The 264,342-nt window shown below is 37.7% G+C and overlaps 6 protein-coding genes and 1 long non-coding RNA gene across 8 annotated transcripts; all 7 read left to right on the forward strand.

Moving 5' to 3' along the window:
- Positions 1–10,549: 10,549 nt before the first annotated feature.
- Positions 10,550–32,374, forward strand: LOC145770956 (IgGFc-binding protein-like). The gene is made up of 17 exons (XM_082582697.1): positions 10,550–10,574; positions 10,986–11,149; positions 12,159–12,269; positions 12,445–12,616; positions 13,064–13,178; positions 13,647–13,791; positions 16,266–16,395; positions 16,762–16,958; positions 17,199–17,343; positions 21,537–21,799; positions 27,708–27,860; positions 28,756–28,925; positions 29,380–29,524; positions 29,900–30,063; positions 30,642–30,763; positions 30,980–31,084; positions 32,250–32,374. Exons 1-17 carry the CDS (start codon positions 10,550–10,552, stop codon positions 32,372–32,374), a joined length of 2,451 nt encoding a protein of 816 aa, XP_082438823.1.
- Positions 32,375–33,800: 1,426 nt separating this feature from the next.
- Positions 33,801–71,334, forward strand: LOC145770957 (sushi, von Willebrand factor type A, EGF and pentraxin domain-containing protein 1-like). Its single transcript, XM_082582698.1, has 21 exons — positions 33,801–33,984; positions 34,267–34,389; positions 34,755–34,934; positions 35,293–35,427; positions 35,823–36,008; positions 36,434–36,562; positions 38,134–38,322; positions 38,566–38,617; positions 54,747–54,814; positions 62,073–62,195; positions 62,665–62,853; positions 63,071–63,196; positions 65,002–65,193; positions 66,124–66,246; positions 66,570–66,692; positions 66,880–67,074; positions 67,484–67,603; positions 67,934–68,116; positions 69,370–69,495; positions 70,206–70,328; positions 71,156–71,334. The coding sequence occupies exons 1-21, from the start codon at positions 33,801–33,803 to the stop codon at positions 71,332–71,334; spliced, it is 3,048 nt and encodes a 1,015-aa protein (XP_082438824.1).
- A 162-nt stretch (positions 71,335–71,496) lies between these two features.
- On the forward strand, positions 71,497–122,632 carry LOC145770958 (sushi, von Willebrand factor type A, EGF and pentraxin domain-containing protein 1-like; the record flags this gene model as incomplete). Its single annotated transcript, XM_082582699.1, has 44 exons — positions 71,497–71,638; positions 73,005–73,127; positions 73,232–73,423; positions 74,841–74,960; positions 75,297–75,497; positions 76,091–76,213; positions 84,941–85,066; positions 85,610–85,789; positions 86,232–86,357; positions 86,502–86,690; positions 86,969–87,091; positions 87,544–87,717; positions 88,698–88,820; positions 89,552–89,746; positions 92,868–92,993; positions 96,494–96,691; positions 98,851–98,970; positions 99,660–99,848; positions 100,117–100,233; positions 100,728–100,910; positions 101,340–101,465; positions 101,696–101,881; positions 102,199–102,318; positions 102,763–102,951; positions 103,175–103,294; positions 104,100–104,294; positions 105,383–105,499; positions 105,642–105,818; positions 106,179–106,295; positions 106,568–106,762; positions 108,163–108,285; positions 109,002–109,190; positions 109,310–109,429; positions 110,160–110,366; positions 111,720–111,845; positions 114,047–114,226; positions 116,279–116,404; positions 116,917–117,099; positions 119,506–119,628; positions 120,174–120,356; positions 121,108–121,230; positions 121,974–122,150; positions 122,252–122,374; positions 122,562–122,632. Coding segments are annotated over exons 1-44 (6,666 nt in total), but the record flags the coding sequence as incomplete, so codon positions are not given.
- LOC145769964 (uncharacterized) lies at positions 122,633–123,791 on the forward strand. The gene is made up of 3 exons (XR_014289117.1): positions 122,633–122,750; positions 123,372–123,494; positions 123,661–123,791. It is a non-coding gene; the product is annotated as an uncharacterized LOC145769964 (long non-coding RNA).
- A 119-nt stretch (positions 123,792–123,910) lies between these two features.
- LOC145770960 (thyroid peroxidase-like) lies at positions 123,911–129,406 on the forward strand. Its single transcript, XM_082582700.1, has 4 exons — positions 123,911–123,986; positions 124,131–124,253; positions 128,915–129,091; positions 129,282–129,406. The coding sequence occupies exons 1-4, from the start codon at positions 123,911–123,913 to the stop codon at positions 129,404–129,406; spliced, it is 501 nt and encodes a 166-aa protein (XP_082438826.1).
- A 1,013-nt stretch (positions 129,407–130,419) lies between these two features.
- On the forward strand, positions 130,420–144,280 carry LOC145770961 (E-selectin-like; the record flags this gene model as incomplete). Its single annotated transcript, XM_082582701.1, has 12 exons — positions 130,420–130,462; positions 130,868–131,053; positions 132,299–132,415; positions 132,718–132,924; positions 133,057–133,179; positions 133,495–133,707; positions 134,367–134,489; positions 137,934–138,116; positions 138,345–138,470; positions 138,789–138,974; positions 142,993–143,118; positions 144,204–144,280. Coding segments are annotated over exons 1-12 (1,710 nt in total), but the record flags the coding sequence as incomplete, so codon positions are not given.
- Positions 144,280–235,304, forward strand: LOC145769963 (uncharacterized). Of its 2 annotated transcripts, XM_082581528.1 has the most exons (49): positions 144,280–144,377; positions 146,954–147,076; positions 148,195–148,374; positions 151,271–151,396; positions 151,569–151,763; positions 152,331–152,450; positions 152,703–152,888; positions 153,084–153,200; positions 156,269–156,454; positions 157,339–157,458; positions 157,924–158,100; positions 159,093–159,215; positions 159,541–159,729; positions 162,262–162,384; positions 162,569–162,757; positions 167,679–167,804; positions 170,306–170,503; positions 170,678–170,803; positions 172,596–172,772; positions 175,055–175,174; positions 175,411–175,599; positions 176,322–176,453; positions 178,307–178,483; positions 178,591–178,710; positions 180,183–180,356; positions 180,939–181,061; positions 181,363–181,542; positions 181,901–182,046; positions 182,477–182,584; positions 184,033–184,201; positions 184,499–184,616; positions 205,079–205,226; positions 207,549–207,678; positions 207,925–208,032; positions 208,641–208,732; positions 208,837–208,981; positions 210,020–210,208; positions 217,288–217,369; positions 218,106–218,286; positions 218,563–218,760; positions 221,777–221,935; positions 222,348–222,464; positions 230,385–230,493; positions 230,796–230,990; positions 231,161–231,263; positions 232,959–233,117; positions 233,398–233,524; positions 233,727–233,884; positions 234,809–235,304. In XM_082581528.1, exons 1-49 carry the CDS (start codon positions 144,308–144,310, stop codon positions 235,134–235,136), a joined length of 7,335 nt encoding a protein of 2,444 aa, XP_082437654.1. In that variant the 5' UTR covers positions 144,280–144,307; the 3' UTR covers positions 235,137–235,304. The 2 variants fall into 2 exon arrangements, with proteins under 2 accessions (XP_082437654.1, XP_082437655.1); XM_082581529.1 differs by lacking the exons at positions 144,280–144,377; positions 146,954–147,076; positions 148,195–148,374 and adding an exon at positions 149,543–149,658.
- Positions 235,305–264,342: the final 29,038 nt, after the last annotated feature.

Genomic DNA, 264,342 nt, shown 5'->3' on the forward strand with positions numbered 1-264,342 from the left:
CCGAAGAGGCGCGCTTCAATGCTGGTGGAGCTTACGTTAAGGCTTGTTACGATGCAGGAATACCAGCTTGCCTCGATTGGAGAAAGAACGCAAATGCACGTAGGTCTAGTTTCTAGAATCTAGAACAATCGAGAATTTGATAAATGGGTTATGGGTGGAGGTTTATGAAAATCACAAAAAGTTGATCTAATTTCGTGTTCATGACAAGTTATGGATCCCAGAATAACAGTCAACATTTAAAGAAGTAATCGCAAACCAGAGAATCTAAGACAAGAGTCTCAAACAAGAGGGTTGCATGCGGCCGCGAGGACGTCTTGTTGCGTCTAGAGATTAATTTTTAAACTTCAATAATTCACAATTAAAACTCCATTTCATTCACTGGCCACTCAACAAAAAAAATTCATTCCAAAATGGCTCAAAAAATCTGAAAATGCCCATCAAACTTCATATAAGTTTTAAGCGCTACTGTTGCCCCATTTTGTTGCTGCGAAAAACCCATATTGTTACATCACAATCAAGTTACATTGCAAGGTTTTGGCTCTCCAGGTCCAGGTCGTTGCGCATGCATGTTCGTTTCGTTTAGGTTTATAGTTATACGGAATTTTTTATCTCTTTGTTCTTACTACTATTTTTTTTACAATTTTATTTTTTTGTGTATTTTCACGAGCAGCGATCCTACGTGTTTGAGACCGTTGCTTTATGCAGTGTATACTTTTTTGTGGTAAATTTTGCATGTTTGATTTTCAATTAGGCGTTTTATTGAATAAACATTTGATGTAGAATAAACCAGCGATCGCCAGCCTTTTGAACTCCATGGACCCCTAAATGTATAACTTTATATTTGGTAGAATGCTATTATGAACTTAGAAAAAAAAACAGTAAACAGGCTACATTTATATAACTGAAAACGAGGTTGAAGTCATTATAGCCTATGTTCAGTTTCATCACCATCACCACTTTATATAATTGCAGTAATAATAAACTTTACCAACAGCAAAGACAAACCGACATTGCAAAGCAATATCAACAAACCAGAGATGGTCGGAGTCACATGTTTTTGACTTCGACTCTTATCCTGTTTACTAGGAATAGACTCCGAATCCGTCCGCCCCGATAGCTCAGTTGGTTAGCGCGTGACTTCTGGAACGAAGAAACTTCAAGATCAAGCGGCGCTGGTTTGACTCTAGGGGTGTGCGCTTGAGCAACGCACGTTAAGGACTGCTCGCCATTGAGCGGCATCTATTGGATGGAATAATTCCCCGGCAACAAGACTTCAACAATCGGAAACTTCACTCTGTCAATCTCGGTGACCGGCCTGCGTCAGTGATTTAAAGCCTCTACAAGTATGCGATACTGCCAAAATTAAGCTCTGCAAGAAGTTTTCCCAGTCCGAGGATAAAGATTCAATCAATCAATCCGATCCGACAGCTGCACTTAACAATTTCTTTTACAAAGCAATATCAACATGCTTGAGTTAATTAAGAATTGTATTAGCACTATTGAAGGTTTAATTTAGCTATAGAAGAAGGCGGGGCAAAACGGACATTTGTCTTTTCAAAAAAACTGCATAAAAATAAAATTGTTTTTCTCTATTTTGTAAAACTACTTGAAAGAATACTTCACGCAAAAAATTTGGAAACCTTCGTGACACCCTCGGCGGAAAAGAGGTTAAAATAGTTTTCTCGTTTCTTTGTTGTAAAAACTTGTCCACTTAAATGTGGATATTTATGTGTATTTTGAAAATTTCTGCTTTTCTTTTGGTTTTGAACATTAATGGACAATGGATCACTATCCTCTAAAAAATGGATAGTGATTCATTGTCCAGTTTCATACTCTGGGCTGTTGTTGAAGGGCCATGTTAATTGAAAAAACAAAATAGGTCCATGATGTTTGATTTGTTTGCTCAAATAGAGCACTTTGAAGTTAGTATGTCCGTTTTTTTCCGGCTTCCCCTGCCACACGATTTACCTGACCAAAAATCGTAGGAGATGTTGCTTTAAAATGACTTTTCCCTCCTATCTGGTGAACTTTTAGTTGCCTTTTTGCAATGTTTTTGAAACATACAGCCGAGTCTTTTTTACCCTCTGCATTGCACGAAAAACTTACGTTGTTTTATGTCACTTTTGATAAGGTAAGATTTTAACGTATTCAGACTATGAGTCAATGTAAAACAGAACTTTCACCCTGAAAACTGTCAAAACAGAGTTGCCAATCTAAAATTATTATTTTTCTCTAAATTTATTACATGCATGATTCCGCATAAGTGGAAAGTGTCAACAATTCTTTTTCTTTTTGAATGTAGTTTCACTTTTCAATCTGTTTGAAAGAAAACTCTGCATAATACGTTGCATATTGTTTTCAGCTCTACTTTGTCAAGCTAATGCTCATTACGAGGCAAGAGCCCCGCGTTGTCCCGAAACCTGCGTCAAATCGACCATTCCCTGCAAAGTTGGTGTTGTAGAGGGTTGTGTTTGTGACGATGGCTTTGTGCTCTCGAACGACAGATGCGTACCCAGAGAAGAATGTGGGTGCATGTATGATGGTAAATACTACATGGTAAGTGTGTTTTTCTTCAAGACATTTTGTGTGAAAAAGTTATAAAGAAACTTAAAAAATATTTCAAACCTTTTTTGCTGCAGCACTGTAATTGTAACGACACATTAGTTGCATAACTGAAGGGAAGTAAAAGGAAAATCAGGGCCTACTGTTTAAGCTAAATGCTACTGCTCCCACTTTACTTACATTGTTTTTGAGTCATAAATGCGACAGTCAAATGCAAAATAGAACCACTGGACCTCATTTAATGTTTTCATGTTCCTTCCGTGTGCAATCCTCCGCTGTGATTAGATCACTGCCAAAAGACGGTCGAAATTGTAGCTCGCTATGGTCTACTCAAAAGGTGGTAAGGAAACTTAAACATCTTTTTTTTTTTGCACAGTCAGGAGATACATTTTACACTCCTCACTGCCGCAAGAAGTGCAAATGCTTTAAACAAAAAATGCAATGTCAATCCACTCAATGCCAATCCAAAGTAGAAAAGTGTGGGAAAGACCGACTGGGGAGACCTTCTTGTGTTCCATCAGGTGAGATACATGATTGCTCACCTCTGAAGCTCACAAATAAAATTTGTCTTTTACTTGCAGAAGGCATTTCTGCTCATCAATTAGTAATTAATGAGATAACACCATAGTTCTCTTGGGTGTTGGCAGATTTCCAGTTTTAACACAACATTTGTTTGGCCTGCTTTATAACATTTTTACCTTTTACTTATATTGTTTGTTGTGTGTCTCATCATTGCTTCCTTCTTCATCATATTTTTTATTGTCACTATGATGGTCAAACGAAAAATGTAAATTTCGATTGATTTTCTGGAAGGCTTTTTTAATAAACACGAAGTTCTAGTTTTTCTGCATTCATATGATCTTCAGTCTTCTTCTTCAACATCTCATGCAAAACACAACACGACGACACAGTCTTTCGTACGTAGTTATTAGTTGCCGAATTACTTGTCTGGTTTTGTGTTGAAGTAAAAATCCAACTAATATTTCAATTTTCACTGAAAGCCTTGTCATGCTGTATGTTACTTTTTAGTCACTTCTTATACTGACGAGGTTTAGCTTACTATGTATAAACTTGTTTCAAAAGTATTGTTTTCAGTGTTAGTGTGCCGCTGTACGCCCTAACTGCTTTACCATTGCGTTAATAAAACTGACTCTCAACACTGCCAACTCCATTCAAGTTTCGCATAACTGAACATAGTCTTTTCAAAAGTGTAGTTAAATTTTACAGCTTATAGTAGTACCGTATTCAAAGTCACTGACATAACCAATTATTTTGCAGATTATGGCGAGTGCAAGGCTTGGGGTGATCCACATTACAAGACGTTTGATGGCAGTGGTTGGTACGATTTCATGGGAACATGCCCCTATTACTTAGCCCGGACTAAAAATGTACCAAAAAGTGACCCTACTTGGTTTTCTATTGAAGCTCAGAACGAACACAGAGGAAGAAACACTAGAGTTTCATACCTTCGTTTCATTGCCATAACAATAAACAACGGAAACACAGTTGTTAGACTCGGCAAAGATAGAACAATTACGGTAACAGGAAAATAGTTGCATAATCCATATGTAATTATAATTTGATCGATTGTACACATCGAATCTGCACTTGCACTTGATTTTTTGACAATTTTTGCTCAGGTAGTTAAAATGGTCAAAATATGCAAACAACGCTTAAAACTTCAGATCTTGTTTATACATCTTCTTGCCTTCTTTTTGTAACTACAAGCAAGGTACCATGGTACCATGAAACAACACTAATTTTTTCACGTAGCGTGTGATATTTTTATCCGCCGGAAAATTTTATCTTTATAAATTAACGTGGTATAACTTATAATTCTCTGTAACAAAGATAATCTGGAACAGAGGTTTTGAGATATAATTTTATTACTCAAACTTTGCATCTTGATAATTTCTTCTCTTATCAATGTGCGTGCGGCGTGTCATTTTACTGTTAACCATGTAGTTTTATTTGTTTTAGCCCTCGATAAACTTCATCGTCCTGACCGACGAACCGTCAGAAATGAAGCTGATTATCATTTTCACAATAGTTTACTAACCTGGCATATAGTCACAAGAAGAAAGCAAACAGTTTCATGATTATATGCCTGGTGAATAATATCATCAAGTGGTTTAGTTTCTCCAACATCTATTTAAATGCAGGTGAATGACGTTCCTGTAAAATCTTCCCAAACTTCCGAGTTTGAAGTCAGACGGGTGGGCAGAGCGTTGAAGTTTAACTCTGCAAACGGCTTGCAAGTATATTTCAACGGTAATTGTGTACGTGTCAAAATCGCCAAAGTTTATCTTCGGAAGGTAAGATTTATTAAGTGTATACTTGCATTTGTGTGTCTTACTAAAAATACAAAAACGATTGCTCGTCTTTGATAAGTTGGATTGCACTTCTAAGTTATTAACCGGCGAATGGGGAATGGCCTCTTCTTCCTCCTGTGAATGTGGTGCCGAGGAACAGACCGCAGACCACATTATCAATGACTGCTCCATCTTCAAGCCACCTAACGGAGTGGAAGGTCTGCGTGTCATAGATGATGAAACCAAAGACTGGCTGCTCTCTAGTAGCCTTCCAGTGTAGTCCGGGAACATCGTGAATTTGGAGTGGTAAAAGGATAGACCCTCGGCCCTAGAGGCTCATACGACGACGACGAACCAGCGACTGATCTAATATGGTTTATTCAAACTTTGTCTGATGGATTATTGGATTTCTAGCTCAAAATGCGATTGTTGAGGAGGCGAGAAGGTTTAATGTCTCAGTACAATCACAGACTTTTTTTTTACAACTGCAAGACTTTAAGGTGTTGTGCCATATTTTAAACTGATTGTCCTGCTTTGGTATCATGCATATTATAACGTCCGCGTTTTGTTGCTTCTACCTTTTTCTGAACCTCTGCTATGTTTGTCATGTATTGTTTTTTTCGTTGTGATGGTCAGAAAAAAAAAAAAAAACTGAACTGAACACAAACCGAAGTTCTGCTTATAAATAGAAAGTTTCTACTAATGACTTAAGTTTATTTTGGCATAGCTTCATGTTCATTTCAAAATATAATAACTTAACAAAAAATACAACGTATTACCTTATACTTCCATTCCCATTGAAGCTATACTATGGAGGCACAGTAAAAAACATGCGGTTATCTAAGTCAAGGCGCCCTTGTCAAGCATTGCAGCATTGCAGCATTGCAGCATTGCAGCACAAACAGCTCTATATGTTTTAGTATGATCTTACCTGAGTTTTACCGCTATATCAGCCTACCGCTATATCAGTCCGTTTTTACGTTGATTCAAAGTCTGCGAACGTTTATTCAATTTAAAAGTGGACTGATTTACTGATTGGGATTTAATAGGTCAATAAACTGATTGGTTGACATTTTGCAATGTAGCCTATTGAAAAAAGTTTAATTACTTCTTCACTTGCTCGTACAATATGCCATTACTTTATTTCGGTGACCATTGCCTGAAGCCAAAGTAAGTTTTGTTGAAGACTGGTGTTAAAAACGTTGATATTATGTCAACCTTTAATTTTTGTAGGTGCATGGACTGTGTGGAAACTTTAACGGAAACAAAATGGACGATCTAGAAACCAACAATGGAGATATTGTTGATAGTTACAAGGTATTTGCTCAAAGCTATGTAGTTGGCAGATGTGGCCAGCCTGCAGAAGATCCGCTACCTTGCTCTCCAGCAGATAGAGGAAAATGGTAAGAATGTCTCCAGGCCTATTAAACTCTGCAACGCTTTCAACCACCTAAGTTAAACAAATTTTTTTTGCGTTATTTTTAGCTATAATTTTCGGCAAAACGTATGAGATCGATCAAACCTTAGCATCGTTCTAAAATCTAAATGGAAGACTGCATCATCTGCACAGAAAGAGAGTAGGCTAAAACAAAAGCTTGGCATACTATTGCGGGAAAGGTTTCTGAAAGGGTAGTTACTGAATCTTGTCAAAACAATTTGGAATCAATCGTCCATTCAAAATGGATGTAAAAACAAAACATTTTGATGTGTGAATAGATTTTTAATCGAATTGTTTTCGGTTCTTTCTTGCAACTTTAACAACTGAAAGGAAAATTTAACCAAAAAAAGGCCTACTATTACACTGTAGTTAATAAATTTACTAATTTACAACTAACCACTTGTTACATTTTCTGCTGTCGTTTAACGGATCCGCTGCGCGTTGTTGATTCTTGCTTCTCAATGACAGGAGTGGTGCGAAGTTTTGTGGAGCTTTAACAAACAAAAATGGACCGTTTAAAGAATGCCACGACGAAGTGGACCCACAGGAGTTGTTTGGCAAATGTATATTCGATGTTTGCGCAACAGAAGGCGACAAAGACACTTTGACTCAAGTAGGTTTATTTGTTAACAAAAAGTTGTGCAGAGTGTTTTCTGATTATTTGAATGATATAAAACTGTAAGTTTAATACAGTCACTAATGGACCTACATTATAACATTATAATCGTGCTTTTATTTGCGCCCATTGCGATAACATACAGTACACTGCGATCACAGATGTGATACAACAGACGACAGGAAGCAGCGAAGTGACATAGGCTAGTCTTCGAGTCAGCTGCTCCCCTTAGTTTGCTGCTCCCAAGCTACAAACCACAAGTGATAGGTCTATTAGCTATACAGCAAGACTTTCTTAATGCATTTGTAAACAATAAACTAGTCCATTATTAAATCCAATATAGACAGCTGAAATCACGCAACCCCACGCATTTAACATAATACATTAAAGTGAACATAAACTATAAACTAGGAGCTTTTTCGGCCATAGACATGTTAGCCCTTTTCAAGTAACGAAAAACAACTGATTTTACATCTACATGGAAAGTAAATAACTGATCTACACAATGATTTGAAAAACGAAATACATAAGAATGAAGTGGCAAAGCAGGGGAGAAAGGCACATCACATGGCAGTAATTCCGCGAGGCAAAACGCATCATATGATGGATTAACCTTTAGAAGGTTGGGCTCCTGGAGTCTTGCTCAGTTTGGGGGGGCTGTCGATTCTTCTTATGCTTTAGGAGTGATATCTCTGTTATTTTTTAAGGCATGGTTTCAAAATTTGTGATTCACTTTGTAAATCTATTCACGCTGAGCATATCCGAAAATTAAAACTATGTAAATTTTAGAACTGCTCATATGTTGAAATGTTGAGGTGACTTATGACTTTTGGATTATTTTGCGATTGCGTGAGTTTACACATTATTTTTTGGTAGAGTAATGAAGAACATGCATTGCAATGTTGCGATTAAATTTTTTTTTACATAATCTCAATTTGAATCTATATTTTTCATGCAAAATAATATAATGATGCAAAATAACATATAATGATGCAAAATAATATATAAATAGAATATGAAATATTTCAGAGGATGTGATGAGAAATGCCTTATATCTCTCAATTTATAACCTTTATTCGCTCAAAATTTCAGCTCAATAGAGGTGAATAAAAGTTAGGAAAAGTCAAGAAATCTCGTAGTCGCAGCCTCAGTGGTTTTAGAGATAGACCTGTTGATGCAAAAAAGTTGAATTGACAGCCCCCCCCCCAAACCTTCAAAGGGGAAAAGACGTTAAGCAGATAGGAAGCGCTTGCGGCAAAAAAACAACTGCGTATTATTGAGGCGAGGATTGCAGGATTTTATGAGCAAAGCCTCGTGGATTTTAGTGTCAAATTCGGTGAAACATTTGCGTACAACTGTAAAAGATTCCAGGGATGGTTTGTTGTTTGAACATTATTGGCAATCGAAAGAACTTCAAAACTGCCGTGTGGTTGCTTGGTTTTATCTGTCTATGGTTGAAGAAATTCACCTCTTTACCAAAATTGTAAATCAAATATTTTTTGGATATAATTTTATATAGTAGCCTACAGTAATGTGGTAGTTACTTTTATTGTGATGATTATTAAATGTAAATTTTCACAAGGTTGAAAAATTCAACTGTATCATGTTTATTAAGAATGCAAAGCAGTTTTGAAGTTCTCTAGCTATTTTATTGACCGACTGCTATCAAGCTTGAAAAGAATTATCTAACCAATTGCATTGTTAATCGTCATTTGAAATCGTTTCTTTGCAACTCTCAATCAGGTTTGGGAAAATTATGTGGATGCCTGTCTCCGTAAGGAAGTGAAGCTCTGCAACTGGCGACGTGCATTAGACGTAGGAGACATTCAGTGTCCGGCAAATAGTCATTTTGAAGGATGCGCCTCACCTTGCCAAGATGCTTGCGAAAATCCTCATGCCTCTATACAGTAATATAACGTTTTTTAGTTGTTTATTAACTCTTTTATACTTTATATTAACTTTCTGTTAACGTGTGTCAACAAATATTTTTATGAAGTTGATTCAACTAAACGAGCGACAAGTCTACCATGAACCAGCAGCTGCCATCATTGTATAGAAACTGTGATGTTGTTCTTTTCACACTTATAAAAATGAAACTATTTTAAACGGAAATGCTTTCATTGACAACGTTTTGTATACAATCATTGCACACAGTTGCGATGAAGAAGGAACAACTGAAGACTGCGTTTGTGAGTATGGATACGTAAAAGACGGGAATGCGTGCATTAAACGCCAAGATTGCGGTTGCAGCGTGGATGGCACATACGTTAGCAAAGGTAGCTTTATCACTTTTTACTTCTAACAGCTTTACAACTTTTAGTTTTGAATTTTCTTCAAGTTTTAAAATTTTGTTGTTGATTTCAGCGCTGAACTAGTTTTTCTGGCAATGCAGTTTCTGAAGTCTTGCTTAATTTTCCTATTATTTATCTACAATATTTTCCTTTCGGGATCGCAGTTACTACTTTCGACTTCTCACCCTTCAGTTTTCGGCTAGTTCAATGGCTACCGCGAGAATCGCCATGCTGAACGCAGTCTTGACATCTGAATCGTTTGCGCCGCCTGCAGCTAAACATTTCCAGTATGCATATTCCTTTATCTTTATCTTTTCTCAAAACATGTGCAAAGCATCCCAAACTGTTTTTGGCTGGACTTTCTTTAGTTCTGTTACTCTAAAGCAGGTGTCCGCAAACACTTGTTGGCACGACCCAAAAAAATCGTTTTAAGTCTTTGCTACCTAAACACAAAGCATGTAATTTTGCGCAAAATACTTTACAATTTACTATCAATTTTAATACAGTCGTCCCCGCTTATTAAGCCCACATCGGAACAGGACAATTTTGGGCTGATTAAGCGGGTGGGGCTGTTAAGCGGGAACGATTTTCTGCCACTCTTATACATTAAGGAATTTCGGAACAGACCAAATTGGGTGTAATAAGCGGGTGGACTTAATAAGCAGGGACTAGCCTACTGTACTACCATTGAAAGTATAAATTTTCTTGTACACATATGATGACTGTATTTTTTTGCCAAACAAGCTAGGATATTTACAGTAAATTTATACAGTTTATGCAACCCAAAGTGGATGGTTTTGCGGCCCAAATTTGGATCGCCACGCAATATTTGCGGACCCTGATCTAAAGGATCCTTGAATGTGTTTGTTTTTTAATTGTATGGAAATTCTTAATTTCAGCCGTCTATGGCAACATCTTCATCACATTAACTTCCACTATATGTATTGCCTGCTTTTGTTGACCCTGTTTCTGCATCGTATAGTAAGTATGCGCGAATCACTATACCAATCCTTTCAGTATTGGTGGGTTACTCAAAGCATTAACACATATTGCAAGCATCAACCTTTCATATTACACCTATTTACTTTAGCAAACAACGTAGCTTACTGGTGTTCTTTGCCTTAAGCATGTGTTTTTTTTTCAGGTGAATCCTTCACAAGATTCAACAAGAACGAGGTGTGCGAATGTACTGGATACAATAATTTCATCTGTACATGCAAAGACGGATTTGCAGGAAAACCATGCCGGGGTCAGTTGTTTTTCAAGTTCTGTGTTTCTAACTTAATTTTGCATCGCAGAGATTTTGATTTTTGTCTTTAAGCATGCCAGTATGACAGGTGCTCTTGCCATTGTTGGTATGTATTGTAAAGATGAGTCGCATTCTTGATTCCAAGCATGGAGGGATGAGAAGAATAGATTCTCATTGTACGCAAAATACTTTACAAAGACTTCGGCACTAACGAGAGTAGGGTGGCCAGCTCCTTTCTCTCTTCCGCTTTTCCTTCAGCAACTACACCCTGGGTAGAGCTGAGCGGTATTTTTCAACAACCAGAAGCAGGGAATCGAACCAGGATTGCAAAGCGAGCGCCTATCTACTGCGCCATCTCACCGCCAAAATATTATGGTACTGAGAGAACGACTGTCTCCACAACATATAGGCTGCATTTACCTTTGCATAATAATCGTCCGTGAAGTAAACTTAACGTGACACACAGAGTAATCTTTATTCAGAGTGCAAATAAGAAAATTATTGTTTTTGTTTACAGAAATTGACCCCAAAACTAAGTTGCCTGATATGAGCTATTGCTACGGCAGAGGCGACCCTCATTACAAAACGTTTGATCAAAAGAAATTCGACTTCCAAGGGACTTGCTCTTACGTATTAGTAAAGAACACACCGCAATATTCAGATGAACCATTCCTTGTTGCGGTACGTAAAATTAAACAAGAAAGTCGATTATCTTTTAAACACAAGTATTACAAAACTTACGTCTGCAGACATTGAACCAATGTGAACAACGACTGATTTGCTGTCTGGACCCTGTCTTGAGTTGCCCGAGTCTTTTGTATTAAATTGCTGAAATCAAAATACTGAAACCAATTGTGTCTGCTGCTTGAGATAGTGACAGTCCAGCAGTGGTTCTCAAACTTTTTGTCTCGGTGGACCCCTTTTTTGGTGACTTTGAAGCGGTTGCGATACCCTAAAACAATTTTATCTAAAATTGTAATAATCGCGTCTTCTAACGGAAAGCAATGTTTCATAAGTTTCGAAGCGACACACTTAGAAGAATTTGCTAATCTCATGATGCACTTTTGACGATTGATAACACTGAAGAAGTTATTTTATGAGCTGCATGTTGGCACACAAGATCAAGAATCAGTAATCTGTATGCTGATTTGGTGTTTTTCTATTAATTTTATCAAAAACTGATATTACTTTTGTAATTTTTACAAAGAATTTCTTCCTTTTTTCATTTGTAATTAATATTGCGTTGTAGTCTTCGTCATGGCAAAATTGTCAGCGCTAATAAGCTGCTGCTAATGTTTGCATTCCTAAAGTAAGCATTGATCAGCAATCTGCTGTCTCAAAAGAATTACATTGAACTTACATGGCCTTATAAAAAAGATTTAACTTTTTTATGTGATTTTTTTAGTTAGGAAACTGAACCTTTGTATCGTGTAACGTGTGACGCCTTATAAATTTCTAACCACGCACAAGGGCGTCGCGACGCACAGTTTGAGAATCACTGTCGGCTAATACACAAACAAAAGCATACGCAACTTTTAAATGCTGTAAATTTTGAAACGTTTCACGTTCTTCATGAAAACGTTTCATGCACCCGGATTGAGAACTGCTGCAATAAGCTCATTAACATTAGTGATGAGTTATAAATATTATTTACGTTTTACGATTTCGTTTGTTTTTGGTTATTTGACAGGTCGACAACGAGCACAGAGGGAAAAAAACACGCGTCGCCTATTTGAGACAAATCACAGTGACACTAGACAACGGGATTGTTATTGAATTCTCTAAAGGAAGAAAGATTAGGGTAAAACAAAGTTGGATTTTATAATCGTGTGATACGTTCTTCAAAATCTATTAAAATGCTTTCTCTGTTCTAGCAAAGGACTGTAATAATTATTCAATTTAATAGCAAACACGGAACCTTTTTGTCGAAATGTTTAGTTATGTAACTTATTTTGAGTTTAATGTGCATTGTTTAGCTCAATGGAGAGAGTATTAAGCTTCCATTCAAAAGTGACAAACACGGAATAGAAGTCAGACGTGGGCGAAGAAGTGTTGTCCTAAAAACATCGTTTGGATTGCAAGTTGTTTACGACGGCAACACGAAAGTCAGCGTCTGCTTACCGAAACGTTTTGCAGAAAAAGTTGAAGGTAATTTACAAATAAAACACCTTTCAGAGCTCTTTCTGATTCTGTCACGCAGATGTCAAACTCTATTAACATTTGGCTGAGTCGATCTTGTCTAAACATGACATCATGACAACCTTTGGCTATGTGATTTCTGTTTACCATTTCTTTGAAAAGCTGAAATTGCATTTACCCTGCAGATTAACGTACACAAAAACAGTACTAATTTAATTCCATTAAAGTGTATTCCATAATAGTACTGGTTTTTGTTAAACCTATTTCGTGTTCATTACTTTTTGTAAAGAAAATTGTTAATGAAATAAATGTTTGATGGTATCGTTGAGAGTAGAAAACTATGACGTTCGTTTTTCAACTTAATTTGCGATTCTATGCGTATTCTTGCTGTTGTTTACGAGGATTGAGCATACTCTGCTCTATCGCCACTTATGATTGTCATTTTCTTATTGATAGGATTATGCGGAAACTATAATGGCAACCCTAATGATGACTTGGTTGACATAAAGACGGGTCGTCCCACACGAAACCCAACTGTGTTCGGCAACCAGTACCAGTTAGATTCTCAAGAGTAAGTTTTCCTATGTTGATAGAGTTTTTGAGAAAGTATGCAATTTGTTCTTTGCTATTGCTCTGCTTAAACCTGTTTCTTGTAATTCTAGCATCTGTGTGGTGAAAATGATCTTTTACCAGTAGTTTATTTTAATTTTTGTCCATGGGTGCACGTATGTAACCACCAGATGTTGAATGTAGTAATCAACTTACTTTCCGACGTTTCATCAGTCAGCACGAGTGACTATCAGATTAGTTGCTTAAAATCTTCAGTGGTGCTACGAAACAAAAAGCAAAAATATTGTTCAAAACATGACCTTTCGGTACCTTTTTTCCTTGTTTTTGGTAAATATAGAGCCCTGTGTTCAGTTATAGAAAACGAAGCATCGCAATTATATGGGCGACACATTGATGAGTGGAGAGTAGTACCACCTTACAATCCAGACAGGTCACTTCGATATACAACTAATTAATTGGTTAACATTAGATGCCGTCCTCCACCAGAACAAGTGCCGGATGTATGCACGCCAGCGAAGAAAGCGCAGTTTATCCGACGTTGTGACATAATCAAGAAAGAAGGCGGATGCTTTGACGACTGTCACGGCGATGAAAAACCTGACGAGTATTTTGATGTAAGTTATTAAATGTTTTCAACATCACTAAAATATTAAAAATTGTAAATATTATCATGATAATTCTTGATAAAATTTTGTGACTCAATATTGGATTAAATTTCTGATTAAGGATGTTGCCTACAACCAGTGCCGGTCTTTGGGATGTGCAAACCGTGCGATCGCACAGGGCCCGCAAATTAGGGGGCCGCAATTTACTCAGAAAATGCAGTAATTTTGTCATTTTCAAAGGAAAAATTCAACAAGTGAATTCAACAAAGGAATTCGCAACAGGAAAACATAGAGACTCAACGAATTCAACCTATTTCGTCGCCTGAATGTTTCGTACCCTGAAAAGATCGAGAAAAAAAAACGACATGGCCGAAATCGCTGATCGGAGTTGCCGCAAACATTTCAAAATTTCTTGATCTTTTCAGGGGACGAAATAAGTCGAAATTTAATTTTGTTACACGATTTCAGGGGACGAAATAGGTTGCATCCAGACTCAACATACTGTAGAGACATAGCTTTATTTCCGAAAAATGCCAAGGAAAGCATGATTTTATCCTTTTGCTATGCCACCGGACAGCACCATTTCACAGTAATATTCATACTTAAATTTTTGTTGAACATGCTCTCAGAATGTCCCAAATTCAAAATAATTTTTCAAAATTTTCTGGGGGAGGCCCCCCAGACCCCCCGCCGCTGGTTGTCGTCTTTGGCGATCACGCCGCCACCGCCGCCCCTCCCCTTTCAAAATACCTAGCTACGCCACTGAATTGGATTATTGTCATTGGGGCCCGCAAAAGCATATTCCGCACATCGCCCGAAAAACCCTAAGACCGGCACTGCCTACAACAATTGGTTAGGGTTAGGCACAATGACTTGAATACAAGTCGAAAATTGCTTTATTGATTTTGAGTAACAGAAAATTACATTTTGCACCAGTTTTTAAGTGTTTATCATGTTTTAAAACGTGTCTTATTTAAATTATGTAACTATTTATTTTTTTAGAGTTTGTTCGTATATCTTGGTGTATATTACCACATAGTGTTTTTCTGCTTATATTGTGGTGTTAGCGGTCAAAGAATTACCAAGTTTCCTAATAATTTGTTTATTCATTTCTGTGTGAGGGCATTTCTTTTTCAAGTTCACCAGGAGGTCAAATTTGCATTTGCAACTTTTCAACAATTCGTTTCTGTAATGATTGCTGAATCTTTAGGTTTATCACTTTAGTTTTTTTTGCGTCGTAGCAAGGAAATCTATTATAAAATTACATGGAAACCCTTGTAATATCTGGTCTGTCAGCAACAAATGTAGGAAACAAAAACTGGAGGAGCATCACCACAATTTAAAAAAAAATTCAAACAAAATGAACAATAGATTTAAAAATACAAAATGGCAGGTGGTCTAGGGGGCTAAACTCATTTAACCAATATTGAAATTTTATCAAAAAACGAGAAAACAACCCAACTCAAGCGTATGCCAAATAAAGACAATATGAATACAGTAGATGCCTAGTCTACCTTCCACCAAACATCAATTGCCCAGGTTTAACTGACCATCGAAAGCTTCAACTGAAAAAAAACGCATGCTGTTTGCTTAATCACCATGTGGCCTAAGACCCATTTTGGCATTATGCCTTTTCTCAAAAACCAGAGATAAGCAAATAAGCAACAAACTTCACCGTGATATAAGTGTTTAGCGACCTGAAATTAGTCAAGATTGACTCAATTCGTTTCATAAGCAAATGGGCTGTTGACCAGTGTTATTTTCCCAGTTCCTGATGGGCACAAACAGTTTCCACCCCTTATATCCCCTTCTAAAACACACATTTCCTATGCCCCTAATTAGGTTACTGTAATGTGATTGGGGAGTGGATTAGAGATAAAAGACTGCCCAATGGATCAGAAATCAAACGAAATTACGAGATATATTAAGCACAATCAAGAAACTAAAATGGTCCTGGGCAGGTCATATAGCAAGATATCAGGACAATAGATGGATTAAAAAATTAACAACATGGATACCAAAAGAAAGAAAGGAAAACCAAAAGTGAGATGGAAGGACGACATTGACAAACAATGCAATACAACCAATTGGTACCAACTAGCACATAATCATGTAAATTGGCATGAAAAGGGGAAAGCTTACGCTCTGCAGTGGGCTCTCACAGGCTGAAAATGATGATGATGATGAATGAATGTGATTGAGCGAAGCGGGCAAGAAAATTTAGCAAATGTAGTATAAAATTAAGCTACATGTTTTTATCTCGCTTGTGAGGGGCACGTAACAAAGCCCCCCCACCCCCCTGGATCCGCTACTGCTTTGAAGTAGCTTCGGTCCATTGCATTGACAGTTTAAAAAAGAATAGAAATCTGGATAAATTTTATATACTTGATTAAACTAAACTAAAGTGATGCAACATAAATTGATTCTTTACATCATCTGGCTGCTTTTGCACTTTCGTAATTACCTTTGTTGTTTCGCATCAGAATTGCTTGGTGGATGCGTGTGAGATGGATGACATCATAACTTCCATTGAAACCAACGTCGGGGAATACGCACGAATTTGTCAAGAGCGAAATGTGCAAATTTGTGATTGGAGGAAAGAGACTAACACACGTTGGTCCAATTTCATGATTGCTTTTGTCTTAAAACTTAGCAATTTTCACAAGGCCTGCTTGGATGAACGTTTTATTATTGTATGCAGCGGTCTCCACCACCTCAATCGCTGACTTGTTACAGTGCTCCCATCACTACGTCCGATCGAGTGGGGTTCGATTTCAGATCGAAAATATAAACGAATAGAAAAATATTAATGATTATGATTTTTGAACATAGAACACTGAAACAAAGTTAGAATAATAGAGCGTTATTATTATGATCTCATCAACATATGATCTCATCATCAATCCTAATCGCTTTTTTAGAGTAGTAATCATAAAATCATGATATCATCATTAAAAATCACTTGTATTATATTTTCAGCTTTGTGGTGTGACAACAACTCCCATTATGAACGGTGTGTTTCACCTTGTCCTGCCGTATGTGGTGATGAAAACCCCACGTGTGAAGAAAAGGGTTGTACCGAGGGCTGCGTTTGCGATGATGGGTTTGTGATGTCAGACGGAAAATGTGTTCTTCGGTCAGAATGTGGTTGCAAATTGGATGGAAAATATTACACAGTACAGTGCATGATTTTTAATTCTATTTGATTTATATTGCGCAAAGGCTATACATTTTTTTAATATAGACTAGCTCTTATTAGCATCCTTCTTGTATGAATCAATATTCTTTTGCTGGCAATTTATAGGTTAAATGTTGTAAGAAAGTGTTGATTAAACGTTTCATCAAGCAATCATTGTAATTTCTTTTGCACAACTTTCGGGTTTAAAGTTTTAATTTAATTTCTATGTTTTTCGTAGTTTGGACAAACATTTTTCACGTCAAGAGCATGCAGTAGAAGATGCACGTGTGCAAACGGAAAACTAAAATGCGGCGACGCCGCTTGCGAAGTTGGAGAAAAATGCGGTTTGAACAAACAAGCTGAGATAACTTGCCTTCCAGTTGGTAAGACAATTGCTCGATTAAGACGCTGTTGTATGTGATTCGTTTATCTTGTTTGTTCGAATCAAGACCTCATGCTGGGAGAGCCAATAATATGGTAGCTTGCTTGAGCCTCCTGTCCGCCCCGTTAGTTCAGTGGTTACGCGCCCGGCTCAAGATCACGCTGCGCAAGTTTGACTCTCGGGGTGTGCGCTTGAGCAACGCATTTTCAGGACTGCTCTCCATTCAGTGGCACCTAATGTATGAATTAATTCCCCGGCAACAACACTTCAACAATCGGAAAACTTCACTCAGCAAATCTCGGTAATTGGCCCTGCGTCAAGAGCATCTACAAGTATGCGAAACTATCAGGAATAACCTATCAAGGCTTTGTCAGTCCGAAGATAAAGATTCAAAACCAACTAACTGCATTCAATCCCTCTGATGCAGACTATTTTACATGTTTATTTCTGAAGAGGACATCATGTGATGTCGACAACATTCAATGTGAAATTTGTTTAAATGTAGTGTTTTTTCTGTAATTGTTAAAAACAAACGTAAATATGTTAAATCTATTTGCGTTACTAGGCTTTGTATGCTTATGGTCATAGCCGAAGGAGAGTAAAGCATTTTGGAGAGGCGAAAAAAAAATTGCCCAAATTTTGTCTTTGCAAATATATTTTTAAAAATGAAACATTAGTCACAATCTCTGAGGTAGTTCAATCTAACAACTCCACAGTCATCAACTTGGTCTTGTACTAATGCACAGGCAACAAAACGTACACCAGCAAAATAAGACTGAATTAACTTTAATCTACATTTATAGACATGCCTGCGTCCTAATTAAATCAATCATCAATTTGAAACTTTCTTGTGGTACTATTTTTTTTTATCTGCCTGGATGCAACCACAATTTAAGTGACATTTCAGCAATACCTGGACAACAGCGGCTGAATATCCATTTCGACACATTGTTTGAAAATCTCCATCTTAATTGCAATAAAGCTTTGGTAGAGAGTTTGCTTTGTTGAACCATAGAGAAATAAAACATAGTAACTTTAGCGGGTTTAGCATACTTTATTTCACACAAAATATAACATAATTAAATAAAATAAACTCAAACGTTTTCGACACGTACGTGTGTCCTCATCACGAATTAAATCTGCAATACATAAAATGAAAAATCGTAAGATAAATTTGACTATGCACTGTAACTGTAACGACACTCTGGACTGAAAGCACAAACTGAACAAATGATACGAGAATGATTGCGAGTAAATTATGCGGTGGGAAACAGATCACGTGAGGTGTAGACTACAGGCATTGGACAAAACAATTAGAACACACACAAAAGGAACGATGAGCCACAGGCGAATAACTGCCGGTTGAGAGATGGATTGTTACGTTTGATTCTTAAGGCTTCCATGGTCTTAGTCTGAAAATCAGATCTGCCTCGAGAGATGATTTTAAATTGGTCGATCGAGACATTGTCAGTGCACGTTTCACAAGAGGCGATGTGCTCTTTAATTGCACTTTTAGTTGTTAGGTTTGGGTTTAAGCACTCCCCGGCCCTTGTCAACAAATGTCTGGTTGACATACCAATGTATGTCTGGTTTGCGTCACGCAAACAACTAAATTTATACACAACATTTGAAGAAAGATTTACTTTATTATAAAGGATTACCCCCTTATTATAAAGGATTACCCATTATAAATAAAGGATTACCAATTATAAAGGATTACTTATTATAAAGGATTACCCCTTTTGCTCTTTCTTCAAATGTTGTGTATAAATTTAGTTGTTTGCGTGACGCAAACCAGACATACATTGGTATGTCAACCAGACATTTGTTGACAAGGGCCGGGGAGCACTTAAACCCAAACCTAACAACTAAAAGTGCAATTAAAGAGCACATCGCCTCTTGTGAAATCGAGACAAGACAATGTCTCGATCGACCAATTTAAAATCATCTCTCGAGGCAGATCTGATTTTCAGACTAAGACCATGGAAGCCTTAAGAATCAAACGTAACAATCCATCTCTCAACCGGCAGTTATTCGTCTGTGGCTCATCGTTCCTTTTGTGTGTGTTCTAATCGTTTTGTCCAATGCCTGTAGTCTACACCTCACGTGATCTGTTTCCCACCGCATAATATACTCGCAATCATTCTCGTATCATTTGTTCAGTTTGTGCTTTCAGTCCAGAGTGTCGTTACAGTTACAGTGCGTAGTCAAATTTATCTTACGATTTTTCATTTTATGTATTGCAGATTTAATTCGTGATGAGGACACACGTACGTGTCGAAAACGTTTGAGTTTATTTTATTTAATTATGTTATATTTTGTGTGAAATAAAGTATGCTAAACCCGCTAAAGTTACTATGTTTTATTTAATTGCAATAAAAGGCCAGACCAAAAGTAGCCTAAACTTTTCATTATGATGATAGTCCAAAAACTCAATATTTGTAAATTTGCATTGAAAAAATCTAAATGACAACCTATTTACTTATCAAACCAGTAACATTATTTTATCCATGCTACTTCAAACCCTACAGCTTTAAAAGAATTTGACAGTTTATCACCCTATGCGCATTAAACTTGCACCTTTGTACAAAACTACTGTTAATATCACAAATATTGATACCATATTATAATGAAGTCATAGTAAATTTTCTTTGAGAACATTACTACAAAGTTTTTCTCACCTCATAATGAAGCAGCTACATAAATAGCAAGCACTGAAAAAAAAATGACTTGTAGGTAATAATTTCAAACTCAAAAAATACAGAACGCATTCTTAACAGTACTGGCTACATTGCCTGATATATCAACTGCATGAATTGGATGACAAAACATAATACTTACCTTTTTATGTGATTGTTGTTTGTATAATACTGTATCATGGATGGTAAATAGCTGATCATATCAACCCTGGGACTGGCAAAAACAAACAACAGTTTATGCAAAAAATTCTTTATATAAAAGTAGCGCACAAACCGTAGCCCACAAAATCATTAAATTAAATGCTGAAGATTTCACAAATTGCTATCGTTTAATATGCTTTTTCACTTTGTGCAGGCTTATAGTTAGTTACTAGGATCCAATGCTTACAGAAGCGGTGTATATGCGGCCTTACAACCGTTAATTTTTAAAATTTATGACAAACGCTCAACTTGTTTGGCCACACTAAAAATGGTAAGCTAGCTTTGTAGAATTTGAGTTAACTTTTGTGAACATCGCACAACACATGATAAAATTGATTTGCTCAATAACAGGATATTTGTGCTCAAATCTTTTACAAATAACTACATTATAGTAAGATATTGAGAAAAAGTAAAAATCTTGATAAAATTACTGGTAGCCTACTTAGCAGGGTTTCAATATTCTACTGATGAAGAAGGTAGTAGGCTTGTGTGTTGTATATCCTAAAGAATACCTGAAATAAACTAACGTCAGCTCGTCCATTGCATTATTTTACATTTACTTTCTGCAGATACTGAATTAAAACGTAATATTCCGCTCAAATTGTCATACCAAATACAAAACATTCCTAAATTGTCGGTGCTACATTTTACATTCAAAGAAAAGTATTAATCTATTTCATACAAAGTGAAACAATGTAAACGAATATACAAAGTTACTAATCTAGTAGAATGTTGAAAACTCGTGGTAAGAATTGGTTTGTCAAAATAACTATACTTTTTGCCTAAATGATTTTTACAAACAACTTTACTACTAGGATATTGAGAAAAAAAGAAAAAGTCTCATAAAGTTACTAATACTCAGCAGGCTTTTAAATCTTACGTGTGAAGAAATACAGCCTACATGTTAGTGAATATAAGTAATAAGCTTATCTCTGTTCGTCAACTGTGCTCTTTTTCACTTACTTTTTGCAGTTGTGCAATCAAAACTAATCATTCTGTCCAAATTGCAATACCATATGCAATAGTTTCCAAAACCGATAATACATTTTACATTCATTGAAAAATATTAATATGTCTCATAAATCATAACAATTATGTAAAGTTCCTAAACTGGCAAGATGTTGAAACATCATGAAAAGACTGTTTTTCCCAAATAACTGGACATTTTTGCCCAAATCCGCTACGTATTTTTTTCAGCAGGGGAACGACCACCTCCCTGTCCCCCATCTCCTACTGCTATGCTTATGGTACAATAAAACCTTGATGTTCTATTGTGCAAATATTTCTATTTTAGGATATGGTGAATGTAAAGCGAGTGGCAACCTTCACTACAAGACTTTTGATGGAACCGGTTCTTCTGACTTTTTCGGAAGATGCAAGTATATCATGTCGCAGACCAAAGACTCCGTTCCTCCTACCAGTCACTTGTGGTACATCATCGAGGGGCAACATGAACAGAGACCCGAAAGCCCAAGTGCTACTTATCTTCGTGACATCACTATATATCTATTTAACGGAAAAGAAAAGATTGTATTGAAGAAGGATCGAGTTGTAGAAGTGAGTACCACATCACTGTAGCTGTTGAGCTATTGAGTTTTAATATAGGCCTATTGAGTTTTAAGGCTCAATTTTTATTTGCAGCAAGCCAGATAAATTTCAAAATGCACAACAAAAATATGTAACTTATTTTAAACTAACTACTTTTGTTTAGATATGCACATTTTTTGTTGTTGAATAACGCAGAAAGTGCTTCCATATATCCGCTCTACTCGTTTTCTTGAATTTTGCTTTGCAGTAGTTTCAACTTTGCATCTTTATATAAATTGCACTAGTCAAACATAAAAAACAATAAACTTAATAAGGTTTAAAGCTCATAAGATTTGATTTTACGAAACAGCATTTTGTTGTTTTGTCACGGTAACGGTACCACGCGCAATGTTTCTGATTGAAACAATTTCTATGGCACGTTTTTAATCGATTCGACAATTTGTGAATAGTTATTCAACAAACTACCTTTGCAATGCATCACCATTCGACGCCTAGAAAGCTGGAGTGCGGACGTGTTTTAGTAGCTGCGATAGCTTTCATCTAAAACTGTTCTAAACTATAATAGTCTATGCCCTACCTGAAATCAATCAGTTGTTTGTTTGTTTAACTTGTTATGAACTATCATTTTGTTTTGAATATTGTTGTTTTGGTTTACATTCCCAATGTAATGATTTTGTAAGTCCTGCAAGGCCTGGTGCGTTGTGAAATGTTTTCACCCTTGGTGGGATTTTTTATGTTGAATTTGCTTTGCGTGTCTTGCTCTTCTTCGTGATGAGGCAAACGCACCAAGATGTATTCCTCTTACGATCGTCAACAGTCGTGATAACTCACCACGGCCAATCTTCATAGCAATTGTCTATTCAACTCATTCTTGCAAATCCTAAAAATACCATTTTTATTTTCGATTTCGGTAATTTATTTTTTCTCTTTTTTTACCCAATCTGATATTTTTCTAAAAATGTCGCAACCGTGCCAAATTGCTTATCTTTTATTTTACTTCGAGCTTAAGCAAGTCTTAACGTTCGTGTTTTGTCGCTTCTACCTTTTTATAGACCTCAGCTGCTTTTAAGAAGGTAGGCTATCGTTTTTTCTATGGTGGTCAGAAACAAAAGCAAACTGAAGTTTATCTTACCACACCAGTGTCAGTACCATAAGTCAGAGTTAGATTTAAAGTTTAAAGGCATACTAAATGAAAATTTCAAACTGAAATTAAGCATTAAAATGAGTAAACTGAACATTCAAGAATACATTTAAAAAAAAATTACCGAAAAAAATTTGTTTTCAATAGCGCTGGCAAGGCCCAAAGTCCAATGTTTCATGTATTTTCATTTTTTTCAAAATGACCAAAAAGTGCAAACACTGCTCGAGAATACGTCACTAAAGACAGCAATAACAAAAGCCATGTTACCACATCTGATGTTTTGAGCAAACTGTCTGATGTTTTGATGTTGAAATGTGTTGTTTTGATGTACATACATACATAGCCTACAGTCAAATCGCCCGCAGTAACAATTATTGCGTGATTAGCTGATTACTATAGTCTTTAGTGACGTAACTGTACAGTCGCACGCTTCGCTGCTCAGGCCAATTTCGTTTTGAAAGCTTTGACAAAAGCACGCGCGCAATGGTGGTCAGACCGCAATGGGGCATAATTTTATTGAAAATTGTTCTATGGTAGCATGTTAAACACAAAGAACGTGGAAAATCGCCAAGCCAGGTTTTTTCTTTAGTATCCCTTTAACGGAGCACTCAACAGTTTGAACAATTCAACGCTAAAATTCGATGATGTGAATATCAAACTGGAAAAAAAAAAGATCAAACGAAATTAACAAAATGAGTGAAAAAAAACATATTTATCTAGTTTTATAGGATAACATCAGTTAAAAGGCTGACAGAAATCTGGGAGTGAAAGGCGATAAAGTTTTTCACAAACAAAAACAACACATTAAGAGCAATCTTACACGAAAGAACTAATCGTCTTTCCAGATACGTAACTTGTAATTACTGTAAAGGCAAAAATAGGAAGTTCTGAAAATGAAAAACTTGTATAATAAATGTACACGCCTCCTGCAAATGATTGTTTGTTTAAATTTGGTTTGTATCGTTTGATTAACAGCGCTTCCTGAATTTTCGTGTCAAATTGAGATTTGCTTTTGTGTAATATGTTAAATGAGTCTGTAAAGAAATTTCGATCTGTGCAAAAGAACACTCCATGAAATCATCTCACTTCTGCCATGTTATCCATGTAAGGGTAGGTATTTTTCAATTTATTAAGTTTCACTATCTCATTTATTTTTCTTTGAAACTGGAGACCGCCATTTTTTACCTCAAAAGGTATTCTGTTGAATACCCAAAAGTCTTCCGGAAGCCTCAAACCCGGTAAAAATTTTGTCCTTTTTAGCGATAAAGATTCGGTGATAGGCGCTTTTGAGATCGAATGTTAAGAAAAACTTATGAACCGACAGCCGATGAACTAGATCGTCTATGCTTGGCAGCGGGTATGTGTCCAAATTTGTGAACAAATTTATTGTTTGTGAATAACAATCGGCACATAGCTCTTTCTTATTTGATTCTTTGTTGTCAACGACCAAAACTTGGCCCCCTCAAGGCGAATTGCTGGGGCAGATAATATTTTTGAAAGAGAATGTTTCGATTTCTGGGTTTATAAACTTTCTGTCCGACTCGTTATAAAGCAGGGGTTCTTAACCAGGGGTACGTGTATTCCTTGGGGGTACGAAGCACCAAAGCAGGGGGTACGACATGCAGTGTAAAATTATACGCTATTTAAGTATTTTTGTGCAGAATACGTAACAAGTCACTTTTGTATATGTTTATATTAGCCTACTGGGGAGGTTTATATTTATCAAGGATTGAAGAAAAAAACATTTATTTTTAACCTACATTCTATGGAGGATAATGAGCAAATGAAAGACGATCTTATTGAGATGAAAGTTAGTAGTAAAACAAAAAATGGAGTTTGATTCAAGGCAGTTGGATGCCTTCTGGTGTGCACAGCAACACATTTCCCCAGTTAGCAAAAGAAGCTTTAGAAATCCTTGTGTCTTTTGCGACAACCTACTTATGTGAAGCTGGGTTCTCAACTCTTGTAAACATCAAAACTTAGTCAAGGAATCGTTTGGATCCATGAGATGATATGCGTGTGTTTATCTCAAAGAATGAACCTCGTTTCAACATGACCATTGACGAAAAGCAGCATTAAAAAAGCCATTAGTAAATTGACTGATTGTTGGTGTGCTGTAAATATTCTTGAACTCACAAGACTGTTTTTAATGCAGACATTCAACGCGTAAGTTAAAAATACACTGAGTTTAATTCCTATTATTACAATTTAATTTACTTCCGTCGGCCATTGTAGACAGGGCAGGGGGTACGACAAAATTTCATGAAAGCTCAAAGGGTACGAGCGCTAAAAAGGTTAAGAAACACTGTTATAAAGTCTTGGCTTAACAGCTATCGGCTTACAATCTTTCGACAAGCATGTAAAAAGAGGCGCCTCATCAGTTAGTACAGTGAACTTCGAGCAATGGTCGTTCTGTTAATTAACTACAAAATCGGGTTCACCTCCTTGGTATTCAAAAATTACTCGACGATGATTTCTTTGAAAGTTTGCTTCCAACAAGACGTCGCAGCACAAGTTTTGTAAAATACCAACTTTTACACTGCTGTAGAATTTACCACCGAAAGTGACATGGATAACATAATTACCTACAACTTTCTCTTTTGAGTTGGGGGTAGCCATAGAGACTTTAAAATCGCAGCGCTCGATTTTAAGTTTTAGCTTGCAAGCAGTGTTTCGATGAAACTAAAAGAACTACCTGAGTGGATGAGTGACGACAGCTCGACGCCATTAACGAAGGATTTCATAGAAGCCTGAGACAAACAGCGCGGTGCGGGGCAAATTGCGCACATATATAATTGGTGTCAATGCAAAAATAACTTTTCCGCGAGAAAACTTATTTTTGCAAACTTTAGCGAAATGCCTAATTGTATTGCAATGGCAGCAAGCTGCTTTTCGGGCAGGACATCTCCTCTCATTATAGGAATCCCCACAAAAGAAGCAATATCTTCTGACATTGCTTACAGCACTGGTAGTAGAATTGTTTTTGTTCTTACCTTCAACAACTTGGTCACTGTGGATTTTTGAGCTCCATGAAACGGCCGATACGTGTGGTTGGTTTGTTGAAGATAAAAGGAGCCGATTGTCTCTTGCCGCTCGATCAAGGGTGCTTGCTTGTGTGTATGCGTCAACCAGACTGAGCTTTTGGCTGTCTAACAAGCCTTGTCGACTTATCAGAAAAAACACCGTTGCTAAATGTGTCGCGTACCATTTCCTGCTGATATTGAGCCGAGTTGACGGCTTGAAAGCCACATTCTTTGCTTAGAAGCTTTAAATTTTGGAGAAATTTGTCTAAGGATTGTTCTGGGTGTTGCTTGGTAGTGGCTATTGGCGATGTCTCGCGAATAAAATATTTGTAGGCTTTACATATAAATTTTGAAAAACTTTCAATGCATCGTTGTAATCTTCACAGTCCTCGATGCATTCCTAGACTTCAAAATTCACACAATTCGTGAGTATTTGCAGGTCATTCCGCCGGTTGTCTCCTTCGTCTTGGACTGGGAGAGAAGCCAAGTAGTTTTCAACGTATTTCTCCAGTGTTTCCATTCTTTTGTCGCTGTCCTTTTGCAATCGCGGATTTAAAGCAAGGCGCTCAGGCTTCATTAACTTGCTTATTTTAGTTCTTTAAATTGAGACGACCATTTAGTAGACTTTAGTCAGGGATATCTATAACTACGGGATTGGAAACTCTGTGGAACTGAAAACCATTCTATACACCAGTAGGGTCACTTTTCTTTGTGCGCTGCTGTGATAAATAATCACGTAAATTGACCTCAAAGGGCAGCAAGTAGTAGGCTAAACGAACAACCAAAAGTGTAACAATCAATTCCCCTGCTGTAAATTGTAAGGTCTACGTTTGCCTGGTTTGTTGATTTGTTTGTATTCCATTAGTGCAGTCATGTTGTATTTTGTTTGCTGCTTAAAAAATTTCCAGAATGAGTATTGGTTTTAGTTCTGATGACATCGTAAACGGATTGGTTTCGTACTGGATTGGTCTGTGAACACGTTCATGATACAACAGCATATTTCACTGATTGCTGAACACTCCTCATTTACTTCTGATCCGATTTGTAGTACGCAAAATGCTAAAGAACAACAGTAGGCTGTTTTTGGACTCGTTGCATTCATTCATTTTTTGGATTCATCGTTTTTTTTTTCTAGCAGCGTAAATGTACTTTTATACATCAATTAAGTTTTAATGTGAGTGTAAATTTGTATTATTATTGTAAAATCGAACTTTGTATATCTTTTAGTGGGTATTTTATTTTGTTAATCTTTCTGTAATCGTAATACTGTGATGACCCTACTGATGTATAGCACTGGATAGAGTTTCCAATCCCGTAGTTATAGAGTTATAGATATCCCTGACTTCAGTGAACTAAAAAAAAAAAAAAACGAAGTACATCTGCAAAACACAAGTCATAAATATAAAAAAAATAAAATAAAAAGTCAGTCTCACACGATTAGAACTTAAAGCAACAGAAAGTCACTTTAACGAAACACTGCAAGAAAAACTCATGTAAACGTGTAACGCAAACAGCGCCGAGCAGAGAAACCATAATGTAGAAACATAAGCAGAATAAACGTCAATTTACAACAAGGAATTTGACTTGAAGACCTTTAGTGGGCACTTTTTAGCTTCTGGTAAGTGTTTAACCGACATGAGGCTTTTAGTTTTGCTTTTGCGGATGTATTGTGGTGCATTAATGATTTTTACCAAAAAATAAAAACATTAGATGCAAACCGATTAACTTTTCAACTTATTTGTCTTGTGTTTAGGTGAACGGTCAAGTTGTGAAAGGATTTTCATCACAAAGGTATGAAGTTCGTTATTCTGGAGATTCTGTCATCCTCAAAGCATCTAACGGTCTTACCGTCTCTTTTGATGGCAACGAAGCTCATGTCGTCATTCCAACACGATACCTTCAAAAGGTATTTTATAAATAAAATTTAATTTTAAAATATGCGTTATCATGGCGTTATTAATTTAGTTCGATAGCTTTGCCTGTATCTATTTGTTAAATATAGTTATCAGGCTAATTGCAACGTGTCGTTTCTCTGTTAACTACGTATAACTATATACAATGCTTTTCAAATTTTATGAGAGCCTATAGTGCCCCAGTTGATTATTGTAGTAATCTCTACTCTCTCCAAAAAATTAACTTAGCTCCGTTTTAAATGAACCAGCACAGTGGCTGCGAGGTAATCGTCTTCGGCTCTGGTGGTGGTAGGTCTGCCATCGATATCAGGGGTCAAACCAAAGACTTTAAAAACAATACCGATTGTGTTCTTTGCTGCATAACGCAGCGAAAATAAGTCCGGTGACAATGTGATGACATCTTAAACCTAATATGACATTAAAAATAAGTCATGCTGCTAAACGATTTTATTTAGCTGTTGTAGAGCGACAATAAATAAAGCCATAACATTATTATAATTAAGTTTTGAAGTTAATTAACATTTAACGTCTGCATTTTAACGTTGAAAGTTTGTTATTGACTCACTGTTACGAAAAGTAGTTTCGTTGAATAAAAGAGTGTATGTAATAGATTGAGTTTCGCTTTTATCAGCAAAATCGTTGTTTACTTTACAAATGTAGATACAAACGACCTTGTTTAAGCCTGATGCTGTGGGTTCGCTGTGATAATAGCGGTTTGCACTAGGAACCTTTCGGGACATTGTTCCCTGGTCATTCGCTTGTATCTACATTTGTGAAGAAAAGAGTGTATCATGAAAATCAAGGCATGCAGAGGCATTATCAAGTCAAAAATAGATGAAATAAAATACTTGCTTGAATGGTGAAGAGTCACATGCTTCGTTATTGCAGGTGCATGGTTTGTGCGGAAACTTTGATGGTAATCCTTCAAACGATTTGGAAGACATCGATGGTAACGTTGTAACAGACTATGAAGATTTTGCCTTGAGCTATCGCAGCAACGCTTGTGCTATCCCTCCTGCTGACCCGGTTGCTTGTTCAAAAGAGCAAAGAACAGTCTGGTTAGTGAAAAAAACTACTGTATAAGGGGAACAAGCATACGTCTTAAACCTTTGTTTTTTAATATCAATTTGTTTATTTCTTATTTGTGATATTATTACTGTTATCGAAATTTGAATTGAAAGCATTTGATGATATGCAACGGCAGTTATTGTTGTCTAACAAAGTTGTGCCATCCACTGTGATTTACCCAAATCTTAAATTTATTTCCTACGTTTTTATTATAATTTAGGTTCTATTTTGAAATCAATTTCAAATTTAGCATGCTAAAGCTCAGGCATGGAGGAACCATTTTAAAAGTAGGTGGGCACAGAAGCGCATCAATCAAAGTCAATCCAACTTTCAGACAACCACTGTAGCCAATCTGGTGCAGATCCTTACCAGAACGGACACGGATCTGACCAGTAAAGTGGCTGTCTGGGTTCTTTTATCAACTCAAGTTTATTTTTTGATCAGGGCCGGCGAAGAGTTTTGTGGAGCTCTAACAGTGCAAGGTTCACAGTTTGCGCCTTGTATTGATGAGGTTCCAGTGAACGAAGCTTTTGATCTATGTCTAAAAGATGCTTGTGCTACTCAAGGAAATCCACTTACTTTTCATGAGGTGAAGTTTTATGTTATACGTTTTTGAATCGGTTTCTATGTTGGCGTACAGTTTATTCTTTCAATATGGAGCAAGCATGTAACTCCAACCTGCGCTACCTGCTGTAACATCAAAGCGTGTCTCCGTTTTAGCTTGTGACCAAACAGGATCACAAGTTGTCTATTACTCTATTACAACTTTCAACGCGAAAACTGTTTCTTCTGATGATCCCAATCATAAGGGTGAAACAGACTGTAAAGGTTGTTAAGTGAATGGTAGGTATATTTGATATGGCCTTTCAGCTGAACAATATTTGATATGCAAAAACGTTTAAGTGAGCGCCTTCAACCAAAACACCTTTCTGCGTTTACCTCACACATGCATTTTTTTTGTTAGACGCTAGAAGCTTTTGTTGCCGCCTGTTTGCGAAAGAACGTGCCTATCTGTAGTTGGAGAGAAGACATGGGCATTCCACGCAGGATCTGCCCACAACGCAGTCAGTTTGATGGTTGCGCTTCACCTTGCCCCAACACTTGCATGAATCCTTTTGCTTCTGATAAGTATGTTGAAATTCTATTTTTAGAGGAAATCTTTGCAATTTTATGTCATAGGCTCAATACGTGTCATAGGCTCAAATTTTTTAGTTTCCACATTCAACAGTTTCAAAAAGTTAATAAAAGATTATTCCTGCTTTCTAAAAATGCAAAAAATCATCAAAAAATTAAAAGTTATGTTTGCAAATCTGAATCATAACCTGCAGATTAAGGATATGCTATATTTTTAACTGTTTCAAAAGTTAATGCTTAAAGAATGTGTAAAATTACTGCTTTTGATTTTTAAAACACTTTAAAACATTGTCCGGAAATACCTTAATTCTTCTTCATCCATTCGTGCCTACCCGGGCATCGTTAACGAATTTTTCCAAACATCGCGGCCCCTCATCAAATTCGACAACCCGTGTTTCTGCACTCCAGTGTCATGCTCTAACTGGTAGAGAAAGGATTTTGCTTGCCGACCCCTTTTTGTAATGCCATGGCTTGGTTCCCAAAGAAGATAATTACAGTACTAATTTCTTGTTGCCTTAAAACAATAACAACGTTTGTTCCAAATTCTGGAGTTTTTATTGTTTCGCTTTTAGCTGTGATATTGATGGAATGGTTGAAGATTGCGTATGCGATTTTGGCTATTATAAAGATGGCGACGCTTGCGTTCGTAGAGAAGATTGCGGATGTGTCGTGGACGGAAAGTACATCAGCAAAAGTAAGAAGGTTTTACACGCTGCTCTATTTTTAGGTGAAATTTTAAGAAATAGGGAACACTCATAACAGAGGAGGATTTAATATCCGAAATTTGTTTGTACCAAGCTGTACCAAGAAGAATTTGATATCGTCGTACATTTTTCTTGAATATAGACTTATAACAGACCTTAAATTTTCTCAAATAGCCTATTTTAAAGCTTTGTGTAAATCGTTACAGATGACCGCTTTACCAAAGGCAATACCAACGAGCAATGCATATGCAAAGGTCTAAACCAGTACGAATGCGGGTGCCGTGTTGGATACAATGGAAATCCTTGCACCAGTGAGAAAATTTTGATCAAAACTCTAAATATATTTTTTTCAGTTACCTCAGTGGTTCTTAAACTGTGATATGGGTACTACCAGTGGTTCGTGAAAGTCTTCCGAATGGTGCGCACGCAACTCACTTGAGTTGACAAGAGAGTAGCTAGAATAGCTTTAAAATAACATGAATGATAGAATAGCGAGAACGTTCTGATTTCGCAATTTTCATTACTGTGTCATAAATACTTTTAGCGTTTATACGTTAAATACTTTTAGCAACAGGAGTTCTTGGCTTTGATAATAATCATCCAATCGAATAGCAGGAAACGTCGTATTGCGCCTGCCCATGATTTTAGATGCGCTATTATCAAAGTTATTCCTCCAATTTCCCAACTGGTAGAAAAAAAACAATTGCATCCATTTGGTTGAAACTATTGGATGTGTTTGTCATGCTTCTGTTCTTTGTTTGTCGTGGCGCCCTCTGCTGTCATTCGTTTAATATTGAATAAACTTTCTTGCCTTTTATTGATTATTTTTAAGTTTTTGAGATTTTCTGGATATAGGTGGAACGCGAACACTGTACAAAACTTTTGAATGGTACGCAATCAGAAAAGGTTTAGAAATCATTGTTAAAGTGTTTCGAAATTTTAAATTTATCTTATGGTCTTTACACAGTTACTAAGTTTAAAAAGCTTTACTTACTTATGCAAACATAAAGATCGGATTTCAATGCTCTTTAATTAATACATGAATATATTATGTATGGCAGTACTTCGGAACGAATATAGCACAGTAGTTGAAAAATCACACCATTTGCAAGCCATTCTATGGTTAAAAAGTCCAATGATTTTAAGTTAATAGATATCATTGAAATTACAAGTTATGGTCTATATGAAATTAGAATAAGAATGTTTTGAATAATTTCCCTCGTACTTGAAAATAAATGATAAGCCATCAACTGAGGAAGTCGTACTTGTGTAGCTAAAGCTTTACAATCAACATGAATTTATTAATTTAGTGTGGTAGCCTATGCTCGATTTCTTTAATATGAGTAGAGTGATTTATCACTCTACTCATCTATTCATTGATAAACTCAAAAGAATAATTTTTATGAAATGCTTTGTGACAAAGTTTTACTTCAGGAAGTCCAATACCTTCATTTTTCGCTTATCATATTTTTGTAGATATAAATGAGTGCGCCCAAAATCCTTGCGACAAGCAAGCAAGGTGTGCGGACACAGACGGAAGCTTTACTTGCAAATGTAATGATGGTTTAGAAGGAGATGGATTTGCATGCTCTGGTGAGTAATCTTTAATTAATTATTAATGGATTAATCTTTAATTGTTAAACAATGTCAAATGTAGTCAAACTGTTGTAACTATGACGGCTCGTTCATAAAAACTGCAGGTGCTGCAGCCTCCCAATTGTTTGTGCAGAAGAAAACAGTTTAAGTATCGTTCTCCCTAAATTGATTATTTGGCTTATTATGTGTTTTTCTTCTTTTACTATTCGAAAATGCGTTGCTTTAAGAAATCCTGGGCTGCAACGTATCGCAGCTTACTCGATCTAACAATGTTTTTCAATTTACACTATTCGAAAATGCGTTGTTTCGATAAAAACATAATTGGCTACTAAATCATCATCATCAGTCGTCATCTCCGCCTGCGGCAGATTGCGCATCAACATGGGTTGTTTGCTTCCAAGAGTGGCGATTTTGAGCCAACTCGCCCAGTGTCGCCAAGTTGAGTCCGGTCCATGATTGGATGTTGTCTTGCCATCATTTTGGTTGTCTGCCACGTTTTCTTTTTCTTTCTACTTTTTGCCTTCTGTGCAAACTTTGCTGATTCCGAATTGTGATCTTTTAGTGTGGCCGAACAGTTTTAAAACTTTTGATTTTATTATTGCTGCAATTGGTTGTAGTTTTGTCATAGTTAAAAGATCTTCTGTTTTCGTGTGGTCAAGTAGCCTTTTGTTGGTCATGCTTCTCATGATGCGATTTTGGAAGGTAGTGAGTTTTTTATTGTTGATGATGTCCAATTTACGCATTCTAGACTGTACAGCACGACTGGTAATGGAAAGTAACTACTTTACCCTCAAGCCTAAATGTAACTATTACAAAACGTTTTATTAAAAATGTAGCTTGCTAGTTGATACTTGGCTGCGTTATTGGTAACAAAACCGGGGTTAAAAATTTAAAGAGGTAAGATTATGCAACTGACCGACTTCAACAAATTAGTTTTTGATTTTAATATCATTTTTGCAACATGACAACCAGGCGGATACATTTTACATTCAAGTAAGTCCGAATGTTCTTAAAAATCTTGCTGTTATTGGATCTTTTAAAACATTTGTTCAACCAAGATATCATCTCAGTCAAATTAGATCAATCTGTATTAAATCTTCGCGGTCTTCAGACAGCTCTAATAACAAATAATATAACAGAGCAGGTCTTCATTGAGAGAGGTATGAACACATCAGCAAAAAAACATATCGACTCAATCTATTAGAAATGATTACGAGCCGCCACAGGGTAACAATATAAGTTATTACAATCGCATTACTCGGAAATTTTCTTCACAGTCATAATAGATGTTTTAACATTACGTTGCACAAATATTAGTTCTTTTACTGATTCGCAGTGGATCTGACCTTTGCTCTATCGTAGCCTTTTAACCAAAGTCATCATGGCAAATGGAATAGTTTCATCAATCTTTTGTTTTGTTTAGCCGAACCAATGTGTACGGCTCCTCAGAAGATCGAAAACGGACGTATCACTTCTCCTGGAAGAGGTTCAAGACCCATTAGATCTACTGTATCCTACGTTTGCAACACTGGATGGAAGGTTAAGCCTGGCAATAAACCCGTTTTGCGTTGTCAGGAAGATGGCATGTGGTCCAACGATCCGCCAAGTTGCATTGGTCAGTTCAACTTGTTACGGAATTTTGAATTGATAACTTATTGAAGCGTGTGGTTAGCCTAAGTGCTTGCTACAGTACAAGTAAATATCAGTTTCGAGAAAAACAAACTTTAAGGATTTAGACACATGTCATTATATCTGTTTTGTCCTGCAGTCATCTTAAAAAGTAAATGAAACATCGTTTCTACAACAAGATAGCAGATTCTGACGTATTACTCGTATCTTAATTTTCTATATGGACTGAATGTTTTTTCCAATGTGGTAATACTTTGTGGTCTAACAGATGTCCAAGAATGTGAAGACAACAGTGACAATTGTGACGACAACGCCATTTGTAGTAATACCGCAGGGGGATTCACTTGCACTTGTAGAAGCGGTTTCAAAGGAGATGGCTTGTCTTGCAACGGTACGTATCAGCAAATCAATGCACACAAAGTCACTTGTTAGCTCCGTGCTTGAAGAAAAGAACGTCAAACTGATGTTCGAAGCGTTGTCAATGCGACACCTATAGAGAGCAAGCGGCTGTGGGCAAGTCATTTAATGGCATGGTTGAAGGTGGCCAGGAACATTAACTTTCTTAGTATACAGCTTCTCAAATCTAAATCTTTTCACCAGCTATAAGTCTGGACTCGACAAAAAGTTTTAGGCCTATGTAGAGTTATAAATGTTTTATAAGTTTGCGACACCCTAGCAGTTTGGAAATGCCTCACCAGGGCAATGCAAATTCCAATGCGATATGCCATGTTTAAGGAAAAACCCCTGTTGTTCCAGAGCTTGTCTGTGATCCTTTTGTTATTCCCGACAACCAACAAATCAATGACTCCAGAACGAGCTATTCCGTGGGAGATAAAGTGACCTTCTCCTGTGATAACGGATATGAACTCAAGGGAGAGCCTATTCTTACTTGCGAAGAAAGCGAAGATTGGGACAAGCAGCAGCCAACATGTCAAAGTATGGACATTGTTTTCTATTTATACGTGAGGTGGTCAATTTCAAAACCATGTCAGATTTAAGAGCAAAACAGTTGAAACACTTGGTTAATCTAATAAAAAAATAATGTGCCCAAAATGTAGATACTAACCTCGTGTTCTGTAAACGTTTCGAAAACTAAACTGTCTTCATCTTCAGTGATATTTGTTGAACAAGAGATAAGTATATCAGACTTTTTATCTGAGTTCTCAGAGAGTTATTATGATACTCAACTACCAAAACACGAATGGATATTCCATTCAAGTCTTTCTGATATTTGATGTCCATCCAAACGTCAGGCTTGATCAGACTTTAATGTTCATTCCTTCATCTACTTCAGATATTGATGAATGTCAAAAAGGGGAGAAAGGGAAGAAAGCATGTCACGATAACGCTGACTGCGATGATAACTTTGGTTCCTTTGTCTGCACATGCAAGGAAGGTTATAAAGGAGACGGTAGAGCAGCATGCGACCGTGAGTTTGCTTTAAAAGCTTTTTTACATCGTTTTAGAATTGCAAAAGATTGAAAAAATGTAACATAATAAAATAACACAAAACTTTTTTCTAATTTGCTTACTGCTAAGTGCTAAGACAATGTTTTGAAAACTAGAGCCCAAAATTTTGCGATACCGGTAATTTAATCCAAAACTAAACAATAAAATTTTAACTTCTGCGATTACACAAATTTAGAATCGTTTATAATTGACTGGAAAATTAACAAGCATGGACATTTTTGGTTGATATTGTTTCACAAGCAACTGCTGTAAAATATATTATTGTCGGTGTTAATACTGGTAAAAATGCATATTTTATCTTCATTTATCTATAGCAAATATAATGTTTTGACTGAAGTCAACTATTTTCCTCAGCAATCCAATGTAATCTACCCGAATTGACGCCGAACCTTGCAATCCGTCCACCCGACAAGCAGGTGTTCAGCTATGAGGAAAGAATCCAATTTATTTGTGAGTCTGGATACAGTCGAAATGGTGGTGTTGATGGAGCGACTTGTGAATCCAACGGAGAGTTTTCCGAAAAAGCTCCACCATGCTACGGTAGGTTCTTGCTTATCTTTATATCCTATGTATTTTTGAACACTGTTTTAATGCGTGAACATCGCATGACAATTGTTTGCGATGCTTTTAAAGGGTATGCCTTCATCATAGCAATGACCTCGAAATATTGTTTTTATACTGCATAACGACGTATCCTTGCAAATAGGTGCTGCTCTACTTCACAACACAGATCACTTCAGCGCAACCGTATAAACATTATTTTAATACGTTCTTCAATTCTGAGCGCTAAACAGAAACAAAATTCAATGCTGCTTTGCTTGGTAGGCTATAACCCGACAAGGTATTGAAACCACGTTTACTGATTCAAGTACTGACACTCTACTCCTGAGGTCTACAAACTGGTTAGGCATGTGTTACCAATTAAATCTGAAATGGTCAAGCATGACTTGTTAATTTTTTCGCAGATGACAATGAATGCGTTGATAACACTCATGAGTGTCCAGAGAATTCAAAGTGTCGCAATATAAAAGGAAGTTACGAATGTGACTGCACGAGAAGGTATTTCAAAGACCCTAACAACGGAAAATGTAAAGGTAATAAGTAAATTATCAGCCATGAATTATTATCTTTCAACTAAACTTTTTCATCTCGTAAAAATATCTTGATAATGGGGAACTTTTTTAATTTTGCTTTATTTTGATTTAACGAATTTTCTACTTGATATTAAGTTGTGATGCATGACGTTACTTAAAATGTTCCAGAAGACAAACTATACAAGTTTTGAAAAGTTTTTATTTCTATTTTGTGATGAGCAAATTAATTAAGATCTCAATTTTAATGCTAAATCTTACGTATTAATGCTTCATGCATATATCATCAAAGTTATGATATCACTCCTCTGTCACCTTGTCAATAATATGCAGAAAGTGACGTAATTTGGTGAATTCATTGCGCTGATAATTCACCATCACGTAACTTATCAAAAATTCTCAATTGGAAGACTTACCTAAAAGTGCATATACCAGAATATATATAAATAATACAAGAACAAGGAATTTTATCTATTGAAAGTAAATTTTGATAAACAGTATGTAAATTGTATTTTGACCTCCATCATCTGAGTCCTGAATTACCGAAGCAAGTTTATGTATGTGTTGGATGATGTGAAAAATAAACTGGAATTTTTTTGTTTATTAGTCCAATGAGATCTACTTATTAGGGCTCTAATTATCAACCTATCACTTAATTGATGATGAATTAATTGAAGTGGGTTGGTAATTTTGTGTTGCGTAGTGCTATGTTGCTGTAATCAGAAAAAGTGGAGGAAGTGGTTCTAAAACTCGAACACAAATCATCAGAGGGAAAAACAGCTATAAAAATCTTTTCAACATTATGAAAAACCAAGGCATATCTATCAAGACCAAGGCACTAATGGCAGACACAATTATCTCATTGGTTACTTATGGATGTGTAAGTTGTAATGAGGAAGAAACTTAGGAGCAGAAATGCCTTGGAAATGCAAGTATGACGCGGGCGCTGTCTGATAAGAGCTGTTAAGGCTGCGTGAGTGCCTTATTACATTACCAATGGGCTAGACCAAGTGTCCGTGATTGAGAGTTTTCTAGAGTCCTGCGAATTAAAACCTGGAATCATTAAAACCTTTCAGTCTGCAAAAAAGGCGATGGGGAAAGATGACTGTAGAAGAATGATCCAAGAAGTCACCCAAAATCGATATCGACTGAGTGAGATCTGATTATGGTTTCTTGGGGTTGAATGAAATGTTCTGCTTTGCAGTCTGTAACGCTGCAGTATCGCAGGAGGTTGACGGTTTGCCATACAAAAAAGCAATTTTTAAGAACGAGGCTGCTTTTATCTTTATGAATTAACTTTAAAAAAACTTTTCGTTTTGTATCGTTGTAGTGCAACGTTGAAGCGATGTTAAAAAGGGCACTTTTGTGTTTTGGATTAATATCAGCGCAACATTCGCATCAAAACCGCCAGACGTTAGCTAAAGTTGGTTTCAGCAGATGGTGGGTTACTGGCAGAATCGTCATAATCATATTGATCTAAGTTATTATTGATCTATCTGCCATATTTTAAAGTTCAATAAGTTTTTTTAGTTAAACAATGTCGAAAATATAACATTCTTTTATTTTGTGCGCAGAAATTCGTTGTGCAAACCCTGAACCTTCCAGTAGAATGGAAAGATCGAAACCGCATGAAACCATATTTGGTGTCGATGACACCGTGAGATTCAAATGCAGAGAAGGATACCAACTTCAAATAGGTTCACTCCCAGTTTTGACATGTCTTAAAAACGGCCAGTGGTCTAATCCTATTCCTACATGCTTTGGTGAGATATTTCTTTTGCCAGTTAAATCAAGTGACTTAAATATTGGTAGTGATAAGAAAGTTTATCAGAATTATGTGTGGTCAAAAATAAAATTTGCGTAAAAGATCGTAAGTTGTTCTATATACGTTGAGTGTATGCTGCGTCAAACAGGTTGCACGTTTTTAGTTCTCATGACAGTCAATTGTTTTGTTTAATCTGTAGCTAGTATCTCTGCTTGCTAATTTAAAACATGATTTTTTTTAGTTTCAAATGAATGCAAAGCAAGTAATCCTTGCCACGCCCAGGCCGATTGCACGTTGAAGGGTGGCGCTGCTGAGTGTACTTGTAGATTGGGCTTTAAAGGAGATGGAATCCAAACGTGTGAAGGTAGTTGGTTAATTTTTTTAATCAACGATAAACCCACGGACAGATTTAGTAAAACTATAAAAAATGTCTACAAATTCAGTTTTTATATAAATTAAAGCTTTGGTTGGGCGTTTGCTTTGTGAAGCATAACCAAACAAAACAAAGTACCTTTAGAGGGTTTAACATGTTTTAATACAAACAGATATAACTAGGGCCCGCAAAATTCAATAAACTCAAAAAATTTTAATGACTTTGTCTGTCTACGAATCAGTGGCGGATTCAAAACGTAATTTATGGGTGGGCTTAGGAAATATCTTGGTGGGCCTTCAGCAATAATGCCACGGCGGACCAACATACAAAAACTTAGTGTTACCGGAGCTTCTACACAAGGCGGAGTCTCCTAGGTTTCGAGTTAAAAAAGTTGATTATGTCATCATAATCCGAACTGTCGATGAGTTCTTTCAAAAGACAAATGTGTCAAGTTGTTACTTGTTAAGGCGTCCAGCCTGCATGGATGATCTCAAGCGCGTTTGGATCGTGTTTGTTGCAGAGAAAAGTCTCTCAACGCTGCAGGACGTGAAAGGCAGTGTTATGATGGTCCTTAAAACACTGTTCATGTTCGGGAAAATGTCAGCAGGGCATTTTTGTCAAAATTTTTGTCAGTAATTTTTGTCAAAATCCTTGTAGAAGCATTGTAAATCAGGAACTGCGACGCAATTAAAGCATATTAACCCATAAAAGCAGGAAATATGTCACAATGCCCACTTGGATCAGGCAGTAACTTTTATCGCAAATTGTCCATTGTTTATTTATTGTTACGTATTTAAATAATTCTTATAAAACACTTCCTCTTCACAAACATGGTCTTTTCGAAGATCAACAATTTGGATTTTAGGAATAGCTTACTGACATTCTATAATACAAAAATGCTTAAGCAAGCTAAATCGTCTTTCAGCAAAAGTTAGACAGGTTTGTCGAGATTTTCCTGGTGAATTTAATGCAACTCCCGGGGGTGATATAAGGTGCAATTTTTGCGAGTTTACAATGAAGTGCGATAAAAACTATTTTGTTGAAAGCCACAGGAAAAGTAAACGCAAACATCGCAATCAAGGCAAACTTTTATTGTACAAGCCCCATTTATTAACGCGTTTGGGTCTGAAATCGACAAAATATAATGTTTGGGCAACTGGTATCAATTCAAGGAAGAACTGTGCCCTCTACAAATAAGCAATTTCGTTAGGTCAAAATAAAGTCAAAATTTGATAAAAATAAAGTCAAAAGAAATTTTTTTTTTGGTTAAAATAAAAATGGGCCTAGATGTAACATAATTAAAAAATCAACTCAAACGTTTTCGACACGTACGTGTGTCCTCATCAGGAATTACTTAAATCTGCAAAAATTTATAGGCTACAATGTATCTCATGTAGCCGCTACATGAAATGAGAAGTAACTTTGGACAGGACGCCACTGTTTCGACCTTAAGGTTTCTTTAGTGCAGTAAATCATACTCTAGACAGGAACGCCTCATTAGTATATTAGTACTGCAGCGTGGTGATTTTTCCATTTGTGGTGCGCAAGGAACCACATTTGAGTACTTTCACCCATCTTGTCAAAGTGGTCAAACTACCGAAGCGGTTAGCTATGCGCAGGGTTGCCATCGACATGGACGCCAAAATAAGGACAACCAAAAAAATAAAATTTCATACAAAACGAAACAAACTTTTTTGAACAAATCTTTGCATTTATACGAGCCTTTGACATATCATTTGCCATATTTTTTGCTAGAAACAATCTGTTCCAGCAACTTTTTGTTCATATAAAATACTGTGTGCATCTCACGACAGCTCAGGTGAAGGTTTACCTTTATTGTAGCAGAAATTTGACCGTTATTTCACAAAGTCTGTTCCTTTCTTTGGTCCACTGAGCCAAAACAAAAGAGAACAACCGCTCCACAAATGCACCTAACTGCAACGCACTTTACTGACCGGAAAAGAGAAGCTGATGCTCACCAGCTTGTAGATCAACGGAAAAGAGTTGTCTCCAGTAAAGATCTTTATCCACTTGTCCTCAGGTTCATACTTATGGAACACATCATCTGGAATCTTTTTGAGCAGAGCATTAACAGTCGAGATCTCATCAATCAACTAATCCTTCATTGCAAATCGATGCCACTCATTGATCTATTCCAAAAAAAAAAGATAGAAGTTTTTTAAATAAGAAGGATTCCAGTCAAAAACAAGACTATTCTTAGAAATAAGGACAGTAAATTTTTCTAAGGTATTGCCCTTCAAAATATGGACAAATCTTAGAAATGAGGACCGTATGACAACCCTGGCTATGCGCAATGCAACAGCAACATGTCTGCAAGCAAAGTGCTCAATTGGCAAACTAAGAGCATTACAGGACGCCACTGTTTTCAGAGTAGGATACACATATTAATTAGGCTACTTCTATGCAACGTTTTTTTTTTTTATATTACCTTCTCAACAGCAACAAAAAAAACAAACAAGCTAAGGACTCTACTGGGAGAAGGAAGCTTTTTCCCCAAACAGTTCCTGGTCACAGAGGTAAACCATAATCTCTTCGTGGGAAAATTGTAACGTAAGATTCCCGAATCCGTTCGTCTGTATGTAATGACCGAAAAACAAACACTCTTTTGAAACGTCTTTTCAAAAAGTGTATTCCTGTAAAATTAGCCCGCGGCTATCGAAATCGGGATGCAACGCCGTACACCTCTAAAAACTGTCACTACAATACAAACTACTTAGATAAAGACGGAATTTTTGTCCAGCTAGCAAGCACTAAGCAAACAGTTAAATGTGCGACTAACTCTCAAGCAACCATTTCACGAATGACCAGAATAGATATCGATATCTCAAATTCACGTATGCAGTACTGTGACGCAATAGTGAAAGACATTGTCACGCAATTCAAAACAGGTGTTCAAGCTGGTGATCCAATGTTTCATGTTTAAACAGGTTTCAAACTGAAACAGGTTTAAACAGGTTTGACACAAGTCTTATGAACGATGGTGCAATTTTGGCACATTTTCTAGCAACTTCCATGACGTAATATTCAGTAGACTTGAACGGTTTTTATATGACGTTTGATTAGGTGAACAATTGTCTGGAACAGTTCCTTCGAGCACTAAGACAGGATCGATTAATCAAACAAAATTGTCCTTTTTTGGTTTTGAGCTTCACACGCCAACTGATTATAACATTTTTCTCCAATTTGCCGCTTCGTGTGACACCTCTAAATAATAATATAAACAAATTTGTCTGAAATTTTGCTCTTCGCCTTCTTTTAGCCAAAGTAAAAGATGGTAAGGTGGTCGGAAGTTTTTGATAAAATGTTTTTCCTCATACATTTGACCAGCCTAACCAGGCTAGTTTGTGGAATATTACAAATCACGAGCTACACTTGTTATGTTGATATTAGAGTCATTGCTTTACTCGTAACCTTTTATGCTTTTCCTGCAGAAAACAAATGCGAAAAACCAACAGATATTCCCAATGGCCAGCCTTCAGTCGGTTCAAGAACTGAATTTAACATTGAAGAAACAGTTGCTTATGAATGTTTCCCTGGATACGAGCTTTCCCCTGAAAGTAGCAGTGTGACGTGCAAAATTGATGGAAGGTGGTCGCCCCAGTTGCCAGTTTGTGGAGGTGAAAATATTAGTATGCTATATTTTTGAGTACAAAAAAATGAATAAGCTCTAAAAAAGGGTTGTTATATTTCCATATAAAAAATATGCTCGCTTCAAAAACAATTTAGCCTACTACCAAAAAGTGGCATATTATTAATTCAAATCGAAACCGAATTTAGTAAGCCTACTGACCAGAACTTACGCGTCATCAAAGCAAACAAACCACGTGAAATAAAGTGTGAAACCAGGTGACAATGACCTAGTTTGCCTATCTTGCAATTATAACTTCCAGCAACTTTGGAGCTGTTTCAACACAGCTCCAACTGACCGATCAGGCTTAACAGCGTGGAATGAAGATTGCCAGATAGCTTAAAATTCGGATAAAAAATAATTAGACCTAACTTGATATGCTGTATCCGACGGCTGAAAATTATTTGGACATTTTCTGCCAACTGCCAATATTTGATTTCTTGTCATATCAGTGAAGTACTGGACCATAAATAAAACATAGCCTAGTTTTATTATTTGTCCAAAAAATGTTCGAATTTCATTTTAATGCAGTCCGAAATTCTCGCTGATTACATGGCAACCTTGCTTAAAAAACAGAAATATATTTATATCAAATGATGAACAACTTTGGTGGCTCACCAAACACAGAAACAACGTAGGATTTTTTATACGTATGCCGACTATTTCACTGTAAAAGTGAGTGCTGTCACAATAAAAGATCTCCTTTTTTGCCATAGCCTAGCCTACAGGTTAGCCTAATCCCTTTTTTTTGTTTTTTTTACTATCACAACGAAAAACAATAGTAGCCTACAGTAGCTATAGGTTAATACAGAACAGTAGCCTACCTTAATGCAATACAGTACAGTCGGTCCACGTAACACGACGCTAAATACAGTTATAGAAGAAGAACGTTAATTATCCTTGAAAACATGTTGATAACTATTTCTGTCATCAACTTTTTAAAGCTCCATTGATTGATTGATTGAATTTTTATCTTCGGACTGGAAGTTTCTTTGAGAGCTTAATCCTGGCAGTTTCTCATATTTGTAGAGTTCAGTTCAGTTCAGTGACCATCAAAGCAAAAACAATACACGTCTACATAGCAAAGGTCAAGAAAAAGGTAGAAGCGAGGCTTTGAATCACTGACGCAGGTCACCCGGTCAGCGAGATTGACAGTGTGAAGTTGCCGATTGTTGAAGTGTTGTTGGTGGAGAATTATTCCATGCATTAGGTGCGCTGAATGGAGAGCAGTTCTCATAATGCATTGCTCAAGCGCATACCCAGAGAGTCGAACCAGCGGCGTTTGATCTAGATTCTAGAAGCTTTTTCGTTCACGAAGTCACACGCTAACCAATGGGCTATCGGGCGGTAAATTTTAAAAGCCTGACAGTGGTTTCGCCAGTTATAGGTGAGCTTTGCATTTAGTTGGCGTACTGTAAAAAATTAATTTTTTAACAGCTGCCTTTGCATGTTAAATTTCAGAACGCAAAAGTTTTATTTTAACTTTTTATCACAACTTAGAGCTGAAAATACGCTCAGAATGCACTAAATTAAATGATTGTGATGTTTTAAAATTTTCTGGGCGAGGCCCCCGAGCTCCCCCTGTTTTATTGCCCATTAACGAAAAAGTGCCCATTTACAGCATTTCCCACTTTCATAACTCACCACTCACCAGCCGTCACTGATCCTGGCTGTGATCAATCATTACATTAGGCTATGATTTCTTTTGGATAGGCTACACGATGTTAAATTTGTCAACTTGTGAGTTTCATCACCTAGATCAGGGGTGTGCACTGTGCAACCTTTATTACAGGAGGGCCAGATAGAAATAACTGCGTGAAACCGCGGGCCGCACGTTTATTTAACATATGATTTCTAGTAGTTGCAGGTACAAAAATGTATTTTTTTTGTTATTTATGTTATTCTTATGGCATTATTAGGAATTATCTCCTTGCAGAAATAATAAGTTAAGACGCATAAATTTATGAAGAAAACTGCTACGGTATTCAAATTTATTGTCACACCGACTTTAAATGAGTTCAGTGAGAGGTCTGCAGCTGGCTTCTTTTCCCAACGACTTTTTCCGAATTTACTTTAATGGAAGTGCTCGCAATACGAAGTCCATTTTCCAAATGTTCGTTTGTGAGAACCAATCCATAGTGAGATTTCATGACGCCCTTTTAGAAAAAAATTGTTTGCACAAATGCGTTGAGTCAAAAGGAGCCATTTTTGAAGCCATGGATTTTTTCAAATGTGGAAAGTCATCTTGGTTGAGATGTTTTCGGTAATAATCCCCAGGATTCATTTTCAAATACTTTGCTTTCAAATCGGTTTTCTCTTGAAGATCAATCAGTTCCAGTTATATCAGCTGGTGCTTTGTCAATGTCTGTGTGGAATGGCGAATCGAATATACCAAACAAGTGTTCATGAGATTTGAAGTCCTTGAAACGAGCCAAAAATTCATACAATAATTTTTCAAGTTGGTCTGCAAATTCAGTTTTCTTCTCAGGATGCATTCCATAGTCTCTCAAAGTTGGAAAGTGAAAAAATTTCTTGTCTGTACGGGAGCTTTCAAATGTCGTAATCTGTTCATAATGCCTTTTATGTGACCATACAATTTTACGTTCCAAATAATTAAATACAATGGATTAGCGGTGGTCAGTGGGACTGTGGGAGATTTCTAAAATGGTTAACAGAAGGTGTGAAGTCTACAATAATCCACTCCACAATGAATTGTTCACACGTACCAGACAAAAATAAATTATAAACACGTTTCGCGGGCCGCACACAATTTAAAATTGGCACATCTTCCCGGGCCGCACAATTTTTCTTCGCGGGCCGCATTTGGCCCGCGGGCCGCACGTTGCACACCTCTGACCTAGATTGTTACCAAGTGCCATAAAGAGCGAAACCTCCGTGCTTATAACTTGTCTCAGAAAATTAATGCTTTCTTCAATCGTTGATGTCAGGTAAGCTTGCCCTCTTGGTTCAAGCTTCCACTCTCGGTTTAGTATCTTATGTTATGCTAAGTACAACATTTTAAATGCAGATATCGACGAATGTGCGCTTTCAAGAGATGACTGTGACAATCATGCCAAATGTATCAACACGATTGGAAGCTTTGAATGCAGTTGCAACACTGGCTATGAAAAGAATGGACAAGGTTGCGAAAGTGAGTTCTGTTACATAAGAAGTATTTTTTCTAGACATTCACCCAACATTTGGACTGGTAATGTTTGAGGAAAGTACAATGGATTAATACGATATAATTATAGAGTATTTTAATGGCTGGTATGCCAGACGTTTTGAGCAAATGATTCAATACTAGCTGAAGGTGATATACATACAGTACTACAGTAGCCTACCATTGAGAACAGTCACGGTGGCCTGCCATTGCCACCCCTCACTTATACGATTTGTCTTGCTGGGTATAGCTTCAGAGGATAACAAAATCTCAAGTTTTCTTTGCAAAAGTAATAATTGGTACAATTATTTGGTACAATTAATTGGTACAATTATTTCTTCACTTACTAGAACACACTGTATGTTAATGGTGTTCCGGTACATCCGAATAGATGATGATTATGATTAAGAAAAGCGTTCTCCATGAAACGCTTTAATGAACCTTTTTTTAGAGTTGGACGCTGCAATTTAGTTTCTTTTATGTGCTTTTTGTATTATCATTACTGAGATTGCGGTGACTTTTCCTTAGTGGCTGTGTAGGTTAAGGTTTATTTCACAAACTACAATTAAACAAATCCTTAATTCTTAACAGACATTAATGAATGCATTAAAAAGACGGCAGATTGTCCTGAAAACGCAATTTGTGAAGACACACAAGGAGATTATAAGTGTAACTGCAAGAAGCACTTCAGAAGAGAAGGAAAATTGTGCAGGCGTAAGTGGAATTTGCTTTGTCGTTTCTTCCGCTTGTTCAAAGTCGTGACATTTATTTTATAAACAGACATAACTCAGCAACAACACTGCATTTAACATTATAAAAACGAAAAACAATAAGCTTTTCTTTTTCGGCTAGTCATACAGCCCTTTTCAAGCCTATAAGAAAAATATTTTTAAAAGAAATACGAAAATAAATACTAAAGAATAATATACAGAAATACTAAAGAATATCACAGCAAAAATATGGTCAAATCTAAAAATTTGAGAAACTCGCCTAACTAGACAGATAAAACAAAGCAACTACACGGCATTTAACATCATACATTAGAGTGAATAAAAAACTATAAACTACTAACGTTTTCGGCCATACTCGTTAGCCCTTCTCAAGTAACGAAATAACTGATTATACATCTACATTTAAAATAAATAACTGATCTACACAATGAATTGTAAAACGAAATGCACAAGAACGAAACTGCGAAGCAGAGAAGAAAGCCACATCACATGGCGGTTAATAACGCGAGGCAAAAAACGCATCATATAACAAATTAAGAAAAAAACGTTTAGGAGATGGGAAGCGCCTGCGGCAAACAACTGCGTATTGAGGCAAGGATTGCAGGATTGTATGAGCAAAGCCTCGTGGATTTTCGTATCAAATTCGGTGGAACATTTACGCACAACTCTGAAAGACTCCAAAGATGGCTTGTTGTTTGAACTTGTTTGGCAATCGAATATATGGTCTTTAATGGCACTTTTTCTGTTCAAATTAGTTAAATCTGAGTGCTCTCTCACTCTCGTGGCCAAATGCCTCGTGGACATACCAATGTATGCACAATCAGTGTTGCCAGATTTTTTGAGAAAAAAAAGAGCCCAAAAATGCGCCAATGTGATTTAAAAGTAGCCCAATTTGCCGTCGCGACGTCGACGATCGAGCGACAAAGGCGCAAGCTTTCTAGGGGGGTTTTGGGGCATGCTCCCAAGAGTCATGGACAAAGCAACATCTTTGTCCATCATGCTGATTTTTTTTTTGCGATTGCTGATTGTGTAGATACAAAATGCATACACTGTTACAACATACAAGAAGTAGAATGTTCAATATTGAATCAAGCATTGTTCAATAGAAAAAAACTTAGACGGGACAATGCTATACAGACTTCGAACAAATTCCTATTTTCAAATTCAAGATACAAATGGTTCCATAGTAGATGCTAACGTATAGCATAAGCCCGTCAACTCAGATAAACTACTAAGAACCAAGACCCGACAAAATTCTATCATCAACTGCTGAAGCTTCATTTTCATAAATAGTGCTGTCTAACTTCAGCACTGATGACCGGGGATCAAACAGCATTTTTCCAATTGTTGCAGCAGAGTTCTGATCCTCAAAATCGCTGACAAAAGTTGAAGTCCCATACGATTTCGTAGTTTGGTTTTGATTGCAGAAGCTCTCGAAAAGGCTCGCTCAACCAATGCATTGCTGATTGATACGGTATACATTGTTAGTGCCAATTGAGCAACTGCTCTAAATTTATACTCTCCTGCACTGCAGCATTTCTAAACTCGTACACCTTGGTACAAAAAGTAGCCTACAAGCTACAACAATCTATCATTGTTTTTTCATCATACAAGGAAGACCAGTTTACATTCATTAAATTTCTCCACTGACATTCAATTTTTCTAACTTTAATTTATAGCTTAGACACCAATAAAAGCTTCAAAAATTATGGCACTAAACCAAGATCATAACTATAATTTCCGATATTCGATACAAGTGCAATTTCGCTTTCGCCATTCGCCAGTCAGTCCTTCCATTTTCCCGGATGAAAATGAATACAGCATTATAATGTAACAACAGTCAAAGCTGCTCATGGTCAGCGGTAAAATCAATCCTCATGCCGAATCATAAAAATAACGTCATTTTTTCCGTAATAAACCGAAACTTTACCAACATTTTCAAAGGCTCGTCGGATTCTACCAATTATTCATTTCTGCCAACTCAAACTTCACTGCCAAACAACTTAAAATTCTGCCAAATTTAAGCGCCGTATCGCGCCAAATAAGAGACTGAAAGTAGCCCAAAAAGCACAAGTCGCAAACCAACATTTTTGGCGCCAAGCCCAACTAAAAGTAGCCCAATTGCAGATAAATCGCCCAATCTGACAACACTGTGCACAATTCGCGTCATGCGAACCTTACATTGTCGCAGGCGCTTCCCATCTCCTAAACGTTTTTTTCTTAATTTGTTATATGATGCGTTTTTTGCCTCGCGCAATTAACCGCCATGTGATGTGCCTTTCTCCTCTGCTTTGCTGTTTCGTTCTTGTGCATTTAGTTTTACAATTCATTGTGTAGATCAGTTATTTATTTTAAATGTAGATGTATGATCAGTTATTTTGTTACTTGAGAAGGGCTAACTTGAGTATGACCGAAAACGTTCGTAGTATATAGCCTAGTTTTTTGTTTACTCTAATGTATGATGTTAAATGCCGTGTGGTTGCTTGGTTTTATTTGTCTATGGTTGAAGTAACCTGTCTACCAAAATTGTATTGCTTTACTAGCTCACACAAAATGATAACTGAAAAATTACGCAGCACAACGGGTCAAGTATTTGAGAGGTAAAATTAATTAATTGTTCAGAAAAGGACTCAAGCAGATTACTCAAAATGGCCAAAAGCACAGCACGAGATAGTGGCACAAATAAAGTAAAAACATGAGAAGCACAACACGTGACAATTCAATCAAAAACTGTCAAAACATAGAAGGCTCCTCTAGCAAATAATTGCCTGTTGAGCCCTGGGTCGAAAGATTTCATTATATGCATCGTGTCGAACTTAAAACTTGGTCTTTTAATGACAAGTAGGAGTGATGAAATGAACATCAAGTTAAAATAAACATCATTTCACCATAGAAATAAAGGCTTTAACCAACCAAACATAACATGCAAAATATATGCAAGCACAAATTAAAGTCTGCTCATCACAAGCACCTAACATAAGATAACTGAATAACCACAGTTGAACAGCCACGAGCATTTGGCTGCACGTTCATAATAATAATGTCATGGTTTTATTTATTGTCGCTCGATGTACTGTATAACAGCTAAGGTCTTTTAGCGACAAGACTCATTTTTATTTTATATCAAGTTTTAGATGTTCATCAGTCATTACATTATTACCCGACTTATTCTCACTGCGCTATGCAAAAAGGAACACAATCGGTACCATTTTTAAGTCTTTGGTTTTCACCCTGCCTGGAATCGATCTCAGATTACCAGCTCCAGAGGCGAAGGCAAAAACACTCGACCACTGAGGTGGTTCGGCTGCACGTTCAGCAGAAGCAACAGTTTTATAACAAAAAAAAAAGACGCAATGATTTAAACGCAGCGCAGACTAAGCAAGCAATGCGCGTCATCAACCAGAAGCAGCACAGGGGATTTAGCAACATAAAATCTCTCTAAAAGTAACACTCAGATTTTGCACAGGACCCGCATACATATGTTGCACAGTTGTAGCATTTCTTTCGAGTTTCGTTTTTTTTTTTTTTGGCACAGTTTTGCTAGTAATTTGTTCCTTCTCAGAAAAATGCAGAAGCCCCACTAGCAGTTACAGACTGTTTTGCGAATTGTAGAAGTTGACATGCAGAGGCTCGTCTTTGTTGTTCTACGATGTAACGATAACTTTTCTAATTGCAAGAGAAAGTAACCCATGCTGCCCTAACCCATTCCGATATCTTTAGCTATTACAAATGAATTCAAGCAAATTATATCCAAAAAATTGAAAAATGTTTCCAACTTTGCAATTTTTTTCTCATGTGACTTCATACGACTGCAGCGAATAATCAACTCAATTGATAACAGCACTGAAATTGACTTGATTATAAATCACAAGCAAAATAAATTTCCTCGTGAATACCTGAAAAACAGCTTTATCCTTAATTACCGGTGAATTGACCGATGCGATCATTCTAAGTATAACGATAGTAGGGTAGTTTTATGGTTAAGTAATATTGTTGTCTGAAAACAAACCGACTTAAAAAACGGTTTTGAATAGTTTGACAATCACTCGGCGTTCCTATTCTATATGTTAGGTATAAGTGATACATAAGCAACTGTAAGAGTTCAATTTATTTTTCAGAAATTACCTGCACCGATATTCCTGCACACGAACATGGCACTCGGATACCGCCTGGACCGGTACAATTTAGACCAACAGATGTAGCAACGTTCAATTGTAATGATGGTTATAAAATAGCTGACGGTGTCAGCGCAATGGTAACCTGTCAGGAGAATGGACGTTGGACAAGCACTCTGACCCCACCATGCGTTGGTTAGTTATGATTTATATGGTTGTGAAAAGTTTTGCCCATGATAATAGAGCAGCATTGTTGAATGTTGATACAGTAACATGCCAAGTTTCACAGCGTGGAACTAATTAAAAAAACCAGGGGTTAACAAATTGCTTTTTGTTACTTTCGCCGAGCGACTTAACAAACAAGGCTATGTTGGACGTCGTTGAAGAAAAACGGCTTTGGAAAATCAAAGCCACTTAAGACACAATTTCATCAGTTAAAATAGAAAGTTCAATAGATGTATATTTGTAACAACCTGTCAGTGTCAGCACAAAGTACAACATGTTAATGGTTACGTATTCTTAGATAAATTTTCTATGTGTTATGAAAGCTTGATAGCATTGCTGTATGTCAAGCCGTTTTTGAGTTAGGCTATATGCGTTCAAAGTGCTTTGGTTGAACCGACCCCTCTTTCGTCCACAAGTCAGCTTGCAAAAATGCTCCCAAAAATAGGGTTATTATACAAAAGTAGAGTCAACCAACCCCTTAATTCTACTTTGTAACTCCTTCTCTCCATTTTTCACGTTGAGTTTCGCAACACATGCTGGTTTACACTTTAAAGTAAAAAAAAGACATTTAACGTTAATTTGATGAAAATCTATCGAAACTTGCTTCAAACTAGGTTGCTTCTTGTGCTGTTGAAATCTAGTTGATGGATGATCTGACTACTACTTGACAGTTAGAAATCATAGAACGTCAGGTTAAGGTTTTATAATGGGACGCACATAAATGGAACAGTTTTGTTGGATCAAAATGACTTTTTACAACGTTGGTGTGAATACGTTGAAGAACTGTTTTTCGACAAACGCGGAAACAAACCAGGCATCTCCAAACCCATGGAAGGCCCGCTATTATGAAAGAAGAAGTTAGAATCGCTATTAACAAAACAAAACATTGGAAGGGGGCATGACTAGACAACAAAACTAGACAACATGACTGTACTCGGCAACGTTTCAGTCAAAACCACCGTTAAATAGGGTGTAGACCCAACCACTGAGATCTCAAAAGCTATGACACCGTAAATATTCCTGGTGATATGGTAGGTTCCATGTCCAATGTGTCCATAGCCTTACCAAAGAAAACCGGAGCCACAGAATCGTTACCGTGCAGAACAATCAGCTTTATGAGTCATCTAACAAACATCTTACTTCGAATCATAATGATGAGATTGAGACCAAAATTAAAACCAGAAATATCAACAGGACAGTTTGGATTTGTTGCAGACAAAGAGACCAGAAATGAAATTAAACATTAAAAATGATAATCGTAAGATGATTAGAAAGAAACAAAGATCTGTATCTGTATTTTGTAGACTTTTCTAAAGCTTTTGACAAGGTTCAAATTGCTGAATTATTCCAAATATTTCATTCTTTGATATCGACTGAAAAGACCTCAAAATTACATGAAACCTCTACTGCAAAACAAACAACTGCAATACGTATAAATAGCGATCTTAACGAATTCAAACCGATACGACGGGATGTCCTATCTTCCGATCTCTTCAACGTTTACAGTAAGATAATTTTGAGAGATATCAAAGATATTATGGAGTGAAGGTTGGAGGATAAAACATAACAAACTTGAGATACGCTGATGATACAGTCTTGATAGCAGAATCTGCAAACGATCTGTAGGACTTACCAAATTTTGCTCTCAACAATAAAAGTTAAGCAATGGGTTTAGAGTTAAATGCAAGAAAAACAGAATACATGACTGTATAAAAAAAAAATGTTTCTTATCCAAAATGCAACTTTACACTCAACGGTGTTACAATAAAACAAGTTGACAAATTTAAATATCTTGGGTAGTACATTATAACTTCCGATGATAAAAGTGACACTGAAAAAAGACAATCGCTCTAGCAAAAGACACATTCAGTAAAATCAGCACAGTCTTCAAAAATTATAACAATAAAACCAAAATTAAAATTTTAAATGATATGTGGAATCTAGTTAAACCTACGGATACGAATGCTGGACGATAACCAACGAATGAAGAAAACATTGAACTAGAAATGTGACGTGGTTTCTCAAAAGAATGTTAACAACTCAAAAGAATGGACTGAAAAGAAAAATACCGTAATGATAAAGTTCTGGATTGTGCAAAAACAAAAAAGAGATTAATAACAACAGTTAGAAGGCGTCAAATGGGATTAGTGGGTCATATTCACAGTCATAGAAATTTGGAAAAGTTAGCACTTTTGAGCATGTAACAAGGAAAAAAGAAGCAGAGGTCGGCAAAGATTTTTACACCGTTTCCTTATTACTGATTGCGTAATAGATTTGCTTTGTTTGTTTGCCTCACATATTCGTGTTTTTTTTTTCTAATTCCATCAAATAGTGTATTTACATGTGCTCAGCTAAAGATGTTGTTACAACCTACAGTATGCTCCTCTAAAAGTATAAGTCGGTCAACTTTTTTGTAACACCTTTTATTGACTTATTATTATATTTATCTCGATTGCAGCACCTTCTTGTTAAAAGATAGTCCGTTTTAATCACAAAATGAAGAACCTGAAATGTAGATACTAAACTCATGTACAGCAAACGTTTCGAAAACTATAGTGTCTTCAGCTTTAGTTATATTTGTATATTTTTGAATAGATTAACCAGTCGTTCCAACCATTTTTCTCATAGTCTATTGTTGTTATTGAACTGTTGCCTAAAAGTTAAAAAAAAGTTTTTTGAACCTTTACCAATCATTGTGTAGTATCCAACATGTGTGTGGCGGATAATCCTTGCGATGAAAACGCTGATTGCATTCCGCTTGAGGGAGGTCTAGCTCAGTGCGACTGCAAGGACAGATATGAAGGCACTGGCATAGGACGTGGATCTTGCAGAAGTAAGATTATATTTTTTTAAATTTTCTAAGAACTTGGCTGCAATCAAACAAAGTCTCTCTTTGCTGTCTAGCATACCCTCTTGATTTTGAATTTCAAAACTATGCCATTGCAACTGAGATAATGCAGTTCAACAGCTATTCTAAATTTGTTAAAACTTATGAAGCGTGAAAGCAAATCGCTATCAACATTTCATTGCTTTACAAATTTTTGAACTGACGCTAATTTTATTTGAAAAAAACTATTTTGCTACTAGGAATCACATGCAAATCTCCACCAACTATTAACTTTGGCAAAGGACAAACGACAGACCCGGCTCCATTCCAAGTCGGTACCACCGTAACATATGATTGCTCGGGGGGTTACGTACCTTTCCAAGCCAAAGACAGCATCAAATGCGAGGACAATGGAAAATGGTCGACTCCAACTCCAAGATGTATTGGTAGGAAATGGAAGGCTAAGCACCGACAATATTTTATGCAATTTTTTCTACTTAGATTGTTTTTGAAATAAAGTTACTTTCCTGTCAGCAGAAATGATGTCATTTAATAATTTTTTGAGAATGGCCTTCAACTCGTAATGTGACCATAGTATTTACAAAGGCGTGTGGTAGGTTTGCTATATAACTATGAGTCAGTTTAGGTTCATTTATTCTAATTGTGGTTGTTGCTGTCAGCACACTTGTTATTGCTCCAGGCTGCATTTAGATGAAAACAACGCTGAATTGTAATTTCACTCGGTTGCATTCCGGTTGAACCACCCTTATGTATCATCATGTGCCGTTTCCGAACCGAAGGTTGGCTGCCAATTGCTTCCACACGTCACGTTCTTCCGCTACTCTTTGCTTCTCTGATGTTTGACAAGTCACCTTACTTTTTTGCATCATCTTCTCAAGTTCATCTCCTTCTTCCCTTGCACCTCTTTCCGTCCACTATACTTTCAATAACTTTATGTACAGTATAAGCACGAAAATTGCTGTCATTGACCAATTAAGGCAATAACTTATCAGTCACTGTAATTAAATTTCCAATTACTATTTTACCTCTTGCTAAATATGAAAATATTACAAGGAAGATCTTTTTGTATAAATGGTAACGCGGAATCGTATACTATAAGTCAAAGCTTTTATGTTTTATATATTTGTGAATGGGGATTTTGACCTGTTTTTGTACGTGTTTTATACGTTGCTAAGTTTAGAAGTACTGTAGCATACAAGCACATACTGCGAGAACTTGTTCTTGTTCTAGAACTTGTTCTTAATGGTTTCATATTTCCACTAGATGATAATGAATGCGAACCAAGCCGAAGAAGTTGCGATCGAAATGCTGAATGTAGAAATACAGATGGTAGCTTTATCTGCACTTGCAACAGTGGCTACACTGGGGACGGAACCACATGTCGAAGTACGTCACAATTATTCAAGTGTTTTACATTTTAACGCAAGCCAGCTATTCTTAAACTGAAAAATGTTTTTATTGTATGTTATGCCAAGTTACTATTCATTTAAGATAATAATACGTTCTGCATCAGCAATGTGCATAAAGTATACCACGGCTACGAGTATACAGTACTGCATAAAGCAAAAGCATGCATTATTATCGGGCTGGAAAACGTACCTTCCAAAAGTGTTTAGTGATGTAATTAAAAAAAATGGCCGCTAGTCCCCCTTTGCCCTTAAATGGGCAAGTGGTGTGAAGAATCTCTGGGTTCTAAATAATGTCCATATAATTCCAACAAAAATTTTGGAATGTGGATAGAATGTTAAATGCAGGAAATGTGAAGGAAAAGAACTGAAATAGTGAAATATGCGCAAAAATGAAAAAAAAGAGGGTACATGCAAAGCAGCTGTGACAAAAAGTGGTTTACCGGTTCCACATCAAAATTGAAAAACAGAAAATATCAATAAATTAAAAAAAATCCTGATTGAACTATTACAAAACATATTGCAAGTTGTTAATACAGTACATCTTGCACAAGTCATATAATATACTGTGTATGGCCAGGTGCGCAGCCAGCACAAAATTTCGTCGGATGGACCAAATTAGTATAATTGCACATGCCTGTGAGTTTTTGCCGAAAGCAACGTACACAGCGGGAGTCTGGGGGACAGGTGTACGGTTACGTAAAAACAAACGTTCGACATTACAGTAGGCTACCGGTAAGAAAACGTTAAACAACAAAATTACATATCCCACTGCCCCTGACTACTGTTAGCAGCGAAGGTGTTGCGTGACTATAAATGCCACATAAATTTTATCAAAGTAATGCATTTTCTTTTGATAAGCTTTTCTACAGCTTTTTAAAATATTTTGGGGAGCCGGAATTGTCCTCTTTGCCCCCCCCCCTCCTAACTACGCCCTGTGTATGGCAGTAGCCTATACTTCGAAACGAAGATTGTAGTTCAGAGTCATGTCATTTGCAAGCTCTCCGATGGCTAAAAGTTCGATGCGTGAGTGACTGGCGTGCGCTGAGCAATGGTAACATGTAAAGCCAGCCACCGGTGATGATAACAGGGGAAAGTGGTGAAACCACAACGACATAGCCGTAGGAGAGTAAAACCTTTTGGGGGGCAAACAAAATTTTACCAAATTTTTCAAACTTTGTCTTTACAAAAATGTTTCCAGAAAAGTAACATTACTCAATTGCTGAGGTAGTGTAATGTAATAACTCCACAGGCATCAACTTGGCCGTGTACGAAAACACAAGAAAAAAAACGTACAACAAACAAGGCTGAATTAATTTAACCATTCATAGACCTCTCTGTGACCCAATTAGATAAGCCAAAATGATTAAGACTTTCTTGTCTTGATTAAGACTTGTCTTGATTAAGACTTTCTTGTGGTACAAAATAATATATATATATCAGGCCTACAAGGATTCACCAACAATTTGAACCGAGATTTTCAGCAATAACTAGACAACAGTGGCTGAATATCTATGTCGTCAGATTATATTGAAAATCTCCAGCCCAATTGCAATAACAGGCCAGAACAAAAGTAGCTCAATTTCTTCATTATAACGATACTCCAAAGAATCACTGTTTGAAAATTTGCGTTGAAAAAAAAACATGCTTATTTAAGCCTATTTATCAAACCAGTAACATTACTTAATTCATGCTATTTCAAACCCTGCAGCCTGAAAAGAATTTTGATAGTTTATAATACTATGCGCATCAAACTTGCACCTTTGAGCAAAACTACTTTTATATATCACAAATATTAATATCATAGATAATGTTCTTTCAGAACATCATCACAAAGATATTCTAACTTCAAAATCACTACAGTACATAATTGCAACCACTAAAGAAAAATGACCTAAGTTATAGGTAGGCTAATATCTTCAAACTTAATGCTTGCCAAAAATATAAACCACATTACCAACAGCACCGACGCACCGTCTACATTGCCTGATGCATCAACTGCATGAATTGGATGACAAAACAGCATATGTAGGCCTAATAAGCTACTTGCCTTTATATTTGATCATTGTTGCTATAATAGGCTACTGTGTTATAGATGGTAAACAGCTGAGCATATTGACCCTAGGACAGGCAAAGACAAACAGCAGATTATACAAAACATCTTTATAGAAAACAGTTAAACCGTACTCACAAAAACATGAAATCAAATGCTAGAAAATTTACCAATTGTTTTCATTTAATATACTTTTTCACTTTGTGCAGGCCAATAGTTAGTTGCTGGGATCAAACACTCACAAAAGTGGTGTAGGTCTAGTAGGGCCTAGGCTATAGGCTATGCGGCCTCACAACTGTTGATTTTTAAAATTTATGACAAATGTTTAACTTTTTTGGCCATATTTAAAAATGATAAGCTATCTTTGTAGTATTTAGGCTAAGTAGAGTTTTGTGAGCATAGCATTCCTGTTGGTAAGATTGATTGGTCCAATAAGGGATATCTTTGCCCAAATATTTTTACAAACAACTACATCAGTAGGATACAGAAAAAAAAGCAAAAAACCTCATAAGGTTGCCAGTAGGCTACCCAGCAGGGTTTCAAAATCTTACTGATAAAGAAGTGTACGCTAGTGTGTAATGTACACCCTAACGAATATCTGTAAAAAGCTTACTTTAGTTCTCCTGCTCCCCATCTCCTACGGCTATGCACAACAACATTGTTTTTTTACCAAGAATGTTTTGAAGCCTAGGCTACTTTCTAAATGAACACAGCAAGGCTGATATCGAAAATTCATAGGAAAATCGCATGGTCTCTTACTTATATAAAATAAAGTTGATTTTACAGTATTTGAGGAAGCTTATTTGAAGATGGTCTAGCACAGCGCTCCCCAACCTTTTTTCTATCACGAACAGATTTTAAAAATAACATAGCCTCGCGCAGCGGCGATAGAAAAAACGAAAATTGACTTGGGAAGGTACAATTTTTTATAGCGCATCAAACAGACTTTTAGCAAGATTCGTAAAATAAAATCGACAATGTAAAAGTCGAGATCGGAAAAAGAAAGTAGTTTCGCAGGAGGTCTGGGAGAGTTGCCTCCAGAAATGCTGACTAATTATCCTTGTCTTGATCGCTTTTAGGCCCAATAATGTGTTTTGAATACACACTTATGTAGTTGAGTAACATCATCAAGCTAAAGCTGGATTTCTTTATAAGTTTGTGACAAGCTTCAATTAAAAGTGGAGGCTACTTTTTAAATATTTTTTCTTTCACGACTACACAGAGATTTTAACAATTTATTTGCTAAAGGTGTGTATACTGTATAGTATTGTTTAGGTTTTTAGTTTAGTTTTGAAAATCTGTCTGAGCTCCACACCTATAAAGCTTATGCAAAGCACATTTTACCTCATACCTCTATTAACACTGAAATAATTACAGTACTTCGCAGATGCCGAGTATGATAGGTCATGGTTGCATATGTTGAACAAAAGGAGAGCCCTGACAAATCCCTGAAAGAAGTCATTTTTAAGGCGTCATAACCTGTTTAGTTTGCCACTTCTGGTAGTGAGGGTAAAACGCATGTTGTAAACAAGCTTTATGATAATGCATACCATGTGCCTGTGCCCTGTTCGAGCACAAGTGGATCAGTTTGCCAGTGAGGCCTTGACGCCATACGGTGTTGTAGGAGGCTGCGAGGTCGAGAAACCCAGCACAGGCCTCTTTCTTGGCTACAAAGCAATCTTCGAGGTCTTGGGCTAAAAGAGTGACTACTGACTAAGTCTACAGTGGATCTTCCCCGTTGAAAACCAGTTTGTTTCTGGGACATGGTTAGACCTGTTCAAAATTCAGCAGTTTTCAAATTTTATAGCCTCTCGCATTGCCTCCCATGGTTTTGATCATGAGAAATTCGAAAATGATAACCATTTTGCACTCGTATGACGGGGTGCTCTGCCTCAAGAGGCAACATTTTTATTTTTGCCAAAATCACCTATTTTGAACTGTTAAGTCATGATCCTGACGATTGAACTATTTATTTCAACTGACAAAACTTTCATCTAGTGTCTTACTGATGCCTCACAAGTAAAAATCAACTTCTTCATATTTGGCATGATTTTGAGAAGCGTGGAGGGATTAAGAAGGTTAAGAAGCTGCATTTAGCGCCACTAGTGGTAAAAATGTATTTTGCTTATTTCAGACAACCTATACAAATCTTTTGAAATATTGCAATGGGTCTAGTCTGACACAAAGAGAACTGAGATTGATTTCTGACAATGACATCAAGATGACGTCATAAAAGTCATCCTAAAACTTAAACTCGCACAATAGCGATCTATTAAAAGAGAAGAGATTAGCTCATTACTCTAGCCCAGTGGTTCTTAACCTTTACTAACCTGCCGAACCCTTACGCCAGTCTGCAAGCTTTCGTTGAAACCCCAAATTTTCGCTAAGTTACAAAAACAAAAATGTACCACATTTAATAGTATTAGTGAATCAATGAGACTTCTGTTGCCGTTTTTTCTGAGACCAATAGTGAGATTCGAGGCGTTGATCTCGGAAACAGCAATTCTCATGTCATTTTCGCATGGAAGCCGGTATCGTTTTTTTTTTTTTTGCTTTAACATCCACCAGAATAGAAAACACATGCTTGCATAAATAAGTGGTTACGAATGGCATAAAAGCTTCAAGGGCAACTTTTGTAATAAGAGGATAACTTTGCATTTGTTGGCACCAAAACGGTTGAAGATTTGTTGTGCTATGTTTCTTTTTTGCATCTCGCTTTGTTGAAGCTCGATAATGTTATCTAAGTAAGGAATGTTTATATCTGCTGTTAAAGTATCATAAGCAAATGGTTGACGTATCCATGCTGGATATTACTTTTGTTCAGGAAAGTAGTTTAGAAATAAATTTTGCAACTTCTGCAAATGCTCAGTAAATACTGGCTTAAGCCTCTGAACTTCTACAACTTCGCCATCAATTGCTGTATCGGAACCATACTTACTACCTCGTCCAGACGTGGAAAGTTAGCGAAGTTGTTATGTTCTAATCGCTGCCACCACAACAGCAATTTTCTTTGAAAAGCATTTACTGTTCAGCTTCTATTACATTTTTACTACTTCCTTGCATTTGGTAATTCAGCTGATTGAGAGCACCAAAGATGTCAACCAAATAAGCCAAAGTAAGGATAAAACTTGTCCTCAAAGTTTTTTGAATGCCGATGGTTGTGACTTTCCAAGAACTCCAATAATTCTGTACGCAAAGCAAAAACGCGATTCATCACTTTTCCCCTCGATAGCCATCGTACTTCATTGTGATTCAAAAATATTTCCAAAAATATTCGTTGATATACCATTCGTAGGCGTGTGTTAATGTTTCAGAGGACGTTCGCACCGAACCCCTGAAACAGCTTTGTCGAACCCTAGGGGTTCGATCGAACCCAGGTTAAGAACCACTGCTCTAGTCTATAAGATAAGACAGTAAAAATAGTAGGCTACATTGCGTTATTGCTACTTTCCATCCCTGTCAAACTGAAAAAAGTGAAAACAATTGTACTGGGCAAATAAGAAACAAAACTCACTCTGAATGAAAAACTGCAACTGTAATATCGACACTACCGTTTTCAAAGCAGACTAAATTTCCTGCATAAAAATAATGCTCAGTAAATAAATTACAGCTCAACATTACTAAAATACACTTACAAAAACAATGGTATACAATGTTACTGCTTCAAACTTGGTTGCTTTGTAACTTGGTGAATGGTAACATGATTGAAGATGAGACCGTTGAATAGTCTTCCAGCGCAAAATTTTTATGGTCAAAACCATGGGAAACAATACAAGAAGCTAAATAATTTGAAAGATTTTAAATTTTGAACAGATCTAGGCATGGATGAGTGTACAGTTGATTCGACTCGAGTGTAGATGAAGTGTTCGAAGAGTTTGAAAATAATGCAGAGAAGAGATATCGGTTGATGGCTGTTGTGAAGTAGTTTATTAAGATGGTACGGGCATGTGTAAGAAAGAAGAAAGTTTTTTTTCTGCAAAGACAAATCAACTTTGAAAGTAGATGGGAGGAGAAAACGAGTACGTCCATAGCAAACATGGAAAAAACAGAATGAGGCAGAAAAAATTGGGTTGAAAGAAGATGAACAGAATGAGATAGAGATAAGTAGTGAAGACAAACGCTTCAAACAAAGAATCGGCCATCCCTCTGGTGGTGGGGACAATACCGAATTTAGATTATGATGATGTATAAGCTTTTCCAATTTTGAAACGTTGTAGGAGTGAACTGAGAATTCTATATGTTTGATGAAATTTCTATCTGTAACTAGTGATGCACCGGAGGCAACATTTTGCATGGAGGCCAGAAGCAGGATGTTCCGGCTAGAAAATGTCAACTTCAGCCTTTCTTAATATCTAATGTTTAACCAAACGGTTCTTGGCAGTGGCGTTGACAGGGAGGTCCAGATGGTACTTTTAGACCAGGGATGATTTTAGGGGCCCGTCACCTTTCCAAGGGGCTTGGGAACTTGAAGAAACTACTTCGTATTTTTTGGATATATTTGCATTTTTCTTAAAAGTGTCTAAATTTGGGACCTGAGAGTCTTATTGGTACAAGGCCCAAGTTATTCTCTCAACGGCCCTGGTTGTTGGTACACCACTCTCATCCAGCACTGAAGCGATAACCAGACACTCTTAAAAAATTGCTTTATAGCAATGCTTGCGGTTCTATAGAAGGGTTCATTTAGGAGTAAACATTTGGGTAGATTTTACATTTGGCTATATTTTCTATCCACCTGATGTAGTAGTATTGTTTAGAAAATATTGAAAAATTTAATTGACTTATTAAACTCATTTTCATCTGACATATGCATTTAAGACCAATGTTACAGCCAATATGTGTAATTGTGTATCCTATCCTCGAATCACTGCAATACCACAATGATACATTAAATAAAATTTACCCCAGGCTAGAAACGTGACTACAACTACACACACAGTTGGCTCACATACCTCCGGCTTGGGACCCGACCTAGGCCTACTATCACCTCCGGCCTGGAGCCGGAGTTTGGCCGGAGCCGGAGGCTGTTCCATCACTGTTTGCAACCAGTTTTTCAATTTCTGCGATGGTAGTAATTAGGACCAGTTTGATTTTTTTTGTTTCTAACGATTACGTCAGTAGGTATACTGTTTTATGTACAGTATAATCACAACGTAGGATAATGGTTACTGATATTGTTTGTTTTCAGATGTCAATGAGTGCCTCACCAACCAAGCACAGTGTCGTGACAACTCCGACTGCAAAGATGTGGCAGGGAGCTATCAGTGTCCATGCAAGACAGGCTTCCAAGAACATGGAAAAATATGCCGAAGTTAGTTTAAATGTCACATTTTGAAAGTTGCGTTTGCAATCGAGGTTACTTTTATAAGTTTTGCTAAGCAAACGCTCTCTACTGTATTGTGATAAATTTTAAAGCAAATTAATCTTCTGTAAAACTACAATATTACTTTTCACAAAATTCCGCACAAACCACTGCAATGAAACCATGTACGGTAGCCTATCAGCTAATGTCTGCTGGAAGAAATTTTTCTTTAGAAAAATTACTGGTATATCTCCTTTTCATCAAACTCATTATCTTGTTTAATCAGACAAAAGTTTTCGCCATGGCACTGGCAAAGCTCATTTTACTCTTTTTAATGAGTTTGTCTGCTTAACATTTTTTTTTTCTTTTCAGCAGGGTCGGCTACTCAAAGTACACTATAGCTCGCAGAAAAAAATAAATTACAAGCATTGGGTAGGCTACGGTATGAAGTTTTGAACCACGTTGTTCGCTATTACAGAAATCACTTGCAACAATTTGCTTCCGCATGAGCACGGGACGCGTAATCATCAGACTCAAACTGTTTTCATCCCGGATGACACAATCAAATTTTCATGCAATCCCGGTTATAAAATCAAAGATGACCAAAGCGCTTTTGTTAACTGCTTAGATTCTGGAAAATGGTCGTCCACAGTTCCTGAATGTGTTGGTACGATATTTTTTATTTTATAACATTTGAAAAGAGTGTATTTTATGGTAACACCATTTCTGATTGGGTTTACCCTAAGACTATGTCGATGTAGTCTCCACACTGTTTAGTTAAATTTAGCAACTGAATTTCAAATTTGCCATTTATTTATCAGTTTTATGTCGAGACTAGCTACCCCGGCTAAAACATATAAACAAGTATTCGATTCTTTTTTCAGTTTCAAACGAATGCGTAGCTGATAACCCGTGTGGAATAAACGCTGTTTGCAAAACTGTCGGCGGGTTCGCCGAATGTTCATGCCCCTCTGGTTACAGAGGGCAAAACCCACGCGTATTTTGTGAAGGTAAGAAATACTTTCTATTTTTGAACATTGTGCGCAGAATCAGCACGCGTGGGCAGAATAGTGGACAAGTTTTTTTTCTTTCTACATTGGTTTAACCTTTTTTATGAAATAAAATACCGGTAAAACCCTTAGCTAATTTGCTGCAGTGACTATTCATTTGTGTTGCCAGCATTTCAGCTGTAGGGTACCTATGTCACGATTAGTGTGTTTAGCTTAGGCGGCGAGCTATATTTTGTGTCCTTGAGTGTATGTTATTTTTAATAGCTTAATGTTTACTTGTAATTATGGATCCGCAACTAGTTGTGGCCCACGAACGACGCCAGAATGATTGTAATGCGACGTAATTCATGTTTTCTGCTTATACTCCAACTGTGGAAAGTGTCAGTGCCAAACGTATTGTCAACTGTGATTTATTGCTATTGACATTGCTAAACTACTCTCTTAATTTGATTCACTATAAAACCACTCAAATTTTGCTTATAGACGTTTGGTTACCCATTATTATAATTGTAGAAGTGAACAAAAAGACAGCAACGTTTAAAAGTAAGCTAAATTTGTTTGTAGATATGTCGACAGAAATAAAGTAAACGCTGTTTGGCGTTTTAGTTAGTTTGAAAGCTCTGACACACCTACAACCTACTCACCACCATCTAAATTCGGTTTTGTCCTCCACTAGTGGAAGTGGCCGATGCTTCCCTTACAACGATTGCCTTCATTCCTACTCTCCATCCCGTTTTGTCCATTGCATCTTTTTTCAGTCCGCCTTTGTCTGTCCTTTCTGAAGAATAAGGTCTTTCCATGTTGTGTTTGGACGTCCCCGTTTGCTCTTCCCCTCCACCTTTCAAGTTAATGCCTTTCAAAGAAAACTTCCTTCCTCCCTTCTTAGTACATGTCCATACCATCTTACTCCTTTTACCCTTGCAAGTTGTTGAATCGTCTCCCTCATCTCTAGCATATCAATCAGTTTTTCAATCGTTTTTTTGTCTTCTGATTTTTACACCACACATTGCTCTTACCATTGCCCTTTATGTTCTTTCCCGAATAGCCAGTTCACTCCTTCGTTAGCATCCTTGTCGCGCCGCTGTACAATATTGCAGGCCGTACACAACTCCGATAGACTCTCCCTTTTATTTTTAATGAAAACCTTTTTCTCGTATAACATTTTCCCACATTCCCTGAGCTTTGCCCAACCCAGGCTTGCCCTTTCAGTCACAGCTGCTTCGCATCCATCGCTTCCATTTATTTGGTCCCTCAAATAACAGACGTTGGTCACTCTTTCAATTCCATGACAGAAACTTTCCTCACAATCCTCAGCTATATATTTTCCTTTATTGTATTTCCCACAAATAAAACAATTTTCCAATCTTGCTGTAGCTCTCCTAGCATTGACAAGTCTGATAACTGCAATAAATCCATTATCATTCATCATATTTCCTCAATTTAAAGTTTAATAAACAAAACACTTAATACAGCTGAGAGTAAACATATTGCTTCATTTATGTTCAAGTTAACCTCTAGCTTACATGAGGAGATTACAAACCAAATACCCCATGTAACTTAAATATCCACGCAACTGAACAGTTTGCTGCATGCCTCCAAACTGCTCGAACACACAGTTGTCTGACTGACGACAACAATGACGGTCCGAGGGAGTGATTATTCAACGAGCAACCACCCAAGTCACAGTCGCAAGGTGAAGCATTAGGAAAGATTAGGCGGAAGCTATCTACAACAATAAGTTATCTCACAATCGAGTTAAACATATAGGCCTAATAAACATTGGCACATAATCTTGATTTGTGCAGAAATTACTTGCGAAGATCCACCAAAGGTTGAAAATGCTGAAATTCTCACAACACAAAAGCCTTTGTATGATGTTGGCAACTCGATTCGGTACAAATGCAACAATGGCTTCGAGTTTCCTCCTGGCGTAAGTGGAGTGATAAAGTGTCAAGATGGCGACAATGGCTGGTCCGTTCCTACTCCGACGTGTGTTGGTAAGTTTGATGTTTTGACACAAAAATATAAATACATCAACATTTGTTGATGATAAAACGTGCTGTATTTGTACTTTTTGTTGTTAACCATTAGTAAAATTTAAGCTTATTATTTTTAATAACTGATACTTTCATGCATGCATTGATGAGGAATAGGACACAAGCTCAGGCTATCGCTTCATTGTTTATTCATTGCATAGTATTTATGAATACCAAGTTGGGTTGTCTAAAACTCTATTGCTTGCAAGCATGTGATTTTGATTGGAAGTCAAATTTGCTTGCCTGATTGATTGCATCTTTATCCACGGATGGAAAAAGCTTCTTTGAGAGCACAATCCTGGCAGTTTTGGATACTTGTAGACTGTAGAGGCTCTGAACCACTTACGCAGGCCCGCTTACCGAGACCGACAGATTAAATTTTCCGATTGTTAAAGTCTTGTTGCCGAGGAATTATTCCATCCATTAGGTGCCGCTGAATGGAGAGCAGTCCTTAACGTGCGTTGCTCAAGCGCATACCCCGAGAGTTAAGGCTTTTGACAAGTGGCTAATTTATTGGTCAATGAGATTTGCCTAAGACCTGGATTATGCCAACGTAGATTGTGCGGTAGACGGTTGTGACATGAACCTGGTATTTATTACTGCACAGTGCACATAGGCTATATATTATCAACTTACTTTACATTCAGATATTAAAGAGTGCGATCCTAAATTGGCTACATGTGACAGCAATGCCGAACTGTTGTGGCATGGACCTGGTATTTATTACTGCACAGTGCACATATATATTATCAACTTACTTTACATTCAGATATTAAAGAGTGCGATCCTAAATTGGCTACATGTGACAGCAATGTCGAACTGTTGTGGCATGGACCTGGTATTTATTACTGCACAGTGCACATATATGTTATCAACTTACTTTACATTCAGACATTAAAGAGTGCGATCCTAAATTGGCTACATGTGACAGCAATGCCGATTGTGAAGATACTGAGGGTAGTTATAAATGCACCTGTCGACAAGGCTACAGCGGAAATGGGATTACTTGCCGCGGTGAGATATCGTAGCGTAGCTGTAATAGATGAAACAACGTTATACAATCAGGCTCTAACGCTGATAGAAAATTCGCTTTGTTGCGCTACAAAGCCTCATGAGCTCATTTCACTATAAAAAAAGAAACAATAAACTGTTTAACAACAAACCAGAATACTGTGCATCACCAAAGAAGCAGCTCAACCTGTTTTGGTCACGCAATGAACAACGATCTTATATGGAATGCAGCCTAATACGTGAAAAAACTGCTCTAAAAACTAAATTTAGAATTATAGCAACAGCTAACTTCAATAAACTCCCTATACTTATAAATGTTTTTGCAGATGTGAACGAATGTGCAAGCAGTACTCACAACTGTACTTCTAACTCCAAGTGTTTGAACAACCCAGGGAGCTTTGTATGCAATTGCAATAGAGGATACAGAAAAGTTGCTGGAAATTGTGCGAGTATGTTGAAATTGATAAACATTGTGGTTGTTTCGACTACGTTACGTATGGGTAATGTAGTCCAACCGCATCTGGTAGGCTAGGTAGCCTATAGCCTACTCACTGTATCTACTGACTACTGTATTTAAACAACATAGTGATTTCTTCTGCAGCGTCATTAATTTGAAAGATCTTTAACTTTCGACAGGAATAACTTGTGGCAGCGTTGACAAACCTGAATTTGGGAACCGGACCGATCCACTGGAAGACTCATCGTACGGGGTCGGAGAAACAGTATTCTTCAGTTGTGATCCCGGGTACAAAATCGGTGACCAATATTCGACAACAATTTATTGCCAAGAAGACGGATCTTGGGATGGAAATACAGAGCCAGAATGTGTTGGTAAGTCAACTCATATAATTTGCGTGATTTTGTTTAAAAGAGCTACCGGTATTTTCTAATTTTTTTACAAAGCGAACCCTTTCGAAATCGCTGGTTTTCAAAAGAATTCCGAATTTACGCAGGCCTACTGTTTTGTGTTTTCTTTTTAAACGGTTACTGCGCTACTTACATTTGCTTGTAGGTTGTTCCTTATTCATAGGAGAGTAACCAACTCAATCCTATGCAGTGGTCACGAATAATACCTATCAGCCTTTTTCCCTTCTTTTTCAGGCAGGAAAAGTGAAATTTGTAGTTGTCATGTAGAAATGTTGATACACAAATGAGAATAGGCTTTTAAACTAGCTCGTGGTTGATACATTCATATTTGTTCAATTATGCTGATTGCTGACTAATATCATTTTTGTTGCAGTCGTTAACGAATGCATAGCAAAGCGGCCATGTGATTCACACGCCGACTGCAGAATGAGTGAAGGAATGGCAGTTTGTAGGTGTGCGTCTGGTTTCCAGGGCGACGGGCGATCATGCCGACGTAAGAAATCCGCCATTATTATCAATAACTATTAGTCTTTGTTGAGAGATTTTTAGATCGGTTATAGCCTAATAATCATTCGCTATCTCCGCTTGCAGCAGATTGCGCATCAACATGGGTTACTTGACAGGGTTCCATGTGATTTTGTATCTGTAGCCTATCTGATTCTAGATCGGGTTATGATGTTTTAAATTTCTTGTTTTTTAAAGGCATTAGTCATAAAAAGGATTTAACTTTAAATTTTAAAACAAATCGCAGGAAAATGATTATATAATACCGTACTTGCTGTGTTTAAGATATGCATTTAGCCTACCTGTTTTTCATCATTAGAGATCCAGTGTCAAGACCCATCCACTATTCACAATGGTTTCTTTGATCCAACACCCGAAGGCCCTTTCTTGATGGGAAGTCCTGTTCATTATAGCTGCCGTAAAGGGTATAAACCGTTGTCATCCACAACAATGATAACTTGTGGGGCGGACTCCCAATGGTCCACTCCACCGGTTTGCGGTGGTACGTCGGTTTATGTATTTGTTTATTTTTACCTGCATCTTAGATCTATGCCTTGCAATGAACAAAAAGAAATGACTAAACATTCAGTCAGGTAGACTATTTATAGAAGTAGCCTACAGGATGCCAAACTACTTGCCAAGTGAAGGGTATTTCCACATGTTTAGTAAAAAATATATGTTGAAGCAATGGTCACGCCGAAAGCTTGCCTTTTCAAAACTAGTCTAAAGCTTGAAGTTGCACAAAGCTAATTTGAGGCAATAATTTGTAGTTATGTTATCTTGCAATGAGATCACAAATTTACTTACAAAACTCAGCCTAAGAAGAGATTACAGATTGAAAAAAAAACTCATTACCAATCATTTACAAATTACACAACTTTAAGCACACCTCTGTATAGCTTCATGTTTCAATTGCTAAAACATTTTACTTCTTTTAAGGTTATACAAGCTTAAATTCTATGTGTAGGACAGGTTAAATTTGGAAGAAATATGATAGTTTGATGTGTGGATAACAAATCGCTTGAGATTAATTTTGGAATAGTTTTTCACAGAAAATTTGAAAACCATTTGGCAACACTTGCTTAACGCACCCTTTGCTGGACGGTAACAGCTAGAACATCCCACAACTAAGGCGAAAGAGCCACGCAGCTTGAGTCCTGTCTTTGTCATGAGTTACCAAGGGGGGTGGGGGGACTTGTATACCTGGGACTGGTATATAAGTCCACCCACCCCCCTTGGTAACTCATGACAAAGACAGGACTCAATGGACATGGCTCTTTCGCCTTAGTTGTGTGATGTTCTAGTTGTTACCTTTCTGGACAAGTAGTTGAACTTGAACAATCCGATTGTACTTTTATGAATCTTTGCATTTTGAAAATGATTCAAATATTCGACGTGAGAATGTATTGGAAGCAAAGGTTTCAGACAACTATAGCCTAGTCCTTTGCAGTCTTTATATTAAGACGGCAATGTGCTTAAGTTAACACGGCTTCTTTGTTGTCACTTGCGTTTATCTTTAAGTAAGTTTAAATTTTTACTTAACATTATAATACAATAATTGTAATAGATTGAGCTTCGCTTTTAGCAGCAAGATCATTGCTTTCTTCACAAATGCAGAATGACCTATTCAGCCTGATGCTGCGGGTTTGCTGTAGACAGCAGCTGAAGGTCTCACAGCCAACTCGCAGTACTAGGCTAAAACAGTTTAACAGGTCGTTTGTATCTACATTTGTGAAATATAATAATTGTTTGTAGACATTGACGAGTGCCTGTCGTCGAACAACCCTTGTAACCTAAATGCTGACTGCACCAACGCTGACGGCTCGTACAGTTGTCAGTGTCGTTTTGGCTTCGAAGGGGATGGGAAATCAACATGCCAAAGTGAGTTGCAAAGCTTAAGTTATATTAAAAAATAGTGCGGAATTAGCATAAGTAATACAAAATGAAAAGCGTAAGTTTAAGGTGACGAATATACACAGGTCGTGCCAACGTACAGCTTCAAATTTAACTGGAGGCCGATCTGCTAGTAACCAAAGTCGGTAGTATAAGTTGATAGTTTGATTAGTAGCTAATGAATACTGTATAGGCTAGTCTTTGTGGTATTTCGATTCACTTTTGTGCTATTGGTACCATACAATTAATGAACTAGATTTTGGCACTTGTTCTAGAAATTTGAAGATCAACTGGTAATAGGCCTACTGGTAATGGGAAAAGGTTTGCAATTTTTTACTATAAATATGAGAGTTTTGTAGTGATTTTAGATGCAGTGATTACCTTTTGGCAATTTTGAGGTGATAATTACATCAACTTCCGGGTTTGCACGTTAGTAAGGTCTGTGGATATGGATCGCTATGACTTAAAACAAAGGCTACAGCTAAGGATATTGGAGGACACTGCTAATCAGATATTGACTTTAAAAATGATCAGCTTTCTTTGTAACATGCAGTTACCTTCCAAATGTAGCTGACCTCTTCTGGATGCTGAGATATTGCAATGTTTGGCCAGCTGGAACTCAAATTACAAAGTCGTAAATAGTTCAGCCAATAAGCAGCTTGAGCACTTTGAAAACGGCACTAATATTTATATTTCAGATATAGATGAATGCACGACGGGTGATTATATATGTCCAGAAAACGCTAAATGCCTTGATAACTATGGAAGCTACGTTTGTGTGTGTAAAGACGGATACGAAGCCAACGGAGATGCGTGCAGAAGTAAGGCTAGTTCCCATAGCATAGACCACTGTGCTGCGTTAATTTTTAGGTTACTAAAGTATTGACGGTTCCTAGTGTACGTTTTGATGCTGAATCCAAAACTGTTATCCGTTTTCTTCCATCAGGTCTAGTTTTTTGGCAAATTGCATTTTAGTTTTCGACAACTTTAGCTTTCAGCCTCTTGTGATTGAGTTTTGTAATGTCATAAAAATGATTTAGCAATTGAATTAAGTTTTGATGTAACTTCAGTGACATCACAATGAGAAGAACATATCAAATGCACCTGATGCTTGAAAAGTTAAACATCTGAACTGGTTTTTACAAGCTAGGTTAGTGTGCAGTTTAGATGATAGTTATTGTATTTTATTTGGAAATTAGCTATGTAAAGACTTATGTGCACTCGATACTTTATCACGTCAGTATATTTGACACGTTTGTGTGATAATGATAAGTTTTGTTTTTACAGTACAATGAGAAAGTGCAAAAATGATCCAGACAGGTTCTGTTATATATGTGGCAAGGTCGCCAAGCAAAAATTACGCAGTTTGTTAAGAAAGCATATTATGCGTATTTTGGAGTAAAACTAGGCGATCAGGACAAGGCATTTGCTCCGCACACATGTTGTAGGTAGAGAATGCGTTGAAAGCTTGAGGTTATGGAACCTAAAGAAAATAAAGAGCCTTCCTTTTGGTATTCCTATGGTATGGAGAGAAGGAAAAGACCATGTCACTGATTGTTATTTTTGCATGACCAACTTACAAGGTATCATGCTGATACTTGTACTGTCTGGAGGCTGCTTACGTAGTTGATCAAATCTGCTAACTTAGTTGATCCACAAAATATTCTTTTGCCACCTCTCCACATTAAACTTGGTCTCATGAAAAACTATACCAAGGCACTTGATAAAGATGGCCCAACCTTCAAGTTCTTACAAATGAAATTTCCCCGCATCTCTGAAGCGAAGCTACGAACAGGAGTCTTGATGGGCCACAGATCCGCGAGCTGATCAAAGATGAAGGTTGTACTGCACACATGAGTGCAGTAGAAAAAAGAGCATGGACAGCTTTTCGAGTAGTAATTGCAAACTTCCTTGGAAAGCAATTACGAAGCACGGGTTAAAGAGCTGCTTGAAAGCTTTCAATCCCTTGGAGCCCGGATGTCTGTGAAAATGCACTTTCTGAGTTCGCATTTGGATTACTTTCCTGACAAATGTGGTGACTACAGTGAAGAACAGGAAGAGAGATTCCACCAAGACCTTCGCCAGATGGAAGAAAGGTGCCAAGGATACTGGGACGTAAACATGCTTGCAGGTTACTGTTGGTGGTTAAAAAGAGATCTTCCAATTCCGCACATAGAAGAAAATCTTTGAAGCGTCACTGTTTGTCAGCATTAATCATTTATATTGTTATTGTATTTATCGTCGGAATATCATCGTGTGCCGCACAACGCTTTCTGTGTTAAGCTATTTGAACACTTTTGTTTTTATTTCACACATTGATGTTGGCAAGTATTTCGCGTTTAAAACACATTTGTGATGTTAATTGTTTACGTGTCTTTAGTGAAACATATTAACTTCTACTGTTAGGTTGAGCGCGGTTGAACAAAATTTTGTGTTAGGAAGCTTTCTTGGTTAGTTGTAACTTGTAAGTGCCTTTATTTCAACTGCATCATTATATTTTTGTAGTATTTAAATGGCTGTCATTGCAAAAACCTTGCATTCAAATAAAAATACCATCTTGCGAAAATTGACAACATGCATGACCAATTAAGCTACCACAGAAATTAGTTTCTTTGTGCACAATAATGACCAAAGCTAGCATAATTAAATATGTGATGAAAAAAAACTTGACCTGATTGAAAAAAACTGGTTGCATTTTTGAGTTCAGCGCAAAAAGTTGATTCAGAAACATTTAAAACATCTTTGACCTTTGCGAAATAATTTTCAAACGCAGCCCAGTGTACGTAGTTAAGTCATCATTATGAAGCTTATAAGAAATAAATTTTCATTAAATTAAGAAATTGATTTTAGATTTCTTCTGAGGACTTCATGATATTTGAAATACCTGTTTTCTATTTCATAATGGTGAAGTAGCTTACAAAAGACCTGTATTGCTTGTTGGAAAGGTTTTTATTTTTTGTTATAGCAAGAGTAGGGGCATGATAGTGATACATTCCTACTATCCCCTTGCTTGCCCGACTGCCAAACATACAGTTATAACAACTCTTTTTTTTGACGTTCAAATGGATATTGACATAAATTGGCATTGATCTCAGTTGTCCAAGGGCACAAAAACCTGATTTTTAATAGGATAGTAAGGACTTCATTCAATTACATACAAAAAGAAAACTAATATCACACAAGTTCACGCAAAAGGCCGTCCTAGCATTATCTAAATTTCTTAACGAATACTGAAGTCCAGCACAAAAGAACATGGCTTTTTGTTGATATAATTGCGTTGGGCCTGCTGCAAAAGTGCTTATTACAAAGTGTTACGCCTGCTGCCGGCCCGCAGGCCACCTCATTACACATGAAGATGAAATATCGTAAAAACAACGGTAACACAAATACAATTTCCGAAAAGGCACTCCAGCCGCCAGAAGACTGCTATAATGGCATATGTCATAGATTTAGAACAGTGGTTTTCAACCTGGTCGTTGATTGCTTGTTCTTTGCAGTGGCAGTGCAAAAAGGTAAAAACCACTGGCTAAGAGGATCCGGCTTGCAAGTGAGGGGATATGTAGTAGTTGAGCAAACACAAAAACCAACGGCTGAAGAGTATGAATACCCGAAAGACAAGAGTTAGATGCCACATACTAAGATATTGTATTTAGCTCATATTATGTTAATTTTAAACTTAGGTGCATCGAAACACAATTACTAATCATTTGTATTTCATTTTCAGAAATCACCTGTCCTTTGATGTCTCTTCCTGATAATGGATTCATAGCAACGAATGAAAAGCAAGAATACGTTCCTCCCGACGTTGTACGATTTGACTGCAAAACAGGCTATCGACCTGCTCATGGAGAGAGCATGTTCTCATTGTGTCGTCATTCTGGTGTATGGCAGCCTCAGCCTCCGGTAGCATGCGATTGTGAGTTACTTGTTACTGAAGAATGAAGACTAATAGAATCATTGGTATTGATAACGAATGTGTTAGTAGATCTGTTTCTGATGTTTCATAGTTTTATCATTCATCGAAGTTGATACAATTACTCGTTCTTTTTAAAACAATAACAGTACCTTACACATGTTGGCCAATTTTTACTACTATTGAAAACTAGAGCAGTGGACCAGTGGTGGACACACTTTTTTCAAGAGGTCCATTTTTTAAAAGCAAGTCCCGTGAAAAGTAGGCTTAGTAAAAGAGCTCTTATGTAAAAATACAGACTATTTAACATGAAAAATATCATTCCCGTCATTTTCGAGAAAAAACACGAATGCATGCTGTTTGTGAGTTCTTCAATTTGTGACCTGGCTGTACTGTCGTATGTCTTTATATCATATTTAACATTCAATCAATCCCCATGCTTCGTATGTGGGACACTTCTTGCACCGAATCCTGTTTCACAGAGTCACATCCGCCCCGATTGCTTAATGGGTTATCGCCTGGCTTCGTGAACGAAGTAGCTTCAAGATTAAGCGGCGCTGGTTCGACTCTCGGGGTGTGCACTTGAGCAACGCATTCTAAGGACTGCTCTCCATTCAGCGGCACCGAATGGATAAAATATTTCCCCGGCAACAATATTTCAAAAATCTGTGAACAATTTGACTAAAAGTCGGCAAGGAAAAGCAACAACAGTTTTTCTCATGCACAAAAAAGTACTGGGTTTTCGTGACAAATGCTGTCTCCTTAATAGTCATCTCCAGCAGCATTTTTCTCCTGTTTTGAACAACTGATGCCTCTAAATTGATAGCAATGAAATTCTAGCTGACAGTATTTTTTTTGAACTTTTTTTCTGAAGTTTTTGATGGGGTGTTGCAGGATTTCTCCAATGGCTTTTGAAATTTTGAAAAGATTTCAAAAACATTTAGTTATTTTTCAACATTTGGTGGAAATCAAGAGTTGTCTATTTCGGAGCTGGTGGAGTTGAAAAATAACGAGCAGTTAGTGAAGCGGTTCAAAGACGAAAAAGATCTGCTTGACACATGCAAACGAGCAATCGAGTACCCCATGCTAAAAGAACTGGCAAGAAAAAGTCTTGTTCTTGTTCAAAAGTCAAGTACTTTAAAATCCAGTACCAAAAAAGATTGCTAGACGGCAATCTTGAATCTCACCTAAAACTGATAGTATCTAGTGAGGTATCTAACTTCGCCAGCTTATCTGCCAACATGCGAGACCGAGGGAGTCATTCGTTGGATAAATCCTTCTATACTAATGTAAACTTATAAAAATAAGTATAACTTTTTGGAGGTTGTACTTAAAAGCAATAAATACATTGCGGCCGACGATAGCTGAAAGGTTGTGCATCCCTGCTTTAGATAAAATAATTTTACATTCATACTTTCAGTGTTTGATCCATGCCTAGCTTTCAAGCCGTGCGGTCCAAACGCTAACTGCATTAATGCCGGAATAACAGCTGAATGCTCTTGTCATGAAGGATTTAGCGGAGACGGAGTAACATGCACAAGTGCGTTTGTCAACTTATCAGAAAATCTTCTTTTAGCTACATTTTCTTACAATTTTGACGTAGAGTTGATGGTGTTCAGGTGTGATAAATATGTCATCTAAGGCTAGCTACAAGAGTAAAAAAATTATTTAAACATAAGATATTTTAGATTTAGAAGTTTTTTTTTCAGATTTGTAATAAAGTTGCAATTAACAGGATTTTTGTGTTTGAACGTCAAGCAATATGATAAAATTTTAACGTTCTGTTGATCAAAAATCCCAGGTTGTTGGAGTCTTTTTATCCGCTCAAAGTTTAAACTTTTGTGGTTGATCGAAGAATTTTATTTTCATTTTATAGAAATTACTTGTGGAATACCTGATGACATCACCAATGGGAAACTCACCTCACAGCTTAAGTCTACTTACGAAATTGGAGAACCGGCTGTTTACCAATGCGACAATGGTTATCAAATCAAGAGAGATGAAAACAGCGCTATCATTCGTGACAGCATATTTTGTGGTGAAGATGGAGAGTGGCCAACAACCCCAACTTGTGTTGGTAAGTGCTGCTGTTATGTTCTGTATTGGGAGGTAATGTAAACATGGCGAGGAGAAAACTTTTTCATTGCTTGAAACCAGTACTTTTTATCTGACTTTCTTCAGGAGCTTGTCACTGTCAAAAGAGTCTACCTAAATGGAGTAAGATATTTGTAGAAGGAATCAGAAAGATCTATCTATAAATACGCCACTTCACTCAGATTTTGCTTCATTTTAACAACATGCTCCTGAAGAAAGACGAAAAATACTGCAAATGGAAGGCTGCACATAGCTCGAAAGTGCAGGTTTTCTTTTGACTCTTTTCAGGAGCTAGCGTTAGAATAAAATAAACCTAAATGTGGTGAAGTAGGCTATTTTTTATAGTAGAAGAAAAACGAAATGTAAATTTGACTGATCAAAAGTACTGCAGCTTCTAGCAACGAGAGGCTTTCTGCTCACCATGTTTTTCGTATCCAGGCTTACACCCGATGGTTGAAGATTTAGATTAAGTGGACGGGAAGGCAAGGAAGCCAATAATTCATGATTATGAATTAGCCTACTACTAAACTAAATGTTACTTCTCTTTCTTACACGTCTTACCTTATTCGCAATCAGATATTGACGACTGCGCTCCGGAGCTACAAAGTTGTGGCAGCAATGCCGATTGTGTCAATGAAGTGGGCAGTTACACATGCACCTGTAAAACAGGGTATTACGAATCTGGAGGAATTTGTCTTGGTAAGTTTTGTACTTAATTGGCACAGCAAGATCTTGGAGACTTACTTTTTTAATGACCCTGCATTTTTCTCGGTTACAAGTTTGGTCCTTTTTCCACCCTGGAAATGCCTTCATGAGCCTCTGTTTCTTGTCATATGTCTCATTTTTCTCAGTTTTTATGACTTACCGGTACCATGATGAAATTGGTAATGTCAGTTGAAGATGACTATTTGCCGAATTAACCATCTGGAGATGTAAAGAGCTGACGCTTAGTCTCTCTGTTTCCTCGTTTAGTATCCCTGAGAGGCTGTAGTACACTCGTGTTGCATAAATAATAACTTAACCATGCTTCCCAACGGAAAGGCTGAACAACAGATGATCAACAGTAAGCAGTAGATCAAGTCACACCACTCGCTCAAAGTATTGCGGAGAGTTTTCGATGAAGAAGAATGGCAGAAGGCTGTGACTCAATCTAGCGGTAATCTGGTTTGGTTTTCAAAGTTCTTTGGACTGCGCCACACCAAAGGCTTTCGGAATCATTGACTTGCTACGTCAACGCTTATTGCCAAATATTGTGCTTTTACTGACTTTTTGATCGAATTTCCTATGTTGAAGAAACTATGTATGATAGAAGTTCCTTAAAGCAAGCTTTATTTCAATCTACATCAGTGACGTTCGGTGGCTTAAACCGTTGGGAAAGCAACTTGTAAATATGCTGCAGCAAGGTAGTAGGCCTAGGCACGAAGGGCGTAACCGTCGGGCAAAGCCCGAAGGCGTGTTGCCGAAGGCAACACTTCCACCGGGGGGTCTGGGGGCCTCCCCCAGAAATTTTTGAAAAACACTTCCAATTTTATGCGCTCTGAGAGCATTTTCAAAACAAATCAAACATAAAAATCTGTCAAATTGTGCTTCGCCTATGTCGTGATCATACATCCATTTAATGTTTAGAAGTCATGAACAATCTTAATTTTAACGTTGCAGGACCAAAATCCAATGTTAGACATGGAATAATAGTTGTCTAAATATTTAATTCGTCATGAATGTTCATTCTGAGATATTCAGTTAGGCCTACACTACAAAAACTAACACTTAGGTCTAAACATTACAACCGCAAGCAATTTGTACAAAAAGCTGGATAAGTTTGCCTCCTGCGTATAGAAGCTTAACAAACTAAATATTGCATCCGCACCTGAACGTTCATTGGTGAAGTAACGTTATATCAACGCTGTAAAAAGGGCAAAGGCATGACTATGAAAACTAGTAGGCTAAAGTACAGTACATGGCGAGGAGACATCAAAAAACAGCAACAATTATTTCGGCATTATGATGCTTGTGCGTGTACCGTGACGAGACACCATTCTGACGAGTTAGTCTAGTCGCTCTAGCGAATGTATGCATTGACGTCACTGGGAAAGCAAGACTCACCTGGTCTCACCATAACACATCTGATTGGCTAAGCAGCTGGTGACGTTTTGCAAAACGAGTGATGATTGGATAAAACGAAGGCGTTTTTTGACATTTTTGAATCTGGGTAAGCAAGTTTGATAGTTGCTTACCTTGGAGCCTCAGTGATTGTTTCTGACAGAAGCGTTTGCGTTAATTGGCATTTATAGGCAAGACATGCGGTTTGGTGAGGGTTTAGACTACTCACTAGCGTTACGAGTAATTCTAGTCACGAATACAGTAATTTTCAAGTTAAAATAGACATGATAAAAATAATAAGAAGTTAAACCTAGAATTCAGTCATTATACTTTGCATAGTTTTCGCTCAGGTAAGCACTGCTTTCCTTGCTTTCCCTCACCGATCGTCACTGATCTACATATACCAGTAAAATCATTTACTTTTACTGCAATACAAAAGGTATAACACTGCACCTTTTTTGCACAAATCGTTTTGATTCGGGGTTTGATATCAGTTGGTATCAGTCTGATGACCAAGCGACTTACGCAGTTAATTTTCGGTTTACTGTAACGCGAAAGCAAGTGTTCCCTTATAAACTAATATTTGACCATTTGCAGCTTTGCGCTACTCTTGCAACATTCTAATCACCACACTTTTGCGGCACACTTGATACTCTTTAGTGGCATACTAGTGTTCCGTGGCACATTGAGAAAGTCTGATTTACGTCACGTGTGGCACCACTACGTTTATATGTAATGTCTCGTAAATGCTGCTTCGAAAGGACGCAACCCCAAGCTCAACTAACTGTTATGCGCTGGAAGAGCATCATTGCCGCCCAAATTATATTAAAGTGCCCCTGACAGGTTGGATCCAAGTATAGTAACTTTCTTAAGCATGTCCTAGCGCAGAATTATGTTTAGTGAACTTTTTAATCTTAACCTCGAAGCTCGACTGGTTAAGGCGAAATTATTATTAAACGCCTGCTCCGCAGCGCCACCACGGGCGAAAGTCAATATTTCACTGCTCTGAGACGACTTTGGTGGTGTTACGTCATCCTGGGTGGTCGTCGTTAGCGACGGATGAACCAAATGTTTCCTACATGTAATTGGTGGATCACAGTTTGGTCGGAGTTTGTACAAGCGGTTGCTTTTTTTAGATTTATTGGTTTTTGTAGTTTAATAAAACTGTACTGGATACGTTCCTACAAAACCTAAAATATACTTGAAGTGAAAAATGAAGAAATCGTACGAATCATCATTCATATTCACTATTCATAAATAAATAAAAGTTCTCTCTCATAGTGTGCCTTCAGTTGGCCATTGAAATCCGGTGTAACGGGTAACGGCCACCTGGACTTGGAAAATTGTTGAAAAAATGACCACGAAGGTATATAGCAGGCATGCACAACATACGGCCCGCGGGCCGCATGCGGCCCGCGAAACCTTTTCATGCGGCCCACGAGATATTCCGTGATTTCGCTCATTTTTGCTGAAAAATTTTACAACAACAATCCAACCTTTGTTGCTTGTTTCTGCACAAAGTGCGCGGATGAATATTTTCAAAACGTAGTGTCTGGTACCGTAGGTGTCAGTGTACATCAGAATTTTACTGTTGGTTGAGTTGTCAGCATTTTGTGAAATATACAATACCCCGTAATCGCGTTATGACTGAAAACAAGAGAAGGAAGATTGAAAATGAGGGCAGAATCTTTAACCCAGAATGGACAAGTAAATACTTATTTACAGTAACAAACTCGAAAATACTGTGTCTTGTTTGCCGAAATGTGGTTGCAGTCCCAAAGGAGTATAATCTGAGACGCCATTTTGAATCGAATCACCCGAACTTAGCTGAATTAGATGCTACTGAAAGGAACCTTAAAGCAGAGAGTTTACTTAAGAATTTTTGCTCGAAACAAAACTTTGATATTAGTCTTGTATGTAGATTTCTTGTTAATGTTAGGAATTTATACTTCGTTGGATTTGTTATAGTTTGTCACCGTCGAGGGGTTACTTTTGTTGTAAAACCGTCGAAACATAGTTACAAGCTCTTATGAGATAAATAGAGCAAAACAGTAATGAACTTTTCTCCACGGTTACAGTTACATAATCAACGAATCCGATGCTTTACCGCCGATAAGCGTTAAAAACAACTAGATACTGCAGTGCGAGAGGCAACCGTCTCTTGACAGTAACCATCTTCTCAACGATATCTCTTATTCGACGGTTAATCGGTCACATTATACAAAATAGGCTACACGCTAGTTACAACAACGTTAGCACGCGGCCCGCGAAAAAATTTTTTCCCTAAAACGGCCCGTGTACTGTTTTGAGTTGTGCATGCCTGGATATAGGCTACCTCCGTGTGGCGATTTTCCATTGACGTAAAAAGCCACAGAAATGGTACTTTCGCCAACCTTGCCAAAGTGCTGAAACTGCAAGCAGTGAGCTTTGCGCAATGCAAGCTGTCAGTGCCGGTGTTAACAAAATCTTAGTTATACAGTTACTGTGCATAGCAGAGTCTACACATGTAAAAGTCTACTTTACCTGTGCAAGAGGGTACGTTTTTGCAAACGTTGTTGTTTATAAGTGCTGGAATTATCATCAGCAACTGGTTGCATCTGTGCTTTTATAGATGGTAAGGCAGATTTCTTCAAAATGTAAAGTTTGCTCAAGCTCATTTTTACTTGTGTAGTGTTAACAAAATCATCTCCAGTGAAGTGAAGAGAACATACAGTACGACTAGTTTTGTATGGCCCATCCCACTTTCGAACACTTGAAGAAAACTTTGACCATTTTCATCTCAGCACCTTGTTTTGTGGGAAAGCGTGAAAAAATAGCACAAGGTCTTTGTCACTAACACTGTCACATTAACAGCAATTTGCAGGCCTGCATTAACAACCATAAATTAAGGGTACTGTTTGTGAGATACTGTTGTTACACTGCGAATGGCTATAGCCAGATTAGGACAAATAAAAAATTATCAAAATTGTAGCCCTTCAGGAGTTTAAAAAAACTGCAATTTCAATGGAAGTGAGATGCTGTTTGATAAAAATAAACTCAACCTATTCGATCTAAACTTGATAGTAATAATAAGTTGACATTTTCATTTCGGTAATTCTCATTTTGCACATGCTTTAGAGACCAACAGAGCCCCACACATTCACGTTTTGCAGTAGTCGTACTATACCTTACCAAGTCACCACAGAGAAAGAATGTATCCTTCCCACCCATGGTGACGTCACAGCGGTGTTGCCGTTTTTATTTTCGCAATTGAATGAGTGCCAGATTTGCCGAAATTAACGAAAGTTTGGAAGCGTGTAACTAAGTAGCCTGTTGATATTTTTTACGATTTGCTGGTCAGGGAAGTTTGTTAGTGTCATCTTTTTGGTATCTTAGGTAAATTTACCGAATTTATTTACTTCTCAGAGGCACTTTAAGTTACTCCTGTTTCTTGTTTTGTAACGTTGTTTGCATAAGTTTCGTAACATTATTAACGCTTGTTTGTCTTTCTCAATGCTACATTTATGTTGGGACTGCATTCTGGTAAATATTTTACAGCAGAAAAGTTCCGGCAGCTTTCGTATCTGTTTGTACAGTATTTGTAGCTGTTTAGGATTTTGTAAAATTATTATTCCGTAATCATGTTACAATATTATTGTCTTTAAATACAGTACCATAAAATTTAAGGGTGAAGCAGGCTACTGGTATTATCTTGATCTTACTTATTTCACCTCTATGTATTTAAACGCAATTAAAAAACTTAAAGTGATCTTTCCACAACAAATTTTTAATAGAAAAACTATGTCCTCCTCTACCAACACCGTCAAAAGGAAGGCTCTCTACACATCAACGCTCCATTGATACAGTTGTCACTGTCCTGTGTAGACAGGGCTACATTCCTAATTACGAAGAAGGATCTCGGTGTCTACCAAGTAGAAGTTGGAGCATAAACCCACTAGAATGTTCAGGTAAGATGTTGTAAGCATGTGAAAGTACTTCATAAGTTGATGTTTTATTACCACACCGCGGTTATTTGTTTAGTTTTGTATTAGATTGGTTTGTCACTTCAACTTTCTACAGTGTGTGAAAATATAAGTCTTGTTTTAATTTTTTATGTCACGTCTGTTCATTTTATCAGGTTGTCAAAAATCGTTAAAATTGAGAGAAAAAAAGCAATGCACTTTAGCCTATATGTCCTTACACAGATTATAGCAAGATTATAGCTAGATTATTTTATGCAGAGGAATTGCTACGTTTGTTGAAATAAGTACTCTTTACCAGTGACGTGCGGTGAGGTTCCTGGATGATGAGGCACTAATTTTTTCAAGTCACTTTTACAATAAAATTTTTTAACAACAAAAATGGTATCATACTAATCAAAAAAATTAGCAGCATGCTTTCACATTTATTAAAAATAAAATCCATGCGCCTATCCTTTTGGACTAAAACATTTGTGACTTTGTTGTATAAACCCTTCTTTAGTCCTAACATTATCACTAGATATTGAAAACAAGAGACAGGGAAAGCAGAAAAGGCGATTTTTAAAGCATAGCCACACAGCCACTTCTTTTTTGAGCAGCAATCTCTTTGAAAGTTGCAAGTTATTTTTTTTTTTTGTTCAATCGTCTGATGCAAACCTTATAAATTTAGAACCGGTCTTCCTTTATTTATGACTTCAACTTTGGATTGAAAGTTTATTTTTTAAAAATTTCTCAGATTTGATACTTAATCTTCCTCCATTTTTTAGTTAAATTTTATAAGAAACAATCCTTTACACTACAAGAAGTCACATACCACGTACTATGCGCAGGGATGGAGGAACCATTTTAAAAGTAGGTGGGCCCAGAGGCGCAGCAGTCAAAGTCAATCCAACTTCTGGGGGGCTTCGCCCCCCCAGACCCCCACAACATTGTTGCATTCCTAATATTTGAAATCGTTTACACTAAGAGTTGGCAACCTACGACCCGCCAAGATAAATCATCCGGCCCGCCGCTCTTTTACAAATTATAATAATATGTGGCCAGGCCAGTGGTTTATTACAGTAGCCTATATATAATCGAATGGAAGAACAAGTACTTTTCATTAATCATTGTAATAGGCCCACGTTTTTGATTTGCAGCGTTTCTGTTTGTATAAACAAAGAACTCAACATAAAGCACCATTATGATATACAAAACACATTATTTTTTCCAAGTTAATGGGTCAAACAAGGAACGGCAAAGTTAATCTACTCAAAAATAGCTTTAAAACAGCAAATTTCTCTGTTACAAAGGAAAGGATAACCAATGAATCAGAAAATTCTTTTGTTAGCTACAAGGTGGCACAATCAATAACAAAAGACAAGAAATGGTATGGTGATGGAGAATTTTGGAAAAGGTGTAAGATGGATGCAGTGCCGGTCTTAGGGTATTTCGGGCTCTGTGCGGAATATGATTTGCGGGTCCCAATGACAATGATCCAATTCAATAGCGTAGCTAGGTATTTTGAAGGGGGAGGGGGTTTTGACGGCCGGCGGGCGAACACCCTGCGGCGGGGGGTCTGGGGAGTCTCCCCAGAAATTTTTGAAAAATTACTTTGAATTTGGTGCATTCTGAGAGCATGTTCAACAAAAATTTGAGAGAAATGTCGTGTGTGGCCTAAAAGCATGCAAGCTTGTAAAGGTGGCCCGACGCGACAATCTCAGCACTTGCCTCACCCTAAAGCCGCAACTGACTTCAAGGATACCGGCACTTGCTTGTGAATCGAATTAAATTTTACCATTGAAAAAGACAAAAAATACTGCATTTTCTGAGTAAATTGCGGGCCCCCTAATATGCGGGCCCTGTGCGATCGCACGGTTTGCACACACCAAAGACCGGCACTGGATGGATGTTATTGAAAAAAAACTACTTTTCAGATATTGGCCTAAGTCTTTCAACAAGAACCGTAACTCGACGAAAAAAGAGATATCGGAGAACGTAACATCTAGCAAAAAGTTATTGTATATCTACAGTTCTTCGCAATGGCAATAGATGAGAGCGCAGCAGGCACGACAGATAAGCCTACAGCTGAGCTGGCAGTATTTGTGCGTGCAGTAAACAAAGATTTTGATGTTTAAGAATTGTTCAGCTGATTCCGGTCAAGGATATTCTGAAGGCATTAAGCTACGTCAACGCCTTGAAATCATGCCTCTGAATCTATCAAAACTGGTATTAGCCTAATAGGCTACGGCCCGCGAAGACCATGTAAGGTTTGGCTTTGGCCCGCAGTTAGAAAAAGGTTGCCGACACCTGGTTTACACATTGCGTTTTCATGCCTTTCGACTTCGTGACAACAGGCAAATTTTTCCATTTTTGGGTCGGATTTGGTCAAAAATTTACAAAATTGTTATTGCTCTATAGCGCTGTACGAAATGTGGCGATGTACACACAAATAAAAAGACAACAATAGGCTACACACACAGTTATAATACCACCTGGGAGTAACAGTAGGCCTACGTGCATATGTAATGATATCACTGTTCTAACCATAGAGAGCATAGAGAATAATTATATTGATTGATAGATTGCTCCACCAGTCACACGCAACCACACCAACACGTGCTGCATATCAATAATGGACCCAACAGAAAAGTTTGAAGATTGGATTTCATCATTGAGCTATCAAAGATAGGCTAATCAAACTACTGTGTATCAAATGAGTGAAGACCTTTTTTGGAACTCCTTCTGATTTGCCGTTTTCGCTACGGTACCTTTTCAAAGAAATTTGGCTTTCAAAAGTGGGTGGGCCAGGTCCACCCAGAAAATAAAGTAGGTGGGCCCAGGCCCACGAGGCCCACGTGGTTCCTCCATCCCTGACTATGCGGGCATTCCAGCTGGACGAAAAAGGTTTCATAGCTGCGACGTCACTTTTGAGGCAAGCCTCAAATCGTAGCTAAATCGTTCAGGATGATTTCTGGACGACTTTGTGAAAGAAAAAGGCACGCATAATATATACAGTGTATGGAAGTTTTCTGATCTGAAGTGAGGCAACGCTTGGCGTTGCCTCTCCTCGCGTATTTCAACGATTTTGACCACGTGAACGCTTGATATGAATATCGCCACAGAAACAGAAAAAATTAAAGCACAGTTTGGGTGTAGAAACGTAAAATTTGAGGGAAAGGAGGCACGACTACAGCAATTCACACAAATAAAAGCACCTAAAACGTGCAATATTTACTACTTTTTAACAAATAATATTTATTCTGTGATAACCATGTCTTTGATATAACTTTTGCTTTGCCAGATGTTGGCAGGTGAGGCACTGCCTCACCTGCCTCCTCTGACTGCACGTCCCTGCTCTTTACTAAAATGTTTGTCTTTACTGTAGACTCGGATGAATGTCGCGATGGTGATTTGAACGATTGCCACAGCAACGCAAACTGCATCAATACTGAGGGTGGTTACTCTTGTGAGTGCAAGAAGGGATACAAGGGAAATGGTCGCAATTGTCAGCGTAAGTGATCACTTGGTTTATTCTCTGTTGGAAGGATGTCTTGCTGCCATGTAGCCTACTGTGATGTCACAGCGACAAACAAATCTTTCTGTGGGTATTGATGGGTATTGAAAGTGTTGCGACCGTGCCAAATTTTTTTTTCAACTTAATAACTTACTTCGGTCACAAGCACGTTTTTAACGTTCGCGTTTTGTCGCTTCTACCTTTTTCTCGACCTTTGCTATGTTGACGTGTATTGTTTTGATATGATGGTCAGAAATAAAAACAACTGAACTGAACTGAACTGATTTACACATTGCAGCAAAGGTAAGCGGATTTTCATGTTTTCAAAAAGCAAAATCTGAGCTCCAAGTGCTCTTACAAAATGTCGACATTATCAGATCTATGTTATAGTATTTGCTTTTTCAGGTTTCAGTATGATAACTTTAGCGTCAACTAACAAAAATTCCCAGTGTCAGTGTTTAAGCTGTTTTGAAAAACGCACACTTTAGTTGACTTTTATATCTTTGAAAAATGATGTTGACAACATTTTTACGTTTTTAGTAATCACTTGTGCGATTCCCAAACCACCAAGGTTCGGATCCATCAATCAACCTGGAAAAGTCGAGTGGTTGTTGAATGAGGAAGTTGTCTTCACTTGTCAGAGTGGATTTGCTCTGGTGGGATCTAATGTTTCCAAATGTGGAGATTTCCGCTGGAGCAGCAGGCCACCCATTTGCAGAAGTACGTAGTAGAAGCTGCAAAATTAACAATGTTGTTCAACAAACTTCAAAATACATTCTGTGTATTTTCTGATCATATAAAATGTTTTGCTTCTGCATCAAGCAGTGAGAAAATATATCTGTTTCCCTGCACATTATCAAAGAATTTTATCAAACCGAAACCAAAAGAATGGGGTTGTTTTCTACTGGTCACAAGAGGTTTATCCCGAAAAAATATGTTGTGGTAGTTTTGATAAATTGTCAAATGTGACAGCTTTTTCGGTACCACAACGAAAAATTACTTTAAGATATCAAAAGACTCGTTGGTTTTCTACCTGTACTCTGTGTAGTTATTAGTAAATTATCTCTGGACTTAGCTCAATGTGCAAAAATTTTGTGAAAATACAATGTTTTGATCAAAAAAAGCCAAAACTTTCAAAGTAATACAACGCATTTGTTTTTAGATATCAATGAATGCATAGAAAATTCTGAACCTCCGTGCAATAAATATGCTGACTGCATTGATGAACCTGGAAGCTACACTTGTCGATGCAATCCTGGATTTGATGGCACTGGAGAAATTTGTACACGTGAGTAATCCGTAAATATTGTTTTCAACTTTAACAAACGCATCATTGGTCAGTAAAAATCGATATTCAGTTTTATTGTTGATTCGCGGTTTGCTGGCATGGATTGAAATTATCTTTCTAATTAACATGATGCTTTACTTCCAGAGGTAACATGCGATCCACTTCCGGAGTTAGTCAACGGCTACTCAATCCCTGCTGAGCGACCAAACACCCTCAGCAGTGTTGTACAATACAAGTGCGACAAGGGCTACCAGTTTGAAAACGGAAAAATTATAAATGTCCGAACTTGCGAAATAACCGGACATTGGGATGGTGAACAGTTGGAATGCATCGGTAAGAAGTTTTTACTTTTTTCGCTTAGCAATTAAATCGGCTACTATCTAATAATAAATTGTTTCAAACACGATTACACTGTATATGCAAGTGATAATGTTACATTTTCAAATTTCGTGTGTTGATTACCTATCATTCAAATTCTATTTGAAAACGGAATTACTTAATTCTAGATGGCCTTCGGGCGACTAAGCAAGAAATGGATTTTTGATTTTTTTTTCATAGTTATTTATATCCTGCGCATGATTTTGAACATTGCTTTTTATTTATTTATTTAGATATCGACGAATGTGTAGACGGTAGCAACCCTTGCCATGACGACGCCACCTGCTCCAATGAGGAATTTCCATTTACTTGCACTTGTAACAAAGGATTTAAAGGAGATGGAATTAATTGCATCAGTAAGATTTCATCTGCTGATGAAAATGATTTTTATCAAGCCAACGTCATCCATAAGGAAAGCCTGCTTCACAGCAGCTGCAGCTTGCTTTTAAACGTGTTTACGGAACTTATCATGTTAGCTATACCTTTACCCTTACCGTATGCAGCTCTACACTCAATACTTTGAGCTCGCCGGTTTACTCAATGCGCCAGACGATTAATTAGAAGCCACTGCAGAAAAAAAAACAGATTTTTATTTTTTTCTACACATCAAGCGATCGATTTGAGACCAGTTCGCGATTTACCAGTAGATCACCATCAACTGGTTGGGCAATGCTGATATGGACTATAGCCTAATATGCATACTTCATTGTATTATTTAAAATGCTACATGCTAGTCTGTGCTTGTTTTTTACCGTGTTTATAATGCATTTCATGAGACATACAAATTATTTCTTATCTTTTTTTTCAGAACGTCAATGCGACACTCCACCGAATGTGCTACGAGCAGTATACACTTCGTACAAAGAATATCCTGTTGGAACCGAAGTAACTTATACTTGTAACGAAGGATTTTTTATGGAAGAAAACATAATCAAGTGTCAAGATACTGAAACATGGGATCGTAACCCGTCACCATGCACAGGTAATATTTTGAACGTTTAGCATGGTTGGTGGTAAAGGTTTCAATTTGTATTGGTAACTGTCAGGCAAAGGCTTTGTTGTGTTTTATTCGCTCGACAACCTTTTCTTTATTTCAATTCGAATTGTTCCATTTTACAACTTAAGTTTCGCCGGAGTGCCCGCCTTTGAGTTTGTGGACGTGGGCTCCATACTCAGTTAGGTCAAAACAAATGTCTTATAAATGTGACACCAAATCCCATCACTGCTTGGCACTTAGCATTGGATGATTGATTCAAGGTAATAATGTATTTAGTTTCCTTTCTATACGACTACGCTAAACACTAAGAGCTGAGCAAATTTGCGATGGATAGGCTACTGCGCTATATGAAAACACACATTACTGTATTATTCATATATGCACCAATATGAAAACACTGCAATAATCTGCAAAAAATTTGGTTTTAATTAAACAAAACTTGTTTCCAATGTTGCCAAGACACTAATTTAAGAATTCTGAGCAATAGTGACAGTGAAGTAATTTACTTTTTTTTAAATTAAAAGTGTATTGATTACTACGTAATACGTATCCTATTAGTCAAGATCGTATCAGTACAGTTGGTTGTTGCATTAATTTCACAAACTGATGGAGAATAACGAGATGGAGAATAGAAGTAAAGACAATCGCTGCAAGAAAAAAAATCAGCCACCCCCACTAGTGGGAACAAAATGGAGTTTGTATGATGATGTTGCAAAATTACCCTGTTATAAGAATTTTTAAAGATTCCGTTTATTTTAAACATCAAATTTGTTTAAAAAGTTTCAGCGTTATGTGAATAAACGTGTAGGACCAGCTGCAATACAATCCATACGTTATTGCAATTGAAAAAGTATTCAAAACACTTTGTGAACGTCTAATTAGTTTATGCACTTTTAATTTTGTAAATTTTCATTCATATTGACCAAAAATTCCACCATTTTACTCCCACAGTTCACTTTTTGCAGACATTCAAGAATGCGAAGATAAATCGGCATGTGCAGAGCATGCTTTGTGCGAGAATATTCCTGGGACTCACATCTGCTCTTGTCCTGTCACACATAGAGGGAATGGAGTTGATTTCTGTATACGTAAGATTACCTTGACGTGGTTTTGTGAAGCTAATGTTTTCAGAGTGGTGTTTTCGATTGAAGTTTTATGTAACCTTTGTGTTTACTTAGCCGAAAAGATACAAAATGCCATTTTTTATCGCAGAGAAATTGTAATTATTTCTTTCCACGACAAAATGCAATAAAAATAACAACATCCATTTTATCTTGCGTCTACTGTATTACGACACTGTACAATAGCACTGTGATGACAGGAGCAACGTAACAAACATCTGCAACCATCGAAATATTATGCCCTCATAAAGTCATTGTGTGTAAATAATAACTCAAATGTAATAAGCAACTGGTAGGCCCTAAAAGTCTTCTTTTTGGAATGCAAAAAACAGCTATATGCTGGGTTTGAGAGCATGTATAAGTGGCAGGTGCATTAATGGAGCATGATGCAATTATTTAAATGAACGAAATTAGGGATGTTATTAATATGTGGTAAATGAACAAAATTGAGATGATTTTGTTACAATATACTGTACTGTAAGTGTGCCAAATCAAAATTCCTTATAATACATATTTGTGCAACTTGCAGCCTAAATTTTTTTTAATTGGAACAATTTTGTGGTTTCTAGCAACCTTTGCCAAAAATAATTGTAGATTTTTGCCTAAATTTGCAATCTTTTTTGACAGTATGAGGCAATGGCCTTCTTCCTTTTGCTCGCACACCTATGAACTAATTCAAACAACATTTTTACACCCAGGCATTGTCTGTTCTGAAGTAGAAGATGTTGCTAATGGTGAAATTATTGAAGAGTTTGCGTATGAAGAAGTGATGCCACACGGGCTGGGAGATACTTTGGAGATTCGTTGTAATGATGGCTTTGAATCAAGTGGAAACACTTTGCTTACGTGTACATTGAGAGGAAAATGGTCTCAACCATTTCCACAGTGCATTGGTACCAATTTGTACTAACACAGACTACTTGTTTTAATTTAAATTTTCCAGAAATACCGTATGCTATGTTTGGTTATCCTTCTTTTTCATTCACACTAAACTGATGTATGTGGAAATTATTGTTTGACATAAAAACGATACATTTTGACCTAAAAAAAGTTTGACTAATTTTAACACTTGTTTTTGACAAATTTTGACATAGCAAGAGTGCTATTTAATTATTGTTAAACTTGTTAAGTGCGAATGACAAGTATGTGTAAAGGTATATCTGTTGTGATAATTTTTGATGCTTTTCAAGAAAATGAAGTTTCTTCTGACAGGTATCAAACCCACACCATTGCTTGATACGAACGACTCGGTTACATGTCTTGTAATGCAAAGAAGTTTATTCTCACACGAGTCAGTTCAATCATATATAGCTAAATATCGATTTCGATCAGCTAGAAGCTAGATCATCTTCAGTTAAGCTGGAAGCAAACAGCACTAAAATCAAATGATGAAAGTGCAAAGGAATGAAAAAACATTTTACTCTAGCTACATCAAAAAATTGATGGAAAAACTAACAATCAAAGACGAAATAAAAGGAAAATGTCACGAAAGAGTATGGTATACAATTGTAGGGTCTACCATCATAAGCCTAACCAGAAACACATCAACAATACGATCAACACTTGGATATTGTTATATATATTATTATTACATTATTATATAAATCAAAATATAGTTATTACTATCTGAATTCTTAACAGCTTGTTTCACCTCAAACGGATCATCAGAAGGGTCTTATTCAAATAGATTACTATATTTTGATTTAATTCGCTCTGCTTTGTTTTTTTGCTTAGCATTGAGCACTTTTTGTAGTATTAATAGTTTTCATTGTTTTATATTACTATATATTATATTGTATTTGAATAAGACCTTCTGATGATCCGTTAGGTGAAACAGGCTGTTAAGGATTCAGATAGTAATGACTGTATTTGATTTAATTCGCTCTGCTTTGCCTTTTTGCTTAGCATTGAGCACTTTTTGTAGTATTAATAGTTTTCATTGTTTTGTCATATATATTTTGTAATTCTCATATATATATAAGTTTCTGGGCAGCCGATTGTAGCATCGAATAGACAGCGATAGACACGTGTTTCGCCCATGAGGCTGGGCTCATCAGTATCGCACCGTATTCTTGCCACTTGGGTAATCGACCGCCGCTTTACCAGTCAGTTTAACTCGTATCGTTGTGGAAAGAAAAGATGAGCCCAGCCTCATGGGCGAAACACGTGTCTATCGCTGTCTATTCGATGCTACAATCGGCTGCCCAGAAACTTATCGTTTATTGGAGGTCTTTATGGCTAGCGTGGAAGCTACACCGTTCTGGTTAGCGAAGCGTTACTGCTGCTCGCTGTACTAGCGAGTGATCAGCCTTGTGCTGATGGCCGGGGAGAACACCCCTTCTTCAAACTCTCATATATATATTATTATAGATATTGTTATATATATTGATCAACACTTGGATATTGTTTGATGTAATTAATTCTGTAGATGCAGTTCTAGGTAATTTGATGTACGGTAGTTAATTCTTTTCGTCATTATCGGTTTAAGCACAGACTTTATACATTTTTTCATTTTAACCATAATTTTTCGTATTGTTGATGTGTTTCTGGTTAGGCTTATGATGGTAGACCCTACAATTGTATACCATACTCTTTCGTGACATTTTCCTTTTATTTCGTCTTTGATTGTTAGTTTTTCCATCAATTCTTTGATGTAGCTAGAGTAAAATGTTTTTTCATTCCTTTGCACTTTCATCATTTCATTTTTGTGCTGTTTACTTCCAGCTTAACTGAAGATGATCTAGCTTCTAGCTGATTGAAATCGATATTTAGCTGTATATGATTGAACTGACTCGTGTGAGAATAAATTTCTTTGCATTCTTGATGCTTATGTTCTAGCTGTAACTAGCTAGGTATATAATTCTACATTACTTTATTTTGAATATTTTAGTAGTCGCTTTATTAATTAAATTAATAGGTAATCAAATGTTGCAAATATCTTTTCTAAGAAAAATTGTGACGTTGATGACGTCATATCCAATAATAACTTCATCCATGATCATTAGATAGTGCAAAATCATAAACGACATTCAACAGTGGACATTTTTGCTATGCTTTGTTTTTCGCTAGTTCCATCAGGTAAAGCGCTGAGCCTGATTAAAATTATTCACCAAAAATTCGAAAAGAGACGTCGCAGTGTAAGGCTCGTTTTTGGTAATGCACGCCGCACGCAACAAAGAATTCATTATTGCAGCACAATAATTTATTGCACTGCAAGGAGAGATATACTTTCCTACATATTCTCGTATGAACAATCTGTCCTTTCGAAGCACCTTGTTAAGAATGATGAAAGACCGTTCCATCGCAGCAATTATCGACTGATATCACCTGATTTCATTGTATACTGCTGGTGACACATACTGATGGTTCAAACCAGCAACGTTGTCTGCATCACAGTTTTTTATCATGCGCTTCTTGATATAAGAACCTATGTCTACCCAGTCTTGTTTCAAATCCAGATTCGATATATCTGTATAAGTGTATAAGCTTCTCGTGTACTAGAAGATCTCCTTTTTTATAAGCTGCTGTAAAACTTGGTAGTCACGGTGGATTTTGACCAGATTGCCTGTAATCAACGGTTTTGATTGACCTTACGTGTAAATGTTGGTGAAGTTTTGATTTTTTTCTGATAAGTCCAAAAATAATTACTTTACGCAGGCTATGGGATAATATGATAATGATATCACACACAATTTTGAACTAATGCATTGGCATTTGTTGCAACCGCAATAGAGCTTCGGCATGTCGTTCTGGCAGTTTGAGTTTGCTATGCGTTGTTTTCTTATTAGCCTATTTTGTTTTAGGTTTAAAAACTTTGATGTGTGTGATTTATGATCTGATCATTTGTTTGTTTGTTTGTCATATCTTTATCCTGCATTGCGTGAAAGCGGACTTGAGCGCTATGCATCGGTGTACGCCTTCCGACGTACACCTGACCCACGCTGCAGCCAACGGTTATGTTAGTAAGTTATTATTGTATTTTATAATTACTGAACAACTGATATTATTGTGTAGACGTTAACGAATGCACCAGAAAGACTCACAAGTGCCCTCGAAATTCAGTTTGTATAAACACTGAAGGAGATTACCGATGTGAATGCGCATCTGGGTTCACTGGTACAGATCCAAATAATTGTCGAAGTGAGTAACCTTATGGGAGTTAATAAGTAGAAGTTTGGTTACTGAAGTGAGAACTTTGTTTACCTGAATTTTTCATTTTGTTTCGGGCCCACAATCCCACATGCCAAGATCCATATTATTCTGTATTCAAGGTAAATATACAATAAAGTCAAAATAACACCAAATTATCATGTTGCACATCGCGATTTTAAATATTGCATCTTTTTGAGTACAACTTGATTTCAGGTAGGCTACTGGTAGCCTACAGCATAGCCGTAGGAGAGTAAAACATTTTGGGGGGGCGAACAAAATTTGCCCAAATTTTCCAAATTTTGCCCAAATTGTGTCTTTGCGTATATATTTTCAAAAACATAAAATTACTCACAACCTCTGAAATAGTGCAGTCTAAGAACTCCACAATCATCAACTTGGCGGTGTACAAAAACACAGGCAGCAAAACGTTCAACTTAGCAAAACAAGGTTGAGTTAACTTTAAACTAAATAAACCATCAAATTGAAATAATTTTCTTGTGGCACAAAAATATGTATATATACATATTAGGCCTACCTGGATTCAACAACAATTTAAACTGAGAATTCAACAATAACTGGACAACAGTGGCTAAATATCCAAGTCGTCAGATCATTTCAAAATCTCTAGCTCAATTGCAATAAAAAGCCAGACCAAAAGTAGCTGAATCTTTTCATTATAAAGATAGTGTAGTTTAAAAAATCAAGAGTCAAGATTCGTAAATTTGCATTGAAAAAATCTCAAATGACAACCTATTTACTTATCAAACTAGTAACATTACTTAATCCATGCTACTTAAAACCTTACAACCTGAAAAGAATTCTACAGTTTATCATACTATGCACATCAATTTTGCACCTTTGAACAAAACTAAGTTGCTATTAGTATGAATATTGATCTCATATTACAGTGAAGTTATAGCCAATGTTTTTTCATTAACATCATTACTGTACCAAGATATTCTAAGTTCATGATGAAGCAACTACTGAAATCGCAGGCACTGAACCAAAATAACTCATATAGGTAATAACTTCAAACTCAATCCTTGCCAGAAAATACAGACAACATCATCAATACTGTCTAGTGTCTACATTGCCTGATATCAACTGCATGAATTGGATGCCAAAGCAACATAACATTAACACTTGCCTATATATTATTTTGATTATTGATTACTATAATATGTATATACTGTGTCATATATGGTAAATAGCTGAGCATATCAATCCTAGGACTAGCAAAGACAAACAGCAGTTATTACAAAAAATAATTTTTATGTATACCGTATAGAAAACATTTCAACTGTAGTGTAGCCCACAAGTTCAGTTCACAAAAACATGAAATCAAACACTGGAAAATTCACAGATACTAAAACGAAGCTTAACATTCTCTACAAATTGCAACATACCAAATATATATATACAATAGTATCCAAAATTGAAGATGGCACAGTTTACATTCGTAGGAAAATCTTAATGTATTTCATACAAAATATTAGGCTACACTATAACAAATATACAAAGTTTTTAAACTGGTAAAATGTTGAAAACTCATAGTAGCCTAATATTGATTTTGCAGGTATATACTGAATCGAAGCTTAACATTCTGCCCAAATTGCAATACACCAAATACAAAAGTTCCAAAACTGATGACACTACATTTAACATGGGTCCACGTCTTTTAGGCGCAGACAGTTAGGTGCCGGTCAAATAGGTGCGCACACTGTGGCGTCAGGACATTTAGGTGCGGAGCACTGAGGCGCCCGGTCATTTAGGTGCTATTCCTAGTCGGCTAAAGTCTGCAGATTGTATCAGCTTGGCAGGTAGGACAGTGCTTTTCACACAAAATGTTTATTGAACAGAAAAATATGTCACGCCTTCCGTTAATGAAGCTGCTTAAACCGGCAATGCTTTTCACACAAAATATTATATTGAACAGAAAAATATATTGCTTTTTAATGCGCCCGTTTGGCATTTATTTGTTGTTAGTCTAGGTTTGCGTTGAATGCGTCGGGGAAAGCTTTATGAATAAATTATTCAAGTTTCCGAACATGACGGAGTTCACTTTTAGTTAAGTCAAATAATTACTACACTAAATATCAATATAAAATATACAACATATAAATATAAAATATATGTTGTCTCACACGTACTCGCAACCATTGCTCTACTTGCCAAGCCAATACAATCTGCAGACTTTACTAGAAATAGCACCTAAATGAACGGGCGCCACAGTGCTCCGCACCTAAATATCCTGACGCCACAGTGTGCGCGCCTATTTGACTGGCGCCTAACTGTCTGCGCCTAAAAGACTTGCTCCCTTTAACATTTAAAGAAAAAATGTTAATGTATTTCATACAAAATGCAACACTATAAACAAAGTCCTAAACTAGAAAGATTTTGAAAACTCATGGTAAGATTGATTTTCTTAATAACTGGACATTTTTGCCCAAATATTTTTACAAATAAATACAATAGTAGAACCTAGAGAAAGAAGCAAAAAACCTCATAAGATTACCAGTAGGCTACCCAGCAAGGTTTCAAAATTCCACCAATGAAGAAATGTAGTGTATATCTTAATGAACATCAGTAACAAGCTTACCGGTACCTCTGCTTGCTAATTGCATTTTCTTACATTTACATTTTGCAGATATGTAGGCTACTGAATCAAAGCTTAACATTCTGCCCAAATTGCAATATATTATACCAAATACAAAAGTTCCAAATTTGATGACACTACATTTAACATTTAAAGAAAAATGTTAATGTATTTCATACAAAATGCAACATTATAAACAAATTTCTGAACTAGAAAGATTTTGAAAACTCATGGTAAGATTGATTTTCCCAATAACTGGACATTTTTGCCCAAATATGATTTTAGAAATAACTACATTAGTAAGACATAAAGTAAAAAGCAAAAACCATTTAAGGTTATTAGTAGGCTACCTAGCAAGCTTACAAATCTCACCTGTGAAGAAATACAGCCTATGTACATGCTGGTGAATATCAGTACTAATAAGCTTAACTTTGCTTGCCAATTATGTTCTTTTACACTTTAATTTTTGCAGGTGTTGAATTGAAACTTATCATTCTGCCCAAATTGCAATACGTATCACATGCAACAATTTTCAAAATAGATGAAAATGCATTTTACATAATTGATTGGAAAATATTAATGTATATATCTCATAAATTATAACAATTACGTAAACTTTCTAAACTGGAAAAATGTCGAAACATCACGATAAGATTGATTTGCCCAAATAAGTGCAGATTTTTGCCCAAATTCGCGGCGTTTTTTTTTTCAGCGGGGGAGCGACCGCCCCCCCTGCCCCCCCATCTCCTACGGCTATGGCCTACAGTAACATACAAGAGTTTAGTTCAGACAGAGGCTGTTTTTAAGTACATAACCTAAGTGATTATATTAGCTGATAAGCTTTTAATGACATTTGACTTCCAGTTTTACAAGGATTGTTATTTATTTACAGGAATTGTTTGCGAGATTCCCAATAATCTGGACGGCAATCTCGATCATAGTCGATTTCTCGGGCGGTACTATCTTGGTCAGAAAATAATATATGCTTGCGTGAGAGGATTCAACATTCCTAATACCGAGCTTGGGAGCATTGTAACTGCAGAATGTATTGGCTCTGGTCAGTGGGACAAGATCCCGCCTACTTGCGAAGGTAAAATTGGTTCGGTAACGCTAATGGTTTTAACATGTTTTTTATTCATGCAAAAAAGAAGCAAGCTCTTGTGTGCCTGTGTCTTGTCATTTCTTTTGTACGCTGTCTAGTCATTTACTACACTTGCTTTCTCTTACACTTCATGTAATCTGTTCCTCGCCGAGTTGTTGCTTTTTGTCATTCTTGTGCTAGTTGTTAACTTTTTTTTTTCTTCGCTGCAAAACTATCATTTGTAATTATCGTCTAGTCGGAATTAAATGATGATTGTCATGTTCATTTGTAAATTGCAAATGTAATTATTATTAAGCTAGTCCTGATAGCGACGCAAAGATGCGTTGAAAACGTTCGTAAATAACTTTTACTCGTTTATTTAAGTTGTACGTATATTTCGTATTTTGCATGAGTAGAAAACGTAATAAAATCATTGACGTTACTAAGTTTTATACGTCTGTGGTACAGAAACTGAACTTTCTAACAAAGCTCTAAAATTAGTTTGGTTGTGCATAAAAACTTTCATCAAAAATGTACATCATCTCAACTTCAATTTTTGGCTCGGTTGCTATGGTGATTATCTTGTGCTGCCACAGATGTGCGTCCAAGCAAAATGCCTCTAAACTAAACCATGCTCTAAACCAAGAGTCTCAAACTCAAATTGCTCTGAGGGCCAAATAAACACTTGTAAATTAAGTTGAAGGCCGCAATGCACAATCTTCTTTTTTCGGTTTGATGTCGCCGCAGATCACGTTGTTAAATCCAGGCACAACAGTGGCCAATGGATTTGTATGCTCATCGAGCGTTGTTAGGTCCACATATCTGTTCTGAGTTCCGTATACAGGAACTTGGTAGATAATGTGGTTTGTGGTATGCAGTCTGAAAATCTAAACAGCATGCACAAGAGGGTGTGTCGGCGAGGCCCCATTGAAGCATTTTACTACTGAACCGGCCGGCAATACGCAATAAAAATCAATAAACAAAATAACACAATTAAAACGCAATAAAAAGTTAGTGAGAACACACCAAGAACGTTAGACTGCAAGAAAAAGTAGTAACACGCGACGGGTCGCCCGGCCCGTCGCAGGTCATCTTTCTGCGCTATACAGAAAGAGCCTGTCTCCCTGGCCCACTCCGCTATTCTAAATTTGCGGACGGGTCATGTAGTGTTTTCGATCCACACTCTCCCTCCACAGGTACCTCGACTCCCCAGCCTGGCCCCCGCGACCTAAGCTGGTGGGCTTACCCTCCGGGTGCATCGTCACCCCTAAATCACGCCTCTCCCTGCCGCCGCGGGGTGTGGCAGGCCGGTTTCTTAAAGTCTTCGACCTGGCTGTGTTTGTTTGTGCTCTTCTCTCCATGTCAATCCTTTGTACCTGTGCGTTGTTGATGCTAATAAAACAGTTGAACAACAAAGAGATGAAAAAACACTCTACACACGCAAGAAAAAAAATACAAAAAAGAACGCAAAAGAAACGATTGACCTGGAGAGTAAAAATCTAGCAATCAACTTTCAAAAGCGCGGAAAAAACTAAACCCTTGAAGAACTGACATCAGTAAACAGACTATCAAGGTTAATACTGCAATAAAGACACAGTAAGTGAATAGGTAATGTGATTGTGGTGTAACAATACGAGTTTCTCTCACGCAATAAAATGGCGCGACATTTGTACTAAAAAGTCATATGAAGTTTGATGAGCATTTTCAGATTTTTTGAGCAATTTTAAAGTGCATCTTATCTTTCTACATCTATGGACAAAATATTTACTGTAATTGTTAATTACTAAAAATTAAAAAATGCATCGCGGGCCACACCAAAAGTTCTCGCGGGCCGCGTATTTGAGACCCTTGCTCTAAACCCTTCTTTTCGTTTTTTTTAGTGTAATGTTGCATATCACATTTTAATGATGATGTTTGTGCCATCTCATTTTTTATGCAACTTGATAACGTTTAAAGGATGTTCTACAGGTATTCATCGAAGGCATTAAATATACTCAGATTTATACAAAAAGAAGACACGCAAGTGCTGTTGATATGACAGATCATACAATGTTAGCGTCAATCAATGTTTATTTCGTCTGGATGGTACATAGTTGTTATTAGATATACTGTAGAACATTTTCTATCAAGTTCAAGTTATGATTGTGGTTGTTTTCAAATATTTTCAGATATTGATGAATGCGCCATCGGTCAGCCTTGTCAAGCGGAGGCTGTATGTACAAATACTGAGGGAAGTTACACCTGCACTTGCACAGACGAATATTTGATGGTCGGAAGTGCTTGTCAAAGTAAGTGCGTCGATGTTAAACACAACCAATGAATAAAAAACATTACTTTGTAACGAACACTTTCGTTTGCTTTCAAAGGATAGTAGCACGATTGTTGAGGACATTTAATGTACCATTTTCTGTAGGCTACACTGTAATATGTTCAATTTTCCAACTCTACTGTTACGTTTCTATCATTGTCCTCTTCGATTATAATTTCATTTCCATATTACTTTAGATCCATCAAATCAATGTAGTTTGATTACTTTGCTTGCATCTACAGTAGGTTGATGTGTAATTAAATCAACTGTCTATTATTGCTCTAGGTTGGTAGAAGGCAAATGCCTTGTTTCCAAAGTCAGTGGAAATAAAGAACTAGCTCTACTGCATAGATAGTACGGCATTTTCTCTAATATTCCACATGGTTTACTAATGTTGCAACATGGATCAATAAATCAAACAAACTGCACTAAAAACATCCACTTTCCCGCAATTGCCTATGTATACTTCATGATAGTCGTTTTATACTTTTTACTGATATGATAGTCGCATTGTTTTAAACAAAATTTGGTCTTTTCAAGAATAATCATACCAAACACAATTCATTTTTAATTGTTTCTTACTTTTGACATTCTTCTATCGATTATTATACAGTTATACACTACAGCTTGTTGCAATTTTACAATTAAACATGTGATGTATCTCTACAGTTATTACGTGCTCCCCACAACGACCTCACGCGAATGGACAAATTACAGGCACTGCTCCTTTCACATTAGGCAACGAAGTGCAATATATATGCAACCCAGGCTACTATATCCAAGGCCAGCCTTCTTCTATATGCCAAACTAACAGCGAGAAGCAAGGAGAATGGTCTAATGAGGTTCCTGGATGTTCAGGCAAGTGACAATTGCAGGTGCTACCTTTTCTATAACCGAGGTTTTGAGGATCGTAGGTTTGTAGCTAAGTTGAATGATCTTTCCGTTACGAGTAAGATGTCGTAGTTTGACATAAATATTACACAATTCACGACTTTATATTTCGCAACTGACAGTACCGTGAGTACTAAAATGCGAAAACACTTAACCTACTGTTAAATATAGAACGTATTGTCACTTTTTCGTTTATGTCTTTTATTATTGAAAGTTTGTGCTTTTTTCTTTCCAGATATCAACGAATGCAACAGTAGCCCTTGCCACACCCATGCCACTTGTATTAATATGGATGGCAGTTACGTTTGTATTTGTAACCCTGACTACAGTGGTGATGGTTTTACTTGTGACGGTAAGTCATGAAAGTATTTCTGAAAACGTTTTTAATCAAACATAGATATAGATATTCATTAAATACACATTGAGTTTGTTAAAAATATCCACTTTAATCTGAAATGAGAAACCTGTCAATGGCATATTTCAAAAGTATACAGCTTTTCCATCAAAGGAGCTACTAACTTCCAAAATTTCCAAGAATAAACTGCATCAAATGAAGCTTGATTTTTGCAACGTTTTAAAAATATAAAGCTTTGTTAGAGAGTTTGCTTTCTTGAACCATAAACAAACAAAATATTTTTTTGTGTTTGTAATACATTTTGATAAACCCGCTAAGGTTACTTTGTTTTGTTTGATTTAAAAATATAATTGCAATATCGCACAGTCACAAGTAATCGTCCTGTAATGATTGCTTGAATGACATTTCATCTCTTTCATTTGAGGTTTTGAAAAATACTTTGAATATAACCTTATCTCGGCTTCCTTTGTAATATTTTGTATTGCTTTAAGAAATCATCTGCCGTACACCTGTTACTCCAACAAACGGAGCAGTTAAAAGCGATTCCCAAACGAGGTGGAAGTACAACACTTACGCTGTATTTGAATGCAATTTTGGATACAAGTTACAAGGAGAGTCTGTTGCTCTTTGTCGTCGTAATCAAACCTGGTCTGAATCTCCTCCAACTTGCGAGAGTGAGTCGAAGTTTTAAGTGATGTACTGTATACCTTGATAGCTATTGTTATTATGCCAGCATAGCTAGAATTTTCACACGCGTTTGAAGTGTTTTCATTTTTATTTTTTTTGAGAATATAATTATTAAAACATGTGATTTTTTCCTTTGGTGTGCTGTCGGGTATGCCTGAACTGAAAAGCAACCTCCTGTAACTAGTATGCTGTCTCGCCTACCAATGGATTGACTGGAGTTGATTTTTTAACTACAAAATTTCATTATCGGAGGTACACTATAAACATTAGAGAACTTTATATAAACGAGTGCATTCAACGTAATGTTGTTTTCTTGTAGAAAAATATTGCGTTGTCAACGAAAGAATGTTGTTTGTTCTTATGATTATTATGATTCAGTCGAAAATTTAACACACTAAACGTGGTACAACTTTCAGACATCAACGAGTGTTCTGCGGAATTCCCATATCCTTGCCACAGCAATGCTAAATGCTCTGACACTCCAGGAAGTTTCAAATGCACGTGTCATGATGGATTCTCTGGCACCGGAACAGACTGCGCGCGTATGTATTAGATGGTTTTACTGTTGAATAATTTTAGCTGATATAACAGTGCTTACACTTTAATAGGCATTGAGGAAAATCATTCGTTACCGCTTCAATCGCAATCGTGGTTATTCTTGTTATCTAAATTCAACTGTTTTATCTTCCATTTTTTTCTGTGGACCTTTTTTCTTACTTTATTAAATTCTTTTAGCAAAGATTTATAAAGTGTTCTCCCACGTTTGTTACAGATATTACATGTGAAAAGCCACCTCAAGCCAGTGGAAGGATCTTATCTTTGTCCAGTCATGTCATTATTCCTAACACTGTCGCAAGCTTCCACTGCAGAAAAGGATATCGCATGGGACCGAACGATTCACCAACGTCCACTTGCAAGTCATCTGGAGACTGGACAGAAAAGTTTCCTGATTGTGAAGGTTTGCGACCAACAATAATGTGGTTGACTGTTCAAAAAGTTTTAAAACATTGAAAAGTTTTTTTTTTTTTAATATTTGAGCGCTGCTTTTAATGTATGGATCCATTGAAAACATGCCATTTTTGAAATTGTTACGAAGAAGCGTTCGTGAGTTCCCAAAAGACTACAGCACAAGCTTACATACATCACGAAAGCATTGAATAAATGCGGTGATGATTTACTCAATGCAGACCTACACTAAGTGAGTCCTTGCATTTGTCGAGTTGAAGTATTTCAAACTGTTTGATCCACCCGCAACACAACTCTACTTTTGGATAGATTATAACGAATGCAACGAAGTTAACGATTGCAATGAGAACGCCGTTTGCTCCAACACGATCGGAAGTTATGCATGTCACTGCAAGAGAGAGTACTTCGACTCTGGTACTGGTTGCGAAGGTATATAAAGAATATTTTTCAGTCAATGTGCGCTTTTTCTTAAACCTTGCTTTGTGACATGTCAAAGAAATCATCTGTAAAAAAAGGAAAATCTTCTACTTTTCTCATTACGTTTCTCCTATAAATGACTCTTCCATTAATTTAATATTTTCAAACACATAATAGTTATATGTAAACTGTAAAGGTAAAAGTTTTATAGTTAGTGAACCACGGGAATGAAGCGCCATCCCATCGCCTCATGGCTTGATTATAGGGGAATAAAACGCAATTGCTTCAGTTTCCAGGGCAATTGTAGTTTGAAGTTAAGATAGCTGTTGTTGCATAAAATTTTGCTTTTTACAGGTTCATAGTTTTTATGTTTTAACAATGGTTTTTGTGATTATTACATTTTGTTGTTACACGTGCAATCGTGCATCAGGGAATGCTCACACTGCTGTTTCACAGACATTACATGTGGCAAGCCAAGATTGTCTCGTTACTTGAGGACCAATCCTTCACTAGATAGCCGAAGTGAATTTCTCGTGGATAGCACGATTGAGTATTCTTGTTCTGAAGGCTTCCAACAACCTTTTCCGTCAGTTGCTCAGTGTCAAACCAATGGGTTTTGGTCACTTGACCCTCCGGTGTGCATTGGTAAGTGTACAATCATGTTTTATGTTCTTAAAATATACCTTTTTATATTAGATTATTTTATATTCTTCTTTTAATGCTCTAAAAATACAAAGAAATGACGTGAGTTATTTTTACATTGTTTGTGTATTATTTGTATAGCTTTATACAGCAAGCAATTGTTACTATAACTCATCAACTGACTAGTGATTTTATTGCAAACACCTCTAAACTTTGATTTTTCTAGACATCAACGAATGTGTAGGAAGCCATGAGTGTGATCCAAATGCCTTCTGTGATAACAAGGTCGGCACCTACCTATGTACATGCAAGAAAGGATATGAAGGAAACGGAAAGCAATGCAGAGGTAACTTGTGTAGTACAGTCGTCGAAGAAATAGTGTATTGTTTGTTCCTCAGCACCATAGTGGTCAAAAAGGAAATGGTACTCCCCGGCCCACTTCTGCATGATTGAGCGGGGAAAAAGATACCCGTACGAAATTAATTGAGGACCACTCTCGTCTGTGTTTATAAGAAAAGGCGGATGGGACGAGTGTTCTCGAAAAAAACACAATAAGCTTATTGCTGTACGGGAAATTAATTTGACCTCATATACAGTATAATGCAGTGGTGAGTTGCAGAGATGTCTTGTTCGTCACATTTATTTAGCAAACGTTGAACGGCTAATACGAATGGTTGTCTTGAGTTCATTCGACGAGTGTGCTTGTTTAAAGGGTCAGTGATCTTGAAATGGAAGAGGTAGTTTGACTCAAAAGCTCGTCGATAGAGGAGTTAGTATGGCTGCTTGGCAACGAAGCTCAGCGAGTTCGTCTTTAGCGTCTTTTGTCAATTTATTCTGCGTTGAAAAACGCTATATCGAGTCATTTCTACTATTCTGATATATTATGGGTTTTGACATTGTATTGCAAAATTTACTTTATAACCAACCATAACTAGGTTTCATAAATACAGTTAAAAGCGGGAGACAATAGTATTTGCAGTTGAGCGCTAATATCAAGCAAAAGAAACTGCAAAGTGGATTGGTTAAAGAGAAACGTCAATTTGAGATATTAAAAGAGATGTTTTCAAGAGATCATAAATATAATGACAATTATGACAAACAAAACAACGTGAGCTGTTTGCATAAAAAAAAATAATATAAATTTTCTTTAGAAACGTTTTGCACTCCCCTTGAAGTCACCGCAAATGTTGATCGAATCACATTAAATGGCCAAGTAACCACCCAGTGGAGAGAAGACGATATGGCGGTATACCATTGTGCACCCGGTTACGTTATTTCTTCTGGCCGAACATTCATCACCTGTCAGTCCACAGGACAATGGTCCCCTGGCCCACTGCAATGCACAGGTAGAGTTGAAAGCCACATGACTGCTTTGTAGTATTAGGACTATGATTTTTAAAACATTCAACTATATACCTCTCGGGTTAATATGCTTGTTTCGTTGGAAAACTATTATTTACTGCCTGATAAGCTACTATAATTATTTCGATGAAGTTTGGCACTCGCAAAATAAAGAAGGGTTATTATTGTTGTATATTCATATATCACAATGAAACAATTTACTCAGCCAACCTTTGTCAACTCTTTGGCTGCTACGCTTTTTTTTGATGCATTTTTCAGAATTTCGTTTGAGCAAGGCTTTGATTTTGAACTGCTGTATTTTGAGAACGGATGCCAAGAAAAATCAAAACTTGAAAGTTGTTGCATTTTAAAACAGTTTTTTTACAATACGTTTAGCCTACAAACTTTGTGTATTTTTTTTTTAAATTTATCAATGACTAAAATTTCTGACAAATACAAAATTTTTGTGTTTTTTGATTTTTGTTTTGTTTCCATTTAAACATCTAAAAAAAACAACTTTAAACTGCGGTAAACTTCACCGCTAAATGTCAGGCAAGCATCAAGCTTTCTACACAAACGTTGTCACGATGATGTTTAGCGAAGAAAAGCCGTAGGCGTGGGCGTTATGCGAAGAAAGAACCGCAAAACATTCACTTAGCACAAAAAATAAAAATTCTCTGTACATGATTGAAAATTGCAGAAAAAATTCAAATACAAACCTAGTAATTTTTTTCAAATTTTGGACAATACAAGTCTTCCTTATTCTAAAAAAGTAAAACCCATGCAGTTTGGTTAACAAAAACTAGAGTTATGGTGATTACAAACAGTGTGTATTTTTTGAGGGGTTAGGCTCTTTAAAGAACCCGTAGCAATTAAAAGGGTTTACGCTTGCTGGAAACTTTATTTTTTATTGGTAAACATGCTGTGTACATGTTCAACATGCATGTTCGAAAGTTCATGTTTTCTAGCTGGTTGTGTTACAGCCTAATCGCTAGATTAGAAAGATGTCTTAAAAATATCATCGAAATATTTGCCATTAGTAACGTTCCCACCAGAAGTTCCTACGGGTTCTTACTCTGCCCAACGTTTGCAGATGAGGACGAATGCACAAAGTACCCGTGCCACAACTTTGCCAGATGCGATAACACTATCGGTGGTTATACTTGCACTTGCAAAGACGATTATGAAGGAGACGGATTTACTTGCATCAGTAAGTTTTAACATATCTCAAAAGTAATGCTATTTTTCTTGAAATTATAAGGTTAAATGTATAGACTTGTAACAAATGTTCGTTGTTTAATGCACCTTTTCGCGTTTTTTGTTTGCCTTGCTTCTTAGTATTTTCTGTACAGAGCGAAGATGTGCTGCTCTGCTTGACCTAACGAATGGAAACTTCTTCAACAATCAAGACAGTTACGAAATCAACACGGACATCACTTTCAGTTGCCAAGAAGGCTGGCAAATGAATGGTTCTGGAAGTATTCGCTGCACCAGCAATGGATGGAGTGGAAATATGCCTAGTTGTGAAAGTATGACTGCATATTCTCTACTTATCGTTCCTTGTTCGCCGCACATGTTATATGTATAAAAATTGTAAAAGTGATCCTGCATTATTACTTTAAACGGATTTACTTGTAGGTGTGTAAGTTTCCATTATTTGAGTTTATTTAAAACATTATATGTATCTCGTTACCGACTTGTCCCAAAACAGTTGCAAGGCAAGCGCAATGCCCGTTTGAATAGAAATAAAATGAAAAGCAGAATTTATTGCTGAGATATATTGTTTGGCAATAGAATTGACTGCTTAAAATATAGCCTATGTACTCGACAAAATCCTGCTTCAGGAAAAGAGGCTTATTATGAAATTTCATTCTAACGAATGTTGACAGACATGAATGAATGCGATTCCGAACCTTGTGGATCTAATAGTCATTGCGTAGACACCACAGGCAGCTATGAGTGCATTTGCAAGGAAGGATTTTCAAAGACAAGTGAAGGTTGCATAGGTAAGTGTGTAGAACCGTCCATTGATTAACTTCAGCATTGCTACAGTGGCTGCAACATTACTTTGAAAGAGCTGTGTTTCTTGCTTTTTTTATTTGATTAGCTCTAAGATTTTCAACAAACCTTTTGTAGAGTAACTTTGTAGATTATGCTTTGAGTCTTGTTATTTTAATACAAGTTGTAAGACACATGAAAGCAAGCCATTATTTGAACACATGTTTTTCTAAAATTCAACGCAACTTAGTTCTGAATCTTACCTAAATGTTCGTGACAGCCAATCGCTGCAGTCGACCGGAAACAACGCAGAATGGCATGTACGTTGGTCAAGACGATCCCGCAGCAACGTGGGCTGTCAACGAAAAAGTAACGTACATCTGCAGACAAAACTATGCAGTTTCTCATAGTCAAACCAATCCAATCACATGTTTACCCAATGGCCACTGGTCGGACGACCCACCTAGGTGCCAAGGTAAGTTGAAAGAAACCTACCATAAAAACCTACATAATGCAAAACCTAATTTAATGTAAAAAATAATGTAAAAAATGTAATGTAAAAAATACATAATGTAAAAACCTACATAATACAAAAACCTACCATAATGCAAGTCAAGTGTACTATTACAAGCAATCAATTCTTAACCACTTTACCATCTTGCACATACAATCTGTCTAAAATTAAAATGCTGTAACATAGGTTGCAGTTTTGCTTCTCTGAAAAATCTGTTCTAAAGTAATCAAGATATTGATAAGTTACCATAATAAAACTTTATTACTAAACGTTTCATTAAAATCTACTTTTGACTTCATCAATGATTTAAAAAGAAAGCACAGTGTGATAAAAAAAAGGAAAGTACTCCACTAAATTGGCAAATTCAAGTAGGCTACATTAAATTTGAATTTGAAAGAACTTGAATTTGCCTATTCAATATATTACTTTCTACTTTTATATCGATAAGTTAAACTGTGTCAGTCGACTAGACTGCAGATTCACCAATTAGACTTTAAACAACGTTTAGGCTAGTCGTCGTGATAGGCTATGCGGAATGAAACAAATAACAAACTAATAAAATAATTTGAGACAAGCAACAATGAAGGTTGATTGTTAGCATGGTCACCACTCGGACCATTTCCCAGGATTCATCATCAGAACGGTCTTTATAACTGGTTACGCTTGAAGTGGGGTCGTTCATTGGTAGGCTACCACTTGTTGAGCATACAGTCACACTTCTGATTTACATAACTTAGTCAAAACTTCAGTAAACTAATTAATAATAAGTTATTTAGCAATTATAATTTTACAGTTTTTTTAAGTTCTTTGTTATCATAAATGAAAACAGTTGTTACTTGAAAAAATGTTATGAAACGATTGGAAATAGTATAAAAAATCGTTTGAGAAAAAACAACGACAAAAAACGCTTTTAGCCACCCCTACTCATGTCATAAGAACCGCTGTAACCGCTGTAAGCTGTTAACAAACGAACAGTTTTATCAAAATACCACATGCTAGTGAGAAATTTCACACTTTGCGTGCTTATTGCTACTCCTTTGCCGTATCCTTTGTAGACCTATACTTACTGATGGGTGATGGCTAGCACAGCAGACGTAGCGCACCATCAGGACGCGTTGTCCGCTATTGGCATTCTCACCGTTTGGAAACAAACAAAAATTAAGTTAAGCTACACGGTACTTAATCATTTGCAGTTAAAGGCAGTAGATGTGCATCGTAGTCGATCGTTATTGTTCAGACTTAGTAATTTTCGTTTGCTACGAAATTACAGATGCAGTTGATATGAAACTTTTCGGCTTGTGTAGATGGTGGAGTTGCGATTGGTTTTGTGTGTTTAGTGATAAACAAATATCCCGTTGTAGATGTGGACGAATGCAAAACATCAGCAAATCCTTGTGGAGCGAACGCAGATTGCTTTAATATCCCTGGAAGCCATAGGTGCACGTGCGTTAAAGGTTACACTCTTCGAAACACTCAATGCGTAGGTAAGTGACGATTAGCATTGAACTTATTATTTTCTGATTTTGCAGGAACACTTTTTTATTTCCTCTTTTTCAGTACAAATTCTTTCGCAGCCTATGTAATTTTTGAAGGTACATCTGAATTGAATTTCTGTGTTAGTAAAATATGTTGTTAGTGTACTTGTACAGCACTAATATTCCTGGTCGTCAAGCCATTCGGCATGTGACAACTCAGCGATTGCTTCAAGCAAGTACATTTCAGCTACTGTCCAAGTCAGCAAATGAGATTTTCACCCAGCATCAGACTTGTTTGGTCATCGCTTGCTAAACTGAATTTTCTGACTTGTGTGACATGCCAAATTTCGTCTTGCTTAGATAGCCTACATCATTTGCCGATTTCAGGCACTTGCTGAAATGTGGCTATAGCTCAGTTGTCACTTGTTCAACTGTTATTTGTTCAGTTCACAACTGTAGATATGTAGGAGACTCTATGTTTTTACCCATGTTTTATTAAGCTATTTCAAAGCGAATCTGCATATAATTGCATCGTAGATTTGCAATAATTAAAAAGTATGCGCTTTCCTTACGGTTAACAAGCAACTCAAAATATTCAAGAAGTATGGATTAGAATTCAAGCTTGTCTATTAGTTTTCGTAAAGAAACCACAAAAAGATGTTTTATTTTTCACAAAAAAATTTAAAAACAACAACTAGTTTCAATATCCCAACTTGTTTTTATAGAAATTCGCTGTTTGCGACCAACCGACACTAACGAAAGGACGTCTATTGTCGAAACCGCATCATCGTTCGCCATAGGAGACAGAATCTCTTTCGAATGCGATCCTGGATATCAAATCAACCAGATTGATACAGCATGGTTAAGGTGTACAGAGGATGGTACTTGGGATGCCCTAACTCCAGCTTGTTCTGGTAAATTATACATTTATTTGTGCTGCTCATTAATCAGAAAGTTGCTGATGCTGTATGAGTAAGCTTATTTGATTAATCGGTGTGGCGTTTCATAAAAAGTCTTTTCGTCAACTTTCCAGATTTGAACGAATGCAAAAAGAACCCATGCCCACCAAACTCAGATTGCATTGACCAAAGAGGAACATATACATGTCGCTGCAAGCTAGGATATATCAAAACACAAGACTCCACTTGTGCATGTAAGAACATTTTCATGCCTTTTTTTCCTCCTGCACTTAGAGTATAGGAAAAAATTGTTAATTCTACAAGCACTGGTTCAACCGTAGATGATTGCTGAAGACAGTTTCACTCTGATGATGGTATTTTTGATGTTTATTGTCAGCTTTTTTATATCAATAATTATGTTCGCAAAAGAAAAATTATAAGAATAAATCACATATCAAAATGAACTGACATAGAATGATAAAACAATGCAGTATGTTAGATTAATGTAGAATTAAGTGAAATACATAGATTTGTTAAATTCATACAGTTTCAAAAGTACAATTGATTTGTTGTTAGAGTCTTTATCTTCGGACTGAAAAAGCTTTTTTGAAGCTCAATGCTGATAGTTTGTCCTGTAATCCTCATGGTTGTATAAGCTTTAGATCACTGATTTAGATTCGATTGAGAAGATTGTTTGTTGTTGAAGTGTTGTGGATTATAAATTATTCCATCCACCAGATACCGCTGAATGGAAAACCGTACCTGAAATGTGTTGCTCAAGCGCACGCTCAGAAAGTTGACCCATCATTGCTTAGTCTTGCCGTTACTTTGTTTGTAAATGCTGGTGCCTAATCATCAAACTAAATTATCGTGGTAGACACTGGACACTGGACAGTGAATCATCACTAGTAGCTAAAAGTGTTGTATTTCTTTACACAATACATAGATTTGGCGTCTTAATGGCTTTGTGATTATTTTATACAGTGGTTGTCTGCAATCCTATATCTGATATTGCAAACGGTTTTATCTCGTCTGGACAAAAAGAACAGTATACTCTTGGAAACCATTTGTATTTCTCCTGCGATGAAGGGTACGACCAAGACGATACCACTCCGTACTGGCAAATTACTTGTCAACTAGATCAAGAAACTGGCAGGGGCGTTTGGACAAACCCCCCAACTATATGCGTTGGTAATACGACTTTTTGTGAAGTCAGTTTTTCAATTTAGGACCGGCCTATTGTTTCTTTTAAAGGTGTTAACACGGTGCAAAAAATTCAAACTTTCAAAAACTTCAAGACTTTTTGAGGTAGCACTTAATAAGTTCAGGGGCGCTGATTCCGAAATATGGGCTTGGTAGGCTATATTGCGATCACGTTAGGATTTAAAAAAAAAACGTTTTTAATTTTTTTAATATTATGCTTATTGCTTATAAATCCAATAAAATGAAGATTACACGCATAGCTAATCAACAAAATTCAAGGACAAACTAATGAAATTGCTCGGATATTTTTGCAAAGCAGCATTTTTATCTGAAAACTGTAAATGTGATACATGTAAAACTATCCCGGTACGCAGCATAAGATACTGCAGCCTATAAGTGGTGTGCATTTTTGTACCCCTCAAAAAGTGAAAAAATAATACAGTACTTCCAACTAAACCACATTGATCACCCAACTAGTTGACATATAAATTAACCTGTTCCAGTGTTAATTGAAGTATGAGGTAAAAAGTGCTTTGTGTACCATCGATGTGGTAAAGTGGGGCCACCGCGGACGGATATTCTAGAATTTTCTGAAAACTATGTGATATTATAGGCAGACAAGACAAGGCAACACTTAATCATAAGATACTGAAATCCTTCTGTGGCCATGAAAAAAAGATTGTCAGTTGGATGACTTTAGTCAAATAGGCTACAGAGTGTGACTTGTAAAAACAAAAATTATTGGAGCATGCATTACGCAAAAAGCGACCAAAACAATGCAAAAACTGCCAAATGTCTGGGTATAGTAAACGCTACAGACCTTTTGGTACTCTTTATAATTTTTTAATAACGACACTTACTTTGTAGCCTACATTTCGCTCTAGACCTTTACGTCGTTGAAATTTTGGTACCCTCAATCCAATTGCAAAACGAAATGGATTAGCTTATAATATATGGCACTACCACAACGGCGAGCATAATTGACAAAACTTTGTCTAATGCACAATAACTTGCACTTCAAGTGTTTACAAGGTAGTACCTGCGATAAAAAGAAATACACACATTGTTGCAAAAATATAAAATCAAAATTACTAAAAATGGAGTGTGATGGGAAAAAAAGAGTTTATATTCGTGCTTAGCGCACCGTAAATATCCAGAAACACCTCGTTGCTTTTTTGATTTTTTTGTGTTGCACACTGGAACCACCAATTAATGTGTTGTATGTTACGTACTGAAGAAGTGCTGAAAAGTTTTACTATGAAGTATCATCTATTTTTCTACATAGCTTACCCATTCATCTACCCATTTTTAACCTTGTTAAACTTTTTAATGCTTTTCAAGATATGGACGAATGCGCCAGTGGTGAACACACCTGCCACAGTAAAGCTATTTGCACAAACACACCTGGCTCTTACCGCTGCAATTGCATAGACGGATACAGAGGAATAAATGGAAGACATTGCATTCGTAAGTGCCATAGTGTAGGATCAAGCAACGTTACCATGGCAACGTTTTTGCAAATATTGTTTTCAAGATACTGTTTTTTTTCTTGCGTTTGAGGCCGCTGCAGGTCACGTTGTTATTCCTGGGCACAGCAGCCAATGAATTTTGTGTTCATCGAGCGTTGTTAAGTTTACATATCTATCCTGGGGTCGGTATCTTGGACATTGATAGATGGTGTCCAGGGAAAGTTTGAGCCACTCGCTCAAAATGATAAGCTGCGAGGTCCCATTGAGACATATTGCTATCGAACGATCCACCTGAGTTTGAAGGCTTCATCTATTCCTTTGGAGGTAGCTATGCTCCAAGTTGAGCATTGGTAATAAGAAAGACTGTGAGTTGAATTGCTCTCACGATTTCTTTCCATTCACTATTCCAAACAGAAATATTGAAGTTGCAGTTGCAGATAGCTGCAGCAAGGCTGGAAAACTGGCAACAAGATTTTAAGCGCTGGGGCGCTTGGGAGTACGAATTTAGGACCGTGTGGTTGAGGAAGTGATCATCTCTTGACATAGTTTGTAATACCACACGACGTGCATGATTTTCCTTACGCGTTGTAGCGCAGGCAGCCGGTTGCTATCCTCAGTGATGTTGAGGGCCCAGTGTCATTTTTACTTCTGTGTACGTTGCGGCACCAAGCGAGGGTAACATATTCAGAGATGCTGCAAACAAGTTCAAAAGCACCTGTACAGAGTGTCGACGTGCTAGTATCCCAGCATTTGTTACGTGCTGATAGTTTGGCACGGAGGGCTTTAACATGCTGTTTGTATCTTAATTTCCGATCTAGTTTCACTCCTAAGTAAATGGGACTTGGGTTGTATGAGAGTGGGTTTCCATTGAGAAAGGGTGACCATTCGCATTTGGATCTTCTATGGCAAAGATGAAAGGTGCCAGATCATCAGCATAACTGCACTGGCGTGACGTAGCTTTTGGCATGTTACTGATATATTGTTGGAAAGCAAAGGCGATGACCGTAAACCTGGCGGTACACCGTTTCTGAAGCGGCGGGACCAGCTGCACTGGCCATCACTAGTCTTTAGCAAAAAAATTACACTACATTTTTATCTGAGATCATGTGGACGAGCTTAAGTGTAAGCCCTTGATGCCACACAGTGTGATAAGCATCAGTGAGGTTCACCAAGACTACTCTTGCCTTGTTGTCCTTCTCGAAGCTTTTCTCAATATACTATGACTGCTGATGAGTAGTACAGCGTCTGTGCTGAAATCTAACTTGTTTTTGAGACAACTGAGAATCAACATCTGGTTCAAGTCTGGCTAGCAGGAACCGTTCCAAGATCTTACATGGACACGCGTGGTGATATCGGCTGATAGCTCTTGAGATCATCAGTTGGCTTGTTTGGTTTAGATAGTGCCACTACGATTGCTTTTTGCCAGATTTTAGGCATGGCCTGGAAGGCCAGGCAAGCAGAACAGAAGCTTTGTAACCATGCCAAGCATTTGGGGCCACATTGCGTGTGAAATTCTGGAGGGATATTCACCAATCAGGCCTTTGTGCTTTTCCGCTTTTAACTTGCTTAATGACATATGTCAGTTCTCTGGTGCTAAAGGGGGCTGACAAATGACCTGCGCTTGTGGCCTTCCAAAGCCTGCTGCATTCTTGCTTCACTGAAAGAGCATGTTTCTTATTTGCCACTTCATATTTGCCATTGGCTATAGGAGGTGTTGTGCTATTGCGTAAGCTGTTACAGGGAATTGTTTAGCATTGGAGCTGCAGCCTGGAAGATAATTGAAAGTTTTCCATGCACCTCTGTATGAGTGAGTGAAGTCAATGCCTTGCATCTTGCCAACGTCGAATATGTTTTACTTTGAGGTGTTGCCCCAGATCAGTGTAGTGTAGTGGAGTGTAGTGGAGTGGAATAACAATGTTCATGTCTTGCATGAAGTCCGTTCAATATTTAAGTGTTTTCTTATCATCGTTGTCTTAGTTGAGTTTCGGAGTCTGACAATTGAGTGAATGTTCAACAGTGCCTTCTGCGCTGACATAGTTATTCTTCTCCCTTTTATGCGCTAGAAGTTGCGCACAAAAGGTAGCTGAAGTATAGTCGGTTTGTGCATGCTACGAGCATTGCATTATATTATCAAGCTTTCCAAATTTATATTTTTGTCTGCTAAAGATGTGGAGTGTTACACAATATTGTACTATAAAGGAATTTCCTGTCTCACAATGTTGAGGACACCGAATTTGGGTGGGCCAGACGTGAATATGGAATACTTTCCTGGGGATGAAGTGACATACAGATGTGCTCCTGGATATAGCCCTGTGGAAGCAATACCAATCAAATGTGGATCTACTGGTCAGTGGTCTCAACAACCTCATCACTGCACAGGTACGTTCATTATGAAAAATCTGCATTAAAGTAACATTAACGTGACCAAGTAATGAGAGCACATGCGCAACGCCAAAAGGACATCGGTTCGACACCGAGTATGTGGTTGTCTTCGGAAGACACTACTGACATGTCACATTAACTGGGAGCAGCTAATGCAATGGTTGTATCTCTCTTCTGTGATTTCAGATATCGGTTGTGTTGAGTGTGCGTTGGGCAGTTATGAATCGTCATGCCGTCGTAATCTGCGTAAAATGAGAAATGGTTGTTATTATTACAAGGAAGAAACATAAAGCCATAGCTAGGCTAGACACATTCCTAATTAGTCTAAATTCTAACACTTTTCTCGAGCTAATGGTATTTTGTAAATTTTATTTTTATGGCTCCTTACAGTTTAGATGTTTATTAGTATCAAGCTGTGTTCGACTTCTCACAAACCTTTAACCCTTAAGGTAGGGCTCCTGGAGTCTTGCTCAGTTTTTTTTTTTTTTTGGGGGGGGGGCTGTCGATTCTTCTTATGCTTTAGTCTGTTATTTCAGCTTAAGCTTTAGTCTGTTATGATATGTCTGTTATTTTTTGAGGCACGGTTTCAAAATTTGGGATTTATTTTGTAAAATTATTCACGCTGAGCATATCCGAAAATTAAAACTATGTGAATTTTAGAACTGCTCATATACGTTGAAATGTTGAGGTGACTTATGACTGTAATTGTAGCGTGAGTTTACACATTATTTTTTGGTAGAGTAATGAAGAACATGCATTGCAATGTTGTGATTAAAATTTTTTACATAATTTTACATAAACAGTTAGGATTAACGAGACATGGGCCAAATTAATTACTTTCATCCAGCTGGTGGGAAAATTTTGAACAATAGAATATGAAATATTTCAGAGGATGTGCTGAGAAATGCCTTATATCTCTCAATTTATAACCTTTATTCGCTCAAAATTTCAGCTCAATAGAGGTGAATAAAAGTTAGGAAAAGTCAAGAAATCTCGTAGTCGCAGCCTCGGTGGTTTTAGAGATACAACGGTTGATACAAAAAAGTTGAAGTGACAGCCCCCCCCCCAACCTTCCAAGGGTTAAACTGGTCTCCCAAACAATATTGTTGCAGATAATTAAACTAGAATCTCCACGGAAATGTTACAGCTTTAGCGTATATTGGGTTGTACTTATATTCAAAGGCATTTATGCATATGTCGCAGCGTTTGAATTGCGTCATTTGCTCAGAGCAGCGTGTAGTGGGCTATCTCAAATAATACAGTACAGTAAACAAATAAAAAAAATAGAAAACGTTAAAATTTATAACTTCTTTTACCGGAAGTTGTGATTTAAACTTTATATTTAAAATTTTGCGCAACGGGATTTCACAATCCAGACGGTACTGATAACTTTGTGTCATGTTTTATCGCTTTTTCATATAAAACAGGTTTTCAACGTTACTTGCACGTGATGAAAAGCCAAGTCAGCGTAGGTACATCCAGTATGACTGTAGGCCTACCGTGTATTCTGGTTGGTGGCTTATAGATGGAACACCAACGATTGATACAGTCAGCAGTTTTTTTTTGGTCCCACATCCACAGTCCACTCATTGAGCCGAACTCCGATGTACATGCTGGAATGGATGAGGCCAACTCCTGTTCGTATTCGATTGAGATGTGCATTAACAGAACTGATCTAAGACTGGGATTCGCATGACGAGATGATGTAGATAAACGTGGAGTCTGGTGTCAGTTGTACACTATCCTGCATTCAATTACGTTTCTTTCATCCAATGTGATGCGCGGTATTATGTCAGCTAGATGGTTACAGCCATTGACACAAATGGGTGTGTTGACTTCAATCACCAGGAACCTTTGATATGACATATATTTTTGTGTGCAGAAAGTAGTTCGGATCTTGTCCGGCGAGATAAATATGTAATGGATCCCTTGCGGCGAGGCTCAATGGGTTGAATGCCTGCTGTTTCGATTAACAAACCATAGGCTTAGTCAGTACAAAATTGTATTTGGTAAACCGCAATTTCATAAATTATTTCATCTCCTTTTCAGAAATCAACGAATGTCTGTTAACTAATCCACGAGTTTGTCATGAGAATGCTATCTGCTACAATATCCAGGGTAGCTACAGTTGTCAATGTAAGAAAGGTTATACTGGCGACGGAAAGAACTGTGCACGTAAGTGGCATAGGCAAGCATTTTGCAATTCTACTCTTTATAACGATTTACATTACTTTTGTATTACATTCATAGATTAAAATACCAAAAACCTGGAAAGATCAACAGGAAAATAATTCAGCTGCAGCAGCTGCTGTTCACGTATGCACATTAGCAATGCGCTTGAAGGATAGGGCTTCAATACTCAGCGAAGGCAACAAGCATATTGAACAGTTTATTGGAAACATCACCAAGGAAGATGAAAAATTCACAAAATCATAATTGTCTGTGACAACACCTCTTAGTGGCATAAAACTTCTGTAAATATGCATCATTCTCACTGTGCAGGATTAAATTTTCCACGAGACTTTCAGTTGAAGAATAATCAAGAATATTTGTCAAGATAAATACAGTATAAACTACCTGTAGCCTACTGTTTTCCATATCCTGCAGCTTGTACGAATGTACAGGCTTGATAAAATGTTAATAACTAAAGTGGTGCTTTGTCAACTTCGAGCCTATTCTTATTTCAGTAATACAATGTCCAATCAGCGAACTTCCTGAGTACAACTTTAGTAAGATAGACCTCATGGAATTCTATAGCGTTGGGCAACAAGTTGACTTTGGATGCGAACGTGGATATGCCATCACCTCTTCGCGGTCAACGGCCTGCACTCCTAGTGGTCACTGGGAGCTATCCAACCCCAGTTGTGAAGGTACATGAATGATGATTCGGTCGCTGTTAAAAAGTGAATGAGGTTATTCAGCAGGCCTTTAGATAAATAACCTGATACGTTTTTTTGGTGGAAACACGACTGACTCCTTTAAGGGGCTAGATCAGGCAGTGACTACCTGTCTATAGCATGGCAAAACTCAGGACCATATTGCTGTGAATTACCTAAACATACAAAATTGAAATTCATAAAAAACCACACTCCTCTTCAACCTACTGTATCTTGTTCTTTATCGGTTTGCCCACTTATAATTTATCGAAATTTTTAATTGACATTTTATTGCTATTGAACCAAAAATGCATCGTGAAAATATCTTCTGAGTTTGTACAATTAATCAAAAACACCTTGGTTGGTTGCAATAATTGCTTTTTTTCTTTTGATGTTGTGAGCCTATTTACTTCTATTCCTCTCAAACAATGTATGCAGATAATTTCTTAATTACTTTTGCAAGACAAGTCTTTACGTGAATGCACTAAACTTTCTGTCAATGACATTATAGAAGCATTGAAATTGTGTTTTAAATCCACTACAGTTTGTTGTAACAACGTTCTTTGTCGTCAAATTTTCGGTTTGCCAATGGGTTCTTGTATTTCTTCGGTCATGGCTAACATTTTCATGGAATACATTGAGCGCACTGCTATCACTTCATTCCACACACCACCGCAACTTTGGGTGAGATACACTTTTTGCGTTATAAAAAAGTCTGTGGTCAACCAATTCCATTATCATTTCTACAGCATATCTTCTTTAATTGAATTCACAACAGAACATGAAAAAAACAACTTTGTATCATTTTTAGACGTTTTAGTTACTCGCCACAATGCCACAAATACGCTGATTACTACAAATTTCAAAATATCCACATACTAACAGATATTTTAATTTGAATTCACTCCATCCAAAACACTAAAATCTTACTGTTGCTGAAACCTTGTATGATCGCGTTGACACACATGTCACAGATGCACAGGAACGTTCACGACAACAAAACATTACATAATACTTTGCGCCTCAGTGGATTTCCAAGAAAGTATGCTTGCCAACGACAACCTAAAAATTTAGCACTTCCATTTACCCAGATTAAGTGTTTTGTTACTTTATCTTATTTTAAGGGAGTTTATGAAAATATGCGTATCTTAAAGAAATTTGTGTAAAAAACGCTTTAAAAGCTTTCTTGACCATAAGTAAATTTTTGCCGTCTAAAAGATCCTTTGAAACAAAGCGAAATCTCAGATTTAGTGTATCAAATATCTTGTCATGACTTATGTTAGGCAAACACAACGAGATCTTAAATATGGCATTAATGATAATAATAATAATAATACAAATAATTTATTTCACACCAGTTGGGTGCAAAATAGCGTCAATAAAAAGTCTCCATAATTGGCGATTTTCAGTTCACTGTCACAGTTTTTCTGGGCTGTGCTTTGTAAGAGATCGAACCCTTTGCATGAATGTTTCTGCTGGTCTTCCTTAAGTTCGTTTACTTTTCATCAACTCGGATAATAAGAGAGTTTCCTTGTAAGCAGGGTTTTGATAGCTGTCAGCACTTCACGCATTTCGAATGGTTCAGTGTTAATTGTGGAGGTTTCAGTATGTCCGAGTTTGTTCAGTGTATTGCAGTTATATGTAGTGAAAGAGAAAGAGTTCTTTGCCTTCAACAGATTAAAGAAGTAATTTTTCCAGGCAGAAGGCATTTTGTTTTCATCTTTTAAAAGTTGTCCGTTTCTACCCCGAACCAAATGTAAGTTTTTTGTTTGTTGCTACCTTTGAGTTGTTTTAATGCTTGAAAAACTCCTCCTTTCATTTTGTTGATTTAAGCTTTCTATCCTTTCACACTCTGTTTAACCATTCTTGTTATGTCATGTTCTTATAACAAATTTACTGATTTGGAAACATCAGAAATGAGTTGCTTTTCAAGAATATATCTTGCATTAATTTATCTTTTTTACTGATTTCTCTGTGTTTGTTGTGGCCAATGTAGGAAGTTGCCTTTTTTTCGTGCAGGTAGTAATCTCGTAAAACTTTGATTAACCATTCTCCAATACCGACATATCACATAGACCACCATAACACTCTTCTTGTCACTAGATCAAAAGCCTTTTTCAGGTCAACAAAAACAACGATAAAAAAAGAAAAAATTTGAACTAAACGAAGACATAAATTTTAAAAGTAATTGATAGATCAAGAGCGTATTTGTCATGGGATCAAAAATGTCGTTTTTCAACTGTTCCTTGCTAAACTACACACAAAAGATGCAATTGTCTTGTCACTTAACTAATCTTTTGACATTTCGCTTGTAGTTGACGTAAAATATCTCGTAGTGTATGAAACGAAAAATTGTCTCCACGGTTGTTTGCTTGACATGTTCCACAAATTTTTCTTCAGACATTAACGAATGCCAGACTATTCCAAACTTATGTAGTTCGCCATTGACGTGTACGAACACTTTTGGCGGATATGAGTGTGTCTGTGGGGAAGGCTACCAAGGAGACAGTACTTCTTGTGAATGTAAGTTTTTTGGAAAAGCAAGTAGAGTTAATTTAGACTGGTTTGTGGACTTTTATAAAAATGTAACTTGGGTAGAAAGTTTTTTTTTTTTTCAGCCATAAACAGGTATGCCTCAGCAACAATACAACAACACGACAATACGACATTTTCTAGTATTTTCTTAGGCAATGTATAGTTATTCTTTCTTTATTTAGGCTTGAAAAGAACTATACGATATGTATTGTACACTAGTCGAAAACGTTCACTTTATTTTATTTTTGTGTTATAATGTTAAATGTCACATTGTTGCTGAGGTATGCTTGTTGATGGTGTACAAAAATGCGCCATGAAGAATTGTTTGTCTATCGCACTCTGTAGAATACTGATAGATCCTGTGACAGTTTGGTTGACTAATCAAGCAGACAGATAATGTTGGTATGATATTGCAATGAAAGTCCAGTTTGCCGACGTACCGCTAGTCCTGATAAACTCAACTTATTTTGCTTCCTAGTCATAAGTTATTTTATGTGGTGACAAGAACAAATACCTCGCTTTTGTTCTTCCAGTGTCAACATGCTCGGCACCAGGAGAACCTAATAACGGTTATTCTTCCAATCCTCGTAAAACTCAATGGAACATTGGATCATTCGTGCAATTTTATTGCAATTCTGGCTTTTGGCCTTTGAATAATGCAATTGCTGAATGCCGCACAGACAGAACTTGGACTGTAAAAGTACCTGACTGTGAAGGTGATCTAATGTGTTATTATGTGTTGTCTTACTTCGCAGCTTTTTAGAGCTTCCTGCTTTAATCATTTTGTAGTCGCATTGTTTTTTCAACGTGACTTATCAGATGCATTTTTTGGATAAATGTAAACTTTAGCTGTCAAAGAATATTTATGCTGTGTTACAGTTTTTCATTTAGAGTATGCTACACCATGGCCACCTGGAGATGCGGCCTGATTTGTCACATTTTGCAGATTTTGATTACAACTACTGCTAGTGTTTGACTGACATTTTTTGAGATGTTTTTACTTTTTGCGGTTTCCTAATGACATAAAACTTTTTGTTGCCCTGGGAAAGCAGTAGCAAATGAGAAAAAGTAAGTTGAAAAACACAAAATCAGACTATTATTGAAAATTAACAGTCTGACTAAAATCTTCGAAATCAAATTTTCTTTGTTTTTCAACACGTGAGAATGTTAAAACCTATTGTGTCATCTGGAGAAAAGAATAAAGAAAGCGTAAAAATCAAATTTTTAGAAAAATTTATTTAAACGTTCGCCCAAAGTTAGAAAAACCTGGAAATTTATGCAAAATGTGACAAATCAGGCCATATCTTTAGGTGACCATGGCTACACTTTTTGTGAAAACAGTGCGTAATACAAGAGTTTGTTTCAATTATATTACACTTTTATTTTAATATAACATTTATTGTACATGAATCCTTATATCTTTCTTGTATCATCATTCAATCTGATCAGTATTAATAAACTGTTTAGACATTGACGAGTGTAACGAAAACACACACGAGTGTGACAACAATGCAAACTGTATCAACGACATTGGAAGTTATACTTGCGAATGCAGCGAAAGATATCAAGGAAATGGATTTTTCTGTTCAAGTATGTAACCTGCATTATCAGAAAGACTTTTGATTTCAACATTTTGGTAAATTGTTCCAGCTACCAATAAACATACTTTTACCAGTTCAAAAGATTATTCTTGAACATCAAATCTATTGTATAGTATGCTTATGTTTGTGAGATTGCACATAATCGCACACATATTATGTTTGTCTACATTCCAGTCCTGCGATGTTCGATTTGACATTTTTGTGTTTTTGCATAATTATAGTTTAACAGTATGTGTGATTGTGTGTACTTGCCAAACATGACTTTGTTACCAGAACGGAACTTACAAATGAAACAGTTCTGCAAGGTCATCGAAAACGCGTGATTATTGTAAGCTCAATAAAACGAATGAATGAAATCGGCTGCGTATAGCCGAGTAGTTGGTATGGCACTCGAATGGGCGACGGTTCGACATGGTTTCAGAGCATGCGGCTGTGTCTGATGGGATACTTATACATGCTTGAAGGTGGACACGAAGATTGGTTTCCTTGCTTTTCTGTCCCATCCACTTACATCTTCAACCACCGGTCATAAACCCTAGATAGCAAAAAAAAAATGAAAAAGCATATTTCAAAAGTAAAAGATAAATCTGTTAAAAAAATACAACAGCAACATGGCGACAAAACCTAATATCAACCCGTTTTTAATTGGTAAGCTACTATTTATTTGTAAACTAATCTTACAAATACAGTTATCCTGGCCTGTCAAACTATTAGTTCCATTTTTCGTTGCAGGGAAGGTATGTCCCCCGGTGTCTCCTACTTTCCATAGAACGGACAAATCTTCTGACGCATTTTACGTTGGAAGCAATCTATCGTTTTCATGCTCGGAAGGTTTCAGACTTGATGGTCCAACCTTCATTGAATGCTTGTCGAACAGCAAATGGTCTGGTAGAATTTCTCAATGTGTGGGTAAGCAAATCAATATCTAAAAGTAAAATAGCCTATGCAACTATAGTCAACCCGTTGTTGCTTTCATAGTTTAATTTTGGTTTTGTTTGACATTTTTTTAGATGTAAATGAGTGCTCTGAACACCCCAGCATATGTGGAAATGGAGCGACATGTGATAACACTGAAGGATCTTATCAATGCAATTGTTTGCCCTTGTTTGCCAACTATGGTCAAGGGTGTCAACGTAAGTTTGCGTACAGGCAACCGTTTTTCAACAAAATAATTTTGAAATAGCATCAAATAGCTTAAATTTCCAGATCTCAATTTTCATTTCGCTCTTTGTGTTTATTATACCTAAACAAATGTATTAGCGAAAATCATGCGATAAAAACGCTTGAATGTTGTTATGAACCTCTGTTGTATTTCTGCAGCTATCCAGTGCAACAAACTTACTTCTCGCACAAATAGCAGAATAGTTTTTCCTGAAGGACAAGTACAAACTTACAACGTGGGTTCGACTACCACGTTTGTATGTGAAGATGGATATACAATGGAAGGTTCCAGTGTACTTACCTGCAAAATTAATGGCCACTGGGATTATGGGAGACCTTTCTGTAAAGGTGAGGGGTGTACTTCAAATACAAAATATGAATGCTTGAAATTAATTAGAAGAAAAGTAGGCAATATTTGATGTTTTGAGAATACGAGCATAAGATAAACATTTCAAAAGTTTTCAGCAACGCTGAAAGTATAACAGATTAAATCAAATTGAATACTAATAGGCCCACACATCTTTAGGCCTTTATGGGTTTATTTTTCTTGAAATGATAATTGTTTAATTTGTTCATGGTTATAGATATTGGAATGTAACTGGACAACCTAAAAATTATACAGCATCTTGACAAAAACAAAACAAAAAACAGCTATGCAATGCACAGAAGGCTATAGATACTTTGCTTGGCTACGTGGCCTAGTGGTGAGGTCACCTGCATAACGATCTGAACAGCATCGGTCCGACACTGCTTGAGAGCTGCGCATCTGAGTTTAGGCGAGCCATTCAATAGCATGCCAAAACGAGAGCAGATGAATCTATGACCGCATAGTTTTTCATGGCTTCTAATTGTGTTGCATGTAATAAAATTGCATTATATATTACAACGGCGCAAAATAACATAATAGTTGTTACAATTTTCTCTAATGAAAAATCTACACATCTGAAATTAAAACTTTTCTTGCTTTAGACATTAACGAATGCCAGCTTTCTCCAAAACCCTGCTCCGTTTATGCAACCTGTACCAACACTATTGGAAGTTATACATGCGAATGCAACTCAAACTACAAGGGTGATGGAAGACAATGTGAAGGTATAAAGTAGGCTATTTGGTTTAAACAGGTATTGCTATCAATATTCTTGACATCTTGAACCTTAAAATTTCACAACCCAATCTTACAGATTCTTATCATTTTTGAAGGTTTATTGTTTATCATTGTATGCATTTATTCAGTTATTTGTATTGTTTTGTCTTTTAGAAATCGTGTGCCCCCAACTTGAAACTGAATCGTTTATAAAAGACATTAGAACAAGTGGTCTGAGCACATCCAAATGGCAAATCAACGACCGAGCCATATTTGAATGCATAAGTGGCTATAGTATTTCTCCAAGAAACTACATTACCTGCCAAGCAGATGGGACATGGTCAACTAACGATCTGGAGTGCAAAGGTTAAAATCACTTCACTTATCGACTTAGTTTGCAGTTTCTTTTATATGATTGAAAATTATGCATAGTTTTAAAATTTGTTATCAGATCTGTGTCCAACAATCGGAAAAATTTAGAATCGATAACCACAATTGTGGTTAGTTATTATTGTTAAATTATCATTAATCTACACGTCTATTTCGTTTACAATTTTATTTCTTAAATTTCCAGAACTATTTAATAAAACGCATTTGCAATATCCTGCATGTAATATTTTGTAAATCTCTTCATTTTTTTTCAGACATTGATGAATGCAAAATACTGCAACCTTGTGACCCTATAGCAGGCATATGTGTCAACACACCAGGCAGCTTTCAATGCTCATGTCGTGACAATTACATAGGCAGCGGACGTGTTTGCATAAGTATGTACTGCGATGCTTTGCAAAATGTGCCACATCCGATGATACCAATTCTACGATTCAATTTACCAACATTAGTCGTGTAGAGCAGCGCAAAAACAAATAAAACTAGGCTGATTGTAGGCTAATTAGTATTTAAGCTAATTAGCAAAATGCCATGATTTGTTTGACGCAGAGGGTGATGGCTAATTTGGCAAAACGTTATATAACTTCAGACCTCATTTTCTGATGCAACAGGATATTCTGAAACCTCTGATATTAATTGTTTTTAAATATTGATCAAAAAAATCACCCTTACACGAAAATTGTTTTTCGGAAAAGACTGTTATTACAACACCGAAAAAAAAATCACTTCATATTGCCCACAGGCTACGTCCTTTTTGCTTTGGTATTTATAAGTGAAATGTTATTTGCTACTTTACTAAAACTCATCAACATGTTGCAGCACAGCGCAAGCAGTTTTTTGGACTACAATTTAATAATAAAACATGTTTAAGTTGTCGTATCGATGTGTGAGCATGAACTCGCCCATTGGTAAGAGTGGCGTAAATGCAAACATTTTTATAAAGGTTGTTATGTTTCTTCTTTCATTGTCGTACTTAATTCCAAGTACTTAATTCTTGTATGAAAGTTTCCAAGATGCCAGGTCTTTTGCTGTGTGTATTAGGTCTATGTTGGTGTTGGTTTTGTTGGTTTGAGTAGGTTAATCTTTGTGTGTCTTGGGCACGTTTCCTTTCAATTTTGTCTGTGAAGGAGAGATGTTTTTTCCCTTTCGCAGCACGTGTCCTAAAAATTGAAGTTGATTTTCTTTGATACTTTTTAGTAGATTCTTTGTTTGATTAACTTGATTTAAAAGCTGTGGTTGGTTTTTCTGGCAGTCTAGGAAATCCTCTGCATTTTTCGGAACGCCCACATTTCAAACCCATTTGTTCTTTTAGTCATTCTTTTGTTAATTGTCCAGGTTTCTGAAATATATTAAAAATGTGGCTAAATGTAACACTTTAACACTGTGTTATCTAGTTGAAAAAGATATGTCGGCTATTTATTGTACAATATTGATTTCATTTGCTGAAAAGCCGCATTTGCTTGAGCAATTATTGTATAATTAAAATCCTTATCATCCTTTGCGTCCCAGTTTATTGTTGTCCCAAGATATCGAAAACTTTTTACTTGCTTTATGGTTATTCTATTCATTTTAATTTGACAAATTGGAATTTCACTTTTTGTGATTATCATCATTTCCGTTTTCTTTTCATTCATTTCTATTCCAAACTTTTTACTTCTTTCATTTACTTTGTTTGAAACATTTTACAGTTTTCCTTCCCAATTAACTGTTAAGACAGTGTCGTCACCATACCTTAGGCTATTAAAATTAGTTCCCCCAATGTTTACGCCGGCTTCATCTTCAAGACATCGGAGAATGATCTCAGTATACAAGAAAAGACTTGGGGAAAGCACGCATCCTTGTCGCCTCTCTTCATCAATGTCCAATCGCTGATGTTGTGATTGACCGTTATTGCGGAAATTTGACCAAAGTAAAAGACTTTGAATAATACGTAAATTCTTCATTAAAGTAACTTGCGTTCTTCTGGTGACTATAGGCAAGTTACTTTAATTACGTAAATCCTTGTCGTCAATTTCAATGTTATCTACCATCTCCAGTAACTTGATATGTTTCACTCCGTCGAAAACCTTCTTATAATCAATGAAAGCGCTGTACAGATCTTTCTTCATTTCAATTGATCTGCAATATTCTTTAAAACAAAGGCAGTATTTCTTGTACCGCGGTCTGGCATGAATCCGCACTGTTCGTCAGTAATTTCATCGTTGATTTTGTTCTTGATTTGGTTCACAATAATACGCACGCAGTAAAATTTTTATATTATGTGATGTCAAGTTGATTGTGCGGTGATTTTCACATTCCTTTGTTCCTGGCTTTGTTGGTAAGGCTATAAAAATTGATTTGTTCTTATCGGTAGGCATTTCTCCGAAATCATATATGTGTTATTGAAGAGTTCAAGCTATGCATCCACACCTACATGTTCCAGTGTTTTTAGCATCTTAGCACTGATGTTGTCTGTTTTCGCAGCCTTGTTCAATTTCATTTATTTTATGGCATGTTCAATTTTACTTTTTAGAATGTTTGGTCCTGACAGTGGTTCACTGAATTCGAAAGGTTTTACAGTTCGACCTGGATCATCATACAAATCAGATAAATACTCTTGCTACCTTTTTGTATTTTATTTTCATCCATTAGTATTTCACCAGTTTTAAATATCCTGAATTTGACGTAGAATTGTGCTTTACATTTAACATCTTGATTCTTTGATGTGTTACTCTTGGGTTGACATTATACTGTACAAATTTTCGATTGATGTGTACTTGTGAATCAAGTATTTTTCACAGGCTTTGTTTGGCCTACATGCCTTATGTTTTGTTCAAATTTTGGTATTTACTTTTATTGTGTTTCTTTTGTCGTCTTTCTTCCATCAACTCCAAGATTTATTCTGTCATCTAGTTTTTATATCGTTGATATTTCATTTTAGAAATTATTTCATTGGCTTTATTAATTGAATCTTTGGTAATGCTAAAGTGTGCTTTTGTGGTCGTCGTTTCAGGTTTGTTTTCGGTATTACTGCTTGTCACTTGCATTGTGAAAGCTTATTGGAATTTCTCTTTGATGGTCTTGTCCCCTCTGCAATCTGCATGCGTTCTAGTCAAAGGGAATGGTTCTTTTCTTTCTTTTTTTCTGTAATCCTAATCTGAATTTTGCAACAACAGAATTGTGATCACTATCGCAGTCTGCCGATGGGAATGCATTTACATCTAAAATCGATGTTCTAAATTTCTGTAGTGCAATGACATAGTCAGTTTGATTACGTGTTTAGTCATTTTGGCATTCCATGTCCATAGTTTCCTCGGATGTTTTTCGAAGCAAGTGTTTGTTATGAATAGCTTATTTTCTTGGCACCACTCAATTAAGGTTGTCCCTCTCTCATTTTGTTGACCAAGTGCGAATTTTTCTATACACTTTTGATCGACATCGATTTTGCCGACTTTGCATTAAAGTCCCCCATAATTATTTCCAACTCATTATGTTTATATTCTTCCAAGATTTCACTTAGGTCGTCGTAGAAACAAGTAATTTTCACATTCGTAGCGTCTGAATTTGGCGCATAAACTTGTATTAAACATTAATTTGGGTGTATGCTTTTTATCTTAACCATCAAAGCTCTGCAGAAACCCTACAGAATCCCATTATATTATTTGCAAATTCGGTACTATGGTAACTCCTATTTGCTTTGAGTGCTTGTTGTTTCCAGAATGCATAGCTGTGTAGCTGTCTATATTTATTCATCCGCTGTTATTTCACCTCATCTATGATATGCCCAAGAGTTTGATATCCATTCTCATCATTTCTTTTATGGTGTTGTCTGATTTTCCCTTCTGATACAAAGTTTGAACGTTCCATGTTGCAATTCTAAAAGTTTTCTTTTTCCAATGTTTTTGAACACTTTGCTTGCAGTAGCTTTTCGACGGTCCGATCTGACATGCAAACTATCAGAATTCTGACCAAGCGAGGAGTCTTCTTGTGAAGGATAGGCCCTCAATCACGTTGTGTAGCTTTATTTGTTCATCTATAATTTTCATCAAGGTATATATGACCAATTTACTGTAGTAGGTCGGTCAGTCCTGATCAACAGTATCCCACCATCTTGGCTGCTTCGGGTTAATCCTCAGCACTACTAGTTCCGCCACGTAGAGGCGATGGTGTTGGTCTTTAGGAACCAATGTTATGTTTACGCTGCCGTAAAGTGTAATATTAAATTAAACTGTATGTACTTTTAAATTAAACCCTCTTCACTTAATCTCGAAAATTACTTTTCAAGATGGGAACATAGACGTAAACATAATCCAATAGGCCTATACATAACTCATCTTGACCTGGTATGGATATTTACATACATTGTACAGCGATCGTTTACAGAAATGTTTATGTACTTTACCAGGGGAAAGAACGGAACGCTTGTTAAAGTTTCAAAATTAATTTTCAAGGTCAAATAAAATGCAGGATGTAGCTACACTTGGTCTATTACCTAGTAAATTTAACCGGGTATACAAAAAGAGTCCACATTAACGTCACGCTTTTATGGATGCACGTAGTCATGCGCTCAAATCGTAACGACAAATTTACCGTGTTTTACGTAAATTATAGTTCAGAAAAGCTGCTTGCCCTGTCTTGCAGCATGATGACTGGTTTCAATAAAGCAGCAAACAATGCAGTATTTAAATGATGAAAACAAAAGTGATGTGAAAAAATAAAGCGGTTTTCCGGCCTATATGTAGCCCTTTCCTAAAAACTACATTTCGGTGTAGGAGGTTTTTAGGACGCAAATTAAAAAAAATTATCGGAGGTATTTATCAAAATGTACAGTGTTGTACCAGAAAGTCAGGCCAAAATTTAAATTAATGTTCCACCCCTCTACTATTGTTAGTACTTTTTCCGTGAAGTGGAACTCAACAGCCAATTGCAAACGAAAAATGAGTCGCCAATGCCATGAAACAGTGCGTTGCAAGTTAAATCAAATGCATGAGCAACAAACCGCGCTATTGTCTTCCTTCGAACTACTCAAAATAATATTTTTATTTTTTTTGTTTATCAGTTCGAAAATGCAGTGCTTTAACGGATCTCAAGAATGGGTACTTCAAGAATGAGTTTTCCAGTTACGAGATTAACACGAAATATTCTTTCGAATGCAAAGGAGGTTATCAAATGTCTGGGACGAAAGAAATTACTTGCAATGAAAGCGGATGGTCCGATAGCATGCCTAGTTGTGACAGTAAGTATTAGTTTTCATAAATTCGAGCTTTATCACTGTAGATAGAGCTGTGAGGTTTAGAAAGAGAAGAGTTTTGTTGTTTCCAGAGTGTAATAAGAAACTTTTAATTCGACTTCTTAGCTTTGGCTATACAACTATGGCCTATCTTCGCACTGAAATTCAGTTATTGTCAAAATGCAATTCTATGTAGATATAGACGAATGTTCATCTAGCCCTTGCGGACCTAATGCCAATTGCCAAGATACTATTGGCAGTTACACTTGTGTTTGCAAAGAAGACTCTACATTGACTGCACAAGGATGCATGAGTGAGTAATGTTGCAGATCATATATATTGTATATTATACTTGTGAATAGCCTATATATGAAAAATTTCCTGAAGAAGCAAAAATTGAATGATACTCTGCAAGGTTCAATTGTGAAGAAATAAACCAAAAAATGTAAGGTTGATTTCTTTTAAGAAAACCGCTGCCGGAAACCTGGAATTACTTCCCACGGTTATTTCTCCGGCCAAGACGCTCCTTTACAAACGTGGGCCATTGGTGAAACAGTGACATATACATGTGACAAAGAATACAAAATCTCCGAAGCGTCAATGAATCCTATTGTATGCGAGATAACTGGTACCTGGTCTCATATTCCACCAATATGTGTTGGTAAGTATTTCTTGTATATTACTACAACACACTTCAAGTATAGGAGCAAAATGTTTGGAACGTCTGGTTAATCTAAAAAAGATAGAGACCAAAATGTAAAGAAATGAAAAAAAAAAAATTGCTGAACCTTAATTTTGTATCTACATTTTGGGCTCATATTTTTGATTAGAGAATTTAAGTACATTGTATTTGGATGAACTAATCGAAGTACGATTTTTGTACCTTCCATTGCATTTTTGTTGTAACTCTTTCGTATTCCCACGCTTTGTTCATGGTTGATCTGTCATCTTTTTCAGACCGAAACGAATGCCTCAGTAGTCCATGTGGAGACAATGCCATATGTCAAAACACGCTTGGAAGTTATGTCTGTCGTTGTCAAGAAAATTATTTCCTTCAAGATGGCTCTTGCATAGGTATGGAGCAGCCGCGAAATTTATCATTGTATACAACAATTTTATTTTAAGAGAAACCCCTTTTTTAATTGATTTGCACATTCAATTCATCGTGAAGCTTTATTATTACGCAGTTTTGTCTCTTTTCAATAAGATTTTTTAAGAGTTTCTACACAAAACTTTATTAAAATAAAGTTTAACGTTGTACTGTGATGTGCACATAACCTTTAAAACTGGTTATTATCCATTTAAAATTTAAATTCCCTTAAATCTGTGTACGAATGTCTTATAAAAGCTCGTTTTTTCGCATGATGCAAGCTCTACGTACTGTATGTCCAGTCGAGTGTCCACACGATATTCGGCCACAAAACTGAGGGAGCACATATATTTGTCCAATTTACCAAAAATTTCCATTAAACGTCACATGAGAAGTTGTCAATCATTTATTAAATCGACGTGACGTTTCATTATTTATTTTCTGTCGTATCTATTCTCGAGCCTTTCTTATTCTAGTGCAATGTACACCATTTTTTCAAATTCCCAAAAGATGGTTGGATAATGTTTGGCTAAAAATGTTTGTAGTCTTCTACTGAATTTTGTATATTTATTATTTAGGCAAATCATGTATGACTGATTCTAAGAAATATCAAGGGCTAAGATTGCGCGAATGATTATCATAACTCATTACCTGTGACATTAAAACAAATTTAAACATATTTTGTTGCACAGAAATAACTTGTGCCCGACCTGAGCTGGATGATACGAAAACCTTCATTGTAGAATCAAACGAAAAATTTCCTGTAAACTTCCTTCTTGACTTCAAGTGTCGAGATGGTTACAGTTTGCATGGTCATAGTTCCACAGTACGGTGCACCGAAATAGGAAGATGGTCTGGATCTACACCTCGATGCTCCAGTCAGTGCTTATTTGATTGACGTAACATTAGAAGATATTATATAGCTGTGCAATTGAAACAAAATAATACTAAGGGAACATTTTTTGAAACTTTATCATGCAAGTGCGCTACCTCGTGTGATTGACGCAATCTTTGTATGGTTTTCTAATCGACTTTATGCCTGCACACAGTGGTAAGTATATGTGAATACTTGTAACTGATCGATCAATATTGTATAGAAATAATGTTGACACAACAAATTTACGCTATTCCAATGATACTGTTTTGTTGGCTGAATCACAAGAAGATCTTCAAGGGATATATTGGACAATACTGAATTGGTGAATGCAAAGGAATTCATTTTCACACGAATTACATGTCTTGTAATGCAAAATTACAAGACATGTAACCGAGTCGTTCATATCAAGCATTGTTGTGGGTTTGACTCCTGTCAGAAGATATTTCATTTTTCTGAATTGGTAAAGAATTTAATATGACAATGAACTCAAAAAGACTAAATTAATGATAATCTAAAATTCACCAGACACTCCAGTACTCTAAATTATAATTGACAATACAAATACACAAAAAGTAAAATGTTTTTTCCTATCTTGGCCATTTAATAACTGAAGATGGGAGGTGTGACCATAAAATTCTAAGACGGATAGAAATTGCAAGAACTACATTTGGATATATGAAAAATGTTTTAATCAATCAAATTTTAAATTTATCAATTCGTGAAAAGATATTAAAATTCTATATCTGATCAACCCTTTTATACAATTCTGAAACTTGGACAGCGTCATAAAAAATGAAGAAACGGATCGATGCCTTCGAGGCCAAAGTTAAAAATTTTATGGAAACAAAAGATTACTACCGATGAAGTATTATCTAAATTCAATTCAAGCAAAATTCTCTTACAAATAGTCAAAAAAAGAAAATTGAAGTATTTCGGACACACAATAAGGCAAAGCTCGTTACAAAGATCGATAAAGAAGGAAAGATAAACGGTAAAAGAAACAAAGGCAAACTATGAATGATTTGGACTACAAACATCACTAATTGGACAATATTAAGTTATGAAATTGCAGTGCGAACAGCTCATGGTCAAGAGCAATGGTGCATTGTATCCAACCTTCAACATGAGGAAGGAACTGAACGATGATGATGAGGAATGTTGACACACTTGTTTAACAGTTAATACAGTCTACTACAGTTTCAAAAACTAAGGATACACTTTTGTAAAAATCTTACATTTGATTTAGATTTCAATGAATGTCGCAATCAACCATGTGGGGCAAATGCAATTTGCATTGACGAGGAAGGCACACATAAGTGTGTTTGTGAGATTGGATACTTCCGGAGAGGTTTAACCTGCACACGTACGTTGTGATTTATTAGTTTACTTGCACATGTTTAGTTAAGCATGATATTATGCATTGCCTGAATTTTGAGACGAGGTTTGTAGCCTACGATTGCAAGAAAAGGCTTTAATTGTAATCATAAATTGATGGATTTCTTTTAGTGTTGTACTCGAATGATCAAACTTTTAGTTTTCTTTTTTTAATAATATTCAACAATAATCAACAATAATTGTCGCTTCGTATCAGTGATATCTAATTGAAATTAACCTTTTTGATGGTGTGGTATTCATTTCAGTATTTAACAACGCTTTTCCATTCAGCTATTCTCTGCCAAGCCAAACCACCACCAGTCAATGGAGCAATCATATCGGTGCAAAAAGATTTCTACTTTGTTGACAATCAAATACACTATGTTTGCAATGCTGGCTACGAACAAGACCCAAAAACACCGCACGGCTACACAACTTGCACACAAGACGACAGTAGTGGAATTGGATATTGGGATAACGACGAACCTAAATGCAATGGTAACGTATTAAGTGTTGACCAAACGTAACTGCTAGGCTTATGCTCTGACAATGCTCCTAAACTTGCAATACAAATTTGTGTCATTTCTTGAGATATTTATTTGAAGAACACATAATATTATTTCCTTGCAGATAAGAATGAGTGTTTGGATGGTACGCACGAATGCCATGGTTTTGCAACGTGTACAAACATTCCAGGATCTTACCGATGTAAATGCAATGATGGATATGTAGGGAATGGATTTCAGTGTCAGAGTAGGTTTTCAGTTGTTCGAAATAATATTTGTTTGTATTTTCATAACAAGCTACTGCTTGTAAAAAGTAGCATTTTGTTCTAAAACTAGTACTTAAATTGTTTTATTATACAAGTTAGTAAACGATGGACTTGCCTGATGATCAGTGTCCCTTGTTAGTGTCAAACGACACTGATTAGTTAGCAATGCCATTGCTTTCCTACCTGGCTAACTTATTTGCTATTCACGAAAAGTGTCTTGTAAACAGAGTATTAGAACTATTAGTTTTCTCTTGTAAAGTGCAATTTCATGTCTAACTTTTTTTGCTGTTGTTTAGGGGTGATTTGCCAAACGTCTGTACCACCGCTCAATGGAATTGGGCCAGAACCGTACCAAGAATACACTCCGGGCCAAATAGTGCAATATCTTTGTAATCGTGGCTACGCACCTTCTGGGCCTACAAATCTTGAATGCACTTCTGATGGCACCTGGGAATCAACAACATTTTCAGTTACTGGACTAACAGCAGCTTCCCCACCAGCGTGTAATGGTATGTTTGCGTTAAAAGTATTGAAAAGCATTAATCGAATTGAACTATGCAGTAGATATACTGATATCATCATACTCAAATACAGCTAACCACCTACTTCTACTTTTATAACTTTTCCAGTCTGACTACCGTATAGTTTTTCGTTATAGGCTACTTCGGTATTGAATTGTTTCTCATTTTCCCGTTTACAACATTCACAACGTGGCATTTGGCATTGAATCGACCTGCGTCTGTCGAAATTGAAATTGATTTTTGCCTTTGTTTGCTTCATGTTGTACTGGTATTAATCTGATAATTTGATGAGATTTGTTTTGCACCAATCGACTACTTGGAAATCATGGCATATTTAGATTAAGTTTCATTATTGCGGTATTTAATTTGAAAACGAAGATGGGACTTTAGCTTTATTTTGAAATATTCTTTTGTGTGGATAGCAATCTTACATTTGTATAACTAGTTTGATTAATTTTATCTAATTATAATAAGTATAAAGTGTTTCCTGTTTGATGAATTTGCTCTGCTGCATTTGTCAATTTCACACATTTTTAAAGTGATTCCGTTGTTGCGCAAGTGTTAGTATTTACAATCGAAGTGTATAAATATGAACTCACTGCTACGATAGAATTGACCAAAGTTCTAACCACAAGTTTTCTTTTAAGATGTTAATGAATGCGATGAGATTGGTAAGTGTGGCCCTAATGCTCGGTGCTTTAACTCAAGAGGAAGCTATCGCTGCATGTGCAATCAAGGCTACAAAATGAACAGCGACGAAAAATGCGAATGTAAGTTTTTCAGTGATTTTATTAGATTTTTAGCGTTGCGTACTTTTGTGTTTTTTTTTTTATTGTGTTTACAGTGATGTTTGCTTGGTTTACTCGCAGAAATATTGAAAAAATGTGCTGTTTTTCACATGATAATATGGTAATTGTCCTCCAGTCCTTTACCTACACAAAATATTTTTAGTGAGTTACTGATATATCGATCAAACACCAATCTTACTTTAAGAAGAAGAAGAAGCAATATTGCACAGTATTTCTAAAAATGACTATGCAACTTAGCTGGATGTTTTTGTTTGATCAGTTATCTGAACCTTATGAACAAGTCATTCCATTATCAATGATAACTTTCTGTATTGAAAATTCGGTACCCGGACATTTTGCCGAAAGACATTTTGCCGAAACCCATTTTGCCGAAAGACATTTTGCCGAAAGGACATTATGCCGAAAGGACTTAATGCCGATTGGACAAATTGCCGAAATTATACAAATGTAGGCCATTATATGTATTATCATAACCTAATAACACATAAATATCATTCACAAACAGATTTTACTTACAAATTATGTGCGACAGCGCGTAAATATCCGACAGAAGTGTTATATGTATCGATATTCTCCACAATGCGTTTTAGTCTATCGTTCACAACCTTATATTTTTATTTGGTGGAGCCAATTGAACGCCAGTTGATAACTGCTCCAGGATTAGTTCGTTGTGCGATTGTTCCTTTATCAACTTTACTGTCAGTCGAGTATCGTGGGGTGTGTGATGGAGACGTTGGTCGAAAGCATGGTGCCATCCTTCGATGGAATTGTTAGTACGAGGAAAATCATCAACAACTCGATCGTGCATATTCCAAAGCGATGGAACGAAGGCAAACAATAGTAGCAAAGTAATTCTATTTCAAAGGCACTGCTTGCATGGTAACGAGATTTTGTGTCACTTTAAAGTAATTTTTTTCCAAATTGTTTCGGCAATTTGTCCATTCGGCAATTAGTCCTTTCGGCAATTTGTCCATTCGGCAATTAGTCCTTTCGGCAATTTGTCCATTCGGCAAAATGTCCTTCGGCATAATGTCCTTTCGGCAAAATGTCTGTGCACGGAAAATTCTGTGACAGTCAGTAAAAGCATCTCTTCATTGTCTACTATTTTCCATTTACTAGGCTATCTTACCATATTCTTTTTGTATAGCTAATTTTGTAGATAATGAGTCAGAGGGTCAAGGTGTCATGGTGAGCTCTAGTAATTTATTCTTGCAGTCAAGCAAATGACAACAAATCGATACAGTAATTACTCAAAAGTAAGAAAAAGAAGCTTGTATTTGTTGCTTGGGAGCAATAAGCTTTTATTTGGAACAAAATGACCTTGGAATAACACCAAGCTCGTATATACCAATGAACTCTTTCATCTTTAGTTCAGATCGACGTTACGAGATGACAACAAATCTTTGCAGTAATCCACGTTTTTTTAATTTACAAATGTAGATACAAACGACCTGTTTTAGCCTGGTGCTGCGGGTTCGCCGTGGTATTAGCGGTTTGCACTAATTTTTGGAACACAGCTCCCTAGTCATGTGCAATGACGAATGGTGTTTGAGTCTATCTTTAGCTTTCACCAAATTATTGCTTGTTTTTTAGCTCTGTTACTGCATTTGCACTTTTAAACGTCTGTAACTTTGTCTTCCTAATCATATTTCAAACAGAAAGTTTTCATTCGACAGTTTACTGCAAAAACTTTCCATTTTTTTCTGTTCAATTTTATCTCGTTTAACGATATTCTTGGAAACCTTCATAGTCATCACTTCTTTGGTTAGCGGGTTGTACAATATTGATGTTCAGTCTTCTGTATCAAATAATTCCCATGCTCGCAGAAGACTAAAAATATCTGGGAAGATTATTCCTTAATTCTGGCAAGTTTCTCACGTACCAATTCATGATCGAATTCTATTTGTCTTAGGTCGCAACGTCTGAATGTTTCCAAAAATTTATCAATAAAGCCAAATTTGACAACTCAGTTGTAATAAATAGTACTTGTTAACAGCATTTTGATTTTAAGTTATACCCACAACCATTCCAGTTACTTTGAGGTTACGGATTTCCTGCTCAATTCCATGGTCTGAAGCAATGTAAATCTAGCAATACCTATAGTAACACAAAAGTTCCCTTGCATCAATTCTTTGCAAAGTTATGAGTGTTCTTATTCGATATTTTGCATTGTGAAAATGTATAGAGAGAGTATCTTGTGTAGTTGAGATGATCATGAGCAAAAAATATGTCACAAAAGGTTCGATTTTTTGTGACATCATCATGTTTAAATGTGAAAAAAATGATTGTATTGTCTTTCAGTGATCCTTGTGACGTCATATTTTGAGGAAACGTTTGAACGTTATAATAAGATCTTGCATGTCTGTTTGCCTTGATAAAACAAGATTTTATCCAGGCCAGCATATCTCGAATGTAGGCAACTCAGTTAGTGATGGACCTTAGCCTCATACTTAGTAGTACTTAGTACTCTCATACATCACGTCATGAAAATTTAAGCCTATCTAACTATATCTCAAGGCAAAGAATTACAATTTGCTCGTTTACAAGATATTTATAATTGCCGCTAACTGCAAACGACCCGTCATCCATGATTATGTCCATATAAAATTGTTCAAACAATATGCAGATGGCATGAATTCATCAGTAAAGTCATAGCTTAGGCTTACATTACGTTTTTCTGTACCATTAATTAACAATTTGGACGCTCTGGGAAAACAAACGCAAATGATGAATGCCAAAAATGAGATGGAGAGACAAGATTGACAAAGAATGTGGAACAACAAACTGGTACATAAAAACACACGATCGACTGGAGAGGTTTTCACTTAGCAGTGGGCTACCACAACCTGAAAATGATGATGATGACACCACACAAATTAATCTTGCGAAGTAGTGGTCTGCTGCTGATTTTGATTTCAAAGGAGCTTGTCAAAAATTATTAAGGTCATGAAATATTCAAGCCTCTAAGTAACTTTGAAAATACAATTTTTCATAATGGTATTCGTAGTGCTGTGTGAGCTTTCATTATGACGTCATCAAAGCCCGAGTTTCAATTATGACGCCATTTTTATGCGAGGACAGACACTCCAATATTGACAAAAAAAAACTTGATGTACAGTATTCATTATCGTTATCTTTAGTAACTTTTTGTCACAAGCAAACAAAATACGTTCGTTTTGATTTGATAGCCTTAATTTTGTTTGGTAGTGTGGTTTGTTCAATGGTGAACAATTTCAACCAATGTAACTTTATAAATAAACTTTTTTATTAAAGTCTGCACAATGTGATAAATCCCGCCGAATCTCTAGGTATCCATAATTATTCACAAGTATAAAATCTTCAATCTTTATAAAGTATCTCATATGAAACCATAACTGATTCTACCTATTGCAACTTGCATTCCAGTAATGACATGCCATGACGTCTCCGCGCCGTCTCACGGCTCGATGCAGACAGACGCGGCACCAGGGTCTTTCAAGTTGCGCAGCAGCGTGATTTTCAGTTGTGATGATGGTTATCGGTTGGACGGATACAATCCCTTGATCTGCCTGGGAGAGAGTTGGTCTTCTGAAGTACCTAAGTGTACAGGTAAAGAACAATTTCAGAATTTATACAGTTTATCTTGAGAAAATTCCGAAACAAACACTTTTATTATCCATGAACTCAATTGAAAAAAGCTTGTTATATAATATCAAATATTGCAGAATCGATCAAATTCTTCCTTTCCTGTAAGTAGGCATAGCGTTTAAATTAACCTGATTTTAATTCAATATCTCTCGCTAATCAAATAAGTGGAGTGTTTTTTGCAAACCATAGATATTGATGAATGTTCGGATATCAGTGGCAGCCATTGCTCGAATAAAGCAACTTGTGTAAATACCGACGGGAGCCGCGTATGCACTTGTTTACCTGGCTACACGGGAGATGGCGTACAGTGTTCAAGTAAGTTTCATAGTCTGCAGTTAGGCCTATACAAGAAGTTATGGATTAAACAAACACCCTCAACCTGCTAGCAAGTTCGTTTCAAAGAAACAATTAAGATTGTGGAGGTAACTTTACTGTTTGATAAGGTGTTAAAATCTTTGAAGAATTCTATTAATTTCTATCTACTATCTACCGGTACATTAGAAAAAAAAAATTGTAAAGATAAGAAATACCAGTTTTTTTTAAGTTTTAAAACATTTGGAAACTTAACATTATCAACGGGCAGAACACAAAGTTTTCTAACATGTAAAAGTATAATTTTTATTTTACATCTAGGTATTTCTTGTCATGGGCCTAATGTGCCTGTCAACGGCAAGCAATCGACCACAAGTGCAACAAACACTTACCCGATCGGTAGCAGCGTAAGATTCCAATGTTCCAGAGGCTTTGAGATGCGTGGAAGTGGAGAAATTACCTGCAGAGATTCGGGGACATGGTCAGAGGACGATTACGATTGTGATGGTTAGTAGGGTGGTTCTTAAAAAGACTTTTTTTAAATTTTGTTAATGCCAGTTTTGTTTAATTTGTTTCATTTGATCAAAAAATATCATATTCAAAATAATTTAAAACAATAGTCATATTTAGAGGTAGACCAAACCTTTTCTTCCGGAGGCTCCAAATCCCTTCATCCATACCTCATGAACCACAACTCCTATACACTTCATTTAATTATCAAGAGATGCAGAATGTATGATTTCCTATCCAAATTTAACCCATTGCTTTTCAACTTTTTTTTACAAGTTAACTGCGAAAAGGGGTGGTGTTATTGAATGCCAGCAGCAGAATCAAGTTCAATCAGCTGTTACGTGTGATCCGTTGGTAATATTTCAACAGAAGTTGCGCTAGTGTGTTGAAAAATCATCTGTCCAAGCTTAAAAAGTCAATATTTTAAAATTTTATATCCTGAACTTAATATTTCAATTTTTGCAAAGGTACCCAAAAACGACAATTTTGCTTTATCTTACCGCCGTTTAGGTACCGCGCTAATCCGATTTCATGCAAAGGTCTGAAGAACAATGAGGTCGATGAACCACAAGAAATGTGTGTGCCAACTCATTGCATTGATAAAGACTTACGACTTGCGAGCAAATCATATTGTGCGCAAGTCAACTTCTAAAATAGTTTCTACCAGAATAATACTTTTATACAAATTAAAAAATAATGCATTTTTTATTTTATATTTTTGTCCTAAACTAATACTTTCCGAAACTCATAACTTCTAGTTTCATGGGACCAAACTTCCCACAAGAAACACCTCGTTTGAAAAGTTGTTTACATCTTCGTTTGTGTATGTTAGGTCTACAATTTGGTTTGAAATTTAATTATTTTTAGTAATAGGCAATTGAAAATAAAGTGTTGAAATTGCGTACCTGAATTTCTTACTTTCAAATCAGTTGCTTTTGGATGATGGATTTTGTCAAGTCGTATCAAAAATATCATGCAAGCTACCTCGTACGTCATTTGGCTTACGGGTGTTTATAAAAATGACTCGTGCATTACATTCACTGAAATACAGCATTTACATCAACAAAGCTAAGTGCGAACATCAGTTTTATTGAAGATTGTGTCAAACAATTTGATGTCAGTCCGCCATGGTCGAAACGACGCAACAGTAAAGCGAGGAACATAAAAAGTGGTAATGATGAGTAATTTCAGAAAACCGTGGTTCGTAAACGCTTCAAAAAAATTGTTGTGAAAACTTTACAGTTAGACGAAAAGCGTTTGTAAAAGAAAACCAACGGTTTACGTATTTATAATGTTTGATATGTTGTTATCGAGTTACAAGTTGTCTTTATTGTCTATTTTTGCGGTTGCCGACCAGCTTGGAGCAGCATGCAAACTAGGCGTTTATGACATGCGCATCATGTTATGGTTCCTCGAAATTTCACGCAAGGTCTTTGTCTTTATCGTGATATTTTCTGTCCTAGACTTGAAATAACCGTGCAGAAAAATCCACACCGCTTTTTCGACTCGGTCTTCATTGAAAATCTTTTTCTTAGTGCAACATGTCAAGTAATGTCTTCCCCTGAGCTGTTACTCAAACTGCAGAGAATTACCTCGACTTTGTACCTTACTGCCTTTGAGTGGTCATTATTGTATGTGTGGAATTATTAGGTGTATGACTAAATTCATGCTAAGGTGGAGCAATTTCTGCTTTTGGGATCTCTATTGTTGTTTGCAATATTTTCTGTTGATAGGTTTACGCAGCATTTGTTAAAGATAAATGAAGATGGCGGAATTGTTCGTCACTTAGGTTTAGCTTTGTCTACATTGTTTATTCATTCTTTGATCCATTAGTCTGTCCCACTTTTGGAACAATTGGATAATTTATATGGCGTGTCTTCACAATAGTCAGCCTCTTGTACATTGGTGCAACGTCTTCAGATGTTGAATCAATGATAAAGAAAGCTGATTTGCTGTTTTTCTTATGTTACGCCTAGCATTTTATTTTGCGCCGCAACAACATACAGTTTACGGCAAAACAAAATTGCAGGACATAACAACAAGTAGGGTAGATAAAGCAGCAATGAGACATGTAGCCTAGTCATCGAATCAGCTGCTCCGTGTAAGATAAGTGGAACCTTTCTCATGATTTTATTGTTTGTCTTTGCAAAATCGCCATTTCTCCAGTTTCTTTCAAAAGTATTTGTGGTGATACATTTCCTCAATTGGAAGTTTTGTCAAAAAAAAAAATGAGAGCATTTCCATAGAATAGGTTTTTCATGTCATTACCCAAAGAAGATATTCTATTGTATTATATCGTTTTTTATTCGTCAGTAGATATTTGCTGGTTTGCTGGTTGCCATATTTGCTCAATAACCACTGTTTTGAATAATTTGTGGCCTGCATACTATTTTGATCGCACATTGCTGTTCTTCATAGAGCTAATAACGCAAAAAACATTTGCTATTATTGCTTTTAATTAAGACCTTTGTGTATACTAGCTTTTCTATTGTATGACAAGAAATAATACGCTATGTGTAATTGAGGTCAAACCAAACAATGGAAAACTAGACGATGCGCCTCTCTGCTTGCGTATCCAGCACATGACTGGAGTTTCCTGGCATATTGCTCCATGTGGTGTAGCCTTCTCAAATCCTTAGAATGATGGCTGGTGATATCATTGAAATACCTCATCTTTCATTTAAATGTCATTCTTTTTATGTAAGAGTGCAGTACCCTTCTTGCAGTTAGGAAATGTTTTTTTTTTCTATGGTGCTTGTAGAGACTTTTGACGCAGTGCAGTTAACGAGATTGACAGAGTGAAGTTTCCGATTGTTGAAGTCTTGTTGCCAGGGAATTATTCTATCCATTAGATGCCGCTAAATGGAGAGCAGTCCTTAGAATGCGTTGCCCAAAAACACTCCCCGAGAGTCGAACCATTATTGGTCCAGGAGCCATGAATTTGATCCCGCTGGAGGGTACTTTACTGAGAAAAATTATAGCTCACTCCAAAAACTCCCAGTAATTATCTGTTATTATTTTTTTTGCATTTGAGAAATAATAAACATGATGATGCCATCTTTGCAATCCGCTACTGTTCCAGTAACATCCTCATTCCTCATAGATAGATGCACATTGCGTATGTAGTGTAAATTGTAGATGTAAAAATTGATGGCTAATAATTTTCATCAAGTTGGCCATGTAGAAAATAATATTTCGATTTGTTGCATTGTCAAATAGATTGAAAATTGCAGCTTTTGATTATCATTTCACATACTTAAATCCGTGTGTTGGAGAAAGGTAGTAGTCAATTACATTAGTGCAATGGATTTATGTTGATATCACCAATTTATTGTAAATATCAGTTTTCCCTCAATTTTGTTGGAAAATGTAGTTTTTGCACCTAACTTAAAATCAAGATTAACTAGAGCTATAAGATATATTAAATTTGGATAGGAAACCATACATTGTGCATCTTTGATACTTAAATGAAGTTTTTGCCAGGTGTGGTTCATGAGATATGGACGTTGAAGTCATTTGGCCCCCAGCAGAAAAATGAGGGGCTTGAGCTATATCTCTAAACATAAATATGTTTTAAAATTGTTTTACATGTGATATTTTTTCACTAAACGAAACTCTTTAACGCCAGTGGGTGGTGCAGCGGATAAGGTGTTTGTTTTTGAATCATGCAATCCTGGTTCTATTCCCGGCTGAAGCTGGTTGTTGAAAAGCGTTGCTCACCTCTGTCCTGGGTGTAGTAAATAGGGTGGGCGTAGTTGCTGAAGAAAAAGGCGGTCGAGAGAAAGGAACTGATCACTCTACTCTTGTTAGTGCCGAAAGCTTAGTATAATGCGAACCATATCTTCTCATCCCCCCGATGTTTGGATTGAAGTATGAGACTAACCTTTACCTTTTATCAACCAAATTTACAAAAAGTGTCTAAGAAGGACTACCCTAATGGTGAGCAATAGCTTTCTTTCACGCTTAGCTCATTTTTGTGTTTTATGATCAAAACTACACAGCATGATATGTTTAGACATAGACGAATGCAATAGTGTGATTGGAAACCCATGTGGTCCGAACACCATTTGCGAGAACATTTTTGGCTCCTTCAGCTGTAGCTGTCTTCCTGGATACCGATCAGCGCCTGTTGGATGCGAGCGTAAGTTTACTTGTCTGAACTATGGTTTTTAAAATATCTTGAAGTGATGTTTCATGATGAATTAACCTTTTATTGAAGAAATTGAAATATGTTGCTGACATTCGGTATTCATTGCTTATCACTGCATATTTGTTAATGAATATTGTTGAATTGAAAACTTCATCAGAGACCTAAAGGAGTTCATAGGAAATATACGACTTACGGTACCTTGAAGAAAAAAGTGTATCGGAAGAAACAAAAGAATCAATCTTTAAAAGCAAGCGAGTGTTGTAGGCCTACATAATTTAGCTCAAAAGCAATAAAGTTTAAAATCGATGACATCCAGTAAACCAGTAAATTGAGCAATGTAAAATTGGACAAATAATTAGGCATGGAAATACACAGTAGCAAAAAGCTTTTACCAACAAAAAAAAATAGACCAAAATGTCTAATGTCTGCACAAGCAAAAATTAGCATCGGCTTGTATACAAAACGCAAGTATGATATAGAATTGGGTGTTTTCAAACAGAAGATAAGTAAATTTTGACACAAATAGCTTTTGTTGCACAGTCTAAACACACATTGCAATCGCATGCATGTTGATACATTAGGCTACTGCTTATTTTTTTACTGTTAGCTTCATTATATTTATTGCTGTCTTGTGGAGCATTGCGTATTTAGCTTTCCTTTCATTGCAAAACACATTATGAAGCAATCATTTTGTTAAAATATGCTTTTAAACAGTTATTGCGTTTCTAATCTAACAATTGCTTGTTTTAAATTGTTTCTTTAGAAAGCATTATTTATGACAATACAAAGTTTGTTAAAAGTTATGTATTCCCTTAAAAATAAATACGTTTGCATGTGAACAGATGGTGCTTGTGATCACTCATAAGTGCACACTGCACAGCAAAACTTTGTTACTCACATGAGTTTCAGCATTTGACTAATTGACTTTTTAGTGCCCTTTGCTTGATTGAATTTTTCATACATTTGGTTTATGCAGATACCTACCTTCGCACCTTGCAGTTTATTTTTTGTTAATTCCAGCTTCATGATAAACAGATTGTATTCATGGTTCAGGTTTGCTTTTTATTTGTATTTAGGCATCGAGTGTCCTCGATTATTTAATCCCGAAAATGGTCAAGTATCGGTGGTCTCATTCGGTCTTGGCGGTGTTGCTACATACAGCTGTTCAACAGGCTTCCGCATGTCTGGAACTGCTGTGCGGACATGCCGGGAAAGTGCCCTTTGGGATGAAACTGCCCCATTCTGTTATGGTAAGAACCATAGTCATATTAGTCAGGAGAGCAGTAGCCTCCCTGTTGTCAAAAAATAAGGCAAAAATCTATATATTACTTGAGCAAAATTCAATGCTGTGGAGCCAGAATCGGAGGGATTTTAATGGGTCCGGTGTCGGAGTCGTTGAAAAAAATGGCGACTCCGATTCCAGCTAGATCGGTAATCTTTTCAAAAGAGAGTTACTTCTCCATATTGCGATCTAAAACTTTTCCAGAAAATATAAATGTTTGTTCTTGTCAGTTTTTATGAAAGTTACTTTTCAATTTCGATCTCGGTAGGAGGTATATTTTTCGCTCGACTCCACAGTCCTTGCAAAAGTTGACAAAGAGCCCTTAAATTATATGTTAAAAAATAAAATTTGCACATAATAAGTACGATGAAATTTTCATTAACACACTAACATTGTGTAAATATTGAAACACTAATTATTGCGTGAGTAACAAGGCTAATACTTATATTCATGTGTTATTTGTTTTGTGCAATGACAAAAATAGCAAAATCTTATATTTTTTGTGCATTTATTTATGATTTGAAAGGCTACAGAAAATGAAATTATCTTGCATCTGAGTAAATATTTTATGAAAACTCTCAAATCAACGTGATGCCCTTGCCCCAAAAGCAATAAAATCCATTTATTTACACAACTGTATAATGTATCATTCCTACAGGGTGACCCAAGGAATTGTGGACTGATTTTCATATTAAATTTAAACACATTTCTCAATTATTGCTATTTATTACTAAATTATTTGTATTTATTACAGATTTTTAATATAATTATTCTTGATTACTAATATTCTATAAATTTTATGGAAAATTAAAGTTACACCTATGGCGTATGCTATGAGATGATTAAAATGAGATATAAAGAGCTATCACCTGCTCAGATTTTCATGGTTTGAAAGGGATTTTGAGTCGTTCTGATGTATACAAGGCGGTAAAAAGGCTCAAAGAGACTGGTAGCTGCTTGCCAAAGGTCAGGAGCACTCCAGAAAGGTCCGTAAAAAGCACATTAGAAAAAAGTTACGACGGAATTCTTGAACGAGCACCAGAAAACTTGCTAAAAAGGCACATGTTAGCTGTTTAGCCATCCAGAGGGTGCTGGTAAGGGATTTTAAGGTCAAGCCCTATAAAATTACCAAACGACAACTTTTTTCTGATGCCACAAAGATGAAGAGGTTTGAAAGATCAAAGATTCTTCTCAATAGGTTCCTTGATGGCACGCAGCCACAACTTCTCTGGACTGATGAGAAACTATTCACTGTTCAAGCCATACACAACAAACAAAATTGATCGGATTTTGGTTAGATTCACTGCCTGTTGAACGTCAAACTTCGTTTAGGAGACAAAAACCAACTTCAGTAATGGTGTGGACAGGGATTACGTCCATATGTCTGAAAACCCCTTTGGTTTTCATCGAGGCTGGTGTCAAAATCAACCAACATGTTTATCTGAAGATGATAAAGGATGAAGTTACTCCTTGTGTGAGAAAAATCACCAGAAATGAAGGAATTGCGCTTCAGCAAGATGGAGCAAACTATCACACAACCAGATTGGTCGGTCCACGACTGGTTCAAAAATACTTTCATGTAGTTTTGACCTATGGCCTCCATCTTCTGCATGAAAAATTGAGTCGACATAAAATGCAGAGTTTGTATTGGCCAGGCATGGTAGCAAGTTTCACAATGACTCTATTTGCAAATATAATATATCAGTAGGCTGCATTGACACTATCTGCTTTGTAAAGCGCTGTGGAGCAACGCATTCTGCGATGGATATACAGCGCTATATAAAAACTAACATTATTATTATTATAAGGCTTGTAGGTTTTTAAGCTCAGGCAATGGCTGTTTTAATATATACTTGGGAAATGTTAATGAAATTGTGCACATTTGGGTTACTTTTTGTTCTTGTACGGTTATGGCGAGTATTGTCGTTTTTTTTTTAAATTCTCATTCATTACATTATTTAAAATTAATATTAAAATTTATATTTATTTCATGACTGCTTCTTTGCATTATTGTGAAATTCTTCATTCGTACCTAGAAAATATTTGTTATTAGATTTAATGTAGAGAAAAACGAATGATCGCTGACTGCCCAATCTAAATGTAGGAATTTAAATGCCTTGATTCAAACTTTTCAGACAGCAATTTGATCTGGTCCGAATCTTTACCAGATCGGGTACAAATCTGACCAGATCTTTACCAGATCTGAGCCAGATAAAGTGGTGTTTGGGTTATGGTCAATTTTATAAAGAAAGGGTTGATAAATTCAAGCTCAACGTTCCATACAGAGCCGCGTAAAAGCATTCATTGGACAAGACTAAGGCTACTCTATTATTACTTGTAGCTTGATTAGACAAGAGAACATTTCATCAATTGACGCTGTTCAATCTATGAAAGTGTTTGGAATCTAAAGAAATGTAGCCTACATGTTTTTTATTAAACATAATTAAATGTTCAAGTAGGCTAATTTTCCTGTTCGTATCTGAAATTATACTGTATGTTGTTGTGATCAAAAGAAATGATTAAATTTTATCCTTTATCTTACAGATCTTGATGAATGCGGAGGGGCTGAAAACGATTGTGATAGAAACGCGAGATGCAGAAACGTTGAAGGTGGATATGAATGTGCCTGTCATGATGGATACAGTGGAGATGGAAAGACATGCACTTGTAAGTATAGTCCTCTGCTGGCTTACCATGCAATCAGCCAAAAATATGTTCTTCTTAAAGGCGGAAGTTTTAGATTAAAACTATTTCAGTTCCACATGAAGTTTGATAAAATGCAGCATTTCTATTGCCTTCAATAATACAAACTCTTGATAACATTACTTTACGGTTAACATAGCAAATCGCAGGCTAAACCGATTCATGATTCAATCTGACTTTATATGTCATTTTGCGTCCGATAATGTTTATTTATTTTAACGTTCTAAAGCAGAGGTGTGCAACCTGAGGCTGCGGGCCAAATGCAGTCCTCTCAGCGACATTATGTGGCCCGAACCAGGCTTTGTTTCTGTCCTGTGTCATGAATACCATGACAAGAAACACATTAATGCAGTAAATTTGTCAAGCTTTCGCACTACCCTAGTAATTCTGTTTTGGGATAATCCTCTGCGTATCAAACCTTTTGTATCCTTATTGGCCGAAGTGCGTTTGACAGAAAGCACCAACTGGTTATCAAATGGAAAAATTACAGCTCGCAAAATAGCAATCACAGAGAGGGACATTACAATTTCACAATCAAAACAGAAATGTCAGTTTCACAACGCCATCAACTCAAACTCTAGTTATGTAGCCCACATTGAAATTGATGCGTTGTTGCTTATAAAAAGAAATTTCAAACTCCAATTTGCTATTTTGTCTCAAACGTCGAATTAATTTGTTGTTTCGTAAACATAGAGCCCATAAATCCCATTAGGAAATATGAATATGATCATATCATTTACTCTTTGATGTCCTAACTTCCATACAATTTTTGTATTATTGCTAATGGTAGTCTTAAAATTGGCATATATTTACACAGTATTTTCAACAAAATTGTATGCTCCCTAAGTTTGTGGGTTGCGAAGATTTACTGTAGAACTATTTTTAGGGTTGCGCCAACAAGTATTCACCGACCTCTGCTATAGTGTAATGTTGATTGTTCAATAAGTGCTCTCAGTGGCGGCCCTTAAAGCCAAAGCAGTTGTCTGGCTGCATCATTCTTACCACAATCAACCTCCGATGCAGCCTACATTTCTGTAACGAATGCTTTTATTTTAATATAAAATTGTATATAATTGTTTCAGTGCTTGACTGTGGTTTACCTGATCAAGTTCCCAACGCCCAAATCATCTTCCAAAGTTCCGGAACATTGAGAGGGAGCAGAATACGCTACGACTGTGCGCCAGGTTACAGTTTCCTGGACAGTATCGATGAAATGACTTGCTTGAAAGAAGGCCGATGGTCCATTACCCCTCGATGTGTTGGTTAGTTGCCAATTAGTGTTTGCTGGAGTGTTACTTTGGTAAAAAAAGGAATTTGTGATTCCAACTGTTTAATGACTTACAGTACTGGACAAATTATTAGCTGTTTTTGAAAAAAAGAGCATTTTTTGTTTTCTTCAATTAAAATCTTCATAAACTAATTGTTATTAAGTGTATATGAAATGATGAAAAAGTATTTCTATACCTTGTTTGACCTTCTTTAGCCGGTAATTTTAGAGTAGCAAACTTTCCAGGCGGCATGCCGCTTTTCAATGTTCCACACAAAATCGTGATTTTTTGTTTCGGCTGAACCCAGACATATATCAGATGTTGTGTCTGATGATTTCATGTGATGCGCCCAATTAGTCGCAGACATGTTTGTCCATCAACTTTGCCTGCGTCCTATACCATTGGATAATCTTTTCATTCTTGCTGGCATCCAACCTGCTGAGCTTCGTCGCGAAGAACTCCCTCTGTTTCTCGGTCGACGGGCATGGGAGCCCAACCATCTTCTTCATTCCAAGATATCTGCTCAGCCAGAGAGTACCCACGTCGACTGAAATCAAAACACCCATTCGTGCCGCCGCTCAACTTTTGATCAACAAAGCTGATGGACAAAACATCTCTGCGGCTGATTGGGTGGACCATATAGAACTCTCAATGGAAGTCAAACAACACCAGACCACCACGAAGATTTAAAAAAAAATTACAACTATTTAGTCCTGTTATATGTTGATTGTTGATGTTTCATAAAAATACTTTTTAGAGTTAGACAATGTGAAAAGTTTAATAACAAGGTCCGTTGTAGGTCATGCTCAGGAGTAGGAATAATGAATCTAAATTAATGATGGTTTCAACTATTGCTTGTGTTGCTAGAAACGTTTGTGATGGCAATCGCCTACTTGTAATTATGAAACAAGCCAAATGTGCATCTATGAATATAAGGTGAAGCTGGTTAATATTTATAGCTGGTAGGGTTATGGATATAAGGTCAAGCTGGCTGTTTTCCACAGGTGTACAAGTGAAACAAATGATGTGAGCCAAAGCTCTCCAATCTCCCTATTTGGTTTGTGGGTAAAAAACAATCGGGAGAATACGATAAGCTTCAAGAAAAAACAGTTCATTTATTAATGGTGGCTTTTCTTGCCTGGAGTGCAATGTCGTGCATTGTGAGGGTATTTAAGAAAAGACAGTCTGAAAGTTCACTTCACAGTATTGGCGCATGGTTTGGTGTCCTTTTGGTAGAGCTTGGTTGTTGCAGCAGAAGCATACCAAAAGCAAGTCAATGTAAGTGGTTAAACTGAAACCAGCAGATAAAATAAACAGTTAGATGAAAAGGGGTTGCGGAGAATCTCAAAATGAGGGCTTGAATCGAAAATGTAAACTAATTTGTTCCAGACAGAAGCCTTTTTTTCAGTTATCATAGCAAAACAAGCTAAATGCAACTTTATTTTTTGAAATTTAGTATTTGGAAATAGGTGTTGGTCAGTTTACGCCTGCTTAATGCAACCAGCTTCACATAAACTGTTTGGATGTATTTCACGCTTTTGCGCATGAACACACATCGCAATGACAAGTTTATCGCATTTTACCGAAAAATCTAAACCACAACAATGTTTGCGGCAGTCTTGCAACATGTTGATGAGTATTAGTGAAGTAGCATGAACTTTGAATACCTTAATCAAAAAGTAATGTAAGAACAATATGAACCAATTTTTGCGACATGATAAATAGGTTGCGAAAAGTAATTTTCATAGTAGCGAAGGGTGTTTGGACAAAAAGTTCAAAAACGTTTACTCGAGGTCTTGGGATATTGCAATTTTAGTAAAGAGGTGACTTTCTTCAACCGTAAACAGATAAAACCAAGCAACCACACGGCATTTAACATAATATATTAAACTGAACATAAATTATAAACTACGAACGTTTTCGGCCATACACAATTACACATTTTGCTCTTTTCAAGTGACGAAAAAATAACTGATTTTATATCTACATTGAAATAAATAACTGATCTACACAAGAAATTGAAAACGAAATGCATAAGAGTGAAACGGCGAAGCAGAGGAGAAAGGCACATCACATGGTGGTTAATTCCGGGCATCATATGAGGCAAACACGCATCATATGATGAATTAAGAAAAGACGTTAAGTAAATCATGCTAATAAAATCTTGCAATCCTAGCCTCAATACGCAGTTGTTTGCCGCAGGTGCTTCTTATGTACTTAACGTTTTTTTCTGAATTCATGATATGATTCGTGTTTGCCTTGCGGAATTAACCGCCATGTGATGTGCCTTTCTCCTCTGCTTTGCCGTTTCATTCTTATGCATTTCGTTTTCAATTTATTGTGTAGATTACTAGACACAACAACCGCAACCGCAACATTACTAGACACAAAAGATGATTTCCATCCGACGATGGTAGTCGACAAAAACAAGCTCGTTCGTGCACGAAAACGGCTCCGTTGAGAGACGAATCACTTCGCTTCAAGTTCGCTAGGCATAATAGTCGAAGGCCTTTACTTTGACGACAGAAAGGATAAACCCTTCTTTGATTGTGTTTGACTGTTTAGCATCGTTTCGTGTATTTTCTTTTTTTTTTAATAACTTTTTATTTTTTAGGAAAAAAACGTTTTTATGTTATTTGGGTGATATGGATTTTTTTGTGCGGCGCTTTCCGCGGCCCGATCTAAAAAAGATTTTCAGATTATTTGTTTGTGACCTAAGCCTCCTATCAGAGCCGAGTTGCTAAGTGATTTGACAAAAACAGTGCATTGACGGCCCTCCCTATTGCACATAGGCTACTGTATTTATACTGTATTATGTGCGCCATAAAGTTCATACCTTGGCAGAAATTTATTACACTGCTCACTTGGAATGTTATGATGCTTTTTACAGATATCAATGAATGTACATCCCAATTCAGGAGTATCTGTGATAGGAATGCTGATTGTATGAATACAGTAGGAAGCTATACATGCCAGTGTAGACCACCGTATTCTGGCATTGGGTCAATTTGTTCCAGTGAGTATATCATCGACTGTGCATTAGCCTAACCAATGAAGTGGTTACTTTTGCATGACGAAATATTAAAACCGTTATTGTATCTAAAACATTGCGGTCACTCAAATTATAGTTGATTTACCGTTTTTCACAAATATTTTGTATCTAACCAACCAGCATATTAATTCTCCAGTTCCCACTTGCACTCCATTGTCCTTCTTCAGAAGTGGCACAATAGAAAGAAGTAGTGATGTCAACACTGTAGGTACAGCTGTCACTTTCACTTGCGATGATGGCTACCAGTTACATGGCGTTGACAACATTGTGACTTGTGTCACCAATCCACAAGGACAAGCCATCTGGTCAGGAAATCAACCAACGTGCTTAGGTTTGTCGCTTGCTTAATTTTATTCAAAATTGTAAAAATAATTGCGTTGTAAAAACTTAAAACAAAATCTTTTCCAATGTTTGTAATTGATTTTGTCAGTTGATTAAACAGCATTATTCCACCGTTGTTATGTTATCCATCTGATTTGTCACATTTTGCAGATTTTGATTACAGTTAGCCTACTGCTAGTGCTTGACTGACATTTTTTGAGATGTTTTACTTTTTGCGGTTTCCTAATGACATAAAAAAATTTTTTGTTGCCTTGGGGAAGCAGTGGCAAATGAGAAAAAGTAAGTTGAAAAACGCAAAATCAGACTGTTATTGAAAATTAACAGTCTGACTAAAATCTTCGAACTCAAAATTTCTTTGTTTTTTAACATGTGAGAATGTTAAAACCTATTGTGTCATCTGGGGAAAAGAATAAAGAAAGCGTAAAAATCTAATTTTTAGAAAAATTTGTTTTAAACGTTCGCCCAAAGTTAGAAAAACCTGGAAATTTCTGCAAAATGTGACAAATCAGGCCGTATCTTTAGGTGGCCATGTGTTACCGTATTCAATTTGTTTCAGACCAAAATGAATGCACTGTCGATAAGCCTTGTCACAATGATGCAGTCTGTGAAAACACTGTGGGAAGCTACACATGCAGATGCAAACCTGGTTACAATGGTGATGGCTTCAACTGCCAACGTAAGTACTGATTTTCTACGATTAAAAGATTGTTTTCGTTAAACTAACGTGTATTCTTCTATAACCTATAGTTTTTAATAATTCACCGTAATTTCACTGTTTGCTCATTTTATTGCAAGGTTAATTGATTTTACGCGTAAGCTAGATGACGTCATTATTCACTTCAGAAAACTAATGCAACGTAAACACGTAATTTTAGTTATGCCTTGCCATTTTTGTATGTTAATGCTTAAAAGTGATTTTTCTCTGCAGAAATTACTTGTCGGAAGCTATTAACTCCCCAAGGGGCAGAAACCATTGGTCAAGAGAGAGATGAATATTACCCCAACAATCAAATTGTCTATAGATGCCAGCTTGGTTACACAAACACAGGCAGAAGTAATTCCCTTTCCTGCGGATCCAGAGGAGAATGGATCGGAGATGGTATTATATGCCAAGGTATGTAGCGCAGATCTCTGTTAATTTACTCTTAAACGGCGTTTCCCTTCTTTATTTTCTGCAATCAACAGGTTTTCTGCACTTTTAAAGGTAAAAGAATGTTTTGAATTTTAAGGTGAGACTTTATATCTATTAGTACTTTATTATAGAATTTTGTTAGCAAATATATTCTGACATAAATAATAAATTTGTTAGATGATGATGAGTGCCTAAGAAGGCCTTGTACCATTGGCGCTAGATGCACCAATACCCTTGGATCTTACACTTGCACTTGTGAAGTCGGTTACGCTGGTGACGGTTCTTTCTGTGAGGGTGAGTTCTATATGAAAGTGCTTTCGTTGTGATGGTACTACCCTCCGATTGTGAAGCAAACACCCTTACAAGTTTCAATTTCCGTAAAGTTTAAAAAAATAAACTGTTTTGTTGATTTTAATCATTTTCTCATTCGGTGGAAATCTGCCATGCTTAACTATTTTGTGTTTTATTCTTTCACCCACTGTAGTTCTGGATTTGACCATTGTACTTAGTGCTGTTTTGGGTATTTCAATTCAATAATTATAAATGATTCGACTGAAGTTGTATTTTATAAAACAGTAGCTAAATTTACGATACTTTTAACTTATTTATTTTATCACTGCTAAATAGATGATGCTTCTAGGGATTATTCATTGTTTCATGTTGGTTTAATATTGTACAGCTAGTCTACCTCAACTTTTAGTTTATCAAAGGTTGTATGGGCTACAATATATACCAAGGCTCCCCAATCAACGGGTCGCGATCTAGTACCGGGTCGCAAAAAGGTTGTTACCGGGTTTCGAGAACACAGTCCAAACTGGCCGTCAAGAGTGCGAGTTGGTTGACAGTATGTCCTTAGCCATAAAATGAATTAATTGCTCTGGAAACAATTGCAGCCATCCATTAAATGCGTACAAAAGAATATTATCTACAATCAATCACTGGTTTATTTTACTTTCAAAATATCACAACACACTGGTACATTGCATAATCACATGAAAGAACAAGGAAGCGAAAGTCTTGATGAGGTCACCAAGCCAGCTTCCACCACGTCAGCTACAACCTGTTCTATATCTACCAACACAGTAACGGATCCAATGAGGGAGCACTTAGTCTTGGTCATCTCTCCCCATAAAAACGAAAAAAAAAATCAATAGTAATTCGTCTACATTTTTGCCAACTTCTCTCGCACGTTTCGCTTGCTCAATTCCATGTCATTAGCTTAACGGGTGGCATTGGGAACGCATGGTTTCAGCAGTACATTTAAAGAATAGTGCTGGAAAAGTTTAAAGGCAAAAACCAAGATACTAATGAAATATGCCGAAGTAAACACCTTGTTCACTGACTACTTAACAATTAAATCGGTCTAGTTCAGTGTTAATAGAGGTATGAGATGTAATTATGCCTTGTATTATAAGCTAGCATATGTGAAAGGTGGAGAAACCTTAGATGAATTTTAAAATTTTTACTGAAAGCCCATAATTACTATACAGTATATACACCTTCAACAAATAAATTATTGAAATCCTTCGGTGGTAGTGAAAGAAAGCTAAATTATTTAAGTTAAAGCATGACTTCAATTTTAAATCAAAACTTGTCACTCAAAATTCTAAAGAAATCCAGTTTTAATTTAATGACATTAGTCAAATACAAGGTGTGGGTCTTGATAAAAAAAAAATTGCGATTGGGCCTGAAAGTGCACAGGAAACAACGTTAAATTAATCAAAATTGGGGCTAATCCTCTCAAACCCAGTGCTAAACTACAGTAGCTTCCTTTACAGTTTTTATTTTTACATTGTCTATTTTATTTTAAGAATCTGACAAAGTGTGTTTAAAGCAGGGGTGGGGAACCTGCGGCCCGCGGGCCAAATCTGGCCCGCGTGACTGCTCCATGTGGCCCGGGTCAAAATTTCCTTACCCAAAATATATTGAAACAAAAGCTCAAAAAAAGAGTAGGATAATATGCATTCTCATTCTCAATATGCATTCTCGGTATATTGCGAATGGCCTTCTATGACTTTAGTGGTATGCCACTGTCTCATTCACCAAGAAAACTTGTGCGCGAAATCAGTTCAGCTCAGTAATGTCATGCCAATAGTGATACAATGCATCCATTTCATCAAAAGCAGAGGTTTGAACAGTCGCTTGTTGCAATTACTGGAAGATCTGAATACTGATTATCACGACCTTGTCTACCACTGTGCAGTTCGTTGGCTGAGTCGTAGCGACATGCTTACACGCTTTTACTTGTTGCGAAACGAAGTCGATCAGTTCAAGAATAATCAGGGAAACCATGCCGTTTTGAGTGATAGCCAATGGTTGTGTGACCTAGCGTTTATGGTTGACATTAGCAAGCACCTCTCCGAGCTTAACATCAAGTTGCAGGGACCGAGTCAGCTGTTGAACTCCTTGTTTGCAAAAGTGAAATCATTTGAAGCTAAACTACATCTGTGGATACTAGTCCAATTTGGAAACTTGAAAACAATAACAACTTGAAAACAACTTGAAAACAATAACACCGCACATTTCCCTACCTTGCAAGAGCAAAAGCCTTCTACAACAGCCAAATATTCCCATGTATGACTGTATGTGTCAATCTGATGGAGACATTTAATGCAAGATTTTTGGACATAAAGAGTAAAGAAATGGAGTTAGATATTTTTGCCTCTCCTTTCAATGTGGTTGCAACTGATGTTCCTAGTAATTTCCAACATGAAATAGTATAGCTCCAGAGTGACGGTACGTTGAAAGTGATGTACTAAAACATTCCACTGCTCACCTTTTTTCAACGCTACATAAATGCTGATTCCAGTCATGCTAAAACATGCTTTGAAATATGTGTCTCTGTTCGGAAGCACCTAGCGTTGCGAGCAGTTTTTTTTCCAAATTGAATCTTACAAAAAGTCGACTTCGCTCCAGACTGACTGATAAAAACGTGGAGATGCAGTTAAGAGTTGCAAAATCTTCCGGGTCAGCAGACATCACACGACTCACCAAAAATAAAACTTTTCAGCCATCCCACTAGCTTTGAAAGTGAAATAAATCATTGTTTACTTTGCTGCATTTTTTTATCTGTAAATAAAATTTCGAAATTTTTAGTGGCCCGCCTGTGTTATTTCTTATTTTATGTGGCCCGCAATACTAAAAAGGTTCCCCACCCCTGGTTTAAAGTAACCGTTATAAAAACAACTAGACTGATAAGTAGGCTAAATGTCAAACATCGTTTTACCTATCGACGATCCGTGAAGCTATTTTCATTTTATAACCGGTCCGTGAGAGAGAAAAAAAGTTGGAAACGTCTATACGACGATGAGGTAGGCTACAGATGACATAATATAGTTAACAAATATATCTATATTTTTCAGCCATGGAATGCAACAGCGTGCAGACACCCACGTACGGAAGCATGCGAAGTTCGATGGATTTGCCGTTTACGGTCGGTGCTGTTTTAACATTTTCTTGCGATACCGGTTTTGTCTTAGATGGATCGCCTCGAACTACTTGTGACACCCGCTCCCAAACGTGGACTTTCCCATCGCCACGTTGTATTGGTGAGTAATTCTCGTCATAATCTGTTCTTTAATCCTTTCCTCTTAAAATGTAGGTAGACGAAAATGATATCTTAAATTTCAACACTCTCAAACTTTTTACTCTGCAGTGGTAAAAGAAAAAGCGTATATGTTTTTGTATGTTGACGTTCAAACAATTTACTGCTTCTTTCATAGTTGCACCACAAGTAAAGTATTACTTTCCAAATTCGTTTTGGTCCACACAACTGATAGCCATTTTTATTTATGCAGCGATTGTTTTCAATCACTTCTTCAGTTTATTCAGATTATCGCATCATTTTTTTCCATATTCTTTTAGACGTCCCCGTTTCTTTTTCCATATGCAATGCCTTTCCAAGAAATTTTATTTAATTTTCCCTCTTAACATATGCCCATACCATCTTACTCCATGCTCTCTTGGAAGTTAGCTTATGGTTTTCCTCATATCTAGCATCTCCAACAATTCTTCAGTTCTTTTTCCCTTTTCCTTTTCACACTACACATTGCTTTCATCACTGGCTTTTCCGCCCATCTTAGAATTGATCGTTCACCTTCTCTTAAATCCATGCATCCCTACCGTAGGGTAATGCAGCCCACGCATAACTCCGAATGGCTTTTCCCTTCAATCTTTTGCCTCACAACATTTTTGGTCTATTGCCTATTGTAGCCCACTTGTGTTTTGTTGTTGTTGCATTGTTTGCTACGCATAATTTAAAAAATGCAAAGTTGGCGTTACACATTGAAGTTCTTCTACCTCTTTACTACTGTTATTTTACCTCATCATAATCATAACAATCATAGTTAAATGTAGTTGCTGCAAAAATATCAGAGATGGGCAAAAACTTCTTACATCAGTAGTATCGTCATTAATCACTTTTTCACTACAGACAGAGACGAATGCTTGCTTAGCACGCCATGCTCTTCCAATGCGATTTGTCGCAATCAAGTCGGAGGCTATGCATGTGATTGCAAGGAAGGATATATAGGAGATGGTAAATCGTGTTCAGGTAAACATCTTGTTTTGCATCCAACTACAGAACGCTGTTTTGTTATACTTTTTTATCATGCAAGAGTGATAGTTATGAAGGAGTAGTACATCGCTTGTATTTAAATCGACAAACGCTCAGTTCTAAAAATAAATGTATGATAACCTTCGGTGTGGGTAGCTCAACAACCTGCTTCGAGGGTAGATTTCTGTTCATTATTAATCTGGTGGATGATATTTGAAATTTAGATAGAATCTATGAGAATATTTCAAATGTAACAAACAACAATAAGCAATAACTTCAATCCATCAACCTCTGCAAATTGTCTCACATACTGTAAACTAAATCTTTATAAAAATAACAAACTACAGTACAAGAACCCAGCTTTAGTCCAAGACAAATTACAATAAATAAATTTTTGACAATTAACGTGACACCTCAAAACGGAAAACGTGAATATTTACAATAAAATATTCTATGGAACAGCTGGAAGTTGCAGAAGACTCTCTGCCCCTCGTGGAGGATCAGTAAATGCGCCAAACGGGAACACTGTGGGCAGTACAGCTTTCTTTGAGTGTGCTCCCGGTTACCGACTTGTTGGTGCCAGTAGTCTAGATTGCTCGGAAAACCAAGAGTGGTCAGGTCGTTCTCCAGTCTGCGAAGGTTAGTGACGAAAAGGTTTAGATTATGCATTCAAAGTTTGTCCGAAATATTGCAAACTTATTATCGTCGCAATTACAACCAAAATGCATTTATTGTTAATAGTTTGCTTTTGTTTGCTGGAAGATGTGAACGTGTAACCTCGTGCTCTTTCTTGCTTTTTAATGTATTGGTTTCGTCATTTCGTTTTACTATATACAATACTCAAATACTCAACTTTTGGCATGACTACTCAAATCTTTGAGGTATGCAGATAACCGTGTTACTAAACCCTATAAATTTCACGGGATCTTTAAAGAGTCCGAACCCTAGAAAACACACACTGTTTGCAATCACAATAACTCTGGTTTTGTTAGTCAAAATTCATGGGTCTTACTTTTTAGAAGGAGGGAGGAACATTTTTATTTTCTAATAGAAAAAATATTACTACGTTTATATTTCAATTTTTTCTGCAATTTTCAATTATTTACAGAATTTTTTGGTGTAGTGAAATTTATACGGTTCTTTCTTCCCATTAACACCACTATTGTAGCGTTTGTGTGGAAAGGCAGACACTTGCCTATCATTTAGAGGTTATATTCAACGCAGTTTGGCTGTTTTTTAGATGTTCAATGGTAAACAAAAAAGAAAAAAAATGCAAAATTTTTGTATTTTGTCAAAAAAAATTAATTTTAAAGCATTTACAAGAAAAAGTACTCAAAAATTGTAAGTATATGATATACGAAAAGACCGTTAAAAATGCAACAACTTTCATGTTTTGATTTTTTTTGGAATGCCATTCTCAAAATACAGCGATTCATAGTTAAAGCCTTGTTCTAGCCAAATTCCGGCAAATGCATCCAAAAAAAGCGTGGCAGTTGAAGAGCTTCTGTATCGTTTGTACACTAGTTATTGAAAGCAATGCATAAAACAACTTCTGTGAGCTAGATAAGTAGCAGAGATTTTCTACTTTTTCAGTCATGCGTTTTTCTGTAATTTGACCATATTTAATGCAGACGTCAATGAATGTCTTTTGAGCAAATGCCAAGGAGTGTCTGCAATGTGCATCAACTCAGTGGGATCATACTTTTGTACTTGCCCTCCTGGGTGGAGTGGAAACCCCAGGCAGATGTGCATACGTGAGTTTGCTTTTTACATTATTATTTGTACTCGTTGAGTTATTAGTTAATTTGAAATATAATTTGTTTATGCTCTATTCTATGTGGTATTTCATTATATTACATACACAATCCATACAGTGCTTTGCAAAGTCAATTTTTTGCTTTATTCTCATTTTTGTGCAAAAGTTGAATTTATGTGACAGCATGGTGACAGCTACTAGTGTTTGCTACATGTTGTGTCATGCACAATGAAACTTTCTTGAGCATGTATGATTATTACTATTATTGAGTTATGTATAATAGAGCTTTACTGTATTTTTCAATTTTGAATGTTTCCTTGTAGCTCCGTCGTGTTTGAGACCTCCAACTATACGAAACACAAGAATAAGCACACCACGGAATGGAATTGCTTACATGTATCAAGAAAGAGTAACATATACTTGCTTGCCTGGCTATTCATCAACTAGCATTGGCTTTGCCAGTTGCGCGGCAAACAACCGATGGCTACAAGGGTCCATCATTAATTGTGTTGGTGAGTGGTTATTTTTGAGCCAATGTCTTTTTTTTTCAGTTACGCTAAATAATTTTTATCGAAGATAGCTTAAAATTGGCAGATCGCCAAAATTATAATTGGATATTTAAAAAGTGGCTAAAAATAAATATTAATTTAAAAGCAAGCCAGGTTTGGTAGGTTTTCGCTTGCTTTTAAATAAATATTATAAAACTGAATTTTTGGAAGATATGAGATTCATTGTAAAAGTAAAAGAAGTAAAGACATGTTATACAATGATCGCAATGCAGTAGAAACATAACTTGGCATCTACATTAGGGTGTTTCATTTTTTCACCATTTTTGAAATTCAAAATGCCTGGGGTCCCATCTGGTGGTATTTGGGGAAAAAAGTTTATACCCCAATTTTTTTTCAATTATGACGTCATATTGAGGTGGTCCACGAGGTTTGAAATTTTTGGGCCTCAAAATCTCGAAATTTGGCCGTATCTCCGGAACCGCTCATCATAGATCGACAAAATTAGTATCAAAATGCGCAGAAGGGTCGGTTTCCTATACCTGATGTAGAGAATATTAAGGTCTATCTGCTTCAGAAAAAAAGTTATTTCAAAAAATCTGATTTTCGGTCTATTTTCTCCTGATGAACAGAGATCAGGTGATCAAGATAAAAGTTTTTCTGTATTTTTCCACTCTTGAAAGCTGTTATTGCGTAATAATAGTTGGTGTTAAGGTTTCAGTACTGCGCTTGTCTAGTCTTGCTACCTGGTTAAGCAAAGCCCCATCTTGCATTGCTCCGGGACCCTTCTTGGCGCCGTCCATAAAAGAAATGACATGGGAAAGATCTGATATATATATTTCGTTTATGTGGAACATGCATAGGGTATGAATATCATAGGGTATGAATATCATGACCAACTTCATCATTAAAATAATTGACCAGTCGAGTATTGACTCCGGACTTTTTTCCTGTGTTGAGAGCAGTCGTATCAGCCATGACTGAATATACTTGGGATAGGTGAACTCTGCAAGCCTACTGGATGATGGTGCCAAAATCAGTTCTGCAGTGACCGACACACTTTTGGGAAAAGATTTAACAGCAAGCACACTTTCGTGTTTTATACCATTATTATCATCACCAAGTTGACCCAAGAAAACGTATCTATCTATTTTATCGACAACGCGCCAATCATAACATAACTGCATGGCAGAAGCTGAGTTGAGAAGGTTCTCACTTTCCATCAGAGATTTTTCTCTCGTTTTTTGTTGTTGGCGGTATACTGTCGAAGGTGATGCAGCATTGCAGCTACTTGATCTTTTCCAAGAACCGATCTCATAAGATCTGACTGCTGGCGTACCGAAGTCATCCTACGATCAGCAAGTACACAACTTCTATCATTTATGGAAAAAGAATGTACTTTCTTGTACACTTTTCCCCAAACAGCTGGTTTCAGAGGCTTGTATTCCTTATCATCTTCCCAATTTATGTCACCATCAGAGTCGCTTTCGCTACTGTGTAGACATCTAACTACTTCATGTATTTTTCTCTGTTTCAAACATAGTAGTGCCGATGCATTGGCAGATTGTATGCCAGAAGTGCTAGGTTTCTCTGTTTGCTAAACACTGGAATACCAGCTTTGTTCCATATGCCAACTACATCTTTCAGCAGTTCATCTTTTAAATCTTTGAAATGGGGTATTTTGTTCAAAAACTTAGGATTAGTTTCGGCTACTTTCTTCCTCAAGTAAAAATAGTGACTGACTATATCTGAATTCAGGGGAAGCACATTTCTCTCCAATTCCTTGAAGTTTGCATCGACTTAATAATACCTGACCTTAATGCCATAATGACACTTAATCTAAAGCAGGTCAGCAGCATACCTCTTTCTCAACGGTTACATTAATATTATAATAGTAATACCTTCAAATTACCATTTCATCTCTTGCAAAACGAGCAAGGACTATTATTACGCAATAGCAGCTTCAAAGATGGAAAAATACAGAAAAACTTCTTACCTTGATCACCTGATCTCTGTTCATCAGGAGAAAATAGACCGAAAATCAGATTTTTTGAAATAACTTTTTTTTTGAAGCAGATAGACCTTAATATTCTCTACATCAGGTATAGGAAACCGACCCTTCTGCGCATTTTGATACTAATTTTGTCGATCTATGATGAGCGGTTCCGGAGATACGGCCAAATTTCGAGATTTTGAGGCCCAAAAATTTCAAACCTCGTGGACCACCTCAATATGACGTCATAATTGAAAAAAATTTGGGGTATAAACTTTTTACCCCAAATACCACCAGATGGGACCCCAGGCATTTTGAATTTCAAAAATGGTGAAAAAATGAAACACCCTAATCTACATCAAACGATAGAACCTAGTTAAACTGTTTGATGACTGGCTAACATACAACCATCTCGGATGGTAAAATATAACAATCATACTTTCTTGAACGTGTCATGAAGGTGGAGCTTATCAATCACATTTTTTTTTAAGTTATGGAGCAAACATTTTGATGAAACACAACATACCGATTTATTCTGGCTTTAGATATCAATGAATGCAAGACTGAATCGAAACTTTGCCATGCAGTAGCTACATGTGTCAATACTCCAGGAAGTTACAGCTGCACTTGTCCAGATGGATACAATGGAGATGGTTTGACATGCGAAGGTACAATCATTTTACATTATTGCAGCCAGAATAGCACAGTTTTGTTTGTAGATTCCAAAAACAAAGTAGAATAATCAAATTTCAAACGGTTAGATTTAAAAGTAAAAATATATTGTATATATTGAGTTGTCAAGATTGAAACTTTCTGATGTTAGTTTTTTTTAATTTAAGTTTTTTTTTACAGAGAAGTCATGCGGCCTTCCTGGAAGCATTCCCAACGGAAAATACTCTCCAAGCGAAATAAGTGTTTGGCCATCGGGCATGATGCTGACATTTGAATGTGACAGAGGCTACTCGATGGACATTGTTGCTTACAGAAGGATAACTTGTCGAGATGATGGAACCCTATCTAGCCCAATGCCAAGTTGTGACGGTAAAGTATGGCATATACCATAAAACGTCAACATTTCCCATCAACCACATAAAAAGATCAACATTTTAAATATTGAGTATATTTATATCAAATATAGTTATTACTATCTGAATCCTTAACAGCTTGTTTCACCGGTACTACGACAGCTTATTGAACGACAGTTTATCGAACGACAGTTTATCGAACGACAGTTTATCGAAACGACAGTTTATCAAACGACAATTCATCGAAAGACAGTTTATCGAAACGACAGTTTATCGAAACGACAGTTTATCGAACGACAGTTTATCGAACGACAATTTATCAAACGACCGGTAATCGAAAACCTAACCACTAACCACTAACCCCTAACCCTACCCCTTAACCCCCAACCCCTAACCCTATCCCCTAACCCCTAGCCCCTTCGATGAATTGTCGTTCGATGAACTGTCTTTCGATAAACTGTCGTTCGATGAACTGTCGTTTCGATAAACTGTCGTTCGATGAACTGTCGTTTCGATAAACTGTCGTTTCGATAAACTGTCGTTTCGATAAACTGTGGTTCGATAAATTGTCTTTTGATAAATTGTCGCGTCACGGTTTCACCTACACGGATCATCAGAAGGTTCTTATTTAAATAGAATTCGAGATGTTGATTCTATTTTACCGTGTAGGTGAAACAGGCTGTTAAGGATTCAGATAGTAATAACTATATTTGATTTAATTCGCTCTGCTTTGCTTATTTGCTTAGCATTGAGTACTTTTTGTAGTATTAATAGTTTTCATCATTTTAGAGCATATTTATAAATGCGTAACGTTCCAATAGCATAAACCTGAGTCATAAATTGGAATGTACAATTTTTTCTTGGTGCACATTCGCAAATGGCAGGGATTCGTGGATGTACGGGATGGATAACTATACTTGCCTGGCAAAGGTTGCGTTAAAAAATAGTGTTGTCAGATGTTCTACAAATTATTGCAAGTAATTATTATTTTACAGTAACGGTAACCCAAAACTTGCCGATGAAAAATTATTAAAAAATTAATCAAGCGATTTTATTATCCGCACATCAAACCATCATACTACATGTAAATGTGATCTGTCCACCGCATACAATATAACCTGAAAAGAAATTGCAGATTGCAGAACATGAAAAATAAAGATGTACATTTCTGAGCTTCACATTTAGTTTTCAAAAGTTTTCTTGTTTTCAAAAACTTATTAATAAATTTTGGAAGCCTGTAATTTTTTCTCTAAGAGCTGTAAATAAATTTGCAATCTCTTTGACATTTCAAATGGCTTTAAATTAAATTTGTCCAACTTTAAACTTCTCGCTAGTTCTGAATAGACGAACTTTGGTTGACGACTTATTCAAAGTACCGTAAATATCATTTGTTCTAAATATTTAAAAATATCTGGCAGCACTTCTGCTTAACATACCCTTTGCTTGGCATAGTGGGTCATCCCGTACTTTTATAAATTCCTTGGTAAATGGCTTATTCGGTGGCGAACCAAGAGGGGGACGATTGAAGCAATCGCCTGCTCTAACACGCAGAAAAGTAACTTTATTCACGGTGTATTTGCAAGGTCGGATTAATGTAGAGCTATGCATCAATGCGTTTTGTTGAAAGCGCTCCATTATGGCTACTTACTGGATACAACCCTGGGCTTATTTTTAATATGTTTGTGATTAGCTAAATACATCAAGAAGCGTTCATTGTTCCCCTTTCAATCAATACTTCTGGTAACACACTACGGCCGATCTTCATAGCAAATGTTTATTTATCTCACTCCTACAATTCTTCATAATATAACTTTTGTTTCGATTGCTATATTTTCTTTTTTACTGAATCTTAAAACTTTCTGAAGATGTTGCGACTGCACCAGATTGTTTGACTCAATATTCTATTTCTGTTTCAAACGCGTCTTAACATTTGCGTTTTATCACTTCTACATTTTTTTACACTTTACCATGTTGGAATGAATTGTTTTTTCAGCAACGACGAAATAAAAACAAATTCAAGTTAAACAAGGCACAAAATAGGCTACAACATAATTGAGCATTATCGTCGTCGTCGTGTACGCCCCAGGGGGCTGAGGGTATATCCTTTTACCACCCCAATTTCACGATGTTGCCGAACAAAGCTGGAAGGCTACTAGAGAGCAGCCGGTCGTTTGCTTCATCATCCAAGACACCCAGGCCTTCCACTCCATTAGGTGACTTGTAGGTGGTGCAATCGTTGATGATGTGGTCTGCATTTTGCTTCACAGCACCACATTCACAAGTAAAGGAGCTGTTCCTCATTGGTGCATGGTTGAGCGGAAAAGCTCAACGCCCGTACGGAAACGGTTGAGGCGCAACTAAGGCTGTCTTTGTAGTGTCAGGCCACTCGTCATCGGGGATGAACGAATGGAGTTTGGTGGCATTTGACTTCCAATTAGAGTTCCATTTATGATCCGCCTAATTAGCCGCAGAGATGTTTTGTCCTGCAGCTTCTTTGATCAGAAGTTGAGCGGCTGGCACAAATGGGTGTTTTGATTTCAGTCGACGTGGGTACTCTCTGGCGGAGCAGAGATCTTGGAATGAAGAAGATGATTGGGCTCCTATGCACGTCGACCGAGAGACAGAGTGACTGCTTTGCGACGAAGCTCAGTAGGTTGGATGCCAGCAAGAATGGAAAGATTGTCCAATGGCGTTGGACGCAAACACCCAGTCACTGTGCGCAGAGCGCTTTTGATGACAGTGTCGATGTTATGGCAGTGAATATTGCGGCACCAAGCATGTGCACAGTAGTCTGCTGAGGAGTAGAAAAGGGCGAGGGCTGATCTACGGAAAGTGTTAGCTCTCGCTCCCCAGCTGGAACCTGCCAAGCGCTTGAAGGAGAGTTTCTTGCGTATTGACACCAAATGGTGGCGGAACGTGAGCGATCTGTCTAATGCAGGGGTTCCCAACCTTTTTACGATTTCGTACCACTTGGACGCTCTGTACTGCCAAGCGTACGACTTCTTGCAGAACAACTAATTTGATCGAATCATATTTTATTCAGAAGAATGATATTGGCCTACTAAAGTAACACTAAAGCACCACAACTAAATTCAATGAGATTTTTGTTTACTGTCCACCAATTGATCGATGCGCGGTATAAATTTGCCAACAGCGCTTCGAAAGTCATTTCCGGGCGCACCTGGTCGGCTTCGATTTTTTGACTTGACTATTTTTTGACTATTACTTGAAATTTTTTGACTCACATGCCTAATTCCTGCTCGCATTCCCACGAGGAAGGAAAAATCAGTAGCTGTTGAACAGCATGGGAAGCTAGCGTTGAATATGAAGAGACCATACTGAGCCATTTATTGGAGAACAATCCTTGTAACCGTCATTGAACATTTTATTCCGATCTATTTTTAGCTTACAACTGGCATTATTCAACGCTATTTGTAGCTTAAGCTATAAAACAGTAGATGATATCTATCAAGAGCAATGATTTGACATAATTAACGCCCACTCTCCCACTGCGTTGCACGGCTTTTCAAAGCAACTGTGCTCCTTGTTGACAATTGACTTGACCTGTATTTTGAAGATCGTAATGATACAAAATATCAGGAGTAGTTACGTAACAATTAGAATCGGCTTTGCGGGATTTTTTTTTTGTAAACAAAACCAGACAAACAAAAAAAGTTGTGAAAAAAACGGAAGCTACCCGCGTACCACCTGAAAAACCTTCGCGTACCACAGGTTGGGAACCCCTGGTCTGATGTCATCCCGAGTTATTTTGGTTCGGGGCAGAAAGACAGTGGTTTTCCGTTGTTCAGGACATTCAGCTTACGATCAGTATTCCGGTCATGTTGATAAAAAGCTGCTGCCACATTGTAATTGAGTATAATGAGGATATACTACACACAGTTACAAATAATTTAAATAGTCGAGCGCAGGATAGCATTGTACATCTGATATATGTTGAGGAGAAATTTGTAACTTTTATAAATTTGTAACATCAATAAACTATAACAAAAAATTAAATGTAGATTTATAATTATTATCAGGGATTTCTAGAGGTACGGGATGCGAAACTACCTTCTCCGAGTAGGATGCGTTAAGTAACCTAATATTGTTACCAGATTTTTTTTTATTTACTTTTTATTTTTATTTCAGCATGAATGCTATTCTTGATTTGCTCCGAAGTAAAGTAATTCTTGTTTGTTAACTCAGTTTCTAAATTTACGAACACAAGATTCCAATAAAGATTACAACTTTAATTTAGCAACTTATCATTGCAATAGTGTAGAATAGATTTTCAGAGTAATTAGGCCACATCCTGCAAAAATTATGAAGTTATCACATAAGCTACTGTTGACTGTTGTGCAAAATCATCATCCGCTTATCTAAACATAGGTTAGCATTACTGGATGAGTCAAGTGATAAGTGTAATGTTTGGTACAGTTGTGATTTCTTTTTGAGTTGTAATTTCAGCAGAAATAATTGTTTTAAATTTATCAACACCAGTAATTAGTTATTTTTTTAGTACCTTGGCTTGCACCTGATTGATAAGTTGACATTAGATCACTTTAGAAAATTTACATAAGTTGTACACTATAGAGTTGTTGTAAATTTTAGTGAAGGCGGCTTGACTAGAAATCGTTGGCTTATTTTTGAAGTACTTGAATAAAAATAGCTTTTGCATGAAAATATGCAGAAAATTTGGTAACACATTTTCACAACACACCCTACTCTAAGAACCAAGATGGCGTAAGTTGCGCTTCCCGACGTTCTTGATTTCCCTGATAATTATTTGCGAACTTGGTTGTGTTGCGTGTTTAATTGGGTCGGAAACTTGAACGGCATGTTACAGAATGAACTAATGCTGGCGAGTAAAATGACTTTATTGATATTGTTTGTACGAAATACTCTGCGCTTGAATCCAACCTCGTTTAATTTTTCAGATGTCAATGAATGTAACGATTCCAATAATAAACCGTGTGATGAAAATGCCGACTGCTCTAACATCGTCGGAAGCTATGAATGTATTTGCAGAGAAGGTTATGAAAAATTTGGTGACACATGCGTTGGTGAGTATGACGATATAAATATTTATATATGTTATATTTCGTTGCATGTCTGAGTGGTATGAACATTGGTACGGCACTCGAAAGGGTGTCTATTCGACACCTTGAGAACATGCGGCTGGGCCTTTAGCAGGACACCTAAAGTGACGCCTAAAGGTATAGGAAAATATTGGCTTTCTTGCCTTCCCGTCCACTTGATCTAAATATTTCAAATGTTGAATGTAACCTCTACCCTACTACTGAGGGATCTTTATTGTAATATCGGATATACACAGTGATGGGAATTTTCGGCGATAATTTACCGGCGATAAATATCGGCGATAAATTTTCATCGCTTTTCGTTATCGCTTGATTATTTTTTCAGTTATCGTTTATCGTTATCGCCAAAGGCAATATTTGATTATCGCCGATAAAAGCAACCAACTGGTATCTGAAGGTATAATTATAATCACGGCGGTTACCTCAGTGGTTTGATTCTGGATCAAGAGGTTGAAGATTCGATACCTACTGCCGCTGTTGCGATTTTATTCATGCATAACTTACAAAAAGTTTTGTTCATTTACACTATATATTATGTTCGATTTTTCGTCATGTTGATGGAAACAGTTCGTGCTGCATGGAATGGGGCAACGCTAATCAAGAAAAAAAATTGTCGTTATCGGACATTATCGGCGATAATTTTATCGTTTATCGTTATCACTTCACTTTTTTTTGATTTATCGTTTATCGTTATCGCTTTAGGCAGTTTTTGTTTATCGATTATCGTTATCGCTTAACTGAAAAATGAGTTATCGCGCCCAACACTGGATATACATAGTAGGTACAGTTGAGTCCCATAATTGATCCAAGCATCAGGGGATTAGAAGATAAGTACTAATTATACTAAGCCTTCGGCACTAACGAGAATAGGGTGACCAGTTGTTTTCTGTAGGCTGCCTTTCCATCACCAACTAGGCCTACCCAATTTATTACAGCCTGGGCAGATATGAGTAGCCTAGTGTTTTTCAACAATCAGCTGAAGCTGGGAGTAGAACCAAAATTGCATAATTGGAAAGCGAGAACCTTATCCGCTACACCACCCCACCGCCATTCACAGTAGCGAACCCCGTAAAAAAAATAAGTGGGACAACAAATCGCTTTCCAACCCCCACTATTCTTATTGTAATGCAATAAAAATTTACATGCTAAAAGTTAATAAGACTTAGGAAAAGTCAGGAAGTTTCAATATTCCAAGAGTTACCTAAGCAGAGACACAAGCAATTAAAAATCAAAAATGGTCAATATAATAACCCCTCCGGTAATTATTGTGTTAATCCTTTGAAGAAAAATCGTGACTGAAATTTAAATGACATGTCAATGTGATTTACAATCCATACCAATGTCATTTTGAACTCGGGTATACAGAATCATCAGTGATTGATGTTACAACTTCAAACAACTGCATTTAAGAAATGGTAGACAATTTTTGAGTGCTAAACATACAGGGTGACACAAAAGTCTGGGGGTTGTTGCCATACACCCTATCCTTAAGGTAGCCCCACAGATAAAAATCTGGGGCGTTGAAGTCCGGTGAATACGGCGACCACTCCGGGTCACACCTGCGGCTGATCAGTCGGTCAGGAAAACGCTGCTGTAGCCATGCCAATGATTCGTTTGAGGTGTGGGGGGTGCTTGGCAAATTCTGGACAGCACTTGGTCGACGAAGAGGGATCGTCAGGGACCTCCAGTGGTTCCAGCAGGATGGTGCTGTATCACCTTATCTGTATCACCTTGTGTGATATATTCCGCGTTGTTTATGTGGTGTTGTGTCTTTAGTTCTTACGTGTAATGTTGAGATTGAGCTGGTCCATGTCAGGGTTGTCAATTTATGTGTTGATTTAGATAAATTCAATCTCTAACTTTAAGCTTACAGCAAGTCACACCAAATACTAAAGTACCACCTGGCTCAGACCTGCCAAGAAAAAAATGGGTGACTTTAAATCACCTCCGTACTGGTGTTGGTCGCTTCAAACATAACACGTTTCATTGGGGTTTGTGTGACTCATCAGTCTGCACCTGTGGCGAACTTCAAACAGCAAGTCATACATTATTGTGCAGTTTTTGGACCTACTGTACAGAACATGTGGACCTCATAGACATTAACAATGAGGCAGTGCCTTGGTTGCAGCAGTTGAGAGATGTTTCCAGAATTGTTGCCTTATAAGCAAGAACAAGAATTTTAAACTGTTGCAGCTTTGCTTTTCTGATGCAGCTAAATTTTTTCGTTGTTATTCGTAGTGAAAACTATAATTTTCTCAAAACTTTGGACGTCAATCTTTGTTAATATTTTTTTTGTGCATGTTTAAAATTGAATGTATTGAATCTGCTGATGCTGCTTGGCTTCATATGTTTGTGGTACAACAAAACAATTAAAAGCGCTACACATTTTTAGAAGAATAAATGTCATGTTGCTTGGTTCACCATGAAAACTAGTGAGAACGAAACACATTTTATACTTTTTACAGCTAAACAGTGTGGTCGGCCACCAGTACCTACCAACGGAAAGTACAAACCGGTTAATCCCCAGCAGAGCATCGTAACTGTGGGATCTTCTGTGTATTATTCTTGTAACGGTGGTTACCAATTGGAGTCTACAGCCGCCGTGGAAAATACTTGCACATCTTCTAGCCAATGGCAATTCAGTTTTGCTCCACAATGTGTTGGTATGTTCACCTCTTACTTTACATTTCAAAATTAAAGTGAAGAATGTATGTAGTTTGCATTTGAAATCCCAGCAATGTTCATATCTTGCTTGTGACACCTTTTCGTTTCAAATTCAATTTTTTACCCGCTTTATTAGCCAATTGAAAGCTTAAACAAACTGCAATTGTTTGAAGACATCAACGAATGTTTGGACGACAATTTAAACACATGCCACAAGAATGCGAACTGTAGCAACACGAGAGGCAGCTATACATGTCGATGCAATACCGGGTACCAAGGAAATGGTCACTTTTGCTCAGGTTAGTTTAATTCTACAAAGTTGCCAAATTTGTGTCGATAGATGTAAGCAGGCTACATTTAAAGGCAAAGCATATGGAAGACAAGCGGACGTGTCAGATGTTGTGCGTAAAAGACTTCAGCTACTACACAATGGCATAGATTGATTGACTTCTAGCTTGTGAGCCATTTGGTGGAGCTCTCTCTCTCTCTCTCCATGCACAGCTTTGGTGGGGGCAATACCTGAAAGCACTGATAATAATAGTCTAGGTTTGTGGGGTTGGACGCAGGCGTCCAGAAATTATGCGCATGGTATCGCTAGGTACGATGCTCACCTTTCTTGCACTTGTGCTGCTGCAACAGACTGGAGAAGCATATTCTGCAGCACTGTACACAACACAAGCGCAAGGTTCCAGGTGTGCGAAGTTGAGGTTTGAATCCCTATGACGAGTCGTTTATTTCAGTGGCGCATATTTTGGGTATTTAAGGTGTTCACTGAACATTCCAAGAAATTATGACAAAACATTTAATATTATTATTATTATTAATATTATTTATTATTATTATTAGTTATTATTTCCTAATTCGACATTTATTTCAAGAATCGCTTAATTTACTTTTTTTAGGGTGGTTTTCCTTGCCTTTTCAAAATCTTCACAACTTTATTTTAACGGTTGACTAACTTCTGGTATTCTCTCCTGTCAGAATGAAATTTCGATGTTAGGATGTGACAACATGAGCCACGAACACGCCATAGTATCCTCATCAGGAACAGCTTAATAATGATTACATCAAAAAATAAAATAAAAAATTATTGAAAGTTCAATTTGACTTAGACACTAGTTCTAAAGCGAACAGCAGAAACTCGACAACTGGCAAAATAATGATACCAAGCAAAAACACGGCAAGGAACAAATCACATGGAGTGTGAGATAAAGCAAGTGTAGTAAATGACTAGAAAACGTAGAAAGGAAATGACGAGATACAGGTAACCAATTGCTTGGCGGATTACTGCGTAATGCAGCTGAAGGTATCCATGATTTTTATCTGGTATTTAAATCTGCCTCTGGAGGCTAGAGATTGTAGGCTGGACAATGGACATGCTAGAGATGAGGAAGACTCTTGAACAACTTGCTAGGGAAAACAGAGTAAGATGGCATTGGACATGCACTAAAGAGGGAGGAAGGAAGTTTTATTTGAAAAGCTTTGATTTTAAAGGTAAGATGGTAAAAGGAAACGGGGACGTCCAAAACGAACATGGAAAGAACAGGTGAAGAATGAGGCAAACTAAGTCGGACTGACGGAAGATGCGATGGATAGAATGAGATGGAGAATAGGAATGAAGGCAATCATTGCAAGGAAAAAATCGGCCACCACACTAGTGTGGAAAAAACAGAATTTGGATGATGACATTATTTTAAATCGGTTGTTCAAAACATTGTTACTACATACCACACATGAGGAAGTATGTTCTTTAATTACACTTATAGAGAAATAAAACATAGTAACTTTAGCGGGTTTAGCATAGTTTATTTTGCACAAAATATAACGTAATTAAAATAAAATAAACTCAAACGTTTTCGACACGTACGTGTGTCCTCATCAGAAATTAAATCTGCAATTACACTTATGTTTGTGAAATTCGTGGGTACTCAATACCCTGGTTAACAAATGTCTGGTTGAAGTTTGTTTGTGTGACAAAAACCAAACACACGTATGTCAACTAGACATTTGTTAACAACAACTATGTAATATCATTACAATACTTAGCATTACATAATTCAAAACTTTCACTGAATACACGATTCTATGCAGTGGTGTACTGCCGCTCTCCGGAGGCACCCAGCTTCGGGTCTTACATCAACACAGGTGGATCTCAGTATCCACACGGCTCAAAAGTAACTTTCTCTTGCCAACCTGGATATACAATACACAATGGAGAAACAGAGTGTGTTAACGGAGTTTGGGATAATATTGAGCCTGAATGCATTCGTAAGTAATCTATATTATTTCAAAAACTGAACAACTTAAACTAAGTTACTGAAATTTTTTGTACATAGTGTTAAAACATAGCGTAACCTTGAAATTGTTAAGACTCTAAACTGTACTAAATGTCGTGAATAGTCTAACTCTAAACAAAAATTTTTAGTGATATTTTTAAGATTAAAACTAAACTATAAGCACATATCTCCATCATAGCGATCTATATACACAGGCCTTGACAACGTGCGAACTGGTGGCCAGTGCAATTTCAACTTTGAACTCTACATTAAATATACTTTATATCCCTTTGAATTGAAATGATAGTTTCAGAAATCCAAATTACCAAAGTGTGACCACTGAATCCCAAATCACTGCAAAACTCCTAATTTGACGACACCTTTCCCTATTACCCGTGTTGTGAGATTGATTGATTGAATCTTTATCCTCGGACTGGGAAAGCTTCTTGCAGAGCTTAATCCTGGCAGTTTCGCATACTTGTAGAGGCTTTGAATCACTGACGCAAGCCCGGTTACCGAGATTGACAGAGTGAAGTTTCCGATTGTTGAAGTCTTGTTGCTGGGAAATTATTCCATCCATTAGATGCCGCTGAATGGCGAGCAGTCCTTAACGTGCGTTGCTCAAGCGCACACCCCGAGAGTCGAAGCAGCGCCACTTGATCTTGAAGCTTCTTCATTCCAGAAGTGACGCGCTAACCAATTGAGCTATCGAGCTATTCTAGCACAAGTACCAAAATCTAGTCCATTATTTGTATGGTAACAACAGCACAAAAGTAGCTCAAAATCACACAAAGTATACATGTAGAAATCAACTACTACTCAAACCATCAACTTACACCAGCGATTTTGATTCATAACAGATCGGCCTCCTGTTGAATTTCAAGCTAGCACGTTGACATTGCTTGTGGCATCATAAATTTATATTGATATATTTAAAACTAGATCACTAATGCAATAGATCAGTGCTTTTTAACATTTAGAAACGCGGTTTGCACTTTTTTATTTTGCAAAAATTTCGTGCGCACAACTCAACCAGAGTTAGTTTGCAACCATTTGTTTTCCTTATTAATGTGAAACAACAATGCAAGGTTATGTGCATTAAAAATATGCACCTAAGTCGATTTTAAAAACAATGGCACATACAATAAATTGATCTGAATTCAAATCTCATTTGCGCCTACTTCACTGTCAAGATTTTATTTAATTAACAACAAAGAAAACTAGTGTAAAAATAATTAACATTTTCTATTCAACTATCCAAGTAAGATAATAATACTGACTCGTTTACTGCTGAATATTTATAGAAATTTCAAACCAGTTAGACACGCCTTCTTACTCTAACTAAAGCACCCCCATTACGTCATCAAGTGTCTCATTAAGAAAACAACACCCTTTTCTTGTTTTAATATGACTTAGTCGACTAAACCCGGTTTCAGCCAAGTATTCAGCCAAATTTTGGGATTGCCATAACTTTATAAGATCCATCTGCAACTCCAACGTCTCCAACCCAAAGCTCAGAGTGCTTTTTACGGATAAAAAATGCTTGTTGACAGACATGTTGTTGACAGACAAAAATATGACCCAAAGATCTCCGAAGGTACTGCTTGCCAAAAGGGTTTAAAATCCACAGCTTTGATTCTTATTCTGATAACTGTGAAGATAAAGCTTTAGAACTATGAAGCAGAATATAGAAATGAAAGTTCCCTGCCTTTACAATGGGCTGCTTTAGAGTCTCTTTTATAGAAGGCTATTCATGTATTCATGTAGACATGAAAGTCTGAAGCGTCCTCAAACATCAAGTTGTCCCTGCAGAATTCTTCTTCCAAGTTTGAATTTTTTGCTTGAATGATGGAATTTTGGATATCGTCTTTGAATATATCAATTCCACTTCTTTGTGGAGTTCTGAACTCATTAAACATATCCAATATGCCAATACCACCCGGATTTAGCGCACAAGAAAACGGCTAGCAACTAGAAAAAGTAGCGCTGTTAGCGCAATACATTACTGTATTAGGCTTATTTGAATTATTGCACTGCACATACTAAAAATTAAAAATCCGGCAGACTTCCCTTCAGCCTCATTCGCACAACGTTTGTCATCCACAATTTTTTTTTCATTCGCACAAGCGCGTACCATCTCAGTGGCTGAAATACACTGTAATAGATCATTTTTACTTTTATAACAATCTTCTAAATATGGAAGTCCAATTTTGTTTTGTTGATAACTGCAATAAAGGCAAAGTTATCTGCAAGTGAAACTATTTTTGTTTAAAGGCAAGAATGAGTGTGAAATTGAGGGTGTGTGTCATGAGTTTGCAACTTGTCGAAACGGGATAACATCTGTCGTGTGTGAATGCAACCCTGGATATATCGGAGATGGAAAAGATTGCAGAAGTAAGTGAATCGTCATAAGACCATACATCTGGGATTTTAATACAGTTTGGTTTCTATGCAAGCAACCTCTTCTATTGGTATAAAATGTTATGAAATTATATAATGTTATACTTATTTAATACTGATTAAGGTGGTTTCAAACCAATTTTTAAAGTTTAATTTTATCATATGCATAGCAGGCTAATATTCTTCAAGCGTTTTGCAAAATTACCTGTATGTTTCTCTCACTTTCTTAGGAATATCATGTCCCATGCCCGACCCTCCTGTGATGGGGGTAATTATGACCCCACGGGACAGCTCTGGAACAATTCCTTATGGAGAGGAAATTGAATATCAATGCAATGAAGGATTTAACATGGTAGGCCATGCAAAGGCAACATGTAGATCCTCAGGACAATTTAGCAACAGCCGACCTTTTTGTGGAGGTATGATTTGTGTGAATGAGCATGATACTTGCCTTACTTTTTGAATTGCAGTATTTTTACCACAAACTTAGTTTAACCTCATAACTTTAATTGTTAAAATTTTAAATTTACGGCTCATAACAAATCATCATAATTTGAAAACCAGCTCAAATCAGACGCAGTGTAAATATGTTGTTTGTTCAACCCAATATGTTATTTCCGGTTTTGAATTAAACTTTTCTGACAACACAGATATTTGTGATAACAGTAACGTAGGTAAACATGGAAATGTCATGATAACACAATGATGCGCTTCTGGTTTTGTTGGCTCTTTTTTCCGCAAAGATAAGAGTTAACTGACTGGTTAAAAGGTCGGTCGAATACCCTTGTGGTAATAATTGGTGGTGCCATACTGACTAACAAAAAATAAAAAAGAGCCCAGTCTCATGGGCGAAACACGGTGTCTATCGCTGTCAAGTCTTGCTACAATCGGCTGCCGAGAAACGTATAGTTGATTGGATTGTCTAAGTGGCTAATGTGGAAACTATACCGTTATGGTTAGCGAATCGCAATTGCTGGCTCTACTAGTGAGTGCTCAATGCTCAGCCCTGAAGAACGCCCCTCTCTTCACTATTCACCTTGTTATGTTACATCTGAAAAAATGATTGGAGAACCTTGAAACAATACTTTAAAAGTGACGCCTTTTGCTTCTCTTGAAAATAAAAATTATTAATTATTTGTAGACGTGAACGAATGCAACGAATCAGGCGCCAATCGAAGTTGCCATCCCACGGCTTTGTGCAGAAACACATTGGGAAGTTATTACTGCTACTGTTCTGCCGGCCAGGTGGGCGATGGCGTAACAGGATGTAAAAGTAAGTTCTCACTGTTGTGGCGTGCATGCGAATGTTAATTTCAACCGAAGCTTCAACAGTAAACTAATTCTGCAGCAAATACTTCTGGTTTGGAGATAGATTCGACGGCCACGTGGTATTGTGGCCTTTATCCTCTGATATCATGGCGCTGCAAAAGTCCTGGTATGCCTCGTCTACGTTGCACATTTTAGGTGGTGGTGGTGTTCCATCGCTTCATCGGTGCTTTTGGGACAGGTGCCTTGAGTTTTTGGGCGATAATGAGGGACGGCCGATGTTGGGCCGTGGAAACTTCTGAAGCGCACATCTGTCTGGAAGAGATCTGTCGACACTCGCGAAGGCCAAGTCAGGGTTTGTCCCTGTTCCCCAACGACTGGAGTGGAAACTAGCTGGTTCCTTTGGGTTGAAAAGGAGGAAAAGATGATTAGTGGAGGCCCAGTCAGCCAGCAATTCGTCGCTGCTTGTGTTGTTGTAACCTCAGTCAGCGTGATGGCAGGTGAAGTCGCCAGCGTAAAGACTACGTTAAGGGAACACTGGAAGGGATGATGGCAACATTCGCGAGGGAGGGGGCTTGTAAATATTGACGATGTTGTGGTCTGAGATACATATGCACGCCCACTCAATCTCGGCATCAGTTGGAAGAGGATAACTATGTTGAGCTGCAGGATGGTTGGGTGTCTGAACGTGTTCGTTGCCGCTGCAGCTGTTCCGTCCGGGTGGAGGCTATTTGTTGACAAGTTTCGTTTGGTATCTACTTGCATACATACTGTATGTTACTAACAGGATGGGGCGCTAGGAGCCACTTGTCGTCCATCCCAGTCTTCTGCTCTGACTCTTGATATAATAAATGTCATCAACAATCAAATAACATTTTACAAGTTTTATTATAGTCTTAGAAGGAATAAATAGACATAAGATGGATGAGATTGCAAGTGTTCGATTAAAGCATGGCGCACAATATCACAGGCCAACACAAAATTTAGTGCCTAAAGCGTTAGACCTATTTTGGGGTATATTTGGAGCGCTGATTTCGAAAACTCAATCAGTTTTTTTCACAAGTTCTATTTTTAAAGGTAGGATATTATTCTTGATGCTCATAGTGAACTAACTTTTTAAGGATTTTCTTGATTGATTTATCTTCTCCTTTCATGCACGTTAAATGGGCGTTGCTCTCTGAAATTCACTTTTACAGGTGCCTAACTCTGTTTTTAGGTCTGAAGGAATGAAAGGTTTACATATATTTTGGTTAGTTCTGGCTGGTTGATAATAAGAACAGAAACTTAACATTGAATGAGAAGTAGCATGGCTCGTAAATTCTGAAGTTAGTTTGCGATTGATTTTTTTTGATTTTCTCCAGGATTTTTAAACAATTGCTATAATCAGAACGATGGCCGCTTAGCCTACTGCTGAAATCCACAAGGAAACTGCTCTGATTCCACACACTTGATAAAATTTCTCAAGACACAGTTTTAGATGATGTGGCCTACAGTCTTAATATAACTGATACTTTTACAAATTTCTTACGATTATAAAGTCTTTGACTGTTTTGCATTTTGTTAATGTTAATATGCAACTATGTTGATGCTCCGCAAATAACTGGCCTTAAAAACAGATTGAAAAAGTTATGATCTTGTTAGGTGTATAAAAACTAGGCAAATTCCAGGGTCACAGAGGGTATACCACACCTAAAAAACTAGAGCTGATGGGAAAAAATGGTTGAATTTTTGAAATCAGCGCTCCCAATACGCTCCCTAAATAGGTCATGCACCAAATTAATGTCATGCACCACCTAACATTCCAAGCACCAAATTAATTTGCTGATGAGTGTATTCTTTAAGCTTTAATGATTTTTACAGAGGTGGCCTGCGTTCCACCCAAGACACCTGAATTTGGAGTTATAGTTGGAGAAGCAAAAAACAGCTATGGATCATTTATCACTTTCGACTGCAGTTCCGGGTATAGAATGGTTGGATATAGAAACATCATATGCATGAGGAATGGAGAATGGTCGACCAAAGAACCAAGCTGTGTTGGTGAGATTGCTCAAAACAAGGAAGAGGATCCGCATCTGTGTTGCTAGTAGTTTTTGGTATAATTCGAAAACCTTGTTGTTTTTATGAAACATGATGACTTGTTTTAGACCTTGACGAGTGCACCAGAAGACCCTGTCACAGGCGAGCTGTTTGCACAAACACGGTTGGGAGTTACGAGTGCGTTTGTAAAGAGGAATACAGCGGTGATGGAAAAACCCGTTGCGATGGTAAACTTATAACTTATGTACACTGCCGTTTAACTGCCATGGGCTTTTTACAGAGCCCAAGCCCTAAAAAATACATACTGTTTGCAATAACCATCCGTCCGCCCCGATAGCTCAGTTGGTTAGCGCGTGACTTCTGGAACGAAGAAGCTTCAAGATCAAGCGGCGCTGCTTCGACTCTCGGGGTGTGCGCTTGAGCAACGCACGTTATAAGGACTGCTCTCCATTCAGTAGCATCTCATGGATGGAATAATTCCCCGGCAACAACACATCAACAATCGGAAACTTCACTCTGTCAATCTCGGTGACCGGGCCTGCGTCAGTAATTCAAAGCCTCTACAAGTATGCGAAGCTGCCAGGATTAAGCTCAGTAAGAGGCTTTCCCAGTCTGAGGATAAAGATTCAATCAATCAAACCATAACTCTTTGTTTGTCAAACTGCATTGGTCTTATATTTTAGAAAGAGTAAACTTGTATTTTCTAAAAATTGAAAAAGATAGTAGGCTTGCATTTGAGATTTTTCTGCAATTTTCAATCATTTACAGAAAGCTTTTTTTTTCAAATTGAAGGTTGTTCGGTTCTTCCCATATCACATAAACATCACTGTGACAACGTTTGTGTGGAAAGCCTGGCACTTGCCTGTCATCTAGCGGTGAAGTTTACCGCAGTTGAAAGACTTTTTTTTTCAGATGTCCGAATGGAAACAAAAAAAGAATCCAAAAAACGCAAAATTTTTGTTATTTGTCAGAAATATTAGTCATTTAAGGCATTGCAAAAAAGTACACAAAAATTGTAAACATATTTCAAAAAACTGATGAAAACGAAACAACGTTTACGTTTTGATTTATTCTAGCTGTTACCGTTCTCAAGGTACAGCTGTTAAAAACCAATACCTCGATTTAGACCAGTGGTTCCCAAACAGGGCGCAAGTGCCTCCTTGGGGTCGTTTGCAGCCATGAAGGAGGCGCTGGCTATAAAATGGGCGATTGTGGGGCGCAGAGAATAAATCGGGGCAGGTAGCCTACAAGAAGAGGATGGCAAAACATTTTTTGTCATGTTTCGGGTGAATGTAAGAGCTCTGTTGCAGATATTGTGGCAATTATGTTGGCAACGTCGCTTCGTAGTGCTTTACAGGTTTGTTGAGGTCCTAACACATGACTTACTTTGAAGCACTGCGTTTACGCAAATCCGATCTTACAATCCGAGAATATTTTGATCGAGCGAGTTTTGAGTTTACCCACTGTTTCAGGAATGCGAATTCTATTCTTCTAAGTTTGTGACGTCATGGTTAGGTTCTCTTTAATTTTTGGTTTTAATATTTTTGTCGAAAGGGGCTTTTGATACTCTGTTCGTTGTCCAGGGGGGCCTTGTTAAAAAAATGTTTGGGACATTCATTCTACATCTGATTTAGACATTCATTCTACAGCTAAGAATGAAAAACCATTGTAGGCTTCATACTTGCTGACTTTGTTGCAGCTTCCTCTTGTCCTTATCTTCCTGTGCCCTACAAAGGTTCTATAACCTCTGTAGTTTACTTGGTCGGTTCGACAGCTACCTTTGCATGTCAAGAAGGCTATGTTCTTTCCAGTAATGAGTCACTGGTTTGCCAAGCCGATTTGAGGTGGTCTGGTAACCCTCCTTCGTGTATCGGTAAGTTCTTATTGTATTCAATTTCATGTTAAACTCTAAGTTCACATAGTAGAACATCAACTCAATACCACAAAAACAGCTATTTACTTATTATAATGGTAGGATGGCGCAACGAATAAGCCGTTGGCTTTCCAATTATGCAAACCTGGTTCGACTCCCGGCTTCAGCTTGTTGTTGAAAGTACCGCGCACCTCTAGCTGGGGGTGTAATAAATTGGGTGGACATAATTGCTGCAGGAAAGCCAGCCGAAAGAAAGGAACTAGCCACCCTACTCCCCTTAGTGCCGAAGGCTTAGTAGGCTACAATGAGAACCTTATCTCCTCATACCAGGCACTTGAATCAAGTATGAACCACCTTTACCTTTATACCAGTTAGGTGTAAAATTGCGTCAATAAAAAATCTCCATAATTAGCAATTTTCATTCAACTGTCGCAGTTCTTCCGGATTTGTTTTGTAATGAATCGAACCTTTCGCATGAAAGTTTGTGCCTGTCTTCCTTGGATTCGTTTGCCTTTAGTTAGGTTACTGTACTTATTTAAAGTGGATAAACTTAAATTAGTTTAAATCTTTCTTATCTTTAAGATATTGATGAATGCATTCGTGGAAACGTTGTTTGTCCTGTCAACTCGAGATGTATCAATTCTGATGGCGGTTACACATGCCAGTGCAACAGAGGCTATCTGAAGAATGGGCTGTTTTGCGAATGTAAGCATTTTTATTATGAAGTTACTACTTAACTACTTAAAATTACAGAGCGTTCCATTGCGATAATGTCTGTTCTAGCCTAAAACTTGTAATTGATATGAATCACCGTATAGGACTGTTCAGTACCTGTTTCCTCGTTTATTCGATCACCCTTGTAGGATGGTGAACAGCAGAAACCATGGACAAGTGGAAATTCTATATACTATAGACAAGTAAAAATAGTTAATGACCAGCTTCAAAATCTATTTAATAACGCCACATACAACAATTTGCAATCAGCAAGATTATAAACATATTTCAGCGTCAACATGTTCCACACCACAAATGCCTTCTAATCTGAAAGTATCGCCAAATACATCTTATCACATTTTGACCGATGTGGTCACCTTCTCTTGTATTTCTGGTTTCACTCTTGATGGGCCCACACAAGCAAGTTGCTTAAGAGGAGGAGTGTGGTCAAACAAACCACCGACTTGCCGAAGTATGTTTAAGCAGACTTTTTTTTTGCTAAAAGACCTTACTTTATTTGAAATTTTAAGTTATCTTAAATCATCTTCTGTATTAATGGCAAAATTAGTTCATTAGCTCAATTCTAAGCAAGATGTTTACATGTAGCATTGAAAGCGAAGTTTGTCCAGTTTGTGTTTAGTAGTTTTCTTAATTGAAAGTTAAAATGATGAATTTCTACATTCATACACAATAAACGTTCGTTGTTCTGCTGGAAGGAGAACGTATACCATGAGAACTGTTCATTTACCTGCTCAATGCAACATTAGCTTCTAGCAGTCTTTGTGCTGTGAAAATATTCTTCGTGTTATCAATGCTTCGTGACAATATAGGAACAAGTCCTGATTATACTTGGTGTTCTGCAAGTGGCGACCCACACTATGAAACTTTTGACAAGCATCACTTCAGTTTCCAAGGAAAATGTGTATATAATTATGTGAAAACAATCGGTTCTGGTGTAACTGAATTTGCTGTCGAGGTAAGAAGGAAAATCAGATTTTTTTTAAACCGGAGTCGAACTATATCTTTCCAACATAGACTCCTAATGTTGTCATTACCATATTAAAGGGTGAAACAACATGGTATTGGTATTTAGTTCGTATAACTCAAGTTTATAAGACAAAATTTCCTATACATCAGCAATTCTGTATTATTCTCACTTATTTGCTGCTAAAAGCGAAACTTAATCTATTGCATTCTCGCTTATATGCTTAATCTGTGTAGGCCTATTATAATTTTGGGATCAATTCGAAGTCATTACCAAAATTAAATTCCCTGCTCTGTTTGTAAAGATGAAGGGTTTTCTAGCAACACTCTGTGACTTATGCTGTGACTTATTTGTTTTCGTTGTGAAAGAGTGCCGTACGCCGAATATACTTTTACTTTTTAAAGCTAGTTTGGCATTCCAGACAGAAAACGAAAATCGTTTTGGACTGACTCATGTGAGTTGGATCCAACGTGCTGTCATCCGTCTACCTGGGTTGATAATCGAGCTGCGTAAAGACTTCGTTGTTTTGGTGAGTGCTACTGCTGTATAAAGGCTAGTTTTATTTCCATTTTGTGAAATAGCATCGCGCCGAGGAAATTTTCTAATTATACCCATCGCAGATATGTGCTGCTTTGAGTATTTTACAACACAGATCATTTCAGCGCAACCCTATAGATGTGAGGCGCATAAATTCACATTACTTTTTCTTCAATGCTAAACGCTAAGCAGATATGATGTTCAGCATCACGTTTATACGTTTTGTTGTGTGACCTGATTTCGAGTTGAACCAGTTTAAGCTTTGTAAAATCTGGTGCAGGATCAGTTATACAGGGGAGGTCCAAAGTCCGGCCCGCAACAAGTTTTTGCATGGCTCGCGCCTGTTGTTGCACTATGTGATATTTTCGGCCCACAGGCGCACAGAAATCGTATCAGTTCAACTTGCATTGTTTTAGAAACTGATAAAGACAGTATTTTTTCACAGATACGAGAAAAGCCTGGCGAGAAAAGTTAGAATCATTATTGGATCATAATTGCGAAATACAAGCATGAGTGATAGTCGAGCTGAGGAAAAATTACTTTTGTTATGTAAGCAAAGGAAGTTAGATAAAGAAGGACCCTGCTTCAAAGAAAGGTTGAAGTTACAATATTTTTTCAGCAGCTGGATCAAAACAAATTTCCATAAATGCGAGCGTTTGCAAAGAAATTTTTGAGCTTGTTCGGCTTAACAATTTATTTGAGCAGACGCTCTCGGTTATAAACTTAAACAACATCCGCTTAAGATCAAAACTGAGCGCCTCCACCTGCATGGCATATTACGCTTGCTACCACTAACCTTGAACCAGACTTGACTGTTAATTGAAACCACGATTTCAATTCTAATACTTCATGTTAACGCAGCCGTGTTTTATAATTTTCTGGATGTTTACATTTCTCATGGAAAAGCAGACAACTTACAGTACACAGGATATAGCCTAATCATATCCGTGATATGTATATTGCTTTGTTGTATGAAAAACGATACTGAATAACACAACATTACTAGATTATGCATCTTTTTTTTTGCAAAACAAGATTATCAGAGACTATTAGCCCTCGGGCACTTCTGCTTCATCAAATCTGGTCCCCCTGGGAAAAATTTTGAACACCCCTGACGAATCAATCAACTGAACATTCATCTATTTTTCCTATCGGTTACCAACAAGTGGTTGATTGGTGACTTTAGAAATAAACTTTACGATGTACCAAAACATTTTGGAAGTCACCATTGAATATGAATAGGTCTATCGCTTGTATAGCTGACATGGGTAATGTTTTGTTGTTTAAAGGTGGGGGCGTTTTTCAACAAATTCTTTTTTAGAGAAAAAAATCACTTTAACTTTCTGTTATATCTAACTTATCTATAATAATTAAATCTGTAGTTTATAGGAAAACATGTTGTTTTTCATAGTTTATTTGAAGTTACTTTCTGTATTTCAGGTTGACAAAATTTCGCTTGTTCTACCCTACATCCATCCATCTGGAGTGATGGTAAAATACAGTGGCCGGTATATTACTGTGACAACCCCATATGGTATTGCGGTTCGATATGACGGTGACCATTATTTCACTGTCGGATTGTCTAACGAGTACAGAGGACAAGTAGAAGGTGAGTTTGTTACGAAATCTAATGCCTTAATATTCGAGAAAAATCTTTGCCAAATAAAAATGACAAGATTCAACTTCTGTGAGTTAATATTTAAGGTGAGTCGAACCCGCTAGGTTTTGGCAGTCACGTCACATTAGATCGATTTTGCTGCTTCTAGCTGCTTGTTGTGTTGTATCTGTAATTGAATTCTACTGTTTACTGTATAGTCACAATGAACACAAAATGAAATGGTTGTTGTAAGTTAATGCATGGCCTGATTAATGTAACAATTGATATAATACTTGTTACTTCTTACAGGATTGTGTGGAAATTTTAATGGTGACGATTCAGATGATTTTCTTATTCAAGGAGGTTTTTCTGTTGCATCAGATGAAGTTGAATTTGGAAACAGTTTCCAGATCAATTCTCAAGATGAGTGAGTCATGTACTTCTAAAATATCTGTATTGGTCACAGATTTTCAGTGAATGCTGGCCAACAAGGAAGCTGGCCGCCAGTTACGAGTCCCCCTAGATGGAACCTTTATCCGACATGACCCCTGCCCTACATATCTGGGAGTGACCTTGGATCGGCAACTCACGTATAAAAAACACTGTGACTCAGTTCGTGCCAAAGCATCAGCTAGAAACAACCTTCTCAGATGTCTAGTTGGGTCGACTTGGGGATCGAAAACCTCAACACTGCGCACTAGTGCCCTAGCGCTTGTGTACAGTGTTGCCGAATATGCTTCTCCAGTCTGGTGCCGCAGCACACACGCGGGAAAAGTAGATATCGCCCTTAACGACACCATGCGCATAATCACTGGATGCCTGCGTCCAACTCCCACAGACTTACTACCAGTGCTTTCAGGCATCGCCCCACCAAAACTACGCAGAGAGAATTCCACCGTACGGCTCGCATTAAAGGCAGTGGTCAATGATTGCCATCTCCTCCACAATGTAGTCCTTGACGCACAACACCTCACACGTCAACGCCTACTTTCCAGGCACCCTTTTTCTCGACACGTTGTGGCGCTTCATGAAGGTCACTTTGACCTGATGAAGTCATGGAGAGATCGCTGGGAAACCATCTCACGGCCCAACCAGTTCCAAGTCACACCAGACACTACGGTACCACCTGGCTCAGACCTGCCAAGAAAAGAATGGGTGACTCTGAATCGCCTCCGTACTGGTGTTGGTCGCTTCAAGCACAATATGTTTACCTGGGGATTGTGTGACTCACCGGCCTGTGTTTGTGGTGACCATCAAACAGCACAGCACATCATTAATCACTGTCCAGTGTTTCGACCTGCAGAACATGTGGATCTCATAGACCCTGATATGAAGACATTACTCTGGTTACAACAATTAGGAGATGTTGCCTGAACTGCTGCCTCATAAGCAAGAAGAAGAAGTGAATACGTCAGTGGACCGATGCGACCAAAACAGGAATCACTGATCAATCAACTCTGCAATTCAGTTTTAGAAATGCGTGATGCAGAATATAGCAAAAAGTTAGCTGTAAATATTTTTTTATTAGTTTAAGTACTGTTACCGGCGCTGCTCGCCTACTTAATTTTAGTGGATAGTCTGGTAGATCAGTCGTCAACCTGTACCTAGTTATTCCTGACTTGACACCCACACTGTCTAAAATACCACACTCGGTTAAATCACCAAAGGAGATGGGTAACACAGTATAATTGTGGCTCAAGCCTATGATGTAAACACAAAGGAATAACAATGACCAACTTAATTCGAGTGATGAGGTTGATGAAAGGATTACCAATTATTGAAACAACCACTGTCTAGTAATTAAGAGACAGCAAAATGCGTGCTGACTCTAGCGATGTCAGTATCTAAAAAACAGTTCCAAAGCGACCGCGAGAAGACGTCACGAGATTAATTGATCGACAATCGATAAAGAATTTAACAGTAGCAAAGAACACTCAAATTTGAAGGGCATGACCTTTTACAAAACAACGGATCCATTAAACGACATGAAATGCACAAGACGATACTACACATTCAAGCACGAGTGTCAAAAGCGGTAACAAGATAGCTACCTAGTAGATGTAAAGATGTAACACTACGGCTATAACGAGTAAATGGACAAAACTACTCGGTACAATCATAGATATCTTACATATAGATATGCAACTCAGCAATCGTGGAATTATCGTCACGCTCGACTGACTTTATGGACACAATCAACAATCAAGGTTGCCAGCTTGGCTAGCGTATCTATGGTAGGCTATTATTGTACGGTTTGGGCTTGGCGAGTGGCGGCTTTTGAGCTCCTTTGGAATATTTTGTTTGGCGTATATTTCAAGTTTTCACAGAATAGCCTACTATGAAAAATCAAGACAATAATCTTTCTTCACGTAGGTTATGCAACTTCTGTTTCATGATCGTTGGAACTACCATTTAAGCTTATTTCCAGTGACTCATTAAAGCTTGTTGTAGGCAGTTTACAAACCTGAGATAGAAGGGCGCCGGAACGATTTTAGGGTGAGATATACGGTAGCGATAATGCTGGGCAACTCGTTCGTTTTCCCGCTATTAGCCATGAAAGTCGAAATGTGAGACAGATGAATAATTGCAATAACTTGAACAAGAAACGAAAGGTAAATTTCACATTCATAGCATCACAATCTGCTGCAAAGTATAAAATGTGTCCACGGGATAATTTGTGTGGGCCTACTGTAGGCTATAGGCCCTATAATTTGGCTAAAAGCGAATAGCAGAAGTTGTTAGCCTATATTGCAAAATGTGCAGTAGCTTACATGACCTTAAAAGGGCACCATTGCCCCCATCCAGAGAAAATTTGAGGGCAGGGGGCATCCTCCCCCCTGCTGAGACAGCTTCATTAGCATCACGGATCCAACCGCCAAACCAAGACAATTTTAATGTTTGGTACACACCATAACTAGGCTACCAAATGCTATAGCACAGCTTTCGGTAGCCAGCAGTAACTTTCATTTTGGTAACACTCAGTAGATTAATTGAATAAAACTTCAGCTTGTCCTGGAACTACAGCTCCAAAAAAGGTCTTTACCTACTTATCAATGGTTGACAGGCTTGTTGTTAGGCATTGTCGGAAATTTTCAAGCATTTTCAGGGGTTGTCAGGCATTGTAGAATAGCTACTTTTAGGCATTGTCTAGGATTTCCAGGCATTGTCGATCATTATCAGTGGTTGACGGGTTTGTTAGGCATTATAGAACATTTTCAGGCATTGCCAAACATTTTCAGGGGTTGTCGAGGTTTTCAGGAGTTGTCAGGCATTGTAGAGTAGCTACTTTCAAGCATTGTCGGGAATTTCCAGGCATTGTCTAGGATTTAGGGGGGGCAGAGGGTGCAGGTACCCCGGACCCCCGACTTTTAAAGGGCCCCCTACGTGAAAAAAATGTGATTTTGTGTTATTTTTTTTTCTTTTAGCTTTGGTGGTTTCTGCAAAATGCTGTGCAGTGCTGGATTGATGCTACTGTAGACGTCGAGGGGGTGTTTCGCGCCATAGGCGAATTTTTTTTCACGGGGGCCCCTGATCTAAAAGTGCCCCGGGCCCCCCATCAGTTAAATCCGGCCCTGTGTGAAAATGAAATCAGTTTTTTATCAGATTAGGCCTATAATCAAAATCAAATATCGTAGTCTGAAAGTGCCGCCCCCAGACGTGCCGCCCGGGGCGGTCCGCCCCTCCCCCCCCTAGCTACGCCACTGATTGTCGGACATCTTCAGGCATTGTCTAGGATTTCCAGGCATTGTCGAACATATTCAGTGGTAGATAGGTTTGTTAGGCATTGTCGAACGTTTTCTTGGGTTGTCGATCATTACCAGGTTTTGACAGGTTTGTCAGGCATTGTCGATACTTATGATAGCCAGGTCATTTAAACGCTGCTGTGTTTGTGTATACCGTAAATACGTTTACAACCTACGCAAAATAGAAAGGGATCATTCTGCTGCGCATGCAGAGCTGGGAATGAAAATGCATGAAAATGTTCGACAATGCCTTACAAACGTGTCAAAAACCAATAATGATCGACAATGCCTGGAAATCCTAGACAATGCTAGGAAATGCCCAACAATGCCTGACAGTAGCTTAATCTAGAATGCCTGACTACCCCTGAAAATGCTAGACAACCCCTGAAAATGTTTGACAATGCCTGACAAACCCATCAACCACTAATAATGATCAACAATGCCTGGAAATCCTAGACAATGCCTGGAAATTCCCAACAATGCCTGAAAGTAGCTACTCTACAATGCCTGACAACCCCTGAAAATACTCGACAATCCCTGAAAATGTTCCATAATGACTACCAAACCTGTCAAACACTGATATTGATCGACAATACCTGGAAATCCTAGACAATGCCTGGAAATTCCCAACAAATGTCTGAATGTAGCTACTCTACAATGCCTGACAACCCCTGAAAATGCTCGACAATCCCTGAAAATGTTCGGCAATGCCTGAAAATGTTCCATAATGACTGCCAAACCTGTCAAACACTGATATTGATCGACAATGCCTGGAAATCCTAGACAATGCCTGGAAATTCCCAACAATGCCTGAAAGTAGCTATACTCTACAATGCCTGACAACCCCTGAAAATGCTCGACAACCCCTGAATATGTTCGATAATGCCTGAAAATGTTCGACAATGCCTCACAAGCCTGTCAACCACTGATAATGATCGACAATGCCTGTAAATCCTACACAATGCCTAGAAATTCCCAACAATGCCTGAAAGTAGTTAGCTTACTCTACAATACTTGAAACCCCTGAAAATGTTCGACAACCCCTGAAAATGCTCCACAACCCCCCAAAAAGCCGACAATGCCTGACAATGCCCGACAATGCCTACAATGCCAGACAATGGGTATTTAGAGGTACCCTCTGTGACTGTGATTTGTTTTCAATCGCCAGAATCTCCATAAAGCAGTCCATGCGGAACGAGAATGTGACGTCATCACAAGCAATCCATACGTCAACTTGAAAACGAAGAAAGTTTTATTTAAACAAAAACCAAAAAAATATATTAAAAATAAAGTTGTTTTGCTGTGCCAAGTTTGAAGTCAATGCATACAGCCATAGCTACGCTGTTAGCCTTCAAACATCTTTACGCACCACTGAGTTGCATATCTATATATAGCTACCTAGTAGATGTAAAGATGTAACACTACGGCTATAACGAGTAAATGGACAAAACTACTCGGTACAATCGAGGCACACGGTTCCTAAATTAGAAATGGCAAGAACACAATTAGAGAAAGGTATCATGCAAGAGGCGAGGCACCGTGGGGAGTTTCCTAACCTAACGTACGAAAGTAACTAACAACGAATAATCACAAGCATGCAGGTAGTTATTGTAACCTAACCGAAAACAGCATTGTAACTAAGGTTGAACACATTGATCTATTACAACACACAATAAGGATAATAAATGCAACACAAAATTGTGACAAGATTATCCAGTACGCCCTATAGCGCCAAAGTTAGATCATCGGTTACAGACACTAAAAACAAAAATGATATCAAATTCATAGAGCAGTCAAGAAAATAAAATTAACAGACTAAACCTAAAGATAGCAATCGTGTATCACTATTAGCAGTGCTACCAAAACTAGTAATTGGCAGTGCAATCCAAGACAGGTTAAGCCCATCTAGTGAAACATAGCAATGCCTAACTTAATACATATAACAAACAAAATTATCGATCAGCGAAGCCGCAGCAGAAACAGTTCATGTCACAGAGAGCTGAGTGCCCAAATGTCCTTCCAGCAAACAGATTTTCCTCACGTCTCTAATCAATACATTGTCCGCAGTTTGGACGCGCACCCGACGTACCAGGCCATCTGAATCAGCGTAGCATTCTCTAACTATAGCCTTGGGCCAACAGCCGCGTTTGACATTATCGTCCGCTATTAACACCAGGTCACCAATCTCCAGGTTTGGAGAAGTCCCATACCACTTGTTTCTAGGCTGGAGCATTGGCAAATAATCGGTCAGCCAGCGACTCCAAAATTTGTCCGCAACAGCTTGGGTTTTGCGCCAGGATCGTCGATACAGATCTCTCTTCGTCGACACTTCACTCGGCAAGACCGTTTCCAGCGTCCCGGTAAGCAACATACTTGGCGTTAAAGCCATGAAGTCTTTTGGATCTGTTGAAACATCAGTAATGGGGCGGTCATTCAAGATTCGCTCTATTTCGCTGATCAAAGTTGACAGCTCGAAATCATCTAAGCTGGTTTCCCCTACCATGAGGCGCATGTGCTTTCTAACCGATCTGATTAAACATTCCCAGACACCACCTGAGTGTGAACAGGCTGGGGGATTATATTTCCACTCGATCTCGCATTGAGTCATTGCATGTTGGAACTTAGCACTCTTCCAAGACTTCACGCCGTCGTTCAGCTCACGCTCGGCGCCTTTAAAGTTGGTGGCGTTGTCACTGAAAACAACCTCTGGTTTGCCAAGCCGACAAATGAACCTTTGAAATGCTTGAATAAATGTAGCTGCTTCCAGCGATTCGGCGACTTCTAAATGGACGGCACGTGACGCCATGCTAGTAAACAGAACGACGTACCTTTTGACGGTACTCCTTCCCTGCTTAATAAGCAATGGGCCCATCAAATCGACGCCAGTGGAGTGACAGGGTTTCTTTCCGGCTTCCGTTCTTGATTCTGGGAGATCGCCCATACGTTGCGTCCCAACGCGAGTGTTCCACACCCAACAACGAAGGCAAGAGTTTAGAACCTTTTGTACGGCCGCACAACCACGAATGATTTAGAAGGGTGACATCATAGAGTTCAAAACATGCGAAGTTCCACTATGTCCGGACTCTTCATGCCGGTTACAAATTAACATTTGTGTTAACGGATTGTTGGGCGGGAGAATCATGAGATGCTTGATGTTTAAAGGTAGATCCACATTCCTCAGCCGTCCACCTACTCGTAATACACCGTCCAACAGAATGGGACTAAGCTTCCGTAGTGGCTTGAGTGCTAGATTGTTGCACAACTCCCTATCAGGTAAAAGTTCATTGTTGGGTAGAGATTGTAATCTTGTCATTGCTTCAGGGAAATCATCCCACTGTGTAAGTTTGACGAGGTCGGTGGTGGCTTCTAACATCTCCGCGCCTGTAAGTGGACCAACCCTCGGCTGTGGTGAACTGGAATGTTTCCACAAGATATACGCTTTGAATCTCTTTAGCCATGCCACTGATCTTTGGATTTTGCAGTACTTCGAGTGACGCGTCAGGAGCAGTTTCAGCAAATTGTCTTCCGCAGCTGCGGTAGTAGCCATGCAAACGTTCTTCATTTCATCATCATCATTCAATGGCACTGTGATCACGTCTGGCTGCTGCGGCCAATTGCTTACACATTCACTTAAAAATTCAGGACCATTAAACCAAAGTCCAGCAGTGTCGACCCGATTAGGCATTAACCCACGAGAGGCAATGTCAGCCGGATTGACACTGGTGGGAACATAACGCCATTGTTCAGGTGTGGAGTAGTTATGAATGACCTGAAGCCGATTAGTTACAAACGCATGAAAGCGAGAGGCACAATTCTGGATGTACTGGAGCACAATGGTAGCGTCAGTCCAAAAATACACGTTGTTAAAGTCAAATTCAAGCATGTTGCAAATAAACGTACTTACTTCACAGTGTTGATTCAAACGATCTGTTATAGCCTGATGCTGCGGGTTCTTTTTGGCAATATCAAATTACACTAGCTTTCGGAACACAGTTCCCTAGTCATGTGCTATGACGAATGGTGTTGAAGTCAGTGAGTGGTTTTTTAAAGTGGCTCTTTGGTTTAGCTCAGGGGTGACGAACCTTTTTGCGGTCGCGGGCCACTTTGTCAATTACACATGAGCTATCGGGCCACACAACTTTTTAATCGTAACCTACTAGACTACTATGATATCTTTTAGAAGCGACTCAAGATATTATTCATGAAAAGTAAGAAACGGCAGATGAAAGTAATAAAACCCACACAGTTGAAATTATTTTACGCAGAATCGAAACATACAACAGTAAAAAAACAAATCAACTTGAGCAAAAATAGCCTACTTGCACTGATAATGAATACAGTTTAATTTTCGAAGCGTCTGCTTTCATATGAGTATGATTTCTTCTTTTTTTGGCTCTATCCTTTTTGCTCGAGTTGACTAAAAGTTTCAACCACTATGCTCCGAAACAACAAATCAATCAATGAAATTTCTTTTTCAAACAACAAACAAAAGCCCATGCGAATCATACAGATGAAGCTATCTAATACAGCATTGAAGCATACAATATTAAAAAATAACATTGAAGCATTGAATTTTTTTGCTTAGTGGGATTTTTGGAAAGTTTTTTCTTGACTAAGCATTCAATATTACGTCGAACAGACGATGTGGCAACTCTCAACTGCATACTAAGATTTTCATCTGTCAGCCTCGACCTGTAACGATTTTTTGCAAAGTGCATTTTAGAAAAGAACTGTTCGCATAGGTACGTCCTGCCGAAAACAGATGATTATTTGAGAGCCTGAGCTCTCAAGTTTGGAAACTCTTTCTTTGATAAACATACACGATAAAATTCAAGCAACGGCTTGTTCACATACATTGCTTTTAGCGTGTCATCATCACTCTGTAGTTTTATGAGTTCGAGTTGGAGCTCATAAGGTGCAGAAGCAGGTGTAACATTGAAGAGGATAGAAAAGACATCAAGCTCCAGTTCTTTGCTTTTGATATCCTGAAATCTAACATTAAAACTTTCCAAAAGACTTGAACATTCCAAAGCGTATTGAGTACATGAAGTTGTGGATTGTGTTTTTTCAATGTGGGAAAATGCGTGCAACTGTTTCTTTCAACTGATTTCCCCAAAGGCTCGGCATTGACATGAAAGATGTGATCTTGAAAAACATCGAATGCAACAGTTGATCTGGCCCTTGAAGTTGTACATTTAAGTCGTTTAAATACTTAGTGACATCTGACAGCTTTGAGATGTCTATAGTCTTTAATGCATGAGAGATGCGGGCCGCGGGCCGCAGGTTCGTCACCTCTGGTTAGCTTGAGGCTGCCGGCTGTTGAGTTTCTGTGCTGTTAGGCGTTATTGCTGTGAGGTTTTGTTGAATCAGTTGATTAGTAGATTAGGTGACGTAGTTCTTCCCTTTCGGCGCGGTTGTTGATTTTAGGATTTTGTTTGCTAATGAATATGGCCTCTTTGAAACGTAATTGTACCGCGTCATTTTCTCTTCCAATAATTTTAAATTCAAAGTCTGCTTGGCATTGTTGTTGGTGATCAAATACCGAACTTTTATCCGAGCTGAGATGTTCTTTGAGGCGGGAATGGAGTGGGCGGATCGTGCTGCCTATGTAGCTTTCCTTGCATTTTTTACATATAATCTTATAGACACAGTTCTTGGTGTTGCACATGTTGTCGTTCCGTAGTTGGCAGTTTTGCATCCGGCAGGGTTCGGGTTTTTGTGGTTTTTTAAGTGCGTTTCGGAGGGTTCGGGAGCGCCGAAAGAGGCGGACTGGTAAGTCCAGGTCTTTGAAGATTTTCTTTATTTTACGGTCCGCGTTGTCGCTCATATAAGGAAATTCGAAATGTATTGGGTTGTATGATGTCTGAGGGGAGGGTTGTTTGCTTTGTCGGTGTCGTCGTCGTCTGGGTGGTTGTTTAAGGAAGTCTTTGGGGTATCCGTTTTTCCTGATTGTCTTTTCGAATTCAGTCAGGTGTGGTGCTGCTTTATTGGGTGAAGAACATCTATCCCTTCTTCTCTGTATTTCGTTTAAGAGTATGGTCTTCTTAGTGCTTGTGGGTAGGGCCGAGTCTAAGTGTGGGAGTAGTTTTGCCTTTGCTTTTTTCTGGTAGAACTCGTGGTGGACTGTGCCGTCTTTGTCGATTTTTATGGTGAAGTCCAGTAGTGAGATGGTGTTGTCTGCTGTTGGTAATTCTATTTCAAACTTGATGGCTGGGTGCGCTTGGTTGAGAGCACTTTGGATAGCTAAGGCTTCCTTATTGTTGACTGTCAGCAAGAATGTGTCGTCAACGTATCGTCTGTAGAGGGTGAGGTTTGTCAGGTTCCGCAATGTTTGCTTTTCAAGGGTGTCCATGAAGAGGATGGCGAGGACTCCAGATACGGCGTTTCCCATTGGTAGGCCGTCAATGCCAGATGTTCTTCACCCAATAAAGCAGCACCACATCTGACTGAATTCGAAAAGACAATCAGGAAAAACGGATACCCCAAAGACTTCCTTAAACAACCACCCAGACGACGACGACACCGACAAAGCAAACAACCCTCCCCTCAGACATCATACAACCCAATACATTTCGAATTTCCTTATATGAGCGACAACGCGGACCGTAAAATAAAGAAAATCTTCAAAGACCTGGACTTACCAGTCCGCCTCTTTCGGCGCTCCCGAACCCTCCGAAACGCACTTAAAAAACCACAAAAACCCGAACCCTGCCGGATGCAAAACTGCCAACTACGGAACGACAACATGTGCAACACCAAGAACTGTGTCTATAAGATTATATGTAAAAAATGCAAGGAAAGCTACATAGGCAGCACAATCCGCCCACTCCATTCCCGCCTCAAAGAACATCTCAGCTCGGATAAAAGTTCGGTATTTGATCACCAACAACAATGCCAAGCAGACATTGAATTTAGAATTATTGGACGAGAAAATGACGCGGTACAATTACGTTTCAAAGAGGCCATATTCATTAGCAAACAAAATCCTAAAATCAACAACCGCGCCGAAAGGGAAGAACTACGTCAACTAATCTACTAATCAACTGATCCAACAAAACCTCACAGCAATAACGCCTAACAGCACAGAAACTCAACTGCCGGCAGCCTCAAGCTAAACCAAAGAGCCACTTTAAAAAACCACTCACTGACTTCAACACCATTCGTCATAGCACATGACTAGGGAACTGTGTTCCGAAAGCTAGTGTAATTTGATATTGCCAAAAAGAACCCGCAGCATCAGGCTATAACAGATCGTTTGAATCTACACTGTGAAGTAAGCAACGATCATGCTGCTAAAAGCGAAACTCATTCAACTACATAAACGTACTTAATTTCACGGCCATAGTGGCTGCAGTCAACTCGAGTTGGGGTAGGCCTACAGTCACAGGTTTAGAAGGTGCTACTCGTGATTTTCCCTTACAAAAGACACAACTTACCGAATTATCAGCATACACAATACGAATGTAACTGGCCACACCATACCCCACGGTGCTCGCATCAGAAAAAAACATGCAACTCGATGCTAACGCAAACCTTGTCTGCCAATTTAAAGCTGCGTTGTATAGACACGTTACGCAGTTGTGGTAGTCCACGCAACCAAGTTTGCCACTGTTGGCGTGCAGTCTCTGAAATGATGTCATCCCAGCCGCTCCCATCTCGACACGATTCCTGTAAGAGCTTCCTTATGGGCAAAACAAACGGTTAAACTATGCCTAAGACATCATACACCTGATTGATTTTGGAAAGAAGTCCTCGCCTGTTCATCGGCTTCTTCTTCAACTTGGACTTGGAGACAATCTGCCGAGGTGCTCCAGAAAACACCCAATGCCTTCTCAACTGTCTCGTCATGTAGTGAAACATCCGGTCCAGACTTGGCGATGTCATCGTCTGAAACACAACTCAGAACATCTGGGTAATTCGCGACAAACTTAGTCAGATGGAACCCACCACTGTGCAGCAATGGAAGAAACTCACTTATTAATTTGGTAGCTTCATCTGCGCTACCACATGATTTTAAGAGGTCATCAACATAAAAGCTGTTACCTACTGTGTCCCTTACCTCTTTGCATGCACCGGTGGCATTATCCTTTGCTGTTAGCCGGAGTGCGTAAGATGTGCAACTTGGCGAACATGTTGCACCAAAGGGAAATGCGTTCATGCGATATTCCGCCGGCGTCTTACCCAGGTCACCATCAGGCCACCAAAGAAAGCGGAGAGCATCTCTGTCTGCAGGGTCCACTCGCACCTGGTGGAACATACTGCGGATGTCTGCAATGAATGCGATTGGATCCTGACGAAATCTAAGAAGTACACCGATTAAATTGTTGCAGAGGTCTGGACCCTGCAGCAGTGTGCTGTTAAGGGAAACTCCCTTATTTAGCAGCACAATAAAAAAACACTCGAAATTTCGGCCCTGTAGCGTGGTGAAGGAGGTACCATGTACGATCTGAAGGAGTGGGATTAGTCACCTGACTGGCATATTCGTTCACTATGTACTCATTAATTTTTTGAGCATATAAGCCCCTTACCTCCTCGTTACAAACAAGTTTGTATTTAAGAGACTGAAGGTGCCGCTCTGCCACAATGCGGTTATTTGGGATGGGTACTTTTTCATCTCTCCAGGGGAGTCTCATTTGATAATGGCCACCAACTTTTTAACAGAGTCTTCCATAATTGATAAGGCCCTTTGATCTTCTCTGGAGATGGACACCTGTTGGACCTCTTCAGCACCCTTAAAGTCTTCTTCCAAGAACTGTAGCACTAGTTCATGGAGCCCTCCGAGGTTTTCACTGCCGTAAGGCTGATGCCAGTGCCACCACTGTCCACTATCCGAGTTGACATTTTCTTTAAATTTGGCTCCAAACAATGTCCATCCAATTGCTGCAGCCTATGCCACCCAAATGGTTAACCAGCCTTACCACAGCGCTGCTCTTTAATACGGAAGACCTCATGGGCGTCCATGCCTATCAGTAAGTCCACTTGTTGTGAAGGCAGTTTAGGAAATTGAATGTCCCTTAAGTGATTGTACTCTCCTGCAATCCTATTAGAGGGGATATTGTCTGACAGTTTAGGTAGTTTTTGCAGTACCATCACCGAAGGAATTGTAAAGACTTCATCTTCTGCCATTTCCTGGATGTGACTTTAGAATGGCAGGTAGCCGAGTTACCAATGCCTTGGAGAGTTGCACCTCCAATGGATTCTTTTAACCTCAATCTTTTCACCAAGCGTTGAGTGCAAATACTTGTGGTGGAGCCGGTATCCATAAGAGCATAGGTGCAAATAGCTTGTTCCTGGTCACCCCCCCAAACCTTCACTGGTACAATGCTCAAGACGGGGTGGGTAGGTACTTCTATCGGCGTCGATGCAAAGAGGGACTTGTTAGGTGCAGTTGTTTGCTCGCCGTCGTAATGAAGTAGAGTGTTGTGTCTTTGATGGCATTTCTGGCAATGCTTCCTAAAATTGCATTTAGATGCAAGGTGACCCCATTTTAAGCAGTTGAAACAAAGTCCCCACTCACGCACCAAATTGCGGTGGTCGCATATGGATGTCTCTAGGAAACTATTGCAACACCAGATGGGGGTTCCTCACAGCAAACAGGACATTCTTTTTTTGCAGAAGTTTTAACATTCCCCGTCATGTTGTTGGAGACTGCCAATATCCTGTCCATCCAATTGTGTTCTTTCTGGTGTGTTTTTAAATGGAAGTCATTACTTGCCTGTGCCTTAAATACCTGTTGAGCCCACTCCATTTCAGCATAGCGAGCTGCATTGTTAACTAACCCCAAAAGATCTACAAAGGTGGCCTGCTCCCCTACACGCGGTTTGTGAAATGCCAACTAAGCAAACCTTTCTTGAAGCTTTAGGGGTAAGCGAGCTAACAGGAGGCTTAATATTTCAGAACCGTTAAGTTCTCCCAAGTTGCCACCTGCTTCAAAAAGACATTTGCAATTGTTCATCCGGAGAGCCATGTCATTAAGTCGCTCTGAGTCTGATGAACAGATTTTGGGACCCTTTATCAGTTCTTCCTTAACTTTCACCCGTATCCTGAGGTTGTTACCATAACGATTATTTAAAAGCTCCCATGCTGTATAGTATCCTTCCCCTTGTCTGGGTAGACATTACAATTTTGGATCAACCTGGCTGGCTCTCCGATGACATACATATGCAGGTATAATAGCCGTCTATGACTATCATAGCAGCTGCCTTCAACGAATGCCTTGAACTCTTGGACAAAGGATGGATACCGCCCAATGTCCCCACTAAATTTCCTCAGCTGCAGCTGGGGAAGCTGCACAGCCGGTGATGTAGGCGCCATATAAGGCCGACTGGGTTGGGGTGCGGAGCGTAAATAACGAGTCTGTCTAGGAGTCCAATCCCTGGGCATGTGACCCTGATTATCAGACCAAATATTGGGCAAATCAGACCTGGACTGGAAGCCAGGTGGCACACTTACTCTTCTCGAGAATTCATAACCAGTTGCATAACCGCGCGTCAATTGTGGTTCACCGCGAAAGTCAGGCGGCACTGTGGTTTTGCCATGAAACTGAACCTCGCTTTTCAGACTTGGAGAGAGGTCGTGACCCGAGAGCGCATCTATAACTTGATATTGCTCCCTGCTAGTACCACTACTGCCAGAAGTCCCATCCTGGTCGAACTGGTTGGCTGCCCCAGATGACCATGACGGTTCAGTTTTACCTTCAACATTAGAATTAGCCTTATTGCTGAGTTGACTCTACACTAGAGACAGCAACGCCTCTGTGCGGTCTGTAGCCTTTGCCAGCTCTGCACGCATGTCGCTCAGTTGTGCATACACGTCTGGCTTGGTTTCCACATTTGGAGGCAAACCATCTTGCTGAGCGGTGGACCGATGCGACCAAAACAGGAATCACTGATCAATCAACTCTGCAGTTCAGTTTTAGAAATGCGTGATGCAGAATATAGCAAAGAGTTAACTGTAAATATTTTTTTATTAGTTTAAGTACATTAAGCAACACAGAAAATTACAATGCAATATAAATTTAAGAAAAGCAGTGATGCAACACAAACAACAAGATACACATAACCATGACGAAAGTTATTTAAAGTTATCGCTAAATTTTAACTATAAACTTGTAGCGGCACTACATAGTATATTGTTAAGACTTTTTTTTTAAATTTTACTCATTTTTAGATTCTTAATAAGTCTAGCTAGAAACATACGCTCTTAACTTAATAATTTTGTATTTATAGCCCAAAAATATGTAAATGCGCAAAGCTCACTGCTTGCAGTTTGAGCACTTTGGCAAGGTTGGCAGTAGTACCATTTTTGGTTACTGATAAGGTACCACAAATGGGAAAATGTCACATGGAGGTATATATATATCTCCATGGCCATTATTCCAGTCCCGCCGCCGCGGGGTGTGGCAGGCCGGTTTCTGAAAGTCTTCGACCTGGCTATGTTTGTTTGTGCTCTCTCGCCGTGTCAATTATTTGTACCCGTGCGCTGTTGATGCAAATAAAACAGTTTAACACTAACTGCTGCACTGATAAGACCGGGAGGTCGAAACGGTGTGCACTGTCTGCAGTTATTGACGCTCTTGGTTTACGCCAATTGAGCACCTTGCTATGCATTGCGCAAAGCTCACTGCTTGCAGTTTGAGCACTTTGGCAAGGTTGGCAGTAGTACCATTTTTGGTTACTGATAAGGTACCACAAATGGGAAAATGTCACATGGAGGTATATATATCGGTGGCCGGTCGATTGGTCGAAAGACATTTGGTCGACAGTCATTTGGTCGACAGACATTTGGTCGACAGGACGTTTGGTCGACAGACATTCGGTCGACAGACATTTGGTCGACATGACATTTGGTCGACAAGACATTTGGTCGACAGGACATTTGGTCGACAAGACATTTGGTCGACAAGACATTTGGTCGACAGGACATTTGGTCGACAGACATTTGGTCGACGTTGAACAAAACGAATGAACATTTTGTAATGAACGAATGAACATTTTGTAATGAACGAATGAACATTTTGTAATGAACGAGTGAACATTTTGTAATGAACGATGAACATTTTGTAATGAACGAATGAACATTTTGTAATGAACGAGTGAAGATTTTGTAATGAACGAAGACAATACGATACATTAATACCTTCTAGTTATACATAAGACAATACGATACATTAATACCTTCTACTTATACATAATCACAAGTTGTGCGCGACAGCACGTAAGTAAGCAACATGGTCATTATACACATCAATGTTAGCAACAATGTTTTTCAGTCGGTCGTTAACGATCTTGTAACGTTTATTCATGGGAACAGGGCGGATACCGGCTACTAGTTGCTCTAGTAGGAGTTCATTCTGGTCCTGTTCTTTAATGATTTTGACTACTAAGCGTCGAATTGTCGGATGGGTGACTCCTACGCGCTTTGCAAAAGCATGGTGCCACCCCTCGATGGAGTTGTTCGTTCGCGGAAGATCGTCCACTACTCTCTCGTTGACATTCCAGAGGGTATGTTCGAACAACGGACTTCGTCGCCGTCCCCGTTGCATGATGCCGATCCAAGTAGTCTCAAAGTAGACCAGAAACTCTTCCAGCACTGCATCAGAATCGTCGTCCAGCGAATTTATCATTGCTTCGAAAGCGACAACTACATCGGCCGGTGCCACAAATGCCAGAGACTGAAACATTTTAATTGTAAATGAATGACTCGGGTCTTCCACGTACCAGGCTTTGAGACCTAGACCTTGAATCTTACGCCAAAGACACTGTCCAAAATGAAACAAACATCCTTGAATGTCCGCGGTTGGAAACGCGGTTCTCAATGCCTGGCAGGCAGCCACTTCAAAATCTAAAAGGACTGATATGGGTGCTAAAGTGGCCCTTCGATTTTTCAAGTAATCGAAAATGCGGCGATATGTATCACGGTCCTTATTCCGACAAATACAATACACGAGAGGCACAGTCCGCGAACCAACTATTAGAGCATGAATGGTGTACAATTGGTAATTGTTTGGCGCACTGTCAAAAGTACCGTCGCAGAACCAATGCGTATTTCTCTCCAGAAGGTCCAAATTCCGATGAGTTGTAAAAATGTACAAGTCCAGATCCTCGTCGTGAAGTGCCAAAAAATCATCTCCTCTGGTTGTTTTGGATAACTCGTATGGAACATCGTCTCCGTCTGGGGCCTTTCGTTTCCGTCTCACCATCCGCGCTAATGCTTCTTTATTCGGTAGAGAACCTGCAGCGGCAAGCGGAAAGTTCTCTGTACAGTTCTGCACTAACGTACTGGTGGCTTCTTCGGAGTTCACGGCTCGTTCTTTTATGGCAGTAATCGTTGTTAGAGCGGCGACACGGCTAGGATCGCCTGCATGTGTATGTTGAGATGGTCCATTGCAGATTACGTAGCCAACTGTCGTCGTCCTGCCGGAACATATTTTTCGCTCCTCGCACTTCCAGTACACTTTCTCATCACGTATTCTGTCAATCGAATACACAAAACCATCGAAAATTAGCTTTCGCCCACCTCTTATGCTTGTAGCGAATTCCATTTCAGACACTATTTAAAGGTTGAACTTGTTAATATGCCGAATCCCAGCTGAATACTGAATCATATACCGTGATTCCACGTGGCCAGATGTTGAATCAAAGAAGAAATGGCAGATTTTCTGCTTGAGTTTTTATTATACTTTTCAACCTGAAGTAACAATCAACGCATCAAATGGTAGTGTTATTATGATGTAATAAACGCAATTAACTTCAAAGAATTTCGGTTACTTCAGTTATCAGACGAACCTCTTTTGTTTGCGTCTGTCCAGCGTTGATCAAACATCAACGCTGAATTGTTTACTCAGACAGATGCGTTGCACAGACGGGTGATAGAAATTAATTAAAATAATTATCACCCGTCTAGTGCAGTGGTTCCCAACCTTTTTGTCTTGGTGACCCCTTTAAAAATGTTCGTAGATACCGCGACCCCCACTTATATTCTTTCCTTAATACAAGTATACTATTAACAAATAATACAACAAACGGCAGCTTTAAAAATGTTTTTCTTGCATTTATTGACAAATCAATGTGATGACCTTGTAGGTCCGCAGCTAACCGTGAAATTCGAGGTTGCGTGCTAGACAGAGCCAGTCTCATGTCGTCTTCCACATCCAATCTATTTCTTTCCTTCGTTTTCATATGCAGAAGAGCTGAAAAACCACTCTCACTTAGATACGTCGTAGCAAAGGGCAGTAATACTTGAAAAGCCAGCATAGAAATCTGTGGGTATGAATCATACATTTCCCAGTAAAATTGAGAGAGTGACTTTGTATTGCTGGTTCCCAATTGCTAATTGCTCACTTAAATTAAACAACCACCATTCCAGTCCCAATTGAAAATATCTATCATTATGATTTCAAAAACACAAAGCTATTGCACTGATGTAATGTTCAAGTTCTCTCTTCCTCCTACACTACAAATAAATACTTAAACAGACCACAAACTACTACCACTAGGGCTAATCTCGTTGCTAGGATCTCATTGCGGTGTGTTTACATCACCCGCAACCGCTTCATTTCGGTTTCATTTCTGTTGAAACTACCGATATGAAATCCAGACCGCCACGAATCTCATTTCGGTCATCGCATGCAAACAGACTACAAGTCTGGCAGACAAACCGAAACGGAAAATTTTCATTTCGGGCGCAATGAAACGTCATGTAAACGTAGCCTGGCACATACTACTAGCGGACCGGTAGCCTACCTCGTCCTACTTACATTCACTTTTGTTGTTGCATGAGCAACAACTTCGCGATCCCTATAAAATGCTCTGCGACCCCCTTGGGGGTCGCGAACCCCAGGTTGGGAACCACTGGTCTAGTGTAATATTGGAAACGTGCTTTTAAACTTTTAATTTATTTGAGAACTTGCCCTTTAAGTTTGTACCTTGTGTTTCGCATTTTGCCTTACGCGTTTTCCATGACCTCGTGATTGGCCGCTGTTAAATACGCTTTCCTGACAGCGTTGCGTCATTCTCCATGCGATTCATACAGCTCAAGCTATCTAATGCAGCATTGAAGTATAAAATATTTAAAAATAACATTGAATTTTTTTGCTTAGTGCGATTTTCGGAAAGTTTTTTGCTTGACTAAGCGTTCAATATTAGGTCGATCAGACGATGTGGCAACTCTCAACTGCATATTAAGATTTTCATCTGTCAGCCTCGACCTGCAACGACTTTTTGTAAAGTGCATTTTAAAAAAGAACCGTTCGCATAGATACGTGCTGCCGAAAATAGATGACCATTTGAGATTGTCAAATTGTTTTGCAGGCCGCACAAAATTTGACGGGCCGCAGGTTCGTCACCTCTGCTCTATAGGCTCTCTCAGTCTCTCTGCCTTTTCTTTCGATTAAAATCATGATGCGTATTATGTACAAAAACTTCTTTTTTCCAAATATTTTAGGGCTAAAATAGGCGTGCGTATTATACACGAGTGCGGCTTATACTTGGTAAATTACAGAGTTCTTTTTAAAAATATTTTGTATAGTGCTTATTGCGCACAAAACCAAGCAAATGCCAGCCGATTACAATGGTTGTTTTTCGTCCAGAAAATGCCAGAAAAAGCGTTTTAGACCATCTAAAAATCAAACCAGACCCCTTTTCAATAAACACACATACCAGGTAATATAATGGTCAATAAAATGATTCGTTCTGTCAACCAAATGTCCTGTCGACCAATTGTCCACTCCACCAAATGTCTTGACGACCTAACGTCCTGTCGACCAAATGTTCTGTCGACCAAATGTCTGTCGACCAAACGTCCTGTCGACCAAATGTCTGTCGACCAAATGTCCTGTCGACCAAATGTCTGTCGACCAAACGTCCTGTCGACCAAATGTCTGTCGACCAAATGTCCTGTCGACCAAATGTCTTGTCGACCAAATGTCTTGTCGACCAAATGTCTGTCGACCAAACGTCCTGTCGACCAAATGTCTGTCGACCAAATGTCCTGTCGACCAAATGTCTTGTCGACCAAATGTCTGTCGACCAAACGTCCTGTCGACCAAATGTCTGTCGACCAAATGACTGTCGACCAAATGTCTGTCGACCAATTGACCGGGTACCTATATATCTCCATGGCCATTATTCCAGTGTAACTACTGCACTGATGAGACCGGGAGATCGAAACGGTGTGCACTGTCTGCAGTTAAATGCATTTTATAATTATTTTATTTCAATCGCTAAAAACGCATTGTTCCCATGGACGTCAAAGGACGCGACTTCTTCCATGCGTTGTACATGTGCGTACCAACGCAGCATCCTCCATCTTATGATATCTTTTCACGCTGATGAATGCCAAGCCTAGATCTCAGCTCTTCCATCGTCACCTGGTCAGAAAGGCGATTGGAATAGATTCATGGTACCATGACTTACAATAAACATTTCTTACACACACACATATTGTACACGTAACCGCGCTATCGAAAAGAATGTCAGGATAGGGGTGAACTTACGGAAACTCTTGCAGCCAATTGCACCCTCACTGCGGTGACATCCAACTTAAATAAACTTATCACCTTCTTCTACAGTATCAACTCCAATACCATTCACCATGGCACATGGCCAGAAAATTGTGTTTCAAAAGCTTTTAACAAACCATTGTTACCATCGCGAAACCGCAGCATTAGACTGAAACAGATCGTTTTTGTTACACTGTATTGTGGAAAAAAGTTTTTTTGTTAGCCATTTTGATCTTACTCATGGTTGTCAAAGCATTTGCGATGGGGTTAAGGTTCTCATTGTACTAACCGAAGACACAATCAAGAAGAGACCCAGACAACCACTTTATCTAGTTCAAATGTTTACCACATCGGGTAAAGATCTGACCAGAACTTTACCCGATGTGGGCCAGGTAGAGCGGCTGTCTGAGAGGTAATCAGTTATTTTTTCTCCGTCACCTTTTCTTCAAAAATTACACCCTAGGTAGATTTGAGTGGCCCTTTGAATGTCAATCTTACTCTAGATATAAAACCACGTAGGCTACGAGTGACAAAAGATAGTACGGTATCTTCTTGATTAGTCTCACACTGCTACCACATAAGACCCTACTGGTTTTGCAAACACAAACCTACATTTTACCGAAGCAAATTGTTTTATGATTGTAGATGCTCTGCTGTCGAGAAATCGAACAGCCTGTGTAAAGACGATGACCAACTGCGCGCTATGTACGGTGTTCACTGCGAAATTATAAGAGAACAGGGAGGATGCTTTGCTCCTTGTCATACCGTTATTGACCCTGATAATTCCTTTCAGGTTTGTACTATTGTTTGTAAGCTTTAATCAGGGACATCAAAATCTCCTAGAAATGCAACTGAAGCCATTTTGGTTCTAAGAGAAGCTGGGTCTCATAGATGTTGCTAAAAAACAAACCAATAGTTTAATTTCATTCCAAAATCTACAAAAAATGAAAAATTTAATTCTTACCTCTTGTCAGTTCGTCCATCAGGTGTCAGATTGGATACAACAAAAAATAATTTATGAATGCGATGGTGTTGTTAGGCTACTACGCTCCTCTGTGGAAATAACAGTCTGCAAAGAAATAGCCATTTCTACAGAAATTGCAATTTTAATTAATATTGCTGTACTAACTTGACTCATCTAGTAATTCTACCCATAGGATGGCGTTGCTCTACTTTAGCTTATTTGGTAAAATAGTGTTCGTGTCAGGCTGTAGCCTAATTGTTTTGAACAGCTTAAATTTCCAAACAACATTGGATTGATGAGTTGATCAATTAAAGTTGTGATTTTTACAATTTTGGAATAGATGTACACTTGCCAAACAAGCATTGGTTTACTTTTGAACTATAGTCAATAATAACGTTTGGGCAAAAGAAAAACATCTGCTGAGCTCTTTATATGAAGCAACCTAGCCTACTCTGAGAAGGTAGTTTCGCATCACGACTTAGGCTGCTTTAGACATAGAAATCCCTAGTTTAAATAAACTCCTTCTCGTAGAAAACGTTTCTTTCATTTATAAAACGGATTCCACAGCTTTATCTTACCATACTTTAAAAGTTGTGTTTTAGTTATTATTAGCTTTATAATTATTAGCTTTACTTGTACTATCTGGTTTATGTTGCCCATATTACGTATCACAACCTCCGTTGCTTAACAGAGGATAACCTTTTTCCTGCCATTGTTCCACAAAGGGAACAAAATTTTAGGTGCTGTTTAAACACCTTTATTGTTTATTGGAATTTTGAATTTATTTTATGCGATGTCGAAAAGTCGTTGTGTCTTTCTTACCAACTTATAAAAAATATCTTGTTAATACGAAAGTTTCTACGAAAGAAAATTTCATGAAAACTGCAGCTTAGGGGTTAGGTAAACTTTTGAGTCCATAAAAATAGTTCTCGTTTCCAAATGGCTTCAAGTCTATCCTAATTTTTAACAGATACACATAATAACTTTTTCATATACCAAGAAATCTAACATAAGGCTGCTGTAAGCGGCTCAAACATTTTTGTTCCCTTTGTGGAACAATATCGGTTTAGTGCACACACTTTGTAATGAATGTAACGCCGGTTCATTTTGTTTAGGCGAAATCGTTTTCAACTTTTAGTTTAGTTTTGTATGTATGTGTAAAATGCTGTGTCGTTTCTTGATTTCGTCTGTTTGTGATTCAATAACTTTGCTATGTTTTCAAGTTCTGAAATTCTGATCCACTTATTTATATTTTCGTCTCAAAGCAAGGTGAAATTGCTCTTATTTTAAAGCAAAACGAATGCTTTACTAAGAAATTTTAATCGAAACTAGACGGAAATCAAAGTCATCGAAGCCAAAGGAAATGTTTTTTGTTTCGAAAAAAGATTCGAAATCTTTGATTTAGACAACGCTTTAAATTGAAGTTTTATAAACGAATCTTAAACATTACATGCTGTTAATTTCTTTCTGATTTTACAACTGCAAAATACGAAATATAACAATTTTCTTTGTAAGTTTAGAACTGTATTGTATCTTTTATTAGAGGATTAAGTGAGTTTCTTCCCTGGCCTGGTTTGAACTGACGCCCTGTGATTGAATGTTGATGTACAAAATGAAATGGTAAATAATTGGCTTTTTCTGGATAACGCAAACTAAACTCCTGTTACTTCAGTTGAGAGTTTTGTGTTGCAGGTTTCTTGTTTTTGTCAAGTTTTCTTAGATTAACTGCAATACTTCTTTAGATTTTTTTGGATTAAGCAGAGCAGGGTTGCCAAATAAAAGCAAAATTGCCAGATTGTTTTTACAAACCTGTACTTATTATTACTAAAAATATATAGTAAATATATACCAAGCTAGATGTTGAAATCGAATTAAAGACAAAAGAATTACTACAAGAGAAAACGGTCGCCATGCACAATTGCACATCCGCAGTGAAGAAGGAAACGCGTTTCTCTTTTCCTCCTGCAAGACGGCAGTGGGCATTCAAGACATGTTGCTCAGCAGTGGAAAGACTGCAAGACTTTATTACTATCACGGATTTTTAGCTTTTTTCACCAGTTTGTGAATTCAATCGTTATAGATTGTGTCATATTGATCAATCATTCAAAAGCGATCGTAATTGTAAGTTTTTATTACAAATTGTGTGTTCAGGATTGCGTATTTGACCTTTGTGCTTTCGGTGGCAATATGACTGTTCGAAACGCCAATGTTGCAAAGTACGCCTCTGACTGTCAATCTAACGATGTTCAGATATGCGATTGGAGACCTCTTATTTCAGCAAGTAAGTTGAACAAAAGTATAAAAAACAACACCTTGTGCAAACATTACTCCAACCTTATAGGCTAGCTCTGGAATCTTTAACGAGATTTAAGTGTTATCAGGACTTAAACTGTTTTATAAAAATTTAACAGAAGAAACTGATAAGCTTTATTTTATGATCAGCATTTTCGGCTTACTTTAAACACGATACGAGCACTTATGCCATATAGCATCTTATGTAGTTGAAATGATTTTTTTTGTACTTTAGGACTTGAGTGTGGACCTAATTCTCACTTCAGCAGTTGTACGAGCGCATGTCCAGCTTCTTGTGTGAACAGAGATTCAGAAGCAGCTTGCACAGAGCTTTGTGTGGAAGGTAAGTGATTGGGTTCGCGTTTTTAGTTCACATTTTTTTGATTGAATACGTGAATTCAAGAAGGACCCAAGTCCCACAAGGGTGTTTTCAAGATAAATGCGTTTTGATTATCTTAGCCATTTACTTTTGTAGTGGAATTTTGATAGACAAGTATTATGCCTGAAAATGCCACTCGGTGAAAATTATGCGGACAAACTATCGAAAAGTTGTCCAATTGCTAAAGTGAGCCGTTGCTTAAATCAATGTAAATATTGAGGGGGATATTTTTCATGTTGAGGTTTGACAAAAATTGTCGTTTTTTTTAGGCATCATTTATTAGAAAGGACTGAAAGGAATCGCAAAAGCACAAAAAGTGAAATTTAAAAACAAAATGGAGAACCTATTTTTGAATTTACGTATTCAATTGTGCGATTGCAACAAATTTTAATAAGCTTCATATTTACGCTTACTCACATACGTCACAAGATGATGTTATGAATGTTAGGTGCATATGAAAGGTCTGTGATACGTATGAGAGGGAAATTAAAAAAATCTAAAGCATTATCAGATGAGTCACTCAAAAACTTATTGTGGAATTCAACTAAAACAACACACTGCTTATGACGCAGGATGTGAATGTGACGAAGGATATGTACTTTCTGGACGTGATTGTGTTAGATTTGAACAATGTGGATGCAGCAGCAATGGAGTTTACTACAAGGTAAAATGTACAAAATTAAATAAAAAAAGAAATTTAAAAGAAAAACGTTTTTTTAATTTCTGAAATTTTTGGTTGACTTTTACTTAATTCATTATGTGCTTTAGAACATGGACTCTTTCTACACGAACAATTGTGATCAACATTGTACTTGCTTCCAAAACACGCTCCATTGTTCTTCCAACCAATGTCCAGCAAACCAACGCTGCATACCTGATGATGATGGTGTACTTGGTTGCAGACTTCCTCAAGGTATACAAAAGGCTAGGCCGCAGGGTTACTGAACTAATCTTAACAAAGGTCCAGTTTGACTAGTTGAATATTTTTAGTGGTCCGGTGTAAGTTATAATTTATTTCACACGCAACCACGAAAGTTAAACTATTTGTACCAAACCACTTTTTAGATAAAATGTAACTCGAGTTGGCTTTCTGAGAAAGTGTTGGGGAGCCTGGGAGTCGAAGTACTCCCCAGCAACTAGGATAATCAAAGTAAAAATTGCTTCCTCCCAGTAGAAATCTGTTTAAAGAAGCCCTGAAACGTGGCAATGAGGTTATTCTTCCAAAAGCTCAAGGTCCACCATCAAAACCCAGAGGTCCGGATTCGGACCGCGACCGGACCGGACCGCGATCCGCCAGTTGAGTAGCCCTGGGTTAGGGAAATCATGTTTCTATTTATGGTGATAAGGATTTTGTAATAAACAAAACTACTTTATAAGCCATAAATTCATAAAGAAAACAAAGTTTGAACAATTTTTAAGTTTTGACTTTGTTACTGATGACCTACCTTTATTAGTGAGGACTAAACCGAACTTAGATTATGATGTGTAACTGGGAAAATGTGTAAGAAGTAGTTGTTTGTTCTACAGTCTATTTTGGAAGGTGACCGAAGGAAACAGTAGCCTATATGGTAAATTGTAGCTTACATGAATTTGAACTCGATAACAATGGTACTACATTGGCATTTCTATGGCTAGTATACAGTATATTTTTCTTTTAATTATTGACATTTTATACCAGAAAATGTGATGACTTTCTTGTGAGTTTAATGTTTCTTAGCTGAAATTGTAAGCAAGTCCTGTATTTCAAGCACAGGTACACTCTATTCCACCTGAACCAGCACTAAAAATATAATTGGCGAACCTAAGTTAGCTCACATAAGGATCAAGCAATAGGCCTGAATCTCGCCCATTTACTTTCAAACTTGAACCTGATTCAAACTCAAACGACAAGGCCGATCTAGAAGTATATGTTCATCAAATTACATGTAAGCAATAATATCTCCTTTTACAGACTCTTGTCGTCGTCGCCCTACTCTTAAAATGGTCAGACTTCCATCGAATTGCTCCAATGAGGAACGGACTATTGGGTTTGAAGTCGACGTTGGTGGTTGTCCTTCTGTGCGTTGTGCAAAATCTGGTCTGTTCGAAGAACAATGCTGCGGCCCGGTTGCAAGTGAATTACAAGATGTTGATTGCCACGGTATGGTCAATTAATTGCTTGTTTTGTGTTTTTATGTCACGTAGCTAAAGTAATGCATTAAGCTTTAATACATCAGTGATTTCTAAACAGTACAGGTTAAACGAACATGTAAACAGAATAGGAAATCCTAGCCTGATAATCTGATAATTTTTAGTTTTACTGTGTGACAATATCATTACTTGAAGACTCCACTATCGGTGTCTGACGTTAACGACGCTATAGATAAATTGAAGAACCAAAAAGCGTCTGGTAAAGATCAAATAACGAAAATTATAAAAGCTCTAAACTGTAACATATTGAAACATATTCATAAGTTATGTAATAGCATCTACACTCTATATGACTTCTTTCGTTTGTTTCGGTATAGTTCTATATTCATTTTAATGAACAATTGCAGAGAATGTAACATATTAATTTAAAAAATAAATACTAATAATACTACTAAAAGCGCTCAATGCCAAACAAAAAGCCAAGCAGAGCGAATTACATCAAATATAGTTACGAATTTCTAAAACCTCAACAGCCTGTTTCACTCTAAAGGGGGATCATCAGAAGGTCCTTATAGAATCTATTTGAATAATAATTGTATCAAGGTGCCTCCACATGGGACATTTTACTGTGTACAATAAATAATTGAATTTGAATGTAAACATTGCCATAAGTCAGCTTAAAATTTATCTTAAATGATTGTTATGGATATGCCAGAAGGTCATGCACACAAAAGTGATAACTGATTCATTTATTGCAAAATGCTAATCCAAGTATCTTTCTACTCTTAAGGAAAGCCTCCATATGTGCCCAACCATCTGTGTGATTACAATATAACTTACTTTATAGCAATATAGCTGATTGGCGTTGGACTAAACTGCAATATATTATTCATCCATTCGTTCATTTCAGATAATTTAAACAGTGGTCCTGGATTTGTTCATCACATACAGAATGTTTTTATTTCTCATCTCAAATCTCCTAATTCCAGTTAGACCCAATATATTACTTTTCAGATAGCTGTGTTAGCCAACACAAAAATTTCTTAATCAGACTTTTCACCAAGAAGATTTTAAAATCAGTGCAACATTGAATTTCTGTGCAACTAGCCATGATAAGGAACATGGAGTGGGTAGAACAAGAAGAAAAAATTAGCAAACAAAAGCTTTTACCAAAATACAAGAAAAACAAATTCAACGGCAAAAGAAGTATTTAATTTTTGTGAAGAGTACTTATTCTTTTTATGACCTCTTTTTGTCGACAAAACCTACATTAACGATACGACTGGATACACCAAACCTGGGATGAAGGGGACATGCGGTCTTCATGTTTTATACTGTATACTCTAACTCAATAGCTTTCAAGGCAACGGATGAAGATTACGAAATAAGTAGAAAACATCACTTCTTTCAAACATCAGAATTGCTTACACCAAGGGTGTGCAATCTTGTAAACTTTACACCAAAGCTTCAAAATCATATATCTGCAATCTTGTTTCTCCAACTAACATTTTACTTTAATCTATCTAAATATAATTTTCTCTGCCCACAGGCCTACTAAGTGAGAAAATTTAGTCTATTTAAAAATAGCAGTCAGTGTTCTAGAAAATTTTATCAAATTAAGTCAAACCGCAAGGTAAAATAGTTGTATTAAGAGCGAGAAAAGTGGCAATAAAAATCTTTTTTATAGCTTTGAAATAACATTTTGGATTCATTGAATTGATTCCATGAATAATTAATAGACTTATAACTGTGGGATTTTCTCAATGTTGGCTATAATTTTTTCAGTTTTTTACAATGCATTATCATCTGTTATCATTTATAAATTACAATTTATCTTGTTCTGCACAACAATATATTGTCATCGAAGCTGATCATAATCATCAAAGATCAAATACAATTCAAGGCATACACAAGTGCTGGCACTTTGAAGGTGATGTGATACACGCAAATATATAAAAATATCGAATATCGATATAAGAGCAATCTTAAAGGTGAAATTCCTCATTATGTAAAAAACATCCTTAAAAATAATTAACTGTGTGAGTGAGATCAGGCATTTATGAAACTATTGCAAGCTGCCAGACAAAATGTTAAATTATGAGAAAATTGGGGCATTTGAAATTAGGTGCACCAATTTAAGTTCAAGACTACTTACACTAAACACAAAGCATTTTTTAGTGTTTTTGGTTGCAGTTTTGAAATCCTTGGCCCCAAAAACATACATTTAGTTATTTTGTTCAGAAAATTTTAGTCAGAAAATTGTAAAATTTCAATACGCGATTATTAAAATAATCGAATAAGATAGAGAAACAATTTATAACACGTCCTTAATCATTTCTTTGTGATACATACCAATCTATTTTCCCGCGAGTCAGTTCAATCATCTTCTTCATCTTTTTTACCGTCTCATTTCCCGGATGTCTGGATAAAACTGGGCCTGGCAAAGCATGTCCTCAGGCTCCAGTCATCACGATCCAGGAGCCAGGGTTGATCCTCTGCCACCGTTTCTTTTGGTTGTTTATGTTTTCAGCCTGCGTCCTCCTGGGACGTCCAGCTTTTTTTGTCCTAAAACTGGTTTATCCATTTGCTGTTCCTTTCAACAAGCAGAAACAATTGGTTCGAATGATATCCTCAATCTTTGGCAAGCTCAGCCAGGCAATTTGTGTGTTTGAGCTGCTGTACTGGATGTCTTGGTTTCTGATGTTGCAGGTCCATGACATCATTATGTTGTCATTTCTTTTGATTCTCCCCAGTACCTCTTTTGCCACGGCCAAGCATTCGCTCGCAAACAGCATTACACTCCTGACACAGCTACAGCACACCCTGCTTTTGCTGGTAAGGGGGGCATCTTTGTGGGTGACTATGGGCAGTAGTTGTCTGAATTTACCCCAGGATTTTTTCACTCTAGTAATTGAGCTGACATCTGTACCTCCACCTGCACTGAGCATGTCACCTGAGTAACAGAATGAATCACCAACCTCTAACTTCTCTTCATCCTTTTGGAGTCGATTGATTGAAGTCAAGAAAAGGTTTTCTGGCTTGAGTTGTCCCATTAGGTCAAGATGAGGTTGCTGCCAATGTGCGGGTCCAATTGTGACAGGAGGAACTGGCAGCCGGCTGACATCAGCCGATATGGAGCTCTCCCACAGAAGGTCTTCCTCCTAGAAAACGTGAACTCTGGAAGTATTGGCGATACCTCAACCGCTTAAAAACTCGTATTGGAAGATGTAAGACCTTGATGCGGCACTGGGGTATTTCTTGGGAATCACAAGTTGTAAATGAAGACCAGAGAAAAATGATGCAACAGCTACTCGAATGCCTTGTCTTAAAAGCAAAATACTGGATTTACCTGAGTTCAACGATTGAGTAAGAGCGTGCGTGATGCTCTGGGCTACGGCTGTGTTACACACGACGAAGAAGATCATTCATTTGGATGTCAGTGACGGTTCTATCATATATAGCCTGAGCTTTTCCTGCTTATCTTGTATACTTCGAGGGTTTGTAAGATTTCAGTTCTCCGCGTAAGTCACTGCACTTTTTGTGAAACCAGAGGAGGAAGTGTTGTATTGGAGGGCATTTGTGCCTCCGCTGGCCTTGCACACAGCATAAGGGTGATGCCCTGCCACCTGAATCTTTCAGTCAATGCTCCTTTTCACTAGTCGTGATCTTGGCCATGTTGACTTTAAAACCTTTGGCTTCCAAGCAGTCCTTCCACATCTTTAACCTCTCCACGAGCTCGTCAAGGTATTCAGGGATGATGATCCGGTCGTCAGCATAGAGGTAGAGGGGTTCCCAAGGACAACCCGTGTGGAGATCACTTAACAGTGCCTCGAGTACTAAAGTATGATGAATAGTAAGGCTGAGGACAGACCAACTTCAACATGTCGTCACTTTGACTGTCTTCTGCATGTATTTTACACTTAGCTTGCGTATTATATATACTCTAAATGAGTCTGACGACTCACCCATTCAATTCGAGTTTCCTCAGAGAACTTCCCTTGGGACCCGTTCGAAAGCCTTCTCTAGGTCGACAAAAGTAAGGTAGAGTTTGTTGTTGCACAGAGAGGTTTTTCCTGGAGTTGTCGGACAATAAAAGTTGCGTCGGTAGTGCCTCGTCCTGACATGAAATTGAACCGCACCTCGTCATTAGATGCTGTGTCTCTGATGATATTGCCGCAACCCTCTCAATCACCTGGTGTAATAGCTGCAAATCTCTATAGTTAACTCTTTGTAAGGCTTCCTTTTTGCCATTGTAACAGTTGATGATGATGCTCTCTCAATCTTCCGATACTGCACACTTTCTGATGATATCATTGTCTAGATCCGTGATGAGTTGAAAGCCTATGTCTCCGAATGCTTTGAGCATTTTAGCTATGATGCCAGATGAGCCAGTTGCCTTTCCCATTTTCAGCTTTTTGAGTGCCTTATCTGATCATGTCTTTGGTGATATATATTGGTGGACCTTGAACAGAAGGTTCTGAGGATAGGCTGTTAGGGTTTCAAGAGAATTCTTTATTGAGAAGCTTTTCGTAATATTGCTTCCAAGCTAACTTCTTACTCTAGTCATCACGCGAGAGGTTACCGTCATCATGCCTTATGCATTTCTCACCTGTAACATCTTCATTTTCTTTTTTCATCTGTTAGCTAAGCGAAAGATTTAGTCACTTGAGATCGAAGTCGTTGAATTTTTCCTTAAGTATTAATTCTTTTGCTTTTTGTATGATTTGTTTGGCTTTATTTTTGACTTCACTGTAGTCTTGTTTCCTGTACATTCCGGCGAGACAGGTATATAATGACTCCATTTCGGCGAAGTTCGGCAGGTTAGATGCCTGCAAGGATTGCTCTTGTTTCTTGGCACCTTTTTTCCACTGTTTGAAGCATCGTCTTAAGTCTGCAACTACTATGGTAACGTCGGCATTCTACCACCAGGTTTTTCTGTGCCATTGTCGCTTCTTGGAGTGCTCAATAGGTCCCTTCTTGAGTTTGTGCTGTTTTTTTTTGGAATGCTTGATGAAATTCCTGTTGGACTTTCGAGTTGTTCAATTTCCATGTTCTCAACGTGGGCTGAAATTTGTGCCATGTTAGGTGAGGTATGACGATTGATAAGTCACGTATCAGAAGGTAGTGCTGGAGGGCATATTCTTCATCAGAGACCACTTTTATGTTTTTCACTCGTTTCAGTTCCTATCTCCTCACAGCAATGTCGCCCACCTGTGTTTTATCTTTACCAGACTCATAAGTTATTACATGACTGCCTTTCACCTTTTGTGTTGTGTACACCACAAGCACGCCCCCCATGTCCTTTGCAGTCTGCAGCGTTTTCCCCACATGTCCATTCCAGTCTCCGTACGGAATCAGAAACTCTTTGTCTGGGATCTTTCTGGCAACCAAACTGAGTTGGTCAAAGAAGGTTCACTTATTAGCATCCATAAGGCCCATTTCGGGGTGCATAAACCGACAAGAAGTTAAAAACAGGGCCACCAACCACTAGCTTTAGTTGAATAATTTTGTTAGAGAAGCGTTAGATATCAAAGATATCTCAATCAACTTATCTGCAAACAGAAAGCCTATACCAGGTATAGGCTTTCTGTTTGCATTTTGATACTAATTTTGTCGATCTATGATGAGCGGTTCCGGAGATACGGCTAAATTTCGATATTTTGACGCCCAGAAATTTCAAACCTTGTGGACCACCTCAATATGACGTCATAATTGAAAAAAATTTGGGGTGTAAACTTTTTCCCCAAATACCACCAGATGGGACCCCAGGCATTTTGAATTTCAAAAATGGTGAAAAAATGAAACACCCTACTATACCTACTGTGCCTTGGCTGTTTCCTGACCAGAAGAACTTCAACCTCATGTCTTTCCCTTGTATTGGACTCTCAAAACCATCTTTCCATCGGGTTTCGTAAAAGTAGCAGGCTCAATTTCTCCACGAGAGATTATCTCTATCATTTCATTGTATTTTCCTCTCATTGTTCTGACATTTAATGAAACAATCGTGAATTTTGGTTGCAGAATTTCGCTGAATGACGGTCTTTACAACCCACTTCGGGCCCTACCGTTCACCACACCAGCAACTCCTAAGTTTATGGTCCAGTGTTCATGTTTACTGTTCATGTGCTTTGCCATATGGTGTGGAATGTATTTTTACAGGCTGCGCGTCCTCTCTTGCACTTCATAGCCATTCACTCACAGCTGGCTAAGGTCACTGTTGTTTTTTGATGTGGCGAGTGGGTATTGACACCTCATTCGCCATTTGAAGCAGCTCTACAGTGTGTGTGTTGGCACATAAAAAAAGTCATGCCTGACATCTGGTATACTATTAATGAGGGATAGTTGATGCATTGGGTGCTGTTTGGGTACCAGAGCGTGTCTACACGTCTCGGGTCATGCATACCCTAAAATTCAAGAGAATCCCATTTCGAGCGTGCGACTGCATTACTGCATCAGCTACTACTGGCTGCAAAGCTAAGTTTCGTAGGGAGACAGGACGAGGACCTGTGTCGTGTACCTGTAATAGCAGCTTATGTCAGCCCGTACGCCTACGATGTCTCAAGACGACTCTGTAGAAACCAGGTAGGGCTGGAAGCGATAATGCAGCTAAGGTTTCTACTACGATCGGGACACTGTTACTGCAGTTTACAAGCTGAAACAAACAAGAAAGTGAAGCAGAAGTAGTCCCCGTATTCTACCAAATTAGCTCTCCAAATTGCTTCCGATTTCTTCCAAAGCTGCAATCAAAAAAATAACATAGAAAAATTTGGCTCTTTAGTGCTTCCAGCCCTCCATGAGAAGAGAAACCCTGATGATGATGTGTTATCAGTTCAATTTGTATTTAGGCTCAAAGCGAAATCCTAATTGCTTTAGATTGTCTAAACTGGCATAGACTGGTTTCCGGAAGCATATGCATCTTAGAAATGAAAATAAAACCAGATTAGAAAGTCCTGATAGTTAAGTTTATAAATTTTAGTTCATAACTAGAAGCTTTAGATCTTCTAGGTTTAGTAACAAAACAGGCCTTATTTACAACTTCCGTATTTTATTATTACATATACAGTATCATACACTTGATTTTCATTTCAGATGGTACCAAGCTTGTCGTGAGCAAAGTGACTGAATGTGGCTGCAAGTCCTGCACCACCCCAATTATCACCGTCACTGGATTGTAAGTTATATTTTTTATTTACCATATTTTATTACGTAAGAGTAACGTAAATTGTACATAATTAAATCCTTTTTGTTTGAACGTATTTTTTTGCCAGCTCAAGGATCGTACTTCTTTTTCAACAGATTGATCATGTTTGATCAGCTGTGATCTACCTTATGAACTGCCTCCATTTTGTTCTGTATTTTGTTTTTATTAGTGCTTCCGGTATGCTTTTTATTCCTGTAATTTGCTTGATATTGTCAAAATATTTCATTTTTTGTCGTCCTTTTGTTCGCTTGCCATGCGCAATCCCAGTCAATTGAATTTTCCAACGGATTACAAGGATCGTACAGCTCTGCTTTTTACGCCAGTTTTCAGGTAAGTGAGTGGCCAAATCATCCCCGTTGGCGAACTTTCCCGATTCCGCGTATGGCAGGTCGTAAGTTTAGATGTTGAATCGAAGGAGAGCAAGAACAGATTAATAAGACGAAAACGATCACTGAAATTTCATGCATTCGTAAAAGATGCTATACCTTATAGCCAGTAAATACTGTGGTATAGTCTGCATGATGTATTTCTATGATCGTTTCATGTATCAGTCGGCTACTCTCAACATGTCGTTTGCACTTATCCATAAATTATTGTTGAACTCTGTCAGTCTATACTTGCACCTGATAATCTTCATAAAAATTCTTCATTTTAACTCCTTAAGAATCGTCAGAATTGTTTTTGATAGTTTGTTGCAAACCTACAGGGTATTCCACGATGCATACGGCAGTGAAGAGCCGTTACGTAATGCTCACGTGATGAGAAACAATCGAACAGCAGGAAGAACTGATTCAGACGGAAAGTTCTCCATAAATGTTAATGCAGATGTGGATAGACTGGTTCTTACATTTGTTGACCCCACTGGAGTTTGTGTGACTACTACGAAAGTAAATATTGATGGATGTTTATTTGCCTTTGTTTAAACTAGTGGAAAAGGAATTGACTAACTAACCAAATCGAACTATCTAATCAAACCAATCCAATGTATTTTCTGACAAGGTTGGCGACAATACTTTGTAAGATATCAAGCCTCATCGTAGCTGGCAAAAGCTTTCCCAGCTGCTCATATCGCTGCTGTAATTGCGCAAATTAACGGAACGCACGAATTTGTTGGTTTCTATGTTTTTCACTGAATAAACCACTTGCCTTCATAATCGTTACAGGTCATCCCGTTCAAGAAACTAGGTGGTGCTATATTTCATAAAATCAGACTGCCATTGAAAGCAAGCTCCACTTTTTATCTCGCCGACCAAGCAGCTAACTTTCTCTTAGATTCTACATCAGGAGTTCTTGGTGTGATTCAGATTGATATTGAGCCGAATTCATACTACACAAAAGATGGCAAAGCCTACCGAACCTTGGTATGTGATTTAATAACTCATCACAATTTAATCTTTAAAGTTTGATTTGAGTTTTTTGTTTACAATTGGCAATCTCAATCTAGCACGGATATCAATCTAGTATCTCAATCTCAATCTAGTACCCGTATGTAAAGTGATGTTTCTTCAACCACTTAGCAAAAGTAAAAACAAATCACTACATATTTGCCTGTGGAACAGATCACCAGTTGCTAGTAACCAAACTAAAAGTACGATTTTGCAACGCCGCCAACAGTAAATGCCTTTTGCTATCTAGGAGATAGATTGAATGCCAGTGGTGGTTGTGAAGCGGCAGTGACTGCAAAAGGAAGGTTTGGTTGGGTGAAATTCAGAGAGTGTCGAGAGTTGTTATGTGGTAGAAGATTTCCGTTGAAAATGAGAGGAAGAATTTATACTAGTTGTGTGAGATCTGCAATGCTGTATGGAAGTGAGACATGGTGCTTACGGGAAAACGAATTGGCGATTTTAAGAAGAACTGAGAGAGCGATGGTGAGAGCAATGTGTGGTGTAAAGCTGATGGACAAAAGGAATACCGAAGAACTTATGAGCTTGCTTGGGTTGAAGGAGAGTGTTGATAAGTTGGCAAAAGCGAATGGAGTGAGGTGGTATGGGCATGTTTTGAGAAGGGATGAAGATGATGTTTTGAGAAGAGCGCTGGAGTTGCGAGTGGAGGGTCGTAGAAAACAAGGAAGACCAAAGAAAACATGGAAAAAGCAAGTTGAGGAAGAAAGCAGCAAGGTGGGCTTGACAAGAGAGGACGCGCTAGACAGATCGATGTGGAGGCAGGGTGTGAAGACGATTGCGGCACTTGGAGGTGAATCCGGCCACCCTCGGTAACGGGGACATCATCGGATTAAAACTGGACTACTACATTACAAAACAAGAAAAAAGAAACATGATTACGACACAGAACAGATTGGACCAAATTATATAGCCGAAGTTGAAAACAGTTTGAAATGTCTAAACACTGAAAATAAGCAAGCTGATATGATATGGGACAATATAAAGGAAAAGATCTTGGACGCAGCTGCTAATAATGTACCGAGTAAAAAGACATCCAAATCTGCTCAATGGATTTTCCCTCTAACAATTAAAATAGCAGTACATAGAAGGAAAGCAAAAGCAAATAGAAACAGAATACAATTCAAAAAGCTAAATGCTGAATTCTAAAGACAAGCTCGGAACGATAAAAACATATATTAGGAAGAAAAATGTAGGAAGATGGAATCAGCAAGTAAAACTGGGAACATGCGAGAGCTTTACTCACAAGTAAAGAAAGCAAGATCAACCTTCAAGGCCAAGAATGCTACAGAACGTGGAGAAAATGGAGAAGATCTCCACGACAAACAAGCAATTTTGAATCGGTAGAAGGAGTATATTGAGCAGTTATATCAGGACCCTCAACTGCAACCACTGATTGAAGAACATAAAAGTCAACAGTTTGACCTTGAACCCGATATACTGGAAAAAGAAGTTATCTGGGCAAGAGACCAACTAACTAAACAAAAAGCACCAGGAGTCGATGGATTTCCAGCAGAATTACTGAGACGTGTGCCAATTCAAATACTATTGGCCTTATGCCAATGTATTTGGAAATCACAAGAATGGCCAAAAGGTTGGAAAAGATCAATATTTATTCCAATTCCAAAGAAAGGAGACATACGGACATGTTCAAACTATCGAACCATAGCCTTAATACCTCATGCAACCAAAATTCTTTTGAAAATCATCCAAAAACGACCGGGCTCAATTATTGAAAGAGAAATGCCAAATGAGCAGGCTGGATTTAGAAAAGGCAAAGGTACCCGTGACCAATTGCAAACCTCAGATGGATTATGCAAACCAGCAGGGAGTGCAAAAGTGATCTGTACATGTGTTTTATTGATTATTCGAAAGCGTTTGATGTTATCCAACATAACATTCTTTGGAGTTGTCTGAAAGGCATGGAAACGCCTATGCACCTGCTGGAACGCATAAGGTCATTGTATGAAAATCAAGAAGCTACGGTTCGAACAGCATACGGAAATACAGCCTGGTTTAAAATTGAAAAAGGAACACGCCAAGGGTGCATTTTATCTCCTTCTCTATTTAATATGTACACAGAAATGGTTATGAGGAGAGCAGGGTTGGATAATTCCAATATAGGAGTGAAAATCGGTGGCAGAATTATAAACAACTGGAGATATGCAGATGACACTACCCTTTTGGCCGAGAACGCACAAGATCTTAAAGACTTAATCTTCAAAGTGAAAAAGGAAAGTGAAAGGGCTGGATTGAAACTCAACATCAAAAAAAATTATAAGAACTGGTAAAGCAGATAACATAAATATCAAGATCGAAAATCAAGAAATTGAAACAGTGAATGAATTCACATTTCTAGGCTCAAAAATAAGCTGGGATTCTAATAAATCACCAGAGATAAGGAGAAGAATAGCGCTGGGAAGAAATGCATTTGTTGGAATGAATAGCATTTGGAAGAGCAAGGATATAAAATTAGAAACAAAAAAGAAGCTGATCAAAACTATTATATTCCCAATTGCAACTTACGGATGCGAAACATGGACAATGAACAAAACAGACAGAAGTAAGATTGACGCATTTGAATTGTGGTGTTGGAGAAGGTTACTGCGTGTTCCTTGGACAGCCAAAGTAACAAATGAGAAAATTCTCGAACATATTAAACCGGACATATCCCTAGAAGCTAAAATCGCCAGGCAGAAACTTTCATATTTTGGCCACATATTGAGAAGTAAATCAATGGAAAAAGACATCATGCTTGGTTTGGTCAGCAGAGGAAGAGGAAAGGGGCGCCCAAAAACAAGATGGCTTGACACAATTGTAAATGGCAGTGGTATGGGAGTGCATGAATTGAAGGAGGCTGCGTGGGATCGAGAGTCGTAAACGACTGAGCGGATGAAGAAGATATATTTGCAAAAAAATTTGATTTTGCTCAATCGTAGGTAATTGAGGCATAAGCTGTTTATTCAAAACAACACAGGTGTCAAAGAGCATAACTTTCATCGATCCAAGTGGAGTAGAATCTTATTTGGAAGCTTCCAGTGATATGCTGACTGAAGATGAGCAAGTGCTGAGGTCGTATGGAATGTTTGATATGGACTTCAGGGATACACGCCAGAGGGAACTCGACGTTCGAAGAGTAAGTACTTTAATTGTAAACGATGGGTTTTTCTATTTGCGATAAGAACTTATGCACTTGCCATAGTTGCAGTTTGCCTATCTTGCTTGTTAAAATATAACCTTTAAATCTGATAAACGTTCACTAGATTAAAAAGTCGTGATAGTTAAGTTTATAAAGATTAGTTCATAACTGGAAGCTTTACAACTTATAGGTTTAGTAACAAAACAGGCGTCATTTACAATACAATAAGGTTTGATTGGTGGGGCCTTCCCTTCGAGATCACCTTGTCAGGGGTCACTATCGCACACATAGTGGTCAAGGACAGGTTAAATTGACATTTCATAGTAAAATAAACTGGAGAATTTTGTGGTAATGTTTCATTTTTTAAGCTTTTGTAACGTTCAATGTCTGTATTTGTTCCATCATTCAGATCCGAGTGTCCATCAAAGTTGGCCAAGTAGGCGTTCAGTATGAAAGAAGACGAGTGCGTCTTTGGTCTCTAAATCCGTTCACTGGCTACTGGGTGGACGAGGGAAGGATGACCGAAGTAAGAGAATGGTTATTGGCTTATTGCTTTTTTGTAAAGTATTTTTTACAAAATAAGTTTTCATTTTTTTTTTTATGACACGTTTATTGTTTATCCTTTGTGGTACCATCTCTGTGAATTGGGAGTACCTGGGTGTATGCGCATTGTCGTTCACGTATGTAATCAAAATTGCTTATAAACAAAATTGCTAAAGACGAATAGAGAATTTAACTCGAAACGTTTTTAATTGGAGGCCAAATAAATTGTTACTTTCATTATTTGAATTATCAAATATACAGTATATTCAATATTCATCATACTTTCATGACAACTTGCTGGTGGTCCATGCTAGGATAAATTAAGGTGTTGAACGTAAGTTTTAGTGGCGTACAAGCAATTGGTGTTACTAGGGGGGGAGGAGATAATTTTAGTTTCAACTTTAGCTCTGACATTAGGATACGTCAATCACGGCCTACTAGAACACGGCCAAATATGTTGCTATTTGAAGAAATTTCTAAGAGTCTGAATTGTTACAATCATAGCTATGACAAACCTGTCATCTTCCCATTTCCAGAAGTAAGTAAAATAAGCAATATTTGTACCTAGACATATGTTTGGCTTGCTTAACCGGAGATTAGGTATGTATGTTAAGCACAACTTATGCAATAACAATGTAAAATATGTAAGATTTTCCAACTGCAACCTGGAGGTAGTATCGTTTGGTGTGTCGCTTTTGGTGAAATTGCATGTTCCATTTAAAATGTCAAGAATTTTTTGTGAATTCTGTGTTGTAAGCGGTTCATTTGATGTCCTAATTTAAATTTTTGTTCGTTTTGTTTTCCACCAAGTTTAATTTTGCAAGTAAAATGTGGCTATTGGCAAAAAATCCTGCTATACAAAAAACCTAACGACTGTATGATGAGACTACCTCCAGGATGCAGTTGAAAATTTTTTACATATTTTACATTATTATTGCATAAGTTGTGTTTAACATACGTATCTAATCTCCTGTAAAACAAGCTAATAATATGTCTAGATACAAATATTGCTCATTTTACTTACTTTTGGAAATGGGAAGATGACAGGTTTGTCATAGCTATGATTATAACAATTCAGACTCTTAGAAATTTCCTCAAATAGCAACATATTTGGCCGTGTTCTAGTAGGCCGTGCGTCAATACATTCTAAGACCTCTTGAAACTCGCTTTTGAAATTTCCGTTCAAAAATCACCCCATCCTGAAAAATTACTTTAAAATTGCATTGTATTGCATTGACGTCACTTTTTGTTTGTGGCATTTAAAAATTTAAACTTTTCTATTGTACTAAAACACGTCAATAATGTTGCAAGACGGCTACAAACAGTTTTTCTGGTCTTGCTTCATCTTGAAACACGGGAATGTGGTCATTTAACAGCCTATTTATTTAATAGATTAGGCTATCATATTGAATTGGTCCAAGGGTATTGTAAAGCTTTTGCCACACAAGTATGCCTTCTTAAGTACATGTCATTCTTACCAAAGTAGAACTTCAAACCTTCATTGATAGGATAGATATATAATCACTAACGAATCTACACTTGTGTGGCGAAAGCTTCACCATACACTTAGCATCTACTCTCTACTTGTTTGATTAGTATTAATCGCACTGAGCATCCATTTGGATCACTGGTACATTCAAAAGTTTATTCGTTATTCGTTAACTGTGCATTTTCTTGCTTGGAGTGCAATGTCGTGAATTCAAGGAAAGACCTTCTGAAAGTTATTTTTGCAGGATTAGCGCATTGTCTAGCTGTCCTTGTAATATAGTAGGGTCATTATGCTGACCAACCCAAAAAAAATTGCAAGAAAACGTTTTTTGATGTTTTCCAATAGTTTTCAGTTCAGAGAACAACATACAAAAAGTTTTCCAAAATACGAGCGTCACAAAGGGTCTAAATATTACGTAATTCAAGATGGCCGCCATTTTACCGAAATACTCGTATATATACCAAATTCAAAAAAACACTGATTCTTAACTAATGAAAATGGCAAATTTAATCATAAACTGCATTACCCCAGTAATCTTAACAGTTAACACCAGGGGTTCCCAACCTTTTTTACACAGTGGCCCCCTTTGAAAATTTTGAAAAATCAATGGCTCCCCCTATTTTTATCAACTCTTTGAAAAAATTAAGAAACGTCATTTTAATTAAAAAACTTGTTTATACAGTAACCGGTAGTTAGAATGATAAAATGATATAAATACAACACACAATAAACATTCTAGTACATTAATTTGTTATTACCTAAGCAGTTAATATGATGGTTGAGCTTGTATTTGCTGTGACATTGTCTTAATTGCTGGTTTGGTGGTGGAAAGAGCAAGCCGCATGTCATATTGGATATCCAAGACACTGCGATGCTTTGTCTTCAGAAGTAACATTGTTGAAAACCCACAGATTTGGGTAAAATGTACTAGTATTTTTATTAAATTTTAATTTATTTCTTTTATTATATAATGTTGGAGTGGACTTAGAGATAATAAATTAAAAAAATTATAATTTTTCAAATGCTTCCAAGCCCCCCTTGAAAAAGGCTCATGGCCCCCACGTTGGGAACCCCTGGTTAACACAGTACTCTAACGTTCACTTTTGACGTCATCTATTACATCATCATGACGTTTTCAACTATTTACACGAATATTTACAATTTTAAAGTATGTGGAGATATTGTAAAAAAACAACGTGTGCGAAAGATTGACTTACAGAAAACTTAATCAGTTTGCCTCATCTCCGATGACATCAATATGCCAATGTCTTCATTCATATGTGTATTCACACTTTTCCATCACTAAATACGTTCAAAGAAGACTTTGATATACCCAGAAGTCACGAAACTGTCTTATCAGGCGTGAGTTATAAATCAGTCATCAGTATCTTCTAGAATAGGTGCATTGTTAATATTTGCACAGTTGCCGTCCTGGAAAAGACCACAAGTTTAGACTTCTTACAATTGCACCTGAGTGTATTGCACCCAGTTGAACAATTACAGTGAACCATTTTAGTAGAATGTCAGGAGCAGAGTTTTTGTCCGTCATCACTGGTAATAGCTTATCCCCTTGAATTTTCCAACCCCATTTTTCAGCGTCCATTTGAGTACTTAGGCCCATCCATGCCATCACTTGCAAGTGGCAACGAAATGAGTGGTATTTCAATGCAGATTCTGTCGGCGGCAACTGCTCAGGCGTAACAAATGTGCTTGATGTCACAACTTTTTTGCAAAGATAGCCATAACGTCGGCCTAACGATACGAGCGAGTCAGATATTGTCCCATTAAATAGTGATACTACAGCCTTACATCCAGCACTTTCTACATCACCTTGTTCAGAGTGTGGTGCACAAAAAATATTTGAGCATGATCGCAATACAGAGTCTCCCTTGATAACTTTTTGAAACACTGATTTTTTTCCAACACCAAAGATTCTGGAAGATGTACCTCTAAATGCATGAACAAACAACAGGTCAATGCAGACCTGATTCTCAAGTAAATCTTTCAGAACTCTAATGTTGCAGATAGTTGGCTTCCCCTTGTCTGATCGGAAGTGCAGATCTTTACAGTCTACATCACCATAGTAGAGAAGCAGAATGAAGAGATCTGTATCCTCTCCAATGAGCATGGTGATTCTCTGTTTAGATGAATCCACCGTTGCTCGTACTATGTTTACATCTGCATCCCTTTCTGCTTTCACAACATAACAGTCACACTATTTTAGCCGAGTTGCTATCATATCAACGAGTGACTGCTTGTTGGCATCATTTGACAGGAAGTCTTGCTTCTCCCCAACTAATGTGGTAGATTAGGTCACATTGACCTTTCTAGCAGCAGATGTCTTCCGTTTTTGGTGTGCGTCATCCTTTGTACTGGGCCTTCCATATCCATCGCAAACGACAGTTGCTTTACCATACAACCCAGTTGTGAAAGATGCGTAATCATCCACAATTGAACTATATGTGCATCCTTCTGTCCATTTCAGTCGATGTAAAATAGAACCCCCATCTAAGACGTAGTGCTCTGTCTTTGGTGCAGTCCAAAGAACAGCATCTTCCACAGAAGCGGCATAGTTCCGCATTGCTTAGTTCTGTAAGTCGGCATAGTTCCGTAAGTCGCAACCTATAGTCCAGCCCACAATTTGTCATTTCGCCGAATGACACGGTATCCTTGCGTAAACATCTGAAACACATCAAGGTGTTCAATCTCTAGGACAGTAATGGTTTGGAATTGGAGATATAGGTAAGCTGACTTCAGATAATTTGGGTGACCCGCGGCAGCAAATATTGGCAGACAGTCGGATACGGCATGAAGATGCATTTCCCATGATCCAATGCGATCGGCCTTGATAAGTTCTCGGACAATTCCCAACAACCGCTGATAGTTCAACCAAAGCTTGCTAGTTTTCGAAGTTTCAGACAACTCGCATTTCTTTGCGGCAACTGAACAAGCAAGCATATCCATGAACGCTGATCTGGATAATGTGGCGACATCTATAACACCTTCCTCAGTTTGACTGTATAATTGCTCAAGTTCAAGCTGGTCAATCGCAAACTCTGGTCACATTGAGACACTGGTGTACTAGGAGATGTCCTCGAAGCGCACGCTGCACAGCCTTTCCCTTCATCATGTGTTCCACAGCATTCTCGCCATAGATTGTTTCTAGGACTTCCTTCAGTCCACTTCCCTCCATCAATGTCCCGATGGTACCCAACAGATTCATGAGTGTATGGAAACTACCAAGTAACAAGACAAAATCTTTTAGTGGACTTGAGTCTTCAACTTCATTAACAATTTCAGAAACCTTCCAAAACAATGGCTGATCAAAAGTTATAACAAGTGGAATGTTGTGCCTTGTTGCGAGCTTACAGATGAAGTCAAGTGTGGCTAGAATACATGTTTTGTCGCCGGGGTACATATCGATCATTGGTAGGAAGAGAACAGATGATTGACCTGAATGTTCACGCCTACTGTACATTGTGTTCACCATTCCTTAATAGCTAATCTTCTATAGCATTATATAATTTCACATTTGCACTGTCTTGTTTAACTTCACTAAATTACAAGTTTGTTCCTTATTTTAATGCCTCAGACCTCTAAAAAGCATTTTTTTTAAATATTCCTATTTCTAAAGAAGATAGATAAGACTTTTCTCTTACAACAGATAGAAACTTGGCCCTTCTGTATCTTTTTAGACCAGTTTCACCTTTCTATCATAATTGGTTCAAAAGTTACGGCAATTTTATGAAATTTGACCTTTCCGTGACCTTTATCGGCTCTGGGCTCGGCCAGTTTAGCGGGCAACACCCCCAAATCAGTTTTAGGACATTTGCCAGGTTTTTGGAGTTTTTTTTGATATTTTTAGAAAAAAAATTTTTCAGTCCACCCTAGTAACAATCGCTCAGTGAAACTGCTTGCTGAGAGGCGGCTATCTCTTACAGGCATCATGACATAATAATGACGTCATAATATTAGTTGTAACACAAGCAAAATTTATCTATATTTTATTATAATGGAAAAATAACAACACTAGACACTTATTTTATGAATTCATTGTCAACAAATTACGGATAAACAGCTATGTCGGTTCACAATTGACAGTCCAGAGAGATTTTTTAAATGCAATACGCCACTTTTTGTGACGTCATATTTCAGACTTTGTGATGCTCAAATGTTGAAAAACTTTTAATATGTTGTTCTGTTGAGGTTAAGCCAAAGGAAATACCAATAAAACGTTTTCTTGCAATTTTTTTTGGGTTAGCCCATATATTTCCTATTTTGACCCTACTAATAGTGCTTTCTCAACAATCACCTTGTGTCAACAACCATCTCTTATTTCACGCCCAATATTGCTGCTGAGAAGCATCTTTAGCAGCAGTGTTGTCAGCCTGAGGTTTTCAATTGGTTGTTGCATAAAAAGCATACCAACAGCAAGTCAATCTACGAAATTAAACTGAAACCAGCAGATATAATAGACAGGTAGATAAAAAGATATTGAGCAGAGAATTCTTAGAATGCAGGCTTCAATCGAAAATGCAAAGTAAATTTTTGCAGACAGAAGCCAAACCGGTTTAAAAAAAACAAGCTAAATGCGGCTTTAATGTTTGAAAAGTATATTTTTAAGGTAGGTTTTGTTCAATTTACGGCGACTCAAATACAACCAGCTTCATACAAACTGTTTGTAATGTCACACTTTTGCGCATGCGTACAAATCGAAATTACCACTTTTCCGTGTTTTTCGATGAAACCAAGACAAGGAAAATGTTTGCTTCAGTACCGCAACATATTTAATGTGTTTTTTGTACTGTAGCAAATAATGTTTAAACCTTTAAATGCCATAAACTAAAAGTGACGTCCATCTATAGATACATTGGAGAAGGTCTAGTTAGTTGAGCCAGAAATCGATGTTTCTGCAATAAAAATTTAACGACAAACTTTATCAAAATTTCGAATCCATCATGATAAACTTCAGTCTTTTGCGGTTCTTGTGAGCATGTTTGTGTTTGCGACTGACCCCGATTCATACCATTTATCGGCATTTTGAAATTGACACTCAGCCGGCTCAAATGATACCCTAAATTTCACGGTTGAGCCACCCATTGTTCACGGTTGATCCACCATTATTTCGCTTCCAAAAGATATCCCAAAAGAGACTTCAATCTGCATCAAACAAAATAAACTCTTCTCTTGAACATCTTGCAAATAAACAAGCAAAAAATGTTTAAACTGTGTATTGTGTCTAGTGTCTTAAAATGAAACATTAGTGAAAACTGAACGAACAGAAATTTATACTACTGAAAACACTGAGAATCATTGAATAGGAAACTTTGCACGAAGGTGCTTTTACCTTTGTGAAAGGATTTCGCGAGGTTTGTGAAGAAAATGAACATTGGCAACCAGTGGCGTTGCTATCGAAAAGTATAAGGGGGGGGGGGGGGGGGTGCTAAAAAAAATACCCTCTAACTGGCACATTACAGAAAGAACTACTTTTATGGAAGTTTAAGGGGGCAGTGGACCGCCCCCCGGCTACGCCACCAGTTCTACGCATCAATTACAGTACGGTACAACAAAACTAGGGCAGTACGTAAGGACCATCGGCTCATAAACTACATTCCTTATGACAAAGACATGGCTCAACCGTGAACATTGCAAGTGGCTCAACTGTTAACATCGCCGCCATTTTCAAAATTCATGAAAAATTGCCAATAACCAACTGGCTAATCAAGCAAAAAGAACTACTAAAACAAAGAATAAGTTACCCTTACCTATCCCAGAATTTCGATTAAGACAACGATGAAACATCGTAGGAAAAAATAACACATTTCTTATTTCTTTCAAAACTACTTTACCTATCATTTTACATTTAACTGCTTCACATTTTTCTGCTTGTAGAAAATCCCTAAAACTACATTTGCTGATGGACTTCAAGTTTTTTCATATTTTCGTTATAAAACGGTTGACTAATCATGCACGACGTTGCGATATAACCGGATGGATCAACCGTTACCCGGCTCAACTAACCAAACCTTCCCCCTAGGCAATTTTCCGCGAAAAGTGATTTTCAGGGTAGAAGAGGTTGAAAGAAAATTAAAAAAAAAATCCAGTGGTCTTAGAATGTACTGTTGTATTTTAAAACCAAGGTTTTAGTTGGATTTGAAAAAGAAATGACTGGACTGGAAGTAATGCACTGATGCTGTGAAATTGTGTGCTACACAAGTACATCAGTATTTGGTTGCTTTTCTACCTTAGAATTTTACTGGCGAATTAAAAATCTTATTGGGGTATGTTTGTTCCAAAATGTGTAAAAAATATTGTATTTTTGCTTAAGATGAATAGAAAGCATTTCTTAACATATACATTTTTTCTTTATTTTTAAATCCGAAGTTTTATACTTGTGTTTTGTTACTTTTTCAGGAAATAAATGCTAATGGTGAACAAGTTTTTTCGACCTACTTGAAAAGTGTGGGCAATCGTCGAGTGATTAACATTGATGTGCAAGCCGAGGAATCTTGCTTTGTGAAAGGTGGCTTTTACTTTCTGTGTGAAAAAGTCGTTTTTGTAGAAATGCATTACTAGCAATTTTTTTTCTGCGCAAGTGGAAAAATGAAATTTTATGAACTTATAGAACACACTAAATCCGCAAGCAGGATACGATGTTGGGGTGATAGGCCATTTGCTATGCACCTTCTAACGAATGATTGACGAAACGTTTTGATGGACAGATTTGTTACGAAATGATCTAGAAAATCCTGTCTGGTTGCATTTCTGCAGTAATTCGTCAATTCCATTTTATCTCCAATTTTGATATTTCTTTTTGTAATTCAGTTCGAGCTTATGGTTCCGATCGATTCAACGCCTGGGACCAGGTTTCTTACACTCGCGTGGACGCAGTTTATCGTGAGATAGACAACAATAACTGGAGAAGTTTTGCTTCCGAATTAACTCTGCCTGGAACCGGAGCTTGCCTAAGAGTCTTTTGTGACGTCCCAGAGAACAACCTATACAGTGCTACATTCTCTGGTAAGTGCTATAAAATCAGTTAATCTACAATCGTTTTTAAATTATTGACTTTGGTTTTTTATGTTTCTAATGTTTAAAACAAATAATAGAAACGAATTAATTATAACCAAAAAACTTCAATCAAAACCTCAGCTGTGCCATTGCAATCAAGTAACCTCTTTTCGTTCTAGCTTCTCTTTACGATGATGAGCGTCTTGAAGCAGCAAAAAGTGATGAACAAGATCCTAATGTGATTGGCGTGTCACAGGAGGCGCTTTCCTACCTCAGCTACGAGTAAGTACGGATAGAATACAGCATATTACAAGAATCAATTGTATTTTCCCCTGGAGCATGGACAACACCATTCCTGAATTTTCATGTTCGTCCAGTTGTTTGCAGTGACGTATTTGTATATTTCTGGCATTGGCATTATCGATAGTTAAATTTTGTCATGTCGTATTTTTTGCTACATGTTTCTTATCTACTAAACTAAGCAACGCTATAATAAACAGGTTTCTTTACTTTTATCTCAGAATAAAGTAATTACATTTAGCATTTTCTTTTAAAAATACATTCTGCTTTAATGTAGGAATGAACTTAGCCCACTCTCTAATGAAGTTATCAGGTTTCTTCAAAAATTAATTAACGTCTAATGTTTACTCAAAGATATTAACTTTTCTCCTCAATATAGCCTAGCTTTAATCTGGAATAACACTGAGTGAGGCATGGCGGCATTTTGCATCGTACTTCGTCTGCTGAGTAGTGAACTTTGTCGCAGCCTGGTTAACACTTTCACTTTCAATCTTCTTGCGTTTGAGACCTCCACAGGTCACGTTGTCATATTCAGGTACAGCGGCCAATGGATTGTGTGCTCGTTGGACACCTGGCCGAGGGTTTATCTTTTCGCCGCCCCGGGTGCCCTATGAGTTGTAGTCTCTGGTTGTTGCCATTCGCTTTACAAACGTGAATTACCAGGGCCCACTACAAAGAGATTGGCAACATGACAAACTTCATTCAATTAAAAAGTTGGAAGATCTTATTACAGCATGAGAGAGCTTTTAAAACTACAGAAAGACCGAGCACAGAAAGGGAATGAAGAGGTATTCACTGTAGAATATTCAATTTGTTCGATGTTTCTCATGGCAAGGCTCTTCAAATGATTGACTTTCAAGGGGACAGAATTTTTTTGTTTGCTCAACGGGAACCTAGAAGGAGACGGTATATAGCAGGACTGGACAGGAAAGGACAACACGAGTAGTATAAATGAAGAGACGGAGAACGGACTTTTTGAAACGGACAAACAGCAGTTCTTCATCTGAAGAGGATTTACAAAGAGAAAAATAAAGTATGGTAAGTGTCAGTGAGAGTCGTGCAGCAGCTAACACAAATGCTACTGTGTTAGCTGAAACAGGTCAGCAGCTTTCAGAATTGCTCTCAACCGCTTTTCTCTTGGGCTATATCGCAGAAACTATCGTAAAGATAGGTCAAGAGACCTCAAAGCAAAATTTCAAAGTTATGGAAAACCACTAACTATTCACTGAGATGGAAAGCTGAAGGTTAATTTGACAGATGAGAAAATTGATAGACTTCCTGTTATTGTTTTGTTCTGATGTCGTTGATCTAAACGTCCATTTGTATCAGGACAAGCCAAGTGTGATGCCATATTGTTAATTAACATTTTGTTTGCATTGAGCATACCTTATATATTCATTTGCCATCTCCGCCTGAAGCAGACTGCGCATTCCATGCCGGACTGAGCCGTTCATGCCGGATGTTGTCTTGGTGGTCTGCTTCGTTTTCTTTTTTTCGTTGTTACACCTTAATTGTCGTTTAAAACAAAAAACACAATACAGTATGTCTTTTAATATCTAGGAAAAAAAAATATAAGCGTCCCGCTTATATATTTTCCTCCAACCTAAATTTTTGGCTACTTATAAGGACCACCCTAATTAAACATGCACGCTTTCAAACTTTATGCTTTGCTTCTAGCACTTTCAGCGATGGTTACTCGCGAGGGGGTGACAGAGCTTCATTTGTCATCAACATTCCACCAATCACCAACACAACACATCTGAGAGGTCCTTTCTATAGAGAGAAATTTGATTGCCTCCAAGCTCCTGTTTCTGACAATCATTTTCGCTTTTCAAGGTAGGATATTTTGCACTACTTTCCCTTACAAACTAAAACAGTTGGTGCAAGCAAAGACTCCTAACTCTTTAATGCAATGAATAGAGATTTCGGTCTCTGCGAGATTCCAGCGTTCGAAAGTAACAGCGATTACGGAATCACAATGTTGATGATGATCAAACCGTTGACTACCAATATTGTATTTTTTTAAGAAAAACAACATCCAAACAAGTCGCCTTTTTGCATGCACGAATATTGTTTCACTGTCAAACTTTCTTCTTACCTTTCTATTTTTGAATAGACCTGCTTCTGGAAAACTGGAATTCAATACAGTTCCAATAGATGAAAACAATATTTATTTCACTTGGCGTCCTCACAGTCTTATATGGTGGCCCAATCCCACAACATTCAGAGCTTGTTACATCAAGGTAACGTTTAATGAGTCTGCGTTTGCTGTTGCTATCTTTGCAGCCTACCAAGTGTTGCTGCTTTTATTTGTTACATTTTTTAGACACAAAAAAGTAGTTTTTGTTTCAGTTGATCAGCGTAGACAAAAATCTTAAACTCCTCTCACCACCGGATCAACCAACCTTACTGACCGTGAGGTTGTTTAATGTTTACCTTCTTTAGGTGAAGTTCACTGGCCGTGATCCCGCAGGTATACTTGTTCAAGTGAAAAGCAGTGTTGGTAGCCAACTTAAGGACTTAGGCCAGTTGTACGGAATTCGAGAAGATACAACTGTTGGAAATGACACTGTTGCTACAGCCTGCGTAGAATTCAAGTGCAGGTAAGCCTAATTTTAAGTAATTTTCAAAGCTTTGTCAACATTAAAAGCAATAATTGATAAAACCTAATTGACATTGCAAAAAGTGCTGTTCATCATCACTTTGTCGAATTCGTTGCTTCGTATTTATATGAAAGATTAACTCGGGGAACGGTGTTAAAAGCGATTTTGAATTGCATCGCATTTACGAATCAATATTTAGAACATCAGATGCTATGTTTGATAGCCGACCGTAAAAAGAATTCAAAAAAGCAGACAACAACTTCGTTCTTTGGGCCTTGCCCACACCTTCCCTAATCGTATTGTACTGGTCTTTCGTTAGTTGAACGTAACATTTTTGTCTACAGGGTACAAACGTCTGAACTACTAGCTTGGCGTTCCAATCAAATCGGCGTCTTTGTACTCTTCACTTCAATTACATTCTTGTATTCTTTTCGTAGTATAACTTGCGCAGCGTTTATTATCATTTTAGGTGAATCTACTACTGTAGTGCAACCGACTACAATAATATATCAATTCGACTTGTTTTCCCCGTCTTTGCCTTCTTCTGTCTAATATGTAATACAAGTCTAGTAAGAATACAGCACTTATCACGGTAGTTTTGACATCCGTCTTCTTCGTATATTTAAATTAATACTGGTACAACGTTTTCAATTGTAACCTAAGATATTTAATGACATGCTATGGTATAATAGTTTATTTTACCTGCAAATTCCAAAGTTTCAGTGGCACGCGCCTGATCATAAAAAGGGTTTTTATGTAGCCTGACCTAAAACCTAAAAAGTTTTGAAATTTTAAAAAAGGTCTTCGAGAAAAAATTAATTACAACGGCAATCGCATCGGCTATTGTTGAGGTTGAATATTTTAAGTGTACTGCTTTTATGATTATAAACAACACGTTTGAACATTTCTTTTTTTAATTTTTAGTTCAGTGTCTTCAAGCGGTGATGATATTCGAAGCGTTGTAAATGTCATACCAGCAAACCCCTCATGCAGACTCACAAATGAAACAGAACTCTTGAACAACTACTTGCTCAACAAGGAACCTGTAGCTGGTCAGGGCAACTTGCAGCAATATCGTATGTACGCTCCTCCAGACTCACTGGGCCACACTTACGGCATTTACACTGCTGAGAACACTGATCCCGTTACAGCAAAGCAACAAGCTCTGGGCAACTGTTTAGCTGGTGACAGCAGAGTTGTGTCAAATGTCATGGAAATTGACAACAATGTAGCTGTGACGTTTTCATGCTGACCTGTATCAAGATATTGAATGTGCTTATTTTAGTTAAAAATTTAGGCTTAAGTTGTAAATTGCATTTATTGGTTAATTTATTTAAAAATCTGTAATTTAATGCATCGTGCTCTACAAAGTAAGGAAGTGTGTTGCTGTTGCTGGTGAATAAATTAATTATTGTGAGTTGCTTTATCGAAGATTGTTAAATGAAAATATTTAGGCTACACAACTCACAGCAAAGCATCGGTTCTTAATCGATAGTTAATTCTCTACTTGTGGGACATGAGTGGAGTTACAGGAAGTAGCAGATCCAAGGAAGCGCTAGGTAGGCACTTTAACATATAGCCTACTTCTGCACCAAAGCAGTAACGCAATCATGTGTGACATCATAGAATTAGGTGACTTTTCAGCGCCAGATTTTGATTATGGTTAAAAAAGGTAGGACGATTTCGTTTATGAACTCAACTGATTGCAGTCATTGTAAGATCCTTCTTCCCAGAGGTGGGCACCCGCTACTTTTAAAGCAGCGCGCTACCGCTACTTAGACAAAAATAGCGCGCGCTACCCGCTACTAATTTACAAAAGTATCGCGCTACCCGGACCAAAGTAGCGCGCGCAACCGCTACTTCTTCCGCTACTTTTGTCTAAGATGACACTAGGAAACACTCTTCAAGTCCCTAGTGACGCAAAAATGACCTTGAAAATGAATGTTATCATATTGTTACCGGGACGTATCTTTCAACAACACGAGCATTTCAAAATGTGAGTCACTTAGTCCTGCCCGCTTTGGCTTAAGCACATCTTTTCCAACAGTGAAAAGTCTCTCCACGGCAGCACTGGAAGGAATGGGGGTGTTGTATTTAATGAACAGATGTTTAACTTGGTATTCGAAAAGCTCAAGGACTTGTTCCTGTCCGAAAAAAGGCGCTTACAATTGCTGTTTCTTTCTGCACCGACGTTTCACGGGATGGCGCCAACACACCAAAAAATTCATCCTCGGAGTCGTGAGTGGTGTTGGTGTCACTCTTGTCGGTATCAACCTGGCTTGATGTCTCCTGCAACCGTCGAATTACATCTGTTTTGACTTTTTCTCGCAGTGCGTCAGCATCATCTGTGGAAACGTAGTGCAGAAATTGTAGCCACGACGTCTTGAAGGAGGCATCAAGACATGATGCCATAACGCATTTCATGTCTTTGAAGCAGTCGTTGAATCGTTTCTTCACCCCTTCAAGGACTTTCACTCTCAACTCCTCACAGGTCACAAGATCCCTGATCTAGGTCAACTTCTTCGCGCAAATTGTAGGCTAATGGTTGGAAGCAAGACTCCGTAATACGCCTTGGACTCGCCCTGGAGAATGTCTAAAAAGCCTAGCAGATAGGCTTCATCACACGAAGATATTCGCCGAAGAAGTTGACGTCAGCTAGAAATAAATGAGTTGTTTAGAAATAAGATAAATTATGTTGTAAGTTGTAAGCAAAACAAATCACACAAAATTGCCCTGTAATGATTTCTTTTAACAAAAACCATCGTGTAAGAAAATTTTATCAGCAACAAACATCTTAGCTAACCATTTGTCAACTGTTTTACTACCCAATGCGATAAAACCTTATGTTTGGACATCTTAGCATAGGTGATGAGGCAATGCTCACTTCATGTAGGCTAGTCTATATAAACCATATACAATAATTTGGGTGTCCCACTTTTAGGCGACTTTTCAGGAAAATTAGGTTTGGGTCAAATTCTGACTGGATTTTCGTCATTGATTTCAAAAATGACGTTATTTTTTTCAATATGACGTCATCATGATGCGCCAGCTAGCGGATTTTTGCTATTTTGGCCTTATCACGAATATAGCAAGAGCTAGAGAGTTGGAACTTACGCCAAAATGACTGGAAGGGACAATTACCTATTTGTTGTCAACACAATGTGAAACGCTAACTGCAACAGAAAAGGAGTTATTTTGAAAAAACATGTTTTTTTCTCATTTTTGGACAAAAAATGAGAAACACGGCAATTTTGCTACAGTGACGCTTTTATTTCGGTTGTTAAGTTGCTGTGCTGCTCCACATTGTTTAACAATTAAGTACAGTGGTAGGAGTCTAGCATATTGTATTTACAATTGATGATTGTATACCTCAGCATTGATTTTTACATGCATGTTGCAATTACTAATACTAGCTAACTTTAAACCCTTGATCATTTCGTTCGAAGATCTACCAAACAAAACCACCATTCAACAAAACAACACAGTTCAATGAGATTATTTATTACACCATAGCCTACTGTGCAAAGCAGCACAAATGCGCAACTCTGTTTTGGCCAAATCATCTTGGTCATCTCGAATGAAGCCGTTCACAACGCGTTTCAGTCTGCCAATGAAGAGCTCTGTTCCTCGATTGTTGTTGTTGATCATACGCCAAAACACTGATGGAGATGAAAAACATGCAATGCATGGAGCCATCTTACTTTCTTCGGAGAAAAAATCACGTAAGTTGCCACGCTTCAAAAGCGATTGCTCGATATCAACGTTTCTTGGAAAACTTTTCTGTCTTGCCACATAATCATTCAGCAGCAAAAGGCGGGGCTTCAGCGTGAGAACTTAAAGCAACGTTTTTAGGGCTCAACCATTGGGATGCATTTTCAATGAAATGTTTCAGAACAGCATTGAATACTGGTTCATCAACAGATTTATATGCAAGTAATAAATCTCTTGTAAACAGTACAATTGAGGGACCGTCAGCAGCGGAAGGTTTAAGATGGATGACTAAAAATGCTGGCCCATAAACACAAACAATGAAAGAAACCATTCGTTGAAGTTTAGGGATATCCTGAGGCCCAACACAATACCCAAAAATCAGCATTCTTAAGTAACCACCCGCTGTTGTTATCCAACGCGCATGGGACACGCTTTCTTGACGATAAACAAGTAAGCGTTTCAAATTTCCTGGAACGTCCATCACTAAATGAGCTGCCAGAGCAAGAAGACACTTATGGTCGCTCTGAAAAAATGAATCTTTACCTTCTTTGTTGTGCTCAGAAAATCATAAATTCTTGGCTTTTAAATGATTTGCGGCTATTGCTGTGATGGAAACTTTACAATCTTGTCGGATTTTCAGATGTTGGGGCTTAAGTATTGGTATTTTCTTAATTATCTTCATCAAACCACCATCTTCGTATGCATTAAGGCCTTTCACTTTGCCTTCCAAAAAGCTTTTTGCGTGTGTAAAATAAATCTCGTTTACATGGAAGAGACATTCAAGAGTGTGTACCACTACTACCACTGTACTTAAATGTTAAACAAGGTGGCACAGCTTGGCAATCGAAATAAAAGCATCACTAGCAAAACCCAAGCAAAATTGCCGTGCTTATCGTTTTTTTTTTTTGTCCAAAAATCAGCAAAAATATGTTTTTTTCAAAATAACTCCTTTTCTGTTGCAGTTAGCATTTTATATTGTATTGACAACAAATAGGAAATCGTCCCTTCCGGGCATTTTGGCGCAAGTTCCAACTCTTTAGCTCATACCATATTCGTGATAAGGCCAAAATAACAAAAATCCGCTAGCTGGCGCATCAAGATGACGTCATAATGAAAAAATAACGTCATTTTTGAAATCAATGACGAAAATCCAGTCAGAATTTGACCCGAACCTAATTTTCTCGAAAATTCGCCTAAAAGTGGGACACCCTAAATTATACAACTTTACTTAGGCTATTATTAAAATGAACATTATCGATTTCATACCTTGATCGCAGCTCCACTCCAGAAAACGAGATTCCCAAAAGACCGAAACTTTGCAACCAATCCGATTATATAGGCTATTGTAATATAGTTGCTTGACCACGCCAGTGTTGCAAAAAAACGAGTATTTTTTCACTTTAAATTAAAAAGTAGCGGGTAGCCGAGTGCGACTGGAAAAAAGTAGCGCCGCTACCGCTACTTTAAAAAAAATAGCGCCGCTACTGCAGCCGCTACTCCAACTAAAAAGTAGCGCCGCTACGGCTATTTTTATCAAAAAAGTAGCGCGGTAGGCCTACTGCCCACCTCTGCTTCTTCCACTCAGTTCAGTTACAGAATAAAAAAGAATAATGGCGGAGATGTGAATCGAACCACACCATCGAAATGGCTATTCCCTTGCCCTAATCCGTTGGCCACGGGTTTAATGGCGTTACATCCACTTAATTTACCTTGTATTAAAATTCTTTAATGCTCAGAAAATCACGTGCTAAGTCACATGACTGTGATTTCATATGTCACGCATGATTGCGTTACTGCTTTGCCACAGAAGAATACGTTGAGTCAACTGAAGTAGCGTAGCACCGCAATATGCCGCCCTTGCATTTTTGCACGAAATGCCGCCCCACTTAACACCGTCGTAAAAGCTGATTAAAATTACACACAGCAGAAGAATTATGGCAGTGTTTGTTTAGTTTTATTGAAAGTTCAAAATTCAATACGTTCAGCTTTGTTAAAGCAAATTCAGAAATTAAATCGTCAAAAGATAATGTCTCGACTAAATCACTTTCAATGAACAGTAGGCTATTGCTAGCGCAGACAGCCTGCTTTCTCCTATAGTCGATCTCAAGTACGATTTTATCAACTTAAGTTTTGAAAAACTTCTTTCACAGCTTGCGATAAAAACGGCAACAGTAAGGTAAAGCTTAAGACTCATAAATGAATAAAGTATTGATTCACATAAACGATGTTTGCTTCCGATGATCCCACTGCGTGAACTCCTGCAAGGTTAAGTGAGTGGTTTCCACATAGGATAAATAAGGCCTCAGGAGTCAGGACTAATATTTTTTATACTGCATTTTACTCCAGTGTGGACTCCTGCCATGGTGGAAGCATTGTCGTATGCTTGGCCTCTACACATCATTATGTCTAAGCCATTTTGCTGAAGCTCATTGAGAATAGACTTAATAATTTCGTCTGCATTTTTTACGTGCAGTGGGAAAAAAATCAGAAAGAATTCCTTTATTTGTACCTCGTTATTACTGTCGATTTTGAGGTATTTAACATTTACAATAAAAGCCATTTCATCAAATATGAGAGTCGTCAGGAGTACTGTCAAGTAAAATTGGGAACTACTTTGCTGTCTATCTCCTCCAGCATGAGATCTTTTACCTTTTTTCTAAAAAGCTCAATTAATTTTTTTTGGATAGCTGGTGAAAGGTATGTGCTATGCTCTTTTTGGAGAGTTTGGTACTAAAAATGTGTTTATAAATGACTGTAATTTACTGTAATTTGCAAGGAGTTTTAAAATTTCAAGAAAATTTTCCTGGTTCCTTGAATTAAAAACTTCTCGATGACCACAAAAGGAAGATTTTGTTTACTGAGAAACTTTATGACTGCGATTACGCTCTGTAAGATTTCTCTCCATCTATTTTTTCCCTTTATTTATAAGAACTTGGATTTTTTTTGTCAGTTGTTTGATGAACCTGAAGCCTCAGTGCGAGCTCATTCCCTTTATCAAAGCACTGCTTGTTAAGCTTTGAATTTTCATGATTAGAAATGCATGGATTAAGACACCAAAAATTTACAAAAGGTTTGAAAACAAATGGAGAATTATCATTTCTCGATTGAAATAATCTGCAGCAGAAACAATAGGCTATAATCCAGAGTGGCTATTCAAATATAGCAACCATGATCTGAGAACTTCATCACCATTCTTTAGTGTCCTATAAAACCACATTTTGATCAGAAAGCTTATAAGGATTCCTTCTCTTTGTCTCCTTTAATTACTCTACTCGCCGGCTTGAATGGCCCTTCTTTATTCTGAAACATTTCGGGTCCTAATTTGATCATCTCAACTCTCATGTTATTGTGAAGAAAGGGGCGTTCTTTCCGGCTATCAGCACAAGGCTGAGCACTCACTAGTACCGCGAGCAGTTGCGATTCGCTAACCATAATGGTGTAGCTTCCACGCTAGCCATTGTGGTTAGCGAATCGCAACTGCTCGCTGTACTAGTGAGTGCTCTGAGGGAGATCGTGGGGCACGTGCCTTCCGAATGGCAACCCGGGCTTGCCATAGATAGTAGGGTTCCACAGAACGTGGAAGCGAGGGTGCCGATCTGCGTCCTGACATCGTCTTGCAACGCCCTGATGGTGTCACGGTCGTATGTGACATGCCCGTTCGATAACGGTGCGGATTCTCTTCGAAAAGCCGCCTACAGGAAACACGACAAGTACGGCGAGTTATGTGTCAACATAAAGGAAGACAGGAAGCGCCCTTGCAGGGACGTCCTGTCACTTTCGTTCGTCGTAGGCTCCCTCGGAAGCTATGCCCCGACGAGCTCTCGAGCTCTGACAGCTTTGGGCGTTCCTGCTCGTGAGGTAGCAGAGGTGGCTAGAAAAGTGGCCTTCCTCTCAATCGAAGGATCCTTCCGCGTCTGGAAAGCTTGGAACGCCGGACTCACTTGTGGAGGGGCTACGTCATAGAAAAGACGACTTCAGCGATCAGAAACTTATTCCCAAATAACAGAAACGTTGCAGTAAGTATCCGAGCGCGCAAGACAGCAAACCGTTTGGATGTTATAACCTTATATTAATTGCCTAAAATTCATCACCTTAGATCATCACTTTATGTCTATAAACCAGTGCCACTATTTTTATAATGCTCCAGTCTTATCAAACCCAAACATTCAAAAATAAACAAAGGAAAGGAATAAAATGCCTCATGTGCATTGTGAATCGAGACTGGTTTAACAGCAATTAAGTAACTTCAATCATCACTAGATCTCTATGTATTAATCAATTAAATGTTTCGAATTATCATACGCTGCCTTCGCCTTGTGACACTGTTCTTGCCCGCTCGGATCAACCTCGCTCTGCTTTCAACGTATTGATCAACACGATCCCCTGATCAACTCGATGCAGCCTCAAAATTTTCACCCCAATTTTCTACTTTTACCGGTAATGTAGCCTATCAGTGCCTCTGGATTCGATCGCTAGCCTTCCCGACCCAGCTGGGCGAACCTGCCTCAACGTCTAGTCAGTGCACATCCGTGCTCGCCGAATCAAAGCTTGCTCTTCTCCAGTGAGTATTTATTACACTCCCACCTACATATTTTTTTGTTTGTATTGATTAATCGAGCCTCTGCTCCACATTTTTATTCGAATTTTGTCTGCCACGAGAGCCAAATTATCCTTAAATAGTTCGACTCTCTTCCTCGTGGTAGACCACAATTTTATCCGCTCTGCCTACTGGAAGACCGGACATAAGAGTCAAAGTACCTGCGCCGAGGACGCGTGAAGGAGACGTGGGCGCCGCCCGGCGGTCAATTACTGCCGGCTCCAGCAGTAGTAAGAGATGCATGTCCATTGCCCCGTTGGTACAGACGGCGGGTACAGGCGGGTACAGGCGGGTACAGACGGGTATTGGCGTCGTTACCGGGTACAGACGGCGGGTACAGACGGTAGGTGCAGACATGTGCAGATACGAAAGTATTGGTTTATTTTTTTTAAATCCGATAAACAATGATTGTTTTTGAAATAAGTTTTCTGCAGCAAGGACATGTACTAATTTTTTGTTCACAAGTTCGGCAACAACCTAAATGACCGCACGGTAAAAGTATAATATTGGTTCGTTTATCTAAGCAGACAACACAAAGATTGTTGTTACTGTAACATCAATTATATTTTACACAAGTAGGTTACTACATGAGAATAGAATATATATTTGGTAGCAAGGATCTTTAAACATAAATTTCATTTTGTCAATACTGATAAAGTGTTTTAATTAGCGATACGAACGTCAAATTAATGCAAAAGGATGTTGATTCATTAAGCAGAATGAAAACTCTCAAACCCTTTGTATATATGCGTAACTTGGTTTGCATCCTGAAGTAGACTTGTTTAACCCTCTGTCTACCGTGGGGTCCAATGGACCCCAAAACAAATTTTGTTCTGCGATTTCTCAGGACATATAGCAGATGCGATATTGATATACCTTGACTTTTCACAGCTTTGCTTGATCTTTAGGACAATATAATAATTATTGATCTCAAACAAAAGTTGGTAGCTTAGAAAAAAATAATAGCATCTTGTACCGTGGGGTCCAACGGACCCCAAGCCTGCTGCATTCGAAGTAATATTGTATTACAACAGCACTAAAAGAGTAGTCGACACTATTGACACAATGGTTAGGAAATACACTTCCAAAAGAATGACGAGAAGATGGCCGATAGCTCTATTTTACAATATGATCGATGTCACTGCTGTCAATGCTTTTATGATATGGCATCAATTGCAAGGACAAAATAACAGCATGACACTGAAGCATGCATGCATGAAAGAGAAGAAACTTTTAGATCCAACTAGGAAAAGAGCGCTGCTTGCTGGATTACCAGCTTCGACTTCAATATCAACAAGACATCTAAATCCGCAACAAAATAAAAGAAACAGCTATTGAAGATCAGGCGCTAAAATCAAAGAAGGCTAGATGCTATCTTTGCAACATACACAAACATCAAAAGTGCAGACAATTCTGTGTCACTTGCAAACTCAACGTTTGCCAAGAACACTCGCAACTCATTCGCAACGAATATATAATATATATACTCAATAATATATAAACTCACAACATTTCTTATGAACTAATATGTAAGCCTAATACGCGCTTTTTAGCCAAACCTCTCAATAGTGTGGCCATTGCTCAAGAATAGACCAATTACATATCAATTTGCTTTGTGCCAGGCCGGGCTACTGTATGATTTGTTTGTTAAATTTTGGGTATTTTTGTTTTTTCTACAGTGTTTATAAGTTATGATTTTTGTAGTCGGTTTCTTCCTTTCCTATTGAGCTTTAATTTCATCATCGGAGCTGATTTTTTTTGTTCAAAACAAGTACTTTAAAATTTGGGGTCCAATGGACCCCAACGGTAAAACTTGCATGTTTTTTTTTCGGTAGACAGAGGGTTAAACTAGCCTAGTAAGCAGAATGCAAGCATAATGAATTCATAGCCAATTAATATATCCAGAAGTTTAATATTGAGTTGCTTATGGAATAATTTGTACCAAAACATGTAAGCAAAGTTTAAGATTGAGTTGGGTATGGACTAATTAAAGCTGAAACATGTCCCCAAGTTGATTTCAATTAGACGTTAAATGTGATTGTAACCTTTTACAAAGCTTAATTTCATTTTTTTAAACGCTTTAGCAAGGAAACAACCTATGCTTGCGGTTATTTAACGTTACAGGATACCTTTGTGTCATCGCTTCTGTTTCATGATACTGCGCATTGAATGTTATAATCACATCTCGCAGGCGTTCATAATTATCTTGCCTTAATTTCTGTCATTAAAATTACATTACATATTATATTACATTACATTATACATTACATAAGAGAGTTTGTGAATGACCTGATTTTAATTATTTTTCATCTTCGCTTCGAAGTACTGCAATAATTATTATTCCAATACAAGTCCTAAGCACACCTAAAGCATATACTTGAAGATCATAAAGGTTAACGTTATTTCTATTTCTTGCTCAACCAACATAAAATATCAACCTCACAAAATATTAGCTAATGTAGTGTTGCTGATTTAAACTGCAGATCTTTTGGTTCTAGGCATATAGAGCATCACGATTTAAATACCATAAACGAATATTTGTTTTTCTTCTCGTACAATTCGTAGTGGGAGCTGATCGCGTTTAAGTTAGCAAACTGTCTGTATGTATATGTTTTGTATATGTTCTGTATGTGTCTGTATGTTTTGTTAATTTTTTATCGGTTTGGTTGCAGCCATGTTTTTTTGTGAAGCTGTTTGCTTGCAGGAGTGGAGTTTTCACTATTGATTCTGGTGGATAGGTCTATTGGTTCGATTCCAGGTCTTTCCGAATACTGTGTTGCATTCTTATGGGGAGTGGATCTTTCGAGTTTCATAATTTAGAATGGTGTAACCTTCGTGATTTGCGATAAGTTTGTGCCTACAAAATGTCAATTTTGAAACTGAACCAAAGTTAAACACATATAACGATAACATTTTACTTTACTTGTATACAGAAATACCAAAAGTATTAATTATTTCCAACCATATAATACCACCCATTCGTTTAGAATCGACAAAACCCATTTTTTTAAACAAGTTTGAACACGATTTATATGAAATTAGCGGTTTATTTTAAATCGATCACAATATCGTTTCAAATTGATTTTGTGACAATTAAGGTTTTATTTTAGTTTTCCGTGAATGTTTATTTATTTACATCATGTAAAGGTACGATTTTTCTTTTTTTTCATTTCACTGTGTTATTGTTTGGTAAATTTTTGTTAATATCTCAGCATTTTGTGTAACTTTAAGTGTTTTGTAAGATCTAAACAAAAATCAAGCAATCTGATACATTTCATGGTAACTTTAGAACAGGTCGTCGTCGTCGTCGTCGTCTGAGCTTCTGGGGCCGAGGGTCTATCCTTTTACCACCCCAGATTCACGATGTTCCTGGACTACACTGGAAGGCTGCTAGAGAGCAGCCAGTCTTTAGTTTCATCATCCATGACGCGCAGACCTTCCACTCCATTAGGTGGCTTGAAGATGGTACAGTCATTGATGATGTGGTCTGCGGTCTGTTTCTCGGCACCACATTCACAGGAGGAGGAAGAAGCCATTCCCCATTGGTGCATGGTTGAGCGGAAAATCCCGACGCCCGTACGGAGACGGTTGAGGCGCACCCATGCCTGTCTTTGTAGTGTCAGGCCGATGGGGCTTGTGTCGGCGTCGGGGATGAATGAATGGAGTCTGGTGGTGCTTGACCTCCATTCAGAATTCCATTTATGGTCCGCCCAAGTAGCCGCAGAGATGTCTTGTTCATCAGCTTCGTTGGTCAGAAGCCGAGCGGCTGGCACGAATGGGTGTCTTGATTTCAGTCGACGGGGGTGCCCGTTTGGGAAGGCAGAGATCTTGTGGTGGAGAAGATGATTAGGCTCTAGTGCCCGTCGACCGCGGGACAAAGTGGCTTCTTCGCGACGAAGCTCAGCAGGTTGGATGCCAGCGAGAATGGGGAGATTGTCCAATGGTGTGGGACGCAAGCATCCGGTCACTGTGCGCAGGGCGCTGTTTATGGCAGTGTCGATGTTGTGGCAGTGAGCACTGCGGCACCAGACAGATGCACAGTACTCTGCTGAAGAGTAGACAAGGGCTAAGGCTGCTATTCGCAAAGTGTCAGCCCTCGCCCCCCAGCTAGAGCCTGCCAGGCGTTTCAGTAGCGCAGCGCGGGATGTCAGTTTCTTGCGCAGTGACACCAAATGGTGGCGGTATGTGAGCGATCTGTCTAGTGTCACCCCAAGATACCTTGGCTCGGGGCAGAAGGACAGAGATTTTCCGTTGTTGTGGACATGTAGCTCACGATCAGCTTCCCGATTGTGTAGGTGGAAAGCTGCCGCCACAGTTTTGGTTTCGCTGAGTTTCAGTCGCCAGTTCTGGAGATAAGCTGAGATGGTTTGCATGTCCTGGCTCAAGGTGTCTTCTAGATTTTCCCACGACTTTGTGGAGTGGAGAATTGCCAGATCGTCCGCATAAGCGTATTTTGCGGAGACCGTGATTGGCAGGTCGTGGGTGTAGATGTTGAAAAGAAGTGGAGCCAGGACCGATCCCTGTGGGACGCCGTTTTTCAGGCGTCTCAGTCTGCTTCGCCGTGGGTTGCCGGTGGTGAGGGTGAAGCTTCGATTCCTGACAAGTTCCATAATCATATGGACCATATGTCGGTCATGAAGCAGGCGAAGCAGCTTGTAAGTAAGGCCGCGATGCCATACAGTATCGTAGGCAGCTGTGAGATCTCGAAAGACAGCGCCGGCCTTCTTTTTTGCCTCAAAGCTGTCCTCGATGTCTTGGGTCAACAGTGTGACCTGATCTACAGTGGATTTTCCGCGCCGAAACCCAGCTTGCTCTTTTGGAAGGAGCGGGTCGATGATTGGGTTGACGCGGGCATAGATCAGTCTTTCGAGGATCTTGAAAGGAACACAGAGGAGGGATATCGGACGATAACTTCTTGGGTCCTCTGGTGGCTTGTGAGGCTTAGGGATCGCAGCTACTAAAGCTCTTCTCCAGATTTTTGGGATTGTGAGGTGGTGCAGGCAGGAAGAGAGGAATCTACGTAACCAGGACTTTAGGGCGTGGCCAGCATGGAGCACAAGCTCAGGGCAGATCTTATCGGGCCCTGGAGACTTGTGTGGTTTCACTAGGCGGAGGGCGGTGGCGAATTCCTCTGGGGTGAAGTCTCCAGAGATTGTTTCTTCTGGTGGTGTTTCCACTCGCCATAGGGCAGATACTTCCTTGGCAACAAGGCGGGATACCTTGCGGTCCTTTGTCTTGTACACCCCGTTCTGCACTAGCTGGGAAGCGATGGCATTAGCAGAAACGGGGCACTGACAAGGGGAGTTTGCTGAGCGCCCAGTGAGGTTGTTGATGATGCTCCATGCTTTGCGGCTTGAGTGTGAGAAGACGATGGTTTGGACAGCTTCGTGCCACCGCTCAAGCTTCTTTGTGTCCAGCCGCTCAAGTAGTCTGGTGGCGGTGGTGTTAGAAGCAGCACCACTTGTGGCGCTTAAGTAGGAGCGATAGAGAGCTTCACACTCAGAGTCCCATCATGGTTTATAGCTGGTTTGATGGCCACGTGGTATTGTGGCCTTTGCCGCAGTTATTATGGCATTGCAGAAGTCCTGGTATGCCTCGTCTGCGTTGCATGTTTCAGTCGGTGGTAATTTTGCAGCAGACTCATTGGTCAGGAGGCTGTATTGATTCCAATCGGCTTTTTTGAAGTTCCATCGCTTCACCGGTGAACTCGGGACAGGAGCCACAAGTTTTGGGGCGATGATGAGGGACGGCCGGTGTTGGGACCGCGGGAACTTCTCAAGCACACGTCTGTCTGGAAGAGAGCTGTCGACACTCGCGAAGGCCAAGTCAGGGTTTGTCCCTGTTCCCCAGCGGCCGGAGTGAAAACTGGCTGGTTCCTTTGGATTGAATAGGAGGGAAAGATGGTTTGTAGAGGCCCAGTCAGCCAGCAATTCTCCGTCGCTGCTTGTGTTGTTGTAGCCCCAGTCGATGTGCTGGCAGTTGAAGTCGCCAGCGTAGAGACTGGGGGTGGGGAACGTTGGAAGGGATGATGGCAACATTCGCGAGGGTGGGGGCTTGTAGATGTTGACGATGTTGTAGTCTGAGATACATATGCATACCCACTCAATCTCGGCATCAGTTGGGGATTGGTCGACAAACGTCCACTTCAGGCTCTCATGCACAAACGTGGCAATGCCGTGCTTCCTGCTTAAGGTAGACCCGGCTAGCGTGTAGTTGGGAATGGCTAGCCTATCTGCAGAAGTGCAGTGGGTCTCCTGGAGGAGGATGACGAGTGCCCGGTTGGTATGGGCAAGCTGCTCCACAACTTTGGTCTTGCTTGTTGTGTAGCCTTCTATGTTGAGCTGCAGAATGGTGGGGCGTCTGAACTTGCTATCAATTGCCCCTTGCAGCTGTGCCGTCTGGGTGGAGGCTCTTTGTTGACTAATTTCGTTTCTCATCTGGTTGAAAGCAGATGGTACTCACAGGATGGGGCACGAGGAGCCATTTGTCGTCCATCCCTTAATGGAATAGAACAGGTCTGAACCGGTTTTGATGAAAATATGCTTGAAAACACATGATGATGCTTTATTAAATGCCCACGTGTATCACCACGAGCCAAACCAGTTGCAATAATTTTGTTTCACGACATCAAAAAGCTTTGTGTTCGTAGATTTTAATAATTGTTTGGTCTGTAATTGACTTAACCGGTTTGTTTGCCATCAACTTACGTTTAAACATAAGAAAATTACTTGAACGCTCTACTTGGATACATAGTACCATACCATTTACGCGTGATGATTACTTTTAACAACTGCAAACCAATGACGCCAATTTGTTCAACAGATCCATTAAGTAAAGGTTTGTTTATCAATATCCGCAACTATTTCTATTGCCTTTTCACCATTGAATCGGTTCCTTGGACTTTCTTTTGTCGTATGTTGTGTAATGTTTAATTTTTAAAAATGTGTTATTTGAACAATTTTCCGCTTTTATGCTTATCCTCATCTCAAACAGATTGCTTGTGAAGACCTAGGGACGGTAGATACCGGGACGCGCAACTCCGTTGTTCCGCCAACATTAGAAGGGTCAATTGCCAATTTGACATTTTTTTCACGCTTTGTTGCTCGCTTGTTTTCAACTAAAAACCTTAAATTACTTTAAAACCAACTTCATTCTTCTTATATAACCTATAAAATGTACATTATTTTGTAAATCAGAAAAAATCGTAACCCTTCTAGTGTTGCAGATAAGCCAAAAGCGGATGTAGTTGCGCATCCCGATATTCTACTGTCCCTAGTGAAGACCGTATATTTAATAGTTTCCATATTTGAGTAAAAATTTCCATGTTTCATTTAACTCTTTTATCTTGTTCCTACATCTAAACTTATTGTTTGGTTCCTACTGAACTGTCTTTTGGTCACATGTTCCTGGTGCTTCATCTTTATTACCCTATCTCACTTAGAATACACTAGTTTGTGGTTAGTCTATGTGATACTCACGTATACACTTTGTACTAGTTTTTACTTCCAGACAGTAGATTCATCCTATTTATCTTCACTTAATCTTACTGTACAACTGCTTTAATTTTTTCTAAACACCTCTTCTTTGGTCTTTCTCTGATCATATTGGATCAAAACTTAATAAGTTTACCAACTAGTTTTTCTGTCTTTACACATCCATCGTATTTTACCACTACTCGTATGTTTTTTCACAGATATTAATCCAAAGGTAAAGATTTAATTTTGTGTAACATTTTCAAAATAACCTCAAACGATTATTTAAGACATGTACAAAATATCATAAAATTATCTTTCAACCTAAAAACAAGAAAAAAAAATGTATATCTATGCAATACTTTTCACTAAACACAGATGCAAAATTGTTAAATCACTCAGTTTTGATAATCACTGTCTGTTACACAATAACAATCTATCTTTTGCTTGATAAAAACGTTTTTTCTTTTAGATAAGTCACATGTACACACCTTTCCACAGTGATTGTCTAACAAAGTGGTGCTCCTTCCACAACACTTACTCGAGATGTTTGTGGTGACGTATTTGTATTTAATATGATTATGTTATGCTAACTGTAAGCTACCAAACAAATTCTAAGACAATGTAAAACTTTCACCAAAGCGCATTTGTCAAGAAAAACTAGAATATACTAGCCTATATAGAAAAATACATTTATTATATTCTATATAATTTTAATAGGTACAATATGATATATATATATAATAAGAATATAATAGAAAGATAAAATTTTATAGGATAATCTAGTTATAATATGTTTTTCTGCAAATGCGCTTTGGTGAAAGTTTTACATTGTCTTTCTTATGTTTAAACGTAAGTTGATGGCAAACAAACCGGTTAAGTCAATTACAGACCAAACAATTATTAAAATCTACGAACACAAAGCTTTTTGATGTCGTGAAACAAAATTATTGCAACTGGTTTGGCTCGTGGTGATACACGTGGGCATTTAATAAAGCATCATCATGTGTTTTCAAGCATATTTTAATCAAAACCGGTTTAGACCTGTTCTAAAGTTACCATGAAATGTATCAGATTGCTTGATTTTTGTTTAGATCTTACAAAACACTTAAAGTTACACTAAATGCTGAGATATTAACAAAAATTTACCAAACAATAACACAGTGAAATGAAAAAAAAAGAAAATCGTACCTTTACATGATGTAAATAAATAAATATTTACCGAAAACTAAAATAAAACCTTAATTGTCACAAAATCAATTTGAAACGATATTGTGATCGATTTAAAATAAACCGCTAATTTCGTATAAATCGTGTTCAGACTTGTTTAAAAAAATGGGTTTTGTCGATTCTAAACGAATGGGTGGTGTTATATGGTTGGAAATAATTAATACTTTTGGTATTTCTGTTCTTCGGTCCCAATTGACAAGAAAGCGTCTTTGAGTTTTCTTTCTTCATGTGCTTCTGTCTCAACTGACAAGAACACGTCTTTTATTTTCTTTTGTGCTTAAAGTTCTTCAGTACCAACACTAGTCAGAGGATTGTCTTTTATTTTTTATGGTCACAGCGGTAAACCAAAACATCTTCGTGGGAAAGTTATAACATAAACTTCACGGATCCGTTCGTCTGTATGCGATGACACGAAAAAATGCTCTTCTGAAAACGTCTTTTTTCAAGAATTGTATTTCAACAAAATATAGCCACATGCTGTCGAAGAAGAGAGGCAACACCGTACCCATTAAAACTTGTCACCACAACACAAAGATAAAAGACGGAAGTTTTGTCTAGTTGGCAAGCACCAGCAAACAGTTAAATATTCGACCAACTTTTCAAAACGACAATTCTAAAATGACAAATTGATTGCGATATTTCAAATGCACGTAACCAGCTTCTGTGACATAACAGTGATAAGCATTATGAAGCAATTAAAGCTCCAGGTAAATTTGGCTTACGTAAGATTTCGCTATTCAAGATTTAAAATGATGAAATATTTCACAGGTGTTTCAAATGATGGTGAAATCTGTGTTCATTTTTAGAAATATTCCATGATGTAAGACGCCAGGTCAAGCAGACCATAACGGTTTTATGTGACGTCTGATTTGTACAGAGATTGTCGGTAACACTTCCCTACCTTTTTCAGTTGGCGACCTACTTTTAATGCAATTTTTATTGGGCGACCCACAATGAGATATGACATCTCTTTATTATGGCATCTTTACTACTGGCGTACGCACTGAAATAGTTAATGCGACACAACAGATATAATTGTTACATTTTTGTTACATTTGTTGCATAATTGTTCCGTAATGATAATGCAATAATTTCCCGATCTAATAGAAAACAGGGTGCACAATTCATGAAAATGGAAAGTCAACAAATGAAGTGAATATAAGAGTAGCGATGGCGAAGGCGCAGTACTGTTCAAGACCAAACTGCGGCTTGTGAGATCCATAGTAATGTCGTTACTTTTTAGAAAATTTTAACATTCCGTAACATTTAGAAATGCTTCGCGACCCACCTGAAATAGCTTCGCGACCCACCGGTTGGGAAGCACTGATTTAGGGTATGCGAATAAATTTATATCCAGTTAAATGATTGTGACGTCAGTATGGCTATGAGTGAGATTTGCTAAAATGTGGCCAGTGATGCCAAAGCCACAATATTAATAAATTAAACTTGAAGGTTAAAAGTTAAATACGTGAGGGTATTGGACTGCACTCAGGGCCGGATTAAGGTGGGGCTGACGGGGCTGCAGCCCCAGGCCCACGAAAAAAATAGGCCCACCGGGCCACCGAGAGCAACCAGTGCCGGTCTTAGGGTATTTCGGGCCCTGTGCGGAATATTCTTTGCGGGCCCTAATGGGAATGATCCAATTCAGTAGCGTAGCTAGGTATTTTGAAAGGGGATGGGAGGTGGTTTGACGGTCGGCGGTCGAGGCCTGACGGCGTGTTCGCCGAAGGCGACACCCAGCGGCGGGGGTCTGGAGGACCTCCCCCAGAAAATTTTGAAAAATTACTTTCAATTTGGAGCATTCTGAGAGCATGTTCAACGAAAATTTGGATATGAATATTACTGTAAAATGGTTCTGTCCGGTGGCATAGCAAAAGGATAAAATCATGCTCTCTTTGGCATTTTTCGGAAATAAAGCTATGTCTCTATGTTGAGTCTGGATGCAACAAAATCAAATTTCGGCCTATTTCGTCCCCTGAAAAGGTCGAGAGAAAATTTGAAATGTTTGCGGCAACTCTGATCAGCGACTTTGGCTCTGTTGTTGTTTTTTTCTCGATTTTTTCAGGGTACGTGTTCAGGGGACGAAATAGGTTGCACCCGTTGAGTCTCTATGTTTTCTTGTTCCTAATTCCTTTGTTGAATTCACTTGTTGAATTTTTCTTTCCGTTGAGTCTCTATGTTTTCTTGTTCCTAATTCCTTTGTTGAATTCACTTGTTGAATTTTTCCATTGGAAATGACGAAATTACTGCATTTTCTGAGTAAATTGCGTGCCCCCTAATTTGCGGGCCCTGTGCGATCGCATGATTTGCACACCCCAAAAACCGGCACTGGAGCAACTGACATGCTTATTATCAGGATCGCAAGAAAAAAGAACGAAAAACATAGAACGAATGCTAACTGTGTAAACCAGTGGTTCTAAACCAGGGGGCACGCCTCCCCAGGGGGCGTCAGCTAATTGCTAAGGGAGCGCGAGACCTAGCGTTATTTTAATTGAGTTACGGTCGTGCATAATGGAACGGTTTCATAAAACTAGTCGGGCGCTGCATGATAGCAAAATTACTTTGAATAAGGCAACAAATTTGCTACATGACTTTGTTCAAACATTAAGATCCCAATTTCAAGAATTCGAAGAAAAGGGTAGAGTAGCCTCTATTAAGTGGCTGTCATCATTATATTGAAGAAATTTCAAGAAAAAAGATAATAAAAGTATGCTTGGATAGCGAAGGTGGATCTGAAGACACATCACTTGATTCATCAAGCATATTCAAAGTAGACTCATAGTTTCCAATCATTGACAAAATTATTTTGTGTATGAAATCCGGAATTGCATCATACGATCGTCTTCAAATAAGATTTTCGTTTCTGGCGGAATTAAACACCATTTCTAACTGTAAAATTGAAGAGAGTGGTAAAACATTGCTTCACTATTATCCAGATAATCTAGATTCTAAAAGAATCACTGCCTAAAACTAAAGAGATGATTCATTTTTCTGCACTGCTAAAACAACACCATTTTAACAGCGAATGCAGCAAAGAAACACAAATGTTTAGATTCATCAATGAAAATGAGTTTATGTAGTCTATGCATTTCCTGACGCATCTAATGTACTAAGAATGTATCTTTGTCTGATAATTTTTAATTGTTCAGGCGAGCGCTCATTTTCAGTGCTTAAAAGAGTACCGTAGCCTAAAGAATCAACTGCGTTCATCCATGGGCCAGAAAGGGTTGCATTCCTTAGCTCTACTCTGCATTGAAAACAAAATTTTGAAAAAAATATACATACACCGATGATGTTAGTAACAGCTTTGCTGTCTAAATCTAGAAAACATGTCATTTGAATGTGTATAATAAGTAAATACTGTACTTCGGGTATAATTTTTGTTATTTCACTTTGTGATTGGTAGGCTACAATGAGGGGAATGAAATATAGGCCTCAGATTACTATATAGCCCCAGGCCCTCAGGTCCATCAAGACCTTAATCTGGCCCTGACTGCACTATATAATATGACACAATGCAGGAAGACAAAACTACAGTCGGCACGGTTATAGGTAAATTGTTCGTAAACAATTGTTCGTAAAACAATTGTTCGTAAACAGTTGTTCGAAAAACAATTGTTCGTAAGCAGTTGTTCGTAAAATTAAATCCCTTAAACAATTCTTCTTAAAGCATTTCTTGGTAGCCTATACATCAATTCTCAATTGCATGCACGAAGAATTGTTTCACGAAGAAATAATTTTAGGAACAATTGTTTTACGAACAATATTGTTTACGAACAATTGTTTTACGAACAACTGTTTACGAAAAAAACGTCGGACACCGTCGGCACAGACTTACATGCAGCAGTATACCATGCGAGCAACTCATCAAATACAATTGATTTAGGCCACAATAATGCACAAGGCCTCCTATTATTATCTGCTTCCTGTTGTATCTAGCTAAAGCTCTTTCCGTTGCTTGCGATGAGCAATCGAGCGACTACAGAATATATTGTTCAGGCTCATCAGGAAAATAGAAACATACAACGTGTGCCAGCGAAAACGCGAGGGTGTTTGTTTAAATGTGTCAAGATTTATTGACATGCGTTGGAGGTTTAGCACATTTTAATTTTCCAATAGTCTAATATTAATAAGATATATAAATAGGATAGCCAAAGAATTAATAGATTGCACACTTAGTGCGTCACAACACTGTGGTTTATTACTAGAAAATTATGGTACTAATTAAAAATTTAAAAATAATCGTTTAAACATTTGACTCTGGTTTGGTCTGACCATTGCTGCTATAAAAAATGCATTTGGTCGTAATCAAATAGGCCTAGGCCTACCAGGTTGTGGTTGTAGGCTATGCAGTGGCGTACGCAGGGTAGGCCATGCTCCTACCTCCCATTCTTTAAAAATGTTGATTTTTTTAGCGTTGTTGTGATTGTGTAGGCTACTGCAAACAGGTTATTGTTCAAGAGTGGTCTTTGGTAGCAGGGCCGTATTAACCGTCTTTTTTAACCCCGGGTGGACACGGTTGTTTAAGTACCCACTCATTTCCATTTTTTTAATGTTTAATTTTTTGGCTACTGTATTTGAAATGAAAAAAAAATGTTGTAAATGTTGCTGCAGAAGCATCCTTTGATAGCGAAATCAACCACCGCTTTAGGCATTTTGCAGCAATGGAAAGAACTTATTGCTATTCACCTTTCCTTTCTGCGTGGACCCTGATGAGGCCCCAGCTCACCTGCAGCTGTAGCTTATTAAGCTTCACTGAGTCGCCGAGTGCCGAAGCCGACATCAACATTTTTTCTTGTGCCTTTTTACCAGCAGATGGATAAAAATGAATTTCCAGAAATGCGAGTACAATATTTGCTAAGAAAATGTTGAGTTTGTTCGTCTCACACCAACAAGACAGCTAAAGATCAAAAGTGAGCAACTCATATCTAGGCTACGTGATATTTTACTCTTGTCTATAATATCACTAACCTCGAACAAGACTTGACCTGTGTATTGAAATCAAGAGATCTGTTTCATTTTTCACATTACACAGCTATTGAATACCTCAATTTGTGATGGAAAAGCACACAACTTACATTATTAACTTAGCCTACATCCTGTGATATGTAGGCTATATTACTTAACAAAATACTTAAACCTGCATGTTGCTTTGTTGTATGAAAATAACATTAAATAACACAATATTAGCCTACTACAGCATAAAGGCATTTTTCTTTGCACAAAACAAGATTATCAGAGATTGTTTGCCCGCGGACACTTCTGCATTATCAAATCTGGCCCTCTTAGGAAAACGTTTCGACACCCCTGAGGTATCTTATTATAGGTTGCGCAGTAGGCTGAACAAAAAGGTGAACTTGCTGAAAAACTATCAAGTTAACTTTTCTGGGATGTAGGTTGGTGCAGTAGGTGAACAAGCTTAAGTAGGCCTAATATCTTCTTCCTTACGGTTACAGTATTCAGTTGAACATATCCTGTATTCTTCAAGTAGTAAAATCAACTAATAACTGACAGAATGAGAATTTATAGGCTAAAACATATTTTTTAGGATAGCGTAATCTAAACTTCCAACTGGCATTGAAGTTATCACCTGATCAATATCAATTCAATGTCTTATCGGATATAAAGTGTGTTATTTCATTTATCAGAAGATGATCTCTGGAAATGTGTAGGCTATCCGATCGCACAAAATAAAGCGTTTAAAATGAGTGCAATATAGAAGTTTATTGCTGAATATCCATTATCCATTCCTGCGTCAGTAATTTTAAACAAGCCAATATTATTGTAGTTAAACAAAAAGAAAAGAAATGCTGAGGATTGCCGTTCCGTTCCTCAAATATTGCAATGTTTGAAGTCGGATATTGACTTCCATCCTTGGACTTGGTGATATAAGTGCAACCTCCCCAATTTTTTACTGTTATTTATGATAATGTATTTATTCTTATCTAGTTTGTTTGGAATAAAATAGCCTAGTTAAGCAAGCAAAATAAACAAAACAAATGTGAACAAAGTTTTTGAAAATACAATTCCGTTGTTTTTATCTCGTTCAAAAATAAGTAGCCTATACATTCCTGAACGCGAAGTTATAAATTTGTAAAATTTTCACAAAATTTCTGTGTTTAAAAGAACTTCATACTATAAAATGCCAAGGTAAAGAGACAATTCTTAAATAACAAAACGTAAGTTCACCGAGATAACCAGGCAATGTTTATACAATAATAAAGATCATACAAGAGACAGTGTTGAAATTTGTGATGCTAGCAATATTAACATGTGGTTAAGCAACGCTGCTTGATTTGGATCACTATCAAAACATTAGCCTACCAGTGCAACACACACGCCAGTTCACACCGGAAAGACCCTTTGGCACGCGATTAACAGGTAATTGCATGAAACACGATTAACAATAACTTAACTGTTTAGAAAGAAGCTGTGCAAAGTGGAAGGAATGTCACGCAATTTCATGTTTAAATTTGAAGTTGCTATATTCACATTAGAAAACGGAGCGAGTCAGTTAACACATTTTCACATAATATGCAGTTGGATATCATGGCGTTAAAACGCTAGCCTACATAGTTCTGTCACATTACTGTACTTTCTAAATTTTTCTAATTCACTTTTTCATTGTCAACCAGTGAAATTCAGTTTCCTTATCACTAAAAATTGCAGTGATTGCTATCTAAAACAATGATTCCCAATAAGGTAAATAATTTATCGCTTGGGGAAAATCTGCTTTACTTTAGAGATAAATTTTGCAAGAAAAAATTTTTTCTTTATAACCGTTTCTACAGGAGTTTAAATATGAAAATATGTTTTATTTTGTAGAATTGAAAGATTGACAATCGAGTAGTAAAAATCTTCGCAATTGTAGTTTTATGTTTTGTTTGTTTGTTTATCTTTATCCTGCATTGCGGGAAAGCGGACTTGAGCGCTATGCATCGGTGTACGCCTTCCGACATACACCTGACCCACGCTGCAGCCGACGGCAATGTCTGTTTCCGGTTGTCTACTCTACTTATGACTTAAATTTAGTACTACCCATTACTCGAAATCGATCACTAGGTAGAGGCAATTATCGTAAAGTTTCTTGCCCAGAGAAACAACAGCAAGTGCGGGTGGCTGGAGTCGAACATGCAGGCTCTCGACTGCGAGCCCAACGCGCTAAAGAGTGATTCAGACGACACTACACCCTTGCGCATATTAATTGATTCAAACATTTTTGACTATAATAACAATTTAATTTTCATCAAAATAATTGTTTACTCGCATAATTTTTCACATTTTAAGACAGTGTGACCACCTTTGTTGTCTATCACTTGTAAACTCGCTTGAGCGTGGAGTCGATTAAGTTTTTGCAGTTTTCCTGTATTTGTTCGTTGTGCTACCAGACCTGAATTATGTCCTCTATCAGCTTGGTTTTGGCCCGGGTTTTGGTGCAGGTGGGCTGCATGATATTTTGTGCTTACGAAGCAAGCATTTGATTATTTTGTAGCCTACTTTTTGCAACCACAAATCTCTGTGAATCAGAATTTGCTATGCGTGTATACATGGAAACGAACAATATTATTCCTCTTTTGTTCTAATTTCACATTGATTAATTATTAATGTTGATTAAGTGGTTTCATTCGGATGGCCACTAGTTCCCAACCTTTTTTTTTTATCCTGTGGACCCTTTTATTCGATATTCAAATCTAATTTCTCCCTATAAATGTATTTTGTTAAAAAATCGTTTACATTAATATTTTAATCTAAGTCTAGGAAGAAAAACTAAACTCTTACTAATATTACTATTCATAATTAATGATGAGTTTTGGTAAAAATATTTTATTCATAGAAATCATTTAAAACATAACAATCAATGCATTTAACAGTCAGTTTGAAACTTGTGATTGTTTTTGTCTTGACAACTCATGCATGCGTGAAAGAGTGTTGGAAAGAGCACAAAGAATATCAGTTTCCACGTCTAATTTGTTTGTTTTGTTTTCATTTGCAAAAGAGTTGAAAAACCAGTGCTGTATTCGTAAAAAAAGCACAGGGTATGCTGTCAGATTTGCTAAAATGATAAATAATACACAACTTACAAAATACTAATCTTTATTCTACCATAACATGAATTATCAACATCAAAATTGGACGAGAAGTACAAAATTGTTTACTTTTCTATGAATACATTCCCAACAGCCTGCCGAGAGGAATCTACACCTTTATACTCTTCACAAATTTGGGATCTAGTATCCTTCTCTGGTCGGTGGTTTAGCAGCCAGGATCTTTCATGTTTTTAGCGGTTAATTGAGCCACAGGTGATTCCTTGCAATTAATAAACATCAAACAACTCACATTATCAATGAGTAAAGATGCTCTTAAACCTATGATAATTGTTCATTAAACTGAAACCACGTTCACATTCTGCTGTCGAACAAGGTAAAGTTGAAATAGCTGTCAAAAGGGGCTTTAAATTATTGGGCACAATTTCAACTTTTTTACTGAAATCTCTTAATCCTTGAATTGACTGTATTTCATCAATGTCAAAGCGTCTACAAATTCTTCTCACCTCTGCTTCTCCACGACGCAAATTTCCTTTTATCATTTTTTCAGGTTGCAAGTTAGCAATATCAACCAGTAGCTGACCATTGTCACTGTCGGCATTAGCGCAAAGTTTCATTATTTCGCATTCTGCTAACAATGCTCTGAATGGATCGATTCGCGTTAGTTGGCACCATTTTAGAATTCTGAATCAAAGGAATATTTCTGAACATTAAATTATCCTTTTCTGCTAAAGCCAACTGTGTTTTGTCTCCAGGATTTTCCTTAAAACTCTCAATAATTCGTATTGTTCTTTTTAAACCAAAGGGTATACTATAAGTTGCTCGAAAAAGCAGAGAGTATACTGCGTATACCGCCGCTTACCCTCAAATACAGCACTTTGAAAAACCTGATTCGAGTGTGAAATTGTAAGAAAAAAATGTTTTACGTCGCAAGTTCAAGCACTATAATATCTTGATGGCTTGTAGAACAATTCCTCTCTTGTTTCACTGTATCACCTGCCTGGAATTCTTTGTGTGTGACTGCTCGCTTTCCCAAACTGGCTCTAATTATGATACAGTATAAAGTGCGTAGTATCTGTGACACCACAGATGTTTTGTTTCTCTTTTCATTACTTATTGATATTCTCAACTTTTGAGTGAGAGATATAAAGTCTCAAAGGCAGGGCCGTTGACAGGATTTCTCGGGCCTGGTACCAATTCATTTTCGGGCCCCTTTTATCGGCAATGTTATAAATATAAAGGTTGCTCTTAAAATGGGGATGACACATGCCGTTCAAAGCAGAAAATTAAGAGGAATAGATCAAACCCGATATGCCAAGAGCATGGTTGTTTAACAAATCTCGCGCAATCTTAAAATTTCCCGAACCGCGAAACTTACTATCTCTATTTAGCGATTGCTTTTTTGAACTTTTATTTATTACATGGCGCTAGATTATTACTTTCCGATTCCATTGATGTTTCTCTGGTCATTCTAGGACCACCAGAAGACAATTTACAGCAAAGTTACAGTAGTGCAGACGGTCAGAAAGTTTTCAATTTGATTTGGGAAAAGTTTTTGGGCCTAACTCAAACATTTGATGATTGCTGCAATCTGAAAAGCGGTTTTGGTCTAATTTTTAGTCCAAAAATAAGGATTAAGGATAGCAATCTTCTCACCTGTGCCATTTTAGTTTTTGAGTTTAAACAAACATTAGCTTGTATAATGTATAATATATTTTGAAATTCGTGTTTCGGGTTAGTATTATTCGTGGTTAGGGAAATCACTATGCAGTACTAGACTAAACTAAATTCTTATTTTACTGTTTGGTGGCTGAAGTGGCTATTTTAGCACCACAGAGCTGAAGTGGACCCGGTACCCAAAAGGGGGCCCGGTACTTTACCATCTGACGGCTTAAGGAGCTGTTTTAACCTCTGATGGCAATTCCTTTAGATCTGATTATATTAAGATATTGATAATGTTTGAAGTCGCGGCAAATCTTTTTAATCCCGGCCCCTTACATATTCCGGGCCCGGGTCCAAAAGTACCACCTACATTGTCAACGCCCATTGTCAACGCCCCTGCGCAAACGTTTAGTTAGTGCGTGAAAACATGTTAATTCGAAAATGGTTTGAACACGCTCTAAAGCTCTTATAACAGAACGTGATTTGCATGGATTGCAACCATCTCTTAACACGAGGCAGCTGAAGGAAATTGACAAGATGCTATCTTCCGCTGGCTAAAAACAGCGATTGACAAAGTCGGAAGCCATATCCCAACTAGCTGAATACATTGATCAGACACGGTGGTTGAGTCTCCGAAGGATTTCTTTATTGATTACCCTGTACAAGTAGAGATTTGTTTGTTTGTTTATCTTTATCCTGCATTGCGGATAAGCGGACTTGAGCGCGATGCATCGGTGTACGCCTTCCGACATAGGCTACACCTGACCCACGCTGCAGCCGACGACAATGTCTGTTTCCGGTTGTCTACTGTACTTATGACTAAAATTTGGTACTACTCATTACTCGAAATCGATCACTAGGTAGAGGCAATTATCGTAAAGTTTCTTGCCCAGAGAAACAACAGCAAGCACGGGTGGCTGGAGTCGAACATGCAGGCTCTCGACTGCGAGCCCAACACGCTAACCACTCGGCCACGGCTGCCAAGCCAAAGCGCACGTCTGCCTAGTTTTCAATTTGAAAAGGAGGAGTTTACTCAAACAAACCATTTTAAGTAAAGAAAGCATTAGTGACGTCAGAATGGCTATAGCTGAGATTATTGGTAGGCACTTTAACGTAGTACACTGTCCGAATTCCATAACGCAATCATGCGTGACGTACACGCAAAACAGCTGACTTCAGTCATATGACTCAAACTCAACACGTGATTATCTGGTCGTCTTTATCGAAAAATTTTGATAGAAAGAAATTTAACTGAATGCATCCCCACAACCTGCGTGGCCGAATAGGTTAGGGCAAAGGAGTAGTAATGTCGATTGCTTGGGTTCGATTCCCACATTTTGCTAATACTATTTTTTCTTCGGCAAGTGAACTGAGTGCAAGAAGAATCTTAATGACTGCAATCAATGGAGTTAATAAGGAAAATTGTGACTGAAATACCAGTGATGTCATACACGTCACACATGATTGCGTTATGGAATTCGGACAGTGTACTACGTAAAAGTGCCTACCGAAATCATTAAGATACAGCCAGTGATACCAAAGTCACAACGTTAATAAAGCAAACTTAAAAGTTAAATACATAAGGGGACTGGACTGTACTGTAAAATATGACACAAAAATATAGGAGTGCAAAGTCGCAGGCGGTACATACGTTGGCCCCAGTCAAAGTGAAGTTGAAGCGCAGAGAAGACACCGTGAATGACGAATGACTACATCATAAGTTTAAGGGCTGAGTATTATAACTACGACAGTTGCGAAGTTGACTGAAATAGAATAATGAAGGCAACTGCGAAATCAGTCAAGAGAGTAAAAAATTATGCAAGCAAGTGACAACTATGTTACGGCAGTTGCTACGTTGATGAGGCTAAAGACTGGAATACAAAGGTACAAAACCGCCATTTATGAGAAAGCATTACGAGTAGATTAAAAACGAAGTACACAAATATTGCAGACTACGGGTATGACTACATACAAGCGTTCAAGAGAATCATGACTGTCCGTACCCCGCCTCCGGAGCGATAGGACTTGACACTCAAGGAGGCAAGCCGGAATAAAAAATCTCACCACGTCGGCGTATCGCTAGCAGCGTCGGCAATGTGATTAAAGTTGAGTGCTTTTTGCTTGAAAAAGGCTTGAATGCCAATACAACCACTGTGCATGTAGTGCAGGGCTACTCAACTGGCGGACCGCGGTTAGAATGCGGACCTTTTCGGTGTTGAATCCGGACCTTATCAGTCTTAGTATTTACTTGGTTTTTTAACAAAACCAAATCCATTATTGTGGATATGCAAAAAATGGGGAAGGCAATTTAACGTATTAGAGAACAACTATACGCCCAGTCAAGCTGGTGCAAGAGAGAAGCTCCATTACGGATCAAAAGATACGATGCCTGGAAATTCAATATTCAAAATCAATTCTCCAATTTTTTTTTCCAAAAACAATGCAATTTATATAGATTTACTCACACACAACAATATAAGATGATTAAGCACGGGAAGAGTTTTAGAGAGTTTATGGTTGATTAGGGAAGAGTTATCGGGTTTTCTCGAAGGTCAAAACAATGTGAAGGCAGTGGCATTTTTAAGAGATGATGAAAAAATGGAGATTGTTGGGTTTTTGACTGACATGATGTCACACCTCAACGACTTGAGTTGAAAACTGCAAGGAGAAAAACACGGTATTTTTGATTTGATCACAGCAATTCGTGCATTTCAGAAAAAATTAGAAACTTTCAAACATGATATTCAGAGCCAACTTGTCCATTTTCCGCGACTTTTGGAACAGAGCAAAGGTAAAAATGATTCTGGTACCAGATAGGCCTATGTCCAATTTGTTGAAAAGCTGATTACCAATAGACCGGGAGCCTACGACAGAAGATTTCACCCCATAAGGTACAAAAGGTTTGACCCCTTGAAGTTACTGGGGTCAACCATGTCACTCACAAAAGTATGGAAGATTTACCCCACCGGGTGGTTCTGGACCCTAGTGCCCCCTAAAAAGCCCGAAAAGGGGGGGTTATTTCACCCCATAAGGTAGCCTACATGGACCAAACTTGGTCAAAACGAAGTTCTATGTCAGGATAACACAGAAATATCAAATCTAACAATATTTTCGGGTGGAAAGGTGATGTAAGACCCCTCCAAAGGTGACCCCCCAGGGGGGTTAATTTCACCCCATAAGGTACATGGACTAAAGTTGGTCAAAACGAAGTCTTATGTCAGAACATCAAAAAATATCAAATCTAACAATATTTTCGGGTAGAAAGGTGATGTAAGACCCCCAAAAGTGACCCTCCTTAATGTGACCCCCTCGGAAGATTCATTTCACTTCATAAAGTACATGGACCAAACTTGGTCAAAACGAAGTCTTATGTCAGGACATCACAAAAATATCAAATCTAACAATATTTTCGGGTGGAAAGGTGATGTAAGACCCCTAAAAGTGACCCTCCAGGGGGGTTAATTTCACCCCATAAGGTACATGTACCAAAGTTGGTCAAAACGAAGTTTTATGTCAGGACATCACAAAAATATCAAATCTAACAATATTTTCGGGTGAAAAGGTGATGTAAGACCCCCCAAAGTGACCCCCAGGGCCAGGCCATCAGAGTTTGTTTTACCCCATAGGGTACCTGTACCAATATTAGTCAAAACGAAGTCCTACATTGCCCACAGTTGCCATATGGCATAGTGAGATTTTGATTTTCTGCTGCCCTAATTTGTTGAGGTAAGTTTTTTCAAA

This window comes from Aplidium turbinatum, chromosome 5, assembly GCF_918807975.1.
Source record: "Aplidium turbinatum chromosome 5, kaAplTurb1.1, whole genome shotgun sequence".
Lineage (NCBI taxonomy): Eukaryota > Metazoa > Chordata > Ascidiacea > Aplousobranchia > Polyclinidae > Aplidium > Aplidium turbinatum.

Bases quoted from the DNA above. Each gene is read 5' to 3' on its own strand.
- LOC145769963 (XM_082581528.1), top strand. From the start codon at position 144,308: ATGTCTGGAACTGCTGTGCGGACATGCCGGGAAAGTGCCCTTTGGGAT. The intron at 170,804-172,595 runs GTTAGTTTAATT...GATTCTATGCAG, and splicing joins AAATGGTCACTTTTGCTCAG to TGGTGTACTGCCGCTCTCCG. The intron at 181,543-181,900 runs GTATGTTTAAGC...GTGACAATATAG, and splicing joins CAAACCACCGACTTGCCGAA to GAACAAGTCCTGATTATACT.
- LOC145770956 (XM_082582697.1), top strand. From the start codon at position 10,550: ATGACAGGTGCTCTTGCCATTGTTG. The intron at 12,617-13,063 runs GTAATTTACAAA...TCTTATTGATAG, and splicing joins TTTTGCAGAAAAAGTTGAAG to GATTATGCGGAAACTATAAT. The intron at 30,764-30,979 runs GTAAGAAGGTTT...AAATCGTTACAG, and splicing joins CGGAAAGTACATCAGCAAAA to ATGACCGCTTTACCAAAGGC.
- LOC145770960 (XM_082582700.1), top strand. From the start codon at position 123,911: ATGCATAGTTTTAAAATTTGTTATCAGATCTGTGTCCAACAATCGGAA. The intron at 124,254-128,914 runs GTATGTACTGCG...TTTGTTTATCAG, and splicing joins CAGCGGACGTGTTTGCATAA to TTCGAAAATGCAGTGCTTTA. The intron at 129,092-129,281 runs GTAAGTATTAGT...AATTCTATGTAG, and splicing joins TAGCATGCCTAGTTGTGACA to ATATAGACGAATGTTCATCT.
- LOC145770957 (XM_082582698.1), top strand. From the start codon at position 33,801: ATGTGTACGGCTCCTCAGAAGATCGAAAACGGACGTATCACTTCTCCT. The intron at 36,009-36,433 runs GTAGGTTCTTGC...ATTTTTTCGCAG, and splicing joins AAAAGCTCCACCATGCTACG to ATGACAATGAATGCGTTGAT. The intron at 67,604-67,933 runs GTAAGAAATCCG...TTTCATCATTAG, and splicing joins CGACGGGCGATCATGCCGAC to AGATCCAGTGTCAAGACCCA.